Source organism: Ahaetulla prasina, chromosome 2 (assembly GCF_028640845.1).
Source record: "Ahaetulla prasina isolate Xishuangbanna chromosome 2, ASM2864084v1, whole genome shotgun sequence".
Lineage (NCBI taxonomy): Eukaryota > Metazoa > Chordata > Lepidosauria > Squamata > Colubridae > Ahaetulla > Ahaetulla prasina.
In genome coordinates, this window is record NC_080540.1 from 180,480,503 (window position 1) to 180,739,251 (window position 258,749).

Here is a 258,749-nt window from a genome sequence, read left to right on the forward strand (position 1 = left end):
AAAATATGACTTCTGTAACAGAATCATCAGTGCTTGGAATACTTTACCTGACTGTGGTCTCTTCTCATAATCCTAAAAGCTTTAACCAAAAACTTTCTACTGTTGACCTCACCCCATTCCTAAGGGGACCATAAGGGCGTGCATAAGCGCACAAACGTGCTTACCGTTCCTGTCCTATTGTTTTTCTTTTCTTCTTCCTATATATATATATGCTTATACCTCCTTATATTTACTCATATAAGTGTTTATATACTATATAATCTTTTTGTATGATACCTACGTGACAAAATAAATAAATAAATAAATAATAAATAGGGAGCACAAGCGTGCCTACCGTTCCTGTCCTATTGTTTCCTTTGATTATATCCAGTTAATATAGTTATTACATACTTATGCTTATATATTGTTTAGTTATTTCATGCTTATGCTTATATATGTTGTGTGACAAAATAAATAAATAAAATAATAAAATAAAAAAACCCACAGATACATAGCAAATCGATGTTGTGGAACTACACATCCCAGCATGCCTTCAAAACAGAATACACCCCACCCCCCCCAGCATCCGGATTTTATCCAATAGCGAAGAGCTCAGCCGAAGGGCGGGGACTTTAGAAAAGGCGTTCGAAGGGAATTCAATTACAGCTGGCGAGTCTCGGCTGGGGGACGGCGTGGTGGGTTTTTTCACCAACCGGCATTGGGGGAGGCTAAAGGGTTACACTGGGCTAAATTATCATACTTCGCCGTTTAAATCGGCGAAATTATACTGATAATTTCTCTGGTCATTTCTACGGTTTTATTGTTTTAATTGCGTTTTCTTTGAACGATCTATAAACATTAGACAGTTTGGAGAACTAGGTTTATGAGAGATGGGTCTAAATCCTTCAGCTTTTTGTTGTAGTATTTTTGTGTGGTGTGTATGTGTGTGAGAGAAAGTGAAGGGAGGAGAAGACTGAAGATAGTTTTAACTCACTGAACGATTGTGACTGCTACCACAAATATGGATTGTGACTACTAAAATATAGTTAGCTTGTTACATTTGTGGTAAACCCAGTCAATTGTGTTTTTATAAACCATGGTTAAAATTGGTTTAATATGATGTCAACAATTTAAGGTTCAGTTGGCTTTAAAGCTATACATGTGCAAGATATATAAAAAGTGATTGATTTTTCCCTCAAATTTTGGCCTGTATGTTTTCTAGTTAAGCTTTTTCATGCACAGATCAGAAGAAATACCAAAAGAGAGAAAGAAAAATACAACTTTCAAAATTTTTGGCTACTGCATTCCAATGTATAATGTTGCTTTGGGATGAAGAAAGGCACTTATCATATTTGGATCCTTTAATATTTGTTCTCCCAAATTAATAAAATTGTTGGAAAAGATGGCAATTATGTTTCAATCTGATGCAGAGAGAATGAGGACTTTGAGGAAGATCTGGATATAAGCCCTTTACTATTTGCTCATATTTTTGCTTTGTAAAATTTTAAGAGTTGAGATGTAAATACATTAAATAACATCAACATATAGTTTGAAGGTATAATACACTGCTGTATTATCAAAGGACACCATTCACTAAATACAGTAATGTAAACAATATAGGCTATACATAACCATATGCTTGCTATGGCATCTGTTCAGTGAAGATGAGTCTCCTTTGACTGTAATCTGGATTATTGCATAAACTTTGGTGCTATTATTTAATGTGTTTACAGCCCAACATCTAACGAAATTTAACACAAATAAATGAACAGTAAAGTACTTATTTAAGGGACTGAGCCTCCTTGTTTAGAGTTGCCAGCCATCTTGTATCTTCTTGCAGACTAAAGTCAAGTCCTCTTGGATGGTGACTTCCTGTCTGGGAACTTCATACATATTCCAAAACAGGTTTTTTAAAAAGCAACAATAGGAAGTAATTCACCATTTTCCCCTGAAGGGATTTTTTGGCTTCTGAGCCCTGGGATTTCCTGTGGTCTCCCAATCAATTACAGACCCAATTTAACTTTACTCAGCCTTTCAGTATCAGCCAAGGCCAGGTGTGGGTGTATGAACTTGTTTCCATCTGTCACTATCATTGTTTAACTATGGGCCAGTATGTCAAAGCTTCTGATCACGGCAGAGTAGAATGGAACAATGCAATGAGACCCAGTAAAGCCACACACCAACAATTTAGTATTAATTAGAAAAATAGGATATATTCAAGTTGCTATTGTGTTGAAGAGGTTTGATAATTGATTGTTTGCGGATCTAAACATGCAGCAAAGGAATGCATAATGTCTTGGGTTTTTTTGAAGGTGTCTGAATGAATGCTAAGGAGAAAATGGAACCTTTAAGCATCCCAGCCACACCGAGAGCAGAGTTGTTAGCAGGTAACTGTCTAATCCTAATTGGAAAGGCATTTTAGGAGCAAATTTAGTTCTCCATCAATGTTTGGTCAATTTCATTTCACCTTTCCTTTGGGAAGTCAAGAGCTATGCATGCTGACTATTCTGTTCTTAGAATAATGAGATTGTTTGTTGTATGCTGAACTTCCAAAGGGGTAGTCCTGTTAATCTGTTGTTGTAGAAATATGTATACAAGGTTCATCCCTAATATAATCATTCCATTCATGGGCGTTTGTCTGAGTACAGTATGTTATTAAAACCAGCTGTTGAGGTTAGTAGGCAATGGTTTAGATGAATAGAATAGAATAGAATTTATTGGCCAAGTGTGATTGGACACACAAGGAATTTGTTTTGGTGCACATGCTCTCAGTGTACATAAAAGAAAAAGAAAAAAAATACCTTCATCAAAGGTACAACATTTACAACACAAATGATGGTCATAGGTTGCAATTTAACCCTTAATGATAGCAACAAAAAGTTACAGTCATACAGTCATAAGTGGAAAGAGATTGGTGATGAAAACAATGAAAAGATTAATAGTAGTGTAGATTTAGTAAATAGTAAATGAGCATGTTGTATGAACCCAAACATATTTTGATTTGTTTGATAAGTCAGGGCTGAAGGCGATGTATGAATCCAGTTGTTAAACACCCCAAACACAAACCTTGTAAAACTCATTGCCTGAATGGAGGTTTGAATTTGGTTATCTATAATCCTTGTCTGACATTTGCTAGTATAGCATTGGCTCTTGTGTTTGTTGCTTTATGGCTACCAACTCTTCCTCCTCCTCTGACATGAAAAAGGAGTGTTACTGAAGTGTCTACATTATTATACCATAGCTGGGAAGAAAGCCTAGTCTGATTACTGGAAAGCTTGGGGTTAGGGTTTGCAGAATGCAGTTGTCCATTCCACATTCCCTTGATTTGCACTCAGCACTTGATTAATTTCATAGATACATCTATATAATTTTCCCAACAGCAATATAGAAGTGATTTGTTGTTACCTTTTTAGAGGATATTTTTCAACTGCCCATCTTAACTTTTCAGCTACTATAAATTTTTTAAGCAGTTAAAGGCCTAGCGTTTTGGATGGGGAATCTCTAACGTTTGGTAGTGCTGCCATCTGCTGTGCTATATGCATAAATGGATGGCCTGCATTCAGACCTGCCCTTGGTTGTGTATTAGTGGCAGAACACAAATGTATGGAACAAAATTAGTGACTCTTGATATGAGCAAGTTGCCTAGACATTGCTCTTCCTTACTTTGAGTCATTAGAAAATATTTCCTTTCTTAGGACTAACGAAATTTTATGATTGGTACCCCAACCATGGTAACTGGCTTGGGCTCCTCTTTCTTCTTAATGGTCATAACCCCATTCAATCCTTTTGTATTTTATTTGTCCTCTTCCTTGTAGATGAACAGTGCTTCATGAGCAAGTATATATCTGAGATGGGTTTTTCATCAGCTGAGTCTGCATTCAGTCCAGCCCATTTCACTGACTCTTTGGAGCTACAGGGAAGCTTTCGTGAGTTAGATAATATTGTCTGCTGGAGTGATAATGTGGATCACTGTATTTCCTACCTCAATAAGGTAAGCATCTTCTCGCCAGAGAAAAGTATGTATGAAAAGGTATCAAGTCTTCTGAATGTTGATGTGTCCTTCCACTGCCTTTTCTGCTGTTCATTTAATTATGTCAAGTTCCACAAATAGCAACAGACATATCTGTTCATAAGTTATATGTGTTCAGAGAATTTTTTAGATACGTCGAACATTTTGCTAGTTACTGTTTTCATTGGGGACAACTTTGAATAACAACAGTAAAAATTAATACAAACTTGAAAAAACAGAAAGAATAAAAAGAAAAGGTAAAAGGTACAGAAAAAATAAAGTAGTTTTAAAAAATCAAAGCAAAAGCATTTTCCTATGGGAAGGATTCTTTATCATTTAAAACATTATTTCAAATTTATCTGGACCCTTAAGTCTATTTGTAGCTTTCCAACATCAGAATTTCTACCACCCTTTTGCTGTTTATTTTTTAAAAAATGCTTACACTTGTAGTTAAAACTTCTTCCCCAAAAGATTGAAAGAAACTAATCTGTTACTGTAAAACCTGTCAGTCCAAAGGTTCATAATAGCTGAAAAGCAATTAACAAGGAATTTCTGAAAGTGATTAGAAAGAAAATATGCAAGCTTAATGTCCTTTCAAAGACCGTAACCATAGTTTGAGCAAGATGTCTATTTTTCTATCTCCCAGAGTGCTAAATCCACCAAACTGCTATCTTGTGGTCTCCTTGCAAGGATTTGTAGACAATCTTAGATGCTCTTATTGTCTGGAGTGGAATTAATTATCAAAGAACCAGTCCAGTCACCAGCTCTACATTGCCCCATAGTCATCACTCTCTTTTTCACAGAGCTGTCTTCAGTCCACCATTTCTTCCCCCAAAGATCTCCTTTCCCCACCAAAAAAAGCTACACATTTTCCATCAAGGTGAGGTGCTATGGAAGTATCATTAAAGCCATATGTTACTCTAGCATAAGCCCCTTGATCTCTGTTGTATAGCCTTACCAAAGAGAGAAAGGCCTTTTTTTTTTTTTGCAGTTGCTGCCTCATTTTGGGAAAAAACGTATTTATGTTTTGGAATTATAAACAGCTGCTATGAAGTGTCATTAAAGCCATATGTTAGTCTAGCATTAGCTTCTGGATCTCTGTTGTATAACCTCATTCTGGGAAATGCATTTATGTTTTGGAATTGTAGACAGGTTCTAAATTTGTATCTCCAGGAACTCCAGAGTATCTGAATGGGAAGTGCTACATAGCCCTAACAATTTCAAGTGTGCAACTGCCATGTGCCTTTGCTGAGATATTTTAATCATTTGCTGAGATATTTTAAAATATTAAGAGTCTTTTTTATGTAACTTTTGGCAGAAAGTTAATTTCTAAGTGATTGTATCAACTTGCTAACAGAAAACTACACTAAACCATCTACCTGTAAACAGATCTGTTGGTGAGGAATTTCACTTAATTAAACTCTTTTAAGTATTTGTAATTTTGGTATTTTGATAATGCTGAGAACAAATCCAGATCTGGTCAATGTTTTAAAGTCTCATAGTAAGCTGATCCTTTAGAATTGTACTGGTGCTTAGAAAAGGATTGATCAAAAACAATGAGTAACTTGATCAAGGAGCAGCTACAAAAACTGAGCAGCTAGCTGAAAAATAATGAGAGGAAAATGAATAGAGCTGAGTGGGCCTTTTGTGCCTTTATTAACTCTTTAGGAGCTCTGACGTTCTGTAGGTTGAATTGGGCTTTTTTATGATGTAAGAAAAACAAATTTAATTGGTGGACTTGGCCTGGGTTGGCTGATTCATTCAAGTTCATCAACTTGGAAGCAGAAAATGCTTGACCTAAAAAAAAATGTGGCTTGCAGTTTCCTTGTGCTTGGACATGAACATGTCCTAGAGTGGGGTGTCCTGCGATATATAAGTGCTATTGCTGTTGCTATTACCTCTTCTGTGTTTCAACTGTACATTTGCCTAGGAATTGGTAGTACTGGGGTTCCCTGCCCTTTATAAGGATGATGGTTCTGGAGATGGTATTGAGCACGGCTTTGACCTCCTGGAATTGGTTAATGGGGCTTGCAGATTGCTGAATCTGTACCAAAGTGTATCAGCCAAGCTAGGTGACATGGAGGCAGAGAAGATGCGGCGGGATGAAGAGCTCGATTATCTAAGGGAACAGCAGGGTAAACTCAAGGTCAGAAGTTCTAGATTCTGTAATGTGTGTGGCCTGTTTATTAGTTAATATCAGTGACTAACTGCAGATACTTTGGAATCCAAACATTAAAAAACAACAACCCAAACCAATGGCAATGAAGCAAAACCTGCCAAGAAAATTTATGTACAATTATTTTGGAATGAACAGGAATTCATGCTGCAGAATTCATCCTTTCAGATAGTCTGCTAACAGGGACAATCATGGAGTATTCTCCAATTTCTTGCCTGCCTGCCCACCCAACAGCTCTACCAGAGTATCTTTCAATTTACAATGTTCTAATGATTACCAAAAGTAAAAATATACAATATAAATGTGGATTGCTCAGATGTCCTTTTCATCATAAACTAGATCTATAAATAGAAGTAGTATGTATGTTTTTCTCAAACTGTCCATTGCCAATACATAGTGATTGTTGTACAATATCTTTCCTGATGCTTACATGCTCTAAAGGGGGATGCATGTGAATATTTGATATTTCTTAGAAAGCTTCAGTCATATTGCAGTCTATTAGATTCTTCTGTCTGGGCACAGGGATAGTGGGGGCTTTGCATATATCTATGATCCTGCCTATAGTCCCAAGCCATGTAATTTTCTAAGGATGCTGGGTAAAGCTATGGACTTACTTGTGACCACAGCACAGGTGAAGAGATAGGTATACTGTAATCCTGAATAATTAAGGAGATGGATAGTTGCACGAATTCAATTTAAGCCCAGGCTTGCTTAAAAGCTCTTTCACTTGCTTGATTACATAGATACTTTTGCATCATCTACCTAACCAGAAAACTTTGTCAAATGCAAAGATTTTTAAAATTTAGTGTTTCCTGTTTGCACAAATAAAGATATGGTATATACATGGGAGTCACAACAAGAATGTAATTACCTTCCCCCCTCCAATTTCATTTTACTCATTGCTCCAAAATATTATGAAATAATTTTTTGCGAATACTTCAGAAAAGTGAATATTTATTGTAGGTTGGCATTAATTATCAAAGTAGTAGTAGCAGAGAATTGTGACTATATTTGGCAATCATTGATATAGAGCAGCTGCAAGTTTTGATACACTATTTACTCGACTGTTTATATAAATAAAATTATTGTCAATCAACTGATTAAAATGGGCAGATTTGCAGTTCAAAACGCTCATGATTTTTTGGCAATTATTTGAATTTTGGCAAAGATAGTTATTTAATCTTATTAAATTAATAACAGGCGATATGACTGTCCCTTTCCATTCTGTTCCTGCAATGCATCAGTACAAAAAAGTGAATATCAGCTTATCGTCCTGTATGGAAAAAAAGAAAAAGTCATGGTGGCACAGTGGTTAGAGTGCAGTACTGCTGCTACTTCTGCTGCTTGCCGGCTGCCTGCAGTTCAGCAGTTCGAATCTCACTGGCTCAAGGTTGACTCAGCCTTCCGTCCTTCCGAGGTCGGTAAAATGAGGACCCAAATTGTTTGGGGCAATATGCTGACTCTGTAAAATGGTTAGAGAGGGTTGTAAAGCACTGTGAAGCAATATATAAGTCTAAGTGGTATTGCTATATACAGCAGTATTGATATATACACTTGTTCCTTTATACAGTGTATGTACAATAGATATAGAAAGTCTATATACCCCTGTTAGAATGCCAGGTTTTTTAGATGTAAAAAAAAATCAGACGAAAAGAAAAATTACTTCAGATATTTTTCTACCTTTAACATAACATAACAATTCAATTGAAAAACAAACTGAAATCTTTGAGGAGAGAAAAATAACAATTAAAAAATAGAATAACAGAGTTGGAAGGACCTTGGAGGACCTCTAGTTCAACCCTATGCACAAGCAGGAGACCCTATTCAATTCTGGACAAACAACTGTCCAATCTCTTCCTAAAAATTTCCAGTGATGGAGCACCCACAACTTCTGAACATTTGTTCCATTTGTTAATTGTTCTCATTGTCAAGAAATCTCTCCTTAGTTCTAATTGGCTCTCTTCTTGATTAGTTTCCATCCACCCTTAAATAAACACCGAGTTGAAATACTTTTTGATTTTATGACAGCATACAGTCTTTTAGGGTAGGAGCCTACTGGCATGGCACATCTTTTCTTGTGGATCTTCACCTATCTTCCTTGTAAATGTGCTCCAAATCTGTCAGCTTGTGAGGGCATCTTCTGTGCAAAGCCCTCTTCAGGTCACCCCATAGATTTTCAATTGGATTCAGATCCAGGCTCTGACTGGGCCATTCCAAAACTTTGATCTTCTAGTGAAACCATTCTTTTGTTGATTCGGAGGTATGCTTTGGATCATTGTTGTGTTGAAAGGTGAAATTCTTCTTCAGGATCAGCATTTTTTAGAGTAGTAGAGCACTCATGGTTTTATGCCAAAACTGACTGATATTTGGAACTGTTCATAATTCCCTCTACCTTGACTAAAGACCCAAGTTCCAGCTGAAGAAAAGCAGCCCCAAAGCAGCCACTTACAATGCACACTTATGCAACCACATTATTGTACATTTTTGTTGTTATTTTCTCCCCTAAAAGATTTCAGTTTGTATTTCAATTGGCTTGTACAATTTATATTAAAGGTGGAAAAAATCCTGAAGTGATCTATCTTGTGTGATTTTTTACATCTCAAAAACCCAGCATTTTAACAGAGGTATATGGACATTTTATATCCATTGTATGTTCTGACCCCGGACTAGAGAAGAAGCATCCTTTCTCCAAGCGTGGAATTACTGCTGATGCTGTTCCTTTTCTCCAGTGAGAATTTCATTCCTAGTAATAACTATACCAATGTCTTAGTTCTGTAATACGATTAATGAAGTAATTTATATTTGGGGTCAGGCAGGAGACTATAATAATTGATTTAATACTTTGCTATGATTCCTTCTCTTGTCTGTCCCCACATCCTGCCCTCCTAGGAACATGTGGAAGTACTTGAAAGAGAAATTGCAATTGTGCAGAATAAGGAACAACAGCTTCAAAACAAAAACAAACAAGTGAATGATATGCTGAAAGAAGAGAAGGAGGAGGTGAGTGAAGCAAGGGAAGAATGGTAGAATCAGCCCTTCTAATATTGAAGGTGATGAGTCTATTGAACATCTTCTCTCTTGAGTTAACATGTAGGAACTGTTGGGCACGGGTCACCAAAAAGAATAGGAGCAACACAAAAGCATCTTTGAGGGATGTGCAGGTCAGCCTCCCATAGATTGCTTATCACATCACTCTTGATCCATCTGGAGCTAAATTACAGATAGTCTTCGACTTACCATAATTCATTTAGTGACTGTTCAAAGTTACAATGGCACTGAAAAATGTGACTAATGACCATTTTTCACAGTTATGACCTTTGCAACATTCCCATGATCATGTGATCAAAATTCAGATGCTTGGCAACAGGTTCATACTTACGACAGTTGCTGTGTCTCAAGATCATGTGATCACCTTTTGTGACTTTCTGACAAGCAAAGTCAATGGGGAAGCCAGATTCACTTAACAACTGGGTTATTAGCTTATCAACAGCAGTGATTCACTTAACAATTGAGGCAAGAAAAGTTGTGAAATGGGGCAAAACTCACTTAACAAATGTCTCAGTAACAGAAGTTTTTGACTCAATTGTGGTTGTAAGTCAAGGACTACCTATATTGCAAATCCTTCGTTTTGAGTCCTAGATACAATCCCATCTTCTAGTTTTCATTTAATAAATTTTATATTATTAATGATTACTATTGAACATTGTAAGACAAACTTCCTGATCCTGATGAAATGTGTAGAGCCTAGAAAAATGGGAAGTTCTAAGACTTTTAGGCCAACATATCTAAAAAGCATAGGTTAGAGAAAATGAGTGTAAGAAAACAGGCTAATGTTTGAATTACTTTAAATGCAGTACAGCAAAAGAAGGTGTCATTAAATTGGGTTTGACTTGACCTGTACACTCACAGTCATAATTCAGACAAGTATATACCAGGGGTGAAATCTAAAAATTTTTGCTACCTACTCTGTGGGTGTGGCTTGGTGGGTGGGTGTGTCCTGTGACTGAGTGGGCGTGGCCAACTCAATGTCACTCACAGCCATGCCCACTCAGTCACAACATCCCCCCCACCAAGCCACGCCCACAGAACCCAGCAGGGAAAAAAAATTCTATTCTGCCTTTTCCTTTCCCTCGCCACCTGTTCTCCCTTCACCTAGGCCCCGGAGCCGCCACCTGCCTCAACGGGGTCGGGGAATGCACCATTCCCCAACTCCGGCCTTTGTCCATAGCTGCTGCCCACTCACCGCCTGCTTGCCACCTGCTCGCCCTTTGCCTTTGGTCAGGGTCCGGGGCCCAGGGATGCCCCATTCCCTGAGGCCCCGGAGTCGTCCCCTGCTCGCCACTTCCTTTACTGGGTCGGGGAATGCACCATTCCCCAACACCAGCCTTGTTCCGGAGCCACCGCCCGCTTTTCCTTCACCACGCAGCATATACTTACTTTCTTCCAGCGGCTGGCTGCCGGGAAAGGCAAGCATCCAAAAGTTACCGGAGTTGCTCTCCTTGAATATGCCGCCTTGTTCTATGTGCCGCTGTGCAAGTGCACACCCAACCTGCCGCTGATAAATAAATGAAATAAACGGTGTGCGCTTGCGCAGTTGGTGCATGGAACACGCAGCAATGGTGGCCGCAGATTTAACTTTGGACTCTTGCCTTTCCTGGCAGCCAGCCGCTGGAAGAAAATAAGTATACGCTGCGTGGCGAAGGAAGAGTGTGTGGCGGCTCCGGGACAAGGCTGGTGTTGGAGAATGGTGCATTCCCCGACCCGGTTGAGGCAGGCGGCAAGCAGGGGGTGGTTCCGGGGTCTCAGGGGAATGAGGTATCCCTGGGCCCTGGGCGAACGGCGAAGGGCAAACAGGCGGCGAGTGGGCAGCAAGTGGGCAAAGGAAAAGCGGGCGGCAGCTCCGGGGAAAGGCCAGAGTGCATTCCCTGACCTGGTTGGAGAAGGCGGCGGCTACAGGGCCTCGGGGAATGGGCCCCGGCCCCTGACCCGAGGGCAAGCAGGTGGCGAGCTGCCTTCCCGGTGTTCCGGTGTCCAGCTTGCGAAGGCTGGATTGCGGCCGTGGACTGGTTCGGGGGCGTGGCCAGCCATCGATTGCTTCCGGATCGGCGAACCAGAACCAAACTCCGCTACCTACTCGCCCGATCTGGTCCGATCCGGTAGCATTTCACCCCTGGTATATACACTGTAAACACCCTTTTGGTCTCTCTCTATAAGTATAAATGTTGTCAAGATTTAGTAGCTAAGATTATATTTATACTAAAATAATGTACAATAGGAAGAGGAAAGTATTGGAGTTATCTGTAAAAAAATAATAAAGGTGGAAAATAAGCAAAACAGACAAATACTGATGGATTTGATTAATACTTTTGTATATTAATATTCTAATGTAATTAGTAATGCATCAGTGCATCTACGCACAGTGCAAAACAAGTATAAGCAACACGAATGATCTGAAATATATTAGCTTTAAATTGTATGAGAACACATACTGAGCATAGATTTCAGTAAATACTGGTTCTAGCAATATTGTAATACAAAGACCCAAAATAGAAGACATTCCTGGTTTAACAAGTAATAAAGAATAAGGACAAGATCAGTTCAAACTGAGGAGGATCAAAAAGTAGACAGGCACAATTAATAACAGAACATAAATAGCATCTACTATTTTACCCAATTGGAAAATTTTCTAAAAGGTACGATATTTGTGATCAGAAAAAAAGGGGGGGGGGAAAAGCTTAAGATAGAACAAAGAAGGAAGTATTGAGAATTTATTTAAAAATACAGTAGAGATTAAATATATTATTTTTTACTCCTGAATGTTATTTTTTAATAGTATGTGGCAAGTTTTTTAGGTCCTTGCATCCTTTTTACAGATAAATAATGACAGGCTGATAGTAAGTAGCAAATTTACTTGATTCAGTCATTTTGGGTATTAGGTGAATGAGATTTGATTTTAAAATATTTTGGTTTAAATATCTACAGTTTTATTTGATAACTTTGTTACTAATCAGTGGCTTTAAAATTGTCTACAATTACACTTAAAAACTTCATAGAAGCATGCTGTCCTTGAATAAATACATGATGCCTTTTCTTCCTCCTTTACCCATAGTCCCCCCCGCCACCAATACAATGCTTTTTTCATTTGTTTGTTTCATGTATTAACGTGGCCTAAAATTTGATGGCCCATAGAGCAGTTTATGTCTTGTGCTTGTGTATGAGAGAGAAAGAAAGTTGATAGTGGTCTATTAAAGGAAAGACCGCTTGGATTCTGGGATTTCCTGGAAAACCTGAATGTAGTCCATCAAGGGAGCTGCGGAAAGACCCTATCTACTCTCCTAGCTTTGAATGTAAGTGTGGTTCTCCCAGCAGATCACCAAGCTCCTCAGTTCTCTGGCTAGCCAGAAGAACCAGCATAGTCATGAAATGAAGAGGAAGGAACAAGAACTGCTTCGACTGAAAGACAAGATGAGCCAGATTTTAACTAACAAGACAGACAAGAGAGGAAGTAAGTGAATAGTTACAAGTGGGGGTGGGGGCGGATTTTATTATTTGCTGTTACATTGGTACCAAACAATCTGGAAACCCTGATATGGCTCCTGGATCATGGGACACTGATCTTATTTCACTCATATTCTAAGATGAGCTTGTGCTGATCTTAGAATGAGCAGAAAATAATCAGCTTTTCCTGCTGAAGTCTTCACGCTGTGTATAACTTTACTGTGCTTCATTCCCCCTCCCCCCATTTTTTGGGAAGGTATACATATATGATCAAACCAGCTTTAATCTATTATTAGTAGATTTCCAAGACTTGTACCTGAGAAAAATATAAATGCAATCAGTTATTCATAAACCAACCAGAAGACGCAAAATATTCTTCTTTCCCTTCCCCAAATGCACTTTGTTAGCCAGCCGCCAAGCCATGACTTTTGTACAACAAGGGCTAAGATATGATAAGGATTACTAGTGAGGAAAGTTTTGAGATTTAAATTCAGCAAGAGTCTTTGCTGGAAGATGTGATCTTAAGGATATGCATGGTTTCTAAAATAATACTGCATAAATAAATAGCAGGTTTCATTAAAAAAAATAAATGTTGATAATATTATTGTCTTGGATTCAGAGCCCAGCAATTGATTCAGTGCTAACAGACATACATAATATTTGAAGTAAAAAATAATAGGATAAGATAGGATAGGATAGGATAGGATAGGATAGGATAGAGCTGGAAGGGACCTTGGAGGTCTTCTAGTCCAGCCTCCTGCTCAAGCAGCAGAAGTTGCAGAACCTTTACCATTTCATATAAGTGACTGTCCAGGCTCTTCTTAAAAACCTCCAATGATTGAGTACCTATGATTTCTGAAGGCAAACTGTTCCACTGGTTAATAGTCCTCACTGATAGGAAGTTTCTCCTTAATTCCAGGTTGCTTCTGTCTTTGATTAGTTTCCAACCATTGTTTTTGTCCTGCCCTCTGGTGCTTTGGGGAATAATTTGACCACCTCTTCTTTGTGGCAGCCCTTAAATACTGGAATACTGCTATCATATCACCCCTAATTCTTCCTTTATCTACACTAGCCAAACCCAAATCCTGCAGCTGTTCTTCATATGGTTTAGTCTCCAGGCCTTTGATCATCTTATTGTTCTTCTCTGAATCTTTCCAAAAACTCAACATCTTTTTTGTAGTACGGTGACCAAAATTGGTTGCAGTATTCTAGGTGTGGTCCAGTGGTGGGTTGCTCCTGGTTCGCACCAATTTGCCCACCCGCCCGGAAGTCATCAAATATGCTCTTTGCATGTGCAGAAGTGGCACATGCGCAAGCGAACCAGTAGTAAAGGTAAGTAAAACCCACCACTGGTGTAGTTTTACTAGGGCTTTATAAAGCGGTATGGTACTAATACTTCACATGATCTTGATTCTATGCCTCTGTTTATACAACTCAGGATTGTAATAGCTTTTTGGGTGGCTGCTGCTGCACACTGCTGCTCATATTCAAGTGATCATCCACTAGGACTCCAAGGTCCCTCTCACAGTTACTGTTTTTGAACCAGGTCTCACATAATCTGTAGTTATATCTTTGATTTTTCCTGCCTAAATGTAAAATTTTGCTTTTCTCCACATTAAAATTCATTTTGTTGGATAGAGCCCATTGTTCAAGATATTTTTGGATCCTGAGTTTATCTTCTGGGGTGTTGGCTATTCCTGCCAGATTAGTGTCATCTGCAAATTTGACGAGTTTCCCTTCTATTCCCTCTTCTAAGTCATTTATAAAAATATTGAGGACTACTGGGCCTGAGATGCAGCCTTGTGGGACCTACTGCTTATTTCTCTCCATGTGGATGTAGTACCATTAAGAACTCCTTGTTGAGTATTGGTTGTCAGTCAACTACAAATCCATCTGGCGGTAATGTTCTCTATTCCACATTTTTCTAGCTTACCAAGAAGTAGGGTGTGGTCTATTTTGTCAAATGCCTTACTGAAATCTAAGTATACTATGTCCACAGCATTTCGCTGGTCTACTAATTTAGTCACTTTATCAAAGAATAAAATAAGATTGGTTTGGCATGGTCTGTTTTTAACAAACCTGTGCTGGCTATTAGTTATAACTTTATTTGCTTCTAGTTGTTTGCAGATCTGTTTTTTTGATTATTTTTTCCAGGGTCTTCCCAGGTATTGATATTAGACTGATTGGTCTGTAGTTTCCTGGGTCTGGTTTTTTCCCTTTCTTGCATTTATTAAGTGCATAGATCAGGAAAGCCCTACATTGTCTCAGCTATATTCTGACAATTGAGAAAACACCAGACAGTCTCTTAACCATTGGCTAGATGAGAAGCAGGCATAATGACAGTTCTGAAATGTTAAACTTGGAGAAGTTTCTTTTGCAATTTAAATAGCGGAAATGAAAGGGAGAGGTATGGAACTTTTGCTAGCAGAACCTGAAGGCAAATGTTCACCTGAGTTTGGGTGTCAAATCTGGGGAAGTAGGCTGGGGAAGGTGAGTGGATTCACTGCTTAGGTATTTGGTTTACTATTTCCTAGCAATTGAAATTCTCAATGTCCTTCCTCGGACGGATGGCAAGAGGGCCACTTGGAAAACAGGGAGATCTCTGGGCAGGTAAGTTGCTGGTATTTACCTCCACCTTTTGTTCAGAAAGGTGTTACTGGGAAAAACTTTTGGAAGAATTTGGCCTACCAGGAGGAGGACAGAACCTGAGATTTAGGTGGCATGGATATCTGTGATACAACAAAGTCAAATATCATTATGGGAGATATGCCATATTGAGATTATGGAATAGGAAGAAGCCTAAATTATGCCCCCAAAAACCTTTATGGCTCTCACCATGAGAAGCATTTTATAGAAGAGAAATAACCTCTGAAATTTACAAAGAAATGGACAGCACTGTACGTATTTGAGATTTTGCTAAGTTTCATCCATCATGCATTTTCAACTATACTTTTAAACCATTCAAAACTAGGAGTGGTGATTCCTAAGGACCATTCTAGGAGTGGCATGAAACTACTATGGCTAGGTATATGGCTATACCTAGGGTGGTGAATTACTAATGATAAAGTAGATGATAATGCTCCAACAGGCTGTTATGCAATCAATTTTGGAAAAGGCTGAATGGAATCAGACCTGGTTAGAAACTGCATGGGAAATGAAAAAAAAAAAATCCACAGCTATAGCTGAACCTGGCAAGTTGAGAAATCCCAGAAGAAGGCAACAGCAAATGGCTCCCATATAGTTGCCAAGAAAATAACATGTATGTTATCCTTTGCCAGGAACTGAGCTCACATTTTATTTAAGAGCTGAGTTGAACCATGTGACAAAAACTGCAATGGAGTGCTTTAGGAACTTTAGTTTTTTGCAAAAATTAGTGATTAAAGAACATTTCGCTTTATGCTGGCAATATTCCAGCTGTATATTCTTGCTTTCTACTGTTATAGAAAGGAGGAAGAGCTCTACCGCATCCAATTGGCCAAGCAGGAACAACGGGAAAAGGGCCTGGCTTTTGAGAATGCCAAACTGAAACAGTTGCTGAATGAAGTGACCCAAGACTTGGACGAGATGCTGGCCACCAATGGGGGCAATGCCAGAGTAAGGGTGTCATGGGGATCCTTTTAGCAGTTGGTAGCTATACTGGTAGTCCTCAATCTATGACCACAATAGGGATCAGAATATTTATGGTTAAGCAAGGCATTTTATGATCACGACTTACAGCCTTCCCTGACAGCTTACCTACTGGTTTTTCTTGTTGCAAACGGACTGAGAAGATTGCAAATGGCAAACGTGACTGCAGGATGCTCTGACTGCCTAAATGTGCTAGGGTTGCCAAGCCCCTGAATCATGTGACCCTGGGAAAGTACAAGCTGTATGTACTGTACATCACTTTTCCAGCACCATTATAACTTAAAGCAGTCATTAATGAATAGTTGTTAAGCAAGGAGTATCCATTGCTTTACCTTTGGGTTAATCTCCTTTAATCTTTTTGATGTTTTTGGTCTCAAGGGCACAGAGCAAAGTTGTCCGTACAAGTCCTTCCAGGAACAGTGGGGTAGGCTCAGGAATACCATAAAAGCTGTTCATAACCAAGGTACCGTAACTCCCACATTATATTCTTCAAAGAGAATTTCAGCGCTGTTATGATAAGACTCTAAATTATGCTAATTCTAAAGGCAATTGCACATTTTCATGGAGGTGATATGAGATAAGAAGGAATACTTTTTGTAATTGGTTTGTTTGCCACTTTGAATTATTTATTTATTTAAATTTATTGGTCACTTGATCCAGTAGGCTCTGGGTGATGCACAAAACTAAAAAAAATCCCCACAGAAAACAGTTAAAAATATTAAATAAACAGGCAACTTGGTGATCAGACCAAGCCTGAGGGAGGAATCAAGCATATCATTACTTTGAAGTCCCTTCATGTGTACAAGACATCTAAGTCCAGCCTTTCTTGAATTCTGTCGACTTTATCTACTACCAATTTGCCTTCCAATTAGTAGTTCAGATTCTTGTTTAGAAGTAGCATGGAATAAACTTGTACCCATTTTGGACCCAACCCTCACTCCCGATTTCTTGCGCTTGAACTTGGATTAAAGTGCTCTAATAACAACACTGCAAAATAACAATAAATTGCCCTAAAATAAATAAGAACAGTAAGCTCCGTATGCAAATAACATATAACATAGCCAAGCAGAGAAGGAGCAAAGAAAATCCTCTTATGCTTGCTTGGGAGGAGCCTCCAGGGGTGGCATTTGGTTCCTAGAATGAAATGCTGGCATTTCTGGCCTGTTCAAAAAGGCAGACCTTGTTCCTTCCCTCTATTTCCAGTGTATGCTTGGTGTTTAGTTAATCAAAACTGTAATATACATATAAATACAGAGGATACCAAAGGTTTATAGCAGCACAATAAATATATGGAAAGGAAGAAAGGCCAAAGGGGAGAATCCCCAAAATCTGAGCTATCCAATATGTTCCATTACAGAGGTAAACTATGTGCAGGATGGCAACAGACAGCAGCTGGAATCTTGAAAAGTAATGCTTCATACTGTCATATTTTGTGGTGTTCCATAAATCATTTAACAGCAATATGTATAAGCTAAGAGCAACTGTAAAGTATTGTGTGGTGTTCTGGAATTGGCACTAAAGTGGTGTGTGAGAAATCTCCCCTTGTCTTGTACTTAACTCACAAAGGAGCTGTGAAGGGCAGGTTTTGCCAGGTTGATATGGCATGTGACTTACTGTTTTTTTTTTAGTGAGCCTTGTTTCTAGTTGGATCTAATCCAAAAGCATTTTAAACTCAAGTTTATGAGTGAACAAGCCTCTCATTTAGGCATATTTACTGAAAACAAATAACTGCTTATAGTCAAAACGTGGCCCTGAGTTCTTGCTAGGCTCCAATGTGACTTAACAGTTATTATGAAGGCATAGGGTGGAAGACAACCAGTGAAACAAGCATCAGATTGTTGTAAGGGGTTTAATATCACATAAAAAGGTTGGTTGTCTGCAAGGTTGGATTTTTTAAAAAGAATGTGTAAGATAAATGCACATTTCTGATTCTATTTACAGTTTCACAATTTGACCTGGTTTACAAGCCTATAAGGTAGAACTCTGATTGTTTTGCAATACAAAGAAATATTAGAGATAAACATTAAAGGGCATAGAGCCAGCTTCCCAACCCTCTTAACTAAGTTATAAAGGTAAAGGTAAAGATTTCACAGGCCAGTTGTGTTTGTCTCTAGGGGGCAGTGCTCATCTCTGTTTCCTAGCTGAGGGAACCAGCATTGTGTGAAAATGCTTCCATGGTCATGTAGCCAGCATGAATATACATTGAGGCTGACAGAACACTGTCACCTTCCCACCAAAGTGGTACCTACCGTGTTTCCCCGAAAATAAGACCCTGTCTTATATATTTTTTGAACTCTAAAATAAGCACTTGATTTTATTTTCAGGGAAGTCTTATTATTTTGGGGTGCCTGGAGCAAGGCGGGGCTCCACTTGCCATCTTACCTGATTTCCAGCTCTGTCTCCCTAACCCTAACCAGAGGAAATGGCAGGAACTGGCTGCGCATGCATTTAAATATCTTCAGGGAGGGCTTATTTTCGGGGTTAGGGATTATTTTCAGGGGAGGCCTTATTATCGGGTTGTCTTATTTTCAGGGAAACATGGTAGTTATATCCTTGCTTTTGAACTGCTAGGTGGGCAAGAGCTGAGGAAATGACAGGAGCTCACTCCATCACACGGTGCTTTGGTCTCAAACTGCCAGTCTTCCGATCGAGAAGCCTAGCATCCTAACTGCTAGGCCATCACACCTCTTTAACCAAGCAATACTAGTTTCAAAAAACACTTAAATATGGTTCCAGTATTTACGTTTCTGTGTGTCTATGTGTTTAAATATGGGCTATATAAGATACATTTCTTAAATTGCCCTAAATTTTTTCTAGTCCAGGTTCCTGAAGGTGAAATGTACATCAAGCCAGTCTCCATTTTTATCTTTTTTCCCAGTTCTTGGTTGCCAAATGTCTGAAGGAGATGGTCCAGACCATGTGGTCATTGTGACAGATCATGACAAGGAAATAATGAAATTAAAGAAAGAGATTGAAGAGAGCCGAGCTCTGATTGCATTGCAGCAGCAGTGTTTTCAGGTAAATGGCTGCTTCCAGGTGCTTTGCTCCCTCCTGGTACTCTTAGCCTTTTGTGCAGATGGGATATCAAAGGCTGGTAGTTGTAAGGAGAACTATTTGTATTTGTCATTTACCCCCTAATTCAGAGAAAGGAGAAAGCAACCCCATACCAAAAAATGACCTGATGGATTAATGTTGATATTTTGAATTTAGATAAGAGGGGGTCAGCCTATTCTCCAAAGCATCGAGGATAGGACAAGAAGTAACAGATGGAAAATTTTCAAGGAGAGATCCAGTCTAGAATTAAGAAGAAATTTCCTGACAATGAGAACAATTAATCAGTGGAATGGCTTGCTTCCAGAAGTTGTGGGTTCTCTATCACTAGAGACTTTTAAGATGAGACCAGACAACAATTTGGCCAGAATGGTATAGGGTTTCCTGCTTGGGCAGACGGTTGAACTAGAAGACTCCAAGGTCTCTTCCAACCCTATTACTCTGTGTTCTGTGTTCTACTCTGCATTAGTTTGATATCTCCTAATTACATATTCAGTTACTGAATTAACAAACACAGAATATTTATTTGCATATAAACAGCTTTTCTGAATGAGTCCAAGAATGTATTTATTTTAAAAAAGCAATTTAGCAGCACAGTAAGTAAAATGCTGCTATAAAACCTACTTAAACACTGAAAACGTCTTTCATTCTCATAGTTTGGGCCTTTCAAAGAAACTCTCATTCTCTTTCCTTTTGTTAGTCTTCTAGTTCCCTCTATTGGTTCATGCAACAAAAGACACTCTGTTCATCTAGTTAATAGCTTTATTGTTCTTCCCAAGAATGCCGGAGTAGTTCTGTGAGAGTAGCTCTGTGAGAGACCCACTTTATTTTTTTATTTATTTTATTTTGTCACACAATGTGTATAAGCATAAGCATGTAATAACTATACAATATATAAGCATATATATATATATAAGTATGAGTATGTAATAACTATATTAATTGGATATAACGAAAGGAAACAATAGGACAGGAATGGTAGGCACGCTTGTGCTCTTATGCACGCCCCTTACAGACCTCTTAGGAATGAGGTCAATAGTAGACAGTTTTTGATTGAAGCTTTGGGGATTTTGGGAAGAGACCACAGAGTCAGGTAGTGTATTCCAAGTATTAACAACTCTGTTACTGAAGTCATGTTTTCTGCAATCAAGATTGGAGCGGTTAAAATTATGCTTAAATCTATTGTGTGCTCGTATATCGTTGCTATTGAAGCTGAAGTAGTCTTTGACAGGAAGGACATTGTAATAGATGAGTTAAACTCAGGTCATGTCAAAAGTGGCGGAAGGTGGCGGAGTTCTAAGTTTTCTAAGCCCAGGATTTCAAGTCTGGTGGCATAAAGTATTTTGTTGTATTCAGAGGAGTGGAGAACTAACTCTTCTTGTAAAATATTTCTGGACACGTTCAATTGTATTGATGTCAGAAATGTGGTATGGGTTCCAGACAGTCGACTGTATTCAAGAATTGTCTAGCAAATGTTTTATATGCTCTGGTTAGTAGTGTAGTGTTTTTGGAGAAGAAGCTACGCAAGATTAGGTTTACAACTCTTAAAGCCTTTTTTGCGATGTAGTTGCAGTGGGCTTTGGCACTTAGATCATTTGATATGAAAACTCCAAGGTCTTTAGTAGGGTGGGGGTCATCTGTAAGGTAATGTCCATCAAGCTTGTACTTAGTGTTTGGGTTCTTTTTTCCAATATGTAAGACTGAGCATTTGCTGGTTGAGATTTGGAGTTGCCAAGTTTTAGACCATTCAGATACAAAGTCAAGGTCTTTTTGAAGGGTAGTTGTATTGTTGGTGGTGTTAAATAGTTTGACGTCGTCAGCAAAAAGAACACAATCACTTGTAATATGGTCACAGAGATCATTAATGTATAATATGAAGAGTGTTGGTCCAAGAACGCTGCCTTGGGGAACGCCACTTTTGACAGGAACAGGATTTGATAGAGCATTGCCAATTTTGACCACTTGCTGTCTGTTTCACAGGAAAGCTGTTATCCAATTGTGGAGGGGTCCTGAAATGCTGTAGGATTTTAGTTTTAGGAGAAGTTTATCATGTACACTTCACTCTTCATGGCAGAATTCTAATCATCCTTGTCAAAGTATACGTCCAGATTTGCTGAGCAAAGTTGTAACAGTTAAGCTATTGTAAAGCAATAGCTTAACTGCAGGTCTGCAACGAAGAATTGGCCTGTCTATAATGAAAAAATCATGTTTTTGAACTCTATGGCTCTGTCTGTAAATTTAATTCAAAAAAATTCTTTCCAGGAGCAATTGTTGTCTGCTGCCAATTCAGAGTTGCCTGCCCACCTGAAGGGCTCCTACTTCTTAGAGGAACAGCAGCGGCTACAGGAGGAGCGAGAGCTGTTTGAGGAGCAGAAACAGACGTTTGAAGTGGAACGGAAGAATTTTACTGAAGCAGCCATTCGACTAGGATGGGAGGTAGACAGCTGTCATCATCTCCCCCTGCTTCCTTGAGGCCAAGTTGATAATTTTATATTATAGCCAACAGCAGCAATTCCTCTTTAAAACCTACAGTAAATTTGCATCTGGACTTCTCCCTTTGTGTTTAGGAGTATTGTCTTATGGTAGCCCATAAGAAAAAATCATCATCTTTGTTAAAATCAACCAATATTCATGGGCAGGGGAGAAGCAGCTAAGTAACTTGGAGTAAATGGGGGAGAGATAGAACATTTAGAGTCTTTTTTTACATGGCCGCCTTTTAGTGACAATGCTCCCTGGTTATTCTCAAATTTTGAATATGTATGTAGGCCCTAAAAGAAACTTCTGAAGGTCAACCTTGATTTACAACAGTTCATTTAGTGACTGTTCAAATTTACAATGGTACTGAAAAAAGTGACTTATGACCGTATTTCACACTTATGGCAGTTGTAGCATCTCCTTGGTCATGTGATAAAAATTTGGATGCTTGGCAAGTGACTCATATTTATGATGGTTGCAGTGTCCTCGGGTTGTGTGATCAGCTTTTGTGAACTTCTAACAAGCAAAGTCAATATGGAACCCAGATTCACTTACCAACTGTGTTACTAACTTAACAACTGCAATGACTCACTTAATAACTGTGGCAAGAAAGGTTGTAAAATGGGGCAAAATTCACCAACGAATGTCTTGCTTAGCAACAGAAAGTTTGGGCTTAATTGTGGCCACAAGTTGAGGTTTTCCTATACTGCTAAAAAATTAGCAGCAAGGTGAATAGTGATGATGCTTTATTTTAAATTCTACCAGTGGGAGAAGTGTAGCACAGGGATTTCTTTTTTTAGAGGCCATAGGACAGTGCAAACAAGGAGAAGAAATCTAGAAAACATGGCAGAGGGAACTTCTTTTTAATGGCTAGGAGGTTGAACAATTCTGAACTGGGCTAGATACAATAATTCTAAGAATGTATTGAGATAGAGACACAATCAAAGTTTTGAGGGCAACAGGAAGAATTTTAAAGAATGCATGTTGTGATAAAGTCAGAGTTAGGTATAGTTTAGGGTTTTGATTAGAACAATGGGAAAACAGAGAGGGCAATAGAGATTAAGAGAAGGGACTAAGGAAAATGAGAAGTGGCTTTTCTTTTTAAAGCTACACTAGAAGGATAAAATGCAATGTAGTGAACGATAAGAGTAATAAGTGAGTATCTGGATGTCACCCAGTATGTCATTCTAGGTATCACTCAGTGTGCCATCTTACTGATTTGAACAGATGATGGCTGCTCAATATTTGGGATTCTGCTTCATGTGATTCTTTGGCATGCATCCAGAACATATATTTGGAGCACTTTAAAGCCACTGCACTAGCCTAGGAAAAGACAGGCGTGATTTAAATTATTCTGGGCAAATGCTACCTGAATACTCCAAAGCAACATCTGAGGCCTGAATCCGAAGCTCTGCACAATCCTAATAAATATATGCCCTGTTTGTTTCTTGATAGAGGAAACAGTTCAAAGAACAGAAGGCTCAGTTCCTGAAGCAAGAATTTTTGACGTCATTGCCAAATGACAGGAGAAATACTAAGTGGCGACTTTCTGCACCACTTCCTCTTAGAGAAGAGCAAGGTAACTATATTTCCCTTCACAGGGTTGTTGGGGGAAAAAATGGGAGGAGGGAATGCTATTTCACCATTTTGAGTTCCTGAAGGGAAGGCAGAAGCTAAATTGAACAAAGAAATAATATCTTCAAACAGTTGCCTGTTTTATGTGGCAATGGCCACCTACAGCACTTAGACTTATAGCAATAGCACTTAGACTTATATACCGCTTCATAGTGCTTTACAGCCTTCTCTACGCAGTTTACAGAGTCAGCATATTGCCCCCAAGAATCCGGGTCCTCATTTTACTCACCTTGGAAGGATGGAAGGCTGAGTCAACTTTAGTGAGATTCGAACTGCCAAATTGCAGGCAGCTGGCAGGCAGCAATAGTCTGCAGTACTGCACTCTAACCACTGCGCCACCGAGGCTCTACAGTCTTTTCTAAAACAAATATTTATTTATTTGTCAAATTTAGGTACTGACCATCTCATTCTCAGAGTGACTCTGGGAATTGTACACCTAAAATATAAAAGCATATAAACAATATAAAAAGACAAGATATTACTGAAAAAAGGAGAAACGAGTGAGAGCCAGTTAAGTCCTGGCCTACAAACCCGGAGACGTGAGTTCTAATCCTCCCTTAGATATGAAAATCAGCTGGGTGACCTTGGGGCAGCCACTCTCTCTCAGCCTAACTCACCTCACAGGGTTGTTGTGAGGAAAGTTCCATTTGTATGAGTGGCAGGTGCCTCTTCTGCTTGTGTAAATGGACCTGCATGCACTCGTCCGTGGGCCTGCTACTCTCACAGAACCATCATCTCTCTCGCCCCCCCACCCCCTGGGCTGCCAAGATGGAAAGGTTGGGACTGCTGTGTAGAGCTTTGCTGAAAGAGACTCACATTTCTTGGAATATTCAAGCTCTATGAATTCCAAAACATGGAGCCTGGATTAGTAATCTGAGATTTATAGAGGTTGCCATTTACCTTTCCCCTGTTCCTTCACCAGGTCCTTTGCAATTGCTGGAGGACATGTCTCCATTTGGACAGGCTCTGAGAAAGGCAATTATAGATGTGTTCTGTTTCTACTTTGGGTTTTAATTATTATTTTTTTTGGCATTGATACTACAAATGAAACTGCCTTCCCTCCAAGTCCTGCATAACTTGCAAATAGGGACAAGGGCATCTTTGCCCAGAGGTGAAATCTAAAAATTTCCCCTACCAGTTCTGTGGGCGTGGCTTAATTTGTGGGTGTGGCTTGGTGGTCAGATGACTGGGTGGGCGTGGCCAATAACAATAAATAATAAAAATAATAAACAAAGTATACAAAACAATAAGAGGTTCCAAAAACCAACTTTCACACTTTACACATACACATACACAACACAACACAACTGACACACACAATGTAAAAGCAGCTGTACCTCACCCAAAATGGCCCCTGCAATAAGCAGGAACTTCACACAGCCACAAAAAGCTCAAAAACCAACTTTCACACTTTACACACACACAACAGAACACAACTCACACACACACACACACACACACACACACACACACAATGCCACATACAGCTTTGTGAGATTTTGTGTGTTTGTGTAGTTAGAGTGAAACACTACAAAAATACACCAAATCTCAGAAAACTGCGCAAATATTTTATTTTATTATTTTATTTTATTTATATTTTTTAGATCAGGGGTCTCCAACTTTAGTAACTTTGTGGACTTCAACTCCCAGAGTTGAAGGGACTTTAAGTCCACAAGCCTTAAAATTACTAAGGTTGGAGACACCTGTTTTAGATAAAAGCAGCTAAATTTAAAACTTCCTTAACTTTAAATTGCAGTCTAAAAAAACCCAACTCCTTAAAAAATAATCCAATTAACTATTTTTTAATAGTTTACTTACCCAATTGAGGCAGGCAGATTGAGTTGCTCACCGAGGAAATGGATTGCAGGGCCGCGGTGTGGCTCAGGCTGTAAGAAGCCTGTTATTAAAACACAGCTGCCTTCAATTACTGCAGGTTCTAGTCCCACCAGGTCCAAGGTTGACTCAGCCTTCCATCCTTTATAAGGTAGGTAAAATGAGGACCCAGATTGTTGGGGGGGCAATAAGTTGACTTTGTAAATATACAAATAGAATGAGGCTATTGCCTTACACACTGTAAGCCACCCTGAGTCTTCGGAGAAGGGTGGGATATAAATGTAAATAAATAAATAAATAAATAAATAAATAAATAAATAAATAAGCAGATTCAGTTGCTACCTGATGCAACTGATTGCAGCAGCTATGGCTTTGCAAGCTCGAAAGAAGCAGGTAAGTGGGGAGGGGGTGATTGGGTGGGCATGGGTGGGGACTGTTGTAAGAGGTTGTAAAAAAGTGATTTTAAAAGTCTGTGGGACTTCTGGTGGCTCCGCTCTCTCCGAAGTATGCCCTAAGGCGCCCGCGCTGGGATTCTGTAAAAAGCCGGCGAAAACAGCGGCTGAAAGTACCTTCCCTGGTAAAGGGGAAGGGAAAGAGCAAGAAGAAGGAAAGGTAGAGCTCTCTCTAGAGGCCCCGTTTGGTGGTCAGATGACTGGGTGGGCGTGGCCAATAACAATAAATAATAAAAATAATAAACAAAGTATACAAAACAATAAGAGGTACTAAAAACCAGCTTTCACACTTTACACATACACAACACAACTGACACACACAATGTAAAAGCAGCTGTACCTCATCCAAAATGGCCCCTGCAACAAGCAGGAACTTCACACAGCCACAAAAAAGCTCAAAAACCAACTTTCACACTTCACATACACACACACCAGAACACAACTGACACACACACACACACAAATGCCACATACAGCTTTGTGAGATTTTGTGTGTTTGTGTAGTTAGAGTGAAACACTACAGAAATACACCAAATCTCAGAAAACTGCGCAAATATTTTATTTTATTATTTTATTTTATTTATATTTTAAAAAATAAAATATAAAAAGACAAGATATTACTGAAAAAAGGAGAAATGAGTGAGAGCCAGTTAAGTCCTGGCCTACAAACCCGGAGACGTGAGTTCTAGTCCTCCCTTAGATATGAAAATCAGCTGGGTGACCTTGGGGCAGCCACTCTCTCTCAGCCTAACTCACCTCACAGGGTTGTTGGGGAAAAAATGGGAGGAGGAATGCTATTTCACCATTTTGAGTTCCTGAAGGAAGGCAGAAGCTAAATTGAACAAAGAAATAATATCTTCAAACAGTTGCCTGTTTTATGTGGCAATGGCCACCTACAGCACTTAGACTTATAGCAATAGCACTTAGACTTATAGCAATAGCACTTAGACTTATAGCAATAGCACTTAGACTTATAGCAATAGCACTTAGACTTATAGCAATAGCACTTAGACTTATAGCAATAGCACTTAGACTTATAGCAATAGCACTTAGACTTATAGCAATAGCACTTAGACTTATAGCAATAGCACTTAGACTTATAGCAATAGCACTTAGACTTATAGCAATAGCACTTAGACTTATATACCGCTTCATAGTGCTTTACAGCCTTCTCACGCAGTTTACAGAGTCAGCATATTGCCCCAAGAATCCGGGTCCTCATTTTACTCACCTTGGAAGGATGGAAGGCTGAGTCAACTTTAGTAACTTTAAGGTTTGTGGACTTCAACTCCCAGAGTTGAAGGGACTTTAAGTCCACAAGCCTTAAAATTACTAAGGTTGGAGACACCTGTTTTAGATAAAAGCAGCTAAATTTAAAACTTCCTTAACTTTAAATTGCAGTCTAAAAAAACCCAACTCCTTAAAAAATAATCCAATTAACTATTTTTTAATAGTTTACTTACCCAATTGAGGCAGGCAGATTGAGTTGCTCACGAGGAAATGGATTGCAGGGCGGTGTGGCTCAGGCTGTAAGAAGCCTGTTATTAAAACACAGCTGCCTTAAAACACTACTGAAGGTTCTAGTCCCACCAAGTCCAAGGTTGACTCAGCTTTCCATCCTTTATAAGGTAGGTAAAATGAGGACCCAGATTGTTGGGGGGGCAATAAGTTGACTTTGTAAATATACAAATAGAATGAGACTATTGCCTTATACACTGTAAGCCGCCCTGAGTCTTCGGAGAAGGGTGGGATATAAATGTAAATAATAATAATAATAATAATAATAATAATAATAATAATAATAATAATAATAATAATAAAACAATTGCAGCATCTGCCTAGTCACAACATTATATACAGGAACATATATTTGGAGCACTTTAAAGCCACTGCACTAGCCTAGGAAAAGACAGGCGTGATTTAAATTATTCTGGGCAAATGCTACCTGAATACTCCAAAGCAACATCTGAGGCCTGAATCCGAAGCTCTGCACAATCCTAATAAATATATGCCCTGTTTGTTTCTTGATAGAAAACAGTTCAAAGAACAGAAGGCTCAGTTCCTGAAGCAAGAATTTTTGACGTCATTGCCAAATGACAGGAGAAATACTAAGTGGCGACTTTCTGCACCACTTCCTCTTAGAGAAGAGCAAGGTAACTATATTTCCCTTCACAGGGTTGTTGGGGGGAAAAAATGGGAGGAGGGAATGCTATTTCACCATTTTGAGTTCCTGAAGGGAAGGCAGAAGCTAAATTGAACAAAGAAATAATATCTTCAAACAGTTGCCTGTTTTATGTGGCAATGGCCACCTACAGCACTTAGACTTATAGCAATAGCACTTAGACTTATATACCGCTTCATAGTGCTTTACAGCCTTCTCTACGCAGTTTACATATTGAGTCAGCATATTGCCCCCAAGAATCCGGGTCCTCATTTTACTCACCTTGGAAGGATGGAAGGCTGAGTCAACTTTGGTGAGATTCGAACTGCCAAATTGCAGGCAGCTGGCAGGTAGCAATAGTCTGCAGTACTGCACTCTAACCACTGCGCCACCGAGGCTCTACAGTCTTTTCTAAAACAAATATTTATTTATTTGTCAAATTTAGGTACTGACCATCTCATTCTCAGAGTGACTCTGGGAATTGTACACCTAAAATATAAAAGCATATAAACAATATAAAAAGACAAGATATTACTGAAAAAAGGAGAAATGAGTGAGAGCCAGTTAAGTCCTGGCCTACAAACCCGGAGACGTGAGTTCTAGTCCTCCCTTAGATATGAAAATCAGCTGGGTGACCTTGGGGCAGCCACTCTCTCTCAGCCTAACTCACCTCACAGGGTTGTTGGGGAAAAAATGGGAGGAGGAATGCTATTTCACCATTTTGAGTTCCTGAAGGAAGGCAGAAGCTAAATTGAACAAAGAAATAATATCTTCAAACAGTTGCCTGTTTTATGTGGCAATGGCCACCTACAGCACTTAGACTTATAGCAATAGCACTTAGACTTATAGCAATAGCACTTAGACTTATAGCAATAGCACTTAGACTTATAGCAATAGCACTTAGACTTATAGCAATAGCACTTAGACTTATAGCAATAGCACTTAGACTTATAGCAATAGCACTTAGACTTATAGCAATAGCACTTAGACTTATAGCAATAGCACTTAGACTTATAGCAATAGCACTTAGACTTATAGCAATAGCACTTAGACTTATAGCAATAGCACTTAGACTTATAGCAATAGCACTTAGACTTATAGCAATAGCACTTAGACTTATAGCAATAGCACTTAGACTTATAGCAATAGCACTTAGACTTATAGCAATAGCACTTAGATTTATATACCGCTTTACAGTGCTTTATAGCCTTCTCTAAGCAGTTTACAGAGTCAACTTCTTGCCCCTCACAATCTGAGTCCTCATTTTACTGACCTCGGAAGGATGGAAGGCTGAGTCAACCTTAAGCCAGTGAGACTCAAACTGCCAAATTGCAGGCAGACGGCAGCTAGCAGAAGTAGCCTGCAGTACTGCACTCTAACCACTGTGCCACCGAGGCTCTACAGTCTTTTCTAAAACAAATATTTTATTTTATTTTATTTATAAGCAGATGGAATAAACACAGGAGATCAGTCATTTAAATTGCAAGTATTAAATCTGATTTCTATTTTTTTTTTAAAAAAATAAAATTCTCTCATCTACAATCAACATAATGAAATAAAATGGCATTTACTTGCTGAGAAAGTGAAACTGAATGGAGATTTTATCTTATTGTACTGGACTGTGGATTGTTGGATTATTTTAGTTTGTTTAAGTATTTTATAAGGGGATTTTCAGCAAGAACTTTGCCATGAAGGTTTTTTCAGAAGAATGGATTCGTGACTTTATACAGGATTATACAGAAAGAATGTATTTAATTACTCAAAAATACGAATTGGAAAAAAATGGAGGCGTTTTGGATGAGAGTTTGGAGGAAATTAACCAATGTAATCAGGACTTGGAATATGGAATGGAGGAGATACAAACAAAAGTGGATAAATATGAAGATAGGATCCTGAATAAACAAGTTGATGTAAAGAAGCCTTTTTTAAAAAGTTTGGATGAAATGCCTGAATTTGTGCTACAGGAGGCTGTCTCCCGAAATGGAAAAATTCACAGGGTTAATGCTTTCCAAGAGTTCTCTTTTCGGATTGAGGGAATATACGGCAGTAACTCGTGGATTCTTGGACATAAGGAACTATTAGGAAATATTGCGACTGACTTTTCAAAAGGAGTAATGAAGGAAAGACAGAGACTAATGCATCAAAAAAAATGGCAAGAGACAAAAGTATCATCCTTGAAAGAATTTTTTTTTTTGAAATATTAACAGAAAAAGATATTAGCGTCCCTGAAAGACAATACGTGAGGAAGATCTGGAAGAAATGGGTTGATTATATGTTTTATAACTATCATAAAAGACTAGATATTTGGATTTATACTGGATTTTGACGAGGAAGGACTAAAGTTGAATAGATATTGTAATTTCCCTGTATTGAAATTTTATAATCTGTTGTATTGAATTTTAAATAGAATATTCTCGAAAGATCTTATGTAAGAAAGACTTGGGGGGGAAATTATATGGTTATAGAAGCTATAAGGGAGATATTCTCTGAATTGGATTGGATTTTTATGCTTTAGCTGGTTTTAAATACTTTAGGATTAATTTGTTCTATTGATTTATATATTTTATTACTGTTTATTGTTAATTTTTTGAAGGATTTTGGTTATGTAAGGAGGAAGTCAGAGCTAGAGAGGGAAAATTGGTATAATAGTTTTGGGGAAAAAATTTTTTTTTAGCATATGTTTGTTTTACTTTTAACTATACCTTGTGCTTGTTCCGGGAAGTCAGGGGGAGAGGGGGGAGGGGGTTTGTGAAGGGAGAGGGGTTGGGGGGAAAGGGGGAAAAAATTTTTTGTAAAACTTTTTGAATTAAAAAAAAAAAGTCTGTGATGATCAGGAAAATCATCTGGGATCGCCAGAGGAAAAAAAGATTTTAAAAGGCTCCTCTGACGATCCCAGCTGAAGTTGCCTCATTGCAGTCCAGAACCTCTTAAAGCAGTGGTTCTCAACCTTTATAGTACTGCGACCCCTTTAATACAATTCCCGATGATGTGGCGACCCCTTTAATACAATTGCCCATGATGTGGCGATCCCAACCATAAAATTATTTTTGTTTTGAATTTATCACACCTGAAGCTGTATTGGCTACCGATCTGAACTGCTTGCGATTGCCTTGAGGATGGAGGCATTAAAGCGGAGACTCCTCCCCTATTAAGTTTATCGCGCCTGAAGCCAGATTAGGCTAGCAATTGGGAGTGATTGCAGCTGGCTTGAGAGGGAAACATCAGAGCAAAGATTTCGCCCTTTTTTAATTCATCGCGCCTGAAGCCAGATTAGGCTAGCAATTGGGAGTGATTGCAGCTGGCTTGTGGAGTCAACCATTGGAGCTCGATTCTTTGACTCGCAAAGTATACTTCCCATATTTCCGATGGTCTTAGGCGACCCCTGGCAAATCGTCATTCGACCCCCAAAGGGGTCCCGACCCATAGGTTGAGAACCACTGTTTTAAAGGGATTGTTTTAACAACCTCTTCGGCTGAAGAGCTTGTAGAAAACATGTTTTTTAAAGGTTCTGGTGATCAGGCAACTCGTTTGGGATCGCCAGAGGAAAAAAGATTTTAAAAGGCTCCTCTGACGATCCCAGCTGAAGTTGCCTCATTGCAGTCCAGAACCTCTTAAAGCAGTGGTTCTCAACCTTTATAGTACTCGACCCCTTTAATACAATTCCCGATGATGTGGCGACCCCTTTAATACAATTGCCCATGATGTGGCGATCCCAACCATAAAATTATTTTTGTTTTGAATTTATCACACCTGAAGCTGTATTGGCTACCGATCTGAACTGCTTGCGATTGCCTTGAGGATGGAGGCATTAAAGCGGAGACTCCTCCCCTATTAAGTTTATCGCGCCTGAAGCCAGATTAGGCTAGCAATTGGGAGTGATTGCAGCTGGCTTGAGAGGGAAACATCAGAGCAAAGATTTCGCCCTTTTTTAATTCATCGCGCCTGAAGCCAAATTCGGCTAGCGATTTGAAGAGCCTGCAGCTGGCTTGTGGAATCAACCATTGGAGCGTGATTCTTTGACTCGCAAGTATACTTCCCATATTTCCAATGGTCTTAGGCGACCCCTGGCAAATCGTCATTCGACCCCCAATGGGGTCCCGACCCACAGGTTGAGAACCGCTGTCTTAAAGGGATTGTTTTAACAACCTCTTCGGCTGAAGAGCTTGTAGAAAACATGTTTTTTAAAGGTTCTGGTGATCAGGAAAATCATCTGGGATCGCCAGAGGAAAAAAAGATTTTAAAAGGCTCCTCTGACGATCCCAGCTGAAGTTGCCTCATTGCAGTCCAGAACCTCTTAAAGCAGTGGTTCTCAACCTTTATAGTACTGCGACCCCTTTAATACAATTCCCGATGATGTGGCGACCCCTTTAATACAATTGCCCATGATGTGGCGATCCCAACCATAAAATTATTTTTGTTTTGAATTTATCACACCTGAAGCTGTATTGGCTACCGATCTGAACTGCTTGCGATTGCCTTGAGGATGGAGGCATTAAAGCGGAGACTCCTCCCCTATTAAGTTTATCGCGCCTGAAGCCAGATTAGGCTAGCAATTGGGAGTGATTGCAGCTGGCTTGAGAGGGAAACATCAGAGCAAAGATTTCGCCCTTTTTTAATTCATCGCGCCTGAAGCCAAATTCGGCTAGCGATTTGAAGAGCCTGCAGCTGGCTTGTGGAATCAACCATTGGAGCGTGATTCTTTGACTCGCAAGTATACTTCCCATATTTCCAATGGTCTTAGGCGACCCCTGGCAAATCGTCATTCGACCCCCAATGGGGTCCCGACCCACAGGTTGAGAACCGCTGTCTTAAAGGGATTGTTTTAACAACCTCTTCGGCTGAAGAGCTTGTAGAAAACATGTTTTTTAAAGGTTCTGGTGATCAGGCAACTCGTTTGGGATCGCCAGAGGAGCCTTTAAAAGAGTTTAAAGGGTTCTGACGATCCCAGCTGAAGTTGCCTCATTGCAGTCAGAACCTCTTAAAGGATTGTTTTAACAACCTCTTGGCTGAAGAGCTTGAAGAAAACATGTTTTTAAAGGTTCTGGTGATCAGGCAACTCAGTTGGGATCTTTACAACCTCTTCGGCCGAAGAGGTTGTTTAAAAAAAAGAGTTTAAAGGGTTCTGACGATCCCAGCTGAGCTGCGGGATCATCAAAGGCTTTTTTTTTACTTTTAAAGGCATTTTTTCGTAAAAAACCCCCAAAACTCTGATGATGGCGCGGCTCAGCAGGGGCAGGGAGCAGGGCCAGGGATTTTTGCTACCGGTTCTCCAAACCAACAGTTGCCATTGCTACCGGATCGGGCGAGCTGGTCCGGTACTTTGCCCAAACTTTGCCCTATGTGGAGTTTATTCAGTATCTGTGAAAGGAGGCATTTCACTTGAGTAAAGCGTCTGTTGCAAAAGAGTGAACCTTTTGTACTGCCCCTGTCCTCTGCAAATCCAGTATAAAGAAAAACAATACTCTTCCATCTCAGTATTAATTGCCATTTCTGGAGAATTTTGGGAGAAAGCATTTGATGGAGTCTTTCCCAGCCTTCTATCAAAATGTGTTAGATGACAGTTCCTTAAGCTTAGTATAGCGTGGCTATTGGAAGATGTATAACAACAGATTTGGAAAACAGCACTTTGGGGAATGTTGATCTATGACAAGTGGTGACAATGAGATTATACTGATGAATCTCCAGGATTCCAACAATCGGAGCTACAAATGATTAATGTATCTCTATTCATCTCCACAAATTGCTTCCACATTCCAATTCTGGAATTTCCACAAGCATTTCCCTCTTGATAATAGTTGTTTTAGGGTAAATATTTTGTTTGCTTTGGAGGAATCAAAAAAATTCTGTTCTTCCTTATTTTATACTGTGCATAGTCCCTGCCTTATTCCCTCTTCTTTCTCCTTGTTCTTGTCTTGCCTTCTTTTCTATTCCAGAAGCTGGTCACTTTTTCTGAAGTTGTATAGTGCCTTCTCCATTCTAATTTCATCTCAGGTCTCCCAGGGGATAAGATGCTTTATTTTGTAATATCCCAAGTTTTTCAGTAACATATTCATTTGTTTCAACAGAAAGGGACTAGACCAAGGGCTAGGATCCATATTCCTTACAAGAAAAACTAAAAAGATCATTTACTTGTTAATTGATTATAAAAATAAGTGAGTGTGGATACAATGTACATTCATGAGGCTACATTTATTTGTTTGTTTGTTTGTTTATACTTTGAATTTATGTCCGCCCAACTCATTCCCAGTGACTACAGGTGGCTTACAAGAATAAAATCCCAATGAAAAAAAATACAAAAAGCAATAACCACTCCACCTCACTGGTGACAATATATGATCGATGGCCTCCCTATCATTCTGGGGTTCTTGTGGTCATTGGCAGAACCATGTCTTCTCAGCCTTGCAAAATGTGTCAAAGTAGGGACCAATCTTATCTCTGCAGGGATGACGCAGAGAGAGGTATAGGGAGGGAGCCACCATGGAGAAGGCCCTTCTTTTTGGTTTCAGCAGAAGGATCTTTTTAGAGAGGGGACCGATAGCATTCCCTGCCTCCACACTTTGGTGGGCCGGGTAGATCAGATTGGGAAAAGATGGTCCTTCAAATAACCTGATGCAGACAATATACTTTTTTAGTATGTAATGCTAGAACTTGGATTTTCAAAATTATTTATTGGTCATAAGTCAGAAGCAATATAATGGAATTTGCTTTATATAGAACGTAACGTATGTTAGCTTTGGAAGCCATATTAGGCCAGAAGCTTCCACACTGCCACCTTCTCATGTGTGCGAAAGTAGGAGGGGGGATTTAGTAGAGGAATTGTCTTTAGACATAATAGCATTCTTCCTGTCGGCCAAGGTCAGGCTGATCCGGCATCTGGAGAAGGAGTGGTCAGAGTGCTGTCTCGAGATGGGAAGGATGGTGATTGGAGCATGTGATCGACTGACGAGTGAGGGGATGGTTTTAGGGGTTTTGATATACTGAGGCAAAACCTGGACCTCTCAGATTCGGGTTTTCCCAGATGTGTCAGTTTACCTATTCTAATAAATGGAACTTTAAAAAATGCTTGCTTCAGAGTTGGGTTTTTTTCTGGAACGGTGACAGCTTACCTTCTGAAATGCACTTCCATAAAGGGTTGTAGCCATAGTTTTAAGGCTACATTTTAGGTCCATAGATCTAAAAGCAGTTTACAGCTAAGGTGGGCAACTCCCAGGCTGACAAATGCCTTCTAATTTGCCACTGATTCTTAGCAGTTTGGATAAAATGTCTTGTCATAGCAAAAGATCAGAAATTCAAAAAATGGAAATTTGTCAAATCAAATATTTTGATATTCAAATATTTTGAATAGGGTCTTTTAAGACATGGATAAATTTTACATAAATCTGTACTTCAGAAATATTTTTGATTGATGTAGTCACTTGATGAGTGTTTATATATGGGAATGATGGTAAACATATTACCGTATAAAAGTATGCTATCTCTCTGAATTGTTTTTCAGTTTCTATAGCTTTTGGAAGTTTCCAGTTAATCATTTTTATCAAGATACATAACTTTCTGTTTATTTCTACCATGCCTTCTTTTATGATGTTTCGCCTTTTCTTTTTTCATGCTAACTTACATCTGCAATGTTAGTGAATGTAGCTATTGGCCCGAAGAACATTAACTAAGATTAATATTTGTTATGGTAGCTGCTTACCACTATTGTAATGCCAACTGTGGGGAGTCAGGTGTGTGTGGGGGTGGGGGAGGAATAAGAAAGTTCTGCTTGTAGGCTACCTGAGAAATCTATCTCTGCTAGACAAAACAAATCTTTGATCTTACACAGCAGACTTCAGAACTTCTGCTTTTTTTCTCTCTGACTGCAGACTGTGAAGAATCACCCAGAGTAAAAAAGTGGGCCAGACCCATCTGTACACCATACACCAAGTTTCATATCACACCAAGCCATACCCCAACAGACCTGTTTAGAAGAAAGCAGCTTTCCTGTAAAACTAGCAGCCCTGTAATAGGCAAGGAGCAAAATCTTTCAGACAACTGGTAACATTTTATATTTTTCCTGGTTTTGTTGAATAACACATTTAAAGTACAGGAAGTGCTCAACTTACAACCATAACTGAGCCTAAACTTTATGTTGCTAAGTGAGACAGTTTTGTGAGCTTTGCCCCATTATGTGACTTTTCTTGCCATAGCTGTTAAGCAAATCACTGCAGTTGGTAAGTTAATAACAGGGTTGTAAAGCAAATCTGGCTTCCCCATTGACTGCTTGTCAGACAGCTGCAAAAAGTGATTGATCACATGACCCCAGGACACCGCAATCATCATAAATATAAACCAGTTCCCATGCATCTGAACTGATCACATGACCATGGGGATGCTGCAATGGTTATGTGAAAAGTGGTCATGTCACTTTTTTCAGTGCTGCTGTAACTTTGAACAGTCACTAAACAAATAGTTGTAAGTCAAGGACTACCTGTAGCTTTATGATCATAAAGCATAAAAGCTTTATGATAGCTTTTCCTATTTAGGAATACATTCTAGTTCCTGTGAGTATATCCAGATAATGAAGATAATATATCTGAACCTGGTCTCAGCTGGTTGTGTCTATCTTTGTTTGCTTTGGCATTTTTTAAAAAAATTATCTTTGATTTTTAAAAAGTTCTTAATAGCATAAGTATTTACAGTAACTTGGAATTTGTCTATTTTCTCCCTCTTAATGTGGGGTATTCCTGTTGCATATGAAAGACACTTACTTTCTGGCAATGGGAAGAGGGAGTGACAGTGATGAGGTTCATATACTGTATTAAGTAGGATTGTTTTAACCATAGTATTTTGAATAAACCAAGGTTGGGTTCAGATTCACATTAAACTGAAACCAACTATTGCATTATAGCACAATACATAATTTGTAGTTGTCTAACAGTTAATTGCACTGACAGAGACTGATTAGGATATTAAAAATAGATATTATGGAATAATTAAATTTTGTCCCCTCTCTGGATTTGGGGGTATCCATAAGAAAGAGTAGAAGCACATTTATTTGTCTTTTTACCCTTTTTTAGGCTAAATTCTCCACAACAGCTTAAAAGAAGAGAAACCTACCAACCTACCAACAGCTCAAAAGAAGGGAAACCTACTAATGCATCTTGTCAAACAGAAATAGCTGTGAAGGATGATCTCCAGAATGATAGTTTGGATCGCTTCCTTAACAACTTCTTCTAGGGATTTCTTTCACCATGTTCCTATTATTTTAGTTTCACTGCATGTTGTCACAAAGGCTATATCAAAATTTATGTCCTGTTCTACTGAAATTGAGAAACGTATTTCCTTCTTTTAGTTGTATTCTAGACGTAACTTTCTACTCAAGAAAGGTCAACAGAAATAAATGCCTATATTGGGAACTGTTGTTTAACATGCAACTGAATTTTATTAAAGCACAGAATATACAAGTGGAAATAGTTTTTATGAACGTTCTGAGTTATATTTATTAGACTGTACTTGTTAACAATTGTACTTTTGTATGCATGTGGAGATAGGGACCAAAAATGAAGTAGGTTTCTTTTGGGTGTTCCTATTCTTTTAATAAATATATATATATATATTAAGAATGTGTGATTTCAATTCTAATTTAGTTCTGTTCTAGTAAGATGACTGTTGTATTCTAACAACCATTCTTTTATGTCAGCACCTTGAGGAGAACAGAATTCCAAGTGGGCCTCTGGTGGCTCAGACTGCTAAGACAGTCTGTTATTAACACAGCTGCTTGCAATTACTGCAGGTTCAAGTCCCACCAGGCCCAAGGTTGACTCAGCCTTCCATCCTTTATAAGGTAGGTAAAATGAGGACCCAGATTGTTGGGGGCAATAAGTTGACTTTGTATATAATATACAAATGGATGAAGACTATTGCTTAACATAGTGTAAGCCGCCCTGAGTCTTCGGAGAAGGGCGGGATATAAATGCAAAAAAAAAAAGTGCCTTGCCTAATATCTGTATAAAAATATTTGGAGTGGTTCAAGTATCTGGTGTAATATCTCCATTCCTTTCAAAATTGTGATTTCCATACTGATAAGGTTCTAAAAACAATTATAAAACTCAGCAAAGTCTTTTAATTCAATGGCATATTTCTGTTATTATAACTATGAAGGGGGACAATGAAGAGCAGTTGAGGTCTCAAGGATTTTTGCCTTGAATTTTACATTCATTGAAAAATTAATGTAAATTGAAATGAAGTTGAAATGAAGTTAATCTGGTCTTCAAATTATCTGGATGAGACACTGTTCAGATTTACCCTATCTAAATTTTACAAACAAAATATATAAATGGGCAAAAGAAGCTAATTGCAAAATCCCTGCAATCCAATATAAAGCTTGAACCTCTGGCTCCTCCCACAAAATAAGGCTGAACACAAGAGGTGATCAACCAATGGCTTAATTAATTTTTTTTTACTGAATCCAATTAATGGCTTAACACAGTAGGCTAAAATGACACTGCCCAGTTTACAGTTAAGTATATCGTGAACATATCTGTAAGATGGCTCTTATAATACTGGATAAGTACAGGTAGTCCTCGACTTACAACAGTTCACTTAGTGACCATTCAAAGTTATAATGCACTAAAAAAAAGTGACATGATTTTTCACACTTACGATCTTTGCAGCATCCCCATGGTCACGTGATTTACATACAGATGCTTGACAACGGTTTCAGTGTCTTGGAGTCATGTGATCTCCTTTTGAGTCCTTCTGACAAGCAAAGTCAATGGAGAAGCCAGATTCACTTAACAACCTTGTCACTAAGTTAACCTTGAAAGAGGCGGTGGTGAGACCCCTCCTTAAGAAGCCTTCCCTGGACCCAGCTATTTTGGGGAATTACCGTCCAGTCTCCAACCTTCGCTTTGTGGCGAAGGTTGTAGAGAGTGTGGTTGCATGGCAGCTCCCTCGGCACCTGGATGAAGCTGTCTATCTAGACCCGTTCCAGTCCGGCTTCCGACCCGGTTATAGCACGGAGACGGCTTTGGTCGCGTTGGTGGATGACCTCTGGAGGGCCAGGGATAGGGGTTGCTCCTCTGCCTTGGTCCTATTAGATCTCTCAGCGGCTTTTGATACCATCGACCATGGTATCCTGTTGCGCCGGTTGGAGGGATTGGGAGTGGGAGGCACCGTTTATCGGTGGTTCTCCTATCTCTCTGACCGGTCGCAGACGGTGTTGACGGGGGCAGAGGTCGTCCGCAAGGCGCCTCACTTGTGGGGTGCCTCGGGTCGATTTTCTCGCCTATCCTGTTCAACATCTATATGAAGCCGCTGGGCGAGGTCATCAGTGGTTTCGGGGTGAGTTATCATCTGTACGCTGACGACACTCAGCTGTACTTTTCCACCCCGGACCACCCCAATGAAGCTATCGAAGTGCTGTCCCGGTGTCTGGAAGCCATACGGGTCTGGATGGGGAGAAACAGACTCAGGCTCAATCCCTCCAAGACGGAGTGGCTGTGGATGCCGGCACCCTGGTACAGTCAGCTGCACCCGCAGCTGACTGTTGGGGGCGAGTTAGTGGCCCCAAAGGAGGTGGTTCGCAACTTGGGCATCCTCTTGGATGGACGGCTGTCCTTTGATGAACATCTGGCGGCCATCTCCAGGAGGGCCTTTTACCAAGTTTGCTTGGTCCGCCAGTTGCGTCCCTTCCTTGACCAAGATGCCTTATGCACAGTCACTCACGCTCTGGTTACGTCTCGGTTGGATTATTGCAATGCTCTCTACATGGGGCTGCCCTTGAGGTGCACCCGGAGGCTACAGTTAGTCCAGAATGCGGCTGCGCAAGTAGTAACGGGAGCCGCTTGTGGCTCCCATGTAACATCACTGCTCCGCAGTCTGCACTGGCTTCCTGTGGTCTTTCGGGTGCGCTTCAAGATTTTGGTTACCACCTTTAAAGCGCTCCATGGCTTAGGACCCAGGTACTTACGGGACCGCCTGCTGTTACCTTATGCCTCCCACCGACCGGTACGCTCTCACAGAGAGGGTCTCCTCAGGGTGCCGTCCGCCAAACAATGTTGGCTGGCGGCCCCCAGGAGTAGGGCCTTCTCTGTTGGAGCAGCGACGCTCTGGAATGGACTTCCCCCTGGCCTACGCCAAGTGCCTGATCTTCAGACCTTTCGCCGTGAGCTAAAAACATACTTATTTATTCAAGCTGGACTGGCATAATGGTTTTTTAACATTTTAAATTGGGTTTTATTGTGGTGGGGTTTAAATTTTTAAAATTTTTAAATTTAAATTTTTATACATTGGCCTTTTTGTAATATGCTTTATTTTAATTGGGATTTTAATTGTATATATATTGTGTTTTATTTAGGCTGTACACCACCCTGAGTCCTTTGGGAGAAGGGCGGTATAAAAATTTGATAAATAAATAAATAAATAAATAAATAAATAAATAAATAAAACAATTGCAGTGATTTCACTTAACAAATGTGGCAAGAAAAGTCATAAAATGGGCCAAAACTCCCTTAACTAATTTCTCATTTAGTGACATAAATTTTAGGCTCAATCGTGATTGTAAGTTGAGGACTACCTATATGCAATTTGATACAAGCCGCATTTAGTCGACAGGGAAGACTTACATATTGGAAAAAAGAACCTAAACACTAAGTACAAGCTTGATGGACATTACCTTACAGATGACCCCCACCCTGTTAAAGACCTTGGAGTTTTCATATCAAATGATCTAAGTGCCAAAGCCCACTGTAACTATATCGCAAAAAAGGCTTTAAGAGTTGTAAACCTAATCTTACGTAGTTTCTTCTCCAGAAACACTACACTGCTAACCAGAGCTTATAAAACATTTGCTAGACCAATTCTTGAATACAGCTCAACTGTCTGGAACCCATACCACATTTCTGACATCAATACAATTGAACGTGTCCAGAAATATTTTACAAGAAGAGTTCTCCACTCCTCTGAATACAATAAAATACCTTATGCCACCATACTTGAAATCCTGGGTTTAGAAAATTTAGAACTATGCCGCCTTCGACATGACCTAAGTTTAACTCATAGAATCATCTATTACAATGTCCTTCCTGTCGAAGATTACTTCAGCTTCAATTGCAACAATATACGAGCACACAATAGATTTAAGCTTAATGTTAACCGCTCCAATCTTGATTGCAGAAAATATGACTTCAGTAACAGAGTTGTTAATACTTGGAACACACTACCTGACTCTGTGGTCTCTTCCCAAAATCCGCAAAGCTTCAACCAAAAACTGTCTACTGTTGACCTTACCCCATTCCTAAGAGGTCTGTAAGGGGCGGGCATAAGAGCACGTGTGCCTACCATTCCTGTCCTATTGTTTCCTTTCGTTATATCCAATTAATATAGTTAATTCATACTCATGCTTATATATATACTTATATATTGTATAGTTATTTCATGCTTATGCTTATATATACTGTGTGACAAAATAAATAAATAAAATATCCCACATGTTCTTTTCAGTCCCAGAAAGCTAGCAATGATTTACCAAGACCTCCAATTGTTCTAAATGCCAGGATGAATAGGCCAAGTATCGTCTTTAATGAGATACGTAAACACAACCACAGATAAGTTTCCAACTTCTCTTCTGCGTCCAGGTAGAAAAGGCACCTTGAAGGACGTTTTGCACCACGCGGGCTCCTTTGCTTGTGTGCCAAAGCAGAACGTCAGTATGCAAATGAACGGAGTTCGACCCATCATGCACCGCGGGCGCTTTAATTTCTCAACGCCCTACCTACGATGCCGTCGCGCAGTCAGATTGCCGGGCGACGGTTGCTGCGGCTTCTGTGGCGACCCGTGCCATCGCCTCGGGCCTTCTGCGCGGCGGAGGAGGCGCAGCTGCAGCCATGGCCGGCCGAGGTCCGTTCGTCGAGCGAGGCTCTCTGGCGAAAGCTGCAGGCCGGCGGCGCTTTGGTGACGCCGGATTTCATTAGCGAGGAAGAGGAGGCGTTGCTGGCCCAGGAGCTGGAACCGCAGCTGCGCCGACATCGCTATCAAGACGAGCATTGGGACGGGGTGGGTGGCTCTGCGTGGCTTCGAGGGAAGCTCAGTGGGGGCTCCTTGGCTCCCATGTAGAAGCTGAAGTGCATTTGGCTTAGTTAAGATCGGCTTCGTGTTTATGTGAGCCTCCTTGCTGGGCTTTGTGCCGTTTAGGATTGGAGTGGCTTATTCAACAAACCAGTTATCGGAGTGAACCTAAGCATATAAGGTGTTTCAGGCTTCCTGGTTTAGAACATATTTGGAGAGACCAATTAGACTTAATGGATCTTATTAAATTAATTTGTTCCCTATGACTATCGTTAAGTATTGTACCTTATGATTCTATATCTTTTAAGTACACTGAGAGCATATGCACCAAGACAAATTCCTTGTGTGTCCAATCACACTTGGCCAATAAAGAGTTCTATTCTATTCTGTTCTATTCTAAACATGCCTATGGATTCCCAAACCAACCACACGTTGTGGGCTTACACTACATAGTTATAATAAACCATAAACAATCCTTTTTGGACTACTTTGCCCAATACATTAGGTTAAAATAATGCTAACTAGTTGATAGTTTATTGTGTCTTGTACAGACAACGAATATTGGGTGTTTGTTGTCAAAGATGGGAAGATGGGCATTCTAGTTTTTGTAAGATTATGGAACAGTATTGCTGTGTGGAACAACGTGAGTATAAAAGATACCTTGGCCCCCCTTTTTTAAAAAAATAGTATGCTTTGTATCTAAAATGTGATACAAACAGTTGTACTCTATTATTATATAGCTATTCTAGCCTGATACTGTTTTTACTTGTTTCTTTTCGGACTGGAAATGGTAGGATTGAGTTTGAAGACATCTGTAGCCTGGGCATGTATACTTCCTCTGAATTTTAATTTCTTGTATTCATCCCCTGCTACTGGCTGCTGCTTGGTGAAGCTACTGAAAGCTATTTGCTTTGATGGAAATATACTAACAAATATGTTTTTGATGCTGGTTGTTGATATGGTACAGCAGGAAACTATATGCATATCTTATGGGATTCTCAAGGGTTCCTGAGGTTATAGTACTGGGAAACTGCACTCAATATTCTGTAAGTTTTTAATTTTACCTGGATTAATGTTTCTTTATCATTTGTGACTTGAGACATGGACAATATAAATAATAGTTTACTGAAGGTTCAGTCATTCAGAATAATCATAAATATATCCAGTCCAGATGCTGTGGTGTTTATGGATTAGAAATATAAATATCAACTGAGGGAGGGTGGGATATGGGAAGATCCAACATATTAGCTATTGCATCCAATCTTGCCTAAGTTTCTTCATTGCTTAATTAGTGATGGATAAATGGATGGACATTTACTTTTAAATGTCCTTTTTAATGAATTTTGCTCAGATGTTTAATTGCCATTCATTTAACGAGCATATGTTAAGTCAGTGAATAGAATTTTAACTTGATGAAGTATTTCCATCCTACTTCAATGTTTATTTCAGGTATCCTTTTTTTGTGAAGTACAGGTAGTCCTCAACTTACAACTGTTCATTTAGTGACCGTTTGAAGTTACAGTGGCACTGAAAAGGTGACTTATGACCGTTTTTCACACTTACAACAGTTGCAGCATCTGCCTAGTCACAACATTTATATTTGGATGCTTGACAACTGACTCACATTTATGACAGTTGCAGTGTCCCGGGGTCATGTGATCACCTTCTGACAAGCAAAGTCAATGGGGAAAGCAGATTCACTTAACAACCATGTTACTAATTTAACAACTACAGTGATTCAGTTAACAAATTTCTCACTTAGCAACATAAATTTTGGGCTCAATTGTGGTCATAAGTCAAGGGCTACCTGTATTTGGAAAATACAAATTGAGCAATTTTATACAAACTATTAAATAAAATAGATCTGGGCTATATCTTACTACTGTGACCTAGCTCTTTACTAATAAATCATGATGTGAATTAAATCTAAATCTAAATCTTGTATTAAATCTAAATTCCTTTATTGGAAATTTATTGTTTAATGCAAATAAGTATGTACAGATCATTTTTAAAATCTGTATTCTCCTTCTATCTCTTATCTCCTACCCATCTTTTCTCTTCACAATAAAAACAGCTTTTTTAAATGGTTCAGTACATAATTCTGTACTGTAATCATGTATTGTAATGCTGTGTTCACAAAACATAATATTTGTTGGCATTTGATCGATTGATTTAAAACAAAACCTGATAGCTTTGGTGCAGTTTATTTCTATAGCAGGAATTATTCTTTTCCATATTCCCCAAACTACTGTCTAAAGATGAAATAAAACTTAGTTCATGGAAAAGTCCAGTCCTTGACTGAGTCCAGACATGCTAAATTATATTTAGAAACAGTTTAATGAAAAAGCTGTAGTTGTTTGGGTTCATATTTATTTATTATTATTATTTATTAATCAAAATTTTATACCGCCCTTCTCCCGAAGGACTTAGGGCGGTTTACAGCCAGGTAAAAATAGCAAACAGAATAAATACAGAATAAAATACGACTTAAAAAACTGATTCAATTTGGCCCAAGTTAAAATATCACTAAAAGAATAAAACCCACTATAATTAAAACCAAACGATATCTAAAACCCTATGCCAGACCTGCGCGGATAAACAAATATGTCTTCAGCTCGCGGCGGAAGGTTCGAAGGTCCGGAAGTTGACCAAGTCCTGGGGGAAGCTCGTTCCAAAGGGTGAGAGCCCCCACAGAGAAGGTCCTACTTCTGGGGGCCGCCAGCCAACATTGTTTGGCGGACGGCACCCTGAGGAGTCCCTCTCTGTGAGAGCGCATGGGTCGGTGAGAGGCAGTTGGTGGCAGTAGGTGGTCCCGTAAGTAACCCGGTCCTAAGCCATGGAGTGCTTTAAAGGTAGTAATCAACACCTTGAAGTGCACCTGGAAGATCACAGGTAGCCAGTGCAGCCTGCGCAGGAGTGGTGTCACATGGGAGCCACGAGGGGCTCCCTCTATCACCCGCGCAGCTGCATTCTGAACCAACTGGAGCCTCCGGGTGCTCTTCAAGGGAAGCCCCATGTAGAGAGCATTGCAGTAATCCAAGCGAGAGATAACAAGAGCATGAGTGACTGTGCATAAGGCATCCCGGTCAAGGAAGGGGCGCAACTGGCGAATCAGGGAAACCTGATAAAAAGCTCTCCTGGATACGGTCGTCAGATGGTCTTCGAAAGACAACCGTCCATCCAGGAGAACGCCCAAGTTGCGCATCCTTTCCATTGGGGCCAGTGACTCGCCCCCAACAGTCAGCCGCAATTGCAGCTGACTGTACCGGGGTGCCGGCATCCACAGCCACTCCGTCTTGGAGGGATTGAGCTTGAGCCTGTTTCTCCCCATCCAGACCCGTACGGCTTCCAGACACCGGGACAGTACATCGATAGCTTCGTTGGGGTGGCCTGGGGTGGAAAAGTACAGCTGCGTATCGTCAGCGTACAGTTGGTACCTCACCCCAAAACCACTGATGATCTTACCCAATGGCTTCATATAGATGTTGAACAGGAGGGGCGAGAGAATCGACCCCTGCGGCACCCCACAAGTGAGGCGCCTCGGGGTCGATCTCTGCCCCCCTGTCAACACCGTCTGCGACTGGTCAGAGAGATAGGAGGAGAACCATTGATAAACGGTGCTTCCCACTCCCAAACTCTCCAACCGGTGCAGCAGGATACCATGGTCGATGGTATCAAAAGCCGCTGAGAGGTCTAATAGGACCAGGGCAGAGGAACAACCCCTGTCCCTGGCCCTCCAGAGATCATCCACCAACGCGACCAAAGCCGTCTCCGTACAGTATCCGGGCCGAAAGCCGGACTGGAACGGGTCTAGATAGACAGTTTCATCCAGGTATTGGGGTAATTGACGTGCCACCACACTCTCTACAACCTTCGCCACAAAGCGAAGGTTGGAGACCGGACGATAATTACCTAAAACAGCTGGATCCAGGGAAGGCTTCTTGAGGAGGGGTCTCACCACCTCCTCTTTCAAGGCGGCCGGAAAGACCCTCTCCGACAACAAAGCGTTAGTAATGCCCCGGAGCCAGCCTCGTGTCAACTCCTGCGTGGCCAGTACCAGCCAGGAGGGGCACGGGTCCAGTAAACGTGGTGGCATTGAACTTCCCCAATAACCTGTCCATGTCCTCGGGAGTCACAGGGTCAAATTCATCCCAAACAGTCTCAACAAGACGACTCTCCGACCTCTCACCTGGATCCACCCAATTTTGATCCAAGCCATCCCGAAGCTGAACGATTTTATCGTATAGATAACGACTAAACTCTTCGGCACGTCCCTGTAATGGGTCATCCCACTCTCCCTGTTGAAGAAGAGAGCGGGTCACCCGAAACAGGGCGGCCGGGCGGTTATCTGCCGATGCAATGAGGGAGGAGACGTAACAACGTCTCGCTTCCCTCAATGCCACTAGGTAGGTCCTACTATATGACCTAACTAGTGTCCGATCAGTCTCCGAACGGCTGGACCTCCAGGAACTCTCTAGGCATCTTCTCCGGTGTTTCATCTCCCTCAGCTCCTCGGAGAACCAAGGAGCCGGTTGAGACCTACGCCGGGTCAGAGGCAGCAAAGGCACGACACAGTCTAGAGCCCCAGCCACGGCCAGTTCCCAGGCCGCGACTAGTTCTTCAGCCATTTATGTATATTATGTATATTACATAATAAGCCATATTAACCAAAGCCAAACCACAGTATAGTGGGATGGTGGACCCAAGAATGTTAGAGGAACACTTATCAAATTGTCCACGTTCTACATCTTTCTTTAGAATAAGACAGTACCCTATTCTCAAGACGGTACCATAATCAAGTATTTGATTATGAGCTGTTACAACTGAAAAATATATGTGAGGCAGTGTAAAAAGGTTATCCATGACATTTGGTGTTTTATCACAGTGATTAGCATGGAATTCTGTAGTCATCACAGGAGTGCATATATATGGGTGGTCAAACTTGTAGATGGCTATCTCATTTTCTTTCTAGATATTCATGCCATCTCTTCATTCCTGTAGGCTATTCATAAGTATCGGGAGACAGAAAAATCACACTGGAGCAAAGAATGTCATGAGATCTTACAACGAGTCCGGAATGCTGCTTTTCCCCCAGGAGTGCCACAGCTTGCTCAAGTCCATGTTTTGGATTTGGATAAAAGTGGCCACATAAAGCCTCATGTAGACAGTGTCAAGGTAAGATAGCATAGAATCTATAGATGACTAGAAAGTGTTCTTTTGTAGTTTTTCTGGTAGTTTCATAGAATTGCATGATGGACTTTGGAGGAAGACTTGATAAATTGTTGCACATACAATAAAATCTTTTTATTCTAATTTATTTCAAAATGACTTTTTTTATATACGATTCCTGTGAAATTTGGTTTTGTTCTTTAACTTGAATTGTTGATTGTTAAGAAAAAACTCTCAATGGGAAAAGGTGAATCCGTTACTTATGGGAAAGTTACATAATAAGAATGTTTTGGCTGAATTTCTGGAACTTCCTCCAATATTAAGGATCAAACATTTTTTCTGTCTCCCCTGAAGTCTACCCTAGCAGACTTCAGGATAAGCAAACCTGTTTCCCCTGAAGCATATATATACAGTAGGCATCTGCCCTTTGAGAAATAATATTTAGCTGAAATGCCATTACTGCTGTTTTAATCCTATTAGTCAATTCATGATAGTGGTATAGACTTGCTGTCTTTATTCTGATGTCTTCTAGATGCATTGGACTTTAGTTCTTATAATACCTGGCCAGCATCAATACAGCTTGACCTCATCAGGTTGGAAGATAGTTTTATAAATTTGCTTGCCAATGGAAATGTGTATTTTAATCTTGATCAGAAAAACAAATGCAAAATGAAGGCAGCAGCAGCAGTTTTAGAAATTAATCAGATTAAGAAGAAGAGATCCCAGAAATGGGCTATAAATTGAAGAGATTATTCTTGAAGGTAGTGCAAGAATCCATTAATTTTTTAGCAGTGTCCTTAAATTCAGTTTGTCTATGGATATTCTCAGTCATCCAGGTCATGGTGGTCCCAAAGTTTTCAAAGGCAACTGGGCTTTGTTTTTCCTTGAAGACATTTTGCTTCTCCTCCAAGAGGTTTGTTCAATTTGAATGATGGAGGATGGAAGAATGTATATTCCTTGCAGTCATCTGGTCATTAGCCCTCTTTCTGAGGGTCTTTGAGATTATTTGGAGGTTTATTTGTGCCTGGAGTCATTAAAATGACTGTGTTGTAAACAGGAGATAATGGTGTTGTATCCCTCCCCCTCTGTTGAGAGAGGGCTGTTTAATCTTATTGTAGATGGTCTCTTTCACCCCTGTTTCAATCCAGCAGTCCTCTCATCTAGAATGCTGTCTTCAAAAGAGTGACCTTTGTCTTTCAACACAGTCTTTATAACAGTCCTTTCAGCAGTTCCAAGAAGGTTTCACACCCATTTGTGCTATCCACAAGATCCTGAGGGCACAGATAAACCTCCAAGTGGCCTCAATGACTCTCAGTAAGAGTGCTAACAACCAGATGACTGCAAGGAATATAAATCCTTCCATCCTCCATCATGGCAATCCTTATGATTTATATTGATATATTGATCATCAATTGTGTTGTAAATGTTGTACCTTGATGAAGGTATCTTTTCTTTTATGTACACTGAGAGCATATGCATCAAGACAAATTCCTTGTGTGTCCAATCACACTTGGCCAATAAAAAATTCTATTCTATTCTGTTCTGTTCTGTTCTGTTCTATTCTAAAACAATTCCCTGAAATGCAATATTATCTCTGTAAGCAAGAAAGGTTCAAGCTGGTAATCTTCCATATATTCCATATCTGTCTGTGTATCTATCTCTACAGAATTTAGTAATGTGAACTTCCATATGTAACTTCAATGTAGTCAGTGTTTTATAAACTTAAACAAATCTCATTGACAATTAGACTCATCTATTCCTCTGTGGACTTATTGGTTCCTATCAGAACATTGATTGTTCTGATAAGGAGATTATTGTCCATCAACTCTTCTTCCATAATAAATCAACTGTGCAGTCCTATACATACAGTACCTACATAGTAGTAAGCCCCATCTTTGACAGCATGATAATGTGATTCAGTCACTGGAAAAAGTCTGCTCCTGGTGTTCATGTCATGAAACTGATGGCAAATCTTTCTACTCCACAACGCCCTAATATTGTTTTTTTCCCTAGGTGATTAGAAAAAGAATGTCTGTGTCCAGTTGCAACATGAGACTTAGGGCAACTTGACATCCTACTATTAGTTAATAAGTGGTAGATAATTTGTATTATTCTAATCCCATAATGTTTATATTTCCTTTTGCTTAGTTCTGTGGCTGCACCATTGCAGGCCTGTCCCTCCTGTCCACAAGTGTAATGCACCTGGTTAGTCAGCAGAATCCACAGGACTGGCTGGATCTTCTGCTGGAGCGCCGATCTCTCTACATTCTTAGGTAATAAAAATTGCTTTGTTAAATAATCAGGTTATGTAGCCATTTAGTCTAGCATCTTGTTTCCCGATAATGACAAAGTAGATGCTTCTGTGGTAGTGGTTTTTGGAGAGATATATATATGGAGTCCTGTGTAATTATTGTATTCAGTAGCCTTTGGTAGACTAATTCTTCCATGATACCCTTCACCATCACTTTTTGGGATGTATTCTGTTCCCAGAATCAGTCCTGGGCTCAATATATATTGTATGCTGCAACTACTAACACAATTCTACCTTTTATTGACTCAGAGAAATTCATTGAGCCATGCCTGTTTGAATATCAGTTTGAGACACACTAACATTAAGTAGACATTTCACTTAAGAATAATGAGTCAAATGTACTGATTTTTCTCCATAAATATGAGACATAGTTTCTGCCATTGCTGTAGTTGTAAAATATCTTATTGAACCTGGCACTCTTCTAATATTTTAGATTACAACTTCTATCAGCCCTGATAATTCACCATATTAGTTATGTGGTACCCTGTTACATCAAAGCATAACAAAATATCAAAACATAACAAAACACTGGTCTGTTAGAATAAAACAAAATCAAACTGTAATTTCACATCTGGGATTGTTTTGTCAGATTGCAGTTCCCTAACTTTGGAATGAATGGAAATCTGCTTTGTTTAATAAGGAGGAGTTTGTATTGTTTGCCTGCAGGTGCTTGGTAATTAAGACTTGTCCATGAAGTAGGAAATATCTAATTTGATTATAACCTACAGAAATTAATGAACAGCTATAGCTGTTCATATGCATGAAATAGTATTCACTGAGAACAGAACTAGAGATTCTTTTAAGAATTCTCTTTCCAGACTCTTAATTGTGTATGGCGTCATTTGGGACAAAACTCTTTTCCAAGTTATGGTAACTTACTGATGTCTTCTCTAATGTCTTCTTTAAATAAAAGAGGGCCTGCTCGTTATGAATTCACTCATGAAATTCTTAAAAATGAGGAGTCCTTTTTCGATGGAAAGAAGGTCGCCAGGGAACGAAGGATCTCCATCATCTGTCGAAACCTGCCATTACCAGCAGAACCATCCTAGAACTGCCAGGTGATACTGTGAAGGCTAACTGTTGCTGCCTGTGGAATTTAGTTTTTTGTCTAATGGTGCTCTTTCTAAAGAAGTTGCTTTGACCTACTATTCCGCAGAGCTTTAGTTTTCTGTCCAACAGTAAGCAATGGAACCTTTCCTCCATGCAATAAGAGGAGCCTAAAAGTCTATATAGTCTAAGAAAGGTTTCTGCCTCTTGCACTTAACAGGTAGGAAGAAGGAAATCTGCAACAAATTGGCAAGTAGATCTAACTAAAATGAAACACAATACTGTCAATCTCAGGGAATAACGTTTTTCTGTAATGTGTGTTGCTGCGAACATAGGTAGAGGTGAAATTAAGAACTGAAATGTACAGAGGGTTATCAGTGTATCGTAGTTTTTAAATTATCCTGTAATTGCTTTTCCAGTTGCTGAACTATTGAACATTTTTCTCTTTTCTGCTCAGTATTCAAATGTATCACACATACTGAGACTCAAAATAGTGAACTTGGCAAAGCAGATAGACAGATGTTCTCCAGTGCTATGAATTCTTTCTATAAAAGAGGTTGGCTGAAAAAGAAAATTACATATTTGATGCTTGTAACCACCAAATATGTAGATGAGAGCAGGACCTAAGCTAATTGCACCATTATTTCCTTATAAATATATTGCCAATTTTTCAGATGGTAAAAAAAGTACTTGAATTTTTAATTTTCTCACAATCGATGCTACAAATGAATATGTTATCATTTCTGTGAATTAAATAATTTCAGAATGATTCTGATAGGTGTCATAAGCACAAGATTAGCTTTAACATGTATGTATCTAAAAATAAATAAATAAAGCTAAATTGGAGTATCTCTAAACGAGGATTTCACTGTGGTGGGTATTCAGTGAGTGGGAATAGGATAAATTTCCACATTTTGATTTGCAGCATCAAAATGCTGAAGAGAAAAGAAGTAAAATGAAGAAGTGGAAGACAAGTGAACAATCTTGATTATAAAAAGGAAGTATTGAGGAATGTGAAAATAGGTAGTACTTATCTTTGAATAATTTGAGATGTGGTAAAATATGAAAAGTCTAAGGTAGAATCCGTGATTTCCTATTGCTTAGGACTAGAATCCAGCTCTATTTACAACCCAGAACATCTGACTCTGTATGACCCTATCTCTTCTCTGTGGTTTTTTAAAATTATTATTCCTCTCTTCATTTCCTAAAAAAATAAACCTCTTGAAACCCTAAGTTATATCTCTGCAGTATTATTGACAATCTCTGTGGTGCACCTTTATGTTGCTAAACAAAAAAATGGCTTAGATAGCTTTGTTGCGATCAATGAGCTATATTTTGTTTTTAAAAAGAAGTACTATATGTCTTTTGCTAAAAGTATAGGCATGTGGCTTTAGTCTGACCTTGACTCCTTATTTTCTTGATGTTTTGAGTGACTTAAACTAATCAACATTAAGATGTTTTGGGCATCAGTAATGCAATTAATGCAAAAAAAAAACCTACACTCTCAATGAATGATCCTGACCCCAGAACCAGAGACACTGTTTTTGTCCTTGCTTTACTTTTATTTTATTGACACCAGTAAGTACATATCAATCAATCATTCATAATGTAAGTTTGGAACTAATAGCTTCAGGCTTCCAAGAGAAGAAATAGACAAATAAATTAAAAACAATAACAAGGGGGAACTCTTAATTGGGAATGAACATGGCAAATGCCAGACCCTCCTTGAATTCAGGAAAGAAAGAAATTAGAAATAACCCATAAATACTTTAAATGGTTGCCTGAGCCTTTCAGATCTAATTTAGACAGGATTCTGTCAAGCCAGCAATGTGTTTAAGTGAAGTATATCTGGGAAGAGTGTTAAAGGACTGATAGATTATATACCCAGTCCAAGAAGGTACTTCTTACTTCCTACTAAATGGGGATCATTCTGTAGAATTGCTCTCGGCTTGAAGAGAAGGATATAGGCATCACATGGTGGGGTTTCTTGTAATTCTTTCTCTTAAAAGCTTGTGTAGGTGCTGAGGATGAGATAAAATAACGGAGCTTTGTTCTATAGCTAAATATACAATCATGCTTTGTTACTGCCTTATAAGTCTGCATCCGTTCCCACCTCCATAATCATCAGCCCACACAACTGCAGGCAGAGGCTGAGAGTTTCTCCACTTCATGCCAGTGGTGGCTGTCGTCCAGAAAAGCTACATTCTCATAGTGTATAGGACGACAGCAGGGGCTTCCCAATGCTGGGATCTCGCTCTTCTGCAACAGAATTGAGAGGGTCAAGTCATGATTGCTGTGTGCCTTGGGACAAATCCCACTACAATACTTGAAAAGGATGGTCTCTTCAGAGTTGTAGCCCAAACTTAGATCTTTGATACGAACCAGCAGACTTCGTAATTGACATTCTTGTTCCGCTGGTCTCTCCCATGCATGCCTCTTTGGGCGGATCCTGGTTGGGCCAGAGAACAATGGGGCTGGGAGATTTGAAGTCTTGTTCTGGAGAGTTGTGGCACTGGTGAATGTTTCTTTAAACGACTGTGTTTCTGTAATGAGAAGAGGAAGAAGTAGAATCAAAGGAAGAATGGGCATTATCTTACATAATCCTTTGTTGGATCTACTTTGATTAGGAGCAATAGCCATTAGTAGATTTAAACATCTGGAATGCTTAGGCCTTATATTCTGTCCAGGAAAGGATTGTATGTGTTCTGAGTGTGTGTAAGTTTAAGAGTTGGAAGGAAATAATTAGTGTTTAGCCCTTGCTTTGTTAGATTAAAATAACCAAAAGTATTTCAGGTTGGTGGATAGACTCAAAACACATTATTTTGATACTTGCAATACAAAATCCAAGTTCTCTTCCCTTTGCACTTTAAATATAGAATAAGAAATGGAATAAGATACAGAAGATGCTTCTTTATCATGCAGTCCTAAAGTTACTACTTCTAAGTATTGTGCATCTGTTTTACCTTTTCATTATTGTCTATTTTGTGGAAAAGAAAACTATAGAAAAAGCTAGGGAAAAAAAGAATGTTACAAATAGAACATGTAGTCAGGAACAACATAAAGCAGTGTGATTGTATAATAAATAACATCTGGCAATACATTCAGAAATTTTCCTATTAATGTTAATATAGTCATACCTTAATATAGTTAGTGCTTTCTCAATCTGTGATGAATTACTGTTAATTTCTGGTATCTCTAAATAAAATAGGAAACAATAGAGAGTAGCAGAAAAAGATTATGAAGAGCCAATGCACAGTAATAGTCTGTATGGTCCAGTTATCTCACCTAGGGTAATGCAGTTTACATGCCCCAAAGTAGAAATATTCAGTGGATTAATCCATATGCACACACTAGTTTAAATTTGCTAATGAAGATGTCTATGAAGAGGCTCAGTCATCCAGGTCATGGTTGTCCCAACGGTGCTTTTTCAAGAGGCAACTGTACTTGTTGTTTTGAAGATGTTTCGCTTCTCATCCAAGAAGCTCTGACTGGATGGTGGGGAATGGAAGGATTTATATTCCTTGCAGGCAGATGGTGATTTGCACTTTTAGAGAGTCGTTGAGGCCACTTGGAGGCTTTTCTATGACCTCAGGGTCACCTGAGTAGTGCAAATGGGTGTGAAGCCTTCTTGGAACTGCTGAAAGGATTGTGTTGTAGACAAGAGATAGATGATGAGTATCCCTCCCGCTCTGTTGAAAGCAGACTGTCAGCTCTCAACAGAGATATGTCATCATCTATCTCCGGTTCATGGCTCAGTTCATGGAATTCTCTTTCATGGCTAAGATAAGATTGAATAATATAAGATTGAAAGGAATATAAACCTCATACTGCTAGAACCAAGGCTGTTACGCCAGCAGTAATTCCAGGTATTTAAAAAGGAAATATAGATATATAGATATATAAAACAAGGAACATGAGTGGATCAAGTTTTATAAAAAGAAAAGCCATAGTTTTTTTAGCCTCTTTTTCAGCAGGAAAAGGATAGTGCCTAGGATGGTGATGGACAAAGAGCTTTTGTTGCTTTGAAAATCCACACCACCTCAGTTTTCATGTCTTTGGATAGGTCTACATTTCTACCATTTTAGCAATAGTCTACTTTATCATAAAAAAGTGTCAAATTATCCTGTTAATAATACATATCACACCTTATAAAATGCATATACTGTATTCTGAACTGTGAATAATGGATATCAATACACATCTACCAAATCGAGAAAATATCACAGTGCATGCTTTTCCCTGTATCCCAAACACTACCTTCAGCTTTGTCTCTGGTATATCCAAACCCAAAGCACTCTGCCTAAAACTAATGAAAAAGGCAAAAAACAGAAGACATCCCTTTGTCACATTTCGAGAAACCTCTGGTCCCTCAGATACTAAATTATAGTTTTCATCATTACTTACTTTTGGCTATGCTATGACAGCTAATTCTAATTGTAACTTAGCAATGCTTGGGTATGCGTGTGTGTGTGCATTCCTTATATCCCTGCTATATATCCTCTTCATTGTGATACTTTTTTCATAAAAATTGCAGCTTGCTGGGAGTTTGTTGGAGATTTCAAATATCTTTCTGTTCCTGAAAGGAAGACTAGTGTAGTAAGATTGTTTAACAAGAAGGAAAAAAGTGAGAGATCGATTTTCCCCTCATCTTCTAAGTATCATGATAAACTAGATAGAAATCTTGGTGTAGGGATGACTTAAGACACAAATATATCTTAGGTGTTAGATGCCTAAGACAATTCATAATAATAATGTTGTTTTGTAAAATGCTAGTTACTGATATCCTGATGCTGAAAGTTCATTTGGCAATTGATAACCTTTCCTTTTCATTGATGCTATTTTTGTTCCATTTACATTATTCCCCCGCATCTAGCCATCACGATGTCCCCGACTTCCTTGATTTTCTTGACTCTATTCCATTCTTACTTGGCCTTCCTTCCTCCTTCACCTGCCTCTTTTGAAACATCCTTCTGCTTTCATTTAATGCAGCATTTAGATAGTTGCTATTACTATATATGCCCACTGTTTACGTCCCCATGCCACTTTCTTTTTCCAGGAACCTCTCAGCATCTTCTGTGACTTACAAATAGAGTGCGCTTTTTGGATTTTATACTCCTGTATTAGGATTTCAGAAATCTTCTATGCAACTGCTAATGGAGATAAAGTTCTGTAAAACTCAGAACATTAGCAATGTTCTGGAACATTATAGGAATTGAGTTTACGTGATGTACTTACCTTGGTTACTAAATTCACAAGACAAATTCCTTGTGCGTCTAATCACACAGCCAATAAAGAATTCTATTCTATTCTATTCTATTCTATTCTATTCTATTCTATTCTATTCTATTCTATTCTATTCTATTCTATTCTATTCTATTATTTTAACCCATTTCCATGTACATGCAATACATTAAATACACTATAAGCTGAATTTGCCTAATACATTATATCACAAAAAACTATAATGAAGATTAAAAAAAATAGCAAACTGTAAATTAGGGAAATGCAGCCTCTTGGTCATCTTTTGGCCAGATTTAACATGATGTACCAACCCAGCCTGGAAGTTTGAGAAGAGTAGGTATTCAAACCTAGGCTGCTTAAATATAGGATTAGTGAAATATAGTCTGTCAAATGAATAGCCTTTTATCACCATTGCTGGTGCCTTACTGCATGGCAAATCCATGTCTTGGCGAATCAAGTCAGCAATAGTAGGAGTGTTTAACCAATTTCCAAGCAATTGTTGTCATACCTAGTTGTCTCTGTAATACGTCTCTGATCCAGGTGCCTGACTTTTGCATCATGTTGCCATCAGTGAGTTGGGAAGGAGTTGTTTGGATCAACAGGATGAGAGACAGGCTGTAGACAAGCTGAGGTGTGCCCATCCCTTCCCCAGTGAGCAAGGCCAAGTTCTATAGGGAAGATAAATCTTTCCCTTCCTTTATATCTTCTTTGAAAGAGTGGGTGGGAGGAGGAATTGTCTGTAGACTGCTTGGAACAAAAGTATTAACCCTTGCACCTTTAAACTATTATAGATCATGCAAGACAGGGTTCCTCCACAGCAGGCTTGGATGTTCAATACATAAATCATAATGGCTTTGATGAGATCTGTATGCAGGACAGGCTTTCCAACAGCCTGTTAACCTTTCCTCTAGATCACTGTGAGAGTCTCTCAACCAAGAAACAATTGATAGCCATGCTTGAACATGGCAAACATCCACTGCAGTGTCCTTGCCAAGAAAAAGATTGAGCCAGCCTGACAATGTGCAAAACCCAAGTGGTCACCTGAAGCAGCAGCAGACATAATGATATCTCATCAAAGAGATGCTGTCTAGGCTGGGTATGGTCAGATAAGAGGGAGCATGAAGAGCAAGAGGTTCAGGAGGGATTATCAGGCTGTAAAGGTGGCAGAAGGGCAGGGCTTCCCAACCTTTTCTATACCCCACACCCGTAGAACGCTTCTGATATATTTTCGCACCCCTTACAGCAATAAATAATTATATGCATATAATTATGCACATAACTATAATTTTAAAACTTGTAAAGCCAGGTTTTTGCACCCCCTGTAGTATCATCTTGCACCCCATTTGGGAAACACTGCAGTAGGAGAATGTTACTTTCAAACTTGCAAATTCTGTTTTGCTTTGCAAATATTACGTCATTTGGTTACGTTTCCTGTATAGTCTTATTTCAGTGATTGTGAACCTACAACACACATGACAAATGTGACATGCCACAATATTTTGAATGACATGCCAGTGTTCACCAACAGCTGCATATATGGAACATGCTGAACTGACTTTCTTGACCCTGGCTTTAGAGATACAGCTTTTGTGAGATATCCTGAAAGAGGAACTTCCTTTTCTTGCACAGATGGTTGGTAAATCTAGGCCTTCCTCTTGAGAGAATTTGAAGATAGTAATGATTTTTGCTTCTGATTGGAAAGCATTGTTACACTTCCTGGTGTGCACATGACAGGTTATTGAACTGAAGGGACAATGAAGGGAAGCCACAAGGTTTGGGAGGAAAATGTATCCAGCTGTTCAATAAGTTGCAGGACAATTGTGATGTTCCTTGATTCTTTGTACAGTTATAGGACCATTGAAAAATATAACTTTCAGATGCCTTAGATTCCAACAAAAACTTGTGTTCTGATGCACCATCTCTTAGTACTAGATACCAGGAACATATCTGTAAAAGAAGGAAATATGGGTGACTTTCAGGTTAAAAATATATTGGTCTGATATAGTCCAACAGAAATGATCCTACATACTTCTGCAATAATTAACATAGATAACCTACTATAATAAACACTTTCTCTATAAAGTTTCAGATCTCTTCTGAGTACTGTTCAAAATGCATTCCCAGACATTATTTTTCAAATTTAATTTTCTCCCATATTTTCCTTTTTAGCTTCCTCCCAATATCTTCTCCCAAAGATTTTTTTTCCTTTTACTTCCAGTCACATCTCATTTTTTGTTTCATGGTTGAAGCTGGTTGGCCTTCAGTGTTGTCTGGTTGTATAAAGTCTCTGTTCTTTCACCATTAACATAAAAAAGCAGGATGTTGGAAGAAAAATTCAAGATAGAAAAGAAACTGTCTAGAACATACCTAGATTTAGGTGGTGAATACATTTCATACATAGAATAAAATGTACTTAGAGTTATGAGGTTTCCTTTAATGAGAAGTACATAATATAAAGAACGATTCAAATAAATAAGCAAATGCTATCCACTTCTGATATGGCTTTTAGAATCTGATATACCATTTAGGCTTATCTGAATAAGAATATACCAGCGAATCCCATTGTGCTCCATTTCATTCAAATGACATTTCTCAAAACCTATGCTTTAATGTTTATCTGTTTTGGGCAGATACATGTGTGCTGAATGTTGTTGCTGTTTTTGAGGCTAGAGCAATACTGTGTATGCTATCTCAAGCCCCGAGTGGAGTTACTCTATTACCCTGCTATTAACACTTCCCTGGCTACAACATAATGGAGACAACCTGTTGTGGACATTGCCTAACATGATATACAAATTTGCATCTTAATTCTTTTGTCCTTAGTTCATTAAGGGAAATATACATATTCTCTCAGCTCTCTGGATGAGTGAATTGGAGGGATGTATCAGATACGGTGTCTCTGAGTTTGCAGACTGCACAGAGCATTGTGAATAGGACAAAATGGACAAATGGCTCTTCCTTCTTCACGTGAGGGCTGCAAAAATAAAATACTTTGTTGCTCTTTTTATATACCCTGAATGTCCTTATCAATCCATATTGGAAAAATCACCAATGGTCTTCATATCCACATTATAATAATCAACCATGGAATTCAGACCAGAAAAATGGACTCCACCTTGGAAAAATCTCTAATGATTGGCTGATTAATATGTTATGGATATGGAGTTCATCAGTGATTTTTCTCATGTGGATTCCATGATTATTATGTTGATCATTATCTGTATTTTTTATCTCTGATCAGATTAATAGTATGAACACTTCCAGTCCCATTTAACTGAGAAAGTCATCTGAGAGATTCTTAACTGCTACTCCAATGCTTTGGAACCGCCTCCCTATGGAGATTGGGTCTATTCCTAATCTCCTGAGTTTCAGGAAAGCAATGAAAACCTGGCTATTTTATTTAGCTCGGGACAAAAGCATGTTGTGATTTTATAATTCATTCTTGTCATATTCCTTTTTGTGATCTGTTAGCATTTTTGATATTTTTAGGGTAGATTTATTACTTTTTGAAGATGTTCTCTTTTTTATGCTTTATCTTATTGTTTTCCGGTCAGAACATTCAATTTGTGCCTTGCAAATAAAGAGTAGGAGAACGGTGATGGTATCTTTCCTCCAGTGGTCTCTGTCAGTGTTCTTGTGAGATATCCTATCATATAGCATGTCCAGAGAGGGGGTGACAGAAAGAGGCGTGATCACAATTAAAAGGCAGCTACTGAAGCTAGAGGTGCTTTTCATGACTTTTGTGCACAATTCTGCTATGAGCTGAAATTCTCCAGTTGCTAAATTCAGAACTGGGCCACCATTGTCTGTGACTTAGCAGTGGTTGCTATTGGTCAATGGCTGCTGTACCTTGAAGAGCTCCTCCTTGACATATTTGATATTTCTGGGCTTCTTTTATATTTCTGTGCCCCCAGGGCTGCTAGCGTTCCTGAGATGCCGAGGTAAAGGTCAGCAAAAGAAGAAGAGGAATTTGGGGTAGGCGAGCTGTCGTCTGGTTGTCAGTTTAGCTCTGTGGTGTATGGAACATCTCCTTGAACCTTAGTGAGGCTAGGAGGGCTTGTATGTGGCATGGTAGAGTCAATAAATCACCATCAGGCTGACACAAGAGGGATCTCTGCTGTCTGCATTTGGTCTCTCCAAGCAGTACATTCCTTCCACTTGGCATTGTACATACCACAACAGGACCCAATGGAGGCTTAGCAGGAGTGGAAACAGTCTGGAGGATCATAAGAACGGAAGAACAGACTGGAAGTTAGGTGGATTCTTATGGTTAGGCCAAGGGACCCCAATCTTTTGGGCCAATGGGCTCATTTGGAATTTTGAAAATATGTTATGGATGTTCCACAAAATGTCTACTATTGTGGGCATTGCCAATTGTAACAACACATTTATCAAAAGACCCTACCCTTTTATCCTCTCAAAATGCTTCTTACGGTACAGTTCACATTTGTTTTTCTTTAGAGAAAATGACAGCTGGGTACACTTTATAACAAAGCATTCAGGTTCAAACCATTCCCTCCCCTAAAGATGCCTATATGGGATCCAGATGTAATTCTGGATATAGGTGATGCTTGAAAGTGATACTTTGCTTTGCAGGATGTTAGCTTCCCTTTCATTATTCTTTTAATTAATATAAAATAAGGAAGAGGTGGAAACCTATTAGCTGCCAGGAAATGTGGCCTTTCAGGACCCAGAGTTTGGTCTGGTGTGGAAGGAAAGACAGATTCCACCTTCTCTTGTGGAAAACAAAGGATAACCTCAGTTTAACTGGAAAATCAGGATCTAGAAGACAGTTTTCAAAAGTATGTAGAAAATCCTGGCTTTTCTCAGACTTTTGCTAAGGATACAACATTGAAAGTCATTCTCAATAATAGTTTGTCTGAATGAAGGCCTCTTACCTTATTGAGCATCCTCTTCAAAGTGCAGGCTATGTTCTAGATCTAAATTATATGTTTTTGTACAGGCTGTATGTGAGATCCAGCAAACCTTCACATTATCTTGTAAGAACTGAATATGATTTAGAGACTCCCCACCTATTCCATGCCACAATCTTCAGAGATTTCACATCACTTACTCACTCACTCTCACACACACCAAAGGGCAAAAAATTGAAAGATAGATTTCTGCACAGGGGAATTTGGATTCAGTTCTATGAAAAGAATAAGATTCAGAATCTTTCCCAAAGGATATCTTGAAACGACAGTCAAACTATCAGATTTTTATGCTCTTGAAAGCAGGTGAGTCCTTGAAGTTCCTTGAAATGTAGCATAGCAGTTTGTGCTGCACCTAGTTTTTTCTTATATTCCCATTTAATGTACACATTCAAAGGATGAACAGAGAGGGATTACATTTTTCAGTTTTTGCCACTCAGTTTTGGGAGGGGATTGATTAAATGGGAATGAGGGAGAGTATTTCCCCAAGACATCTGGAATTGAATGTTGCCTATGTATTTTGTGTCACAAATTCCATTACCTTGGGCAGCAATTGACTATGTTGGTTGAAGGCTAGTTGAAGTGAAGTGGACTTACTTTAAAGGAATCTGTGTAAGAAAGGAGTTGTGATAAGCAGCTACTTGCCGAAGCAATATCTCATTGATTTACAATTTTATTAATCCTCTTAATAGTGGACCATAACTTGATCTGCATCTCATTAACCTAAATCAGATTACAACAATCACCTTAGTGTTTTTCTTTTTGGTCCAAAACAGACATTTTGGATCAGCAAGTCTCTCATTATGTGGCAATGTGGCACCTTTCTCGTTTGTTTGTCTGTACCGTTTGGTATGAAGGATAAAATTATTTTAGTTAATAACTGTTAATAGATAAAAAGTATATTATCTAATTCAAATTTCTGATGCTCTCCATAGGAATTCAGGAATGTGTAATTCAACACATCTGAAGGTACCATGTTGACATTCTAATATAATAAAAATATCTTTTTTTTTTTAGATCAGGCAAGTGTGTGTGTATGTGTGTATTAAAAAAATCCCACCTATTTCCAGTAGAGGCCTTCTTGGAAACCCACAAATAGTGCATGAAGGAATGCTTGAAAGAAGGGAAGCCCTTTATTTTTAAAAATGAAAAATTATTTTCCATTGTGAGTATGTCCTTGGCCTCCTCTGGTTTCTGAACAACATATCCTGGTTTTCTTTCCATTCATCCACTCTCCATTTTCCAACTTAAAAGTAAGAAGCTTGCTACTTTCAGAATAATAAGTTGCAGCAAGAAAATTTCCTTTCTTGCTTCTTTCTGGTATTCAGCTGCAAGGAGGTAGCTGTTTCTAAGTGTTGGTGTGAATCAATACTTGTGTATGCTTCTTAAGTACAACTATTTGCTTTTTGGTTCTTGTTCTTGCCTTAAGGTCAAGTGATCTTTGAAGGCAGGGATTTCTGAAGATGCTTTTACCATATGATATGCTGCTGTACAGGTAGTCCTCAATTTATGACCACAGTTAAGCCCAAATTTTATCTTGCTAAGCTAAGTGAGTTTTGCCCCATTTTACAACGTTTCTTGCCACAGTTATTAAGTGAATCACTAAATGAAGGATTGTAACTTGAGGACTACCTGTAATTGTAAGGCTTTTTTCCCACAGGTATCAACTCAAAGCAAGGCATTCTCTAAGTGCTCCCACCTTCTGAAGTTCAGTGAATGATGGTTGTAGAAACAAATTTGATCAAAGCATTCAAATTCAGCAGAAGACTTTTAACTGATATTTACCTGTATATTTATTATATATATATATATATATATTATATATATATATATATATAATATATATATATATAATATATATATTATATATATATTATATAAATATAATATATTATATTTTAATTATATATATATATACATATACATATACATATACATATACATATATATATATATATATATATATATATATGTTTTCTGAGGTTTTCACGGGTGTTTGTATGTAGGTCTTTGGTTGTTCGGGTTTTCTCCTGTGTAAAATTGGAAATGTCTTGGCAACGTTTCGACGAAGTCTCATTCGTCATCTTCAGGCTTCAGCTTCGTGCTTCTGGGAGCAATGTGTGATCGCAGCTGTTTCTTCCTTTTAACTGCTAGTGGGGGTTTGAACTGATTGGGTGGGAGCTTGGCTGTGCTCTGATTGGATGGAGGTTTTTTTGTGCTCTGATTGGCTGGGGGTGTGTCCTGTTTGGGTGGGGGCTTGGTTGTGCTCAATTTAGTCTGTGTTGCAGGGGGATTTGAGCTGGTGAGCTGCATAGCTGTTGTTTGGCTTTGTGGTGGTGCTACATCTTCATAGTGCATGTATGGATTGGAGGGGTTTGAAATGGCTAATGTTGCAGCTGCGGTCTGGCTTCTGGTCCTTGGTCCAACACAAGAACTCAGTCAAAAAAGAGGAACCAACTTCTTCCCTGGTCCAACACTTTAAAGTCACAGGACATGATATTGACTTTAAAAAGACCAGAACTATCGCCAAAACTGAACACTTTAACAACAGAATAATCAGAAAAGCCATTGAGATAGAAAAACGCCCACACAGCATGAACAAACGAGATGATACCTCCCGCCTACCAGCCATTTGGAAACCCGCCCTTATTGACAAACGAGTGTCTAACACGAGGAATGACACCAGACCCACACTCACGAGGTCCACACAGGATGTCACCACCGCACATCCACCCAGAAAGCAGGCCCAAACCCACACTGATCATGAAGCACGACCAAGGACCAGAAGCCAGACCGCTTCGTGCTTCTGGGAGCAATGTGTGATCGCAGCTGTTTCTTCCTTTTAACTGCTAGTGGGGGTTTGAACTGATTGGGTGGGAGCTTGGCTGTGCTCTGATTGGATGGGTTTTTTTTTGTGCTCTGATTGGCTGGGGGTGTGTCCTGTTTGGGTGGGGGCTAGTCTGAGTTGCAGGGGGATTTGAGCTGGTGAGCTGCACTGCTGCTGTTTGGCTTCGTGTTTGTGGTGGTGCTACATCTTCGTAGTGGGTGTCAGTCTGCTGCATGTATGGATTGGAGGGGTTTGAAATGGCTAATGTTGCAGCTGCGGTCTGGCTTCTGGTCCTTGGTCGTGCTTCCTGATCAGTGTGGGTTTGGGTCTGCTTTCTGGGTGGATGTGTGGTGGTGACATCCTGTGTGGACCTCGTGAGTGTGGGTCTGGTGTCATTCCTCGTGTTAGACACTCGTTTGTCAATAAGGGCGGGTTTCCAAATGGCTGGTAGGCGGGAGGTTATATATATATATATATAATTATATATAACTATATATATATAATTATATATATATATATAATTAAAATATAATATATTATATTTATATATTTTATATATATATATTTGCATTTATATCCCGACGTTCTCCGAAGACTCAGGGCAGCTTACACTATGTTAAGCAATACTTTTCATCCATTTGTATATTATATACAGAGTCAACTTATTGCCCCCAACAATCTGGATCCTCATTTTACCTACCGTATAAAGGATGGAAGGCTGAGTCAACCTTGGGCCTGGTGGGACTTGAACCTGCAGTAATTGCAAGCAGCTGTGTTAATAACAGACTGTCTTAGCAGTCTGAGCCACCAGAGGCCATAATATCACATTGCATCACACATAACAATATAACATATTATGTTACAACCAATATGTTGCTTCTCTCTCTCCCAAGAAGCAATATGTGGAAACTAATCAAGGAGAGAAGCAACTTAGAACTAAGGAGAAATTTCCTGAGAGAACAATTAATCAGTGGAACAACTTGCCTGCAGAAGTTGTGAACGCTCCAACACTGGAAATTTTTAAGATGATGTTGGATAACCATTTGTCTGAAGTTGTGTAGGGTTTCCTGCCTGGGCAGGGGGTTGGACTAGAAGACCTCCAAGGTACCTTGCAACTCTGTTATTATTATTATTATATTTCCTTTTATACTTATTCAGTGCATTGTTTTCTGAATCTTCTTAAAATATTAATTTAGGGAGTTATTCTGAATTCCAGAAAGAGTAGCTGAGGGGCAGTGGATGGTTCTTTCAGCATTCATGAGTGGGGCCTTGGCACAAATGAGTCATTGCTTAGCCTCGACCTCTGCAAGTATTGTTAGTGGGCATGAGAATCAGAAAGTATGACTGAGCCTTTATAGTGGTTTTGCTGATTTGGTATTGGTAAATTTGCTTTTACCTTGATTATGATTTACATGTTTTGAACTGATATATATGAATGAATGAATGAGTGAGTGAGTGAACAAACAAACGAACTGATCCTAAGGAACATGCAATATTTTATAAAGTGCTTTTATTAATTTGAGAAGCTTTTAGTTTCAACACTGAAAAGTAAGTATGGCATATTGTTGATCACTGAAAACTAAGTATGGATCTACATATAAATCCAGGTAGTTATAGTGTGTAGTACTAGGACAAGCAATATTACTTAATAACTCACAACCATTATTGTCCAGTTAAGGCCTCACTATACATAGAGCCCCACATTCCTTTTATTTGACATTTAGATTATTCTAACAATATAAATTGCACTTTATACAAAAAAAGAAGCCTGGTTCAGGTGCTCTGAGTACTAAGACCCACAAACATACTTTTACCATTTTAGGTTGTTTCTTTACACTTAGAAGAATCATAGTGAAGTTCAGCTCAAGTTTTGAAAGAATCTTTGCATGGTTGGTCAGTTGCAGTTGTTGGATTTGTCCTAGAAAAGGCTAAGATGACTGTATGCAACGTAATTCTACTGACTTTAATACAGAAGGAGATTTAGTACAAGTTCTGTCTTTGAAAGCCCATGAAAACTATTCTATTTGCAGGCACAGTGGCCCACTGGCTGACACTCATCTGAAAGCCTGAAGCAGCTAGAAACTCTTGTCTCTGTGCAGGTATCCCAAGCCAGTTATTTTTAGCCTGGACATCTATAAAGTTGTTCTACTGCCAGTAGGTATTGGCATGTAAGGAACAACGTGAGGAATGCTGCTGCTGTTCCAGGCTGGGAGATAGTGATTTCCTAACATAAATCAAACTTGGGATGCTTGATGCCCTGAAGTGATGATGGATGAAGACTTGATATTAAAATGGCACTAAACCATTTTAGAGAAATCACCGCTGCTGTTTATGTGAAAAGAAAAAAAAACAAGAGGAAAGAAAAACCACAGCTGTAAAAAGGCTTCAGGTCAATTTGGGAATTGCTAACTTAGGTGATTCTCCTTAATGCCCATTGTGCATAGACATAGAGCTTCAACTTGGTATCCTCTGGCTATGCTGGGTACATATAAATGGAATTTTAGCTTGAATTGCTCTAAGAATGGGACTTAGGTCTATGACTTTCCTAGTGACAATTTTTCATTGCTAAAGCACTAGAGAGGCCAGGGACTTATGATATTTATGAATGGACTAAAGGGCAGAATAACAGTATGGTAGCAGCACCAGCAGGCACACAATCGTCTCCTTTAGTTTCTAATTGCTTTTGGTTTAAGTTCTCACAAAACTGGGAAAAGCAGTGGTCCCACAGAGGGCAGTGGTTAGTGCCCTCTAGTGGAAGTTGTGTGTGGGGTGGGCAGTTTCCATTCAGCAGAACTGTCATCCTTTCTTCCTTCAAGAGCATACACATAAGCTAAAATATTTAGCACATAATCTTTTTAGCAGATATATCACAATTAGGCCACTCATCCCAGAGACCATTAGTTTAGATTGTAGCAAATAATGATACAAGACTGAACCATTGAAATTGTGGCAAAAGTGTGACTTTCTGATGTTCAGGCAGTTGCTTTGCTGAGGTGATCCCTACAAAAGGAGTGCCCAGTTTCTTAGAGAACTGGTCTTTACAGAAAGGAAGAAGACATCCAATCTTTGAATACAAATATATGCAGAGAGGGTTAAGTTTAGCCTTGCAGGTTCACTCCTCCCAGCTTTGATTAGATAAGCACTTATGTGCAGATGAGCCTCACATCTTCAGATCTGCTGATAGGCTGCAGGATATAGAGGGCTGCATGTACACTAGATACACCCAGACCTCATTTGGATTGCAGCTGCTCCATCGGAAGTGGAAGAGCCAGCAAATATAACCAATACTGCCTCCTAGCCTAGCAATCCATACATTTATTATGCCCATTAGATTTTTAACACATAGCTATGCAGAATGAGTCCATCTTCACCACATCCATATCCTTTACACTTGAAAAGTGCAGTCTAGAAGGGTGCACAAAAATAATACTGAACTTGCATTTCAAGTCAAATTGTATGACAGTCTGGTAGGCCAGGTGAAATGGAAAAAGTATTTTCAGAAGCCTCTACAAATTATTTTCCCTTTCCCAAATCCTCCACTAATTAAGAATTCTTTATTTTTGTATTTACCTTCTTCCAAAAGGAATTATGATATAAGGAATTATAAATTATTTTAAAATATAAAATAATATTTAGAATATATGTGTGCAATCTGCAGCATTTATTCTCATCTGCTCTAGTCTTTGAAATGTAAATTGTTTTTTTCTGCTAGACTGAAAACAATCATGCAGGAGGAAACGGATCACAGCAGGAAGTGTTGTGTGCAAAGTCCTGTCTCCAGTTGCCTGAGTATATAATTTTAGACCAAAAATATTAAATGAAAAAGTATGTTTTTAACCTAATGACTTTCTCTTCAAGTTGTTTGCTTTTAGAAGAGGCAAAGAGATCCATGCCAATATTATAAAGTGCCCCCACAGGGCTCATTCATGCCAATATTATAAAGTGCCCCCGCAGCCTAACCCTAATTGCACCTTGGCATTGAGATGGTTCAGTGCTGTTCTCCTTATGTTCCATGTTGGCCTACATTAGGTGTAATCTAATAGATCACTTCTGTTTCCACCAAAAGTTCAGTGGAAATGCATATAACTGCATGGGTAACAGAAAACAGCTCAAGAAAATTGCCCCAGATAATTTAGCAGCTTCTATCTTGAATGACTGCAAATCAGCCAAAGCCCTTCATGTGTGTGCCTTCTTCTGAACTGCCTCTTCCCATTTTTCAGATTGGAAATTGTCTTCTGTTTTCCAGGGAAACCGCTACTATAATGCTGGGACATCATGGACTGGCTTCAGCCTACCTTAGCAATAGGTTTCCTATCAGCTGGAAGCTTCTTTGTGAGGAGATATCCTCAGCAAGTATATAAGTGGTTATTTTCATGACATGCCAACCAGGTTCTGTGTGTGAACAATGAGTAAAATGTTCAAGGACACAGGTTGTAATTTTCTTCCAGAAAAAAATAAATACAGGGAACCAAGTGTAAAATATGTCCAGGTTTATTTCCAAAAATGGCAGTGTCTGTTAACTCTCTTTCCCATACATCCTACATCTCATTCAGAAAAATGGCATCTTCCGTACCCCGTAACAGGTTATGCCAAACTCTTCCCCCACATCTACCACTCCCAATTTCCAGAGGACTTCCAGGTGAAAGCAGAGCACGGGCTTCTCCCTTTCCCCAGGAGGTCAGATGCCAATCCCATGGTTTCAGTTCCCAGCCACCAATGGGGAACCACAAGAAGCTCAAAGCCAGCTGGCAAGTACCCAAGGGCCGCCTGAGCCTGGCCTTGTTCATTCCTTAAGGAAGAAGTGCATCTTGTCATTGATGTTCTTGCGCTCAGGGTTGAGGCGCTTAAGAATCTGTGCCAGTACATTGACTGTCTGCTCACTGCTTAGTCCAGTCTTCTTGGTTTGGAATTTCTTTAGAAGATCCTTAGTGGTCATGGGCTTGCGAGTCAGATATCGCCGCACAGCATCTTCCGTCAGCTGTACATCACTGCAAAAAGGAAACAGGTTAATGACCAATCCAGACACTAGTTATAGTTCTAACTAAGAGAAGAAATTCACAGAAAATCCTTTCTGTGTATCACTTACTTTGGGAAGTCAATACCTTATTGTGTGAAGAGCTATATATGGCAATTTGTACATAGTTCCAAGTCAACCAAATTTGAGTTGCAGATATCAGGAAGGCACCAGGTTAGAAAAACTTATTCTAAACCTTATTAAACAATTCATGTGGCTTTATGCTAAATTTTGCACAAAGAAACCAAATAATTACCATTTAAATATCATTAGTGTTTCATATACCTGCATATCAGTAATCTAGGTTTAAGTAGTCTTGATGGCAGGGGCAAAGTACCAACAAGGCACATTGTGAAACACTGGAAAACTAATGTACATCTTTGTTTAGAATGACAGTATTTAAAAAGATGAGAAATTGCACTGGCTTAACACAAATTATAAAATTATTTTAGATAATGGTTATTTTATTAAAATCTGATCTTAACCCTTTAGGAATATAAATAAAATATATCCCAAAAGAGTAACTTCACCTATACCACTTTCTTGGGGGGGGGTGTGTGCTATCAAATATATGTTTTTATAATACTGTTTCTCACCAAGCTGAATATAATCAGGTCTAATTAGCACTTGGATGGGAGACTTCTATAGAAACGAGGACAAGACTAAGAAATTGGAAAAATATCCTGAAAGGAGGCAGTAGCCTTTTTCATTTTTTCCCTTAAAAATGTTACTGGAATTTTTTAAAAAAAGAGAATGTTTATTTCTAAATGTGACATGTATACCATGTCCTCTCATGTTTTTAATACTATATTTAAAATATGAATATTTTCACTAATGATAATATTTCACTTAAGAAACATTAATATACAATTGATGACCAGATGCCACACATTTTGATATAAAGCAGATAGTTCTGTGGGCAATAAAGCAGTAGAAGTGGGCAAAGCTGGGATTTTTGTTTTCTTCCATGCAATGAATGTTAGAGAATTTGTTTTACAGAGGATTTTGGGCAAAGTTTACATGTCAGTTTTTATATTTCCTTCTTCAGTATGGCAAGGAAATCATACTGTTAATTTTCAGAAATGATGTACAAACAAATCTCTAGAAGTTATAGTGAAAAAAAAAATCCCAAGGAAACAGACTAATCATGATGCTGGAAAATAGATGGGGGTTGAACAGAACCTGTGACTTGTCTATGTCGGTCACTAAGGTAGGATTCAAACAAAAGGATTTATCTTTGCTTTTCTTAGACTTTCTCCTAGTACACTCTGTGTACAATTATTAGGCAATTGAGTATATTGACCATATCATCATTTTAATGCATATTTTCCATTTCCAAGCTATATAAACTTGAATGCTTATTGGATATAAGCATATCAGGTGATATATGCAATGAGGGAGGGTGTGGCCTAAAGAGATCAATACTCTATATCAAGGTGTGCAAAATTATTAGCCAGAGTCTTTTCCTCAGGCAAAATGGGCCAAAAAAGAGATTTAACTGACTCTGAAAAGTCATTTAAATTGTAAATTTAAATTGTAAAAAGTCTTTCAGAGGGATGCAGCACTCTTGAAATTGCTAAGATATTGGGTTGTGAGCACAGAACCATCAAACATTTTGTTGCAAATAGTCAACAGGGTTGCAAGGCACGTTTTGAGAAAAAAAGCCGCAAATTAACTGCCAAAGATTTGAGAAGAATCAAATATGAAGTTGCCAGGAACCTATTATCCTCCAGTGCTGTCATAATCCAGAACTGCAACCTATCTGGAGTGCCCAGAAGTACAAGATGTTCAGTGCTTAGAGACATGGCCAAGGTAAGGAAAGCTGAAACCCGACCACCACTGAACAAGACACATAAGTTGAAACAGCAAGACTGGGCCAAGAAATATCTGACGTCAGATTTTTCAAAGGTTTAATGGACTGATGAGCTGAGAGTGACTTGACAGACCAGATGGATGGGCCCATGGCTGGATCAGTAACGGGCACAGAGCTCCACTTCAGCTCAGACACCAGCAAGGTTGAGGTGGGGTACTGGTATGGGCTGGTATTCAAGATGAGCTAGTCGGACCTTTTCAGGTTGGAGATGGACTCAAAACCAACTCCCAAACCTACTGCCAATTTTTAGAAGACACTTTCCTCAAGCAGTGGTACAGTAAAAAGTCTGCATCTTTCAAGAAGACCATGATTTTTATGCAGGACAAGGCTCCATCGCATGCATCAAAGTACTCCACTGCATGGCTAGACAGTAAAGGCCTTAAAGATGAAAGACTTAATGAGATGGCCCCTTCCTCACCTGACCTAAACCCTATTGAGAACTTGTGGTCCCTTTTTAAACGGGATATTTGCGATGTAAGAAAACAGTATACCTCTCTGAAAAGTAAACTGGGAGGCTATGGTTGCTGCTGCACAAACAGTTGATCGTCAACTGTTTATTAACATTTTGGATTGACCGAGAACACTATAGTTTCAATAAAATTAATCCTCAGAAATACAACTTGCCTAATAATTGTGCACACAATTATGAATTATTTGGTTTCAGCGAAGTGCTATTTATAACCCCTACCATTTATTAATCATGTTTTAAAACAATGCATACTTTCAAATCACCAAATAATATATTCATATACTTACCCACTACTGGGTGTTGATTTGCCTGACTGTGGCTGTGGGGTAGATTTCCCAGATGTGGTGGCAGCCTGGGCTCCAGCATCCATTTTCAACCTCTTAGCTGCTGGGAGTTCACTGGACCCCGCCTGTCGCTTGCCTGTCCAAGACAAACAAAGTCAGATAAACTTTGAGCTACAGTTCAGAAGCGCCTTCTGGTCCATTCTCTCCTGGCAAACAATTCCAAGGACCCTGACCCATGTAAGGACAAGTGGGAGAGAGCTGCTGTAGAAGGAACAACCCATCTGGAGTCTTCTGCTAGCTTTAATTCAGTCTCAAGATATGACTCTGTTCAGTGCCAGAGATCTTGAAAACTCATTACTGTGGCAGAAGAAACTTCACAGCCAGAGACAAATTTGTTTTCCTACTTCAGTATCTGAACAGTTGCAGAATTAAATTTTTTACATTTTAGTTCAACAATCCATGCTCTGAAAACCATTCTGAAGGAAAACTTTGGACCTCACACAAGTGAAGCATCTTGTGAGATTCAATAAAGTAAAAAAGCTTCCACACAAATAAAAAAATCATTGGCAATGTTGCCACAATTATGTTAATTTTAATATCTTTAATAAGAGATTTAATTTAAAAAAATTTATATCAAACCCTGAACAAAGTATTGTCCAGGTTATTTTCATGAGTAGCACAAAGATGCCATATTCACAAGAATTCCAAAGCACATCTTCCAAATCATTTTAGGGAATGCATAATTCCAGTCACTAGCGGAACAGTGGCTAGATGAAATACAAAGAATGTATTATTACTGAAAGCCACAGAATGTAAACTAAAAGCCATAGAAAAAGAGGCAGATAACTAAGTAGGCTTAGATATTTAATTACTGAACACTAATGCTTGGTTGAAGTGGACAGCCTGCACATTTTCAAACTGTCTCTGTAGGCAAGTATTTGAAATACTTGCTTTGAAAAGGAATCCTTCACCATGGCTTCCCAAAAATACACTGAGTTCAGAGGGTAAATATACCAGGAAAGAGTCAGATAAGGTGAAATTCACACACACGACCCTACCTTGCTCCAGCTTGTTGGCTGCAGCCCGCAGCATGGATGAGGTGCTGCCGGCATCCACCAAGGGGGTCCCTGGACGGCTGTTCCCTTGTGAGCTGCTGGCTGAGCCCTTGCGCTCCTTTTTGGGAGGAGTCTTCTTTTTCTGTGAAGGTGTCAGGAGCATGGGCTCAATTATGCCCCATTGTTCTACCCAACCATGCCTGAGCCTGAGTCCCATACTGTGCTAAAAAGCCTTCTGAGTAGACAGAACATCAGCAAGGACTACTCTGTGAGGAGCAAAATGAAGTTGGTGCTGTAAGAAGCACTTCACCTCAGGAAGCAGCAGCAAAATAATCAACCTTGTGCTGGGGAATCCAGAGGGCCAATTTATGTTTGTCAAATAGCTACTACTAGGACACATTTTTAAACCCCAATGCCAAAAACGTAAGCCAGGCAAAATGTTTTATAGAGGAGTTGCTTCTATCCATTAATTTGCAAGGCTATCAAGCAAATCAGACAAATGAGTGGAAGCATAGAACTGGGAAAATAATTTGTAGGATTAACAACTATTCAGTGAAGTTAGGGTATGTGCCTAGTTCACAATACACAAATATAGTTGCCCATCCAGCTGAGCTGCAGTGGTAGAAACAGAAAGGGGAATTTCACTCTGGCTTTGTCCTTTACAAAAGCTCTGTTCTAACTACAAGCATATTGGAAGCATTCTGGGATTCACAAACCAAGTGAGAAGCAGATAAGAGATGGGATGGGTTCCTGGAGATGCCAGGAACAGCACCTAGCTTTCCTGCAGGAGGCAAGTTCAATGCTAGCTACCTCCTCTTCTCTGGGCAAAAGAAGCTGCCTCTGGAATTACCGTCATGAAGAGAGCTGAAGATGCTTCGCTGTCAATGTCACTATCCTCTGATGTCTCCGACTCATCACTGCTGTCTGCAAAGCACAGTCAAGAAATCAGTGGGAGCTTTCTCTCCTATCTTCAAGGCCACCAACACATTGACATGAGGGTGCTGAGCTGCTACTGGTTCATCAAGTCTGTCTCAGCTGCTGCAAAACTGCTGTGTTCCAAAATATTCAAGGTTTCCTCAAAGTAACAAGACCAGAGAAACCATCCGGCTGCTCTAACTCCCAAAGCAAATGTTGCTGGAGGTTTATTTCAGTGGCCCTGTGTGGTAAGAGTTGAATTCCACAAGAAAAACAGAATTTGGCAGCTGATATAAAATCAAGCAATTTTAATAACCAGTTGCCATAATTTGCTCTACTTCTTTTTCTTGTCAAAGCATAAAGCTTTTGGAAATATGAACTGTATGCTTCATACAGTGCTCTTGATTTCTGTCAAGTCATGCTACAAACATGACTTGATAGAAGGGCCTCTGTGGCTCAGACTGCTAAGACAGTCTGTTATTAACACAGCTGCCTGCAATTACTGCAGGTTCTAGTCCCACCAGGCCCAAGGTTGACTCAGCCTTCCATCCTTTATAAGGTAGGTAAAATGAGGACCCAGATTGTTGGGGGCAATAAGTTGACTTTGTATATAATATACAAATAGGATGAAGACTATTGCTAACATAGTGTAAGCCGCCCTGAGTCTTTGGAGAAGGGCGGGATATAAATGCAATAAAAAACCCCAAACAATTGCATTTTCACTTTCCCAAGCTTGATTTATATTTCCCTTTCCCGAGCTCCTATCCCATTCAGCTTCAGGCTTCATTACCTTTCTTTTTCTTTTTGTCCTGTGGAGTAGGGACCTTCTTCTCCTCCTCCTCCTCTTCTTTCTCCTCTGCAGGCTTCTCCTCCTCACTTTCTTCACTGCTCTCACTTGCTTCATCTATACCTGAAAAACAATATGGCTTGAATTATGGAGAAATCAGACTTTTCCTTGACTTCAGCTTCTCATTTTTTTTCATTAAACTTAAGAGCACATGCTCCCATTGATTTCCTTTGCCCAGGATAAGGAATGCACTTCTCCATTCATTAGTATGTGTGGCCTCTTTTGGCAGTAGAATAGCTCTCAACCACATATCTGGCCAACATTCACTCTAAACATAAACCTTACAGGTCAGTAAAGTAGCTGATCTAATGGGGATGCTGCTACTTCCCTGAGATTTTCTAGGGAAACATAATTTAAGGCATAGAAGTAGCCTGTTTCTCCTCAAATAAGACATCCCCTGATAATAAGCCCAGTCAAGCTTTTGAGCGCATGGCAACAAGGTTAAAAAAATATAAGACAGGGTCTTATTTTCGGAGAACACAGTAGAGATATAAAGATCTTTAAATAAAGGATCCTAGGCAGCTTTTATTCAATCCTCAAGGTCTTTTCCAGAAAAAAAATGTGAATCATCGGCTAACCTAACATGTATAACAGACACATATGCAAACTACACAATAACTCCAAAGGGCTAACAAGTCACATCTAACAATGCACCCACAGAATGATTTCCTAGATAAAATGCCTTGAAAATAGTGACCATGTCATTAATTTTGTTCATTTGTGTAACTGCTGCTGGTCTGATTCAGCCACGTACCTTTTGGGATGTCTTCTTTGGTGACTTTGGGCTTGCCGACTGCTTCCTCTGCTGAGCTGCTGTAAAATGAAAGAAAACCCAATTCTGAGCAAAGCAATATACCCTATAAATTGGCAGTGGAGAACACAATCCATTCCCAGAAAAGGACCATGAATTAGCAGCATACTGAATAAGGCATCCTCCAGATGGATGGGACTCCCAACATAGCAAAAGCAGATACTGGAGGAGGAGCAGCTGAGCCACATGAAAAGTAACCGTGCAATTGGGCAGAAATTGTTTGTGCCTCTTAGGGGCACATACCTTGATCCATCCGACATGTAGTCCACTTCCTGGCCCTCAAAGTCTCCATCATCACTATCTTCAAAGGCTTCGTCATCTGATCCTTTCTTCTTTTTCTTTTTTTTGGTGAGCGGTGCTTTTTTCTTAGTTTTGGCAGGCTTTTCACCTATGGAAGGATGCCCATATGATCTATTTATTTCCTTATGAAAAACATTTCAAAGCCAAAATCTATAAACCATTTTGCCCAAGGGGAAAACGGCAGCAAACAGGAATTGCAAGCTATTGTAGAGAGATAGTCAAAAATGGCACAAGACAAAAGATAAGCCTATCTTTATGCAAACCAGGACCTCCTCCTCCTCCTGGATCTGAACAGCATTCGAGTCTGAGCCTCTGCTCAATATATTTTAGCTGCATTGTCTATGAATTCTGGGAAATGGTCCACTCATCTGGAGACCACTCAACTGTGATAAGAACTACTTTTTTCAATCCCAACATCCCACCGCCCTGCCCCTCCCACAGGCCGCACCATCAGTGTCACTGAACTCGCTGTCATCTGAACTCATCTCCAGTTCATCTTCCAGGTCATGGATTTTTAGATCGCTGCCTTTCTTTTTGCCTTTCTTCTCTTTCTCCTCCTCTTCTTCCTCACCCTGGTCCTTCAGCCGCCGTTGCTGCATGATGCTGAAGTGGTTTAGGACTTTGTTTCTCCTGCAGATGAGGAGGGTCAACCAGATGGCCTGTTAAAACCTACTCGGGAGAGAAGAACTCCTTGCAAAAGCTCTGGCAAAAAACTTGTCTGAAGCCTTAAGATTCCAGCTAGTTACAGGGCAGCCTGGGTGTGAGGGAACTGGTTCTGTTCTGGCTTTTTAAGAACAAATAAACTTGTAGAAGATGAAAAATGAAACTGGCATCCTTAAACACCTTGATTTTACTCCATGCCATAGAAGAAGGCTCTCTAATAGCGGTTATTGTTTTTAAAATTTATTAATCAAATGTATACGCTTCCCATCTCACTATTTAAGTGACTCGGATTGGTTTACAAATTGTATATAAATCTATACAAAACTATCCTATAAATTCTTGCTGTTCGACTATAATACCGATTTGTTTACAAGTAGCCTTTCTCTAATGCTGCTCTCCAGATATTCTGAAAATGCAACTCCCAGCATTTCAGGCCAGTAGGGGTGATTGACGCTGTGGGCTGCTGCCGGTTGTAACAATCAGTTCACCCGGAACTGAAAATGTGAGCCCTCGCCAGGGTGGATGTGCGGGGCCAGCTGCTGGTTGAAACTACTGGTTCACCTGAACTGGTCTGAACAGGCAACAGCCCACCACTGAGTGATTGTCTAAAAGGCTAGGCTTCAAAGAACTGCATTGCAAAGAGCTGATGTTGCACAGCAGCTAAAAGCAAAAACTCTGATTTAAATTTACCTGCCATAATCACAGTACTTAACTTTAAGTAAGGTTTCTCACTATAATTCCTTGCTAGAACAGGAAGGCCTATTTTATAGGTGGGAATCAAGTTGAGGAAGGCCTTGCAGGCCTTTCTGGGATTAGTTCCTGATGGAGCATGGGCAGGAATATCATCTTCCAATTCTCACCTTTCCCATTCCTCCTCAGCTTCCTCTGCAGTCAAGGTGCGATGCTTGGCTATAGGTGTAAAATTATACCAATTGTTTACTGGGAAGGCTTCAAAAGCACCATCTGGACACTGAGTAAAGATGTAATAGGATGTGTTTTCAGTCACACCACCCTTTTTCACTCCTTTGAACCTGTGAAAAAAAATCCACACACAGTAACTTCAGGATTTAAAGCTGAAACAGTATGAGAAGGCTAGGAAGAGGGGCACACAACTGTTAATACAGACAACTTCATGCATCTTCCCTGAGTAATTCTCTACTCATAATCTGGAGTGGGCCTAACCATTTTCCCAGGAAAGAGTAGTAGGAAAAAAAATAGCCCACATTCTAAAGCCAAGTCCAAGCCTATTTTATTTATTTATTTATTTATTTCATCAAGCATGTAATAGGTAACAGATATAAGTATAAACATAATTATGAATACATGAAATGGATACATATAAATATCAACTACTCACTTGCGTCCAGCCTTGCCATTGACTTTCAGGATCCAAGGCTGATCCTCAAGTTTGAATTCCTTCAGGACAATGCCATATTTCTTGCGCCTTGCTTCCTCACGCAGCTTGCGGTTGAACTCACTGCCAGCTCCAGATTCTGGCATCTCTTCTTCCTGGTAGATCTTCTTATTGCTGAGATCTCGCTCCATCTTTGCCTAAGGAAGATCAGGAAGTAAAGGGACCAGGAAAGTACCATTTCTTCAAAGGAAATGGAAGGATAAAACTATTCCTCAGCACGTTAATACCATTTTTCAAGATGTATGGATTTCTAAAAGCTTTTAATTCCCTGAAATATATATGTATTTTAAAGAAGTATATTATATATCTCATGTCAATTCAGCTGCAATCAGTTAATCCTGAAAATGATGAAAAGTATTCTACTGAAGGAATACGTATGTGCAACAGGAATCTCCATAGCTATGAAGGCCAAGGATCCGTTAATAAGATGTTTGTTAACAAATCTAACATGCTTTCTACTGATCCCCCAATTTAAGACTTATATGGCTTCCAAATGCCTTTTTTCACACACATCCATCACAGTCTGTAATCTTGATTACAGCAAAGATTCCTAAATGCACACATTTAATAACTGCATAATGCAGCAGTACTAGATTTCTTTAATTGTAGCCCTTCCTAGGCCTCTGTCATTCTTCCACAGGAAACTTGCCAAACTCAGAAAATAAGAGATGCAAATGAAACTTTTTTGTTTTTTGGTGGCTGCTTAGATTAGTCCGTGCCGTTTTCTTGGCAAGGTTTTCAGAAGTGGTTTTCCTGGGCCTTCTTCCTAGGGTTAAAAACAGTGGTGGGTTTCAAATTTTTTTACTACTGGTTCTGTGCGTGTGGCTTGGTGGGCATGGCAGGGGAAGGATACTGTAAAATCTCCATTTCCACCCCAATCCAGGGGAAGGTTACTGCAAAATCCCCATTTCCTCCCAATCAGCTGGAACTTGGGAGACAGAGAATAGATGGGGGCAGGGCCAGACAGAATTTTTACTATTGGTTCTCCGAACTATTCAAAATTTCCACTACCACTTCTCCAGAACTGGTCAGAACCTGCTGAAACCCAGTGACTGGCTCAAGATCACCCAGTTTGCTTTGTACCCTAGGCAGGATCAGAACTCTCACTCTTCTGGTTTTTAGCAAGACGTCTTACCCCAGTGCTTCCCAATTTTTTTCTTCCATTACCCAAAACTCTGTATCAGAATTTTTTTTTACCTCTTACCAGAAAGTCCTTATTTAAATGGCTCTGTTGTGATTGCAGATCATTACCCAAAGAAAAAACACTTTTACCTACCGGTAATTTGCCCAGGTTTGGGGAGCACTGCCTTAATCACTACACCAAATTGCCTCTCAAGTTCAGATAATAGGTTGTCAGGCATCTATTATTTAAGTATTAAATATATAAAGCCCTCATATTATCATTTAAAATCATTAAAATGATCACAAGAAGAGAGAACCACTACTGAAAGTGCGCCTTCTCTGTTCAGAGTCTGATCTTTTCAACCAGCAAACTTTCTGAGGCTGCAAGACGTATACCATAGAAGCATGCATGCGGTACTAAAGGCGAAGACAGATAATCGTGGCCAAAACCTTAATGCTGGATTTGTAGCACGCAAGATGCAGTTTCTTAATGTAAAAACTTTATGCATTGAATACAGGTTCCTACCTGGTGCCAGGTGGCGAAGTTGACCTTGTCGGCAGCATTGAAGGCCATAATATTATATTTCTTGGAGGTGCTTCTTTGGAAACAGAAAAGGAAAATGAATGTTAGATTAAGATCGATGGCATCCAAATGCAACTCCTTCATTCAGCCACATGAACTCACTTGATGACTTTGGGCCAATAATGATCTTTTAGCTCAGCCCATCTAACACCACTGTTATGGGGACAGAACTGTAAAAGGAATTGCTACATAATTTTCTCTGACCTCTTGCAAGAAAGAAACTTAAAAAAACCTAATAGAACTTTCAGTTTAGATACAGAGCACAGAATTGATAAGTTTCCTCCAACAGGATGTAGGGGGTGAATAATGGGCCAAGATTTAAACCAATAAACAATAAGACTATTAAGGGCTATGGTTAGTTTTGATAGTTATATATTATCTCTGATAATCTATGGGAGACATCTCACTGTTGCATTTTATGTCTTGGTTATGGGCTTCCCAAAGGCATCCACCAAATCATAAGGGGCAAATGTGGACTTACTAATCTTTGATCTTACCCAACACAACACTTCTTAGCAGCCCAATTGTTATATATAAAGGCCACTGGATTTGGCCTTTGCAGAGTGTTGAGCACCACATGTAAGACACTTATCTATGTTCTATTTCTCTAAAAAGCTGCTTTGGGCAGAGGTTTGTCTGGTGATCTTTGTACTGAGCAGATCACGGTTAATCTCCCAGAAGCTAAGCAGAGCTGGTCTGATTAGTACTTAAAAATTATAGACCTCATGGGTAGAGGGGAGAAGTCAAAACACAATCCAGAAAAAGCCAGCAGCAAACTGTGTCTAACACTGCCAAGCAAACTGCATGACCTCAGTTGCTTCTGCATCAGCTATGGAGCTGGCTGACTGGCTGTTATTTGCAGTAGACATACTACACCCCATTTTCACTTTACAGAAGCTACTGGCCAGCCACAGGTGAAGCTGAGCTGTACACCAGAAGGGGAAGACATGTGAAGTAAGTAACTTTCCTACCAGCCATAGTTCCAGACTATGGTTAAGACTTAGCACTTCTCCTTGAGTCTGGAGTGGTCAAACAAATATGTCATAGGACATCCTATACTGAGGGAGAGCTTTGTCCAGTCATAATGATCAGCAGATTGCTGAGGACCTATCGTGTCTGCATGCCATGTATTGAAGCTACAGACTTTTTAGTATAAGTACTCGACACAATTGAGCCTAACATTTCTGTTGTTAAATGACAGTTGTAAAGTGAGTTTTGCCCCATTTTACGATCTTTCTTGACATCATTGTAAGTGAATCACTGTGTCAGCTTTGGAAGCCATATTAGGCCGGAGGCTTCCGAACTGCCACCTTCTCATGTGTGGGAAAGGAGGAGGGGGGATTTGGTAGAGGGGTCCATTAGACATAATAACATTCTTCTTGCTGGTCAAGGTCAGACCGAACCTACATCTGGAGAAGGAGTGGCTGGAGTGATGTCTCGAGATGGGACGGTTGGCGATTGGAGCATGTGATCGGCAGAGGGGTCAAGGAGGGTAGGGATTTAGAGGTTGTCTTACTGAGGAAAAACCTGAATCCCCAGATTCGGATTTTATCCAGTTGTGCAAGGTTACCTATGCTAGTAAAAGAACTTTGAAAGATGTTTGCTTCAGAGTCTTTTCTGCAAGAGGGGGTTTTCTGGAATGCTGACACACTGCAGTTGTTCAGTGAATTTGGGTTCCCATTGACACTGCTTGTCAGAAGGTCACAAAAGGTAATCACATGACCCTGGGGTATTGCAACCATCATAAATATGAGTCAGTTGGCAAGCATCTGAATTTTGATCATGTGACCATGGGGTTGCTGCAACAATTGCATGAAAAATGGTCATAAGTCACTTTTTTCAGTACCACTGTAACTTTGAAAGGTCACTAAATGAACTGTTAAGGACTACCTGTACTGTGTTGCAAGACAAAGTATAAAAGACCATCAAAGGCTCCAAGTACCAAACACATTACAAAATAATGTTGCAGGCTGTAAGAGAAAGCTTTTTGGAAATAACAATTTGGCTTGTCAATGTTGTTTTTCTGTGACCGCAGTATACAGCTCATAGCTGCTAGCTAAAATGCCAGTCAGAGGAAACCTCTTAGTACCCCTGTATGTCCTTCACTGCCATATATGAGCCTGAAAGTCATCCCTTTGTCATAAGCTGTTATGGGATGCAGGCCTTCCAGTTCATTTAATTACTCCACATTGCAGAATCCTTTTCTGTCCTGACTTTACATCACCCCAACCCCTCATCATTTCAAAACCAGAGCTGCAAGTAGTGTTCAGATTTGAATGTGTTGCAGATTTGTTTAATTAATTGGCCAGTGCAGCCAATACATTTGTGCCTGAAATGGCAAAAGTAGCAAGCAACTCTTCTATTACTTGCAGTCTTATTTAATGTTAAGTTGTAACTGACTGGATTATTACAAAATATTAAAATTATTTTAAAAAAGTAAAAAGAATGGAAATGAAATGAAAGGCTGAGAGAGAGAAAAGTGTACTGACTTGGGAACCCGGACGACATATTCAGTTACTCCCTGGTTGCTGGTTCCCTAGGAAAGAGAAAGAAAAGAAACTACATAAATACAAGAGGAAACAGGTAAAAGTGGCTGGACAAGTTATGTCAATGCATGTGAGTAGGACTGATACATGGGTATTAAAGGCACAGAGTTTAGCATTGTAAAAATAAAATGTCATTATTTAATCAATATATTCTGTCCTATAGAAAGTAAACAGCAGCATGGAAGGTCATGATTCAAAAATAATATAAAATGTCCAAGGATTAAGACAGAGTATATTTCTATCCCAACAAACCCACCCACTTATCAATGACTAAGATTGACCTGATGGCTGGTTTTGACAATCTCAGAAATGCATGGAAAGAGAAACAGAATTGTGCAGAGGAAGGTCTGTGGCCCACCCCAGACAATAAATTCAGATTCATCATGAAATATTATTTACTTATTTGTATCCCACCTTTATTATTTTTACAAATAACTCAAAGTGGAGAACATATACAACACATCTTCCTCCTCCTATTTCCCCCACATCAACAATGTTAGAAAGTGACTGGCATCAAGTCAAGAAATCAAAACAACAAATAGCAGGAATCGTACAGACAGCTACTTCTTACCTTGATGTCAGGACACATCTGATAGGTAAGCAAAAGATCTGTTCAGTTTCCCTGACCTGTTCAGTTTCCCATGCTTTGAGCAATGATCCCCATACTTTTTCAATAAAATTGCCAAGGGCTGCAGTAAAACATCTGAAGGCAACTGGTTGGGAAGGTTAAATCAGACGAAATTCCGAGTGGAATTTTGGACAGTTGGCATTCTAATTATATGAATGGCCTAGGTGGCTTTACAGTATTGAGGATTCCATTCAAGATTCCAACCTCCTCCCCCAAGGCTTCTCAAAAGTAATGTAAGAAGGAATTGAGATAACCCTAGCCTCAAATGTAGTTTAGCCATATCTGACTCTTGAAAATAAGAACTCACCAAAGAAGTCATTTCTGACGTTTGAACTGGTATTCAACCACGTTTCTTTTTCAACCGCAGATTCTATAGAAGAAAGAGGCACAGTCAGTTTTATAAAAGCCTGGGAGCAGTATCAGAAAAAGTCTAAAATGCCAAGTGAGCAAAGAAAAGCAAAACAAAGGGATACTTTAGCTGGGATTGCCTCAAGGGCCCCTTTAAATATTGGCTGAGTGAGAAAGTGAGTGAGAAAAGAGCTCTGAAAAAGAAGCAAAGCAGGCACAGAGCTTCTGGTTTTTCTTTTTTCTTTTCCTCTAAGGCTACATATCGCAGATGGCCGGTGTTCGTGTGTAGGAAGCTTCTTGCACTGAAAGATAACATTTCTATTTTTCTTTTAGAGAGCATTTTCGTTAAGAAGCAAATAACTTAAAATAAGTTATACGAACCAAACCCAGCTCGGGGACACTCCTTCCAGGCTAAGATTTTTCCTCCTGAGAGGAGCTGGGAACTAGGATACCAAAATCTAACTGGCAGCTAGAGAAAGGTGAGCAAGAGACGGAGGGGAGACCTCCGCGACCGGACGTCTAAAGCCTCCGCTAAGCCGGCTCGATTCAGAGCGGCTAGAGACACAAAGCGGGCACTGAAGGATGTTGGGATCCATCCCGGAGAGGAAAAGACATCCAGGATCCAGAATGTCCTGATCGATCGGCAAAGGCGACGGCAGCCGAGGACGGGATCGGCCGGGTTCTTTTCCCCGGAGCCTCCCTTCCCTTCCCCGCGGATCCCCCGTTCTTACCTAAGCAGTGTCAGCCAGCTCCTCAAACTCGCATGCGCAAACTCTGGCGACTGCTAAGAAGGAAGTAGACGCTGTGGTTGCTCGTAAACTTCCGGCATCGCATCGCGGTAACGGTACAAACCTCCCTGTGAGAAGCCCAGCGGGCTCGCTGAGCGTTGTTTTCGTTTTGAGCCACAGCGATGGTCAACGCAGCTGGCCAAGGGTTAGGGTCTACCGAGCCCTGACACGCCAGGGGGCAAACAGACCGATAGAGGGCAGAGAGAACGCAAGGACTAGAACGGGGTCTCCAACCTTGGTCCCTTTAAGACTTGTGGACTTCAACTCCCAGAGTTCCTCAGCCAGCTTTGCTTTGCTGACTTTGCTGGCTGACGGACTCTGGGAATTGAAGTCCACAAGTCTTAAAGGGACCAAGGTTGGAGACCCCTGGACTAGAAAAGGTCTCTGTCTCTCTGTCTCTCTCATCCTTTGCAAAAGAAACGTGCCGGGTGCGCGCGTCACTCCTTTTAAGGGCGGTGAGAAAGGCCAGGACGCCCCACTTAGGGAAACACAAGGGGCGGAGCTGCGCTGCAAGGCTCAGGTTTCCCCAGGTGCAACCCAAGCCTGTTCCATGTAGCGGCTGGACCTGACGCTGGAGTCGGCGATGCGCTGCCCAGCCTAGTGTAGGGGAGGACTAGACTTAGACTGCGTTGTTATAGATTGAGGCAGAAGGGCAGAAAATGGATCCTCTTGGATTTCCTGGACACTCCAGTCAGATCCAGCTTTCTGGATGCTTGACCAGAACAATGCGAGAAAATGGCTGTGGCCCGGTTGGAAAGTAGTTTGGCAAAGCGCTTCTTAAGAACTGGCGGCTCAGGAAAGATCAGATCAGATCAGATCCGATTAAAGAAAAAGTGGGAAATGGCAGAGCTTCTCTCTGGAAGTGGGGGGTTGATTGGGAATTCCTATACTTTCCGGGCAAAAGTCAGAGGCACTACGCAAAAGGAGTCTTGGCAGTCTTATCCCAAATCACTATAGTTACCAAGATGAGCTTCTTGCCAGATGTTGTTTGGTGGGAGAAGGTAAAACATAAGGGTTGGAGACGAGACAAACGACAGGTGAGTCTTCACAGCTTTCTAAGAAAATTTTCATGTCAGATTGATGTTATACAGCCTCCCCAGGAATGCAATCTGGGTTTAAGGGGCTTCAAGTCACCGGTTGATTCCCGGTGATTGCCTAGGACAGTGTTTGCAACTTGCCTTCTTCCTAAAGCTGAGAGTAACTGTCCCAGGGTTGCCCAGCTTAGCTTTAAACCCAAGGCATAAATCAGTCTCCTCTTCTAGCCCGGTGTAAGAGGAAGGGCCTCTTAAATAAATACCACTTGGCAGGGTGGAATTCAACCCTTGCTTCTAACACAGAACCCTTGCTTCTAACATAATTCTGGGAGTTGAAGTCCGCCAGGCTTAAAGTTGCCAAGGTTGGAGACTCCTGATCTAGAGTTCATACAATGGTTTTCAGAACAGCAACACAGATATGCATGGTTTGCTTTAGAAAATGAGAAGATGCAGTTTTGCCCATTTCATGTAAATGCGCCTTCTGGTTTATTCGTGCATCCACTCTGCTCTTGTTCCGTGGAGGTTTGTACCTGAACCTGAAGTTGCAGTTTTCTGGTTTGCAAGGAAAATCTCTTTGATTTCCACCTATTGTTGGAGTATGAGCGGAAACGCCTATTCCTCTCAGTGGAAGTTGTGGGGTGGGTCTTATGAGCTCTTTGAGTTAGTTTGCGGCAACCTGATTTGGCAAACAGGGTGGGGAATTGGGAATAATTTATTGTATTTAAAATATGGCGTTGCAATAGGAATTCATGATATATAGGTCAAGAATAGCTCCCTTTCAAAGGAGCTTGGGGGTGAACAGACATTTTTAAACTCCACTGAGTCTACTAATCCCTTATTCAGTAGACAATTGAACTCAGGACTTATATTTTAACTATTATACCATGCAGATTTCTAGGTATATCTCCTAATCAGTTACAGACATATACAAAACAGTTCATATATAAGAACTGGTGGAACCAGAAAATAGACAAAGTAATAGAAAATGAAGGTAAAATGCTCTGTGACTTCAAACAGACAAGCACACACACAACATCTCAGACTTATCTGTTCAAGGCAAAAAAGTGGCTAGTGAGTGTGGCACTACCTGGAGACAGCAGAAGAGAAGGAACTGGAAAAAAATCACAAAATAACAAAGACCTGCAAATAGAAATTGAAGGACTGTCTAGTTGATATCCTTTGTTTCTTGAGAGTTGAGCCAAGAAGAGAGGCACTTCTTTGTGGACCCAGTTTAGTTGCAACAGATTACCAACCATGAAAGCAACCTGCCCCTTCCAGCTTTGCTTGCTCCAGGTTTGGTTAGCCATGACATCAGATGTCTGTGACATCAGAAAGAGATCCCAGGGTAGTCACATGTCAGATAAGCTGAAATGGCCAAAATAGTTTTGTACATCAGTTTGCAGTCTGCTGGACCAGTGCCTTGTGATCCTGAGATGAGTCTTCAGAATGGGGATTTGCCAGGGCAGTCTTCCAAAATCCACTAAGCCCTTGAAGCATGAACTAAAAGGTACCCAGTTTCTTCCTTCTGCATATGCTGTAATATTTAGAATAGTATATCAGCAAATGTCTAGTCATCAAGCTTCTTTGATTCCGTTTCCTAGCTTTGGGATGGGGTGGGCTATTAGCTTGAAACCTTATTTATTATTTTATTTATTTATTTTGTCACAACAGTATATATAAGCATAAGTATGTAATAACTATATTAATTGGATATAACAAAAGGAAACAATAGGACAGGAACGGTAGGCACACTTGTGCTCTTATGCACGCCCCTTACAGACCTCTTAGAAATGGGGTGAGGTCAACAGTAGACAGTTTTTGGTTAAAGCTTTGGGGATTTTGGGAAGAGACCACAGAGTCAGGTAGTGTATTCCAAGTATTAACAACTCTGTTACAGAAGTCATATTTTCTGCAATCAAGATTGGAGCGGTTAACATTAAGCTTAAATCTATTGTGTGCTCATGTATTGTTGCAATTGAAGCTGAAGTAGTCTTCAACAGGAAGGACATTATAATAGATGATTCTATGAGTTAAACTCAGGTCATGTCAAAGGTGGTGGAGTTCTAAGTTTTCTAAACCCAGGATTTCAAGTCTGGTGGCTTCCCCAACACCCAATACACAAGGAATTTCTGTAAGTTTTCACAGACTAAATATGCAAGTTCTAGTTCATTCAGTAAGGCTTGATAAACTTCCAGGGAATCTCATGCACTACATGGGTGAAGCTAATCTGTCTCCCATTTGCCTCTTCTGTCTGCCACTTGATGCTGCTGCCCCTCCAGCACTGGTTCTTTAGCAAATTTCACATTTACATGTGAAGCAACTGCCTGTGTGTCGCTCCTCATTCAAAATAAATGGCATGGTGGAGTGTGACCCAGTATATTTAGGGAGAGAGCTGGATCTGAATTTCTCTGATTGGAGAAACCCAAATCCAGATGTATTAGAGAAGGACTCAGATCATTCCCAGCCATTATCATAAAGGCTGTTTTGGAACAGTTCTGTTCCATCTGCTTAATGACAGGTGAACAAAGAAGGAAACAAAAAAGCCTACCCTGTTTCCCCAAAATTAAGACATCCTCTGATAATAAGCCCAATTGGGTTTTTGAGTGCATGCACTAAAATAAGCTTCCCCCGAAAATAAGCCCTCCCTGAAAATATTTAAACGCAGAGCTGGAAATCAGTTAAGACAGCAAGAGGAACCCCATCTTGCTCCACATGCCCCAAAATAATAAAGATCTCTCCAAAAATAAGGCCAAGCGCTTATTTTGGGGTTCAAAAAATATAAGACAGGGTCTTATTTTTGGGGAAACATGGTACAAACTAACAGCAACCAATTCTCTCCTTCCGTGTAGCTTTTAAATCAATTTTATGGTCAATTTGTAACTAATCAAAATGACACCAGAATGTGCACATATTCAAACTCTTCAGAATTCATTGTGTCAGAAACTGTCTGAAATTCAGGACAGAGGAAGAAGCAACAGAGTCCTAAAATGTTCCAGACCAGCTGTTTCACCCTTGAGATTCGGAGTTAAAATTTAAGTCCTGATATAAGACTGAACATGTCAGTGGTTAGTATGATTTCACTTAGCATTCAGGTAAAGGAAAACTGATATATCTTGCTCAGGACCATTCGTGTTGGAACACCCAGTATCAGCAGCTACACCCAAAACCTGAAGAATTGCTACCATGTTTCTCCGAAAATAGGACCCTGTCTTATATTTTTTTGAATCCTGAAATAAGGGTTGGCCTTATTATCGGGTGTTTGTGTGTGTCTTATTATTTTGGGGGCGCAGGAGGCAGCGAGCATGACCATCTCAGCCGTTTGTCAGCTGTTCGCTGGGGCAACCAAAGGTGGGAATCTCCCCAGTGTTCTTGGCACTCGCCTGCCTCCCATCCATCCATCCATCCATCCAACCAACCCCCTCACCTACAAACTCCTGCCCTCTCCTGCCTCTCTGCTGGGCGATCCCTGGCAGCCCCAGACACCCAAAGCCTGCACCTGCCTGACTCCCTTTTTCACAGCACCCGGCTCTTTATCGAGTGGGGTGGCATGTGGGGTGGAGGAGAAGCAAGATGCGTGGAGTGAGACGGGGCTCACTCTTCTTGCCGTCTCTTCTCCCACCCTCACCAGGGGCCAGCGAGACACGAGACACGTATCTTACCTGCCTTGCAGCTCTGTCGCGTGTCTCACTGTTGTTTGCAGGCAAACATGTTGTAGGGTAAAAACAAAGTTCTCACGAATTCGAGATGTTTGATTAAACTTGCGAGTTTTTTTTTTTACCCTATAATGTGTTTACCTGCAGACAACGGCATGACACGTGGTAGAGCTGCAAGGCAGGTAAGACGCACATCTCGTGTCTCCTGGGCCCCACCCCTCCCCACCTGCCATCCCCAAATTGCATCCAATTTGGGCAGGGGCAGGAAATCCTGCCATGCCCGGCGAAAGGGAGAGAAGGGACGGCAAGAGAAGCAAGCCCTGTCTCGCGCCACATGTCTCACTTCTCCTCCATCCCACCTGCCACCCCCCTCGATAAAGAGCCGGGCACTGTGGAAAAGGGAGCCGAGTGGGTGTGGGCTTTGGGTGTCTGGGTTTCTGGGGCAGCTGGGAGTCATCCAGCGGAAAGGCGGGAGCGGGGCAGGAGTTTGCAAGCGATCGCTTCCCCTTTGCCTTCTCTCCCAAAAGCACTCCTCGGGTGCAGCCACTTCTGCAGCAGGAGACTCGTGCCTCATGCCGGCCTTCCAAAGGGTACTGTTGCAGCAGCTACCCACAATTTTTTAACCCTTATTTCATCCCAACCCACGTGGCCCAGTACGGTCGGGACAAAATAAGGGTAAAAAAATTGTGGATAGCTGCTGCTACAGTACACTTCGGAAGACCAGCATGAGGCACATGGGGTGCATCGCTTGGCCTTCTACTGCAGAAGTGGCCGCAATTGATGGCAAAAGCAGCCACGCTTGCAGGAGGTGCCGGCTGGAGCGGCACCCATGAGGCAGCTGTTCCTGGATGGAATTGCCTGCTGTGACTGTCACCATTAGGTAAGGAGGGTGTGAGGCGTGTGGGGTCTGTCGCTTGGCCTCCAGCTTCTTTTGCAACCGCAATTGTCTGCAACAGTGGCTGTGCGTCCTGGAGGTGGCGGCCTGAGTGGCACCTGTGAATCAGCTGTGAATGGTGGCCTGAGCAGCTCAGCTGATCCAATTAAGTGGCCGAGAAGCTCTGAGGTAACCGGGGAAAGGAAGGGCTGCCTCCTCTGCTGGCCACGTGCACCCCATCACTAGGGCTTATTTTCAGGGGAGGGCCTATATTTACAGCCAACCCAAAAATCAGGCTTGGCCTTATTTTCAGGACATGTCATATTTTCCGGGAAATGCGGTATTGTGGGAATATAAATTACTGGATGAGAATGACTGACAGAGTATCTCACTTTAAGGTAGCTTTATGTGCAAAAGACATTCCACTGGATTGCTCACTCCGCCTAGCTGTATCTACATTTAATTGTATTGAAAATCTATAATAATAATAATAATAATGTTTTAATTTAATTTAAATTTAATTTAATTTTAATTTAATTATAAGACACTCTGTCCTTCGTAAGCTGTTATGGGTTCCACTTTGCAAAGTACAATTGTTTTTTAATAGAAACTGCCTGAGGAACACATCCTCCATGTGACTGTCTTTTCTTCTGTGCAGAAAAGTTGAAAGACTCTATCATCATCTTTATGTTAGGAGGTCCTGGCTCTGGTAAAGACGTGCAGAGTATCCGACTAGCTAGCAAATACGACTTCTCCCATGTGTCTATTGGAGAGCTGCTGCGAGAAGAAGCCAGCAGAAATACTAACAAAGGCAAAGCCATTAGGGATATCCTGCTGAAAGGGGCTCTGGTGCCCTCGGTAAGGCCCTACAGTGTATCTATTCTGGGCAGAATCTATTTTTATTAAGAACATTTTACAAACCTGGACTAGATGTAGGCTGTGCTTTCTTCCTACTGAAATGAATACAAAATACTCATTATTAAATTAAGGGCTATTTATTTTAAAGAATATAATGAGGATTCAGTCCACTCTGTTGCATTTTAAAGCAGCTCAGTATTTTCAGAGGAAAAAAATGATTTCTGGAATAACTGGCAGCATGATTATAATTACATAAGCAATATATCTGAGCCAATATTCAGTTCATCCCTTTCATTCTCATCCTGAAGATGGAGGGGTGTTTTGATGTGAACCCATCCATGTGTGTTAATTTCACTGTCAGTTATCATGCTTATTGCCATTGAGAGTCTGGAGATTCTCAATCAGGTTATGGTCCCAAATATGTTTTTTTCAAAAGGCAACTGGACTTTGTTTTTCCTTGAAGCTATTTTGTTTCTCATCCAAGAAGCTGCTTCAGTTCTGTTACCGCCACTGAGTTTACTTCTTCTACTATTTTACATTCAGTTATTGCCATTGAGAATTTACTGTTATTTGGATGTTAAGTGAGATTATTTAGAATCATTTACCATAATGCTTGACATGTCAGATTTTGAGTTAGATAAAACCTTTGAAATTCAGCATATTCTGTGGCAGAATTTGGGTTAGCGAAAGAAGGCTGATTATATATATATATATTTTGAGATCAGTCCAGCAATAGTTGTCCATAATAAATTTCTTTGCAGCCGTCTGCTATCTTTTCTTAGGATAGCAGGTGGGTCTCCCACAGAAGTTTTGCTATTAAATGGAAGCATTTAACATTCCAGCCTTAAATAAAGATCGTGACTGGGACTGAGACAATAATGTCACACAGTGGCAAATGGGTTATAACAATAGAGGGTTTTTAAAGGCTTCTTTTTAGCTGTGGAAAGCCAAATTGATGCGTGGCTTGGTTTAAAGAATAGCAGGGAATTGTACTCTGTGATTGGGTAGCTTTTTACCAGATTTAAGGGGTACAAACTCTGGAGGAATACTACAAAAAAGGAGACGTGAGCCCAGCACTGCCCATTCTGGCTGTAATCATCACCAAACTACAAGTGCAAAATATGACAAAATCATGATGGTGTATTTGAGATTTCATTGACTTCAGTCAAAAATCAAAACAGGTTTTAAGAAATAGACAGTTCCATCTCCCGCAGCTGTTCAGAAAGACAAAAGGCAAATGGAATTTCTAGAATCAGAAATACATGGCTGAGTATAAAGCCATTGTGGAGCAATACTGGAAATACTTTGTATACCCAGCTTGTGGATTTTCTGGAAAGATTTGGCTGCTTACAATGGGACCATTTCCGAAAATAAATTTAAAAAAACTTTCAATTTTCCCATTAAATTGCTAGTTTTGCGAAGAAGGCTAACTAGAGATTTATAAGCCAGTTCTAGGGCTTTGGGTGTGTGGGTGTGTGTCATGCATGTAGGTACCGTGTAAGATGATAAGGACTTGGTTCTGTAATTCTTTATAGCCAGCATCTGATTCTGGTTTTCTAGGACTATGCTGGGAGGAAATTGATATGAACATTGCATTTTTGAGGCAATAATAGCCTTTAGAGGCAATGACAGCCATTTCTCAGCTTTTCTTTTTAAACCTTTTTTGCTGATTCTCAAAGTCCAAGAAAGCTGAACTCTATTTACCATTTTGAATAAAAGGGCTGAACTTTTTTCCTGGCTTGCTGCCATAAAATTTTGGATATCAAAATGTTTAAACAGCTGTCCCTATCCTGAAAGGAAGACGGAGCAGTATGACTTGCAAAATTAGGGTCTTAAGAGATTCATTTCACTTTTCTCTCTAGGGCTACATCTTGGAACTGTTGACTGACAAGATGTTAAAAGCTGAAAATTTTAAAGGATTCTTTATTGAAGGCTTCCCCCGAGAAATCAATCAAGCCAGGCTGTTTGAGGAAGTTGTAAGTAGTGTGTGTGTGTGTGTGTGTGTGAGAGAGAGAGAGAGAGAGAGAGGATGGCTTAGTTTACAGCAGATGCAGGCAACCTGTGACCTTTCTAATGCTCAGACTTCAGTCTGCATCATTCCTTGCTGTTGGTCAAGTTTGTAGATTGAGAAACTGACACTATCTTGTCTATACTCACCATAGGATGTTGTGAATTGGAACAGGAGTCATTGAAGAATAATATGGAAGTTAGTACTGGGAGTATATTGGTTGGCTCAACATAGGACTGTTCTGTTTTAACTTGAGGAAAGAATTTGAATTGGCTAGTTTAGACCAAAATAAATCTATGTTAGATATTAATGAAAAACTAAGGGTGAAGCAAGGATGTTAAAAGAGATGCTGATCCTGCTGCAGAAGAATTGTGAAAGTATAGAGTAAGAAATGTAGTTCTGTTCAGTTCAATTAATTATTGCATACCTCTCCCCTACTAATATTTATTTTCATACTGCAGTTTCTAGGTTAGAAAGAGAACACCATCTCAATTTTTAAACTGTGAAACACAAATCCTCTGAAAACTTTAACTTGTAGTAATATTTTGGTTTGTTCACAAACATCTGGATATTTAATATAATTTTTCAGTTAACATATTAAGCTATGTATGAGCTAAAGGAGTTTACCTCTGATCTGAGGTCGTTTTTCTTCATACTGCCCAGATCGGCATTTTTAAACACGATATTCCCATTATTCAAGGTTTCTCAATACCAACAGCCTTTTGCAAACTTTTGAGTAGCTTTTCTTCAAATCAGGAAAACTGGCTTGCTTTTCAATATCCTTCTGCCACACTAATAACTTCCTACAGAAATATAAGTATGCTATGATATTTTAAGCATTGACTTCTGACCATAGTCTTCTCCATTCCCAATTAGAAAAGAGTTTCAGGCCAAGCACTGAACTGACCAACTTATGCCATTCCCATTACAGGTAGGACGTTTGCCCAACATTGTTATAGTGTTTGACTGTTCTACAGAGACTATGATCCAGCGGCTGATGATCAAAAACCAGCTGGGCCAAAGACTGAATGACCATGAGAAAATTATCCGGCAGCGGCTTGACACTTACTTTACATTATGTGACCCTGTCCTCACCTACTACCTGCAGAAAAGCATACTCCGGAATGTAGGTCTCTATCGTTTGCCCTTCCCCCTGATCCTGGGCAAAGAAAGCCTAGCTGCTTGGGGTGGGAGAACTATGCTCAGTTCTCCCACCCCAAGCTTGTTGTTGCTCAGTTTGATTGTGTTTTGGACTAAAGCAATATTTTCCAACAAAGATGCTCTCTCTTTCCCATTAAGCTTCACTTATGAAGCAGGTGATAAATATAAAATGATACCGGTAATGGGGGGGGCGGGGAGTTGTATGTGACATAGTTAAAATACAAAATGGAGAAAGTGTACTAAGAAAATATTTTAACATGATGCTATCACATAGATATACTCTTATACTCACATTAAGGTACACAAATTTATATTTGGGTTGGGTAAAGCTCACAAAACATTCCCTCCCACACAAATACACACCAGAAATTAGAACATTGCTTAGGGGAAACTTAAATTTGCTTCATTAGGGATATTATATTAGAAGCAATGCCTAATTTACTTTTCCTAACACTGTGTATAAAGCATATTAAGAAATTTGTGGTTGTATCGCAATCTGTATCACAATACAAACTTGTATTTTGGCTCCCTCTATTCACCAGCAGCATGAATCCTAAATGTTCAAATCATGTCCTATTTTTTTAAGCATGTTGCTTTTGATCCAATAAAAGAAAAGAGCTATATAGAATTCTTAAAAATATGAAGAGTATTTATTTTTTTCCCTTAGAATAGCTAAAATAATCTATCCAGTTTCATAATGTTGCTTTGTCTTGAGAGCATAGCATTCCACATGAATATATCCCAATATCAGTTAATTTCATTATTTCTTAAACAAAAATTATTACAATAGACCCTAAAAGGCTATTTTAGCATAAAATGAAATAATGGAGAATGAATTGATATTGCAGGCTAACTAGCTCTTACAATTTTCATATTATGTTTTTATTCCTCTCAGTCACCCAACAAAATTGACAGAAATAACTTCACAATAAATAAAGTGCATAACACATTTCTTCACTGAAATCACATTTTGCATAGTAAATTAACTGTCATAAGATGAAAAAAAGACTGCTCATTTAGGTTTTTTTTAAAGTTTGCCTATAACATCTTGGGAAAATGTCAGTGTTCAGGGGAACGTATTTGTCAGTATCCCATAATGGTGAGGGCTTATTTCCATACTTCCCAGCAGCATCGGAATAGATGGCAGTAGTTTATTTAAGACCATTTTACTGTATTTGGGCTTGTTTAGACATCCCCGTAACTGTAACTCTATGAGCTAAGGCAACCCTGTTTTTAAACCTGGTGTTACTCAAAGAGCTTAAAGAGGCTGGGGCATTCTAGAAGAGGTATCTAAGAATCCCATCACTGTTTTTGTATTTGCAGATCCTTGGGGAGGAACCCCCAGAAGTAGTCTTTGCCAAGTGCTGCAGTGTTGTTGATGATGTGATAAAAGCAGCTACCTCTGTGGTATAGCTATTTAGTTCTACAGAAAAATAAAATTAAGCTCTGGTCTATTACCTTGCCTTCATCAGAACTTTTTTTTTTTTAAATCCATTTTGGTTCACAACTGCATCAACCTCACCTAATAATCTGAAACATAGTGAGTGGTCCTGTCTATGACAATGTATTCAGAAATCTAGGTTAAACCATATCCTGCAATCCCCAAGAAAGGCCATGATTGCAAATTGTTCTCTGTGAGCAAAATTTACTGCTGGCCAAAACATAAGAGTGAAAGATCACTTTCAGAGTAAAAAATCATAGAACAAAGGGGGAAATACTGTTGCAGCATATATGCAAGCTGTAATCTACAGTCATTCATTCCCTAACTGGGATGCTCTTTCTGAAATTCCTCAGTCAAGGATATATTCCCACTTGTTTAATTTATCTCTAGAATTAATACTTCGTATTTTCGAAGTGTCATATCTCCAAGTCATGTCTGAGGTTGCAAAATTCCAGGCCAAGACATTCTGGTGATTGCTAAGTAGCCAAAAGGATTTTCAGCTAGTGATGATACATATCAGGAACATGAAAAGATAAACTTGGGCAAATTGGGCACTTTTCCAGCACAATATTTTTGAATTGTCATATATACTTTTCACAGAGCTGAGCCACAAATGAGTATTAGCAGGAGGTGCAGTGACATTTGAAAAACAATTGCATATTAACCCATCATTTGCATTAAATTATGACTCCCAGTAGTCCTTGATTAATAACTGTTCAGTTAAGATGGTTCAAAGTTATGACAGTCTCAAAAGTGATTTATGACATGTCCTCAAAGTTACGACTGCCACACCACCTCCAAAGTCACCTAATCGCAAATCAGGCACTTAGCAATTGGCTCACATTTACCTGTTGCAATATCCTGCAGTCATGTGATTGTAATTTGTGACTTTCCCAGCTAGTTTGATAGGTTTCCAGCAAACAACCTCAACTCAGGAAGTTGGATTTGCTTAAAGACAGCAGTAAAAATAGTTGTAAAATCAGGTCTGGTCACATGACTTGCTTAATGACTGCATTTCTCAGTGACTGAAATTCTGGACCCAATTGTGATCTTAAGCCAGGGACTACCTGTATTGCCCATGTCAGGGGGAAGGGAATGCCTTGTATTAGAGGACCCTTCATACTTCTTTCCCTTTCAACTCAAAATAAAAAGCATCTTGTAGGCTTCAGTCTTTTGTTCTATACAGTCCTTTGTTTTTTTAAAATCCCTCTATAATACCAACTCAAGACTTAAACAAAGTAATTAATCCAGCCTATCATGATGGGGTGGAGATGGGAGGCAGGGGAGGAGACCAAATCCTGAAGAAAATTATTCTTTAGGGTTCTCATTCCAAATACCTTCTCAGATCCTGCAAAAATTTTAGACCAAATTATCTAAATGGATTTAATGATAAATAATCTGCCGGGGGTTCCAGCCATTGGTGCAAGAAGCTGGAAAATCTACTTTTATAATGCACCTCTCCCATATGCTGATACTGAAGATGGAAGCCATTTTAAAACTTTACATATATGGAATTTCAAGATCATCAGAAGCCAAACCACAATTCGGTCTATGGAACCTCACTGAGAAATAGCCTGCCCCTGGCTCACATCAAATATCTGTTCCCACTGCCCTGGCAACATTCAAACCTTCTGAGATCTGTTTTTGGAAACATACACATTTGCATCAGAGACTTTAAAACAAAAAAGCATTTTATTCAACAAAAATGCACAAATGCCTGCTCAAACTATAAAAACACAGGAAGCTCTTAATTCATGACCATTACCAGGCTTTTACAACAGCTATATTGTGAACAAACATCAGCTTCAAAAAACCCTATAGACAGAGAGAGAAAGACAGACACCACCCAGCAGACACAGGGGGATGTTTTGTTATCATTTATTTGTGAAGTTAAAAACGAGCGGTAAAAAGTAAAAATTTGAGCATATAATTGTTTGTTCCAATTTCCTCTTGAACAGACAAAAACACGATCAGTCCCAGCAGTGGAGAAAATGAAGGGCAGGGATGGGGTTGTCTGAAACACCAACACCTTTGTCCGAGGAATGTTCCAACTCTAACTAAAAAGCAGAGTGACTCTTCCTTGTAAAGTTTATTTTTAAAACAAAACAGAAAAGAAAAAGAAGTGTTACCCTGAAAACTGAGGTGCGTGTCAGGCAGGATGGGGTCTGGTGGAGGCGGTTTTAGTCGGCTATCTTCTACGGCTGCTGGCTCAACATTAGGTTTGGAGATCTGGATTTATTTTAAGAGAGATGTGAAGGCGGCATGGCCAAGATTCCCAGAAGAAACCCAGCAATCAGAGCAACAGGCCAGTGCCCTTCCCACCCTGCCACTTCCTGCAGTGGCAGCAGCAGCCACCACCTCTCTCTCCAAAACAAAAGGTTCTCGGAGATGGGGAGGGTCACATTCAGCTCACTGAGCCTGTGGAAAGGAGAAAACACGAAGGAGTCCGTCACTGAGAAAGGAAATAAGAGAAAGTGTTTATCCCGTGGTTTCAGGTAGGGAACCTCATTTGCTAAAGCTCAGAGCACCCTTGAACATTACTGTTTTTCCAGGTACAGTAATACAACAGAGAACTAGAAACAGTAGACAATAAAACAGGCAATATATGCTTAATATACATGCAGTTCTGTCTTTCTAGCCTATTTCTAGCTCATCATTTGGTCTCACCCCAAATGTCACCACCATTCCATTTAGCAAGCAGCTCAATAGCATGGAAACAAAATGAAACTGGTGTCCGATAGAACTTCCTGTTCATCACCCGTCCACTGTTTATTAGGAAGTTTGTGGAATGCTTCAGTTCTCTTGTATTTTATAGAGCCTCTTCCCCTGGCCAGCGTCTCTCATCCTGAAGAAATGCCATGCAGAAAATGAGTAAGAAAAGGCCTTTCCACTTTAAAGTTTTGCTCATCTGCCAGTGACTTTCATAGAACACAAAGTAACAATTGGAAGGGATCCTGGAGGTCTTCTAACCCTGTTTGAGCAGCAGACCCGATACCATTCCAAGCAAACGGTTGTCCAATCTCTTCTTGAAAACCTCCACCAATGGAGAACCCACAACTTCTGGTGGCAAGCCGTTACACTGATTAATTGTTTTCACTGTCAGAAAATTGCTTTTTAATTCTAGGTTCGATCCTCCATCTGATATTTCTTGTTCTGCATTCTGGTGCTTTGGAGAATCGGTCGGCCTCCTCTGTGACAGCTATCATGTCACCCTTAGTCCTTCTCTTTGCTAGACTAGATATACCTAGTTCCCACAACTGTTCCTCGTACAGCTTAGCCTCCAGATTGTTCTTTGTTGCTCTTCTCTGAACTCTTTCTAAAGTCCCAATATCTTTTTTTTGTACCATGATGACCAGAACTGGATGCAGTATCCAAGTGTGCAGTATAAAGCAGCATTTTCACATCACTTGATTTTGATACTATCCCTCTATTGATGAATCTGCTTTTTTGGCAGTTGCAGCACATTGCTGGCTGCACTTCACCCAAAATGCCCCCTGCAACAAGCAGGAACCTCACAGAGCCACAAAAACCTAAAAAACCAACTTTCACACTTTACACACACACAACACAACACAACTGACTCACACACACACAAAATGCCACATACAGCTTTGTGAGATTTTGTTTGTGTAGTTAGAGCGAAATACTACAGAAACACACCAAATCTCAGAAAGCTGCACAAATATTTTATTTTATTATTTTATTTTATTTATATTTTTTAGATCAGGGGTTTCCAACCTTAGTAACTTTAAGGTTTGTGGACTTCAATTCCCAGAATTCCTCAGCCAGCAAAGCAGGCAGATTGAGTTGCTTACTGAGCAAGGATTGCAGGCAGGCAGAGTCAGTTGCTAGCTGATGCAACTGATGTAAAGCATGGCTTTGCCAGTCCGAAAGGAGCAGTAATCAGGTAAGTGAGGAGAGGGGATTGGGTGGGCCAGAGGAAAAAAAGATTTTAAAAGGCTCCTCTGAGGATCCCAGCTGAAGTTGCTTAATTACAGCCCAGAAGCTCTTAACTCAGTTGGGATCGCCAGAGGAGCCTTTTAAAACCTTTCGTTTTAACCACCGCTTTGGCCAAAGAGGTTGTTAAAAAAACAACCTTTTAAAGGGTTCTGATGATCCTTGCTCAGCCGCGCAATCATCAGAGGGTTTTTTTTTTACTTTTAAAAGCCTTTTTTTGGCGGAAGAAAATATGCTTTTAAAAGTAAAAAAGAAAACAAACCTCTGATGATCAGGGAACCAATTTGGGGACGTGGCCAGCCAGCCATTACTACCGTTCTCCGAATGCCAGCAGGTTTTTACTACCGGCTCTCCAGAACCGGAGCGAACCGGGAGCAACCCACCACTGCATTGAACCAGACACCACCTGTGAATTTGGGGTTGTTGTTTTTTTGCTTAAGTGTAAGACTTTTTCTCATCATGGAATTGCATTTTGTTGGATAGGACCAAAAAAGACACAGTTTGAAAATTAATGAGTAGTTACGATCGGCCTCTCCTCTCCCTTTCTCTCCCTCAGCCTTGCCCCACAGAACCCTATCCTATCCTATCCCCCTTCTCTCCTTCAGCCTTGCCCCATAGAAGCCTCCCCTATCCTATTCCCTGGTTGCTGCTGTGAAAGTAAAACCAAAAGTGAAACTCCTCGCCTCTGCTTGTGTTTTGCATTTGGAACAGATTTCAGGTTGGGAGGGGGAGTAGAACTCCTTAGCATCAGAGGGCTGTTTGGAAAGTTAAACAGCATTTGCTGTGTGAGGAAGAAGGAGACTGGCTGTGGATTAGGTCAAGTGTTCTGTATTAAAGCTGCTTCCGGCTGTGAAAGTAAAACTGAAAGTGAAACTCTTCTCCTCTGCTTGTATTTTGCATTTGGAACAGATTTCTTTTCAGGTGGGGAGGGGGAGTAAAACTCCTTAGCATCAGAGCGTGTTAATCATAATATAGGAAATACTTATGCTCTAATGATCATTTTGAAAAATCCTTTCTTAGTGAGCACCTAGAAGCCAAGAGGAACATACGTGACAAATTTCAAGTTTGAGGGTTTACGGTTCTGGAGATAGATAGATTGATTCCTTTCTCCTATTTCCCCCATAAGAACAACCCTATGAGGTGGGTTGGACTGAGTGACCAACCCAAAGTCACATAGCAGGCTTTCATTCCGAAGGTGTGATTAGATGTCTACTGGCTTCTAGCCTGGAGCCTTAATCACTAGGCCAAACTGGCTCCTTCTCAGTAATCTCACCCATGAGAAAATGTTAGAAATGATGCATACAGTCATTCTTTTTCTGGTGCAATCTATACTGGCAACTTAGTCTGGTGGCAAGAATGTTACTGTCTCAATGTGAGCTCTGGTGATACCTTTATTTAAGTTTATATATCTGTCCTTCTTGTCAATGGATGGCTGCTGGTGCTAATAAATAGAAAACTGGGTGCCTTATATCACAGGAAGCAAGAGTGCCCAAATACTTAATATTTTTAAGCTAAACTTAAAAGTATATGCATAACAAACCCCCAGATGGCAGAGAATACATCACAGGAATCGGTTGCTAAGTCAAGCCCCTTCTTCACTCACCTGCTGTCCCTGCTGTGTGGGGGGTGGCACTGGTCCGCCAGCACCAGGTGTCTGTCCATAATAGGCAGCTTGTTGTCTGTAGTATTCTGCCCACGCTGCGCTATAGTCTGGTTGAGGTCCTGGTGGTGCTGCTGGCCCTGCACCGGTCGCTACTTGAGCTGCGTTCAAAAAGAAAAGAGTCTCTCTAGTCTATCCCATCCATGCCTATTCAGACGTGCACACAACCCACCACTTTGATTCAGTGCATTTTACTCCTGTATAAGAATGCACAAAGCAACAGAAAACCTTTGGCATTCCAAAGCCGATCCAGTTTGCCTTGGAAAGCCTGTGCTATTTTAGCTCACCTTGCTTCTTATAATACTCCTCCCAGGCTTTTGTGTAGTCCTGCTGGGGAGGAGCTCCGGGCTGCTGTGGCTGCTGGCCTGTAGGATAACAAAGAGCAACAACAGGACTTGGTTGCACCTGAAGCATTTTGACCAGCCGAAAGACATATTCCCTTACAGAATCCAGAACTTTAAAAGGAGGGGCCTCAATTACCAATGACATTATTTACCAGCAGTCAGCCAAAACTGATAGGTGTGAGAACCAAACAGTAAAGGCTGAAGACTTGAATAATTTTGTTTTGTGTTCAGCATTTTTTTTAAATAATGCAAGACAGCTATATTTTATCATACTTTTGGAACTATAGGAGAGATGCTCATCATTTATAACTCATATAAGCAGAAGTTTTCACATGCAATCATCCGCTGCCCAGCTTAAGACAAAAAATATTGGGGAATCATCAGGCAAGACAGAATTACCCTGAAAGATATTCCAACAAATATGGACTAAATAATAAATATGTGGGAATAAAATCAATTATGATGCTCAATTAAAAAGAAAACACATGGTCAAGATACCCAGTTATTAGAAAAAAATTATTTTGCTTTGTTTTGTAATGTGTACTTTATCAAAACTTTGCTTGCTTGGAAACAGGGCCTTGAAGTTTAAGGCAACGCGTAAATTAATTCAGTTCTTTCAGCTTAAACCCAAAGCACCCAATATCCAGAATACCGATAAAGAAAATGAAAAGATTAATAGGTAGAGAAAAGAGCTGAAATGTTCTGAATCAAGTCGTCATCTAACCCTAGCAATCATCCCGTTAATGCCCTTTTCCAGTAAAAGAGAAGAAGCACCTGTAGAGTTACCTAGCTTTTTGTAGTACTCCTCCCATGCTTTCGTATAGTCTGACTGTCCGGTGGGGGGCGGCTGGGGGGGCTCTCCTTGCACCGGTGGTGCAGTGGGAGCTGGGGGGGCTCCTGGAACTGGGCCAGGAGGCTGCTGGTAGTAGTGCGAATAATATGCTGCCCAGGCAGCATTGGGGTCTGCTGCTGCTGCTGCTTTACCTGGAATCAGAAGACAGTCTGAATACAAGCCTGGCCATTTTGGAATCCACAACTATAATTTGTAATCCACTTCGATGAGAACTAACAGTAAAGTTTGTTTTTTAAAAAAACCAGCTACAAATTCTAACAAATACTTACTTGGATCATGAGGAGCTGGAGGTTGCCACTGTGGGTAGGCATTTCCCCAGCCTTGAGGTGGATATTGAGGTGGTGGTGGTCCCCCAGGGCTGAAAGAAGAGGGGGGAGAAATTGGCATAATTGATCAAATGTAAGGATGTACAATAGGGATTTCTAAGTAGCAAATGGCCCAAGAAGTTACCCTAGAGAAATAGTACTACTGCTTGGAGAAACTGGACAGCTCTCCTTCCTGCCCTATATAGCACAGGATTTCAAGCCAACTACCCTTGCTGAAGAAGCTGCTAGACTGTCATTAATCCAATTTGCTATCCTGGATTAAAATAAATTGCCAGTGGCCAAGAGAGAGACAATTTGGTGTAGTGGTGAAGTTTCTAGGCTACAGACTGAGAGTTCTAGTCCTCCCTTAGTCATGAAAGCTGACTGGGGGACTCTGGATCAATCCCTCTGCCTCAGCCCAATTCTCTTCCCTTTGTAAGGAAAATAGGCAGAAGCATTGCGCACCCCACCTTGAATTTTACAAAATAAAGTTAGGATAGAAATCTAGCAATATATAAACATTAAAGATAAGTAAGTTTCTGGAAGGAAGCTGGGAAGTTACTTTTTGAGAACTTTTAACTTGCAATAGCTACAATCAAGCTATTAACAACAGACCATGACAAAAAAGCCATATGAAATGGCAGTTTGTTTTTATGTTTCCACATCAATGGTTCTTTCTATTTCTGTCTAGAATAAGTCATGGCCAGAATGGCCACAATCAGCCAAAAGCCAAATCCCTTTTGAAAACTTTTGTACAGATAACAAGCAATAAAATTAGGATGCACAGCATAAACCATGTTTTTCCCCTCAACAGCATTATTACAAAACTCTTTGGATGCAATTCTTTTTTCTCCATTCACGTAATCCTTGAAAAACCCCTCAAACAGGGGAATGGCTTTTCATGAAAGAAAGTTTTGTCAAAAGGGGCTTCTTGGTTCAGCTCAGCACAGATACTTTTCTAGGTTCCGAGGTCAGCAACTTGGCTGCAGCTAAAAGACTCCCCAAATAGAAGGAAGTGGTACTTACTGAGGGGGTGCACTGGGTGGTCCTTGATTGAACGGCCCAGGATTGAAGGGACCCATGGGGGCTGGTCCAGGAGGCCCACCAGGCCCAGGCCCTGGCCCAACTGGGCAGAGGGGACCCTAAGAAAGAAACATGTAATCTGTCAGTGAGAATTACCATATCAAACCTGGACATTTCTTGTGCAACTAAAGGTGGGTAGTTACCTCAATCTTCTCCTCAATCAGTTGTTTGGCATGATCAATCTGCTGAGGTGAGCCACGAATAATGAATAATTTGAAATTGGGATCTCCATTGGGTGGTAGCTGCCGAGATATTTCTACAAAGGCTCCTGTCTGCTGGTTTATGGCCTTTACATTTTCCCCACCTAAAAAATGAAGAAAAGGTAGCAACAGAATGCTTGATGCACACCTGCTCGGGACTACTAAAGAAAACAGGGGATGCTCACCTCTGCCAATGACCAGACCACATTTGTGCGTCGGTATAGAGAAGGTCATCTCTCCTCCTGGAGGCCCCCAGTTGCCCTGCCCTCTGCCCCTACCTCTGCCTCCAGGAGGCATTCCCGAACCTGGAGGACCTGGTGGGCCACTCTACAAGACAAGAAGACAAGAACTTGAATGACGTGGGGAAAGCAGAATAAAATATTGCACCAGAAGGGTTTCCAGAAGGGAGAACTCTCTCACTATGTTGTCATAGTAGTAGTGATGTTATTTTCCTGAATGAAATCAGCAGTGCTCAAACTGCCCTGAAAGGCAGCTTGATATTTCTCCTGCAGTGTGTTCTGCAAAAAGATTTTGAGCACATTCTAGGACAAGGTCGGATAGTGACACATGTTCTATGGACTGCATGGTGTTACCTAGAACTTGGTGGAACCCCCAATGCTCTTTCCTAAACTACTCTGGCAATGCCGGCCTTTAGTTTAAAGTAGGGTTCACTTAAAATAATAACAATACAAATGATGAAAATAAGCAGGTATGCGCACATAGCTTGAGACAAGGCAGCCCCTTAGAATATTCCATTAGAACACTTTGCACGGGAACGTCGCAACAGGAAAATTTTTTTGATCTATACAACAAAAGTTTGTAAAAACATTTGAAAATATAGGAATTTGGAATAAGTTTCTGCTTTCTGCCCTGATCCCCACCGCAGTACTGCTTAATCTGAAGACTTTAAAAAACAAAACAATTACAACTGGCAACCCAGCAATCACAACACTCAGAATATCCAAAAACCTGTCTTCTAAAAGCAGAGGAAAACCAAGATGCTTTCTCTCAAAATCACAATCAAATCTACAGATCAATACTTTGTTTTGAGCTCAAAACAGTGGTTTTAAATCAGAATGCTTTGCATTATCTTGGCAATAATAAATTTCATCTTTTGATACAATTTCAGTAATGATAACAGTAAGTTCATTTGGGCTTCCATTTGAAAGAATATAATTCTATTTATATTTGTAACAACACAACTCCACCCACTTTTCAGGTAAGCCTTACTGACAGCAAGTTTCCTAAACTGATCCAATAAATTTCCACTAAAGAAATGTTGCTCAATCTTGTTCTATGGTGCACTGATAGTTTGTGCAACAACAAAAGCTGCTTGGTATGCAGAATCAAATGTAAATGCAATGGGGTAGAAATTCTAAACCAGAGAAAAATGAAAATCCTTGAAGGAATTATGTTTGAAAATCTGATGAGGTATACCTTTCTCAGTTATATACAACAGAATTAAAATATAATGGAAAAAAGTGTTAATAACAAAGTTCAAATTAAATTCCAGAGGGTATCAAATGTACTATTAAAGTTCTGATTATGTTCCCTAAGATGTTTTAGTATCTCCTTAGTCAAATGTGAGTGAAAATATCTTAACATTGTTTTTTAAACTTATAAAGCCATCCGTTTCACTGAGTTGACTGTAGGTGGAGCATAAAACTTAAAACCAAACCCCCTCCGTAATATTAAGTTATATACAGGCAGCCCTCTACTTATGACCACAACTGAGTCCAAAATTTCTGTTCCTAAGTGACAGTTGTAGAGTTTTGCTCCCTTTTATGATCTTTCTTGTCACAATTGCTAAGTGAATCATTGCAGTTGTTAAGTTAGTAATAAGCCTTCCTATTGACTTTGCTTGTCAGAAGGTTGCAGAAGTTGATATGATTCCAAGATACTGCAACCATCATAAATATGAGCCAGTTGTCAAGTGTCCAAATTTGATCGCATGATAATGAGATGCTGCAATGGTTGTAAGTGTGGAAAATGGTCTTAAGTTACTTTTTTCAGTGCCATTATAACTTTGAATGGCCACTACACAGAAGGCTATAAGTTGAGGACACCTGTATATAACTTACTTATTTTAAACAATATATAAGTTATAGTTTTTTTAAAAAAAATAACAATTTATATAGCAATCTACAAAAACTATAATACAGTTGCTTAATTAATTCTTTTTATTCTTTAGTTTCCAAGATTAGACCAGCTCAACTAAATTTCAGCACTCTCATGGATGAGATAAACCCCCAAGGAAGGTCGTACCCGAAGACTCTGGAGAAGGTCATTGATAATCCTGGCAGCATGTTCACATCTATCAGGCGGGCCCATGATATGGGCAATTTTTTCAGGACCAGTCCCATCATCTGAAATGACAGCCAGAATAAGTTCTACAGTCAACTGGAGTTTAAAATTAGGACCCTTGTCTGTGAACTGGTGTGTGTGTGTGTGTGTGTGTGTGTGTGTGTGTGTGTGTATACATTAAACAGCATTCACATTCAACAGCAATCCATCCAATTAACGATTTCCTCCTCAGCAGCAAAAAGGCCCTGATTTTATGGGAGAACATGTATAGTATACATAAACACACACACACACACACACACACACACACACACACACACACACACACACGAAGAAAAGTAGATATGGGATGTATACAGTTCCAGGCAAGGAAAACTCCAAAATTCAAAAGACCCAATCTAAGGCAGTGGAACTACAACAAACTTGATAGGTCTAGGTTTTTATAGGGGAACTTGCCAAGTTTTAGCCACAACTGCCTGAAAAACCTGGATTGTGCCAAGTTGGAACAAAGAATAAAATGTCTACAGATTTTCAGTTACCTAAAATGTTTCTTAGAGATTTTGCCTTAGATCACAACTCAGAAAACTGCACCCCCCAATTTCAGAAAAGAGAGCCAGGGAAAATAATTTCACACAAAGGAACAAAAGCAAATTTGAATTAGCTACAATAATGATAACCAAATAAGAATTTGTGTTGAAGAAGGGTGGACAGAAAAGGCACACAAGCATAAGCCTGACATTTTACCCTGCGATATGAGTACAGGCTCTGAAGGTGACAGAGATTTGGGTTCTCACCTTGCTTGAACTGGATTCGAACTCCAGCATCATTCTGTATTTTCTTAATCATCTCTCCACTCCGCCCAATGACCACACCAACAGAATGCCGGGGGACTGGGACCTAAGGAAATGAATAAACATCTTATTTTATTTACTAGATCTATATGTTGCTAAATCTTCTCAGATATATAATAAAATTCAATTTTAAAAAATAAAGTTTGTGCGTATGTGGGTATACACAAACACACACACACTGTTCTATATATATATAAAATGAACTAGTGATGCTTTTTATATACAAAAAGTACATAGAACATTATCCAATGAAAGTAATAAACACAACTGATGACCTATCAATCACCAAATACCCTCAGGGAGAGCTCTGTATCCACCAGCTTCCAAAATGGAAGTTTCACTTCTAAGGGAGCTGTTCCAAAGTATAAATCCCACAATAAAAAAACCCAGTAAATAATGAAATAGAGAGATTAATGCCCAAATGAAACTGTTTTTTCCATTACCACAGCAAAGTACCAATAATGTTCTCACATCTATTCCTCCACCAATCCTTGAACCATATTCATTCCGATCACCAAAGCCTCCCTGGTCTCTCTCTCGTAAGATGTCCATAACCATTTCACAGGCTTGCTGCAAAGAAAACTCAGCATTAATTTTGGAATGATTTGAAACATACCATAGAACATTTCACCTAAGAAATGCTAGAATTTCCAATGAAGAAAGCCTTTCTCTGAGTGTTATCAGGGAAGCTGAGCAATTCCAGATCACTGGTAGAGTACAGCTGTAGATAATACCGGCAGAAGATTTTTCAGTGATCTTATGAATTTGAGAAACAAGGAATAGGAAGGAACAAACTGGAGGGCAAGGACAGAGGTTTAGGCTTGAACAAACCAGGGAGTGCTTTTAAGAGGTGAGATAAACTTTATGGAAAAGGAAGGGGTGATAGGTCAATGCAGTCCAGTGCAGACCAAGATCCAATCTCTGAACTCTCCACTGAAAAAGGAATGTGACCATTTCCTCGGAACAGGGAGAAGGATCCAGTCAAAGTCTTTAATAAGTCATCATCAACAGGAAGAGAAGCTACTTATCTGGCCCAGGATAAAGCCATATATTCATAGGAAGGGAATCAAGACAGCATTCAAATTCAGAGAGCAACTGAATGTATGAGTGTATAGTGTGAAAATCAAAATACAAGAAAATTGCAATGGTCAAAGAAGAAACAACTTGAACTTTAATTGAAAAAATAAATTTAAGAAGTAAAACGGTAAATTTTAATGTTGTTTTAACCCTTCTTTTGCCTGGGCTTTTAGTCATGTTTTATTATATGATGATGTTTATAAACTGCAGTCACTTAGATAAGATCTAAGTAATAAGAAATAAGTGTAATAAGTTTTTTAAGTTATTGTTTTATGTGTATATTGTTGTCGTTTTTTATCTTGGCTGTAAACCGCCCTGAGTCCCTCGGGAGAAGGGCGGTATAAAAATTCAATAAATAAATAAATAAATAAACAAACAAACAAATAAATAAGATGTGTGGTGTACAAATTTTATAAATAAGTAAATATTATCATGTAATTCAGCAGAACTGGAATGAAAACATTTGAGTAAACTAACCTAATACTGTAAAGCATTAACTTTTTTTACAACTGTTACTGAGTCCTGCTCTGCTAAATGTGCCTCCTATAAACTCAAGCTAATGTATTAATAAAGATGGAAGTTCTCTGGCTTTTATCAGACTGTACTTTTAAAAAAAGTTAACCTGTAAAAAAACAACTCCAATTCTTAGTAGCAATTTTGTTGTATAGGAAGGAGGCTAATTTCAATTGCCAGCTAGAAAAGCTCTTGGCTCTGTTGCAAACAGATTGAACCATGGAGAAGCTCTGAAAAGAGGATTCTGCCTTTGATCACTGCTATGATGCCTGCAGTGATCTGCCAATAGGAGATCCCTGTCTTTTTAGAGGGTGATAAGTAGGGGAAAAAAACCTGATTTGCTCTTGAAAGGCTCAAAACTGGAGGGCAAACTACTCATTCCTGCTACTAAAATACATCTTAATGAAATGGAATTAAAACAAAAAAGTTGTCATATTTTGAGAAAGTAAAACAAAGATGTTTATGAACCAAAGACCTTTCCTCTTCAGTGCACTTTCTGGCTAGAGAGCCATAGCTTTCCATTATATCTGAACTGAATCATCATACTTTTCTAAATCAAATATAATCAAAAACTAACTGGTAGTGTTGAATTGTAGTCTTTTAATCAAAAAGAATAGTGATACAGGGAACTACTGAAAATCCATCACAGTAAAGGGAAAATCAAATTACTTTCAACCCCATCCAAATGCAAAATGATGAAATCAGTAAGCAAAACAGACAAAGAGTCGGCCTTACCTGCACTTTGTATGGGTCACCAATTATTCGAAGAGGCTTGTCTACATTTGTGTTTTGTGAACCGTCCTGAATTAGAATCATTTTCACTCCAGCCCGCTCCTACATTAACAAGAAATCAAAAGGGTTGCATTACTATCAAAAATTCCTGTACACTCTTCATCCTTATATGTAACTTAAACCAAGCCAATAGTAGAAGGGGAAGAAGAGGAGAAAATGATTTTGATGGTGATATGGATGATCGTAATACTTCAAGCTCACCTGTAACTGTTTAATGGTCTCTCCTCCTTTGCCGATCACCAGGCCTGCTTTCCCAGCTGGGATCATGATTTCCTGTACTGTACCATTCTGTCCGTTGGCATTATCATGGAACTGACCGGGTGGCCCACCACGCCCTCGAGACACAATATCATCAAGCATCATCTTTGCCTTTCTACAAAGAGGAGAAAGAGTCAACTCCGAATGATGGCAAGTTACAGGATTCTCAACATTTCTTCTCTGATGACAAAATTTGAAATGGAATTCCCAGCAATACTTTCAAGCCTGAAAAGTCTACAAATCAACATGTTCCATGTTTGTTCCACAGCTTCCTGCATAATGGTTAATAGAATTTATTCCAGTTGCAAACACAATCACTTTATTTTTGCAATCTTTTCTATTTTTGAATTTACATACTGCATTTATTTCAGTTTTATCTGTGCTTCTTTAGCAAATACAGATGTGTTATAACTGTAATATTCAATGAAGACTTTAGTCGCATGCTAGCCTAGCAAAACATTTGTGTTAAGTAAAATGCTTCTCTATATGCAAGATGAAAGTCAGCAGCCACTTGTGCCTTTTAGGTACTGCATGACCAAATTATTATTGTGTCTTCGTCCTGAAAGGCAACCATCTTAATTAAAAACCCAGCATCTATATACAAAACAAATTCCTGAATTGTTAAAAAAGCAAGAGGAAACTTGGTCAGTTCAAATAGAATTTGGCATAACTCTTCCCCCCCCACCCCACAAACAGCATGAAACAAACCCAACTTTAGCAATAAAAGTGATGCCTCTGATCTTCCTGAAAACATTGACAAAGACTAAAACTACTCACTGCACAGATTCTGGTGATCCTGTCAGAGAGACACTCCGTTCTGGTAGGCCTCCGCTGTCTGTAAGGGAAAGAAATGCCATCAGAAGACAGTTGTCAACTTCTTTCTATATCAATACATTTTCCCAAAGAATTTGAGCCTTCCACCAATCATGTATCATCAAAAGGAGCTAGAATGGTTGGATAGGTCTACAAAACACAGCTTGCACTCTCTACAAACAGGGTTCTGGATGTACTTGACTGTTTGGTGTTAAAAGGAAACAGCAATCAGACAGAAAATGTAGGATTCTTAACAGCTGAAAAAAATCTACTGCATAATTACAGGCAGTTCAGAGGTGACACAAGACCAGACTTCTGTGAATTTGATTGGGTGAAAGGAATAGAAGACATAGTGGTTCCCATTTTACGTATGCATCAACATGACAGCCAACCTACATAAAAGTCAACTTTACAAGTGATCCAAAAACAGAACGGTATTTAAGGCTGTATTAAGTCAATCCTTAATAAAAAGAAAAAAGCTTTTTAGCTGTGTAAGAATGCTGCAAGTGTGTTTCCATTTTGACAATATTTTTCTCCATGGATTTATACAGCATGGTAAGCCATAACGTAACTGATTAGATTTTGGTTTAGCAATGATGTGGAAACAGATATCATGGTTCATTATCATGATTTGTAAACTATGATTTAAGACTTAGCATGTGTGAATATTCCAAATGGCTTAGGCAACCAACTATGATTGAGCAAACCATAAATTAGCCCAAGGCAAGACAATTTCTATGGCTCCAAAGACTCAAGTGATCCTTGAGAAATAAAAATAGGCTTATCACAATTAACCATGACCTCCAAAACCCATTCCCACATCTGTGATGGGGCTCCTCCTATTTTGGAGACCTCAGTTCCTTTTCTCCAAATGTTAAGTACAACTTTCTGCCATCCAAAGATGTCCTGCTCCTAGTACTATGTAAATATGTTATCATTAAGAGTATCAGTGTACCAGTTATATTACTAACATGGAATTTCCTGCTGTCTTCCATTGAAGGATTGCCCAGCTTTCCAGCCCAGACAAGACTGGCCAACGCTTTCTCAATCTTTCAAACAAGGACATCCCACACCTTCTGAACATTGTCTTTGTAGGTCCCTGAAACTGCACCAATTATGCTTAGTTAGGTGTAATTTCCCAGTTATCTGAAGCTCTCCCATGACACAAAAAACCCCCACATTATCTGGCCCTACTGATTATATTTGTTTTCTGATCCAAACTCATGGCTGAGTTCCAGTCAGAGATACTATTGCTCTACCCATAACACTCCTCTAGTACTCCAAAGGAAAACTACACAACTATGGCCTCAATCCAGTGAATGATTGCTCACTATAGCCTCAGCTAACAACAGCTATACTTGTTACATCTCTCCATCTTCAAGTATAGGCTTAGAAAGGAACAAATGTATGCTTGTGTTACATTATGTTTAACCATATAGTGACTAATTCTCTATGCGGTTTAGCAAAAAGGGCAAATGCTAAGAAACAAGCTTTTGAGTTGTCTCAAAACCCAGATGAAAATATTGTATTTTCTCATGAAAATCAAAGAGACAATAGAATGACTGTTTAATGATACTACTCAAAAGTTCAAGAACAAACTAACAGTTCATTGTGTTTTTTACAACTTATATCGCCATTTATTAGAACTGCAATGCTTTCAATTTGATTTCCCAAAATTGCTTTGAAGTGGGAATAGTGAGAGAATGTAAACATTGAACCATTTCTGCTATTTTTCAAAGCAACTATATCTTTTCTCAGAATAACACAATAGCTGTATAATTCTGGGAAAAACCACAATGAATTTAAATAGTAGCAGGCAAGTGCTGCTGTTTCTGGTCTTAAATGAGCACTGAGAGTACTAACAAAATATTTTAAGAAAAACCAGCTAGAATTCAATTATCAGAAAACCGAATGGCATTTGCCAAAAAGCCCAAGAAGCATTCCTGGAAGACAGATGGTCACAAGATTGAACAGGTGTCCTGTTTCAAATATCTAAGAGTACTCCTTCATTCTGCCAACAGAAAGAAGCTCCACAGAGACCACAATTCTGAAAATGCAGAGAAGGTGCTTCTACCATCCTCAAATCCCTCAAGACAAGAGGTGGACACTATACTCCCTGCAATAAACAAATTATTGAAAGCCAAAGTGAATAGTGCAACTTTTTTATGGTACCCAGCTGGGCCCCTTTCCAATTTTTCACCATTAGGACTTGCTTAATCCAAATGGCTAAGAATGACTCTTCAAATCCAAAAATGTGTCTCTAACACTATCCTGAGACTGGAGACAGGCCTCATGAAAGTGGAGGCTAGTGTGGGTAATTAACTATTGGCTCAAACTCTAACCCCCTGCCATGTCTCATTAACTATGAGGGATGACTTTCAGTTCACATGGAAAAAAGATAGTGACAACTAAAATCTCACCCTTAGCCTTCTCTCCAGGTCTTCTACTCAGCATGGGACAAGATCAGGCTAAAGCATCCATTAATCAACAGGTAGCAACTGGATCTAGCTAGGCTTCCAACCTTTATTGCCAGTGAATCCAAGAGCTACTCTGCCTGCCCTTTGACATACTTAACTAACCTTAAAGAATCTAACCACTGGAGGGCTGTCATGAAGGCTGATACAGGAAGATTCTCTATTCAGAGACACAATGCTTGTGACTCCACACAGAATGTAGTGTTACAGAAATATTTCCATTAGCCTCATCTCTCCGTTTTTGCATCAAAATCCATAGAACAATTTTCTATCTCCCAAAAGCTCTCAGATACCAACCCTGCTACAATATATAATGTTGCCAGACTCTGCATAGCAATGCTTAACATCTACCACAAACTAGTTTTAATGAACATCTAATTTTTTATTCGAGAATGCTCTGTATTGAGATAGATTTACTTTGCCGCACATTACACTTTATGCTCTCCTATGCCCATCTAATGCTTCTTTCCCGCCTTTTAGATGTTTGCTCTTTAAATATTTTTTAGCCTTTTGATATACTTTCTATGCTTTTTAATTGACCCCTCCTTACACTGTTTTTGACACTAAAATTTGATTTATTTGCATGATGCTGCTGGTTAATTATGTGCACGACTGTACATGCCACAGATTTTTGAAACAAGTCTTCAGAAATGATCAGTGTTCATGACTGATTTGAAATGTTATTATCATGAACGAGACTTAGAGGAAACACTTTCTGTGTGTTCCATAAACCCTGCAGCTGCAAATCCTTCTTTGATTGACTGGGAATGAGGCACCAACAAAGCTAAAGGATAAGATGGGATTAATCTCTCTGCACTTGTGGCTCTATACCAGAAGTGGTAACCAAATCCACCTCATACTCTGCTCTACAATTTCACGCCTACCTGGTGAGATCTGTACTTTGCATCCAGAGTCCTGCTGTATTTTGTTAATCTGCTCTCCACCTCTTCCTATGACTGTAAAGCAAGGAGAATAATGCTGAGAAAATCTTGAGATAAAAGTAGAAATCTTATCTTCTAGCAGGTACGTTTAAATATAACACTTTTTCATCCTTCCTCAAAAGGGATAGGAAAGAGCTTTCGGATATATTGGAAAAGCAGAAACAGAAAATCTTCAGCAGAAACAGACAAACCCAGTGTAAATATATTTCTATTTTAAGTATATAACTTTCTCTCTGTGCAAACTGCATTAGCGCAGTTAAGCTTAAGACTGCACTGTGTGCATGAAAAAGTAGTTGAATGGAGTAACTTCAAGATTCCTTCAATTCACCATTTACAGAAGGAATAATGGAGGATAAGTGATTCTCCTAAATGCCCAATTCAAACAATAATATTGAAATAAAGGTCTCGGAACCAACAGAAAAAAGATAAATTACAATAACCAAAAAAGTACCTCAGCACCCATTCAGACAATCTCTAGCTTTCAGAGCGTGAATGCCAGGCCAATTTAAAGCTAGGGCTTTTGAACAAATTGCCTACTGCAAATCAATTCTCCCTTGCTTAGTTAAAACTCAACTTCAGGCAGTGTTTTGCAGCCACCATTCCTTCTGGCAAAAGGGAACTATAATCACTCACAGAAAGTTGATGAATCCAAAGCCAAAGCCACAAGCAATCCAACAAGGAATTCTGAATGCCTGTTGCACTCCTAGCCTGAGTGTCCAAGTGAATCTGTATTGTTGATTGACAGCAATCCCCCCCCACCATTCCTGCTAGGATGGGAAATGCTTACATGACGTCTACCTCAAGATCTCCTTAGAATCCAGCCCTCACCATTTAATGAATGTAAAACTTGCTGAGACTTTGTAGAACAGAATACCCACCCGGCATTGCTGGAGCAATCTTCCACATAGCTCTGAGCAGCATACAAAGAAACGCAAATGCCTGTCATCTCTCAAAAAAAACCCCACACAAATAGGGCTACAAAGAAACAAACCTGCCTGAGCCTTCCCTGTAGGAAGCTCAGCCAACTGGCATCGAGAAGCCAAAGCAGCACTGGTTAGTAAAGGTGAAGTAGCAGTCTTTCAACTATGGCAACAGCAGGTTTCTCTGCTCCCTGTCTAATACTCACTGAGTCCCACCATGCCATCAGGTACTCTGTACTCTTCAGTCACTGTAGACCTGCAAGGAAAACGGTCAGCAGCTTAAAGTAAGGAGTGGGAGAGTTATAGAAATGGATCTGGGGTTCACCAGCATCCATCAAGAAACAAAAAAAGGAGAGTTTTCCTCCTCCCAAAAGAGCAGAAAGGAAGGTGGCTGAACAATTAAGCACCGCTTTGTGGAAATCACCATGTGATTTTCCTGCACTGCCTGGCAGGACTCATGAGCAACTAAGTGGCCCAGAGACCACTCCAGCAGCATTTGCAAACAAGGATCTTCAGACAAGTTTCAGAAACAAAAGCTATGAAACTGAAGCTACACAAAGACTTGTAATACTCAGTCATGGCCAAAGAGCACAACGCTTCACTACCTAACAAGGCATCCATGTGCCGGGAATTCACATCTCTCGCTAATTTGGATGCTGATCTCCACCTAACAAAACAGCCTTCTCTCTTTAGGGCAGGGAAATGCTACTCCCTCAGAGGTAATCTGAACCCACAATCTCAACCCTGAATATTGGTTTAAGCATTCCAGCTCCAATACTGGTGGAGAAAGAAAAAAAGGCCCATAACTAAGTTACCTTGAGGGAGGATGGATCGGTCCAAGCTGAGGCGGTGGAGGCATGGCTGAAAAGGAAAGGAAGAGTCTGATTATAAAGTCACATTCTAAAAAGAAATATGTAAGCCAGTCAAATGGAAACTCTAAGATATTATAATATGACTTTGTATGTAATTAATACATTCCCTAGTAATTAAAAAAAATACATTGTACTTACGTTCTGGCTGGGGAGCCATTTTTTTGCTTTCTGGCTGATCTATTAAAAAACAAAAACAAAGAAAAGAAAATGGATATAGATTAGGATAATCTCCTTTCTATTCTGCTATTCAGAATGAAGCGTCAAGACTGCAGCTAAAAGAAAGTCCATTCTGGAGGCTGTAGCATTCACATGACAGTGGACGATAGCATTCACATGACTTATCAACCAGAGAAAGGGAAATGGACAGAAGTGAACCTTCATCAGTCCAGGTGTTTCAGGAGATGAGGCTGGAAGGGGATGCCCCTGCTCAAAAACCCAGTCCTTAATGCGATTTATGTTTTTTTCTTATGCCTGAGAAAACAGACTACTGTATCAACAAGAATAAAGCATTCCTATGTAGGCTGTCGTAAGGAGCCAACAAACCCACTTTGGCAGGTTGAAGTGGTAAGTCTTGGCTCAGAACATGCCCTTGCACAGAGAAGCATCAGTTTCCCTGCACCTTTTCCATTTGGAATATCTATTATGTGTGGATGTGTGGTGATGCGATGGTCGCAAGTGTGAGAGCAAGTTGTAAATGATGTTTTCTGAGGCCAACATTATCTTTGAATGGTCTTAAGTTGAGGACTAGTTGTATTTGTCTAGCTACCCTACATCCATTTTTATGGAATCTTTGCCTAAATCTGGTGCACAATTTATAAGGATATCCAGGCATCATTTTAACTGTGTCTCTCGTGGCATGTAAAGCTGAATAACTGTTTAAAGGAAGGGATCAGGCAACCTTGTTTAATGACACTAGTCCAGTGACCATTTGAATTTATAATGACAATGAACAAGTGGTACATACAGCTGGTTTTTGTACTTAAATTAATTGCAATGTCCCCAAAGTCATGATTTCCTTTTGCAACTCTCTTTAATAGCTTCTAAAAACAGAGTCAATGGAAGAGCTGGCAGGAGGTTGCAAATGGCAACTGCATGAATTTCTTGTTTAATGACCCTCAATGATATTTGCTTAATGGCAGAAGTGCTGGCATTTCTGTCGCTAAGGATGTGGTCACCCAACTTCACGCTGTATGACTGCATCACTTAAAGACAGCAATTCTCATCCCAATTACTGTTATTAACTTAGGATTGCATTTATTTAATTTCGCAGCTACCCAACTTCAATAGACATTGCCCTTGACTTGGATCTACTCAGAGTAGGCACACAGTACCTCCATCTTCTAGTTGTCTCTTCTGACCACCAAATCCAAAATCAGGTGTAGTGTTATTCACAGTTGTGGCTGAATCACCCCCAATTTTTGCTGCTATCTAAAAGTAAAATTGACACTATGATTACAACAGAATAAGCTGTAAGCAACATAAAGAATTAAAAATAAAACTGTTAAAACAAAAGTGTTTGAAACACAAGAAACTTCAAGTAATTAAAAATATATCCCAAACCTATTTAATGAATAAAATACAAAGAGTCTTAAACAAATTAAACTGAAAAAACCTGACACAATTCAAACTTTTAATTCGTACTGTAAAGTATGTAGTTTACATAGCTCTGCTAATACAGTTAGAAATTTAACTATGCAACAACATTTTATACATTGACTCGCATCAGGCATTCTTAGTTGCTAGGCCAGGCCCCTCTCAGTTTTTCTTCTCTCCACTTATTTGACCCTGCAGCAAGGAAGGTTTGCTACAGACACCCTCTTGTCTGTCCCCAGAATTTCCCTTCCCAATTTTGGTCAGTTGCAGCTATCTTCTTTTTGGCTTTAACACTGCTGCACAGAAACTAAAGAAGTCAAAAAGAAGACAAAGTCCAGCATCAACTGCAACAGCAGTTGAAGAAAAGATCAGTAAATTGTACTGTATTGGCCGAGTGAATGGCCTGAGTCCATCCAACACTGCAGCCATATTTTTTGAAAGAGAAAAGTTGCTTCCAAGGAACAGATTAAAAGGAATCCCTGGTTGAGAATATTGTGGGGTTTTGTTGAGCTAGGCAGCTGAAATTCAGAATGGCAGAAAAAACGAACGAACAAACAAAAGGAATAACTTTTCAGATAGAAGGAAAAGGAATAGTGAAAAATCAGACTGGGAACAGGGAAGTTCATAAAACAGACTGTGGATGTAAAACTCTTGACACTTTTACAGTACAGTATGGCATTTTATTGTACACTATAAGAAACATCAAGGCATTTGTTTGGCCAACTATAGGAACAGACTGCATGATTAAAATTAAGCAGGTTCCTAGAAAAGAGCTCTTGAGATGTTCCTGCTTCTTTTTTCATGTTTTATTGAAGTGATTACAATAAATGTACATAATACCCACTATGGAAGTTTACTATAGATTTTTGGCTCTCAGCTATTCTGGGATGGGTATTTTTTTCTTTTTTCTTTTGGCCAAAATGATTCTACTTGAAATAGATGAGAATTAACTCAACAGTAACCGTACTAGCTCCAATGACTTCATGGGTATGTATGTGTGCTATAATTATTCCAATCCTGAAAAACAATAAATAGTTGCTTTGATATGCACCTCCTAAACAATGAAATTCTAACTTTCTATCAACATAATATATATTTAGATTATGGGAGGAAAAATGCTTTTTTTTAACCATACATGATTACAGAATCTTCAGAAATTATTTAAATTAAATTTATTGCACATTGCGGGGTATTCTTCTTGGGAAGGTATACTAGATTTTGATACTTTAAATCAGGGATCCCTACCCCATGGACCAGCATCGGTCTAAAGCATGCCAGAAACCAGTCCACGCAAACAAGTGAAGCCCCATTTAAGGGATGCAGGCAGCATGCAAAATCAAGCCCCCTCTAGTCCATGAGAAAACTTCTCCCCACGAAACCAGTCCCTGGTGCCCAAAAGGCTGGGGGCCACTGCTTTAAATGTCAAATTTGGAAATGACTATTGGTTCAATATCCCTGACTTGTCTCATTTCTCCCACTATAATCTTAAAAATAGTAGTAAGGCCAAAATAAAGACTATGGTGAATTCTTAATTAAGAAAGGCTATCTTAATGAAAAAAGTAAACTGAGCAAAGGATACCTAGAGGGCAAAGTCTGAAATAAGGAAGTTGGCAAGGTACTTTAAAGGACAAAGAAGAAATAGGTTGCACTGATTTTGTACCTTAGCAGTAACCATTAAGAATGAAACTGGTAAGGCATACACAGACAGAAAAGGAAAAAGTGGTAGCAGGAATGCAAATTCTGAAAAATAATGAACAATTTCTTCAAGAAAGGAATTATAAAAAACTAAACCCTATATTTCATAAAGATTATCAGATAATTCTAGAATGGTTGTAATGGTATATTCCAAACCAATGTCCAAATGGGTAAGCATTAATTGAACACATTTGATTAGCATCTACATTGATGAAAACATCTATTATAAATGCCTTTTTACATTGCCATAAGCAATATTGCACAACCAACTAGTTTGCCATTAATTTCAATGTTTTCCTGAAATTCAGCTAAGTCAAGATATAATCAACATCTAGTTGCAGATCTCTAAAACACAGGTCATTTCCTTTTTACTTAAGAAAATCCAACTTCAAATAATTTAGATGCTTTAGGTTTTATTCTGCACCTTACTTTTTTTAAAAGAAAGACATTCAAATGATTACATTTTGGTTTTTTTGCCAATATCCAACCAAAACTTTGTGGTGAGATGAGTAGCAGAGAAATTAATTAAACAAACAAACAAACAAACAAACAAACAAACAAACAAACAGATGACTGATTCCATTTTTACTGTTCTGTGACTTGTTCTAGCAATAGTTAAATAAATTAAATTTATATCTGGGCTTAATCAGTGAAGAGCTTTTTTTTTAAAAAAAATGTAATCTCATTAATTGTACTATGATCCTGGAATAAAGTACTTCTACCCTTTTTAAGAAAACAATGCATTGGGCACGATAACTTATTTGGTATAAAATGCCCCCATTCCTAAGAATTTTGAAAGTTTGCAGATCAATTCAGAAAATCAACCAGTTTGGTAAACAGTAATCAGTTGCTATTCACTTAAATTTATTGGCAATCATTTTTCTATTGAAATATAAAGTCATATAATTTATGTAAGTCCGTAAGCAACAGTGACTGACAAAACTTCACAGATGATCTCAAGCTAATTTTTCTCCCTCTGGCTAATATTTCTTCAATAGGCTGTAATGATCATGAGCTATCCCCTCATATTCTGTATTTCCTGAATAACAACCAAGGGCCTTTGACCAATTCTATAGAAGCCCTATTCCAATGTCTGGAGCTGCTGGGGACAGGATGGGATGAAATGGGCTCCAATGAAACACTAGCAAGACTAAGTGGCTGTGGGTATTGGAAATTTCCCGAGACAAGGTTATTCCATTTTTAGTTCTGGATAGAGTTGCATTACCCAAGACAAACCCAATATGCAGTCTGAGTCCCCCTACTCTTTGAAGCGCAGATAGATGATAGTATGGCTAGGAAAGCCTTTGCACACCTTCAGGTGGTATGCTAGTTACATCCATTCGTGGACCAGGAAGCCCTGCTCACTCCAACTCATGGCTCATGTTTAGATTAAATGCAATGTCTTCTACATGGGCTGCTTGTGAAGAGCATTCAGAAACAGACAGAATGGAGCTGCACAGGTAATAAATGATGTCAGATATACAGAAGATGTAATACCACTATTATGTGAGCTGCACTGGCTACCAGTATGATTCTAGATGCAAATGAAGGTGCTGGTTGTCACTTTTAAAACAGGCCTTTTCTGCAGTTGTCCCTGCTCTCTAGAATATCCCTCCCCCAGAAGGTAGCGCCAACTCTGTTGGCCTTTCATAAGGCTTTAAAACTTCGCTATATACCTAAGCCAGGGGCTCAGAATGTGGTACATATCCCATTTGGTTTTACTGTTAACTGATTAAATACATACAGCAGTCAAGAAAATTATTTTGGATGTTTTTATACTTTTGGAAGTGTAAGATGCACAGCCTCATTGGTTGACATGGGTTATTATTGAATGATAATATTCATTCAATATTGAATGAATGATAAGTCTTCAAATACTTCACAATGTCCCTCTCCTTCCTTCTTAGAACAAGCAGCACAGAAAACAATTTAATAACAATTTTCTCTAGGATGGTAATTTTGATTCAAAAGACATTGTACAGAAAGAGCCTCTTAATACAACAATAGGAAGAAACCTCAGCATACAAGTATTTCAAGAATGAAACTGGTTTTAAATAAATCAGTTTCCATAAAATCATTCTGTTGAACTATTCTATTTTCCTTAAAACATCAGCTTTCTTCCTTAGCCTTAAAAAGCTACAATTGATCTACAGATGCATCAGAACACAATAACAACATGTGGAGCCCTAAAGAAACAATATAAACTGAATTAGTTCAGGCTACACATGGATATTATCTTTCTCAATGTCCCACAAATAAGCTAAAACGTTTTGGGTAAATAACCTTTCCAATGCAATAAACAAGGCACAAATAATCAACACAGGGTCTTCCTGAGTATGCTAGCTTTTCAACTTGTAAGTATGTGTTAAGGAAAAAATAGATCAATGATAGAAATGTACAAACAAAAGACAATTACAAGAGCAACAACAGCAAGACTTACTCCTATCACTTATTCACAATCTTCAATCCTGCATATATTGGACCTGCACTGAGACATTACTCCTCCACCCTTCTTTCTTGAGGACAAGCTAGGAAATTCAGTGTTAGAAATATGGATTGCATAACTGTAATCTAGATTGCAAGTAGAATCATATTTTATTGTCCTGTGCAAAAAGCACATGATGCAAGGAGAGCATTAAGACATAATGGGCAATCTTGAAACTAAAAGAGTTCTCCCTACTAAAAAAAATAAATCCAAATAAATTTTCAATTCTTCTGCTTCCCAAATAGATAAAATTCATTTTCCAATGTCCTTCTAGTGCGCACATGGAATACATCAGCAGACATGTACTGTACTTAAATTACAATTCCAGGGTACAAGGTGGATATATTTAAAGGGTGATCCAAAACATTAAAAGTGAACCATGACATCTGGAAATGTTAAGAATGAGTCTCTAACCCATTAAAACAAGATAGCTTTCTGGTGCTTGTCCAATACCAAAATGCAGTTTAAAATATTGGTCTCTTCTGCCACGTGAAGCCATACTGCCCATAAGCACCCTCCATTTAGCCCAAGAAACCACCCTTCATGTAATAAAAGATCAGGAGGGGCTTGGCAGGCCACTCTGTTAGCTTTCGACTGGCAAATAAAAACAAAAAACATTAAGACGGTTACCTCCTCACTTTCAACTGAGAGAAACACAAACTTTTTTTTAAAGCAAGTCTATTTCCCGGCTTGGTTTTCCAGTCAGAACCGACCCACGTGCGCCGGGTTTCCACTTCCTTTAAAGTAACCTTCCCGCAGGAAGAAACTAACGGCTCGCCCAACGCTCTTTGCTTTCTGCCTCCTCCCCCCCCCTCCCCGCGGCGTGTTAGGTGGCACAGTCCAGAACTCTTGTCACCTCAAGAGTCGATTACCTCAGCCTAGGGCCGATCTCCAGCTTCCCTACAGCACCGGGCCTTCTCCAAGGCAGCCGCGGGGAGATGCAACGCTCCTCGCCCTCAACCGCCCTCCTCCTCACGCGATCGGTTTCCTCCACTTCCCATCCACCTCAGCTCCTCACCTGCCGGGCGCGCTGAACAGCATCGGCGAAAGCGTCCTTACGGATCCCGCCGGGTCCTGGACCCGCCGCTCCCCCAGCCTGTCCGGTAACGACAGCGTTGCCTCCTCCGGCTTGATTTGGAGGCCCGGCAGTTCCGGTTCCTCCACCCGCGCCCGGCGGCCCGGCGGAAGGTGGCGGAGGACCGCCGCTGCTATAGTCCGACATGGCGGCAGAGATAAACGCGGCGGCAACGAGGGCTCAACGCGGGAACCAGGCCGAATACTCTGCCCCCCTTCACACGCCCGCCCGCACTGCACGCCGGGATTCCAAGAGGCGGGACTTCGCGCCATTATCCCCGCCTCCTGTGAAAGCCAGTCATCCACGAGCTCAAGATGAGCGACAGTGTAGAAAAGCCACTGAATATAAAGAGAAGCAGGCGGCTTGGACGCCCGATCTATCAGAAGCAATGACAGGCGGGATCTACAGTTTGACTGTCAGAAGGCTACTCGAATTGTAAAGAGGAAGGCGGCGCTTTGCAGGATCTATACCAATTGGAAATTGAGAGAGGGGAAGTGAATGGTCCATGATGAACCTATCAGGGCAGGACGGCAGCTCAATCCCGAGTCTCCAATTGGAAAACTCGCGAATACGTCATTGCTATCATATGGAGACAACCAATCCGGCAGTTCCAGTCTATCTTGCGGTTGGTGAGGGAGGGGGGATTCCTCTCGCCGACTTTGAAGGTTGAAGGGCGGGATTAAAGTATGATTGATGGAAAAGCCGACCACTCCTACTCGGCAACTCTTAAAAGACTCCTCAACACCAACTGCGATGGGGTCGCTGGAGAACTGGAGCGCGCCTTTCGACTAACCACAGCGAGGAAAACGCGCAGCCAACCGCGTTCGAGCCCAGAGATGGGAACCATCGAGTGAAGGCAATGCACACTTCCGCTTTATTTTCGCGGAGGTCTAAACCTATTGGCCGAGAACTCAGGTGGGTGTGGCGTTTTGCGCTTGGCATGCGCTCTTCTGCCAGAGGCGTCCTAGAGGAGGGTCTCCAACCTTGGCAACTACTTTAAGCCTGGCGGACTTCATCTCCCAGAATTCCTCAGCCAGCTTGGGAGTGGAAGTCCTCCAGGCTTAAAGTTGTCAGGGTTGGAGATCCCAGTCGTAGGGAGTCCGAAAACTGAGGCAGGGGGTGGAAAGGAGAGGAGAGCAGGCGCTTCATAGGAGCGATGACCGCGGAGGCTGATTCATGAGCTTTCTGAGGCAGGGCAGGTCTCCACCCGTGGCCACTTTAAGACTTGTGGACTTCAAGCTTTGCTGGCTGAGGAATTCTGGGAGTTGAAGTCCACAAGTCTTAAAGTGGCCACGGGTGGAGACCCCTGTTGGGGTGGGGGATGGGGGCAGCGAAGCTGAAAAGTCATTGCAGAGCGAAAAGCAAAAGTACCTTGAGGAGAACGGCCTTTGCTCCAACTCCAGACTGACTTAACCTTTTGCGAAGAGATCGGCTTGCCAGGCAGATAAAGTGCCCGAAGAGTCACTAGGAATCGAGCTGACATATTTAGGATAAACTGCTGAGGTTGCAACTGCACGCTTATTTGTAGTAACGTTTCGAAAGAGAACTGAATAAGTAAACGGAGATTTAAAAGGCTTTTGAAAGTTTGGAGTAAGTGATTAAGGCACCAGGATAGAAACCAAGGAGCTGTGCGGCCCTTTCGGCATGGCAGCCGGCTGGGTGACTTTGTATGCCCAGTCGCTCCAATCGGCTCACCTCACCTCACCGGTGAGATGTAGAGAAAATAGGAGGAAGGCATATTAGAATGTTTGCTGCCTTGAGGTTATTTATTTAAAAAATGGAGGCAGGATATAAATAACCAAAAATAGAGATGTTCACTGATTCACCTTTAAGTTTTAGCTGTACTTAAAATTAGCATACTTATCCCACATATATTGCTGAAGTGGAAATAATGGTGCTTTTAAGATTTTCCTCTAATAAAAGCCATGTTTCTCACAGTACAAGGTAGGCCTTGACTCGCAACCAAATTTCTGTTGCTAAGCTAGGCAGTTATGTGAGCTATGCCCCTTTTTACAACCTTTTTGCGCAATTGTTAAGCAAAACACTGCAGTTGTTCAGTGAATCATCTAGCTGCTAAGCAAATCTGGGTTCCCCATTGACTTTGCTTGCCAGAAGCCAGCTGGAAAGGTTACAAATGGTGATCACATAACCTTGTGGGACAGTGTAACTGTCAATTGCCAAGCGCCTGAATTTTGATTATGTGACCATGGGAATGCTGCAATGGTCATAAATGTGAAAATCAGTCATAAGTCATTTTTTTCATTGCTGTTGTAACTTTAAATAGTGACTTAACAAATGGTTAAGTTAAAGACAACCTGCGCACAAGGCTGTGTAACAGTAACTACTAAACATTATGGTCTGAGCTTCTCTAGGCCGTAACTCCCAAGAGAATTTCTTCCCACAGAGTAAGCAATTTTGATAATAGGTTTCTATGTTCTATCATTCTTCTAAGCCACATAGCATATAGCTACATCGTACTAAAGGTAGTATGTTGGATATATATGATTTTGGATAGCACAAATGTAATTGTGGGGGGCAGTTCCTAAGAACTTTCACAATTATTTTTGAGAAGAACCTGATAATCAGATTATCAGTGATAATCTGTGATGTGAAAAGCCAACTAAACATAAAAAGCCATTAAAAAGCCATTGTCAAATAAGATCAGCATGTGTGATTATCTTTGCCCCAATATGCATCGTTTCATACTTGCTACTATATCCATTTTAATATCCATTCACTTTCTGTGAACATGTTTCATCTATTTTCTTATAATTACTTAAAATTAAAATTACTGCAAATGTTTTTCAGTGTTCATCTCAATGAATTTATCCCTAGTTAAAATACAGTATATTCATCCTAATGCAGATCTTTGAGAGCAAGTTCAGTTTAGTGGTTAAGGCATTGGACTAGATATCTGAAGATCATGAGTTCTAATTCTGCTTTTGGCACAAAAATTACCTAAGTAACCTTGGTCCAGTCACTCTCTCTTAGCCCCAGGAAGAAGAGAAAAACACTTCAAAAATCTTGCCAATAATACTGCAGAGATTAATCCATGTGATCACCATCAGCCACAACTGACTTGAAGGCACAAAACAAAAATTGGACCTTTGACACATCCTGTTTGCCATTAAATATACAATCATTCCTACTCTACCTTCTGTTCTTTAACCAGCTTTCAGTTTATAAAATAATTCCCATGACCTTTAAGTTTGCTTAAGTATCTTTGGTTAGAGACTTTGTCAAAGGTCTTTTTGAAAATGGAATATATATTTATGGCATTATACTGAGATAATGGCATTATATGACACTACATGGTATTAACTTTATCTTTAATAATGATTTCCACAAATATACTCCATCTTTAGTTGTTTTATTACAGTAACAATTACCTTCTAAAACAGCAGTGGATGATTATGGACTACATGAAGCCATTTTTCTGGGAACCCTGAAGCCCTCATGATTGCACTCCTCCCTTTTGAGTAAATTTTATTTTTTTTATTTTTCAAAATAATAGGTCTATTAAGCCTATGTTAGAGAATGGCAAAATGAAGTAATGTGTCTTCTCAGGTGTTTTTATGTTACTTCTGAATTCATTTCACAGATATCATGCTAAAAACAAAGTTTGGAAAATGTGTTTTATTTTTCTCTTTGAAAATTTAGCATTAAATGCATCAAGAGCAGTGGCAGACATAGATATCTCACTGGAGTTAGATTTAGGCAAGGTAAGTGCTTAAAGTATTACAATACCAGTATATTAGAGTTTGTTCAGTCCCCCAAAACAAGACAGTTGGTTCTGTGTAAAAGTGCAAATTAGGTATCTAGTTTTCATGGGGAAAACATATTAGAGATCATCTGATTTATCAAATAATCATCTTATTATTCAGTCCAATTGGCATCTCAAAAGATCAGTAGATTTTCAGTGAGAGGTTCAAAACTACTATTGGGTTATAGTACAACTTCTTTTAACATTAAGAAGATAACCTCCTGGATCAAATGAAAGCCCCTCGTTTAATTAAAGATCCTGTTTTTCTCAGTGACCAACCTATCCCTCTGGAAAATCCTTACATAAACTATGACCACAGTAGCTCTTTCCCATTTTGTTCACCCAGCAAACAGTATTCATAAAGGAATTACATTTCTGATCCTGAAAATTCTGACAACTAAGTGAGATGTCATGGAGAGATTATCCATGAGATGTCATGGAGGGATTGGGAGTGGGGGGCACTGTTTATCGGTGGTTCTCCTCCTATCTCTCTGACCGGTCGCAGACGGTGCTGACAGGGGGGCAGAGGTCATCCTCGAGGCGCCTCACTTGTGGGGTGCCTCAGGGGTTGATTCTCTCGCCTACCCTGTTCAACATCTATATGAAGCCGCTGGGTGAGGTCATCAGTGGTTTCGGGGTGAGTTATCATCTGTACGCTGATGATACTCAGCTGTACTTTTCTACCCCGGACCACCCCAACGAAGCGGTCGAAGTGCTGTCCCGGTGCCTGGAAGCTGTACGGGTCTAGATGGGGAGAAACAGACTCAAGCTCAATCCCTCCCAAGACGGAGTGGCTGTGGATGCCGGCACCCCGGTACAGTCAGCTGCATCCGCGGCTGACTGTTGGGGGCGAGTTAGTGGCCCCAAACGAGGTGGTTCGCAACTTGGGCGTCCTCCTGGATGGACGGCTGTCCTTTGATGAACATCTGGCGGCCGTCTCCAAGAGGGCCTTTTACCAAGTTCGCTTGGTCCGCCAATTGCGTCCCTTTCTTGACCGGGATGCCTTATGCACGGTCACTCACGCTCTGGTTACATCTAGGTTGGATTACTGCAATGCTCTCTACATGGGGCTGCCCTTGAGGTGCACCCGGAGGCTACAGTTAGTCCAGAATGCAGCTGCGCGAGTGGTAACGGGAGCCGCTCGTGGCTCCCACGTAACACCACTACTCCGTAGCCTGCACTGGCTTCCTGTGGTTTTTCGGGTGCGCTTCAAGATTTTGGTTACCACCTTCAAAGCGCTCCATGGCTTAGGACCCGGGTACTTACGAGACCGCCTGCTGTTACCCTATGCCTCCCACCGACCCGTACGCTCTCACAGAGAGGGTCTCCTCAGGGTGCCGTCCGCCAAACAGTGTCGGCTGGCGGCCCCCAGGAGTAGGGCCTTCTCTGTGGGGGCATCGACGCTCTGGAACGAACTTCCCCCTGGCTTACGTCAAGTGCCTGATCTTCGGACCTTCCGTCGTGAGCTAAAAACACACCTATTTATTCAAGCAGGACTGGCATAATAGTGTTAAATTTTAATTCGGGGTTTTATTAATATTTCTAAAAATTTTAAAACTACATTTTTAATTATCAGCCTTTTTGTAATTTGCTATGTTTTAAATGTTTTAATTGTATATATTTCGTGTGTTATCTTTGGCTGTACACCGCCCTGAGTCCTTCAGGAGAAGGGCGGTATAAAAATTTAATAAAATAAATAAATAAATAAATTGTGTAAAGCCATGCAAGTTGGTTGCTGCTACTACATTTTGGGTACAACTAATGCCAGGAAAGCATTTGAGGACATCTTATCAAGCCTGTTGCTTCCATTCCTGGACTCTCTAGACATGTCAATGCCCACATCTTGGAATATGTCACATATAAGTATCTCGTACAAACCAGAGATTCTCCTTTCTTTTGAATATACATGAAGCTGAAGAGGATGGGGAGATGAGACAATGGCAGCTTTCATACTTGCTTTCTCTATAATCTTCTTTCACATTCTCTACAAGACAAATGAGAACCTCCTTCCTTACAGGCATCAGGAAGGGGACAAAATATAGGAATGTGGATGGGTAGCAGAAATAGCAATTGTTGGCCTAATAAAGATATAAAAGGCACTTTAAATTTGGAACTTGACAATCCTGCACTTTTTCCTTAATGAATCTTCCCTGAAGAATGGATGCAGGACCCCAAAATAATATTGGGAGATGCCAACTCTTGTCCATCCTACCTATCGAATCAATATACCAATGCCAATACAATTTTCAAATGCCCATTCAGAAGCAAGTTCTATTTAGTTCATGATATTAATGCTAAATAAATGGGTGTAGAATCCTACCCTTATTTTAATAAACTCATAAATGTACAATATTTCCAATGAAAATGTTAACATTTCCCAGATGAAAGCAGCTTAGAAAGGACATGATCCTATTGTGCAAGGCATTGCATCTTTCTCTATTTTTCATTCTGGTGAATCATTCTTCACCTTTCTCCCTGGAAGAATCTCCTTGTATCATCCCGAGCCTGGTGATGCAGTGGTTAGAATACAGTATTGCAAGCTAAATGCCCACAGCCTCAAGGCTGACTCAGTCTTCCATCCTTTTGAGGTTGGTAAAATGAGGACTCAGATTGTTGGGGGCAATATGCTGACAATATAAACCACTCAGTACTGTAAAGCACTCTGGGGTGGTGTATAAGTCTAAATGCTATTGCTATCTTGTTTTCTCACTCAGACATTTAATAACCAAGTGAGGTAGATCTTACGGAACTGAAAGCTCATATACATGATTAAAATCCACTCCCTTATAGATAAGGTGGACTGTTGCGAACATACCACTGAAAACTCTAGTGGGGCAAAACATCCACTGTCCTTGGCACTTCATTTGAAGGCGCGTCTTATAAGAACTTCCAAGAAGAACAAAAAACCCTGCCTTACTTGCAAGAGGTCCTTTCTATCTACTGAATGAGGTACTTTTCTCAAATGGAAGTGTCAATTCTCTATCTGATTACCTCTTGTAAGTAACTAAAACTGAAGTAGCACTCTAATCTGACAAAAACATAAATCCTCTCCCATTTTTGAGCATTCATTTCTTGCAGTGCCTCTCTCCTGCATCAACTTACTTCTAGTGTAGCTACAATTGTGGCAGACACTCCAATGATACTCTTTCAAGGATATGACTCAAATCCCAAAAGTCAGTTATATTATTGTATCCACCATTACAGCTTTCTTCAACATACGTATTTTGCTGGAAATAATGGGAACCGTAATTAACACTTCTGGAGGACATCAGATTGGAAAAGGCAACAGCAGCTCTTAAAAAGTGACAATGGAATAGGTCTGTTACCTTCCTATTCATGGCTGTGGTTCTCTCAAATGCAACTGGTGGGCGTGAGAGATTGCATAGAAGCAGGGGACAAGGATTTGGTTTATCTGAGAAGAGGCAACATGTCCAGATGTGAGAGATGTGGGAAAATAGGTTTTCAAAGGGATTCAACCCTAACAGCTTTCAGGATTCTGTATCCACCCCAAAACAACATGAAAGATATATTCCTGAAATCCATGTTGCTCTTGCTTACTTGGTTTTGCCAACTACGCTGGGTGTGATAGAATGCAGGACTCCACAGCCTTCTCCAGTAGGATTCTTCTAGATGGATACCAGGTTACCCATTTTGAATGGGAAGATGAAGTTAAACATTTATTGAGACACTGGTAAAGGGGAATTTTGTGAGACGAGAATCTGTGGACTGAATAATCTATAGCCTCCATCCTGCCTTTTCCAACTTTCCAACATAAAAGAAAAAAATGAATGAATTACTGCAATGTAATTCAGCTGGTCATAAATAAAAGAGGAGAGCAATACCAAGCAGAGCCCAAAGAAATCCTGAATGCATGGCTTCAAGGACCTTAATTATGGCAACAATGAAGCTAGTATAGCTAGTGCAAATATCTCAAAATGAGTAGAAATATGTACACACCATATTAGGGGATCTCAGCAAAGTGCTTCGATGGTTACCGCAAAATAGTAGCCCTTGTAATGTATTCCAACATTCTCTGCTCCTTCAGAACAGAAGGAAAGGGAATGGGGATAAAATGGGAGAGGCGTCAGTTCAGCCGTAGAGGTCCAGGTAGAGACAGCAATCTAGCCTTATAAATTAAAAACAGTCAATGTGCAAAATATACAGACAGTTTCCATAGTACAGAGACAAGTAAAGTGGATCTGGGCTAAAATGCAAATACCAGGGGCTCCATCATCCCTATAGGTTCTAAGAGGAACGGAAGAGGGAAGAATCAAAAGGAATTCATCATTGTAAATAGAAATGCTAAATGAAGAGTGGAATCTATTGGCCAAAGTCCTCAAAAATTCATATATTCCCATTTCTAAATATCTGCAGAAGAAATCGGTGGGCTCCAAGGAATAATCACAGATATTCTAGTGCCATCAGTGAATTGTTTCTGAATGTATTTCCTCCAGTATTGGTTAGCAGGGCTATTTATCAAGAGTCAACCCATTTCACCAGCAATTCCTTGAAATCTAGCAACACGTCCAGAGCAATCATTGTCAACTTAGCTCCTTTTCCACTAGATTATGACATGGCTGTTAATATGTCATGGTTCTCATGTTCAGTTGTTGGGGACAAGATGCATATGCAGGAGCAACAGGTGGCTCAGAAATATGTCTGTTTGATGAGACAATCTCTGCAAATTCCAGAATGTGGGCAAGAAAAAAAAAATACCTCCAAGAGGTCACTATATTTCCCCCTAACCAAGGCCTTTGCAGGATAAACTTGGTTGTTAGTGAGCAAGTTGGCTCTTGTTCATGGAAAAGTTTGTACTTTTGACCAAGGTGGCCTGGACCCAATCATTCCAAACACCCTCTTAGCTCTCCATTTCACAGCAATTACAATAGGATATCCCAACTTTGCTGCCCTTCCAACACCTTTCTTGTGAGCTAAGTCCCCTGCACTTTGGCGACACAAGGTCCTCCTTCATCTAGATGTTACTCCCAGAGCCTGCTTCATGTTCTCATACACGACATAGCTGATGCTGACAGCAGGAATAACCTTCATGAAATTGGGGGCGATGCCACGGTAGAGACCCAGGACCCCTTCCCGGGAAAGGATGTTTCTAAAGAGACCCAGCATGGTTAGCTGTGGTGCACCTTCAATTGATGCTGCATGAGACAGTGAAAAAGAGAGGAAAGATTAGTAGGATGCCTGACACAACATACCTAATAAACCAGGTGAAGTTCAGAGAGTCTTGTTTGAATAGGATCAACAGGTCCTACATGGCTCAGACTCAAACCCATGGGACAGAGCCCGAGAGTGTGCAGAGACAGAGAAGGACTGACAGATCTAGGCTTGAAGTATTGCATGCCAGAATTAGAACAGGACCTAAAGATAATCTCATAGAATTGGGACAGAACCTAGTAATTATGTCTAGATTCTCAGAGTCAATCCTCATTGTTTGTTTAATAAATGTTAAAACCTGAAACAACAAACAACCTGCCTTCTATTTATTCTAGCCCCTCATGTTGAAAATTGATTCCTCCTTTTTCCTGGAGGAACAGACAACCATGAACATACATGTCAGATTTGGAGACCTGTTAATTTTAATATGACTGAGGCCCAGGATGAAAATTTTATTTCCCTTTCCTATCCCATTTTCCTTCTCGGTTTCTTTTCCACTAATCTCCCCTATGTCCTCTGATACTAAAATTTCATGCTTAATTATCTTCCCTGTTATGGTTATTCCACCTATAATGGCTGTCAACCCTTCTCCGTTGAGGATGCTCTTTTCTTACCTTGTGCCTGCATCCGGGTTCGCACCAGGGCTAGGGGATAGCTGGCAATTTGGCCACAGGTACTGGAGACGGTGCCACAGGCCAGGAGGACCAAAACTCCTGGGTCAGCAGTATTCTTGCTGTACTTCTGTAACCAGGTGTTCTTCAGTGTCTGGTGAAAAATGTGAGAAAGGAGGTAAGGTGATCTGGGCATCAAAAGCCAAGCACAAATAAATTGAAGAAAAGGGAGGAAAGGTACTGATAGGAACCCCCTTTTACCCGTGAATAAGCACTCTTCTAAGGATGAGTAACTAATCCTCAAAAAGTGTTCTAAAGAAAGAGCATGTCAGCCTGGCCTCTTCCTTGGATAGCTCCCTTATTCTTTGAACCCACACGCAGCCACTGACCTCATAAACAGCCAGGTCGATACCAGCATAGGGGATAATGCCCAACATATTTGGTAGGTAGCCCTTGTAAAAGGCAGGGATTCCTTCCTTCTGTAGGATCTGCCTGGCACAGTCTGCCACACCTGAGTACTGGCCTGTCTTGCCGAGGGCCAATCGTGTCTTCATGACCTAATGGGAAGAAAAATTAATGAATCAGATGTTAAACAAGAAAACAGTCTCTATACCTGCATCTGTTTCTTCCAATTTTACATCTTCCTGCACCTAATTTCAAGTGTCTTCTGCAAGTGACTAGTTCAAAAATGTAGCATACATTTTCTTTTTCCTGGTAGCTTGTAGGATGTCAATTAAAAAAAACAGATTGGCCCAGATCAGCTTGGTTATGATCCATCTCATGCTACTCTTGGTAAATGGGGATCCCTACCTCTGCAAAAAAGGAATGGCTTTTCCAAGATAAACAGTTGTCAATCCAACGGTCTCTACCTAAACTGACAGTGTTTTTCTATTGTTTTATTTTGTCCCCCAGATCATGTACTTAAGAATTCCTAATTAGGAAAAAAAAACATTAAGCAATCTATTCTATCTGAAATTGGTGACATGAATTCTTTACTAGGCTAACATTTGAAATAGATAATGAATTGGATGAATATCAGGTTTAGAAATTAGGGATGCCCTTTCAGATCAATAGGCCCATGATAGGCTGAATTTCTATTCTGAATTCGGAAGTCTTTTGAAATGTGGAATAACCTAGCTCTGTTGGGAGTCATGATCTCCATAAAGGATCCATTTTTCAATCAGGAATACTTTAGGATACTGGATGTCTTTTGCATGCTCAGGCTATGGTGGTGACCAAGAGTATATCTTATCAACTTTAGGTACTAACTTAACTACTTTTGGGGGGTGGCGGGGAGAGAATTGGAATGCAATTCCTAAACTCCTATATCAACTACTGCATTGGCTGCCTCTGATAGTTATTTGGAAAACAATAATTCATCTAACCTTATGGCAGCCAGGTTAACTGCCGAACACATATAAACATTTTATGAGTTTTGTTGATTGAAGATATGTTTAAGCTATATTCAAGATGCCATTTTGATGATAGCTCTGGGTGTTGGAATCAGATGTCTAACACAGTGCAATATCCTTGGTTTTTTTAATACACCGTTTATGTTTTGTGCTTCTTTTACTTAAATGCTAGGTATGATTTTATGTTAGCTTCTTTTACTGTTTCTATTTTATTGGTATTTCTATTTATTTGTGTCATTGGTATTGTAACTGTATTATGCTTTGAAAATCATGTTGACCAAAGGCAGATTAAAAATAATCTAAATATGTACAAATGAGCAAAAACTGGGTTTCGGTCTGCTAATATTACTTCCTAGATAGCATTTAGCTAATATCCAGGATAAATTGGAAATGAAGACTCATGACATATATCTCTGGTATTGGTATTAAGATCACTCTGTGTCCATTTCCTTCCCAAACACATGGAACCAAGTTAGAGAGCAGATGCTTTTTGAACTATTATCAAGTCTGCCTGAATTTTCCCATGAATGAAAGAATGTGCTCTGACATATCCATTCTTGCATGCTCAACTTTCTCCTTACTGACATTAGCTTTATATAAACTACAAGTCCAATTCAAAAATCTTATCTCAAATTGGCATACTGGGCATACATACACCATTCATCTTATATCAAAAAGATATACTAAGACTGTACTAAGAAAGGTGCTAGAAAGGAGTAGCACACATATACCCCACACATTATCATGGCCATACCTGGAATGAACTGCATGGAGATTAAAATTGCTATTTACTCTAGGCAGGAACTTGACTGATTTATGTCATTACCTAAAGAAGCACGTACACTGTTTATGTTTATGTTTATTCAATTTCTATACCGCCCTTCTCCCAAAGGACTCAGGGCGGTTTACAGCCAACTAAGAACAACAAATACAAAAATTAAAAACAGATTTAAAAGAATAAATTTAGATGGGCTGAATATACTAAAAACTATTAAAATCCCCATTAAAACTATTAGGCCAGTCCTGTACAATGGAATAAAAGAGTTTTCAACTCACGCCGGAAGGCCTGGAGGTCAGGGAGTTGACGTAACCCTGGGGGTAGCTCGTTCCAGAGGGCTGGAGCCCTCACAGAGAAGGCCCTCCCCCTGGGGGTCGCCAGTCGACATTGTCTGGCCGACGGCACCCTGAGGAGACCCTCTCTGTGGGAGCGCACTGGTCGATGGGAGCCCACCGATAGCAGGAGGCGGTCCCGTAAGTAACCCGGTCCTAAGCCATGGAGCGCTTTAAAGGTGAGAACCAATACCTTGAATTGCACCCGGAAGGCAACCGGAAGCCAGTGCAGCCTACACAGGATAGGTGTTATATGGGAGCTTCGAGTCGTTCCCTCAATCACCCACGCGGCTGCATTCTGGACCAGCTGGAGCCTCTGGGTACTCTTCAAGGGGAGCCCCATGTAGAGAGTGTTGCAGTAATCCAGGCGGGAAGTGAGGAGGGCGTGAGTGACTGTGCATAGGGAATCCCGGTCCAAGAAGGGACGTAACTGGCGTATCAGGCGTACCTGATAAAAAGCTCCTCTGGCGACAGCTGTCATATGCTCTTCTAACGACAGCTGTGCATCCAGAAGGACGCCTAGATTACGAACCTTCTCCGCGGGGGCCAAAGATTTGCCCCCCACAGTCAGCGATGGCCTCTGCTGGTTATACCGGGATGCTGGCATCCACAGCCACTCGGTCTTGGTGGGATTGAGTCTGAGTCTGTTTTTCCCCATTCAGACCCATATGGCCTCCAGGCACCTGGACATCACTTTGACGGCTTCACTGGGGTGGTTTGGGTTAAAATGTACAGCTGCGTATCGTCAGCGTACAGATGACACCTCACCCCAAAACCACGGATGATCTCACCCAGCGGCTTCATATAGATGTTGAACAAGAGGGGCGAGAGAACCGACCCCTGCGGCACCCCACATGAGAGGCGCTTCGCGGCCGATCTCTGCCCCCCTGCCAACACTATCTGCGATCGGTCGGAGAGGAAGGAGGAGAACCACCGAAAAACGGTGCCCCCCACTTCTAACCCCTCCAGCCGTCGCAGCAGGATACCATGGTCGATGGTATCGAAAGCCGCTGAGAGATCTAACAGGACCCAGGGCAGAGGAACAAGCCCTGTCCCGGGTCCTCCAGAGATCATCAACCAGCGCGACCAACGCCGTCTCCGTGCTGTACCCAGGCCGGAAACTGGACTGGCACGGACTGTTAATACTATATAATAAAGTAAGCAGACCGAATGCTCATTCATCCTAACTAATAAATCTTGGAAAAGTCATTTGATAAAGTGTGGACACTTTGGATGCTCACATCCAAAACAGCATTATTAGTACCATATCAAAACTACAGTTCTCATATTCTTTATTCAAATGAATGTACTTAGTGGCATCTGCTGAATAGTGTTCACATTTACCTATTTTTTCCTATTGTTATCATCACCATGGACCATATTTCCAATGATTTCATTCATTTTTAAAATCTAAACATTGTTCTATGCTCATATTTGTGCACCTCTTCTGATTGAATGGTCAGTTCATAATAAATGATAAGGATTCTGGAGATGTTTTTATAAACTGAAACTTGCAAACGCCTCCATTATCACTGAAAAGAAGCACTTCCTCATAAGCTGATAGAAAAAGACTAAGAAAATTAAGAAAGACATTTTAAGAGATCTAAGAATATTATTGGGGAATAAAGGTACTAAATTGGAAATAATTGCAGAAATTCATATAACATTTTAATTTCAGTAAAATATATTAAAGAAATGTATAACGGTCAGGGTTAATTGAATTGAGTCCCCCATTTTTCTAGAAGCAGCTGATCAGAGGAAAGATTAGTTTTTATGAGACACTTCTAAATCCAATGCATGTAATGCAAGAAATTTGGCACAGGAAAGAGGAGATCTGGGCATTTTGTGTAGCAAGCAATGTCAAAAAAAGCTGTACTTTTCCACACCGGGCCACCCCAACGAAGCTATCGAAGTGCTGTCCCGGTGTTTGGAAGCCGTACGGGTCTGGATGGGGAGAAACAGGCTCAAGCTCAATCCCTCCAAGACAGAGTGGCTGTGGATGCTGGCATCCACAGCCACTCGGTCTTGGTGGGATTGAGTCTGAGTCTGTTTTTCCCCATTCAGACCCGTACGGCCTCCAGGCACCGGGACATCACTTTGACGGCTTCACTGGGGTGGTTTGGGGTGGAAATGTACAGCTGCGTATCGTCAGCGTACAGATGACACCTCACCCCAAAACCACGGATGATCTCACCCAGCGGCTTCATATAGATGTTGAACAAGAGGGGCGAGAGAACTGACCCCTGCGGCACCCCACATAAGAGGCGCCTCGCAGCCGATCTCTGCCCCCCTGCCAACACTATCTGCGATCGGTCGGAGAGGAAGGAGGAGAACCACCGAAAAACGGTGCCCCCCACTTCTAACCCCTCCAGCCGTCGCAGCAGGATACCATGGTCGATGGTATCGAAAGCCGCTGAGAGATCTAACAGGACCAGGGCAGAGGAACAAGCCCTGTCCCGGGTCCTCCAGAGATCATCAACCAGCGCGACCAGCGCCGTCTCCGTGCTGTACCCAGGCCGGAAACTGGACTGGCACGGACTGTTACTACTATATAATAAAGTAAGCAGACCAAATGCTCATTCATCCTAACTAATAAATCTTGGAAAAGTCATTTGATAAAGTGTGGACACTTTGGATGGTCACATCCAAAACAGCATTATTAGTACCATATCAAAACTACAGTTCTCATATTCTTTATTCAAATGAATGTACTTAGTGGCATCTGCTGAATAGTGTTCACATTTACCTATTTTTTCCTATTGTTATCATCACCATGGACCATATTTCCAATGATTTCATTCATTTTTAAAATCTAAACATTGTTCTATGCTCATATTTGTGCACCTCTTCTGATTGAATGGTCAGTTCATAATAAATGATAAGGATTCTGGAGATGTTTTTATAAACTGAAACTTGCAAACGCCTCCATTATCACTGAAAAGAAGCACTTCCTCATAAGCTGATAGAAAAAGACTAAGAAAATTAAGAAAGACATTTTAAGAGACATCTAAGAATATTATTGGGGAATAAAGGTACTAAATTGGAAATAATTGCAGAAATTCATATAACATTTTAATTTCAGTAAAATATATTAAAGAAATGTATAACGGTCAGGGTTAATTGAATTGAGTCCCCCATTTTTCTAGAAGCAGCTGATCAGAGGAAAGATTAGTTTTTATGAGACACTTCTAAATCCAATGCATGTAATGCAAGAAATTTGGCACAGGAAAGAGGAGATCTGGGCATTTTGTGTAGCAAGCAATGTCAAAAAAAGCTGTACTTTTCCACACCGGGCCACCCCAACGAAGCTATCGAAGTGCTGTCCCGGTGTTTGGAAGCCGTACGGGTCTGGATGGGGAGAAACAGGCTCAAGCTCAATCCCTCCAAGACAGAGTGGCTGTGGATGCCGGCATCCCGGTACAGTCAGCTGAGTCCACGGCTGACTGTTGGGGGCGAGTCATTGGGCCCGATGGAGAGGGTGCGCAACTTAGGCGTCCTCCTGGATGAACGGCTGTCTTTTGAAGATCATTTGGCGGCCGTCTCCAGGAGAGCTTTCCACCAGGTTCGCCTGGTGCGCCAGTTGCGCCCCTTTCTAGACCGGGATGCCTTATGCACGGTCACTCACGCCTCGTGACGTCTCGTCTGGATTACTGCAATGCTCTCTACATGGGGCTCCCTTGAGGGGCATCCGGAGGCTTCAGTTAGTCAGAATGCGGCTGCGCGGGTGATAGAGGAGCCCTCGTGGCTCCCGTGTGACACCTATCCTGCGCAGACTGCACTGGCTACCTGTGGCCTTCGGGTGCGCTTCAAGGTTTTGGTGACAATCTTTAAAGCGCTCCATGGCATAGGGCCGGGCTATTTACGGGACCGCCTACTGCTACTGAATACCTCTCACCGACCCGTGCGCTCTCACAGAGAGGGACTCCTCAGGGTGCCGTCAGCTAGGCAGTGCCGTCTGGGCACCCCCAGGGGAAGGGCCTTCTCTGTGTGGGCTCCCACCCTCTGGAACGAACTTCCCCAGGACTCCGTCAACTTCCGGACCTCCGAACCTTCGTCATGAGCTTAAAACACACTTATTCATTTGCGCAGGACTGGATTAGTTTTTAAATTTATATTGGTTTTAAATGGGTTTTTATTATTTATATTGCTTTTTAATTCGGCTTTGTAGAATAAGTTTTTTAAATGTGGTTTTAGTGTGTATTTATATGTCTTTTACTTGCCTGTGAACCGCCCTGAGTCCCTCGGGAGATAGGGCGGTATATAAATGTGATTAATAAATAAATAAATAAATAAATGCAGATACAAGGGAAAATTACTCTGGGCCTCTTTAATCAGCTGAAGCCTAAACCTGAGCCTAAACCTAATGGTTGGCTTGGACACATTTCTGGAATTGTTTGAGGACTATACATTTTGATTAAAAGGTCACTTGTTGGTAGAGGGCATGGCCATCAGACAGTATAGTACCAAAAAGGGGCAATTTTACCTCCATGGGGTAGATTATGGTCTGTGCTGTGGCCCCAGCCAGTGAGCCAGCAACAAATCTCTCCTGTACCCTCAAAGTTTCCTGTTGGCCACGAATTGCTCGCTTTATCTGCAAATAAAAGCAATGGATTTAGTCAAGAGATAGACTGGAAACTCCTCCACTTTCATCTCAATTAACTGAGTAAGGGCAGCATGCATAAGAAATTACTACATTTTATATCAGGGGAATGGTATATTGCTGCACTGGGATATCAGTTTCTGTAGGGATTTCAGTAATAAGCAATGAAATCTTCACTGTAATTTGGCTAGATCAGTTGCTTCATTTTGCTGAATTTTAGGTTGAAGGAGAACAATGTTAGAATGTATAGAATTTTTGTTATTGATTAGTCTGCTTCTCAATTTTTCCCCCCAGGAATTCAAGACATCACCCACAAGACTTCCTTCTATTTTATTCTTAGAAGTGACTGAACTTAACAATTTGTTCCAAAGCATCCAATGAGTACCCATAGCAGAAAGCAGAGTTGAACCTGAGGACACCTATTCCTAGTCAATCATCTACTATTCTTTTTGCAACAGATTACCAAGGGAGAATACCAGACAGAAAGCAAGGTATTTAGCTCTCAATAAACTTCTAGTCCAGCTGTAACAGCAAGTTTATAATCTAGGGGTTCTTCTGGATTCATGGTTCCTTTAAGAAGAGCAGATAGAAGCCTGGTTAAGAAAGACTTTGCTCACATTTGGCTGATGCTTTTCAAAAATAGGGGACACTAGCAACTATCATCCTTTGCCTTGTTGTCAAGTATGGACAAGGACAATTTGTATTATGGAGCTGCCACAGTTGCAAGTTATGGCTCGTATGAAATATGACATCCCAACTTAGAAGGAATGTCATCCACTATTACCTTTACTTTGAGAGCTGCAGCGGTTGCGGCTTGCTTGTGGGTATTAAGTGTGCAGAGCTGCAGACACCTTTCAAATCCATACCTGCTCATAAGCCATGAACTTGATGGCTGATTCAGGTGCAATCTTGAGAACGTTGACGCCATTGCCCCGCCAGAGCGAGCTTATGCCTCCCTCGTAAATCATGCCTTTTAGTCCACCAAGCACATTCATGCTGTTGTTCTTTGATGCATGGACCTGCAGGTAAGATGCAGACCTGCTGTTAGTTTCTGCCTCCTCTATGAGGAGCTCTTGTTGATGGCATAAACAAGAATAACCATGTAGTGCATGGGGAGGAAGCAGTGAAAACACTGTCCAGTTGAAGGGCTATTAAGGACCTTTTAAGAACTTTAAAAATGGAGGCAATGTGAAAGACATGCATGATGTAACTGTAATAATTCTTATTCACCAAATCTGTTAACTGCAATACTATTAAAGCTGAACAAGAGGGAGTGGCTATGCATTCATCTTCCAAATATTTAGAAAGTTGAAGAAGCATCTGAATTATAGAATATAAAAAGCACATTGGCTTTGTTTGCTGCAGTAATGCTTGCAGATAAGCCACTTTGCATTCAAGGGTGACAGGATGGAATGACACTTTGGGGGTACTAATGTGTTCATTCACAAGACCTCTTTAATCATTTGTCTGAAATGGTATAGGGTTTCCTGCCTGAGGAGCAGGGGGTTGGACTAGAAGACCTTCAAGATCCCTTCCAACTCTGTTATTCTGTTACCATTCAAACCTCTTACTGAGTCATACTTCTGCTCCCACCTATCATTCAGTATGCAATTCAAATGGAGAAGACTACATTTCTTTTCTATTAAAATCTTGCTTTGATTGGCAGGTAGGTAGGCAGCCTGCTAAGAGCCCAGTTGTGCCAATGATGAGGGAAGATGGGAAAAGTCATCCAGCACACAAATGTGAATTTTGGACAACTACTCACTACACCTACGAAGATAATTTTCTCAAAAGCCCCCCCACCACTTTCCCTTTACATTTCTCTCCCCACGAATTGCTGCTGCTTTCAGGTACTATTGCAAGGCATAACCCCACTCTCCTTTCTCAATCACAAATGCTTGTTAGCTCTTTGCCTGCATGAAAACTTTCAATCGATCCAACGGTGCAGTTCCAGTCCTAGAGACAGCACCAGCCATAGCTCCAGCTATGAGTTGTTTCCACCACATCCCAGTTTTCTTCTCTTTCTCAGAAAACTCATCAGGAACAGTGAGGCACTCCCCAATGTCAAGGACCTATCAAAATAAAGGAAAAAAATAAAGGGTCAAGCACTTTATTTTGAAGTACTATTGGGAGAAATATGCTAGTCAAAAGTAATAGGCAAATATTCTAAAGGTTTCATTATACTGAATTCAAACACTATTGATATTTTGGTTAGTTATATTGATTATCAAAATCCAAACAGATAAGGATGGGCAAATCAAATATTAAAAGCTGGAACTGAAGTTGAATCCAGGATCAGAATATGCTGGGGATCCCTATTCTGCATAACTACTCAAAAAGCAAGTTCTATTCCCACCTTCCTGGTGAAGAAAGCTTACAGAACACTTTATTTCCTTAAACTTTTTATCCAAATTAAGTCATTAGAAATGTATTCATCTTCTCATATTCTGGCCTCTCCTTTTCTGCACTGATATGTAAAGGCTTCCTACCACATGCTGCTGTTGACCCTTCCTACATTCCTGTTTCCAAAAATTTCTGAGTATGGAATTAACCGTAGTCTACATCTCAAGCGAAATCGGGGGTTGTAAATCACAAATGATGACCTGTTGAGAATCCTGCTCAAAGGCACACGGAGGTTAATATTGAAAGCACTGCGCTCAAGAACTCACATAACTGAATAAAAAATGAAAATCAGGCCGGCACACATAAGGCTATTTTGCAAAAAACTATATAAATGGCATGGATTATCATATTAAAATAGTCGTAAGAATCAATGTATATCCTTATCTAAACTAGGGGAAAAAAACCAGTCAAAACATCTTGGTCTCTGCCCATTGGTCCTCTCTATTTTGGCATTAATCTTTAGAGGTTTCCTTAGTCATACTTTTTCCCTTTTCTCAATATCCAGAATTAAAGTCTTTTACCTGCTCTTCTTAAGGATGAAAAATAAAGTAATCCAAAATGAGAAACTAGAGACTGAATCATCATGAGATAATAAACTGAATTGTGTAAATACAGCCCTTACTGTGAACTCTGCAAATTCAAAGCATTGCCTTCCTATCCAAAATGTTCCTTAAAAAATACTAAATGTAGCTTCTATGGCAAAACAACAAATTAATAATACTTTTCATTTTAAATATCCTGGAAATGCACAGGTCTATGGGGAACAGAATGATACAGTGCAGCTGGGATAGTAAATTGATTCAGTACCAGCAATATAGACCAGAAACACCAGATTAAAGTATCTTCTCAATCAGGCAGCTCACAGATGACCTGGGGCAAGAATAGGTTCCCAGGGTTATCTTGAGGATAAAATGTTATTATACTAAGCTCCTTGGAGGAAAGGCAGAATAAAAATACTGTATAACAAACCAATGCATTTATCCCCAAAATTACATAATTATGTAAAAGAATTACACAAAGAAACCAGTTGCTTCAGCATTTATCAAAAAGTGAAGAGGATATGTACAGAGATCATCAGCTCCTTTGTTGTGTGTCTATAGGGATTGGTTAAGGACCCTGTTAAACGGCAAAACAGACTCAGGTGCTGCTTTTTTTATACCAACACCAGAAGCAGAACCCAGTTTCTATAAACAGGCCTGCCAAAGTCCCTATATTCCTGTTTTTATGATGAGCTACAAGACATAAACAGAATCAAAGGGGCTCAGTGAGGCAAAGAGAGGGCAACAGAACTAGAAGCCTGAGGAATCTGGAGGGCAGCGCCAAAGAAGAAAAATACTGCAGAAGGAAGCACTGCCTGACCTACCAGTTCAAAGTCTCCCACAATGGGCTCCAAGCCTTTGCCGTGTCGATGGTCAGCCTCCCATAGTTCTACCAGGGTCAGCAGCTTTGCATCACCATGGATCCCTGAGGCACTGGGGCCCTTCCTAATAGAAAAAAGCTTTTCCATGATGGGTAAGGATAGGCAAGATGAGAAGAAGGCAAGGAAGGGACACAGCCAAGCCTTCCAGCAACCTTCTAATGGGATTGAAGAGCTAAATGTAGATGGGGAGGGACTTGAAAGAGTCAATCCTATCAGCATTTGTGGATTATATGATGCGAAATGGACCTGCTCCAATCCAAGCAGAAGCTGAGAAAGAAATAGATCTTTGGGAAAGGATGGACTTTTGAAATATTTTGATGCGGAAGAAGGCAAATTCAAGTGAAGCCTGGCTCCCGAATCCCACCAAATAGAATGCAGGGTGTAATTTGACATTTTCCTAACTTTTAAATGAAAGGAAACTGCACTCTTTTTTAATTTTAACACAAAATGTTATTCATTGAAATGGGGCTTTGCAGGAGACCTTCCCATGGATTGCATACAGATTCCGAACATCTCCCCAAGCCTCAGCAGAAATGGGGATACCACTGGTAACATGAACTGTCTTTTGGTCTCCATTCTATTCCAATCAATGGATTCCTCATTATTGTCTGTGAACAAGGACTGGAATTCCAACCATCTCCTATACTTATCCTATACAACACAAAACAGAAGAATACTTCCATTGAGATCAGAGGAACAGACATCCCAATTTTTCCAAGACAATCCTAGTTTAGGGTAAACTCCCCGACCCCAAACTAGGAAAACATTAGTTTCTAGGAATACATCCAGCAATAGCAGGATAAATAGCAGGAGGTTTCAGCTGCAAGACCATTAGATGATTAATACCAGCCACAATGCAGGGAATAGTTTCCATTTCATCACTTACTGAGCTTATAGCGATCATTTTTGGGGGGCAGCAAATGTCTGAATTTAATTTATTCAATTTGATATGGCTGTCCACTCCAGAATACTATATCCTGGATGGTCAGTAGATTTATTATTTATTTATTTATTTAATTAAATTTTTATACCGCCCTTCTCCCGAAGGACTCGGGGCGGTTCACAGCCAAATAAAACCACAATAATAAATATCATAAAACAGTAATTAAAAAACCTATCAAATATGGCCAATTTAATATATATATAAAACAATAAAACCCAGTTAAAATTTAAAACCCCAATAATAACATATAAAATTCTAAAATCCTATGCCAGTCCTGCTCGAAGAAATAGGTACATCTTCAGCTTGTGGTGAAAGGTCCGAAGGTCAGGAAGTTGACGAAGTCCCGGGGGAAGTTCGTTCCAGAGGGTAGGAGCCCCCACAGAGAAGGCCCTTCCCCTGGGGGTCGCCAGCCGGCATTGCTTGGCCGACGGCACCCTGAGGAGTCCCTCTCTGTGAGAGCGCACAGGTCGGTGGGAGGCAAACGGAAGCAGCAGGCGGTCCCGTAAATAACCCGGTCCTAAGCCATGGAGCGCTTTAAAGGTGGTAACCAATACCTTGAAGTGCACCCGATAGACCACAGGCAGCCAGTGCAGCTTGCGCAGGAGTGGTGTTACATGGGAGCCACGAGCGGCCCCCTCTATCACCCGCGCAGCTGCATTCTGGACTAACTGGAGTCTTCGGGTGCTCTTCAAGGGGAGCCCCATGTAGAGAGCATTGCAGTAGTCCAAGCGAGAGGTAACAAGAGTATGAGTGACCGTGCATAAGGCATCCCGGATAAGAAAGGGGCGCAACTGGAGAATCAGGCGAACCTGATGAAAAGCTCTCCTGGAGACGGTCGTCAAATGGTCTTCAAAAGACAACCATCCATCCAGGAGAACGCCTAAGTTGCGCACCTCTCCATCGGGGCCAATGACTCGCCCCCGACAGTCAGCCGCGGCTGCAGCTGACTGTACCGGGGTGCCGGCATCCACAGCCACTCCGTCTTGGAAGGGTTGAGCCTGAGTCTGTTTCTCCCCATCCAGACCCGTACGGCTTCCAAACACAGGGATAGCACTTCGACAGCTTCATTGGGGTGTCCTGGGGTGAAAAAGTACAGCTGCGTGTCATCAGCGTACAGTTGGTAACTCACCCCAAAACCACTGATGATCTCACCCAGCGGCTTCATATAGATGTTGAACAGGAGAGGGGAGAGAATCGACCCCTGCAGCACCCCACAAGTGAGGCGCCTCGCGGTCGATCTCTGCCCCCCTGCCAACACCGTCTGCGACCGGTCAGAGAGATAGGAGGAGAACCACCGATAAACGGTGCCTCCCACTCCCAAACTCCCCAACCGGTGCAGCAGGATACCATGGTCGATGGTATCAAAAGCCGCTTAGAGGTCTAACAGGACCAGGGCAGAGGAATAACCCTTATCCCTGGCCCTCCAGAGATCATCCACCAACGCGACCAAAGCTGTCTCTGTGCTATACGCAGGTCGGAAACCTTACTGGAATGGGTCTAGATAGACAGTTTCATCCAGGTACTGGGGTAACTGACGTGCCACCACACTCTCTACAACCTTCGCCACAAAACGAAGGTTGGAGACTGGACGATAATTTCCTAAAACAGCCGGATCCAGGGAAGGCTTCTTGAGGAGGAGTCTCACCACCGCCTCTTTCAAGGCGGAAGGAACAACCCCTTCCAACAAAGAAGCATTGATAATCCCCCGGAGCCAGCCCCGTGTCACCTCCTGCGTGGCCAACACCAACCAGGAGGGACACGGGTCCAATAAACAAGTGGTAACTTTCAGCCCTCCCAGTAACCTGTCCATGTCCTCAGGAGCCACAGGGTCAAACCAATCCCAAATAATCTCAACGAGTCTCTGACACCTCACCTGGATCTACCCAATTTTGATCCATACCATCCCAAAGCTGAGCGATTTTATCGTGCAGATACATACTAAAATCCTCGGCTCGTCCCTGTAGGGGTTCATCCCACTCCTCCTGTTGAAGAAGAGAGCGGGTCACCCGAAACAGGGCGGCCATCTGCCAATGCAATGAGGGAGGAAACGTAGGAATGCTTAGCCTCCCTCAATGCCACTAGGTAGGTCTGAATATATGACCTAACTAGTGTTCGGTCGGCTTCCGTATGGCTGGATCTCCAAGCACTCTCTAGGCGTTTTTTCCGGTGCTTCATCTCCCTCAGCTCCTCGGAAAACCAAGGAGCCGAGTGAGGTCTGTGCCAGGTCAGAGGCCGCAAAGGCACAACACGGTCCAAAGCCCCGACCACAGCCTGTTCCCAGGCTGCGACTAGCTCTTTGGCCAGGCCATGGGCCAGATCCTCAGGGAACGGCCCAAGCTCCGTCAGGAACCTCTCCGGGTCTATTAGGCGCCTAGGACGGAACCAATGCATTGGTCCCGTCTCCCTGCAGTGGTGAGTAGCGGTCCGAAAGTCCAGACGAAGGAGGGAATGATCTGACCATGACAGTGGCTCAATAACTAAATCTCCTAAGTCCAGATCATTCAACCACTGCCCAGAGATAAAAATCAAATCCAGTGTGCCTCCCCCAATGTGAGTAGGGCCGCTAACTACTTGAGTCAGGTCCATGGCCGTCATGGAGGCCATGAACTCCCGAGCTGTCATAGATGCCACACCGGTCGATGGCAAGTTGAAATCCCCCATGACCATAAGTCTGCGGGTCTCAACCGCCACCCCGGCAAGCACATCCAACAGCTCAGGCAGGGCTGTTGTCACGCAGCAAGGAGCCAGGTACGTGATCAACAAGCCTACCTGAATCCTACGAGCCCATTTCACAAAGAGGGATTCACAACCAGATATCTGAGGTACAGTGGTCTCCCTCGGTTCCAGACTCTCCTTAATAACGACCGCCCCCCCCACCCCTACCTTGGGCCCTCGGCTGATGGAATGCTCGAAAACCTGGTGGGCACATCTCGACAAGGGGAACCCCCCCTTCCGTGCCCAACCAGGTCTCCGTAATGCCCATAAAGTCCGCGGCCCCCTCCTGTATAAGATCACAAATCAGAGGGGCTTTGTTCACCACGGACCGTGCATTGCACAACATCAGCCGAAGGTCCAAGTTCTGAGGAAACTGGCCACTCGGGGAACGGAAGAAGCCTGAGGGGCTGGAGCGCGTGACCGCTTTCAAACAGCGGGCACGCCCCCCAGAGATCGATACGGCCCCCCACTTCCACCATATCTGCCCCTCCCACTTACCGTGCCAATAGAACTACCCTCATAAACGGGAACATGACCCTCCCCCATTACCTTCGGACCGGCTGGAATAACGCCGCGAGCAGACGCAGGAACTGGACCCCTCCCCGGCGGGTTACCCCATCGCCCGTCCTTACCCTCCCCCCCTTTAAAAAACACCTATTTAAAAATCCCCAAAGATTCTTCCTAGATGCATGCCACCTCTCTAGGTCCCAAAACCCATCAATAAGGCCGGCCCTCGGTAATGTAGAGGGCCATTCCTGCGAGGCGGGGGAGCCTCGCAGGTGCAAGAGTAGTAGATGGCAGAAGTTGGGTTTTTTTATATCTCTTTGCTGCCATTTAGTGGATGCTGTAGCCTAGATATTTGCAGCCCTAATTGTGCCTGCTAGAGTATTTGTTTTGGATTAATACTGCAATAATAAACATATAAACATATACAGATTAATGGTTTTTACTCTTGGAAATCTAGTCATTGTATGTTGAGTTTAATTTAAAATGCATGATGGTTGGTAGGTTACATTTTTCTTGAGATTTGACTAGGCTGCCTTGACTTCTACCTTGAAATATCCTAGGAAACTTGTACTTTCTCTGTACTCAGCACATCTGCTACAGATGACTTTGTGTTTAAATATAAACTTTAATCTGCCCTATTTCAATCAACCGATGAGATTAACACAGCGAGAAGATAGAGAACCTTGGCTAAAATCCAGCCCAGAGATAACAAATTTTCAGATCCTCTTTTTCCTAGAGGATTCTGTCCCTCCCTCACAGGGACACATGTATTTGGAAACCCAGATCAAAGGCAAATGTAATCTTTGAAATGGATACGCTGAAGTTTTGGCATATTGTAAAAAGACTTCAGGTTCCATCACAAAGACGGCAAAAATTGCGTAAGTCAAATAGCACTCATTCCAAGGAGAGGGCCTACTAATCAAAACGCAAGATAAAAATCAAGGCTAGCCACTCCCATACCAGGAGAATTCTACTGTGAAGGATCTAGCCAAATACAATCAAGATACCTCTTGCCCACGGCAAGGAATGGCCTCTGCTATACGGGCGAGACCATCAGATGGCTTTACTATTAAAGGATCTTTGTTCAATTTTCCAAAAGAAAAGAAAGAATACATTTCAAGCATGTGGTCAGGAAAAATCCCAGAATTCGAGATGGAACAAAACTGATTGGGAGGGGTTGGAAGAAAAAAGAGCTGGTTTAAATCAAAGGCAATATCTCACACCCCAAATACAGGTAGTCTTTTACTTACAACCACAATGGAGCCCAAAATTTCTGTTGCTACATGAGTTTTACCCCATTTTACAGTCTTTCTTGGCACAGTTAGACTTAGACTTACATACTGCTTTACAGTGCTTTATAGCCCTCTCTAGCCCTCTGTTTACAGAGTCGGCATATTATCCCCAACAATCTAGGTCCTCATTTTACCAAACTCAGAAGGCTGGAAGTCTGAGTCAACCCTGAGCCTGGTGAATTTGAACTGCCAAATTGCAGCCAGCCAGCAGTCAGCAGAAGTGTTCTGCAGTATTGCACTCTAACCACTGAGCCACCATGGCTTAGTTGTTAAGTGAATCACTAGAGTTGATAAGTTAGTCACCTGGTTGTTAAATTAATCTGATTTCCCTGCTGACTTTACTTGTCAGAAGGTCACAGAAGGTGATCACACGGGACATCACAGTCATAAATATGAACCGCTTGCCAAGCATCTGAATTTTAATCATGTGATTATGGGGATGCTGCAAAGGTTGCAATTGTGAAAAACAGTCATATGTCACATTTTTCAGTGCTGTTATAACTTTGAACTGTCAATAAATGAAGTGTAAGTCGAGGACTACCTGTGTGGCTTCTGGCTCTCTGTTACTGCTTTCTACCTGGCACTCTAGCTGCAGCCTACTTCCCTCCCCCATCAGGCTTCTATGCAAAGGCACACCCCCTTTGTTTCTTCTCTATTCCAATTTCCCTCTAGTCACATAATTTCCTCCACAAGTAGAAATTACCTGAGGGTGGAACCAGAACCAGTAAGTTAAAACCACAAGGAAAAAGATTCAGACTAGACATCGGGAGGAACTCTGACTTTGTACAGAGTTCAAAGCTGTAAGCCGATGGAATAGGGAGCCACATGAAACAGTCATTCTCCTTTGTTGGAGGTTATTCTACTAATAATCACTGACTGAGATGGGAGGCCACAGAAATTGAATAAATAAATAAATAAACCCTTTGCTGAGTGGACATTGATGATATCCAAAGTCCCTTCTACCCTATGATTTTGTTTACATTCTATGTTTTTGTACAGAAAGGCCAACTGAACAAACTTGTTCCCATTTTCTGGCATTGTATGTCTATCTTTAATAAATTATATTATTTCAGCATCTTAGGTTCCCCCTCCCTTTCCCTTGTTTCTAACTTTCATAAATGCATTCCTTCTTTATGTCATAAAGATAACGTTAACACAGCATTTTTCAAGCTTGGCAACCTTAAGATGTGTAGATTACAACTCCCAGAAATCTAGGAGTTGAAGTGCAGACATCTTAATGTTGCCAAGTTGGGGAAGACACTGCTTTAACATGTTTCCCCCATGTGCTTACAGACTTCAACCTCAGTCAATATCTGCAACATTCAGGAAAGCAGGAAAGAAGTCAGAGAATATAAGATAAATTTCCAAGTTACTTGTTTCTTGACTGATTTGCCGAAATTGCAGACTTTCTAACTGGTGTGTGTGTGAGAGATCATGTAGAGAAAAAATGTAAAATTCAGAGTTGGAAGAAATGTAATTGCTTTTAAATGACAGAATTCAGCAACTCAGGTTTGTGAATAAATAAAATCCCCCAAATTATAATCTGTATTTTAGCTAGGACGCTTGTGGTTTAAAATCAGCTTTGAAATGGAGATTGTAAAGTAAATGTTATTTTAGTGCAGGCAACATAATGCTTATGAGCATCCATTAGCATCCCATGTGACACCAATACCCTGCCTCAAAAAAATTGGGCATTAATAATGCATTTTAAAATTTAGTGAGAATGCTTACAACCCTCCCACTGAACTACACAGCCAATCTATAATTTCTTTCTCTTAACAAAGATGACCTATCTGGCAATAAGGACATAAACTAAAGGTAAAACTCTTATTTATGTTTCTTGAAATTAGCGTCTTTCACATGTTACAAATAACAGAAATAATGATTAACATGAAAACACAGCAAGGTACATAGAATGGAAAGGTTACTTTGCAATTCCAGAATTCTGTGTTCAAATATTTTTAAAAGGTGCAAACATCTACACATACAACTTAATTGTGTTCAGAGGATTGATCAGGAGCAGGGTGGGAGGAAAAAGAGGCTGAGGTGGGTGGATTAAAATATGTATAAGTCAGAATACCTCCCATCATGTCTTGTCCAGCAGTGTGGATAGGATATGGCAGGATTCTTTGCAATGAAACACTGAAGAGGATCAAACTGTGGGGATGCTACCCTGCAGTTCCACCCATAACAAAAAACAGAGAAGCAGGAACATAATGCAAAAGAAAATTCATGTTTGGATAGTTCTCACCCAAATAATGTATGCTCTAAAGAATATTTCCCCCCAGAAGTCAACAAAGTATTTCATTTATTAAATATATATGCCACTCATCTCCCTAATAAAGAAACCTCCCTGAGCTCTTCCTCCAGTTTTCTCTTAATAAGTGGCCTCATTTGAGGATCTCTATTTGATAAAGAGAATGCAAATAATATTCATAAGACTCCCCCAATCTTAAGAACCTTAATAATGTCCTCCGTGCGGTCCATGGTGATGGTAGTTGTAATCCAATAACATTTGAAGGCTCTCCCTCTCCCCCACAGAATGAGTGGATGGAGAACAGCCTTATGGGTCCCATTCAACCATAAGGCTGTTCATTCAACCATAAGGCTGTTCTTTGTGCTCTTTATGGCCATTTTCTCCCCAGTGGAAATCTAAGCCAGGTTCTTCTAGGACACCCAAGAAGCTGCCTTGGATCCCCTAATTTGAGACAAAGTTATTTCAGATTAAATAATTACAGCTGGCTGGCAATATTCACTTCAAACAGGGGAAACATATAGCCCACTAATGCAGTTGTTTAATGTAAGGAAGATATAAATGTTCTTTTCCCCAAAGCTACATTCATGCTAGATTCAATATCTTTCCAGACCTAGTCGTCAGAGCAAAGAGATGTGACTTGCCTATGGGCTGTTCACCTATTGGGTCTGATTTCTTTTAGTTCTGTAACTCCAAGCTTGCCAATTTTCAAAACAGAGGAGAGGGATGGAGTAGACAATAATCCCAGGCCTGGCTAGATGGGAAATATGGCTTACCATTGAGTGCTTCCAATAGTGCACTATCTCTTCCATGTTCTCTAATGGATTGAGGATGAAGTGGTCTCGCCACTCATTCCAGTCAATGGTCATAGTGCCATCTTTGTCGATGCTGCAAAACACAAGCCCACACTGTACCGAGGACAAGGAACTATATTGGGTTGATTCTACCCCTCTTTAGGAAAACTGAAGCTTCACTGTAGAAACAAGGGGGCAACCTAGAGCAGAGAGGATGCTTTGTTCAAATGGTAGGACAGAATGCAGAATAGAAATCCCAGTGTCTTTGCTGGAACTACCTGTAGTAGCAGGACTAGTTCCAGCTCTGAGAGTGAAAACTCTCTATAAAATGCTCAGAGAAGCAGTCTTTGGAAATCTATTAACTGGTGACATCAACACCAGGGCTTTACAGGCCATTTTAACTTTCCACTCTTCTATGTCAACACAGAGGGAAATAAATGTGATAGATTCAGGGAAGGCACTGAGAGCTGATAGGATAAATCAGTAGCCTCAGATCATTCCTGAGTACTGTCCTCTCCTCCAAACTTTTAGTCCAGCTGGTAACCAGAAATGAATGCAACTGCTTGGTTTCATTCCAACCCAGCAAAATGAAACACCTCTCGCCACATTTCAGATATTGTAGGATAAGGAGATAGGAGGAGTGCAAAGCAAGAACAGTTTGAGTCTCACCTGTGCAAGATTTTCTCCGCTTGTTGGAGAGAGATGTAAACTCCCAGGCACTGGAAAGTTTGCTGGATCTCAGAGACATCGATCTGGCCTGCAACATAAATACAAAGACAAGGAGCATGGCTATCCATTTGGGGGATTAGGGATCAGTCCAGGAAACTGATCGGTTAGGAGAAGCCTAGAAGGTTTCTAGTAGGATGAAGTGAGCTGTGCTCAAAATTTTCATGGGCCTAAGAAAGAGAGAGAGAGAGAAACAGAGTCAAAGGACTAGTGGGTTTGGAGAAGTTTTAAACAGATCGCAATTTATACCAGGTAGCATCTTGAAAGTTTTTTCAGGGCTGTATATTGCAAGTGCAGAGAAAGAGATTATAAAATCAGCCATCCCTCTTTTCCAAACTGCCAATATTTAGCCCTTTGTGAATCTTCCCAGCTTGAAGAAGAACTGATCAGAAGTTAAGAGCAAATGCTTAAAGAGCTAGAGGACAAACAACCTCACAGGGCTCTGCAAAAGACCGAAAGGGAGATTGCTGGTTGGATATTTGAAGGGCTGTACTAGAAGAGAGAATGAATGAAAAGGAGAACACAGAGCAGTCGGTATAAATGAGTGCTGAGTGAAAAAGAAAGCACAGCTGGAAAATGGGCTCCCGCAGCATTGTCAAAGATTTATTAGCTTTGTTTCTACAAGCACGTGCTTGTAAAGGATGGCGTAGTTAACATTTGTCTCAATGTTATGCCCCAAAGGTCCCAGCTCCAGAAAATGCTTTGCTAAAACTAGGAACACAAGGAAAGCAGTGTCATGTCTGAGTAGGGTACGTACTAGCCACAAACGGTTGAAACCAGTTTTCTCCCTCCCAGAAGGTTTGGAACAGAGTGGAAAAAAGAGTGATGCTAATTGGTTATACTGTTTTTTTCCTATAGTTTTAATGTTTAAATTAGCACTGAGAGCACTTTGTAAATCAAAATATTGATGAATTAATGCCTGCATGTATTCTCGGACAGAGCAAGGGTTTCTTCACTAGACCTAAAAATACTAGAGGCAAAAATAGAAAGCTGGATGGTCATTTTGTTTTAAACAAATCATATTTTATACCAAATATTTGAGACTGATTAAGATGCCTAAGCAACACTCATTTGGAGAACTACAATACAAGCCAAGAGTGTAATGGCAGCTATCCTTATAATTCTAATCCCTATGGCTTTCCCTTATAAATCTATACAGTACTAAGAGTTTACAGGTCAGTGATAGACGATAGTATTGATATACAAGCCACCTTTTCAGGTTCATACATCACATAATGTGGTTTGTTGATTATAGCTTAGTATTATAGCTTAGAATGCCACCACATGTTTACTGGATCCGTGCTCCTCCTGGTTGGTGCTGGCCATGCAGGAGGTGACACGAGGCTGGCTCCGGGGGATTACAAATGCTTCTTTGCGGGAGGGGGTCTTTCCCACTGCCTTGAAAGAGGCGGTGGTGAGACCTCTCCTCAAGAAGCCTTCCCTGGACCCAGCTGTTTTAGGAAATTACCGCCCAGTCTCCAATCTTCGCTTTACGGCGAAGATTGTAGAGAGTGCGGTGGCATGTCAGCTACCCCAGTACCTGGATGAAACTGTCTATCTAGACCCGTTCCAGTCCGGCTTTCGACCCGGATACAGTACGGAGACGGCTTTGGTCGCGTTGGTGGATGATCTCTGGAGGGCCAGGGATAAGGGTTATTCCTCTGCCCTGGTCCTATTAGACCTCTCAGCGGCTTTTGATACCATCGACCATGGTATCCTGCTGCGCCGGTTGGAGGTGTTGGGAGTGGGAGGCACCGTTTATCGGTGGTTCTCCTCCTACCTCTCTGACCGGATGCAGACGGTGTTGACGGGGGCAGAGATCGACTCCGAGGTGCCTCATGTGTGGGGTACCACAGGGATCGATTCTCTCACCCCTCCTGTTCAACATCTATATGAAGCCGCTGGGTGAGATCATCAGTGGTGTTGGGGTGAGATACCAACTGTACGCTGATGACACGCAGCTGTACTTTTCCACCCCAGGCCACCCCAGCGAAGCCGTCGAAGTGCTGTCCCGGTGTTTGGAAGCCGTACGGGTCTGGATGGGGAGGAACAGGCTCAAAATTAATCCCTCTAAGACGGAGTGGCTGTGGATGCCGGCACCCCGGTACAGTCAGCTGCAGATGCGGCTGTCTGTTGGGGGTGAGTCGTTGGCCCCGATGGAGAGGGTGCGCAACTTGGGCGTGCTCCTGGATGGGCGGTTGTCCTTTGAAGAACATTTGACGACTGTCTCCAGGAGAGCTTTTTATCAGGTTCGCCTGATCCGCCAGTTGTGTCCCTTCCTGGACCGGGATGCCCTATGCACGGTCACTCATGCTCTCGTTACCTCTCGCTTGGACTACTGCAATGCTCTCTACATGGGGCTCCCCTTGAAGAGCACTCGGAGACTCCAGCTAGTCCAGAATGCGGCTGCGCGGGTTATTGAGGGAGCGGTTCGGAGCTCCCATGTAACACCTATCCTGCGCAGACTGCACTGGCTACCTGTTGTCTTCTGGGTGCGCTTCAAGGTATTGGTTACCACCTTCAAAGCGCTCTATGGCTTAGGACCGGGATACTTATGGGACCGTCTACTGATGTCTTCTATCTCCCAGTGACCGGTGCGTTCCCACAGAGGGACTCCTTAGGGTGCCATCAGCCAAACAATGTCGACTGGCAGCCCCCAGGGGGAGGGCCTTCTCTGTGGGGGCTCCTACCCTGTGGAACGAGCTCCCCCTTGGACTTCAACAATTACCTGACCTTAGGACCTTTCGCCGCGAACTTAAAACCTATTTATTTCGTATGGCTGGACTGGCTTGATTTTTTAAATTTAAATTTAATTTAATGGATTTTAAATTTCTGTAATTTTATAGGGTGTAATTTGTATCTTAAATTTTCTGGCTAATTGAATAAGTTTTTTAAGGGTTGTTTTTAATATTGTGCGTGCTTTTGTTTGTATTTTATTTGGCTGTTCACCGCCCTGAGTCCTTCGGGAGAAGGGCGGTATACAAATTAAAATATTATTATTATTATTATTATTATTATTATTATTATTATTATTATTATTATTATTATTATTATTATTATTATTATTATTATTCTGTATGAATCTATCCAACCTGGTTTTTAACCATATTTTTCATCTTAATCATAAACATAGCTGCTAGTTGACTTAGAATTTTCTCAAAGTGCTATCTCAGTGGTTCTCAACCTTTTCTTCATCACAGATCCCCTTTAAATACCTGTTGTGGCCATGGGCCATGGCCATGGCCCATCAAAACTCAAGATTTAAATCATAACATTTCTTCTAGTCTTTGCAGACCCCCTGTGACAACACTGCACCCACCCAGGTTGTCTGCGGACCACAGGTTGAGAACTACTGTGCTATCTCACACAGAAGTTGGGCTGCAAGCTCCTTTAATCTACTAGTCAGCATAGGAGGAAATGATGGAATTGGGAACACAACCATTCAGAGGGCAGCAAGTTGGGTAATATTTACAGACGACCTGCAGGATTCCCACAGAGTATCAATTTAGCTTTGACTGCTGTAAGCAGCCTAGCTGATGCAACTCTTTACTTGGTGGAGAGTATTTGCATAGGAATTGGGAGGGAGAGTACAATCCAACAAACATCACAGAACTAAACTAAAACAGCAAGACTGTGCGGGAAAGTAACTAGTGAGGGAAATCAGCCATTTTAATTACCTCCGTTTTTCCATTTGAAATTTCTGAATACTTTCATTCTCACAAGAAAACTAACATGGTCCTGACCTTATAGAATATTTTTTCCATTTGGAGAGTTGAAACATTTTTGGATTTTTACTTGAACAAGCATAAAACTATACCGGCATGATGTCTGCTGACCCCGTTACCAGTCTTTATCTTGCTTATCATTTTCTTGCTGTGTTCCATCCAACATGGATTTTGGACGGAGGCTGAACATAAATAATATTGGCACTAAGGATGACTTAAGTCACGGGCTGCTGAGGACGAAAAGAAAGAAACGTCATTGGGCACAGCCTGCCCATTAAAAAAAAATGTTGCTAGGACATGCCTGTAATTCATTCAGTCCAAGTGGGAAAAGGGTCAGAGACTGTGTACTTAGTACAACAGAGGAATAGCACAAACAGGTCAAACTCTCTTCTCCCAGGACTGCTTTTAAATAAATGATTTGAATCACACAGCCTGCTCAGGTTTGAAGTAAGTCTGTTTAGCTCTGGATTGACATGCTCTATAAGCCCAGAAGTTATTATTTGTAACCACTGATTGTATGGCTCAGTGTAACATGGGAACCCACTCTGCCTTTGGCTTGTATTCATTGGGAAACGACAGAAAAGTTGGCCTTGGCATTTACCCAGAGTAAAGAATTCTAGGAAATTAATTCCTGAAAGAAAGAGGTTGTTTTAACCCAACAAGCTGCTTGTTGGGTTCATGGGAACTGTGTTCTGACATATTTGCATAGCTCAAGAAAGGATGCTTTAATTGGGTATTAGAAAAAAAGAAACATTTCCATCAGAACAATTATATAAAAAACATTAAATGGCAGAACTGGAAAAACTGCCTGGCTTTGTAGGAGCAAATACGCAATTAGGTGTACTGCATAGTTTCAATGCAAAATGTTTTATTACCCCAGAGATATCAGAATAAAAATAGGAATAGAACACTGGAAGCACAAGATGTTTCAACCAGGCTAAGACAAGATGCCATTAACTTTTCTTTTGAGTTCAGTGAGTAACTATGGAATTAGTAGGTGGCTCTTTTCCATTTGTTTTGAGATCTGTAAATATATTCCCTCACCCTTCCTTATTTTAAGACAGCTTAAAATAAGAAAGCAATGTTCACAATGTTTGTGCTGTGTCTACTATAACTTAAAGTTGTGGTGTGGAAAAGTCCTTAGACAAATTAGCTATTTGTTCTACTAGCCGTTTCTCATAAGTGGGTAGTAATTATGTTGGATTTAGCCAGCCTGCCTGCCTGCCTATCTCCCTCTCTCTCCCTTCCTCTCTCTCTCTCTCCCTTCCTCTCTCTCTCTCCCGAGCAAAGGTGGGAATCTCTCCTCCCTGATCACTATTGATTGGTATAGACCAGTGGTGAAATCCAATTTTTTTTACTACTGGTTCTGTGGGCATGGTTTGGTGGGCGTGGCAAGGGAAGGATACTGCAAAATCTCTTTTTCCTCCCCACTCCAGGGGAAGGATACTGCAAAATCCCCATTCCCTCCCAACTCCTGTGGGAAGGATATTGCAAAATCTCCATTCCCACTCCACTTTGGGGCCAGCCAGAGGTGGCATTTGCCGGTTCTCAGAACTACTCAAAATTTCCACTACAGGTTCTCCAGAACCTGTCAGAACTTGTTGGATTTCACCCCTGGTATAGACTCTGGAGAAAGGAGGAGAACCAGCTCAATACAGGGCTGCCATTCCCAATTTCTGGAGCTGATCCAGAAGTATACCATGTTTGATGTACTAAAGGCCCGAGAGGTCAAGAAGAGCAAGAATGGATGCACTACTACCTACACCCCACCTCAACAGAGATATCTAAAAGCATAACCAATGCCATTTCCATCCTATATCCTAGCCTGGAAAGGAGTCCAGATAATCTGCTTCATCCAGGGTCTTCTGAAGCTGTTATATGACCACTTTCTCAACCATCTTGGGAGGTTAGATACTGAGAGAAAATTGTCCTCTATGATTGGATTCAGTGATGGTTTCTAAAGGACAAATCAATCCTTACTTAAGAATTCTAATTCTTTGTAGTGTACACTCTAATCAAGACTGCCTCAACATTGCACACATGCACATGTTCCTAACAACATAAATAGCATCTTACTGGATTTAACCCCTAGCCCATCTAGTCCAGCAATCTGTTCTCACAGTGGCCAACTAACAGCACATGGAAGGTCACCAATCTCCCAACAATGGTGATACAAGTATGGACTGTTGTATGGGACTGACTTTACTGAGTATCATATTTGAAAAGTTTGCCAAAAGACAGCTTAAAATCTGAAGGCCTCCTTAGAAGGCCAGTCCAAGTCGGTCTGAATGAGAAGCTTCCTAAAAGAGATTGTGGATGTTCTGGGATGTCTATCAACAAGGAATATGTCGTGTCCCACTCCTCCGCTGACGGCCGGGTCAGGGAAATCCGAATCAGGCTTGCCTCTGCAGCTCTGCCCAAAGTCCTAGCAAAGTCCTCAGAGCAGGCAGGAGACCAGAAAGTGACTTCAGCAAGATAAGTTCGACTTTGCCTGACTCAGAGACTGCCAGAAAGCAGATCCTTTATATAGGCCATGGGGTGTGGCTCCATGACTCAGCACTCAATAAGGCCTGCCCCTCCCTTCCTTCTGTTGCCTCCGCCTATCCAATCTTCTGATGCGAGGGTCACTCCAATCAGCTGTTGGAAGTAAACTTTCCTCAGGTTCACATGCTATGGAGGAGGGGGAGGGGTCTAGCTGCTCCGTTTGCCTGGGCATGGAGCCAGGGCTGGGGCCGGGGGATGCTCCCTCCTCTGCAGCCTGCTTGGGCATGGAGCCAAGGCTGGGACCGGGAGGTGCCCCCTCCTCTGCAGCTTGTCTGGGCATGGAGCCAGGACTGGGGCCGGGAGGCATACATTCCTCCGTGTTTGGGAGCAGATAAGCAGACCCCGGCTGCGGTGAGAGCGGACAAGACACAACAGAATATATGGGCTGCAGATGTTCAAATATTTGCTCATAATCTTACCCATAACGTTGAGTCTTCTGAGTTTTAAATTTAAATGACAGAAGTTATTTTAGAATTTGCATGTATATTAAGGCTACACTGTGCTTTGGATTCAGTTGGGAACAAATGCTTCAGGACACAGGAGAACACAAACACAGTTCCTTCTTCCTTGTTCCTGAGGCTCCTTTGAGGAACCTTCTAGCTGCTCTAGTAAACTGCAGACAAGGATTGTGTTTGCATTCCTCCATATTCTGAAGTGCTAAATTGATTCCAAAGCACTGTGCAGCCCTAAGCTCTCTCCTCCTCTCAATTAGCATATTCTAATTTTATGCAAATGATCATGTTCCATGTTAGTTTCCCACCCTCCAGGTGCATAAAAATGGCCACCCATATGATATTCAGTCCTGCATATCCCCTATTTCTGAATTTATAAACTCTATCTACTCCAAGGCTCAAGGCAGATAATAATTATTATTCAACCTACCTCAGTCCTGGTTCCTAATGTTATTACATATAATTTAATTTTAACTGAATATAATTAAAATAAATTGTAACTGATTTAAACGTGTCAGTAATTAATCTATCAATGAAGTGAAGGTCTCTAATATTTTTCTACTAGGAAGGATATAATTTTTTAATGTGCACATATATGGACTAGAAGAAATTATAGAAGCATTCTTCCTATGTATTGAAGAAATGGCATATCTGTTGTCATCTGCTTATATGCACTTTTATTGAAAATGATATTTAAAATCAGTTGCCTAATTATATTAAATAGACAAAAATATTTATTTAATGTCATCTTCAAAGTAGTCAATCACTTAAATGCTATTATCTTAATTTTTTTAAAAAAGTCTGATTTTGTCTGAAAGTTGCTTAGATTCAACCTGTGGAAAATATCCACAAAGTTTTGCACAGTTAAGTTCTGGCAAACCTCCACAAGGTCAGTTCTGCAATAAATATCACTGCAGCAGTCTATCTTGGAAATAATGGGAAATGGAATGATGGTTGCTAAGTCTATGTTTAAAACCAGTGGGATATTTTGTTTGTGTGCTTTATTATGTTTTTAAAACAAGCAACACCACACATGCCTAGGTATTTTTGCAACAAGATTGTAGTTTAGAAAGATGCTTTCTTTGGCATTTTTCAACCCACAGTTGCTCCCACACAAATACATAGCCAGCTCTCTTAATAGGAGAAAGAAAAGGAGAACATTGCCTCTTTCGCTGTATGCTAATACAAGGAAAAATCCAGAATTGCTGCTTGATGGGATAGAACGATAGACGGTTCAATTGCTGCTGGATGGGGTAGAAAAATAGCCAGTCTTTAATAATCTCAAATAAAATTTGACCAAACTGCCTGGGTTCCAAACTAACATCTCTTTTAGAAGAGAGGGCAAGGAGGTGGAACTGGAGGTCATTTTCAAAATTATCTTAGGAAACCAGTTGTCCTCCTTTGTGTGTGTATAGTTTTGAGAAGTGAAGACTTGTAGAAGAGCAGCCTTCCCAAATTCCATGGATTCTGTTCTCTCCAAATAGTGTTTCTTTTGCTCCTGGGCCAACTTTATATTCTTCTCTATGGGCTGAAATCCTTATTTTTGGCCCCACAGGAAAAGACACTGAGCAACCAGAAAAACCTGAAGCAACAGAGGTTTTTTTTCCTTTTCACAAGAAGGACAGCCCTTTTAAAAGGAAGAGATGGTTATGGATCTGGCTCACACATTGTATCAAACTCTGGTATGTTAAATTATACTTTACTGAATAAAGTGTAATTGGCTGTCTTGACGCAATGCACCAAGATGCAAGCTAGAGTTTACAAACAGGCAAGGAAGGCCAGGTTCCTACTTTATACTAAGCCAGGGGTCTCCAACCTTGACAACTTTAAGCCTGGTGGACTTCAACTCCCAGCTTTGCTGGCTGGGGCATTCTGGGAGTTGAAGTCCTCCAGGCTTAAAGTTGCCAAGGTTGGAGACCCCTGTACTAAGCCATTATCTTGTTTCTTTGATTTGAGCTTCATATATTTTTGAAAATGTGAGAAAATTGTCATCTATGCTTTCATAGGATAGATTATTGACTAGAGAAGCTGGCTACTCAAGTGGGCTTATCGCTAAACAAAGGACCTTCAGGGCCAGGGAGACAGAACGTATAGCAAAGTTACAAAGAAGAACAAGCATGATTCTCCAGCAGTAGTTGAGAGGGAGGGGTCAGAATAGAACATGCAAATTTTTCCATTGATTGCACTAGGTCAGGGATGTCAAACTTGCGTTGTCATGGCAGTGTCATGTGACGTATCGAGACTTTCTCCCCCTTCGCTAAACCGGGGCCAGCACATGACACATCCGGCCCATGGGCTGCGAGTTTGACACCCCTGCACTAGGTGCAAGATGCAGGAGACCTGGATGAAACCTCTGCATTCACTCCCAATTTGTTGGTTTCGGCCTAATTCAGCAAGCTGCTTCTCCCAAGCATTCCTCAACAATCTGCATATTTAACTATCAGTTTTAAATCTCCAGTGTTAAATTCTTTAAAAAGGTTGATAAAGAAACTTTTTTACAGTGACCTTTCCCCCCTGCTCTTCCCCTTATTTTGATGCGAGGAAAAACTGCACCTGCTTAATGTTTGCTGAGTAAGCAGCAGTTTAAAGACATGGCAGAAAGATCTGGAAATAAGGCTGCAGCTTGAGCTGAGCGCATTAAATGAAAACACAAAGTGCTGAAAATAAAATTGCAAGCCAACTGGGAAGACCCTTATGTAATAGGAAGCTATATAATCCCCAGGGCTGTCTGACAAGGACTTCAAAATAGAATTTAAATCTGCACTGCATAAGAGCAATATAAAAAGAATGTGTCACAAAGAATCAACTAGAGCCTTGTTTTCATCCTTTAGCAACTGATGCTTTTAGCAGTCTTTAACAATCTGGTTTGGACCATTCTAGCTAGAAATTCCAATTTGAAAGCAGCTGGAGAACCTAATCTGGACAATTTCAAACTCAACCTTTCCTTTTTCTTGTTCTCATTAGAACAAGACCAGTTTAAAAAGTTACCTGATAATTTCAGACTTTTTTTAAAAAAATTATTCAGTTTCAGAAGTCGCCAAAAAACTACAATTTGTGGCATTCTCATCTACCTCACTGTTGGTTTCCAAGTATACTTTCTTCAAAAGGAGAGGGAAAGGACAAAGTAAAATTTGATTAGTTGTTTGTCAAGTTTACTTTCATGTCTCCTTTAAAGAGAAAAATGCAACTTCTGCACAATAATAACAGCATGTCTCTATGCAGCTCAGGAACATCTTCAAATTCAAAAATAAATGAATAGGACGTATTTATATAACCACACTGCCCAGATCCTACCAATGTTAACTTAGCGGTAAGTGCTGCTGTGTTCAGTGGATTTATCTCTGCTTTGTCTGTTTAGAGAAACAACTTGCTTGGCAAAACACAAAATAGTTCTGTAACAGGGAAGGCCATATAGAAAGGAAAGGTTTTTCAACTGCACATTTTAAAAATTTGGGCTTGTCTCTTTTCTTCACCAGCTTGGGGTTTTTGGTGTGTGTGTGTGTGTATAAAAATGACATATGGAACCCATGGGGTCATTATATATGAATGATGAGTCCAACATATTTTATACCATAAAAGTTTTGCCTAGAAATATCCATTATTTCCAAGCATCTGAATCAGAGAGCAATGAGCAAGAGATGTAAGAGTAACATCCTGTGCTTTCAAGGCTAAATACAACATATATCCAGCCAGGTAATGCTTAGTTTTGCCCTTAAATCTGGACTGATCATCTCGGACTGCCCTACAACAGCACTCTGCCTGATAACAGGATAGACTGCATTGCATCTAACTAGTCCAGAAGGCAGCACCTGCTAAAAAGTGCCATGTGGCTGCCTGTGTCTTCTTAAAAGGATGTCTATGAAAGAGGAGCCAGCTGAAAGAATCTGCAATTGTCAGGTGTAAGTCGGAAGGACCATGACATCAGCAGTAGTAATAATAATATATGTAAGGCTTTCTATTGCTAGAAGCCAAGGCTATAAGAAGCCTTGCCTGTACTGTATCATAGAAATGTCTAGAAGTTAACCAGGCTTTTTTTAAAAAAAGTAAATAGAACAGAGCAAATACTTCTTGGCTCTTGGAACTCAACCCAGGAAAAGAACGGAACAGATGACCAAAAGACCAAAAACTCTGAGGCTCTTATGCCCTGGATCTCTATTTTCACAGTTGGACATCAGGTATTAATTGAGTCCCAAACAAATGAGGGTAGAGGTGCATGAGAGAAGAACAAGTCAGGATATATTGTTATCAGTGAAGATACAGAAAGATATTATTTCTGGGCAAATGTGACATGGGAAGAATTGTATGAAGTGGGTTAAGGTGTTCATGAATTTAGCAAATCACAATATGAGGTTACTATGCTAGCCTGTAACCCAAGCCACAATGGCTGGGTTCACAACATACTAAATCAAAATCGGGTAACCTACATTCTGGCTTTACATACTGTATGATCTGTAAGTCTGAAATGAAGGGTTTTTTAATTTAGGTCCTGCTCAAAGAATACAGAATAAATACGTATGAAATACTCCTTACTATTTTAAAAGACATTTTAAAAAGACAGGCTTTATTAATTAATAATGGGGGGGAACTGTTATGTGGGGGGAAATGAAGAAAATGGCACAATTATAAACCAAGCACTTCATGTTGTTAAGATGAAGAAGAGTTTAAAGAAAAGCTGACTCCACTTTAGGCTCAGACAGAATGGAAGTCTTTGGGGGAGTTTCCTACCATCATTGTTGCGATCCAGGCTGTGAAACATCAGCAACAACTTCCGTTCCCGCTCCTGAAGGTACTGAGCAAATTCCTCAAAGTTGAGTTCTCCATCATGATCTGTGTCACCCTCCCGTAAGATATCCTGCAAAAAAGTAGAAGCCAAGTGAGTTTTAGAAAGAAGTTGAAGAACTGCAATTCACCAAAGTCATGGGTGTCAAACTCGTGGCGTCACATTGCCGTCATGTGACATTTTGTGATGTTTTTTCCCTTCATGGAGCAGGAGTGGGCGTGGCCTGCATGTGACGCATCGAGTCTGCGCGCCACCAATTTGACACCCCTGACTAAGGTGAACATTACCATTTCAAAACATCTTGGCTACTGCAGGAGGAAGTTATAAATCTAAGTGATTGTTTTAATGCACATTTTCCCACTACAGTGGCCTGGTACAGTAACGGACTACAATTCTCATATTTCATGGCCAGTGCAGGAAAACAGGAAAGAAAGTCTAACATATCTGGAAAACACAAGTTGATTTAATGGATTACACAAGCCACTTCTCCTATTGCAAAAGATATGCATACCTAGCTCTGTACAAATGTTGTCAACATGATATTTTAAGTGTGGATATCATCTGTCTACATCTGTCATATCTTTTAATTTGTACTGGCGGTACATGCCTACGTTTCACTGTAAGAATACGTTTAGATTCCTGAAAGAAAATGTTCACATTCCAAAAGTTCACAAACCAAACATCCTACAGTGAATTATATCCTTTACATATGACACTTACTTATAAAATGTTTCAAACTCCACTTGCAGTACCTAATTATAGTCCCTACTGTTGACCTGCAAAGGAAATAATGTATCTATATTTAGAAAATGAAGAGGTGAGGTGAAGAAAGAAGAATTTTCTTAATGCTACCAAGTGATTTCATGGCAAAGGTGACACTTGCCCTAAGAACTTCCTGATTCATAGCTTGGTCTTTTAGGCAGTGCTTGGAATGGATGTCTCCTGGTGAAGATATCCAGGAGAAGGCCAGGCTAAAATATTTCTTCTTGACACCACTGCTTTTATCTAAGGCAGGGGTGTCGAACTTGTGGCCCGAGTGCAGCATGCGCTGACCATGCCAGTCCCGTTTGGGGAAAGTTGTGATACATCACGTGACAATGTATCACTGTGAGTTTGATACCCCTGATCAAAGGAGACACAACCCCTCTTTGTACAACTGAAATCTGAAATTGTTCAGTCCAAAGACATGGAAATCTTTCTCTTTCTCCTACAGGAGGTCACAGGAGGCCTGCAACCGGGAGGGAATGTCCTGGGGATGAAGATCTGACTAAGGAGGCAGAAATTCTTGGGAAGACACCATCTTTGCTCACAAGCTAGTTAGCATAACTTTGGCTGTCACTCTAATTTGCAAAGTGTTTATCCACCATTGCTATTCTATCTCCAAGAGGCTTAAGTGTAATATGAGCTGCAAAGTCATTTAACTGGACAAGGCCAGACTTGATGCTACATGCAGGTTTTCCTAAGCCAGACAACAAAGATTATTTCTGCTGTTGTGAGTCTGAAGACAGAAGAAGTGACATGAAATTTCTAATTGCAGGCAGCTCAAAATGTTGCAAAATATGTTGTACGTTCACTACAGCTTTATTCATGAAGATAGTACCTTTGTGAATATAAAATCCTGGAGAAGGGGGAATAGATATTTAAAAAAAACAAACAAACACTGCCTTTCCAAGGATTTCTCTTAATCTAAGGATAAATATATAGATAGGAATAAAGATAGAATTAACAATAACTCCTTGCCAAATTGTTAAAATTCAATACATATAGTCCTTGACTTATGACCGGTCACTAGTGACCATTTGAAGTTATGACTAATCTTAAAAAGGGGACTTATGACCTGGATCCAAAATTACAACAGCACTTCTGGTTTGCAGCAAAACCATGCCATAGCAAACAATGATTTCATTTAAAAATCACATTTGCACTTACGACCTCCCAAGTTTCTGCTTGACTGCCACAAAAAATGTAAAATGGTTTTGCAACTAACATTTTACGATTGTAATGGGTAGGGTCCATTATAGTTGTAACTCAAGGACTACTCATAGTATTTTTTGAACTTTTTTTTATTTTTTTTATTCAAAAAGTTTTACAAAAAAAATTCTTTCCCCCCCTTTCCCCCCAACCCCCCTCCCTTCACTAATACCCTCCCCCCTCCCCCCTGGCTTCCCGGAACAAGCACAAGGTATAGTTAAAATAAAACAAACATATGCTAAGAAAATTTTCTCCCAAAACTATTATACCAATTTTCCTCTCTAGCTCTGACTTCCTCCTAACATAACCAAAATCCTTCAAAAAAATAAAAAATAAAAATAAAAAATAAAAATAACAATTAACAGTAATAAAATATATAAATCAATAGAACAGATTAATCCTAAAGTATTTAAAACCAGCTAAAGCATAAAAATCCAATCCAATTCAAAAAATATCTCCCTTATAGCTTCTATAACCATATAATTTTCCCCCAGGTCTTTCTTACATAAGATCTTTTGAGAATATTCTATTTAAAATTCAATACAGAAAATTACAATATCTATTCAACTTTAGTCCTTCCTCATCAAAATCCAGTATAGATCCAAATATCTAGTCTTTTATGATAGATATAAAACATATAATCAACCCATTTCTTCCAGATCTTCCTCACAAATTGTCTTTCCGGGACACTAATATTTTTGTCTGTTAATATTTTAAAAAAACCTTGTTTCAAGGATAATACTTTTGTCTCTTGCCATTTTTTTTGATGCATTAATCTCTGTCTTTCCTTCATTACTCCTTTTAAAAAGTCAATCATAATATTTCCTAGTAATTCCTTATGTCCAAGAATCCAAAAATTACTGCCGTATATTCCATCAGTCCAAAAAGAGAACTCTTGGGAAACATTAAGCTTGTGAGTCTTTTCCGTTCGAGGGACAATCTCCTGTAGCACAAATTCAGGCATTTCATCCAAACTATTTAAAGAAAACTTCTTTACATCAACTTGTTTCTTCACGATCAAATCTTCATATTTATCCACTTTTATTTGTATCTCCTCCATTCCATTTTCCGAATGATTGCACTGGTTAATTTGCTCCAAGCTCTCATCCAAAACATCCCCATTTTTTATCAATTCGTATTTCTGAATAATTAAATACATACTTTCTGTGTAGTCCTGTATAAAGTCACGAATCCATTCTTCTGAAAAAACCTCCATGACAAAGTTCCTACTGAGAATCCCCTTGTAAAGTACTTAAACAACGTAATATAATCCAACAGTCCACAGTCAAACACAATAAGATAAAATCTCCATTCAGTTTCGATTCAACAGCAAGGCTCCCTTTGATGTATCGCTCTGCTTTCAGTTTCTCTAAAACGAAACTGAAGGGGGGGGGGCAAATTTCTCTTTTTAAAAAAAAAAAAGGTAGAAGTCAGAAAATCAAAAATACTTGCAAACCAATAATTGTTCACTCACGCTTCTTCCGTCTGCTTTTAGTAACCACAAAAAGAAATCAGTTGTTAGCAGAAGTGGACACCTTCCTCTTTTCCTGCTTTTTCAGGAGCGCAGTGAATACTGGAGGTTGGGGGAGGGTTCAAGGGGATTCGACCTTTCAGGACTTTGCATTACAAAAACAAAGCCCCTAGGGGAATCTACCACAATTTCCCCCCCCTTGCTCTTTCTCTCTCTTTCAACCAGAGAGGGAAATTAAGCCGGGATCAGCTGTTATCACCGGCTTTTACCATATTCAATGCGGAGTGCCATAAATTAGCACCCAGCGAGAAAGGTGGCGCCACCCAGAAGCCCCCAGTATTTTTTGAACTTTTGAATTAAGAAAACATAATTTTTCTAATCTATAGCTCTTGCTGCAGAATAGAATAGCTTCCATAAATTGTTTTTTGAACAGGGCTGCTAATTTATATAACTATAATAACCCTGTCTCCTATTTGGGTGTGAGATGACAGAGCAATCACTACCATGTTCATAATTACCAGGAACGTTCAGGTGACGCAAACTAAATAAAAGAACCAAGAATTAAGATGTAGAAACTGGGACCAACAGGATTTTGTTTCTCTCACTACATTCCAGCCCTGTAAATATTTAATACATTCATACAAAGCAGGTTTACTGAACACCATGAGGGGAGGGAAGTATATACCATTTTTTGTTCTTAGATGAGTTTTCCTGTAATAATTGCAACATCCTGGATGCAATGATGGGAACTCCTGTACACATATTTCAATAGTTCTACCCTTTCTTATTCATTCAATAGCAGCCACTAAAAGACATTTTCTCTTTTTAATATTCCATGCCTTGTCTTTTCATCACCTTTCCTCCCCCACCAACCCTGTTCAATTCAATCACCATTTTTCAGATGTAAACCATTGGCATAATGCCAGTTCTGTCTTATTTGGCTAAATAATTTTTTTGGTCTCACTCCACATCAGTAATATCTTTGATTCACAAAGTCAGCATTCTTAAAAAGCCAGACACTTGCTTAGATGGGCCAGGATCTGTTTTCAAAGAGAAATCCAAAGATGGTTACATCTGCTTCAAAGGAAATGGGCACGTCTACTTTACTCCATTTTGTAAATAAAGCAAACAATCCAGAGTCTTTTCTTGCAATTCTTTTGGTCTGAACAGCAGGGTAGTGTTCTCACACACTTCCAGGGCACTCACATGACCAGTCTGAGCAGGAAAAGGAGCCAGACAAACCAAAAGAATGTAAACATAGAAGTATGAAAATAGCCCAATGCCACATGGTTTAAACAAGCTGTGAAATGCTCTAATGACTAAAGAGCCTGCAAGTTGAATGCCTGACTTCCACTACCTACACCCAATTTCTGAATGGATTCTCTTTTTCTGATGCCCAATGGTTTGCCGTACATCAAATTACCTGGCTCAGCACATTTTTGATGAATGAGAATAAGTTTGGGGTTATATTTTACCTCACACTAAGCTACTGTTGGTTTAGTTAGCACACAAACCATGGTTTACAAATCCCCAAAGTTGCACAAAGATGTCTTTCCTGCAGTTACTGAGCCAAACCTGTCAATGGCACAAGTGGATTTGAGATCAAACACTGGCATAGTAATCAAAATGGCCACTAGTCAAAGTGATGTCCCACTCCACTATAATTTGAGGACTACAAAAAATGGATGCTGAGTTAACGTTATCTGTCCCTTCCCCAATAGGACTATTCAATTTTGCTGCACATGCCAAGCCTTGACAACCAAGGGGCATTTAATATTCATTGTGGCCAAAAGACTCAAAAAGACACCAGAGTGTGCTACCGCTAAGGGAAGGGGGGACCTGACCTGCTTGAAGGGCATAAAGCCACGATAAAGAGCTCTGCAAGATGACTGTGCAGAAAGTGCCTTCCTGGGTTTTCTTTTTTTGGTGTGGAGAGTTTTACAAATATACCATTTTGTAAATCTTTTGTGTGAGATGACAGAGCAATCACTACCATGTTCATAATTACCAGGAACGTTCAGGTGACGCAAACTAAATAAAAGAACCAAGAATTAAGATGTAGAAACTGGGACCAACAGGATTTTGTTTCTCTCACTACATTCCAGCCCTGTAAATATTTAATACATTCATACAAAGCAGGTTTACTGAACACCATGAGGGGAGGGAAGTATATACCATTTTTTGTTCTTAGATGAGTTTTCCTGTAATAATTGCAACATCCTGGATGCAATGATGGGAACTCCTGTACACATATTTCAATAGTTCTACCCTTTCTTATTCATTCAATAGCAGCCACTAAAAGACATTTTCTCTTTTTAATATTCCATGCCTTGTCTTTTCATCACCTTTCCTCCCCCACCAACCCTGTTCAATTCAATCACCATTTTTCAGATGTAAACCATTGGCATAATGCCAGTTCTGTCTTATTTGGCTAAATAATTTTTTTGGTCTCACTCCACATCAGTAATATCTTTGATTCACAAAGTCAGCATTCTTAAAAAGCCAGACACTTGCTTAGATGGGCCAGGATCTGTTTTCAAAGAGAAATCCAAAGATGGTTACATCTGCTTCAAAGGAAATGGGCACGTCTACTTTACTCCATTTTGTAAATAAAGCAAACAATCCAGAGTCTTTTCTTGCAATTCTTTTGGTCTGAACAGCAGGGTAGTGTTCTCACACACTTCCAGGGCACTCACATGACCAGTCTGAGCAGGAAAAGGAGCCAGACAAACCAAAAGAATGTAAACATAGAAGTATGAAAATAGCCCAATGCCACATGGTTTAAACAAGCTGTGAAATGCTCTAATGACTAAAGAGCCTGCAAGTTGAATGCCTGACTTCCACTACCTACACCCAATTTCTGAATGGATTCTCTTTTTCTGATGCCCAATGGTTTGCCGTACATCAAATTACCTGGCTCAGCACATTTTTGATGAATGAGAATAAGTTTGGGGTTATATTTTACCTCACACTAAGCTACTGTTGGTTTAGTTAGCACACAAACCATGGTTTACAAATCCCCAAAGTTGCACAAAGATGTCTTTCCTGCAGTTACTGAGCCAAACCTGTCAATGGCACAAGTGGATTTGAGATCAAACACTGGCATAGTAATCAAAATGGCCACTAGTCAAAGTGATGTCCCACTCCACTATAATTTGAGGACTACAAAAAAAATGGATGCTGAGTTAACGTTATCTGTCCCTTCCCCAATAGGACTATTCAATTTTGCTGCACATGCCAAGCCTTGACAACCAAGGGGCATTTAATATTCATTGTGGCCAAAAGACTCAAAAAGACACCAGAGTGTGCTACCGCTAAGGGAAGGGGGGACCTGACCTGCTTGAAGGGCATAAAGCCACGATAAAGAGCTCTGCAAGATGACTGTGCAGAAAGTGCCTTCCTGGGTTTTCTTTTTTTGGTGTGGAGAGTTTTACAAATATACCATTTTGTAAATCTTTTGTTTAAAATGAGAAAAATATGGATGGTATGTTAAGAATGTTGGTTTTAAAATAATAAAGCAACTACGCTGGTCCAAGCAGAATAAAGGGGCAAATGAAAGAGGAAACAGTAGCTCCAGGAACAGCAAAGAACTATCTCAATAGATTTCTCAATAGTTGTTCCCGCAGGTTTACAGCTGTGTTTTTCAGGGGTCTGTGGAATCAAAATAGGTTGTCATATATTGAAAATATTTGCAAAAATTTAAAACAATGTCACCTTTTCCATTATTTTTGTTAAAAGATACAAGGATTTTTCATTAAAATGTTTTACATTTGTTCGCATTTGACACTTATTTTTACATTATTCAATAAACATTCTATGAATGTGTCAGTTTTAATTTTTAATATAGTAAATACCACCCATGCAAACAAATCCACCATGATTTTTAAAAGTGAGAAGGTGTCCTGAAGGCAAATATTAAGCAATATGGATCTAGAGGTTAGGAAGGCTGTTCTTAGTGTACTAGATAATCTGTCAGTATACCTCCAACTTTTTCCCCTGGTGTTTCTAATGCAGAAGAAATAAATCAGAATGTAGTTTTTGGATATGAAATGAATCTTATTAGTTAATTTGATTTGTAAACTAAGCCAATACTTAAGTGCACTGACAGCAACAATGCATGCAAGAACTACCATATATACTGAAAGGTACATTTTGGCATGCAGATAGAAACAATCAATTTTGCACAAAAATTTTCAGAGCAAATAAGTTGAGATCCAGGAAAAGTCTGCTCCATCCTAAATAGTTCTTAGTTATCTGAATGCATCTTGAGAATAAACATTATTTTTGTTAAAAGATACAAGGATTTTTCATTAAAATGTTTTACATTTTACATTCCTTGCCCTTTCTAGCAGATCAAATTCCCTTTCCCCATTATTAGCAAATCCAGGATGCAATGTTTAATAAGGACAAAACTTTTAACAAAATCTTCTTTCCCATGGGATTATTATTTTGGAAAACTATATAGATGTGTATATAAATATACAAGAAACTAAGCTTAAATAGTTTGAAGATTTTTAAGGTTATAAACCTACATGCATTTACTTGAAAGTAATTCCCACTGAGTTTAACTGAACTAGCATCCAAACTGATCCATTATAATAATAATAATAACAACAGAGGTGGAAGGGACCTTGGAGGCCTTCTAGTCCAACCCCCTGCCCAGGCAGGAAACCCTACATCATCTCAGACAGATGGTTATCCAACATTTTCTTAAAAATTTCCAGTGTTGGAGCATTCACAACTTCTGCAGGCAAGTCGTTCCACTTATTGATTGTTCTAACTGTCAGGAAATTTCTCCTTAGTTCTAAGTTGCTTCTTTCCTTGATCAGTTTCCACCCATTGCTTCTTGTTCTACCCTCAGGTGCTTTGGAGAACAGCCCAACTCCCACTTCTCTGTGGCAGCCCCTGAGATATTGGAACACTGCTATCATGTCTCCCCTAGTCCTTCTTTTCATTAAACTAGACATACCCAGTTCCTGCAATCGTTCTTCATGTTTTAGCCTCCAGTCCCTTAATCATCTTTGTTGCTCTTCTCTGCACTCTTTCTAGAGTCTCAGCATCTTTTTTACATCGTGGCGACCAAAACTGAATGCAGTATTCCAAGTGTGGCCTTACCAAGGCATTATAAAGTGGCACTAACACTTCACGTGATCTTGATTCTATCCCTCTGTTTATGCAGCCCAGAACTGTGTTGGCTTTTTTAGCAGCACCTGCACATTGCTGGCTCATATCTAAATGGTTGTCCACTAGGACTCCAAGATCCCTCTCACAGGTACTACTACTATTGAGCAAGGTACCACATATATGGTACCTGTGCACACACATCCTTAATACTCTCTTGTAAATTCTACTGATAAAACTACAGTCTTTCACATCAGAATATGGCTGCATTTTGGGGTCCAGAATTCATGTAATGATCCATTTAAAAAAGGAAAAATGTTTCTGCTTTTAGATTTTATGTTGTGTCGTATTTTATTAATTGGTTTTCTTTTAGATAATTTACTAAATCTAGGCACTGATTAGATTAGCATATTTAGTTAGGACTTCTATCTTTTTTAAGCTGGTAGTTTCCTTGGTAACCCACTTTAGCTTGGTTTTAATATTAGATTCAAAATAGACTATGAACCAGGGGTAGTCAACCTTTTTATACCTACCGCCCACTTTTGTATCTCTATTAGTAGTAAAATTTTCTAACCGCCCACCGGTTCCACAGTATTGCACCGTGTATCGTCGTCTGCGCATGCCTCTCGCGCATTGTGGATTGGGTTTGGGGGGGGCGCCAGCTACCAGCTATGCTTGTCTGTTACAGCTGGATGGTGTGGTAGGAGATGTGCGAGCTATTCTGGGATGAGGCCCTTTTGTTTGCAATCGCACTATGGTGCCATTTAGTTTCACTTACGTAACGTGAACTAAATTTATGCGCGGGCAATACAAATAGTATATTTTCAGAAATTTAAATTGTCACGGGGAATTTTATGAAAACCTAATGAAAATGTTTTTAAATAATGCTATGAAATTTTTTTAAAAAGTCAATTAAATTAAAAAAAAGGAAAGTACTTCAGTATTGGACAAAACCCCTACCGCCCACCATGAAAGCTGGAATGCCCACTAGTGGGCAATAGGGACCAGGTTGACTACCACTGCTATGAACTGTCCAACAGCAATGTAGCTTCAAAACAGTTTCTGTGGAATGTCATCTTGTTGTCTCCTACTACAGTGTCAGTGAGACTAGTTTAAAAAAAATCAACCTGTATCCCATCTACAGGATGTGTGATCATTCTCATTTGTGAATCACTGAGGTATCTAATAACCAAAATTGGGGGGGAGGGGGAACCTTAAGGGGAAAAACTGTGGCTTCATTTATACTATATGGTTTATTACTACATTATTAGCTTGGTAGCCATAACACACTAAACCATAATTTATTATTTAAAAGCCTAATAGCTGCATTCCTATAACATGCTAAACCCAACCTACAAAACCTATTATGTTAAACAAGTTGTGTTCTGTAAATCACATCATATGGTTTAATGGTATGAACAGCCCCTGAAGCATATTCAATGAACCACTATCAAAATAAGTTAATCTATCCAATGATCAAGCAATCTCATTACAGCACTACTGTGGATCAACCAAAGAACATGTGTCAGCAGTACTTTGTACAAGTTCAGAGTCAAAATTGAAACTGTCATGAGTGAAAACTGTTGAGCAGTCTTATTCTTTTGTTAACTGCTGATCCTGAGTGATTTTTTGTTGAATTTTTAAGTTACTGAACTGCACCAAGGTTAAAAATTTCCCCCCATTAAGAACCAGACATTTTTTCCCATCTTTTGTAGGAAATGCCATTTCCTTTTCAATGGATTGCTTGCAGCACTGCTAAAGTGCTTGAAGCACTGTATCTTTACGATTTATATTGATATTGATTGGTTCCTGATTGCTTATTTGTACCCTATGACTATCATTAAGTGTTGTACCTTAGAATTCTTGATGATCTTTTCTTTTATGTACACTGAGAGCATATGTACCAAGACAAATTCCTTGTATGTCCATTCACACTTGGCCAATAAAAAATTCTATTCTATTCTATTCTATTCTATTCTATTCTATTCTATTCTATTCTATTGACAGTTTCTCCTGTAGCTGTTTAATTGACTTGTGCTTAGAAGTAATGGCACTTTAATGTACTTTGAATTAATTTACAAAGAATGATGATCATCCCATAAAGACTCCAAAAGGGAGAAACTTGCAAAATAGCCATCAGGGAAAGGCAAGGATACATGCATTGTTCCAAAGTGGTCAGTTCAAAGAGAATAGCTTTATTTCCTCTTCCCACAGCTCTAATTATTAATGTAATGATGATAACAATTACCTAAAATCACCCACTAATCTAGTACATGGATGTAACTTTCAGCATGTGCTTGCAGAAGATTTTCATTACTGTCCTCAGCAGCCAAAAAAACCATCCAGGGAATATAATTACTGTACCAATTTGCATTTATTTTAAGTGAGTGATGCTATTTAGATTTTCTGCTACTGGCTCCACTGCTTACCTTTTTTCTTCTAGGTCTCTACACAGCTGCCAACTGAGCTAAACTTCAGTGGTTTGGCTGAAGTGGGCGCTAATCCACAAGTTTATACTTTTAATATCACTGTCACAAATCACCTTGTTGATTTTGGAATAAATAGTAATTGCTGTTGCTGTACTAGTTTGCTGAGGACAGCCCAGTTTTAAGAAGCCTGGTTAAAATGAATCTGAATCCCAGAGTCTTGCTTCTAACTCTTAGCATGTGGAGTTGGTTGGGCTACCTTAAGGCAGGCATTTTACAGCATAGACCCTTTATTGCTGCAAGAATGTACTTCTCAGAACTGGCCTGAGGGCCCAAATAGTATCAATTGTACACTTACTATGAACTAGCATGTGTTTCTTGGGGTGAACAGGACAAAAGAAAGGGAGGACTTCTGCACAGTTCTGGGATTAGATTTATCACCAGGGTGAGAGAAGCTGAAGCCACCTAAATCCCAGTTTCTAAAACGTGGTGAAAACCTCTCCTTCAGAACTGGCCTCCCTAGAAAGCTGACTCTTATAAGACAGAGGGCCTAAAAACCAAGCACCTGACTCTTGTATAATTCCCCGGCTATTTTTTTAGCTATTCTACTAGCCTCTACTGATTATGGAGGGTGCCGAGGGCTTTTCTGGCCTGAGACTGACTCATAAACGAACCTTCTTATTACTGTATGAAGGGATCCGGCGCATGCAAAGAGATCCTATGGCGCACTAGAAGAGGTCCTTCCCCAGCACCCACGCGTGGAATCGGGGTCCTCGCAGAGCCAGCTCCCCCCTCTGGCTCTTTTTGTGGGCAGGCGCCGCCTTTGCAGTTTCAAGGAAACCGAAAAGGGAGGAAGGGAAGCCGAGCCGCGGTTTGGGGGGAGCTGGATGGTGGAGGGGGTTGCAGAGCCATGCTGCAGATGTACTACGGATGAAGCCTTGGAGCGCTCAGAAGCTGGCTGGAGCAATCCCATCCGCCGTCAAGCCCCATCTGTCTATCTACCGCCAAACGGTGTTCCCCGTCTAGCCACTGACCTGCTCGGCTTGGGGGCCGGCCTCCATGCCCATTCGCGCCAGGCCCTCGCGAAGCTCGTTGATGTCCACTCGCCCATCCTTGTTGGTGTCTAGCTGCTCGAACAGGCTGGCCCAGCGCTGGTGCCGCTCGGGATCGCGGAAGCCCTCTTGGAGGGACACCTGCTTCGGGGGCCCAGACCCTTCGCGGGGCTCTAGCATGGCACTTGCTCTCCCCACTAGACCCCCGCGAAGGGCGGCACGGCGGACCACTTCTTGCCCCTTAGCCTGGGCCGGGCTCCATAGTGTCGTTGCCCCCTGCACGCTCCTTTCTCAGCCTCGCTTTGCAAAATCGGTTCCACCCTCCCATACAAGGGCATTTAACAATGCGTTGGTTAACGTCGCCTCCCACAGCTGTTTCCTCCTCCCCTTAAAAAAAAAAAAAGAAGGTCTCTGCAAAGATAGCAGAGCGTTATTCCACCTCGAGAAGCAAGGCAGCTCGTAGACGATCGCGGGATCAAAACAACGCTCGGACATCCGTGGGTCAATTCAGTTGCAAGAGGAAGATCAATGCAATGAGCTTTAGTGGCTGAGAAATTTAGCGGGAAATCTTTTCTCCGGTTTGAATTTCGCCGCCACGGCGAGGAGGGGAAAAAAAAGAGGCTTCCCTCCGCCCATCCGACATCCTCTGTTGCTTGTGAATTTATTCCTGGGATTTGAACCTGGTTCCTTCTAATCCACTTTACCAGATTTTGGAAAGAGGGAACTACTATATTGTGAGGAACAGAGTTGGGAGTTGTGTTACTTACTTTCAACCAGACCCTGCTCTGGAAGCAGTTGATAGCTTTGTCCTCAAATGAAAATATTGGAGTGCTTTTGACTAAGCCATAATTTTCTAAATTCATACAAAATGAGTGATTAGTGAAAAATTAAACACCAAAGAAGCAGTAAACCATGTTCTGATGTGGCACCATGTGTGATCTCCTTCTTTATGGAGTGCAAATACTTATTTGCATCTACAGGTGAAATCTGGTCCCTGCCCTTCTGCCAGGGTTGGCTATAGGTGTTCAATTTAAAGATCCTTCTGAGTATAATGTCAGAAAACTCAAGGCTACTATAAAGTTAACAGTGTTCCTGTGCAGATTCCAGCTCCAGGGGATAATGAGTATAATTTGCTGATGAAACCCCCCCCTATTTTTGTACCATTTGTCTTTTTAGCTGGAATCACTGTTTATATGGCTTTTAACTGATACTGATACATTACCTGATTTCACATTTACCCATTTTGCATACATTCCACCATGGTGGCATTTATTTATTAAATATGCTTAGTAGATTTTTAATCCTGCCTTTATTATGTTAGGCTGAGAGAGTGTGACTGGCCCAAAGTCACCTAGCCAGCTTTCATGTCTAAAATGGGACTAGAACTCACAATCTCCTGGTTTCTAGGCCAGTACCTTAACTAATAGATCAAACTGGCATTTGATATTCCTGAACTCATCTTAAACAATTAAACCCATTTCAATAAAAATAATACAGTGCAACTAGGTCTCAGTACAAATAATGAATCCCAGTAAATGCTTGCATTATTCACATTTGCATAATTTGAAATTTTATTCCTACCTAAAATGAGGTGATTGGTTCTAGCTTGACAGAAATAGCCAATGAACATTTTAAGCATAAATTGTGATAACTTTATTAATAAAATATTTTAGTAAGCAATAGGAAGAATATATAATTTAACTATATTAACAAAGTCAAAGTACCTAGTTATAGAAAGCAAAATAAAAATCAGTTTTGTACCATAGATATAGGCATTCTGACATCAGCTCCTACTTCAGGCTTGCTATGTCTTTCAACAATATCAAATTTTTACTCTGATGTAAAAGTGAGCCTCTTCTCTTTTTTTGCACTTGTGCGGTAGTGTTTCTATCATTCTTTGATCCATTTTGCATATCCAAAGATAAACAAATGCAGGCTGAATTAGCAGGGTCCATTGATAATCAGGAAACATTAAATAAGACCTGGTATCATTATGTAATTTGTGCTAAATCAAATATTGTTTTATTTGAACTCCCATTAATCACAACCTGTGTATCATAATGTTGCTTAGCATAAAATACAATCCCCAAAGTGCCTGGCAACCAGTAAAGATTTCTATAACTTGCTGCTTTCCCAATATATTGGACCTCCATTTCCACAATCCTTAGCTAGGAAGACTTCAACACACCTCTTAATAATAAAATGTAGAGGTGAGTTTTCTTTCATTGGTTTTATATTTTTTCATTTGAAATGTCTCCAGACTGCTTTTTGACGCAAAAACCTTCTAAGATGAATCAAAACAACCATTTAAAACATACCCTAATAAAGAGAGAATGGGACAAAAAAAGAAAAGTACAATTAAAAGAAACGAGAGGGGGAATAAGGATGTAAATATGAGAAGAATAAGGAAACGAAGCTGATGTAAAGAAGGAATATATGCTTTATGTCAATGTATGTTATGTATAGTTCTTTTTTGTTAAAAAAATTACATACATACATACATACATACATACATACATACATACATACATACATATATATATATATATATATATATATATATATATATATATATATTTGTATGTAGGTCTTTGGTTATTGGGTTTTCTCCAGCGTTTGGAAGTGTCTTGGTCTCATTCGTGTCTTCTTCGTGCTCTCAAAGCCTGAAGATCATTCTCGTCAGCTTTCAACGTGCTATCTTCATATATATATATATATATATATATATATATATATATACATATATATATATTTGTTTTCGTAGGTTTTCATGTGTATAGGTATGTAGGTCTTGGCATATTTGGGTCTTTTCCCGTGTAAGGTTGAGGGTATCCCACAGACCCAAACCCATCCCACAGATGAAACACAACCACTATCCAGAAGCCAGACCATGCTGGCATCACTGGCTGCTGTTACCCCCTCCGATCCCCACCCAAAGCAAGTTGACACACGCCAGGAACACATGACAAGACCTCGGACTCGGAGCCAAACCAAAACCGGGATGCTGCATCACAGCCATCTGCTCAAGACATCACCTCACAGAACTCCAGAGGCCACAACACCAAAGCTCAGGAACAAAAGACTAGGACCACACCGACACAGGATGCTGCGAAACAGCCAACCAATCTGCAGGCACCCACTACCAATCAAGATGCAACCACACAGCCAGCCAATCCACTCACAGCAACACTCCCCCACTCGACCAATCTGCAAACACCCACTCCATCTACCAATCAAGATGCAACCACACAGCCAACCGGCCCACTCACAGCAACACTCCCCACCTCCCCACCAGTATTTATAGAGAGACGGAAGCTCCAACCACGCTTTGCTCACAGCAGCATGAAGCCGAAAGCACCAGCCTGAAGATGATGAGTGAGACCTCATCCAAACGTTGCCAAGATACCCTCAACCTTATATGGGAAAAGACCCGAATATGCCGAGACCAGTTCTGGAACCCCTCATCAAGAGGCAAAGATGTAATGATGGAAATGTAGCTGTGTTTCGGTGAATGTTTGTCTTTGCTCTTAGTTTCCCATAGAACCCATTCTCCTGAGATTCTAAGTTCTCATGGAATCTTAGGGTTCCATGGAACAAAATTTCAAACATTCTGCCCTAATATACACAAAAATGAAAACAAATAGTAAACAAAACAAAATAGAGTTGCAATATTAGACAATGGGATGTGGGGGTGGAGACTATGTAAGGATGCAACTAAATAACCATGAATGGTCTTAGCATCCTATAAAATCATCATTAATGTAAAATGAGGCTGGCTATGGGTCAAAGTTTCTTAATCTAAAGAATTGTGCCCTGTCCCTCCTCTTAGCTTCTTAATCATACACTCTTCTCAGATTGAGAAGAATCAAATAACGTATAAGACACCAGAAAAAATATCTTAAGAGATAGACAGTAAAGGTACTTTATTCATTTTTGGAAATGTAAAAACACATGGACATTTTACCATGCATGGTAGATTTGTGAAAAATCAAAAGAATAAATAAAAATGGAAATAACAACAACAACAAAAACAACAACAACAGAGTTGGAAGGGATCTTGGATGTCTTCTAGTCCAATCCCTTGGCCAGGCAGGAAACCCTATACCATTTCAGACAAATAGTTATCCAACATTTTCTTTAAAAATTCCAGTGTTGGAGCATTCACAACTTCTGCAAGCAAGTTGTTCCGCTGAGTAATTGTTCTAACTGTCAGGAAATTTCTCCTTAGTTCTAAGTTGCTTCTCTCCTTGATTGGTTTCAACCCATTGCTTCTTGTTCTACCCTCAGATGCTTTGGAGAATAGTTTGACTCCCTCTTCTTTGTGGCAACCCCTGAGATATTGGAACACTGCTATCATGTCTCCCCTACTCCTTCTTTTCATTAAGATAGACATACCCAGTTCCTGCAACCGTTCTTCATATGTTTTAGCCTCCAGTCCCCTAATCATGTTTGTTGCTCTTCTCTGCACTGTTTCTAGAGTCTCAACATCTTTTTTACATCGTGGTGACCAAAACTGAATGCAATATTCCAAGTGTGGCCTTACCAAGGCATTATAAAGTGGTATTAACACTTCACGTGATCTTAACATAACATAACATAATAACAGAGTTGGAAGGGACCTTGGAGGTCTTCTAGTCCAATCCCTTGGCCAGGCAGGAAACCTTACGCCATTTCAGACAAATGGCTATCCAACATTTTCTTAAAAATTTCCAGGGTTGGAGCATTCACAACTTCTGCAAGCAAGTTGTTCCACTTATTGATTGTTCTAACTGTCAGGAAATTTCTCCTTAGTTCTAAGTTGCTTCTCTCCTTGATTAGTTTCCACCCATTGCTTCTTGTTCTACCCTCAGGTGCTTTGGAGAATAGTTCGACTCCCTCTTCTTTGTGGCAACCCCTGAGATACAGGAACACTGCTATCATGTCTCCCCTAGTCCTTCTTTTCATTAAACTAGACATACCGAGTTCCTGCAACCGTTCTTCATATGTTTTAGCCTCCAGTCCACTAATTATCTTTGTTGCTCTTCTCTGCACTCTTTGTAGAGTCTCTACATCTTTTTTACATCGTGGCGACTAAAACTGAGTGCAGTATTCCAAGTGTGGCCTTACCAAGGCATTATAAAGTGGTATTAACACTTCACGTGATCTTGATTCTATCCCTCTGTTTATGCAGCCCAGAACTCTGTTGGCTTTTTTGGCAGCTGCTGCACAATGCTGGCTCATATCTAAATGGTTGTCCACTAGGACTCCAAGATCCCTCTCAAAGTTACTACCATTGAGCAAGGTACCACATATACGGTACCTGTCCATTTTTTTCCCCCCCTAAATGTAGAACCTTACTTTTTTCACTGTTGAATTTCATTTTGTTAGATAGGGCCCAATGTTCAAGTCTGTCAAGATCCTTCTTTATCTTGAGCCTGTCTTCTGGAGTCTTGGCTATTTCTGCCAGCAAGATGATACAAATAATTTTGAAGATTAATATTGAGATGAAACCAGAACTCTTTTTTATTAGGACTAATGGATGGTCAATTAGAAAAGATGTGGAAAACGGATTTTATTATACATGGTAACTGCAGAAAGATTACATACCTACAGTGGACAAATGGACTGTGAAGGTGACAGGACTAGCAGAGGTGGCAAAATTGACTTTTTTGGTCAGGAATAAAACAACAAAGACTGGAAACCTTTTATAGACTTTTTGGCAAAAATGGGGAAAAAATATTGATTTCTGGATTTAACATTGAAAAAAGACTGAGTAAGTGGCTGAAGGGATTCTTGTAATGTTAATGAGGGGGAAATAATGAATTTATAAGTTCTGTAAAGAGTGAAAATTGCTTTTTCAACTACTTTTTTTCTTTATATGTATTCTACACCTTTTCTCTTTTTCTTCTTTTCTTTATATACTTCTAATTTTGTCTTTTTGCTGTATAAAACTAAAAAGTATTTTTTTTAAAAAGAGAGGTGTCAGTGGAGGCAATGCCTTAGGAAACTTTTCCTACACCATATAAGGCTCTGGAGGTAATAAGTATAACAGCTTCAATTGTCCCAAAGGTGCTTTCCCCGCCCCCAAAGTCAACTGGAATTTCTTTGTTTTTCCTTGAAGATATTTCGCTTCTCATCCAAGAAGCTTCTTCAGTTCAATTCACTTCTTCAGAACTCAGGAAGCTTCTTGAATGAGAAGCAAAATGTTTTCAAGGAAATACAGGTAGTCCTTGATTTACAACAATTCATTTAGCGACCATTCAAAGTTACAACGGCAGTGAAAAAAGTAACATGACCATTTTTCACACTTACGACTTTTATAGCATCCCTATGATCATGTGATCAAAATTCAGATGCTTGGTAAATGGTTCATACTTATGACCATTGCTATGCCCCAAGGTCATGTGAGCACCTTTTGCAACCTTTTGACAAGCAAAGTCAGCGGAGAAGCCAGGTTCACATAACAACCAGGTTACTAACTTATCAACTGCAGTGATTCAGTTAACAACCATGGCAAGAAATGTTGTTAAATGGCACAAAAGTCACTTAACAACTGTCTCACTTAACATCAGAAATACTGGGCTCAGTTGTAATCGTAAGTCAAGGACTACCTGTACAAAGTCCAGTTGCCTTTTAAAAACAAAAGGACCTTTGGGACAACCATGACCTGGATGACTGAGAATCTCCATACACAAACAGCTTCAATTGTGTCTGGGAACTTTCTGAATAGGATAGGATAGGATAGGATAGGATAGGATTTTTTATTGGCCAAGTGTGATTGGACACACAAGGAATCTGTCTTGGTGCATATGCTCTCAGTGTACTTAAAAGAAAAGATACATTCATCAAGGTACAATACTTACAACACTTAATGATATTCATAGGGTACAAATTAAACACTTAATGATACAACACTTAATGATAGTCATAGGCTACAAATAAGCAATCAGGAAACCATCAATATCAATATAAATCATAAGGATACAAGCAACAAAGTTTCAGTCATGATAAGTAAGAACGATGAATCAAAAGTACTGTATGTTAATGAAGTGGGAAATAAATGACGCAAATAAACACTGAAGCTTCTGGATGCTTTTGCGGATAGCCTATTGAGGAGCTTCTTGCAATGATTTAGCTTTCTGAGCTAAACGCTTTCCAAGTGTCTTGGGAGGCTGGCTGGAATTGCAGTTGTTTAATTAATTGTTTTTAATCAGTGCTTTTATTCATAAGTTTATATGGTTTTATTATGGTGTAATCTTCCCAGATGATTAGGTGAGATGAGCAATATAGAACTGTAAATAATAATAATATTAATAATAATAATAACAACAACAACAACAACAACAACGATGGTGTATTTTTCATGCCATCTGGTACTGTAATTCTTTGCATTTTTGCAACCTAGATATGCTAACTATTTTATTGCTCAGGAAAAAGGCACTAGATCCAATTATCTACTCCAGGAGAGCTGCTTTCCTTCTTCCTTGCACACTAAATTAACTACTTCCCACTAATCAGTAATTATATGTAAATGCTTCCACCAATCAGCTGGACACACATTTTCATACTTCCTTTCTTACCCCTTGCCTCTTGCTGTCATTAGAATGTCATAAGCAATTCACATTTAATGTCTTCTTTGGCATATATAGTACCTTGCCTCCAGAACCTTCAATCTTGAATGGGCTCCCCCGCCCCCTTTGGTAGGGTGATTTATTTAGGCTGCAGAAGTTGTTAATCATGCCTGCTTACACTTTCCCTACCATCTTGCTGTGCATGCAGAACTGAAATGTGAACCCATGCATTGCTCATGAAGCCTGCCTGGTTCCTGATTGGAGGGGTCCTGTTTTGCTTTCCCGCCCAAGCCAGCCATAGAGAAACCACAGAACTGCTGTTAACTCTGCAACTGCTGAATAAAATGACAGATCTCACCTCACCCCCACCCTATATTCAAATGCTTGTTTTTCAATTAACTGACTGTGTTTCTGTCCCTTGTGGCAGCCTGGCTGAGAGGGAATCTGGCATTTAATGCCCACAATTTTAGAAGACCCAAGAAAGGATTGAGTTGTCTTTTTTAAAAAAAAAGAAAAAAGAAAGAAAGAAACAAGGGGTAGGTGGATAGGGTTTACTCATACAGAATAGAAATGTTAGTTTTTCCCATGCCTTTCTGATGATAAACTATATACTATATCCACAAGAATATAAATAATATCAGATGTATTATCTTAATGGATCATGTAGCCTTAATGGATCATGGAGGCTATTTTTCATGAACGAAATACAATGTTGCAAGAATGGTCTGGCAGCTTCAGTTTTGCTCCTAGTTCTCAGGACTGGCATTGTCTAATCGCGTCTACTCTAGACCATTATTTCCATTGTTCCACCTGTGACACAAAACATAAGAGAGCAAAGAGAGCTACTTCACCTTTATGCTGAAAGTTCTTATAGTTGCAACAATGGCCAGGGATTGGTAAGGTAAAGGTAAAGGTTCCCCTCGCACATATGTGCTCTTCGTTCCCGACTCTAGGGGGTGGTGCTCATCTCCGTTTCTAAGCTGAAGAGCCAGCACTGTCCGAAGACGTCTCCGTGGTCATGTGGCTGTCATGACTCAACACCAAAGGCACACGGAACACTGTTACCTTCCCACCAAAGGTGGTCCCTATTTTTCTACTTGTATTTTTGTACATGCTTTTGAATTGCTAGGTTGGCAGAAGCTGGGACAAGTAGCGGGAGCTCACCCCGTTATGTGGCACTAGGGATTTGAACCGCTGAACTGCCGACCTTTTGATAGACAAGCTCAGCGAGGCTTCTGATCCAGAAGTGGCAAATTGATGACATCTCTGATCATGTGTTGCATTTTCTTCGACTCTTCCAACCGCTAGTTAGCTGGAATCTATCCAGTACTGAAGTGGGCTTACAAATCAGGATGGTTTACAGCCAATTGTATTTGAACAGATTTTGAACAGTTACCTAGCATTTCACTGCTAGGTAAGCTACCCATCTCACATCTTTTTTTTTTATTGAAAAAGTTTTACAAAATTTTAACAAATATCTCCCCTCCTTCCCCCCCTCCCCCAAACTCCCCCCTTCCCCCATTCCCCCCCCCCAGACTTCCTGGAGCAAAATACAGGGTATAACAAACATCTAACAATCATAAGCTAAACAATACACTAACTATCTATAAACTCTCATCCTCCCCTAGGACCTTAACTCTCCTTTTACATACAGAGAAATATAAATATAATTCTTGCAGTCTGTTCATTCAAAAGCTATTTGATATTTCTTGGTCTGGTATCTACTTTGAATATAGTCAATCCATCTTCTCCATTCCACTATGTATCTTTCTTGTGAACAGTCTTTCAAATATGCTGAAATTTTTGCCATCTCTGCTAAATTTGCAATTTTTAATATCCATTCTTCAATTGTAGGCAAATATTCCTTCTTCCAATATTGCGCTACCAATAGTCTGGCTGCTGATATTAAATTTAAAATCAATTTACTCTCTATTATCGTACAATCTGAAATTATACCCAGTAAAAAAAATTGTGGCGTAAACTTTATCTTCTTTTTCAAAATATTTTGTATGACCCACCAAATTCTTATCCAAAATGGTTTGATTTTTTTACAAGTCCACCATATATGATAATAAGTAGCATCATCACAGTCACATCTCCAACATTTAGCTTGCAAATTCGGATACATACAGGCTAGTTTTTTAGGATCTAGATGCCATCTATAAAACATTTTGTAAAAATTTTCTCTTAAATTTTGTGCTTGTGTAAATTCAACATTTCTAACCCAAATTTTCTCCCAAGTTTCCATCATTATAGGTTCCTGTATATTTTGTGCCCATTTTATCATACAGTCCTTAACTAGTTCCATTTCTGAATCTATTTCTAATAATGCATTATACAACCTTTTAATATGCGATTGACTTTGGTCTCTAATCTGTTTTACCAAATTTTCCTCATTTTGCATGATGCAAATTTTCTGGTCCTCTTTCCATCTAGCTTGCAGCTGTCCATACTGAAACCAAGTATGAATTATCCTTTCTTCTTTCATTATGTTTAGAGATTTCAATTGTAATTTACCCTTCTCCATAAGGAGAAGTTCTTTATAAGTAATCACCTCCTATTTTTGTTCTATACTTATGTTCTCTATTGCATACCTGGGACTTGCCCATATAGGTATTTTATAGTTTAACTTATATTGATACTTTTTCCAAACCCTCAACAAAGCATTTCTAAGTATATGAGCTTAAAAACTTTATCCATTTTTTTTATCATACAATAAGTAAGCATGCCATCCATATAACAAATCATAACCCACTATATTCAATATTCTTTCTTCTGTTAAGTTAAACCAATCACTAATTAATGATGGAGCATCTGCTTCATAATATAATCTTAAATTAGGCATTTTAAGACCCCCTCTTTCATGTGTATCCTGTATTATTTTCAATTTTATTCTCGGTCTTTTACCAACCCATATAAATTTATTAATTCCATTCTGCCATTCCTTCAAGTTTGCATCTTTTTTAAGTATTGGTATCATTTGAAACAAAAATAAAAACCTAGGCAAAACATTCATTTTTATTACTGCTATTCTTCCCAATAAAGATAACTACAACTTTTTCCAATTCTCCATTTCCTTCTGCACTTTTTGCCATAAAACTTCATAATTATTTTTATAGAATTTCACATTTGAAGCTGCAATATACACTCCTAAGTATTTAACCTTTTTTACCCGTTATTCTCTCTAATTCTATTTTTTGCTGTAAAGTCATATTTTTAGTTATTATTTTTGTCTTTTGTTGATTTACTTTAAATCCAGATACCTTTCCATATTGACTAATTATATCTATCAAGTGAACAACCGATTGTATTGGTTGGGATAAAATAACAACCAGGTCATCTGCAAATGCCCTTAATCTATAACCTTGATGTCTAATTTTAATTCCCTTTATTTTGTTTGATCCATGTATTTTATTCAGTAAAGGTTCTAACGTTAGAATAAACAATAGTGGCAACAAAGGGCATCCCTGCCTTGTCCCTTTTTCAATTCTAAAAACTCCTGTTAAACTACCATTGACTATTAATTGTGCTGTTTGTCCCTGATATATTGCCCTAATTGTTTGCGCAAAACATTCCCCAAACTTCATCTTTTCTATTAATTTAAATAAAAATTTCCAATTCAATCTATCAAATGCCTTCTCTGCATCCAAGAAGAAGAGCGCTGCAGGGACCTGGTTGTTTCTCTCCAGATATTCCAATAAGTTCACAATTTGTCTAACATTATTTCTCATTTGTCTCCCTTTTATAAAAACTGATTGATCATTGTGAATCTTTTGTTGTATAACTAACATTAATCTATTTGCTAGTATTTTAGCAAAAATCTTGTAATCTAGTATTCAAAAGTGATATCGGCCTATAATTTTCTGGTTTAGTACAGTCTTGATCTTCCTTTGGTATCAATGAAATAAAAGCGGATCTCCAGGATGGAGATACATCTTCTCCAAGTTGAATTTTATTAAATAACTCCTTAAGTGGATCCACCATTTCAGGCTGTAGATTCTTATAATAAACAGCAGTTAGTCCATCTGTTCCTGGGGCTTTACCTGTTTTTAACTGCTTAATAGCTAAAATAATTTCTTTAGAGGTTATAGATTGATTCAGTCCTTCCCTTTGTTCTGGCGTAAGTTCAGAGATATTCTCTTCCTGTAAATATTTATCTATATCTATATCTTGAATTGGGTCGCTAGCATATAATTTTGTGTAAAATTCTAAAAAAGCTTTTTTAATCATATTCTGTTGATATACTTCTTTACCTTTATATTCTATCTTTCCAATAATATGTGATTTCTGTTTTTTCCTTATTGCATATTCTAGCCACCTACCTGGTTTGTTGGCATTACAAAATGTATTATGCTTAACATATTGTAAATTAATTGCTACCTGATCTGCTATCAGCATATTAAACTGCCCTCGTAATATGTTTTTGTCTATTTAACTTTTTTATCTTCTGGATTAAGTATAAGTAATTGTTCTTTCTTTTTTATTTCCTCTTCTAAATCCCTGCGCTTCTTCTGCTGTTTAAGTCTATATTTATTATTCATATATATTAAAATTCCCCTCATATATGCTTTACTCGCATCCCAAACCATTTCTATTGGTGTACCCTTATTCCTATTCATAACAAATAGCTCATTTTTGTCTTTAACATTCCTTTACATTTTCTTCATATCTAAACAAATTTTAATTTAACCTCCAGGATCTCCTAACTCCCTTTTCCTGATCAAATTCCATCCATACCAGACTATGATCAGTCAAAGTTCTTGAACGTATTTTCGTCTTCTTTACCCTGAAAAGAAAATCAGTAGAAATTAATATAAAATCAATCCTAGAAAAGGATTGATGTCTATCAGAAAAAAAGTGAAGTCTTTTTCTTCAGCATTCTGTTCCCGCCAAATATCTCTCAGCTCCAAATCTTCCATCATATCAAAAAAAGCTTTAGGCAATTTCACACGACTTGAAATATTTCAAGAAATATTTTTTTTATCTTTTCGCGTATCCAATACTCCATTCCACTCTCCCATTAATATAAAAAATTTATAATCCCACTGTATTATTTTAGTATGCAAAAATTTGTAAATTTTTTCTTGCTGTTGATTAGGTGCATATACTCCAATTAGAAGTGTTCTCTTCCCCTCTATTAAAAGTTCAATTGCAATGTATCTTCCTTGAGCATCTGCCTCAACTAATTTAGCTATTAGTTCTTTCTTTAGGTATATAACTATACCATTTTTCTTCTCTGAGGCAGATGTGACAAAATGTGTGCCTAATCTTGAATTTATCAAATATTTTTGATCTGATATTCTAATATGTGTTTCCTGCAAGCAGATTACATCATTTTTAAATTGTTTCAAATAATGAAATATATTTTTTCTTTTTTGTGGTGAATTTAGACCATTAACATTCCAAGTTAAGAATCTAGTTGCCATTCTTGGCACCTTGAAGTTTGTGGAGCATCAGCTGGAAGTCTTCCTGCATCTTCCTCTTCGGCCTGGCCCCTCCCACAACTTCTGTATTAGTAATTTCTTGAGTTTTTGCTTGAGATTGTTGCATCTTTTCTTGTTCTTTACGTTTAATAGCTGCTTGGTTAATTTTTGTTCTTTTGCATCTCCTATTTTTCCCATTAATTCCGGAATTTGGGGAGTACCTAATGATTGCGATAAATCTTCTTCAGTAATTGCAGCTTTCGCTTGTGCTTGTATCTGCTTTCCTTCCTTCTCAGACTTTTTTGTCATCTCTGCTTCTCTTCTCCTCCTGACATCTGGTGATGGTGGGCTTCCAGCCTTTAAAACATTAGTATAGAAATCTCTTGCCTTCCAAACTGTATTAAGGCGATATCTTTCTCCTGCGTAAAATAATATTAATCCAGTTGGAACATTCCATCTAAATTGTATCTGTCGATTTCTAAGTTCATTCACCAAGAAAGTAAACTCTTTTCTATTTCTTAACATTTTAGGAGGAATTTCTTTCAACACTAATAATTCTTCTTTTTAATTTTATTTTGTCACAACAGTATACGTAAACATTGATATAAAACAACAACACATCATAAAAAGAAAAACATATATAAGCAAAAATATGCAACAACTATATTAATTTGATATAATGAAAGGGAACAATAGGGACAGGAATCCTTATTCTGCTATCTGGATTTTATTTTTGTAGAAGGCTTGTAAGATTTCATTTCTAATCCTCCTGGTTGTAAAATAAATCACAATGTCTCTTGGTAATTGTCTCTGTCTAGCAGCCCAGGAGTTAACACGATAGATTTTATCAATTTGGAATAAAAGGTCTATTGGTTGCTCTCCAGTCAATTGTGCGAAAACCTCTGAAAAGATCTCTTTTAAATTCTCTTGTTTATTTTCTTTCAATCCTCTCACTCTCAGGGCAAACTCCATCGATCTATATTGTAACAACATATATAAGCAAAAATATGCAACAACTATATTAATTTGATATAATGAAAGGGAACAATAGGGACAGGAATCCTTATTCTGCTATCTGGATTTTATTTTTGTAGAAGGCTTGTAAGATTTCATTTCTAATCCTCCTGGTTGTAAAATAAATCACAATGTCTCTTGGTAATTGTCTCTGTCTAGCAGCCCAGGAGTTAACACGATAGATTTTATCAATTTGGAATAAAAGGTCTATTGGTTGCTCTCCAGTCAATGGTGCGAAAACCTCTGAAAAGATCTCTTTTAAATTCTCTTGTTTATTTTCTTTCAATCCTCTCACTCTCAGGGCAAACTCCATCGATCTATATTGTAACAACATATATAAGCAAAATATGCAACAACTATATTAATTTGATATAATGAAAGGGAACAATAGGGACAGGAATCCTTATTCTGCTAACTGGATTTTATTTTTGTAGGAGGCTTGTAAAATTTCATTTCTAATCCTCCTGGTTGTAAAATAAATCACAATGTCTCTTGGTAATTGTTTCTGTCTAGCAGCCCAGGAGTTGACACGATAGATTTTATCAATTTGGAATAAAAGGTCTATTGGTTGCTCTCCAATGAATTGTGCAAAAACCTCTGAAAAGATCTCTTTTAAATTCTCTTGTTTATTTTCTTTCAATCCTCTCACTCTCAGGGCAAACTCCATCGATCTATATTGTAACAACATATATAAGCAAAAATATGCAACAACTATATTAATTTGATATAATGAAAGGGAACAATAGGGACAGGAATCCTTATTCTGCTATCTGGATTTTATTTTTGTAGAAGGCTTGTAAGATTTCATTTCTAATCCTCCTGGTTGTAAAATAAATCACAATGTCTCTTGGTAATTGTCTCTGTCTAGCAGCCCAGGAGTTAACACGATAGATTTTATCAATTTGGAATAAAAGGTCTATTGGTTGCTCTCCAGTCAATGGTGCGAAAACCTCTGAAAAGATCTCTTTTAAATTCTCTTGTTTATTTTCTTTCAATCCTCTCACTCTCAGGGCAAACTCCATCGATCTATATTGTAACAAAACCACTTCATCATCTGCTCTGTCCACCTTGGTTTGAACCTCCTCCATTTTATTTTCCAAATTCAATCTATCAAATGCCTTCTCTGCATCCAAGAAGAAGAGCGCTGCAGGGACCTGGTTGTTTCTCTCCAGATATTCCAATAAGTTCACAATTTGTCTAACATTATTTCTCATTTGTCTCCCTTTTATAAAAACTGATTGATCATTGTGAATCTTTTGTTGTATAACTAACATTAATCTATTTGCTAGTATTTTAGCAAAAATCTTGTAATCTAGTATTCAAAAGTGATATCGGCCTATAATTTTCTGGTTTAGTACAGTCTTGATCTTCCTTTGGTATCAATGAAATAAAAGCGGATCTCCAGGATGGAGATACATCTTCTCCAAGTTGAATTTTATTAAATAACTCCTTAAGTGGATCCACCATTTCAGGCTGTAGATTCTTATAATAAACAGCAGTTAGTCCATCTGTTCCTGGGGCTTTACCTGTTTTTAACTGCTTAATAGCTAAAATAATTTCTTCAGAGGTTATAGATTGATTCAGTCCTTCCCTTTATTCTGGCGTAAGTTCAGAGATATTCTCTTCCTGTAAATATTTATCTATATCTATATCTTGAATTGGGTCGTTAGCATATAATTTTGTATAAAATTCTAAAAAAGCTTTTTTAATCATATTCTGTTGATATACTTCTTTACCTTTATATTCTATCTTTCCAATAATATGTGATTTCTGTTTTTTCCTTATTGCATATTCTAGCCACCTACCTGGTTAAATGAATCAATTGAAAATAGCAGCCTGAACATTCCAGGATTTCAAATTGAACGATCAGACAGGATTCCAGAAACATCTGGTAAAAGAAAGGAGGAGGCTTATGCCTATATATTAATTCAACCTGGTGTCAAGATTTTAACATAATTTACAAATTCTGTGACAACAATTTAGAGACTCTAATTATCAACTGCAAACCTTACTATTAGCCCGTGAATTTTCCTCATTTCTTCTAATTGCTGTTTATGTCCCACCACAAGCCTGTGTAAACGAGGCATTACGAACTCTAGCTGACCAAATCATGGAGGCTGAAGCCAAACACCCTGATTCACTGGCCATTGTTTTGGGAGATCTAAACAAGGCAAACTTAAGGAAAGAACTACCAAAATACTTTCAGCATGTCAATTGTCCCACCAGAGGCAAGAATACTCTAGACCACTGCTACACAACACTAAAAGATGCCTATCGGTCTTTACCACGTGCAGCTGTAGGACACTCTGATCATTGCATGATTCACCTTGTACCTGCTTACAGGCAAAGACTTAAAGCCATAAAACCAATAATTAAATCAGTGAAAACCTGGACGGAGGAATCAGAATTAAAGCTACAGGCATGTTTTGACTGCACTGGTTGGAATATTTTAAAGATACCTCTGCAGACCTGGATGAACTCACAGATACTGTAACATCATATGTCAGCTTCTGTGAAGACCTATGTACCTACAAGGAACTTGCGAATACACAGTAATAACAAACCTTGGTTTACACCTAAACTTAAGCAGCTACGACATTCCAAAGAGGAAGCCTACAGAAAAGGTGATAAAATGCTGTACAATCAGGCCAGAAATGCACTAACAAGGGAGATAAGAGCAGCAAAAAGAAGCTACTCTGAAAAGCTAAAGAATCAATTTTCAGCAAATGAACCAGCAAACATGTGGAAAACTCTTAAAAATATCACCGGCTATGGCAAACCTCCTTCCCAGGCTGAAGGTAATCAACAACTGGCAGATGACCTGAATGAGTTTTACTGCAGGTTTGAAAGGAAACTACAGCCACCTATCTCCACAACCCGCATCTCAGACACACCAACAACAGCCAAGCCTCCTACAACTGACCCCATTTCATTGGGTTCACAACCCCTAGAGATCACAGAAAAGGAAGTGCTGGACCTATTTCACAGACAAAAGCCAGGAAAAGCTCCAGGCCCAGACAAGATAACTCCTTCTTGCTTAAAAGTCTGTGCTGACCAATTGGCCCCCATCTTCACCCATATTTTCAATAAATCACTAGAGATGTGCTATGTTCCTTCTTGCTTCAAACGCTCTACCATCATCCCAGTGCCGAAGAAGCCCACCATCAAGGAACTGAATGACTACAGACCAGTTGCTCTAACATCTGTAGTCATGAAAACCTTTGAAAGGCTAGTGCTTTCCTACCTGAAAACCATCACGAATCCGCTCTTAGACCCCTTGCAATTTGCATACCGAGCAAATAGATCAACAGATGATGCTGTTAATATGGCTCTGCACTACATCCTACAACATCTTGAGTCTCCAAAGACCTATGCAAGGGTCCTTTTTGTAGACTTTAGTTCAGCATTCAATACCATCATTCCAGACATTCTTCTAACTAAGCTAAACCAGCTACAGGTACCGGAACAGACTTGTAAGTGGATCACAAGCTTCCTAGCAAACAGGAAGCAGCAGGTGAAGCTAAGCAAGATCACATCAAATACCTGTACAATTAGCACAGGGCCCCCCCAAGGCTGTGTGCTCTCCCCACTTCTCTTCTCTCTGTATACCAATGACTGCATCTCCAATGATCCATTTGTTAAGCTACTGAAGTTCGCAGATGACACAACAGTGATTGGTCTCATTCGAGACAATGACGAACCCGCATATAGGCGAGAGGTCAAACGACTAGCCTTGTGGTGCAACCAAAACAATCTGGAACTGAACACACTCAAAACCGTAGAAATGGTGGTAGACTTTAGGAAAAACCCTTCCATACTTCCACCTCTCACAATACTTGACAACACAGTATCAACAGTAGAAACCTTCAAATTTCTGGGTTCTATCATATCGCAAGATCTCAAATGGACAGCTAACATCAAAACATCATTAAAAAGGACAACAAAGAATGTTCTTTCTGCGCCAACTCAGTAAGCTCAAACTGCCCAAGGAGCTGCTGATCCAATTCTACAGAGGAATTATTGAGTCTGTCATTTGCACCTCTATAACTGTCTGGTTCGGTTCTGCAACCCAACAAGAAAAACACAGACTTCAGAGGATAATTAGAACTGCAGAAAAAATAATTGCTACCAACTTGCCTTCCATTGAGGACCTGTATACTGCACGAATCAAGAAGAGGGCCGTGAAAATATTTGCAGATCCCTCGCATCCTGGACATAAACTGTTTCAACTCCTACCCTCAAAACGACGCTATAGAGCACTGCACACCAGAACAACTAGACACAAGAACAGTTTTTCCCGAAGGCCATCACTCTGCTAAACAAATAATTCCCTCAACACTGTCAGACTATTTACTGAATCTGCACTACTATTAATCGTTTCATAGTTCCCATCACCAATCTCTTTCCACTTATGACTGTATGACTATAACTTGTTGCTGGCAATCCTTATGATTTATATTGATATATTGATCATCAATTGTGTTGTAAATGTTGTACCTTGATGAACGTATCTTTTCTTTTATGTACACTGAGAGCATATGCACCAAGACAAATTCCTTATGTGTCCAATCACACTTGGCCAATAAATTCTATTCTATTCTATTCTATTCTATTCTATTCTATTCTATTCTATTCTATTCTATTGTTCTGCTTAAGCAGAAGCGCCCTGGATCCAGAGCTCCGTCAGGCTTCTAGGGAGCTCACACCCTTCAAGCCCCTGGCTTTATTCCAGGGGCTTTCGGAGAGCTCTACCCTCACCTGACTGCTCTCCTTTCCCTCTTCTCCCGAGGGAAAGGTTTCCAAACCATCAGACAGCCGATTTGCGCTGTCCAATCGGTTTTTAACATGATCACAGGGCTGGTGATCCGAAGGATCGTCTTCAACGCCAACGGCACCATTGGAAGTCCCCATCTCACATCTTTGAAGCACACAGGCTGAGGCCATTTGAGACTTTGACAGTTTGCCGATTGTTAGCTGAGAATTCTGCAGTTCCAAAATCATTCCTCTTCTTACTCTGTGGCTCCAAGTTGATTGCTTTTCTGCTGTAGGTGAGCTGTAAAAAGAATGTTCTTCTTGCTAATTTAACCCACCACCCTTCTTTTGCTACCAATATACTACCTTCCTACTGTTGATCCCAGCAACTGGAACTTTGCAATATACTGTAGGACAGTATCTTAATAGATCAAGAGTGAGAAACTGGATCCAGGCCAGATCCAGACCTCACCTTTCCGAAAAGCCATGATAATTCAGGAATTTGTCCTACACTTCAAAATATGCTTTCCCACAGTAACTAATGTGCCAAATAAAGGTCTTTTCCTCCTTTTGCCTGTCCTGGATGTGCTACAATTAAATTCATTATAAGGCCTTGGGTACCATGAAAAAGATTTATCATGCACCTTGATTTATTTTCCTTTTACATTTAATGAGCTTTTCTTTTTGAGATATTTGCAGGGGGAGGAGAGAAATCTTTAATAAATGCATAATTAAGAAGGTTTTCTTTTTATCTTCTTCCCATGTTTAATAACCATATATTTTATTAATTTTTCACATTTTTGAACCACCCATCTCTTTCAGAGACAGACTTTGGATGGTATTGCTAATCTATTATTGCTGTGAACGTAAACTTTTGCCCCAGCTAAAAATATCCATTTTTAAAGCTACAAAGAAGTATGCTTTATTGAATTCAACATGATTTAAATTTTGAATAGGCCTGCAAATAACACTTTTCTAGTCTTTCTGAATACGGAAGATGTTTCAGCCTCTAGATCAATTTGGTGGTCCCTTCCTACATCTTTTCTTTTATTGTTTAATTTTTTAAATTACATTTCAAAGATAGAAAGTTAAAATACAAAATTACAACAAAAAGGGAGAAATGGGGAAGGGGGACAACAGAGAAAATTTAAAAAGAATCATACAACCCCACCAAAAAAAAATAACAAAGAAAAGTTACTTCCTTGACAGTGCATTGCAAAGCAATAAAGGAGAATAATTACAACAAATTATTACAACAAACAAAGATTTAGAACTATGGATGAAGATGCAGCTGTCACTATTAGGAAGAATAGCAGCCATAAAAATGTCTACACTACCAAAATTCCTATACCTGTTCCAGACTATTCCAGTTAAATTAGATAAGATATTCTTTAATGACCTTAATAAAATAACAACAAAATTTATCTGGCGGGAAAAAAACCAGAATAAAAATGGAATTTCTACAAGATATGAAGAGCAGAGGAGCTATCAACAATGGAAGCGATGATTCACCCAAATAATTTAGATCTGAATAAAACGTTAAAATACAAAGACATATTAGATACTCATGGAAAATTAAAAACAATACAGGAGCTCCAAGAACAAGGACTACGAGTTGACTTGGTGGGCTTATCTTCAATTACAAAACCGATACAAACAAGATTATGGAATATATCTCAAACCATAACAATTGGATAAAATTCTACTAGTGCCAGACAAAAAAAAAATATTACCCAAATTTATAAATATCTGCTGGAAGTAGAACTGGAGGAAGAAGTGGTGAAAGGATGCATGATTGCATGGGGTCAAAATATTAGACACAATATAAACCTATCAGACTGGGAGAGCATATGGAACAGAAACCATAAACTAAAAAAATCAGCAGCATATAAAGAAAACGCATACAAAATGTTTTATAGGTGGCACCTACCCCCCTCGAGATTAGCGAAAATATATCCTAAAATGAGCCCCATGTGTTGGAAATGTAAAAAGAAAGAGGGAACATATTACCATATGTGGTGGGTCTGTCCCGAGTCCCGTAAATACTGGCTTAAAATTAAAGATTGGCTACAGGAAATTACTAGCGAACAAATAGACTTAGAACCGGAACTCTTTCTATTGGGGATCTAAAAAAAAAAATATGTGAAGAGCACAAAATACCTAGTACTACACATATTAACTGCCGCCAGGAAGGCCTTTGCTCAATGTTGGAAACAGCCATGTATACCTGCAGAGAAACTTGTTATACAAAAGGTCATGAATTGTGCATAAATGGACAAATTAACGCTGAGTTTAAAAGATAAAGAGGCATCGATATTTTATAATGTATGGGAACAGTGGTATAAATGGATAGAACGGAGACAGATTAAAAATAGCTAATTATTAAGTATAAGCAAAAGATAAAACAAGAATGTAAATACACACAATTTAATTTTTGTAAATAATGCACAGAGTATTGTTATAAGAAAAACAACACAAATAGCTGTTAAGTGATATAATTTTTTATGTTTTTAATGTAATAAAAGTTCAATAAAGTATATTAAAAAAAAGTTACTTCCAACTCTCTTTAATATGGATACAATTATATAATAAAACGCTTTCTTGTTTTAACTTAACAAAGAAACAGATAAATCTAAATACAAAAGATATATATGCCAAGTAATCAAATAGCAAACACTGATATGTTATATCATAATCTTTTTCTCTAAATAAAACATGGCTCATAAATGCATCATAACAATTTCACAAACACAAATAATGCTAGATATTTCAATAATCAAGCATCTTTAATAAAAGATCCTCTACTAAAATATAAAATAAAATATATATCTATTAAACTCCACCAATACACAATATTTTTATAGTTATAAAAATTTAATTATCAAGTCCCAGAATCAAATCTTCATTTTTATCTTTATTGACTAAAGAGTCCAAAAGTGGTCTACAGTTTCCTAGATCTTCCTTAACTCAGTAATAGTGACCTGAATTTATTGCTCTCCAAATATAATAGAATTCTGATCCAGAACTCCAAAGCTTAGGTGGGAAAAATTGAGATCCCAATATGTCTGAAAGTCTATAGATTGGAGAAAACTGCTCTGAAAAATAGGATACCTTGGAATGGTAACCACTGAAACTGAACTAGATAATTCATGTGAAGTGCTTTGAATTTTTGAAAGTTCTATACATTCATTCCAGGCGTGGGCCGCTGGGGTTTCCCAGGGGTTCGGGAGAACTTTTAGCTAAGATTCTGTGCAGTTCAGAGAACCCCCAAATCCCATTCCTGGCTAGCCTCATCCACCCCTTCCCTCCCAGGAGTCGTCATGTGGCCCATTTTGGATGCAGGTAAGTGCAGGGCACATGTGGAGGCTCAGGGAGGGAGAACAAAGGCCCTACCTGAAGTTCAGGAAGGCCAGAAATGGGCCCGTTTCCAGCCTCCAGATGGCCTCTAGAACCTGGGGAGGCCATTTTTGTTATCCCGGAGGCTTGAGGAAAGCCTCCAGAGCCCAGGGAGGGCAAAAATGCCACCACCCGCCATGGTGCAAGAGGCCGACTAGGCCACGCCCACCCTGACCATGCGCACCCAGCAACTGGGCAGAAAACCCCTTGCTAAAATTTTTGAAACCCACCCCTGATCCATTCCTTGTTTAGTGACCAAGTTCTGAACCAATGACCAGGTTGTTAAGCAAAATGCACACTAAGTGAATATGTGACTGAGAGAAAAAGAGAGATGTTGCAAAGACCGCTAGTTGCTACCGTCTCATTCAATTAAAATTATCTCTATGCCAGCATTGAATGAATGACTGAGCAAGAAGGGACCTTGGAGGTCTTTTAGTCCAGTTCCCTGCTCAAGCAGGAGAACCTATACCATTTCAGATAGGTGACTGTCTAGACCAGGGGTGTCAAACTCACATTATCACAGCGTTGTTACGTGATGTATCAGGACTTCCCCCACTTTGCTAAACCGGGTGGGGGCAGGGCCAGCACGTGACGCAACTGACCTGCGGGCCATGAGTTTGACATCCCTGCTCTAGACTCTTCTTAAAAACCTTCAATGATGGAGCGCCCACGATTTCTGGAGGCAAGTTGTTCCATTGGTTAATTGCCCTCACTGTTAGGAAGTTTCTCCTTAATTCCATATTGCTTCTCTGCTTGATTAGTTTCCAACCATTGTTTCTTGTCCTGTTTGGAGAATAATTTGACCCCCTCTTTGTGGCAGCTCCTCAAATACTGGAATACTGCTATCATGTCAACCCTAATTCTTCTTTTCTTTAGACTAGCCAAATCCAAATCCTGCAGCTGTTCTTCATATAGTTTAGTCTCCAGGTCTTTGATCATCTTAGTTGCTCTTCTTAGAACTTTTTCCAAAGTCTCAACATCTTTTTTGCAGTATAGTGACCAAAACTGGTTGCTGTATTACAAGTGTGGTCTACTAGGGTTTTATCAAGCAGTATGGTACTAATACTTCAGGTAATCTTGATTTGATGCCTCTGTTTATACAACCCAGAATTATATTAGCTTTTTTGGCTGCTGCTGCACACTGCTGGCTCATATTTAAATGATCATCCACTAGAACTCCAAGGTCCCTCTCAGAGTTATTGTTTTTGAGACAGGTCTCGCCTAATCTGTATTTATAGTCTTATACCTTTATTTTTTCCTGCCTAAATGTAAAACTATGCTTTTCTCCACATTAAGATTCATTTTGTTGGATCAGGCCTATTGTTCAAGTCTGTCAAGATCTTTTTTGGATCCTGAGCTTGTCTTCTTGGGTGTTGGCTATTCCTGCCAGTTTAGTGTCATCTGCAAATTTGATGAGTTCCCCTTCTATTCCCTCATCTAAGTCATTTATGAAGCTAGTGAAGAGTACTGTGTCTAAGATGGAGTTTTGTAGTACCCCACTTCTTACTTCCCTCCATGTGGATGTAGTACCATTAAAGACTACTCGTTGAGTATGGTTTATCAGCAAGCTACAAATCCATCTGGTGATGATGTTGTCTATTCCACATTTTTCTAGTTTACCAAGAAGTTACTTTAATTCCAACAAGTGCTGTTGTCAGCTGCTTGAAATTTTGTTGGAAGTGCACACATTAGTTGGGAAATGATTTTTATTACCTTTTATTTCCATTATATTTGTGAATTGTCACCAACCAAGGTAGCCACTAAATGAGACGTGGATGTACAGTTACAATCTTTTTTGTACCAATGGTAGTGAAGATTGATGGGATTGATGACTAGGTAGAGACATCAGTTTTCTACTCTTTCAATATCAGCTCATGTTCTTTTTTCTGACTTTGCTGTTTTCACCACAAGTCCTGTCAAATAGTTCACAAGTGACTCATGAATGTTCTTACATGTTGGAAGAAATGTCCATTTGGGTTCAGTGGGGAGAAAGACACTGGAAACATTGAGACTACTTGGAAAGATGGTTTAATCTTTGGACCTTCCGCCGGGAATTAAAAACTCATTTATTTGTTCAAGCGGGACTGGACTGATTTTTAAATTTTAAATTTTAAATTTTTAACCTTCCTGTTCCTGTGTAAGGGCAGATATCCTGATTGGTTGTCAGACTCCCTTGGGGCCATGCAGGGGTAACTTTGTAGGTTGTCTTGAGTCCCAGGCTTGGTTGAATCTTGCTGAGTGATGATGTAATGAAGAGGGTTTTGTGCAATTCCTATTATGACTGAGGGCTAATCGTACCTTTGTTGGATCTTGGGTGAGGGTATTTGCTTATGAATAGACCTAGCCATCTCTTTATCTCTTAAGTGCGGACATCTACTGTGGGCTGTTGTGGGGGGGGCTATTAAGAATGAGTCTGCTTCCTACCTAAAAAAACCACATGCTTTTCCATTTCTCATCCAGGGAAATATAATATTCTGCCTTTTTAATATTTCCTACAATATTTCATTCTTCCAGGAGAGTGGTGGGTGCTAACTTCCTACATACAGCTACTGATCTTGAAATACTAAAAACACAACATGAACCAATCTCTTTGACCAAGAAGGGAGCCTACAAATGAGTCTCCAAATGGTGCCCCACTTTTTAATAAACCTCATGGCCTGTGAAGAGGATGAGCAGTCAAGCAGCAAAGATCTTTTCCCTGGTGTTCAGTTAAGGGAGCTGTGAGAGGTACAGTGGCATGGCGGAAGGAGGGGTGGGTGTCCAGAGGCTGGAAGAAAGCATTCCACCAGTGGAAGCTGATGCTACCCCTAACACTGCAGAGCTCCACTGCTTCAACTGTAGAACCCACTGAGCACATTTCCTGCAGACCCAGAGGAACTAATTGGCTTAGCTGCCAATTCCAGGAACTGGAACTAATTGGCTTAGCTGCCCTCAGGAGATGACCTGTAGCCAATCTGAGAACAGTGCAAGTGCCCCCTGAGGGGGGGGGCAGAGGTGCTCTCTCTTAAATGGAAAAGTAGACATGCTACTGAATTTGAAACATTAACTTTCTATTCTCCTTCGACTTTGATAAAGAAGCAGGATTTTCCAGCCACCCAATTGAGCTTCTACTTCTTTTTCACTTTGAAATGAATTTTATGCCATGTCATTTTGATGACGACTTGCAGTCAATCTGTTTACAGCCTAATCTGATGAGTAAGTTCAGTGTACATTGGAATGCAGCCTTAGGGCCAATTCTAGAAAAGTTTCCACAATAACTTCTTGCTATGAATTCAGCAGAACTCAGGCCCCTAAATACTAACAATTAACCATGGCATGACTTTTTTCATCTAAAAAGAACTCCTTCATAGGTTGATGGTACTACAGGCCACTTCATCAGTTTCATGATTATCTCTCTGTAGGAGAAGAGACATCTTAGACCTGTCTTTCATAATAGACACCCTCCAGGGAATTGCAGCTTCTGAAGCAGTGGTGAAATCCAATTTCTTTTACTACAGGTTCTATGGGCGTGGCTCGGTGGGCATGGCAGGAGGAGGATACTGCAAAATCCCCATTCCCACTCCACTGGTGCCAGCCAGAGGTGGCATTTGCCGGTTCTCTGAACTGCTCAAAATTTCTGCTACCGGTTCTCCAGAACCTGTCAGAACCTCTGGATTTCACCCCTGTTCTGAAGGTTCAAGTCAGTATGGCCAGGGACTGGATGGGCTGGGAATTTGGAGGATTAGGACTGCATTAGCCAGGTAGGAAAAAGGTAGAATGTAGGGCTTTCTCTATAGATGTACAGATCCTGCCTTTCCAGTCCTAGAGACTGCTCCTAGCCAAGTTAGGGATTTTAAGCATTTAGTTTCAGTAAATTGGGTTTAGGATTTTAAAACATGGCTGTGTTTCCAGATGAGAACACACAGTAGGGAACTATGACAATCCAACTGAATGTTTCCTGAGGCTCTTCCACCTGATTCAATACATAATTTGTTTCAGATCCTGAATCAGATTTGAAACAAATGCAAATGGCTTCTCTTTCCGTGGAGGCATCTTTTCTCTAAATAAAACATGGCTCATAAATGCATCATAACAATTTCACAAACACAAATAATGCTAGATATTTCAATAATCAAGCATCTTTAATAAAAGATCCTCTACTAAAATATAAAATAAAATATATATCTATTAAACTCCACCAATACACAATATTTTTATAGTTATAAAAATTTAATTATCAAGTCCCAGAATCAAATCTTCATTTTTATCTTTATTGACTAAAGAGTCCAAAGTGGTCTACAGTTTCCTAGATCTTCCTTAACTCAGTAATAGTGACCTGAATTTATTGCTCTCCAAATATAATAGAATTCTGATCCAGAACTCCAAAGCTTAGGTGGGAAAAATTGAGATCCCAATATGTCTGAAAGTCTATAGATTGGAGAAAACTGCTCTGAAAAATAGGATACCTTGGAATGGTAACCACTGAAACTGAACTAGATAATTCATGTGAAGTGCTTTGAATTTTTGAAAGTTCTATACATTCATTCCAGGCGTGGGCCGCTGGGGTTTCCCAGGGGTTCGGGAGAACTTTTAGCTAAGATTCTGTGCAGTTCAGAGAACCCCCAAATCCCATTCCTGGCTAGCCTCATCCACCCCTTCCCTCCCAGGAGTCGTCATGTGGCCCATTTTGGATGCAGGTAAGTGCAGGGCACATGCGGAGGCTCAGGGAGGGAGAACAAAGGCCCTACCTGAAGTTCAGGAAGGCCAGAAATGGGCCCGTTTCCAGCCTCCAGATGGCCTCTAGAACCTGGGGAGGCCATTTTTGTTATCCCGGAGGCTTGAGGAAAGCCTCCAGAGCTCAGGGAGGGCAAAAATGCCACTACCCGCCATGGTGCAAGAGGCCGACTAGGCCACGCTCACCCTGACCATGCGCACCCAGCAACTGGGCAGAGAACCCCTTGCTAAAATTTTTGAAACCCACCCCTGATCCATTCCTTGTTTAGTGACCAAGTTCTGAACCAATGACCAGGTTGTTAAGCAAAATGCACACTAAGTGAATATGTGACTGAGAGAAAAAGAGAGATGTTGCAAAGACCGCTAGTTGCTACCGTCTCATTCAATTAAAATTAATATGCTACAGAGTTTTGAATTGGGCGATCGCCAGCCAGTATCCCTAGTAGCGGTCTGTGGTCAGTCACGATTTCAAAATCCCGCCCAAAGACATATTCGTGGAATTTTTTAACCCCTGACACAATGGCTAGTGCTTCTTTATCTAATTGGCTGTAGTTCCTCTCTGGGGAGGACATCGTTCTAGAGTAAAAAGCTATAGGGGCTTCTGTGCCGTTTGGAAGTCTATGGCTGAGTACAGCCCCCACCCCATAAGGGGAAGCATCGCAAACCAGCACTAGGGGCAATGAGTTGTGATATTGGATGAGCAGGCTATCACTTGAGAGCAGGTTCTTGACTGCTTCAAAAGCCCTATTTTCCGACTTTCCCCAAGACCAAACAGTATTTTTTCCTAAAAGTCTATGCAGCGGTTCGGCAACGGTCGCTTTGTTCTTTAAAAAGACCGCGTAAAAATTCACTAACCCCAGGAATGCCTGCAGCTCTGCTTTGTTTTTGGGCGCTGGAGCCTCTCTAATTGCCTTGACCTTGCTCTCAGTAGGGTGAATTCCTTTCTTGTCTATCCGGTAGCCCAAGAATTCGACGGATTCGACCCCTATCTGGCATTTGTTTACCTTGACTTTTAATCCGGCTGTCCGGAAAATGCCCAAAACCTTTCTTAAACGCTCCCCCAATTCCTCTATGTTTTCCCCTGAAATTAGGACATCATCGAAGTAGGGAACTACCCCTGGGAGCCCCTGCAGAAGACGTTCCATTAGGTTTTGGAACAGCCCTGGTGCCACACTCACCCCAAATTGCAATCGAGTGCACTTGAAGGCCCCCCTGTGCGTTACAATCGTTTGGGCTTCGGCTGTGCGGCCGTCTACGGGCAGTTGTTGGTAGGCTTGGGCCAAGTCTAACTTTGCAAAGACTTGCCCTCGCCCCAAAGAGTGCAGTAAGTGTTGCACCACGGGAACCGGGTAAGCGCTTTTCTGTAAGGCTTTGTTAAGCGTCGCCTTGTAGTCAGCGCAAATTCTAATTGACCCGTCTGGTTTTATTGGCGTCTCCCACTTTGCGTGATCGACTGGCACCAAAATCCCCTGATTTATGAGCTTATCTAGCTCCTTATCGATTTTTGGTTTTAGGGCAAAAGGGACTCTCCTCGCCTTAAGCCTAATGGGAGCTACCTGGGGGTCTAAGTTGAAGGAAATAGGGGTCCCCTTGTACTTGCCCAGGCAGTCCTTGAAGACATCTTCGAACTCGTTAAAGAGAATGTCTTTCAGGTTACAGTCACTTCTGTAGATGCCAGTCACTCCCATGCCCAGGGCACGAAACCAGTCTAGTCCCAACAGACTGGGCAGGGTCCCTTCAACAATCGTGATGGGCAGGGTCTTCTTATGTGGTCCGTACTCGACTCGGACGGAGGTGGTCCTCTAACAGGGATGCGATTCCCTGGTAGTCATGGATTCGCAGCCGTTGTGCTTGCAGGTGGCGCTTGCGACTGACGGCAGTGACTTCGCCAAAGTGTCCCAGGACATGATGGTGATCGCTGATCCCGTGTCTACTTCGAGCCGGCACCGTACTCTCTATTTTTGGTCTGGTGAAGATCTTCTTCTCCACTCGAGGCGCGCCTATGACCACAGTCGCTTGGTTGAATCGCGCCTTTTTGTTTGAGCCAATCGCGGGTCGCCTTGCCGATTCCGCGCTCTGATTCGATTTGAATTTTCGGCGGGAAGGTTGGGCCGCCGACAAACTTGAGCTAGGTGCCCTTTCTTCCGCACCGCCGACATGTCGTCCTTAAATTTGCAGCGCTGGCGCTGGTGTTGACCACCGCAGCTTCCGCGCTGCCTCGGTCCCCTTTGTCGCTTTCTCGGTTCTGCAGACCCTTCCTCATCTTCACCGCCGGATTCGGTCTGAACCTCCTCCTGGTGCACTGGGGTTGGCTTCGCCGCTTTGTGGGACAGGCTTTTGCAGTGTCTCCGCCGCTTGGGTGGACATTTCATGTGCTCTGGCTTCGTCCAGGCGTTGGCGCAGGTTGCTCTTTGCTACTAGCAGCCGCGCAAGCGGATATCTCGGACCCTCGGATGAGTTGCTCGAGGAGCACCTCGTCTGGTCGCGGTATCCGCAGTCCTTGGGCGCTTTCTTGGCGCCATGTAGTCACCGATGGATTCGCCCTCCATCTGCCTTCGCCTCCAAATTCAAACCGCCTGCGTATTTGGACGGCGTTGGTGCGAAGTGGTGTAAAGTCTGTAGAGTTGGCCACGACACGATTGTATGGCGTTGGCTCTGCCAGGGCTTCCGCGATATCAATGACCTCCGGACCGCAGTGACTTAAGAAATAAGCCCTTTTCCGGTTATCTGGAACTCCTTGCAGTTCGTTGGCTTCTAAGCTTTCAAAGCGGGTCATATCGTTCCCCATTTCTCTTTAGCGGGTCAAACGGTGCGGGCGGAGTGTAACTGGCCATCTCCGCTTTTCTGCCCTGTGTTTGCTGGGTTCGGGTCTATCGTGCTTCAGCTCGGTTCTGGTTCTCCTTAGCCTCGAGATCCCACCCTCGTCGCCAGTGTTAAGTTCTGGAAGTAACGAGGCTGGAGACCAGGGTAGTGACAACAGCTCTTTAATATAGGGTGAACCCAGCAACAGGCTGGGGAAAAACCTCTCCTTTTATACAGTTCTACTGGTGGCTTCGTCCAATCAGCAACGTGCTGATTTCCCGCTCAAATATTTAAAGGTACAGACAAGAATACATAACAATTCTCCTTCGACTTGGATAAAGAAGCAGGATTTTCCAGCCACCCAATTGAGCTTCTACTTCTTTTTCACTTTGAAATGAATTTTATGCCATGTCATTTTGATGACAACTTGCAGTCAATCTGTTTACAGCCCAATCTGATGAGTAAGTTCAGTGTACATTGGAATGCAGCCTTAGGGCCAATTCTAGAAAAGTTTCCACAATAACTTCTTGCTATGAATTCAGCAGAACTCAGGCACCTAAATACTAACAATTAACCATGGCATGACTTTTTTCATCTAAAAAGAACTCCTTCATAGGTTGATGGTACTACAGGCCACTTCATCAGTTTCATGATTATCTCTCTGTAGGAGAAGAGACATCTTAGACCTGTCTTTCATAATAGACACCCTCCAGGGAATTGCAGCTTCTGAAGCAGTGGTGAAATCCAATTTCTTTTACTACAGGTTCTATGGGCGTGGCTCGGTGGGCATGGCAGGAGAAGGATACTGCAAAATCCCCATTCCCACCCCACTGGTGCCAGCCAGAGGTGGCATTTGCCGGTTCTCTGAACTGCTCAAAATTTCTGCTACCGGTTCTCCAGAACCTGTCAGAACCTCTGGATTTCACCCCTGTTCTGAAGGTTCAAGTCAGTATGGCCAGGGACTGGATGGGCTGGGAATTTGGAGGATTAGGACTGCATTAGCCAGGTAGGAAAAAGGTAGAATGTAGGGCTTTCTCTATAGATGTACAGATCCTGCCTTTCCAGTCCTAGAGACTGCTCCTAGCCAAGTTAGGGATTTTAAGCATTTAGTTTCAGTAAATTGGGTTTAGGATTTTAAAACATGGCTGTGTTTCCAGATGAGAACACACAGTAGGGAACTATGACAATCCAACTGAATGTTTCCTGAGGCTCTTCCACCTGATTCAATACATAATTTGTTTCAGATCCTGAATCAGATTTGAAACAAATGCAAATGGCTTCTCTTTCCGTGGAGGCATCTTTTCTCTTCAAATAATACAGGACACCTTTAATCCTGCAACAACACTTTGGAATTAATGATTGCAAATTAAATATTTAAACTTCCTTTACAATAATATTTTACATACTGCAAAATGAGAAGCAGTGCAGCCTACCCATCTCCCATACCATCATCATCCTATTCATGTATTTGGGGCAGGATTGAGCTATATCCCCAGGGCCTAGAAAAGCAAATCCTTGCAGTGCATACCAAGCTATAGACCTCTTAATCTCTAGCATTTTAGGAAGCATTTTAAAAATGCCAAGCTCTAATAAAATCTATTACTCATTTTTATTATCTTAGTATAACACTGTTATACAATTTGTTCTATCCCACACACCCTCCTACAAACTTGATGGAAGTTATACTTGGAATATTAATTTATTTTTCTGAGTGTGATTTTATTAAAGGAAGAGAATCACCGTATGCCTAATTCCACCTACTGTAGTTTAATTTTGACATTAGCCTAATGCAACATCTGGTTATGTGTACTGCTGAAAAATGGACCCCATCAGTTTTGATTGAGATAATGTGCAAATAAAAGAAATAGGTTTTTAAATTAAGAGCATGTCTCTATGAATAATACATTCTATCCAGCAGTCCATGCCTGTTCCAAAATGAAAAGCCAGCTTTGGGTGACCTTTTATTATGGGTGCCAAGGCAAAAAAAAAAAATGCTTCAGATTAAATTATGGAATTTATATATTTGCAATTTTGTCAATGAATGCTAATAAAACAAAAATTGAAATTAATATGCTACAGAGTTTTGAAATGGTTATAGCAATGGGCTATGAGAGCTCTGGCTTCCATTATTTTGAAAAATGGAATCATAGCCTTTGCCTTATCTGTAAGATGCTAACTGGCCATTTAATGACAGCCCAACTTTAGCCTGTGAATAACCACAAACCTATTTAATCAAGACAAATGAGTGAAACATCTTTCTGATTATCACATCTGATCCTAAATCCTAGGTCTTAAATTTATTTTTCCTCATTACCGAATGATATTTTAAAGTCAACCATTAGTGACTGAGCAGATATCTTAATTTTAAATCACACTAAACCATCATTTAATTTGGCTGGTTTTAGTTGAATATGTGTGAATCTAAGCATTCACTCTCTTCAGTCTAAGTCTGTAAAAGAGTCAGCTTTCCTTTTCATTCCTTGCCACCACTGCTTCATGTTATTTAGATCCTGCCTATTTCAGAAGAGAGAATCTTAATAGATTAAGAGAATTAAAAAAAATTTGGATTTTTTGCTGCCTGCACCATAATGTCATGTTGTAGCTCTAGGTAGTATAATTGCCTTATTCTATTTGAGTGTGTATATAAGAACTATGGTATATGCATGCATGCTACAGAGTGTTCCAATTGAACTGCTTAATTTGAAGGCAAAGGGATTTTGTTTGTCTCAACTGACCCCAGACTGAATTATCCCCTGGGTCAGGCCTTGGTTCCTCTGGGTGTAAGAAGCTTTCAGGAATTCCTACATGGCTGCATGTTGAGGCTAGAGAATGCAGCTCAAGGAAAGGGCAGCCATTCTATAGCCCAGATTGCTTTACAAAGTGGTTATTTATTACTGGTATAAACTCTACTCTCATTATGTCTCATGAGACTGCAGCACTCCGATGAGACCAAGCAACATCAAGAATTCTTTCATGTCCTTTTCTTCAAATCCCTTATTTCCACAATCAAACAAGCGCATCCAAAAGAAATATGGAGAATGCAGAAAATAGGAATTGCCAGGATGAAGCATTTCAAGATTTGGATAAATAGTAGATTTTAAAGTGATTCTGATGACTTTTGGGATGCTGACTAGCAATTCCCATAATTATCCAAGGGAAATAATTGAGGCTGAAAACAAGTTAAGGAAGGTTCCTTGATACTCACCATGCTCCAAATTCTGTAGAATTTCAAGAAACCATCTAGTTTGCTAGCTTTTATCACCACCACCACCACTACCATCAATTGACAGCCGCTGTGTTAGCATGTTTGAGCATGTCTGATGATGTGGAATTTGACCTCAGCAATTCCTGGGAGGTGCTACCACTCTTTGCAAGAAGCAAATCTTTCTTGGGAGTTTTCTTATTCCTTATGTCACATTTGCCCATCCCTACTGGACTCTAATTCCACATACATTTGTCCTTCACAAAACTGTATGACACTCTTACCATCTCCTACATTTCTTAAGTTTTTGTTTTGTTTATCCTTTTTTATATATAACTCAAAGTGGCAGAAATAGCTAATTCTCCTGCCTCCTTTTCCCCCCACAATAACCCTGCAAGGCGGGTCAGGCTGAGAGAGAGGAACTGGCCCAAAGTCACTATCATTACTCCCTTTTCCATCTGAAATATTTTCTTTACTTATTATACTTCTTTTACTTTTAAATAGTTTGATACATTTTATGTTAAATATTAAATTGCCTCAAATTTCTTTGAGGCAGCTGATTTGATGTAGTCAGTCAAAGGCCTGGAGACACTGAAATTCTCTCTCTCTCTCTCACACACACACACACTGATACACACACACTCTTACTTTATAGGTGCATCAGATTAATGCTTTGTTCAGGGAAGATACAGAATGCTTCCACAAGGGGGAGAAATTCCATAGGTGAGCAGCAATAGCCAGTGACACATTAAGATAAAGGCGTCTTCCAAGTCAACTCCGACTCTCCACGTACAGTAGTTTTCTTGGCAACAAAAGGGAAGTGGTTTCGGCAAGTGCCGATGCATTCTGGGGCTTTTGTTCATTCGGCACTAGCCTACAGCAATCCTGGCATGGTTTAATGGTCTTCTATTAAAATGCTAATCAGACTTGAGATTGGGGTGCTGCCTTGTGCCATGTTAAAGCGTCTGATTAAGTTTGTTTTGTTTGTTTTCCATCCGTTCTGTGACACCTACGCTTAGGAAAGGGCGCCTAATACAGGAGCGGGAAAAGGGAACCCAAGTGACAATTGTAATCATTTTGATGTGATACTCCGGGCTGGCACTTAGATTGCAGTCTCCTCGGGGCACATCTTTTATTTACTATTCTGTAAAGCAGTGTGCTTAACAATATTATGCGGAAGCCAAACGCGTCGAATGGGCGACCAAAGCAGGCACCAGAGGGGGAAAGGCAGAAGCGCTCTGGAAGAAGCCAGGACAAGAGAACTCCGGGGAGCGATCCCGCCGGGCCGCGCTGCTTTCTTTTGACTCGCAGAGCAGCCAGAGAAGCGGGAGGGGGCGCCTCACCTGTCTCAGGTACGGGACGGGAAGTACCTGTTGCTTTGAGGATCACGTGCCTCGGAGGGGAGGAGGAGGCGGCGGCGGCGCTGTCGTCGTTACGGGAGAACGACTGCTGGGTCAGAGCGAGCTCGCGAGCTCAGAAGGTGCTTGGCCGACAGCGCGAAGCAGGTAAAGAAAGGCGGGGATGTCGTGGAGTGGGGGGTGGGTGGAGGTTTCCTCTTCGGGGCTCGGGAACTTTGGCATCCCCACCAGTGAAGGTGAAGGCTTGGAGAAGAAGAAGGAAGGCAAGCCTGTTTCTCCTTCTCGATCCTCGGAAACCAAGGGTGGGGTGTTTTGTTTTCTCTTGTTTGTTTTTGGCCGGGCTGACCTGGGTGATAAGTGGGTGGATGGTTCCCATTATTAAGCCGGGGCTTCTGCGGGTTTTTCCTTCGAACTAGAGTTGTTGGCGCGCTCTGCTTCGACCTTCCGAGCCCGGCGCCGAAGCCCACTTTGGCGGTTCTCCCCTATCACTTCCAGCTGTTTCCCGGGAAAGGGCGGGCGAAGCAGGTGCCTGAAACGCGAAGGGAAAACGGCTCCTTTGAACTTTGGTGCCCTTTTGGTGCGCTCCCGGCCTCAACTTCTGCTGGGAAGGGCGAAGCAAGCCGGCTTCTGGGGGGCATCTGGAAGGGGATCCGATCGGGCCGAGGCCACGAGCTGTTAGTGCTGCTCGCTGTTTGAGCAACTTTTCGCTGGGTTGTGCTTCCTAAGCGGCCAGGTTAACCATTGAGTAACCTGCTGGAATTTCTCGCAGTCCAACCTGGGAAACCGGGTAGAGGGAGAACTTATCCTCCGCTAGGAACGGAATTGAGAGTTGAGCCAAATCTTTAAGGCTGGGGATGAGAAATTCTTGGGCTTTTGGGATTAGAAGATGCAGCGAATCTCTACCTGTGCCTTACGCTGCCCTGACTTCTTAGAAAAGAAAAGGCTGGAATTCCCTTCACCCCCACAATGCATTTTACAGCTTTATTCTTACATGTATGTAGTATAGAGATGTACTTCAAACTTCACTTGCTATTTTTAATTTCTGGCCTCGTTGTTTATAAACCATCTTCCCCACCCACCATATATATTCCCTAACTCAGAATCTCCACTCTTGTGCACATGATGAACTGAACTGCAGCCAGCAAAACTTTTGCTGTACATTTGTTTTGAAGGGGCTACTGGTTTTTCTTGTACAGCTGCTCTCTGTAAGCATGTGCCTTTAAAAACCTAAGCACTTTGTGGAAAAGCCTAGCATTCTTGCAGGCATCCCAGCAGGTAGCCTACTGAAAAACAGCCTATTAGACTGTGAGTTACTTTCTGCTCTGTCTAGAGTACAGAGGACAAGATTTTTGAATAAATAAAAGCAGTGCCTTTGGCACAGATAGGAGGTGGAATATTGAGCAGGTGTAACTCCTTTGCAGTTTCTCAAAGTAGTGAGACCTTGGCTCCCTTTGCATCTGGTCATTCTGGAGGGATTGTTTTCTGCAGAGGGGAAATGTGACTTTTCTTGCCTTACCAGGAAAGTTGGTCAGGATTCTGTGAAATTTAGTTATAGGAACCAGTGAAAAGACAATGTTCGTAGAAGTTGCAGGCACAGGACTGCCAGAATTGTCTCTTTTAAACTTTCAGCTGCACAGAAGTAAACATCAGATCAGATTTTTTTGGGGGGGGCAAGATGGAAAACTGCGCTTGTTCTCTGGCTGGATTCACACAATGCTCTAAGATAGTGGTTGATCTTGGGGTCTCTTTACATTCTTAAAATAACTATCTATTCTGAAGAACTTTGGTTTATGTGGATTTTACCAGTAGACATTTACTGTACTATAAATTAAAACAGAAAAGTATTTGAGCTTGAACACTTGTAAGAACTGCTGCTCAAATCCATAGTGTATTTTGATTCAGTCTTACTGTGATGCATGGAGTCAACCACGTGATTGTAAACTGTAGTTTGTGGTTTAGGATTATATGTGAACTAGGCTAGTGATACTTGTTGAAATTTACCAAAATAGAGCATAAGTGTATTAATCCGGCCTCTTGTTTACCTGTAACCGTTCAGAGTCCAGATGGATTGCCAAGGTTTGAAATCATTGTGGTTATATGTGTGCTGATGGGTAGGGCCTTCATATGACTTGACCAGGCTTGAAACTTGTTCAGTGGTGCAAATCAAAAGGAAGAGGAAGAGGATAGGGAAGATTTACTCATACAATCATAAACGATTTGGCAGCTTTACACTGTGTTTTAAAAGGGTGGAACTTTTGCTTGGACAATGCTTCGTCTAAAAACTGCCCTATCTGAAATCTAGGATGGCCCAAGCTCCTTTCCCCACTAGACTTCTTTGCCTTAATTGCCAGGCAGAGATCTGATGACATGATGTTTACCTGCTCAGCAAACATAAATATCTCCTGATAAATCCTGCTCTTTTTGAAAATGTGAAAAGTGCGGGACCCATGATAAGAAAAAGAACAAAACGAAACTCCAGTTTTCTCTTTTTCATGCTTTGAAGTGGTAAAATTAATGTGGATATCCCTCTGAAATAATAAGGTTCAGATTCTCAGAACTTGGTGGCTGTTAGAGAAGTTAGATCAATTTGGAACAAAGTGGAAATGATTAGGGATATCTCTAGGTTCTGTCTAATGCACAGACAAAAACTGCTGAAACTGTGGCTATTAAAGATAACCTTTGGTGTAAGCGATCCCTGTATAGTTACTCTATGATTAGTCCCTGCAGTGCATGCCTTAGAAAAAGAAGTTCAAAGGTAACAGGAGAGATTTACCCACTTGGACTTCTGGATAGGCTCAAGGCCTTGTTGAGCAGAAAATATCAGCAGTAGCCCTCTTGACTCACTGGCAGAATACAGACAGTACTCTGAATTGTAGGTTAATATCCATGAATAGGTTCACACATGACAGGAAGATAAAATGTGGTTGGCTAATTTGGGGCTTGTCTCTTTCTAAGAGAGCTTAGTTCCACACTATGATTCCAGTGGAATGAAAGCAACTTGTCTTAATGCAAGAGATTTGGTATCACCTTTTAACCAGTGACTCATGAAAGCTTCCTAAAGATCATGGGAATGAGTCTTTCTCACAGCTGACTTTTTGCTCTGGGCTTCCAGCATTAGAATATGGTATCAGAAGGAAGAAGAGGGGGGGAAAAACTCTGAGTCAAGAGGCGTTCACAATTGCCAACTCTCTCTGTGTGTGGAAATACACAGAAATTAGTTCCTGCATCTATTCCAAGAAACCACTGTAATCTAAGGCAGTGTTTTTCAACTTTTTAAGATACAGGTAGTCATTGCTTAACATAGTGTAAGCTTAACATAGTGTAAGCCGCCCTGAGTCTTCGGAGAAGGGCGGGATATAAATGCAAATAAAAAAAAAAATTGACTTGTGTCAACAATTGTGTCCAAAATTTGCTACTGAATGAGATAGTTGTTAAGTGAGTTTCACCCCATTTTACAACTATTCTTACCACAGTTGTTAAGTGAATCACTACAGCTAAGTTAGTAACACAATTGTTAAGTGAATCTGGCTTCCCCATTGACTTTGCTTGTCAGAAGGTCACAAAAGGCACTGGACATGGCAACATGACACTGGAACATGGCAACCGTCAATGTGTCCATATTTTGATCTTGTGACCGCCAGGATGCTGCAATGGTTGTAAGTGTGAAAAATGGCCATAAGTTACTTTTTTCAGTGCCATTGTAACTTTGAATGGTTGTAAATCAAGAACTGTCTGTATAAAATATACTTGGATTAACAATTATTCAGAGAACCTAGATCCAGGGATAAAATTTACTTACCTTTGCTACTGGTTCACAAATGTGAGAGCGTGTATGCTTGCTTCGCTCGCCTGCGACACCTCTGCGCATGCACAGGGCTTTCTGTGCATGTGGAGAGGATAAAAAATGGAACGTGATGTCGGGGTGTATGGGTGGAGCCTCCTGCTGCCGGTGCTACCGGTTTGCAGATAGAACTGGCTCAATTTCACTACTGCCTAGATCCATCATGGTAGGAGAAAAAAACACCCTTTATTTCATTGGTGGCAGTCACTAAGAACTTACTTAAAGTGTTAGCGATTTTAGCTTGGTTCCCACAGGAACCAAACTAAAAGTGATGCATTTACTATCTTTTGAGATCCACTCATGTAAAGGAGTTTTTCCTTGCTAGCCAAGTGTCAGCATGAGTTAAGGCCCAAGGTGAGTCCTTCCCAAGTAAATGATGGGGAGTTTTATGAAAATAAGAATGTAATTATTTCAAGAGCTAGCTGGGATAATTTGTTAAAGGAACAAGGAAAATATCTCATTGACATTCAGAGGCTAAACCATTTGTTAAACCTTTTTGATGCCAGAAATATTTAGAGAAATTAGAAGTAACCATTTGTGTGTCCAATCACACTTGGTCAATAAAGAATTGTATTGTATTATATTGTATTGTATTCCATTCCATTCCACTCCATTCCATTCTACTCTATTTCATTCCATTTCGTTTCGCATTTTTGTATTGGCTGGGGGTGATACTGATATGTAAAATGAGAAGTACTGTAAAGTAGGCTTATGGATGCGAATCGCTGTCATATTAAAAGGGGCTAATTAAACATTTTTGGATGAACTGATTATGATTTTTAGGCTCAATTCACACATTATAGTAAGGTATAGTTTGTTTGGTTTCAATCCAGCATCTTCCATGAACCTAAGTGATTACAATTTATTCAATAAACCAAAGTTAAATTAAACCAGAAGGTAATATGAACTGCAAGCTACAGTGTAATTTGATTGTTAGCATTGTTTGGCTCAGGTTTCCAGCAATATATGGTAATTGCTGAAGAACCTTTGCTCAATCCTTTTGCCATAAAAGTTAATGTGTTGGTTCTCTTCTTTGTGAATGGCTGCTTTAAATTACTTACTGATTGGGCTCATCACAAACTGCTTTAAGCCATAATGAGACTGGATGATTCCAGCTTAACGTGGTGTGTGGACAGAGCCACTTGAGTTGGTAAATTATGATTGATGGCTTAACATTATAAATAAACTGAGCCATGATGGCTTTTTAAAAAATCTTGGGGAAGCCCTGGCTTTAATATGATATGTGAGTCCAACCAGAGTCCCTAAGAGGCTGAGATGTTTCTCCATTGGGTTTTAAGTACTGCTGTCAGATTTCTATCACCTGTGCTTTTCTGAGAGAAAACAAACATATGGACTAAAAATAGCAAAGATTGGTAGGGATAATCTTCATTGACTTCCCTGTGCTGAGGTTGTGTATTTTTGATGGTGGATATTGGACACAGCCAGTTTGGCATAATGGTTAAGGCAGATAGAAACCAGGAGATTGAGAGTGCTAGTCCTGCCTTAGGCACAAAGCCAGCTGGGTGATTTTGGGCCAATCTCTCTCTCTTTCTCTCTCTCAGTCCTAGGAAGAAGGGAAGGACAAATCACTTCCCGAATCTTGCCAAGAAAACTTCAGGGATTAGTCCAGACAGGCATCAACATGGACTTGAGGGCATCCCTACCCCCCAACCCAACAAAACAAAACAAACAAACAAAAAATGGAGAAAAACTTGACAGTTATCATCATCAATATCTGTTTGTAACCATCCAAGAGGCATTTGATTAGTTCCTAGGAAACAAAATGCGTAGTAGATCTCTAGCCGGAGTCCTTTCTGGAGATGGTAACGATGAATATATTTTCTGAGAGGACTTGGGTTCTATTTACAGAGCCCTGATTTGAGGAAGCCTGTTTAGGTAGTTCTTGGTCCTCTGACAAAAATCTTTCAATTATGAATGCTGCTGCTTCCTTCATCTCTTTCAGCTTTCTTTACTAATGGAAAAAGTCAATATCGCAATTGTTCTTTTGTTGAAATGGTACACTGAGATTGTTTGAAAGTTCCATAGAAATGTGATGTTTAATAAGATAAGAACAGCCAACCTTTTTTCATCCTGCATAGACAAAGGCATACTTCTGTTCCTACTAAGGAGCTCTTGGGAAGCTGGATTGCTTTAAGAATAATGGGGTTGATGCGACTCTGATGAACCTTCCCAGGTGGGATGGTTCTCTCTCACTCTGCCAAAGAGGAATAATTTGGGGGAGCATGGTGGGCCAAGGTGCCTGTTTCTCTGAGATGCTGGGATCTTGGATTCTTGAAGTCTAGTATTTATTGGAAGCATTCCCATGAACCTGTTCAGAGCAAATAGTTGTTAGTTCATGGTGTCCAGAGCAAGTATGAGAGTAGAAGTTAGCGGGTAACCTTGCAAGCTTTTCTTTTGGCAAGTGGCTACTGAATATGGCTGCCCTTTGGGCAAGCTTTCTTATGCCATTCTTTTTGCAGGTGAAAGATTTTCAATATTTTCAAATTACATCCACTTTTACCTATGCATAAAACAAGGTGAGCAAAGCTTTTAATGCACCCTCCAGCGGCTGCTTTAAAGTTAGCATTCATAGAAGGTGAAACCACGATCAGTAGTACAGGCACACTTTTATGCACAAGGAACATAGGCTAAGATGTAAATGCTATATCCACAGTAGAATGTATCCAGAGTTGTTAATTCAACTTGCATCTGGAGTAATCCATGTTTTACAAGTCTCAGGTCAGATTAATTTGGATCCTTTCAGGGTGCTCAAGTTACATTTCTCTTCTCAGAAAAGGGTGTGTGTGTGTGTGTGTGCATGAATGAATGCATGCAAGTGTGTTCAAAGGGCAAGGTGGAGGTAAAGTCTGAAAGCTGTGCTGAGGGAACAATATGATATTTCTTTGGACAGGCCTAAAAGAGTTATTTAGGTCCCTGCTATTGTGCATTAAGCAATGAAAGGCACTGCCATAGCCATCAGAGATGACTAGTGGTGTATTAATTGGTGGCTACTAGCTACAGCCTTTTGTTTGCTTCACGGCTTGTCTTTCTTGGGAACTTTTCCAAAGCATCTTGTGGGGTGGTTGCTGGCGGAGTGCCAGATGAGGTGGATGTGTGATCCGACTCAGTAAATAAATTCCTCTGGTGTGTGCTGATTATTAAGCAATCCGGTTTTGCTTTCCGCCCAGGAAGTGAAGCAATTGCTGATGTGCACTCCCATTGAACTAACAACTTGAGGGTATGTTCTCTCCTAACAGTCTGGCAGGCAATTGACGGGGTTCCTGCGGGTGAAGAAACCACGCGTGGGCTTGGCTAATTGGGAAACAGTCTGTTCTGTTTTTTAGAAAGAAGGAAAAATTTGACTTTAAATTGTTGCGATTGGTTAAAATAATTAAGAAATGTAAAACTTCTGGGAGAGAGAAAATAGCAATGAGTTTTGTTTAAAAGACTGATTTGTAAGAACTGTACATAAGCAGCTATCTAGATTTTCCTATTGTTGGCTGGATGTCCAATTCTGGAGAATATGGAGCCCCCCCTTCCTATTATGGTATCAAAAAAGCAAAAGCAAAACCCAATTTCTCTTCCCCTCCCCACCCTGACAAAGCCCTGAAACCATTCCCCCTTGATGTTGTAGTACAGAAGAGTGAGCAATATCTGCTTTTGAAATGTTGATTAATTTACCTCTTGGCTAATTGGCTCCCTGTGAATACGAATTAACTCTTTATTCCCACCTTATCCTGAAGATTCCAGGAAAGATCTCGCTAAATTTATTTATTTATTAGATTTTAAAAATCCCATCTTTATTACTTTATAAGTAACTCAAGGTAGTTGAACATATCTAATACTCCTTCCTCCTCCTGATCCTGAATCAGTGTCCTCTACAATTCCCTTATCAATCCCAGGGGGCATGCTGGTTATGACCTACTTGTAAATTATTGACTAGTCCTGCTGGAGAGCCTCATTGCTGTATTTCTGTTTGGTTTTATCCACCCTTGCTGGGTGATGTGAATCAAAACGTATCTTGCTCAAAGCCTCTGGACTGAACTGCTCTTCTTCTGGGTCTCAGCCTGGCTTCCACTGTGCTGCTTCTCATTTAAAATAGGGGTGAGCACCTAGCAGGATCATTTAGCCTTTCAGTATTCCCCAGTTTTGCTGCTGACATTGGGAGGAAAAAGGTGTGTTTGGTGGAGAGATATTGTTGCTCCAAAAATAAGAGCCCAGCCTTATTTATGTGGTAAAACTTAATTTTTCTGATTTATTCCTTAAATATAAAAGCTGCCCCCAGAATAAAAATTACAGGAACCCATGTTAAATCTTAATGCTAAGTCTATACATTTCTCTTCTTTCCCTTTTGAGCAGGGATCTCCAACCTTGCCAACTTTAAGACTTGTGGACTTCAACTCCCAGAATTCCTCAGCCAACAAAGGTGACTGAGGAATTCTGGAAGTTGAAGTCCACAAGTCTTGAAGTTGCCAAGGTTGGAGACCTCTGCTCTTGAGGACATATTTCAAGGTAGGGAAATATTGTTATCATCATACATAGTTTGCATCATAATTTGCACCATTTGCTTAGCAATGTTTGAAGTTACAACGGCGGTCCCCGCACTTGCAGTATCTCCATGGTCACACGATCAAATTCAAGTGCTTGGCACCAACATTACACCAACTTAAGGCTGTTGTAGCATGTTGGGTCATGCGATTGCCATTCGTGAACTTCCTAGCTGGCTTCTGACAAGCAAAGTCAAGGGGAGAAGCCAGATTTGCTTAACAATCACATGAGTCATTTAACAATTGCACTGAGTTGCTTAAAAACAATGGCAAAAAAGGTCATGAAATCGGGCACCACTCACTTGTTTAGCATCAGAAATTCTGGTCCCAGTTGTGTTTGTAAGCTGAGCACTAGCTGTACTGTATGTGAATTAGTGGGTGGCTTCCTTTAAGTCCACTTAATAAATTCATGCCAGAGGTGAATTTTCAATTGGGCCTTTGCTGGTATACTTTCATCCTTTGTGATATGCTTGTTAAATATAGCTCCATTCTATACCTCACTCATGTTACCGGTAGTCTTTGACTTACGATCATAACTGAGCCCAAAATTTATGTTCCTAAGCAAGAAAATTGTTAAGTGAATTTTGCCCCGTTTTATGACCTTTCATAAAAGCCATAGTTATTAAGTGAATCACTGCAGTTGTTAAGTTAGTGACATGGTTGTTAAGTGACTCTGGCTTCTTCATTGAGTTTGCTTGTCAAAAGGTCACAAAAGGTGATCGCATAATCCCAGGATACTGAAATTGTCCTAAATACGAGTCATTGCCAAGCGCTGAAATTTGATCATGTGACCACAGGGAGGCTGCAATGGTTGTAAGTGTGAAAAACAGCCATATCTTTTTTCTGCTGTAACTTCCAATGATCGCTAAACAACCGGTTGTAAGCCGAGAACTATCTCTGCTCATAGAGTTCAGTGGAACAGTTTCTAAATGAACCTGTGAAAGAATGTAACCATGGCCCCTTGAGCCCATCTGCTTCTTTTGGCCCAGAAGATAGTATAGCTCACTTCCAGGGATCAATCCAGGCACCTTCCTCTTTTCTATCCAAGGTGGGATTGAAATGTGCATTAAGGTTACGTTTTTATATGCTGAGGAGACGGGAGGAGCTTTGGGATGTTGGGTTCACTTTAGGGAGAGCAGCAAAATAATAATAATAATAATAATGATTGACGGTATAGGTGGGTGAATTTTAAAAACCTTATGTAATTGACTATTGAGAAAGAGAGAGTGAAAGAAAGTACCGAGTTACAAATTAGAGGTCATTTGCTAAGACTGCCACAATGGCAAGAAACACAAAATTGTTCCTGTTTCCTTGAGTTGTTACTCTGCAAAAAAACCCCACATATTTGGGGCATGCAATTTGGGGGATGGTAGACTAAGAAAAACTTCTCTCCTTGTCGCAAAGTTCAGGGAAGGGGAAGGGGAAGGCAGCGGATGTAATGGATGGATGGGATCAGGGATGTCCTTGGAAGAATTGCAGAGGGTGTTTGTCCATATAATCACCAGGGTTGGGCCTGACTTAATAGCCCTAACTAACCAAATACAAGTCATGAATGTTGAAGTATTTCCATCTCAGAGGAGCAATTGTTTGTTTTTTGTGGGGATAGCAAGGATGTCTGTGGAGATTCTCAGTCATCCAGGTCAGGGGTCTCCAACCTTGGCAACTTTAAGACTTGTGGACTTCAACTCCCAGAAAAGTTGGCTAAGGTATTCTGGGAGTTGAAGTCCACAAGTCTTACAATTGCCAAGATTGGAGACCTCTGATCCAGGTCATAGTTATCTCAAAGGAGCTTTTTTTATGGACTGTTTTTTTTTCTTTTGAGGAAGAAGAATAAAATGTTTCACTTCTCATGCAAGAAACTTCATAAGGTCTGATGGCAGGTGGGTGGGAGGATAGAGATTGACAGTTGAGAGTGAGTGGTAGAGGGATGGAAAGATAAGTTCTGACAAGATAGTGGTGGAAAGATTAAATTTCTTCGCAGTCATCTGGTCCCTTCAGGCAGCAGTTTGCCTCGCATGAAATACTGAAGCAGTACTTTCATCTGAATGGGATTTGTCATCAAATCTTTTTGATTTTGTGGTTTTCAGTTTTTTAAACACAAATCATTCATTTTTTCATTTTTGTTTGCTTTTTTAATGTTAATGATTTAACATATAAAAAGGAAAATAACAACATACAACAAAATAGAAAAAAACAAACAAATAAAAATAAACTACCGTATATACTCGAATATAAGCCGATCCGAGTATAAGCCGAGGTCCCCAATTTTACCCCAAAAACTGGGGTAAACTGGGGACTCGAGTATAAGCCGAGGGTGGGAAATGAGGCACCTACGGTTGAAACCCTCCCTCCCTCAGCTGAGAAGGCTGGCGGCTCCCCCGCCCCGCCCTCTCACTGCACCGGCAGGGCTTCAGTCCGGTAAAATGTGAAAAAAAGAAAAAAAAAAAAACTCGAGTATAAGCCGTATAGACCCGAGTATAAGCCGAGGGGACGTTTTTCAGCACAAAAAATGTGCTGAAAAACTCGGCTTATACTCGAGTATATACGGTAATAGAAAAACCTGTTACAATACCTAAATATAAAATGAAAAGGTCAATTCTTAAACAAATTGAAATTCAATCACATAAAGAGCTATTGGATGGCTGTCTTCAGTTTAGTTCATAAGTAGAGAATGAATACATACAGGTAGTCCTTAACTTAAGACCACAATTGAGCCCAAAATTCCTGTTGTTAAGTAAGACATTTGTTAAGTGAGTTTTGCCCGATTTTATGACCTTTCTTGCCACAGTTATTAAGTGAATCACTTGATAACTTAGTATCCCAGTTGCTAGGCCAATCTAGCTTCCCAAACGTTTTTGCTTGTGAGAAGGGCACAAAAAATGATCACATGACCATGGGATGCTGCAAAGGTGGTAACTGTGAAAAACGGTCATAAATCCCATTTTTCAGTACCATTATAACTTTGAATGGTCACTAAATGAACTGTTGTTAAGTCAAGGACTGCCCGTATTTCATCCAGAGATTTATGTCAAGTTTGAAATAATAAAACAATATTTTTAGTTGTATCCCATGCATAGCAAAGCTAAATTTCCATAACTGATTTTTCAAATGTGATTTAGCTTCACATTCACATCTTTAATGTTTGTTTTCTCAGTAACTTGGTGAACCAAAATAAATTAAACCAAAATAATGGCACAAGAAAACAAGGGCAAAATGTACGAGTTGTGTCTCTTTCAAAATATTATATTTCTAATATCCAGAAACCCAATCTGTACAGGTAGTCTTCAACTTACAACCATTTATTTAGTGACCATTTGAAGTTACAACAGGACTGAAAAAATGACTTATGGCCGCTGCAACATCCTTATCGCCATATGATCCAAAGTCGATCACTTCACAACTGGCAAGTATTTATGACAATTGCAGTGTCCCGGGGTCATGTGATCACCTTTTGATAAGAAGCAAAGTCAATGGGGAAGCCAGATTCACTTAATAACTGTGATAAGAAAGGTTATAAAATGGGGCAAAACTCACTTAACAATTGTCTTGCTTAACACATAAATTTTTGCTCAATTGTGGTCCTAAGTCAAGGACTACCTATATTATGTGGTGTATCTAATAATTCCCAGAATCTTTGGTTGTGTTAATCACATTTTAAGATTTTAAAATAGGATTACTTTTTAAAAACAAGATATTCCAGGTCTTTATTTTAAATTACTTGCAGGCTGCTTATATCTATCTAAGTGCTATTTTTCAGTTATACATAAAGATTAACAGTTGTTTGCGAACCTCCAACCCCTTTCTCACAATATTAATCACTTAGGGGTTTTGGGCACTGCTTATGCATGTCCCAAACTGCAACATCAGAAGAAAATTTCATTTATTATATTGCCGTTTTCTGGTTTAGGCTGTCCATAATTAAGGTTTTAATATCATTTAAATACTTTTTTACCATAATCTGTTAAATGGAAAATGAGACAGAATCAGCCTTGTAAATGAGAAAAGTAATAGTGGTTTGTTTAGCTAATTGATTAATTATGTGTTACCAAACCATTTTTGACTTCCAGCAGCCACATAGATCAGGGGTCTCCAACCTTGGTCCCTTTAAGACTTGTGGACTTCAGCTTCCAGAGTTCCTCAGCCAGCAAAGCTGGCTGAGGAACTCTGGGAGTTGAAGTCCACAAGTCTTAAAGAGACCAAGGTTGGAGACTCCTGACATAGATAATCTGATTAGTCAAATTACTGATTTGTTTTTGCTCCCATTTTAGGTGTCTTTGCTTGCATCTGATTCGGAAAAACGTTTAGGCAGAGCTCTAAAGTAATCTAGTAGTAATTCAGCAAACTATAAACCAAATCCAAAGATCCTTGTTAAGCCACAGTTGTAATAAAGAAGCTAACAAACAGTGGATATCAAACTCTGGCTTACTTCCTTAAACAATCCATGGGTTACCACTGGTGCCATCAAAAATCATTCTAATCCATAATGGCTAAATGCAGTGTGCTCTACCAACAAGAAGGGTATCCTTTAAAACAGGGGTCTCCAACCTTGGCCACTTTAAGATTTGTGGACTTCAACTTCCAGAATTCAGGGAGTCTTAAAGTGTGAACCAAGGCTGGAGTCCCTTGCTTTAAAATACTTTGAAAGACAGTTGTGAGAAATTAATTGCATGCAATGTCTCCCAGGAATAAGTTTATGAGTAACAATTTATGGAGCATCACATATTTATGGAGGAATATGTTATATTGCTGGACAGAATGACTGATCTATTGTCCCAATTTTGTGTGTGGGTGTGGAGTGGAAAAATATTAGAATTGCCATGTTGGTGGAGAGCAGAATGTTTAATGGCTGTAACCAAAGAATGCAGCAAGCCAGTTGCAGTCCTGTTCCACACCCTTATTGACTTGTTCATTCAGAAGAACATCTAATTGACCATTTGTTCAATGGAAGAAATATCTTCTGATGAAATCCAGACAATTTCTGAGTTGTTGTACTAAGATTGTGGGAGGCCCAGATTCAAACCTAGCAGTTACCCAGACATTTGAGTATCATTCATTTTAGTCTCTTTTTTTTCCAGCGGGAAACAAGCCTGGCGTCTTTCTCCCAGGACTTTCTTGCAACAGAAGAACTACCTGGAGTTTTTGGCGGTTGCTGCAGTACAGACAGAAGTTGGTGCTAGCAGCCTTTCTCCTGCGGCAGTGGGGATTTCCTCCCCTCATCCTGCCCCTCTCCTGGCTGGAGAGGTGGGCAATGGCCGGCTCTGGATACCTTGCACTCCTTCTGACAGCGTCTCTCCAATCCCTTTTGCATCCTGCATGGGGTCAGGGTGGGTGAACTACCTTTGCTGCCATAAAAGAAAGAAGAATGGGCTTGCTAGAATTTGGGGAGGGAACCTGGCATCTCTGCTGGATGATGGTTGGTACAGTTGCCTGTCTGCTTAGTGATTGCCCCCAAAAATGGATGATGCCCACCAGTCAGAATGTCTTCTCTAAATTTCTCCCCTCCCAAATAAAACTCTGCATCTGCAACAGTTTGGATATTAAATATCCAGCTTATACTACAAAGTCTAGGAATTCTATTTCCTGTCAGAGTATGATTGGCTTTCATTGATTGCCTTTACTTTTGGAAGGCATCCTATAACGTCTTAGATTGTAAATTATTTAGCAAGAGTGCAATGTCATATTCAAACAGTGCTCCTTGTAAGGGATCATTATTTTTATTTGATTTGTTTTACTTATAAGCCATCTCAAATGCTACAGCAAATCTAAGGAAATAGGCAAAAAAATTATTTATTTTTATTTATTTATTTATTTATTTATTTTGTCAAACACAACAATATATATAAGTATAAGCATGAATTAACCACACAAAATGAATACAAGCAAAGGGAACATTAGGACAGGAATGGTAGGCACGCTGGTGCTCTTATGCACGCCCCTTACAGACCTCTTAGCAATGGGGTGAGGTCAACAGTAGACAGTCTTAGGTTAAAGTTTTGGGGGTTTGGGGATGAGACCACGGAGTCAGGTAGTGCATTCCAGGCATTAACAACTCTGTTACTGAAGTCATATTTTCTACAATCAAGATTGGAGCTGTTCACTTTAAGTTAATTAATTAATTAATGAAAACATTTGAGGAAAAAACCAAACCAAAAGGAGAACCAATAATAAACCGTTAAATAGCATGTTGGGAGAAAATGACATAAATATAAACAAAGTAAAATACTCAATATCAAATCAAATATGGAGTCAGAAATCCCTCTGCCCCAAGGGCTGCGGAACAAAGCCAAGTCTTTTCTGAAAACACAGCCGGGTCCAGATTTTGAGCAAAGCAATCCCAGGAGGCATGGAGAAGCAGACCTATTAGATTGCAAATTTTAGTGGAGGACTGGGAATATCTGCTTTTATTGTCTATTTTGGGAAAGCTCTCTTTATTCAAATTTAATTACCGTATATACTTGAATATAAGCCGATCCGAGTATAAGCCGAGGTCCCCAATTTTACCCCAAAAAACTGGGGTAAACTGGGGACTCGAGTATAAGCCGAGAGAGGGAAATGAGGCAGCTACCGGTCAGGGAAAGCCTCCCTCCCTCAGCCGAGAAGGCTGGCGGCTCCCCCGCCCCGCCCTCTCACTGCACCGGCAGGGCTTCCCCGCGCTAATGCAAAAGCCCGCCAAGTTTGCACCATCCAGTATAATGTGAAAAAAAGAAAAAAAAAAAAACTCGAGTATAAGCCGTATATACTCGAGTATAAGCCGAGGGGACGTTTTTCAGCACAAAAAACGTGCTGAAAAACTCAGCTTATACTCGAGTATATACGGTAAGTTAAATTCAATTTAACCCTTGAATGTGTTTGAATATTTTCCATAGCTTTTACTCTGAACTGGACTTTAGAACTTGGGATAGTTTGAGTATAAACATTTCAAATTTTCTTGCTGAGTTTATTCTGGTGCACAAGCTTATCTTGGAAGATTTTATTCCATAAAGGTAGCTTAGAAATAGTTTTAATAAATAAATTATACAACTTTATGGACACAACCTATTAAATTTGAAGTGTCACAATTTGCCAAACAGTTATAAATACATATTTGGAAAATATTTGACTTCCATTTTGATAGACAAGAGAAGCAAATTGGTTAGTGTTCAAAGAGATCACAATTATATATGTGCCTTGTTCTAGTAGTTTTAATTTCTCTGTGATTTGAGAAAGCCATTAACTGTAAAATTTCTGCTCATTCAAATACAGTGAGACATTAAAATAACAGCTCAACTAAAAGCAGAATCCTTTTCTTCCCTGTGTGGCTTCCCATGAATTCTTTGCTCTTGGCTAGACCTCACCTATGAATTACAAAATAGTTTCAGGGTATAGCTCAGAGTCCTTTAGGCCAGGGAATGAGATCTGGCTAAACCTTTTGTGCCGGCCTATCACTCTGGGCGTGGATTCTCTGAAACTTAGAAAGGCTGCTGAAACCTGGTGGCTCCACCTCCTACCTTCTCATACCTGAAACAGAGCTCAGGCCAAGACAGAAATGGAATGCCTGGGAGCAGAAACTATACAAACATGAGCCACACCTGCCCCAAGAGCCAGGTGAAAGCTTGTCAAAAGAAGTTTCTTTAAAAAAATAAAACCAGCAATTCAGTAGTCAAAGGAGTCCTTTCCTAAATGTTGCATTCTTGGGTGAGACTTAGCAATCTTGCTGGTATTTGGGACATTTTTAAAAGGAAACTCATGGATTCAGGTGAAATGATTGTTGAGCCCTACAATAGGAAAAAAAACCCCCACCAAAACAGATGGGCAACTGAGTCTGAAAATGTATTTATATAGGCAAGATTTGAATTAAACTTTGTAGAAGTAGTAAATCTATGTTTCTGTTTCCCTAATGCCCAAAACATTAACTTGGGTATAAACAGGGCAGGCAAAGTCCCAGTAGAGGGTCTCCAATGCCTTAGTGGTTATCTAAGGACCCAGTGGTAAACTTGAATATTTGAAACAACCAAACCCTAACTAGCATTGGGAATTAGTGAATGATTGAAGCTGTTCTTTGACAAGCATTTCTTTTTGCTACTACTACCCTGGATTCTCCATGAATATTTGTCTGTTTCACACACAGTACTACTATATCTTATTGTTTTTAATTCGAACAAAAAAGAAACAATCCAGATGAACAGGTTGGAAAACCACCTGTTTACCGCATTACAAAGATGCCTGGATATATTATATCGTAACAGTCACTAGGTGGCATTGCATTTAGTAGTGCATGGCTGAATTAAAATTACCCATTAGCTTGGACAGATTTGATTTCTTGGCTGGTGTGTTATTAATCTTAGAGGAAAAACATGGAGTACCATTAAGTTCTGTTTTAATTCCTATGATGTTCCACATTTTTATTCATGATTTAAATGCTTCTATAGGGTGTTTATCAAACTGGAAATCTAAAGCCTGATTTATGCTCCTGCTTTTAGGCCCAAGAACAAAGGCAACTGTTGAAGGTGGCAACAATATGCATGAAAAGTCTAAGGGCCATAGTTGTTGACAAACTGACCATGATCCAGCAAAGTAGCAGAACCACCTAATAGTCAAGACTAATTTTCATTCAGCAGTGCTTTCATCTGCAATGCCATGTCCTATTTAAATGGTATTTTAAATGGTATTTTAAGAAAAATAGCGAAAGTCCAGAAAGGCATCCAGGATGGTGATGGGCATAGACATATAATCCCATGACAAAATGGAGAAGAAATTGACTATACAGTATGGGTAGGGTTGAGAAGAGAAAATTGGGGTAATACAATACAAATTGTCAAATATTTAGGGGGAAAATAAGATCTAGAAAATGGAGCAGAATCCTTTTTTTGTGCTCCAGGGAACAGAAATTGTTCCTGAAGATAAATTAGATGAGCAGACCCAAGTAGAAAGATTTTCCTAATAGACACCAATTTTGAATAGACTGTGTTATGAGACTATGGCATTATTTTTACTGGGGGGAATTAGGGAAAGCTTCAGTGATTCCCTATCTGGAATGCTGCAGTTTGTAATGGAGAAGCGTTGAACAACATCATCTGCACAGTTTCTTCCATGGCATCAGAGCCAGATATGAGGCTCTTCCTGTATTTCTAATGCTGTTTTATGTCACTCCAAGGTTCCTCCGTTGACAACAGCACAGCGGGACCTACGTCAGTGCCACCCACTTCTTCTTCCAAAGGCCTCTCGGTAGGTGTCTCAGAATGTGAGCTGAGTTACTAATAGTTCTTGAGGGAAAGGTATAGTAAGTAGCCCTAGAGCAATTTCTCTTCTTTCCAGGTGAGTGAAAAGAACACAATTGATGCTTGTGTTGTCTATTGGATGACTGGAAGATTGATAATGTACCATTATAAGATGGGCAATATGGAACATCACCACAAGATGGTGCCAAACCTTGAAAGATAGTTGTGTTCCCACATGAGTACTTATAAAAGTCTGACTGTTTTCAGTATATTATACATAAAAATGAGAATGCATTGGCAATGGGGGTCTGGATTTGGGCTGTACTTTTGCTATCGGAAACAAACAAACACAGAAGATCTTGTACAAGGTCTCTGCTTTCTGTCTGTGTGTCCATCCATCCTACCATAATTGATAAGGGCTCTGAGCCTACTAGAAGCTGTAGCAGTTTAGTGAATCAAATAATGAAGCAATGTATCTTTAATGTGATTCTTAAAGCAGCTGAATCTTTTTCAGTTGTGCGTAAGTGTAAAAAATGACAATCTGTTTGTTTTATGGATAGCAGAGGTGCTCAGCTTGTGTGAGATCTCAAATCTCTTTTCCAAATATTTTCAAAAGCTTGTTCTGGCTTCACGCATAAGCAAAGCGGTGGCTTTGGATAGTAACATTTTCCACCGATAGTCCTCCAGTTACCACTCAGTGACTGTTTAAAAGGTGCTGAACGAGGGGTACTTAGGATGGGTCCATAATGTTGTGCCCATTGCAGATTCCCTGCAGTCAAAGAATAACTATTTGTGAACTTCCCTGGTTGCTTCCCACAAGCAAAGTCAAGGGGAAGCCACCAGGAACACTCACAAGCCACTACATAAGTTGCTTTTGCCACTCTTTCTCCTGCGAAACCCTGCTAGGGAGTATGTGTGCATAGCATCATGCTTGCAGCATCCCCCCCCCCGCCCACCCATGGTCCTTGCTGGACTGCCCTCATTCCCTAATGCCCAACCACTGCCCCACCAGCCCATATATGCTCCCTAGTGCCCACCCACAACATACCCACATCATCCACATGACCCCAGTGCACTCCTTACCTGGGGCTCCTGCCTCTACCCACTCGATGACCCAAGTGGTCCAGGGGTTATGACAGCAACCTGGACTCCTGGGTTTATGCTTTATGATTATATTACTTAGCAACAGCAATCCCAGTCCCAATTTCCGTTGATGCTCATAGACTACTTGTTCTGATGTATTACAACTGTTGATTTGTGCAACAGACCGCAAAGGGTGGGTAATAGCTTTTCCATGTTGAGCTCTGCCTTGCTCTGTTTTTGTGTTGAACAGCAACTAATCCTGCTTTTTTTTTCTTCCCCCAATTCTTCCTCTGTGCAGAAGGCGGAACTGGAAGCTGCTATAGCTGTGCCTTGTGTTTTTGTAGGACTCTTGCTAATTGGCCTTTTGGTTTTCATGGGACTCAAAATTCGGGAGAAGCGCCAGACAGAAGGGACCTACCGGCCCAGCAATGAGGAGCAGGCAGGGGCCCGTGTGGAACCACAGACCAACCTCAAGCTGCCTCCAGAAGAGCGACTTATCTGACAGAGTGAAAAAGGACACAGTTTTGGGGTCTCTCCTTGGAAAAAGCTGCTTAACACACTGGACTAAAAAAAAAAAAAAGATTGAGAATGGACCTGTGAAACTGGAAGATCCCCAGGATGGTTGGCAGCATTCCCAGCTGGCTGGCTAGCTATGAATAGCTGTCAGTGGAGAAGTTCCAAATGCCAGAAAGAAGGCAGACCAGGAGCTGTGATTGGTAGAGGTGCAAGATGGGATCCTGCTCTCTGCACCCAGAAAGAAAAGGCCCACCCTGGTGCTATGGGAACAGACCAAGCTGTTGTTCTTCCTAGAATAGAATCGACTGTGCAGCCAGTGGGAACGGTCGGTCTTTCTAAAGAGAGAAGGATGGTGGCTTTGGGTGCCTTAGCCCAACCGGTGGATTCTGGGAGGGGATTTTGCCTTTCAAGTGTATTTTTAAAGTGTGTGTTGGTTGTCCTCTGCCTTTAAGAATGCCACTTTCTAATAAAAGTCAATTCTCCCTTTTTTTGATGAAGGGAAAAATGGCATCACTTGATGAATTGTGCTGTGGCGAAGGGGTTAATGCACTCAGTTGCTTGGCGGAAAGTTTATTCTGAAACGATCTAAATGCATAAATGGAGGACATCACTCACACCAAGCAATAAAACGAAGCAAACCTTCAAGCGATCTAGAAATTTAGCTAGACCTCAGACATACTAAATACGCTGTTTATTTATTCCTCAGTTACAAGTGCTGCTTCGTCATCCTTATTCCAAGCTCTTTAAAGTCGCCATCTTTCATGTGTTTCATTTTGAAACTTTGGGTCGTTCAATTTATATCCTATTTTTATTTTCTATAATTCAAGGCTGGGTATATAATGTATAATGTGTATAATACTCCTGCCTCCTTTTTTCTCCACAATCACCAGTCTGGGTTGGGCCGAGAGCAAATGATGGGCCCTGAAGCACCCAGCTGGCTTTCCTGCCTGGGGGGGGGCTGCTTTACTTCCTTTTCTGTGCATTGCATAGAATGCAGGCAGTGCTTTTTTCCCCAATACAGTGATGAGTTAACTCTAGAATAAGGGCATAAAGAGAGAGTCAGGCTTCTGTATAGGCAGTCATTGTCTTTTAGTGATAGTTCAAAGTCCCAGCACCACTGGAAAAAAAGTGACTTTTGACTGGTCCTTGCACTTAGGACCACCACAGCATTCCTGCCGTCACGTGATCAGAATTTGGGCACTTGGCGACATGCAAATATTTATTTATTTATTTTATTTATTTATTTATTTAATTTGATTTTTATACCGCCCTTCTCCCGAAGGACTCAGGGCGGTGTACAGGCAAAATAAAAACAACAATACAAATATACACAATTTAAATACCCTTAAAAAACTTATTCAAAATTAGCCTGATATTAAAAAATCATCATCAATTAAAACCCCATTTAAAATTTGTAAAATTCCCTTTTAAAATCCAATTAAGCCAGCCCCGCGCGAATAAAAAGATGGGTCTTCAGTTCGCGACGAAATGTCCGAAGGTCAGGTATTTGACGTAAACCAGGGGGAAGCTCGTTCCAGAGTGGGAGCCCCACAGAGAAGGCCCTTCCTGGGGCCGCCAGCCGACATTGTTTGGCGGACGGCACCCTGAGAAGTCCCTCTCTATGGGAGCGTACGGGTCGGTGGGAGGCATGTGGTAGCAGCAGGCGGTCCCGTAAGTACCCAGGTCCTAAGCCATGGAGCGCTTTAAAGGTCGTAACCAACACCTTTTACAATGGTTGCAGCATCCCACGGTCATGTGACCACCTTTGTGACCTTTCCACTCAGCTTTTGACAAGTAGTTAATGGGAAAAGCCAGATTTAATTAACATTTGCGCAAGAGGTCATAAAATCAGGTATGACTCACTTAATGACCACCTCATTAAATGAGTCACATCTGATTTTATGACCTCTTGCAGTTGGAACCAAAACATCGGTCACCTAATGACCACCTCATTAAGTGACTGATGTGTTGGTTCCAATTGCAGTTGTAAATTGAGGACTACCTGTAGCCATCCAAGTTCAGGGGTGAAAAGCTGCTTTCGTGTAAGAAACTTACGAAGAAATATTTTGGGCTTTGGCAGACACTAGGTGGCAGCACAGTACTGTATAGCAGGGGTCCCCAACCCCTGGGACGTGGTCTACTATGGGGTCGTGGCCTATTTGAAACCGGACCAGGCAAGAGGCGGCTGGTGTGTGCGCTCAGCTCCACTTGTGCGAGCGGCACCCAAAGGCTTCTCTCTCGCATGAGTGGAGCTACGTGCATGCGTGCGTGTCAGCCCACCATTCATGTGACCCAGCTCCCCACTCCCACACAGCTAGGCTGCCAAGCCACCTGCTCCTGATGTTCTAAAAGGAGAGTGGTGAGAGCAGAGGCTGAGTGGGATGAGTGTACTCTGCTCAGCTTCGCTGACTCACTGCGGCTCCCTCTGCAGGACACCTGATCCACTTTTGGAGCATTGGGTAACCTTGGTGCGTTTGAAGGAGACCATGCCCCCAAAGGCTTTGCCACGCCAAATGAGACTTCGGGGGAGCAATTACACAGTGCTTCAGGCTTTCTGTCCATTTGCAAAAGTTTTTGGTGGGAGAAGTCTGAAGAAGCTGTGCCCCAAAGACTTGTCTTCTCTCTTGTCTGAGTGGACCTGCAGGTGCGCCAGCCCACTGCTCTCATGGCCTGGTTCACAAAGTTTGGGGACCGCTGCTGTATAGTATCACATAAAGGTAGTCCTTGACTTACAACCACAACTGAGCTCAAATTTCCTGTTGCTTAGTGAGACATTCATTAAGTGAGTTTTACGACATTTCTTGCCACAGTTAAATCAATCACTGCAGTTGTTAAATTAGCAACACGGTTGTTAAGTGAATTGGCTTCCCCATTGACTTTTCTTGTCAGAAGATCACAAAAGATGCTCACATAACCCTGGGATACTGCAACTGTCATAAATATGGGACAGTTGCGAAGTGTCTGAATTTTGATCTGAAAGGAGGATTTTTAACACAAGTTTGGACAACTTTAATATGTGTGTGTGCAATGGAAGCTGCATAGGGGTAGATAATTTCATGTATTTCTTAACTTAAAATAGTAAGGTTGCCTGTAGTCAGAAGCACTTGGCAGGCTACCAAAATGATATATCTTAACAGAATAATTAGAGTTGACCCAGTGCAACCTAAAAGCTAATTTGAAGAAGTCTTCAAAATCATCCACTAGATTTTTTTCCCCTTCAGGAATAACCTCATCCTTTTATGACCTCTTATCTCTTTTAAGATTTAAGGATTCTTCTACCACCTTACCACTGCTTGCTAAATCCAGCTATTTCTGGCTGCTCTTCTGTAATTATTTACATAGCAACCGGACCTAGAAAGGACTTATTTTATTTCTCTATTATTGGCCTCATGGATCCATAGCTTTGTCAACATAGAGGGGCAAAGGAACTGCCAGCTTACAGAAAAATGAGCATGCGAGCGATCTCCCTCCCCCACCCACCCCTCTCTCTTTCACACACACACCTATCATCACCTTAACACTTTAGATAATACTGCTTGATTTTATTTATGAGCATTGAATTTCAGGGACGCATTTACATATGCAAACCATGCCACTGTGCCAAACTACTTTTCCTGATACGCTGCTTGAGACATGGGAAGTAGTCTTCCACACTGAAAGGAGCAAAGGTGCTCTGCCCAGCTCAAAAATTCATTTATTAAAATGCAGGTTCTAGCAGTGGAGTCCTCCCAGTCGGCTGTACATGAACCAAGTGCTCCTTTTCCTTTGTGCTATTGATAGACACCTTCCCCCCACGTCCGCTGCTTGCAGTATTTTTATGTGCCTGGATAGATGAAGGACTTTTACACTGCTGCTCCCTCTTGAAATGCCTCCAGGTTTAAAGAGTAATTATGACTCAAACACAGAAGGTTCTTTTCTCTTAAACATTCAGTCTATTTTCAGGATGTTTTTTCAGGCCTCAAATCTTTTCTTCAGTTCCAGCACCTTAGGCTGCATCAACTGCCTAGAAACTAACCGAGGCGGTAAGCTGGTGACCCTGCCTAGGATGCTCTTCTTTGCCACAGAGTCATTGGCTTTTGTTTGTAAAAAGTCTGCAGATGTTTGGATGGTGGAACTACTAGCAACCAATGACTCTACCTTTGGGTTCTCATTGATTGGAGGTTGAAGGTTCTGGTCAGTCCTATATTCCTGTTGCAACTTGGTAGCAGTGTGGCTCTCTGGTGTAACTGGACTAGGAAAGGCAGTTTCAAGATCTGCCTTCTGGGTCAATGCTGCTTCTGATGGCTCATTGCTAGCCTCCTGGAAAGAAAGAGTTGTGGTGTCCAGACCAGGACAACCTTGCAGCTCAGGGGAGCTGTGGACCAACCCCTCATTACTTGTGCTTGCAGCTCTGGCAGACAACAGCAAAGTGTTTGACATGTTCTCTTCATCCACGTAGCCCAGGAACACTCTGTCCTCAGACAGAGAATCTTCAGCATCATCCTGTTCTTCAGATAGGGCTTCATAAAGGGCCTCTCTACTGGGCCTCTGCTGCAACAGGTACAAAGACAGCAAGGTCAATATTCAGCTCCATTATTGCAGTTACACCTCTTTAGAGGTACCCAGAGTCTGAGCTGGTAAGGCTTACCTTAGTATAGAAGTTCTCCTCTTCTAGGTTACAGAAATCCAAGCTGCGGGTCCCGTAGAGAGGCTGTTGAGCTTGGCTTGACTCCAGCAAGTTTAGTGTCTCAAAAATTTCACCTAAGAGGTCAAATTTCTCTGCATTCAGGTAACTTTCACCTCCTGCAGGTTCCACAGAGGAGTCCGGGGAAGTTGATTTGAAGGGAGTTGAAACATCCCTGGAAAATAAATATATGAGAGAGTTTGATGTTTCTGAAAAGGTGAGGGAGTTAATAAAATACAAGGGAAACTATCTTATCAAGCAATTGGATTTAAGTATTTAAGATTTGCTAAAATGCGCGTGTCTCATTTCTTCCTCTCTGTAGGACTCTTCTCAAATAGGTGCAAGAAAACTGATTAATAAAGAATAGAATAGAATAGAATAGAATTTTATTGGCCAAGTGTGATTGGACACACAAGGAATTTGTCTTGGTGCATATGCTCTCAGTGTACATAAAAGAAAAGATACGTTCATCAAGCATACGTTCATCATCATAAAGCAGATGGATATGTGTTTTGAAGCTGAGAGTCAAAGGCAATATTTAGGGAGCTACCTGATAAGCTAATCTCAGTTTGGGTTTGCAACAACACCACTAGTGACATTCACGGGGTGGTCAAATGGGGGGAATCAAATTTAAAAAGCAGCATTTTGTCTCTGCCTGTTATGGTTATATGGTGTAGTGCTGCTTACACATATCCAAATTTTGGAGCTTGTGAAACCACGGGGCTATGCCACTTCCTTCATTTTGAAAAAGCCTCCAGTCCTCCTCTGAACGTTATCACTGTATTTTACAAAGCTCCCTGCGTGGCAAGGTTTTCTATATTTGCTGTGGACACAGGCTGCATGTAGGCCCTCTATAGACTTTGTTCCATGCTCTTTTGAAAACTCTCCCCATTTAAAGATGTATGTTTAGTTTTGTTCAAGGAGGGTGAGATTCCTGCATTTGCCCAGATGAGGAATTCTTGATAAGTGATACTCATCTAAATTCCACATTGCCACATTTTTAATGAATTTAAATTGAGTTATTTAGCTGTAATGCATTAGCAGGGGAAATAGTGTAGGTTTGACTCACTCACTAGAGTATATTATCTTGTTAATTTACCACTAGTTAAGAGTTAGTGGCCCCTGTTGCAATGGGTTTGAGAATTAATTGATGCTTTGCTACAGGGGACAATCTTTTGGTTACTATTTTCTCTCCCTCCCTCTGTGGAAAAGACGATAACTGTACGATGAATGTACCCTGTACAATAGGGGAGAATTAGTTTTTCCAGAGCTGATTGAACAAAGGTTTTTTTTTTACATAGGTCTTGCCTTTTTTGTCAGTGCGGTTTGTGCAGAAGCATTTCCTAGGGGGCTGAGCCCCTTCTTCCCCCACAGGTATCAAGGGTTCTTGGGATAGACCTGAGACACACACACAGAACTCAGCTAACAAAGCAGAGCAGCTGTCAGAGGAAGAAGTAGTAGTAGTGGAGCCCAGCTGCCCTCCATTTGCTTAGCTTGTCCTACCTCTGAGTCTCCAGTTCTGTCTCACTGTTTGTTCTTTGTGGTCGCCTCGGGCGAGACTGAAAAGAAGAGAGAACCTGAGTCATCATGCAGCCCTGGGCTTATAAGGGAACAGCTATCTTTTTCTTAACAGTACTTTGAGGTTCTGGAGGTAGGAAAGTCAACGGAATCCTTCCTTTGGGATTTAGAGTTGTATTCTGGTAGTCCTTGACTTATAACCATTCAAAGCTATAATGGCACTGAAAAAAATGACTTATGACCATTTTTCACATGACTGTTGCAGCATCTCCACGGTCACCTAATCAAAATTTGGATGCCTGGCAACTGGTTTATATTTATGATGATTGCAGTGTCCTGGGGTCATGTGAAGCCAGATTCACTTAACCACCATGTTACTAACTTAAGAACTGCTGTGATTCATTTAACAACTGTGACAAGGCAGCCATAAAATGGGTCAAAATTCACTTGATTGTCTCACTTAGCAACATAAATTTTGGGCTCAGGTGTGATCATAAGTCAAGGACTATCTGTATTCCACACTTGAGTCATCACAGCAGAATGGCCCAGACTGACTGTCCTGCAGTTATGGTCTGGCACGTCAGTTCTCAAAATCCTCAGCAATGGTTCTGCTGTCTGGGGATTTCTGGGGACTGGAACCAAAACATGTGGCAGATATCCAGCTAGGTTATGATTAGTTGGTTTAGTTATATTCCTGGGATGGGATGGGAGAGGGCAAAGACTCATTTAAAGATTTCCAAAACATCGAAAATGGAGCTTTGTGAGGCACCATCCTTTGATATTCTTTCAACACTCTTAGTGGACAAAAAAAAGTAGTGGCATATAATTCTCTTTTTCCAGGCTTAGAAACTGTGCCTGCAAAAAAGGTCATAACAGAAAGAAGGCACCAACCCTTAAATCCTGTGGCTTTTTTCATTTCTATCCAGAGAAATCTTTTGTTCACAATCTCTGAACCAGGCAATTAAATATTCTGAGTTTTGCCTGCATACAGACAGGAAGAAAGTCCCATCTGTAAATATTTTAAGTTACTTATTGTCCTTTTACAATGAATTTAAAAGGAAGCATGCACCTGTCTGTTATAAGCATTAAGAAGAATCTGCCATAGAAAATGTCTAGCACTATATAGCAGGCTATAATTCCCAAGATTATTCAGGGGAAGCCATTAACAGTTCACCCGACACAGAATGAGATAGTTTTAACTTGAAATTTAAATTTATTTTTTATCCTGTAACTGTTACTTTCTGCTTTATGAAGAATATATTGGGGTTTTGGCATATTAGAATTTAGATGGACATTAACTGGGTTCACTTCACATAGCTGCTCTTCTAAGTTTTCTTCTGCAGGATATACAAAATGTACTTGTAGCTAGCTGCTATTAATATTCCAGCTATTTTCTTCCCTTCAGCCCCTGGGCACAAAAGCATAAAATTGCATTCTAAGAGTAATTATGAGAAGTTAAGGGCCCATGAAATGTTACTAAGGTCTACTTTGTAAACCTTTGACTGGCTACAGTAAAAGTATTGTTTTTAAGCTCCAAACAAAATGACTTGAGACTGAGCTATACAAGACATGATAGCCTTAAGATATCTTACAATTTCTTCGATTACTTACTTATGCTCTACTCCTCACAACTGCTTACACAAGTTGCACACATTCAAAACTTCCTGCCCACCTTTTTATCAAAAATATGCCCTTCTCTATTTCTTTTGAGTTTGATCCAAGAGGTCCAAGAATCTTGTGGAATTGCTGCAGAGATCTACTGCAGAGGACACCCAATATTTGGGCCATGCATCAGTGAGTACCAGACCTGTTTTCTGCTCTTGTTCATCTCCTTCCCCCAAAGCTCTCCTGATCAGGCTCCTTCCAAGAAGCTAACACTTCCATTCTCTCAATACCTTCCCAAAGTGCTGAGTGATTGGCAGTCGCCTTTGAAGATTCTCAGACTGTTTATTTCTGGTAGGCAGGATGGGACTGGAGATTTGACTGACATTCAGGGGTTGTTCTTGCTCTCTGGACTGGCGTAAAGAGGAATCCTAGAAGAAAACAGAATCTTATAGAGCATAAGCTCTGCTTCCTTCCCTACTGTATTGTTTCTGGGGAGTCAAACATAGCAATAGCCACACACATAAAGTCTGAAATATGGTTGCTGGTGTGACCAAATGACTAACTAGATAAATGTTATATGAACAAGACAACTTGCAAGGAAAGAGACCTAATATGAAAGGAAGCTATGCAATGATGCAATGGATTGCATGCAGTTACTCCCAATAGTTATGGGGATACTTATCCTGAAAAAAATGGCAAAACAGAATAAACTCTTGGTAAAGAACTAGACAAATCATCGTTTTGGTTGACCTTGACGATGAGCCTGATTGTTTTGGTTTTCTAGGCAAGAGTATGGAAGTGGTTTGCAATTCTCTTTTATGTTTTTTCCCCTTTTTACTTTCCTCTCTAGCCTATATACCTGGAATTTCCTGGAAGTTTCCCATCCAGATGCTGCTAAATTTTTAAACTTCTCCACATCAGCAATGCACTGCCTTCTACTTGGATGTTAGCATACTACATGCAGTGTTTCTCATCCTTGGCAACTTGAAGACAGATTGACTTCAACTCCCAGAATTTCCCAGCCAGCATGGTTGAAGTCCACATGTCTTCAAATTGCCATTGTTGAAAAAAACTGATATACTACCTACTTTTAAAAATGAATTTATTCCTGTTCTTTCTATTTCCTTGTGGATTTTGTAACAGGAGTAATATAACATGCAGACATAACTACAATTGTACAGTAAAATATGCTACTACTGGCATCACACTATTCCCCCCCCCTTTGTAACACTTTTTAAAATGAGAAGTTTGGAATAGGAAAGAATAGTCTTACTTTTATGCGGCTCCGTATGTTTTTCAGATGGATTTTGGCATGACCCTTGGCCTGGAAGATACCAAAAAATCTTGATAAGTATAATTTAAGGGCATGTAGAGGGAGGGAAGAAGATAAGCAGGGATCATCCCAAGGACAGGTTCAGCTGGGGGAGGGTGTTCCCCTCCCCTCATCCCCCCCCCAGTCATTATTACCAATTGTCTTGTGAAAAGGATCTTAAAAGGGTCTCTATTTGTTTGATTTTAATATTTGTTATACTGTTTGTTGCCCAGAGTCATTTTTGTAGAGTGAAATGGGTTTGGCATATATATTTAGCAAAATAAGTAAAATACTGTACTGTAATTTATTTACAATTGTTCTGGAATTGAGCTTGACTCAAAGCGGGACTTAGCTGAAATGCTTCTAAATCATGCACATCTATATCCAGTATTTATATCAGTAATGGGATTCAAATTTTTTTACTACTTGTTCTGTGGGCATGGCTTGGTGGGCATGGCAGGGGAAGGATACTGTAAAATCTCCATTTCCTCACCACTCCAGGGGAAGGTTATTTCAAAATCCCCATTTCCTCCCTATCAGCTAGTATTCAGGAGGCAGAGAATAGATGGGATGGGGCTAGTCAGAGGTGGTATTTACTGGTTCTCTGAACAACTCAAAATTTCCGCTACTGGTCAGAACCTGCTGAATACTACCTCTGATTTATATATCTAGTGCACTTATCCACACACACACACACACACACACTCCTATATTTTCTTTCCTTTTTATTGAACGTGTTTTTTTAAATTTGCCATTTATTTATTTATTGTTTTCAGTTCTGTTTTTTTTTAAAGTTTTGCAAACAATGTATTTAAAAATAAAGAAATATATTCTTGTAAACCATTTCAGGAGGAGGAGAAGAAGAAATTGCCTTACATATTGGTATGCATTCTTGACAGCTGGATTGGTCTTATTCTTCATAGTACTAATCAGGGCTCCTCCACTTTTCTAGGGAGAAATGATCAACTATTAATGATAAACTATTAACAGACAACTATTAAGAGCAAGGCACATTCCATTGCAGCTATTGAACTAAGACACTCAAGGAGCCTCCTGGCTGGTCTGACTGAGCAAAAGGAACTAATGGGAAGTTTTGCAACAAATCAGAAGTGGACTTTTTTGCAACAACTCACAAGGAAGCTTCTCTAGTAAAATGGTGCTGAATTTCTAATTTGCAACAGATCCTTTTAGCAGCCTAATTAAAGGAGACTCCCTGTAAGGTAGATCAGAATTATCCTCACACTGGAAATGTATGTGGGATATCTTTGTGGTATGGCCAAAAGGCTTAGGGCCTGGAGAGCGATTTCATGACAAAATTCATATTCCTCCTGATCTCATAGCATCATTCTTTAGTTGGTAGGTTCGATTGGGGACCAACATGCAGTATTTGAGGAAATTCAGAGAGCAACATCTTTAGCCCAATCCTAGAAGATTATTAAGATTCGGTTTAAATTCTGCCAATTCTTAGGAAGCTTGTCTTGAGAACTTATGATACCAATAGAAGAGAATATATGTAGCTCAGGATTCAACTGTGGAATCCTTGGTGCTCTTTGAACTTGATTGTTTGCTGGCAGACATTTCATTAATTAACTAGATAACATTATCCATGCTCAATGATCATGAATGCATGGATGATGATGTTGGGTAATGAAATGCCTGCAAGCAAAAACCAAAGCTCAAAAAGCAACAAGGACTCCATAACATACTTGTGAGCATATCAGAAGAATGTCTTTCAAACTGGTTGTTGTTTTTTTTAATTTAGGATGACTCTATGTGGGCTGCAAAAAGTCAGACAACTACTGTACTAAATGACAACACTTCTTTGCTCGATCCAGTAGTCATCTGTATTTTTGCCTTCCAGATCTATCTTCACTACAGGTCTATTGAAGGAGCCTTATAATAACTCCCCATACAAGAATAAGCTCATCATAAACATGAGAAAATAATTTACCATAGGTGAAAACATAACTGATACTAAAAGATAAGCTTCCTTTTTAGATGAAAATGTATTTTCTTACCTTGAGGCTCTCCACCCACAGCTGATAAGAGTGCATACTACCTAGGAAAGAAGAAGGGAACAGATGAGTTGCTAATCTGGCTGCAGACCCTTACAGAAAATGGGACTTGAACTGCATATTCAGAATAATGTATGTATCTGACTTACAATGTCAGCTATCTCTCAGGAGGTTGTTTTCACTTTGTGTATTTTTAAACAGAAGTTAAAAAGTAGCCCACAAAGGAGAGGATGTTAAGAAGAGCTTAAGGGTCTTTGCATATCCATGGTTCCTCAACAAGGACACAAAGCAAGGTGGGGTCTACATTACCTGGGGACAAGCTGATGTCAATCTCCTGCTCAAAGAGGTCAGAGAAGTCCTCATCTGCATTTAGCTTATCCAGACGGTCATTGATGAACTGATAGCATTGTGAGATTGGAAAGAAATAGAAAGAAGGACCTTATTAGAATGAACAGGAAAGAACCATCTTCTATTGAAACCAAATATTTCAGTTGTTCAGCTGTGGGATTAGTATGCATAGAAGCACTTATAGTGTACTCCTGCTCTGAGATGTGGAAATATGACAAGGAAGTAATATTAAGGAGATTTTGAATTCTCAAAAGGGTTAAGAAAAAAAATCCACTCCTTTTTATCTTATCTTTCAATTCAGCTTTCCATCCCAATACATCAGAAATTTGAGTGGATTAAATATTCTAGTAATGGATTTCATCTATTTGTTATAGAATTTGTAGGCTCTTTGCTTGCATTACTCAGGAGTCTGTATGTGGCTGAATGTTTTCTGTATTTGCCTGGGTGTTGCCTTGTGAAGGTTTTTGCTTTGTGGGCTGAACACCATAGCAGTCCATTTTCTGCCTCCCCCAGGATTTGCTTGAAGCACTAACTGGGAATCTGCCAGGTTCACCATTGCGTACCTCCTTGAACAGCTGCAGATGAACGGCCCGCTGGAGGAAGTCCTGCATGGCGCCAGATCCCTGCTGCAGGAAATTCTCCTGGGAAAAGGAGATATGCTTTTCCTGTGGGAAAGAGGGACAGGGAAAAGAGAGATGATTGACAGCAAGTGTGTGACCAGGGTGGATGGGCAGAGACTGGGATAAGAGGTTGGAAAGAGAAAGTGGTAGAGCAAATTAGAGCTGGGGGGAAAAAGAGAAACCTCCCTGGAATATCTTTCTGGATAATGAACACAACAGTGGAAATCACAGAACCTGTTTGCTTTGAGAATTTCTTTACAGATCTATCCTAAACAATGGCATTCACTTGCAATCCCAGATCTGTAGGAATTTAGCACCCACCTCCTCCTAGAAGAATGAAATATTTCAGAAAATATTTAAAAAGGCAGAATATATTTCCCTGGATGAGAAATGGAGAAACATGTTTTAAAGACAAAGCAGCTTCCTGACTCCCCCCACCTTTGTCAATGGGCCATTAAAGCCTCAGCCAAGCTCACTCATTTCCCCCCACCTCTGTCAATGGGTCAGAGGTAGAAACTCATTCTCCCCACCTTTGTCAATGGGCCACCATCATCTGCAACATAATAGGACCCATCTAGCAACTGAAACTCACCACATGGCACCTGGGAAGATTACATCAGCCAGCAAGGCTAGCTAAGACCCCCACCCCCTGGGAGTCTGACAATCAATCAGGATACTCTTCCTGTGCTCCAGGAAGTTCAAAGTTCAGAGAAAGCATAAAGCCAGGGAGCGCACAGGATCTCATCCCTTTTCTGTTCAGGAACTCAAGCCATGTGATCCTGACCACCATTAAACCATCTTTCCAAGTAGCCTCCATGTTTCCAGTGTCTTTGTCCCCATTTGGAACTGAACCCAGATGGATATTTCTTCCAACAGATCCTAAGCAGTTTCTCTCTGACCAGCAGCATCAAAGTGGTTCTAGAGATGGACTTAACTGAATGTCATCTCTACGTCTGACCAGATACATATTTGCTTCACTGAAAACCTATCTCTGTTCTAGAATTAAGTATGCTTTTTTACGTTTAAAAATCCTTTAAACAAAATAATAAAAAGGCACTGTGGCATGAGATAAGGGTTTGGATTTGTTAAAGGCTCATTTGTATGAACATCCTTCCCTTTAGTATTTCACAAAGTATGAAAAACATGCATGGGACAGACTAGCCAAACCTTATTAAGGATTTTTTTCCAAGACCCTCCCCTGCAAACTAATTTACTTGTGGCAAAGTTTAAACTCTACTTAACATGTCGACTGTTGCCACCAGGAAGGTGCCGGGAGGTCTATTGGGTGTTTTTATTTGGGGCTTTATTTCTGTAAGCCACTCGGGAGTCACGGTGAGTGAGTTGGGCAGCCACATAAATTTTCTTAATAAATAAAAATAAAAACCTAGTCTCCTGCACCTGTGAAGCTACCATACTGACATCACCCCTAAAGAGCTTGGAGGCTTAAACAAAAAGCAAACAAACAAAGGGGATTCCCAACTACCCAAAATGGCCCAAATTTGTTTAGCAATAGCAATAGCACTTAGACTTATATAGAGTGCTTTACAGCCCTCTCTAAGTGGTTTATAGAGTCAGCATATTGCCCCCAACAGTTTGGGTCCTCATTTTACCCACTTTGGAAGGATTGAATGCTGAGTCAACCTAAGTTTACCTATGATTTTTTAATGTTTTTTATGGATGAGTCTTACTTAATGTATTTTGATTCATTTCATGTCGTAAATCCACCAGAAAACTGGGAGGAGGGAGGGAAGGGAGAGGGAAGGAAGGAAGGGCATTTTTCTTTCTTATGTCTCTTTTTTTTCCAATTTCCAAAGCTTCTGTGGAAGAAAAGAGAAGTTCTGTGCAGAACTTCCTCTTCCAGCTGGTGGCTGAATGAACAGAAGTCTCACCAGACTGCAAACGAGTCCCTCACGATAGCTGCCAAAGAGAAGCGCTTGGGCCCTGAGGAAGGCTCGGGCAACCCCATCCCCAGTGGCTGCAGATTGCTTTTTAAGCTGGAACTTCAATAGGGAGACCTGGAGACAGAGAAAAGGAGAAGAATATATACTCACCTTAAACCCAGAGGCTTTCCCAGATACTGACTGGGTTTACACATTTGTATTAAGCAGTGGTTTGTTTTAGCTATAACTTGGTGTTTAAACCATAATAGTCCAGTTCAAAAGTAATGCTATGCTAGAAAGAATGGCTTATAATGGACAATGGTTGGATCTACATGTGCCAAGATGTCATTGCTAATACAATCACAGTTCTACACAGTGCCCCATATGTCACTAAAGCAGTATCCTATCCTATGTCTCAAGACTTGTTCCATTTTTTTTTGTGATCCACACCAATGTAGTATAAGTTAAATGTGTCAGATTGGGGTCAATCATGGTGTTTGTTGGGTAATTTTGGATAAGTTACTCCACTTCAGTCGAAGCTACCACATGGGACTGGCTGTAAAGATAATCCTGGGCGTCATTTTAAACTCTTAGAGGAAAGAGTTGGTGTAAGTGTAATAAATCTTAAAAATTGAGAATTAGGACCTTAATGATACCAGATCTGGGCAAAGCAAAACACTTCGTGACCACTAGATGGCAGCAAAGGAATACAGAACTCTAACTCTTCCAGATGTTTGCAGCAAAGATATAATACTGTAAGGTGAATCCTAAACCTTGCCTACCACTGTCACCAACTCATTTTTTCCTAATTGTGGCTAGCTAATTTTGCAACAAGTACAAAAAAAAAACACCACTTAAAATGTTTCAGTTGGGAAGTGTCCCCTCTTCTAATTGTGTCAGTCTTGTTTTCAGGAAAAGGGTGTGTGTGTGTGGAGAATTGTGTGCACATTGGGTTACTCATAAATGCTTTAGTTAATTTAAAATAAAAATGAAACATCTGAAATCAAAGTTCACATTTAAATTGTTACATCAGGGCAAACGAGCGCTCACAAGGAGGACAGAGCTTCTTATGTAGAGAAAAATAAAAGAAGGCTTGAGTACTTATAAGGCAGGGGTCTCCAACCTTGGCAACTTTAAGACTTGTGGACTTTGTCCCAGAGTTTCAATTCAGAATTCTGGGAGTTGAAGTCCACAAGTCTTAAAGTTGCCAAGTTTGGACACCCCTGTCATAAGGATTCTAAAACACTGGCATTTAAAAAAAAAAGTCTCAAGAAAGTAATACTAACAACATCACTTGGGAGATTTTCCAGATCTTGGAAGGGTGATTCCATTGTATTGTTATCAATGCTGAGAATGACGACGTCTTCCAGGGCTTTGCTCCTCACACTCTAGAGAAAGCCAAGGCAGAATTGAGAAACAAGAAGAGTAGACATTGCCTCAATCTTCTTACCTTTAGGTAGCCTGGCTCAGAAGAGTCAACTGCTATTACAAAGATAACAGAAATGAAGAAGTAAATAAGGCCAAGGGTGGACAAATGCTCCAACCTGCTGCTAAAAAATATCCAGGGAGTAACGTTACTTAGGCTAATCTTAGACCAGTTATCCTAAGTAGAAGGTAGTTTTGCAGTCTCACCTCCATAAGGCTTGTGTGGACTCCAATGAGATAGGGCATAGGAGCGCTGTTGGCGAAAGAGATAAATGTTAGAGCTAGTACCCATTATTTGTGGGCTCCTAGCAGGTTAGGCCCTCCTAGATCCAGTTTCTCTCTTATAATACACTACGATAGTTTTCCAGTCCCAGTTTTCTTCCCTCTTTTAAGAAGTGCTTAGGAGGAAAATATATTTGGGAAGGGCAGGAATTCGCAGAAGGGCAAAGAAAGGGCTGAATTCCCTTTTGGTGCAGATCTCTGCAGCAGATGAAGTCATTCTTCCCTTCAGAAAGTCTTCCCTTGAGATGTAAATGAAATGTGGCCAGCTCAGGACAGATGATAGTGCCACAGAAGACAGACTCCTCACATACCAGTAAATTCTTCAGTTACCTCCTCAATGATTATGAGTAAACCTACATAGTAAGTAAACCTGTAAAACTACAATCTAGCCATAGAAATGTCCCAGAGGTGAAATCTACTTACCTTCCTTACCGGTTCGGAAGTGCACGCTTCACATGTGAATGTGCGTCACATGAGTGCACAGACCTTCTGCACATGCGCAAAATCTGCACATGCGCAGAGATAAAAAAAAACATCACTTCCTGGTTAAAACCAGGAAGTAATGATATCCAGGCGGGTGGGTGGAACCTGGCTTTGCCATCACCGAACTACCGGCCATGATCGCTACCGGATCGCGTGATCCGGTCCGATCTGGAAGCATTTCACCCCTGAAATGTCCTCAAAATAGTCTCCTTTGAGTGATAAACAACATCCAAACCAATGTCCTGGGTGGGGAGCCATTGAAGCTGCTTAGCCTACAGAAGCTGACTCTCAACTGAGGAAGGTACAATCGCTCACCAGCAGTAGTCAAGGAGGTGTGGAGGCAGTGCAGGGATAAAGATGTGCTGCCAGTACATGGGATACAACAGGAAAGAGGAGGCCTGGACACAGGCTGTCAGCTATAGGGAGATGAAAGACACACTTTTCATTAGATTAGACTGACCCTCCTTGGAAGTTGAATAAGGAGACAGGGCTTTGACTAACTCTTCTTCCCAAAGTAAAATGTGAGCAGTATTTTCCTCCAAGTAATGCAGAGGATTCAGAGAGCAGCAGCCTTCTAGTCACTACTCATGCAGGGATAGTAAACATGGAGGTGGAGGGAGCAGGTTTGTGTCTGCAGTTTACTCTCTCCACATGCTAGAATAGAATAGAATAGAATAGAATAGAATAGAATTTTATTGGCCAAGTGTGATTGGACACACTAAACTGTCCTGTTTCCTGTCAGCCCTGCTTTGGACATTAGGGAGTAAAAGTCCCTATGAGGATATCAGGATAGACTGATACTGTGCAGCCACCAAGGAGCAAAATCAGTGAATATGCCTCAGTTCTCTGTTTACACCTTCATTGAATATGTGGAGGAGGGTCAGGGAATACCAGGGAATTGATAAACCGTATCACAAAACATCAGATCAGAGGCACCACCTTTGTGAGAGCTTTGTGCCAGGTGAGAACACTTTTCATTGTGTAGATGGAAGAAATGCAGGTTCCTCAACCATTGTCATTTCTAAATCCTTCCCACCCAGGTCCATCTTAGTTAGCTCTGAGCTCTTTGCCTTGTCTTTCCTCCAGCCTCTCGGCCTCACCGTGCTGAGCTTGCTGCTGGTGAGCAGGATCCGACGTTCATGGAGGAGGCTTGCGTAGAGGTGCAGCATGTTGTTCACATCCACTGCCACGACAAACTCAGTCAGATTTCTCTGGGGAGAGCCAAATACTTAGTTAGGTTCTCTGGTAACAGCTTCAGCAACCAGATCTGTCTCTAGCCGCCATTTCTCTTTATTCTGTTTCACCCAGAGCAAGTCAATGAATCTTCTCTTCTTCACCACTTTTAATGGTGGCTTTAACTGACTTTCAGAGTCTATTTTTAATGCCAGATCTTAACTCTGAAATGCAATTAAAAATAGTGCAGAGAAACATGTGCAGCTACTTCCATACTGTAATCACATTCAGCCCTGCAGATTTGTGATTATGGAGGTGGTCTTTCAAGACTGAGGGCTTCTGACTTAAAAAAGAAAATTGTCCATACAAGGCAAGGTATTACCATATATTCTGTGACAGAAATGCTATAACTTACATTGTCAGGGATGGTGGGCAGTTTGCCAGGATCAGGGGCAATGAAATAAGCCTAGAACAGATAAATAATTAATTACTTTAATTTAATCTAATTAATCTTTTATATTTGTAATGTAATGACTGCCTACTCCAGAAGACTCTGGGTAGCCATATGTAGAAGCAGAGAGGTGGTAATAGTGGCATTAGTTAATGCAAGCAACAATCCAGATATGTAAATAGAAGGAATCCAATTAAGGCTGCATGCTACATTACACCACAATGTTTGTGACTGATCTTACAATATTCGTATTTAATTAAACTGAGACATAGGATATTGTAATTTAGGGAAACATCATAAGGAGTGTTGATATTTGAACTTTTCTTCTATGTATTGTACATTACTTTCCCATTTTATTTTTCTTCCCAGACATCCAAAGCTGGAAAGAGAAAAAAGAATAAGAAATTGCAGGCATATCTTCCCTCATTCCTAAATTGTACCTCATAATTTTGATTGAGGAAATAGTGGCTGCCCAATAAAATTAGCAATTAATCAGATTATCTTTGCCCAAAACTACTCTTATTAAATGACAAACCTATAGAAACCAATTATAGATTTTAATGTAACATAAAGAACAGTGATTTGCAGCCCATAAGCCACCCTGGACCCAAATCTGAAAACTTCAGAGCATTCTGAAGTCACCCTGCCATCATTTGTTAGTGAAGCTAATTCTCAGCAGCATTGTTTTGAAGTTAAAAAAAAAGTAAAGATAAAGATAACACAAAAGGCACTCATTTGGACTATTGCAGCATGCTCTACATGGGGTTGTCCTTGAAGATCAACCAGAAGCTTCAGCTGGTCCAAAACACAGCACTGCAAATGAATGCATCTCATTATGCCCATGTGACAATCCTGCCCTGTGAACTGCTTCCAACACGCTTCTGGGTGTGATTCAATATGCTGGTTATTTCCTTTAAAGCTCTATATGACATAGGCATGGGTTACTTGTGGGACTGTCTTCTCCCAAGAACATGTGTCTGACCCACATTCCAGGTTCCTTCTTTTACAGTAGAGGATTTATTGGTTTTTTTTTTTTTGGTTGTCCTATACCTGCACCACCCAGAGACACATTGCTAGAAATGAGTGGCTTTATACAGTTAATAACATCTTACAAATTAAGTAAGCATTTAAAAAAAATGAACTATATTTTTTTAGTCCACTTCCTTGAGGTCATCAGACAAGTGGGCAACACCTTCTGAGCCTATTCAGAGGCAGTATTTGATCCTTCTAAATGGAAAGCAGAAACAGTTCTTAGGCACACTCCATGCATACAACAGAATGAGATGAGAACAAGCTGGTAGAATTATGATCCCTCCCCCACTGGATAGTCTCCAGATGTTTTGGAATGTAACTCCCATAACTCAAGAGGCTATCTTGTTAGAAAGCAGTTGAATTCCACTGCATCTGGAAACTGAATTATGCTCATTTTTAAAAGATGCTGTTATGCTAAAAATACAAATAAGAAACAAATATGGTCAGAGGAATGGCAAAGCAATGTGTGGACTTGAGTTAGAATCTTCCTCATTTTTGTTTTACTTTTTTTATTCATGAACGTTTATTGTGGTAAGTCTTAAAAACGAGAATAAGATTTCTTCCACATGCAACTTCAACTGGTAAAGCCAATTCTGCACATGCCTGGAGGTTGCAGTTATTTCTCCACAGCAACAGTGACATAATTTCCATGAACAAAGGAAGCACGGATAAGACCATAGCAGACATCAGATTGTGACTTACCAATGCTGTCCCAGTGTTCAGATCCCTATTTCTGTTTTGCTTGTTCAGATCTGTCTCTGTAGAAATTTTCAATTTAGACGATTTTGAGTCCTTATAGAACAAAAGGTGATTGAAAAATGAATAAAAGATGGGATTAGTATTCTGAGCCAGAGGCAATTAGTAAATGGAGATCACAGAAGCCAATGGATATGCCTAATAGTTCTTCCTCTACCTATTTCCCCCACAAGAGAAACCCTGCCAAGTGATTGGGTTTAGCGACAATGACTGGCCCAATGTCACCCAGCCAACTTTCATGTTTAAGGCAGGACTAGAACTCATAGCCTCCTGGTTTATAGAGATGAATGTATCTTTGCATTTAATAAGCAGAAGATTTTTAAAAGTACAATGGTAGGCTGGGGAGGGGGGGACAATGACAATTAATATGCAAGAGGATTTAATCCTGAAATTTATCAAATGGAAAGTGACCACCCTCCATTAATATCATTCCAGGATCAATGGAGAAGAGCCTAATGCTGGGAAGATTGTGGGCAAAAGAAGAAGGGGACGGCAGAGAATGAGGTGGCTGGATGGAGTCACTGATGCAGTAGGTGTGAGCTTAAATGGGCTCCAATGGATGGTAGAGGATAGGAAGGCCTGGAGGAACATTGTCCATGGGGTCGCAATGGGTTGGACGACTTCGCAACGAACAACAACAACAAAGGATCAATGAAAAGTTTTTCCACAGGATCAAAGAGAAAGGATTAAACCTCTAAACTTGCTGTGGAACTCCTCCTTCCATCTGATTCCAGAATCTCAGTATGCACATACTACCTTTTTTCCTCATGCATACACTGACTCATTCCTGATTTCTTATGAGGTACCATCCTCATTTGGCTTGTATGTGTCATTGCACTTGCTGAACTGCTGCAACTCCCACACTGATGTTTAAAGTGATTAATAATTGATGGAACTAAGATTTGAAGGTGTGATACTTACAAATTCAAGGGTGATGGGGCTGCAGAGACTAGGCACAGGGTAGAGATACAGCGCCGATAAGAACTCATCCAGCTCCGTGAACTGGCAGGAAGATAAAGACAGAAGTTATACCCTTGAATGAAAATGTTAGGAAGAGCAATAAGGGGAAAGAGGGTCTCTGGAGGCATCTCTGACCTTGGAATGGAATCGATCCAAAGTGCTTATTCTTACCTGCTCTTTGGCTACGTTTTCTGCAATGTAGTTCAGGATCTTGTAGAAAACTTCAAACCAAGGTAAGTAACTGAAGGAAGAAGCAATGGCAGTATATAAAATGATTTTAATGTAAATACATGCCTTATATAGTTTCTGGTTTGATCGCTGTCCATTTCAGATCAAAGCCTCTTCAGGTGGCAGAGAAAAGTGTTTTGGACTATAAGTCATATAACGCCTCACCACTGGGTAGGTTGAGTGTGGTTTATGGACATTATAATTTACATACCAAGGATGCTGGTATTGAGTTGCTAATCCTTAATGTATCAATGGATGCAATGGCAGTGTTCACACAATAACGTTAACCAAACAGTGTAATGATTTCAACAGTAATCCTGCCCTCAATGGTCATTACTGGTCAGAGAAACAAAGGAACAATTCCAATTTGGTATAAGGCTGCTTCATAATCTCCTACTGACCATGGCAAGCTATATGGTTTTAGGAAGTATTTCATTTGTGGTTCTGTAAATTGAAGGCTTGTTGCTAACTAATGGGTTAATTTTATTACAGAGAGAAAGAACTTTTAAACACTCAAAGTAGCACAATCATCTCATTCTGCAAAAGGTGGAGATGGGATAGAGAGCTAATAGTTACTAAGCTAAAGGCCACCGATGGGCTGTGTTTACTCAACGTGCTAAAGCTGTTTATTAAATTTATTTTCTGAGAATCAAATGAGCTGGATTTGTACAATATGTTAAAGCTTCCATGCCTCTAGCCCCAAGATTAAGATAATAAAACTTAGTATGTACTGACATGATCATTACACTACTTGGTTAACAGTATTGTGTGAACACTGCCATTGCATCCATCAAAAAGCAAGATTTCAGGTGGCAAAGTTGTGAATCATAATATAATCTCTTAACCTTAACACTATTACTTGTTTTCTGGAATACTTCCTTATGTACTGTCTGAAAATAATGATCTGAATCTCTTCTGCCTGATACCTACCTGGTGCTTTTCCATCTAAGGAAAAATATATTTCATTAGCAGCCAACAATCCAGAAGGCTAAAGGAGAGAACTGGAGACCTTTGCACCAGTGACCTCAGGATTTATCCAGAAGGCAAATGACCCCATTTCCCCTACCAAGAGGAAGACTGGAAAGAAAGATCTGGTGCATCTCTATTGCTGCATTTTCAATGGAATCTTTTCTTCCCGTCGAGCCAATAGAGTATTTCCACGATGCTCAAGAAGTTCAAGAGGGCTTCTAGAAGGGACTTACTTGAGACCTCCCACCCAGGAGGAGCCCCTTGTACCTGAGTAGACACAGGCAGGCTTGGAAGCCGATGGCCAGTCGACAGAAGCCAAAGTGCTGTTTCCCCTCCATGTCAGTGAGTGCGAAAGTGAAGTGCTGGACTGTGGGACATTCTTTAGCCCTTGGAAATAAATGGGGAAATAGTATCAGTGAGAGATATTTATTTTTATTTATTTATTTATTTAATTTTGTCACAACAGTATACATAAACATTGTCATAGTAAAAAAAGAAAATTATATATTATGATGGAGAAGAAAGCAACCCAACATCCTACAAAGGCTGACCAATTTATCACAGCATAAATGGTTGTAGGCATTGCCTATTTTGTTATGTTAATTATATTCCTTAATTCACGGGTAAATTATATGCAGAGCTGATAAATTCCCCCATTCTCCCTTTCATCTACATAGGCACAGAGAAAAACACCTAAACATGTGCATATATGTAGGTTTTCTCTCCTGGGAGCAAGGAGAGAGTTGCTCTTTGACAAAGACAATCCCTGTTTAGCAGGTTGGGACAAGCATGGTAGAGTTTGGGATAAGAATGCTGGGGGTGGTGAGTGAAATCCTCTCCCACACAATCCCAGGGATGCACCCAACCTGGGATCAATAGGGTTAGGAGGAGGAAAGCCTCCATGTCCAGTGGCCCTGACCATTTGTCTTTCTTCTGCCTTTGGGCACAAGGAAATGCCAGTAGAGAAAATGAAGTCCTAGCTCATATGGAGATCTATCTGCATTTGCATTCAAGCCAAGGTGAATCCAGCTCCTTTTCAAAATTATAACTGAACATCTGGAGGTTGGAGAATGAAGAAAACAAAGTAGTACGCATTGTCTCCTCTTTACTCAATTGAGTTTTTCACAAATTAAGGTAAATGCTGAACAAAGCTGAAATGGAAACATGGATTCAAAGTTTCAAGTAGGAGATGCATTTCCACCTAAACTGGATACAAATGAGAACCCTACACGAAACGTATTAGAGCAGGTGTATCCAAGCCATGTACTATACTACTGAATAGTAATGCAGCCCCACAAGATTTTAAAAAATAAAAATAAAAAAAATAAAATAAAGGAAGTTTGTTATTTACTCTTCATTAACTATGTTATATATTTTATATGTAGCCCAAGACAATTCCTCTTTACTCAGGGTGGCCCAGGCTAGCCAAAAGTTTGGACATGCCTGCATTAGACATTTATAAAATCATGCACAATGCAAAAAAAAAAAAAAGATAATGGTGAGGAATTAGAATTTTGAAATTTGAAAAATGCCAATTCAAGACATACAAAAAGATGTTTTTTTCAAAACTTTGGTAGAGTTTGTGGATGACTTATAGAGGAATTCGGAGATGAGGGGATCTACCCCTTCTTATCCTATTAGATCTCAAATTAGCAACATTTAATATCACTAATCACGGAATCTGTCTGTGCTGTCTGTGGGAATTGGGGAAACTGTTCTGCAGTGGTTTTGCTTCTTCCTGAATTGGTGGACCCGGTAAGTATTGATGGAGAAGAGATAAAAGTGTGCTAGATTGGGGGTGGGGTGCTTCTGGAGTGTTACAGATACCTTTTCTTTTCAAATCATGACACTTATTTTGCCCTTTAAAAATCCCCCAAGATTCCCCAAGTAATCAAATGAATTGATTTGAGAAATCTGGAAGCTACAGAGTGAGGATAGCACGGGGCGTGGGGTTGCTAGATTATAATCCAAAATAGGACCATTTGTGAGCCAAGCTGCTGTGTAATTGATTGGTACAAGATGAGTAGAGAGTGAATGGTTAAAATGGCATTAAAAGAAGATCAGTGGTGGTTATTCTTGGTGACACTATGTAGAAGCATCTTGCCAGTGAATATTAGTTGTTGGCAGGTGAGGATTCTCCTCTTCCTGGTTGTTCATGGGCTTTCCTTGAGGTTGGTTGTAGGAAATCACCAGTGAACCCTTACTTGCTTACAGCACTTCCATTCTCCTGTTCTCTATGACAGGGGTCTCCAACCTTGACAACTTTAAGACTTGTGGACTTCAACTCCCAGAAGTTGAAGTCCACAAGTCTTAAAGTGGCCAAGGTTGGAGACCCCTGCTCTATGAATTCTTTAATGTAGATTTTCCCCAACTCTGGCTTGAAAGTGGAGATTTCCCTTCATTCTTTCAATTGAAAAGCACTTATGAGATGAACATTTCCCCACTCTGGGAGGAGCCTTGTTCTTTCTTCCCCTTCCCTACATTCAGTTCTGGGGAGGGAGGGTGCCTTCAAACCAGAATAATGACTCATTAGAGACAGAGGAAGCACCCTTTCTAAAGTGTCGACATATCTTCCTGCAAGGAGTGATTGAACAATCCATTCTAATGAGAACTATCTGTTTTCAGTAGAGACAGAATGGAAATAGACAAAGCTAGGTCTAACTAGCAAAGTAGAAAACTCTTCCAGTGGATGAGAACTTTCTCTTCACAGTAGGCCTTTTCATAACATAACATAATAACAGAGTTGGAAGGGACCTTGGAGGTCTTCTAGTCCAACCCCCTGCCCAGGCAGGAAACCCTACACCATTTCAGACAAATGGCTATCCAACATTTTCTTAAAGATTTCCAGTGTTGGAGCATTCACAACTTCTGCAGGCAACTTGTTCCACTTATTGATTGTTCTAACTGTCAGGAAATTTCTCCTTAGTTCTAAGTTGCTTCTCTCCTTGATTAGTTTCCACCCATTGCTTCTTGTTCTACCCTCAGGTGCTTTGGAGAATAGTTTGACTCCCTCTTCTTTGTGGCAACCCCTGAGATATTGGAACACTGCTATCATGTCTCCCTAGTCCTTCTTTTCATTAAACTAGACATACCCAGTTCCTGCAACTGTTCTTCATATGTTTTAGCCTCCAGTCCCCTAATCATCTTTGTTGCTCTTCTCTGCACTCTTTCTAGAGTCTCAGCATCTTTTTTACATCGTGGTGACCAAAACTGAATGCAGTATTCCAAGTGTGGCCTTACCATTATAAAGTGGTATTAACACTTCACGTGATCTTGATTCTATCCCTCTGTTTATGCAGCCCAGAACTCTGTTGGCTTTTTTGGCAGCTGCTGCACACTGCTGGCTCATATCTAAATGGTTATCCACTAGGACTCCAAGATCCCTCTCACAGTTACTAATATTGAGCGAGGTACCACATATCCGGTACCTGTGCATTTTGTTTTTTTGGCCTAAATTTAGAACCTTACTTTTTTCACTGTTGAATATCATTTTGTTAGATAGCACCCAATTTTATTTTAGTTTATTTCCTGTCTAAAGAATTACTGCTCTAAGATCAATAACTGATCCTGGGAGACTAAATTTACCTGATCTGGACTACAAAAATCCAGACGACCATAGCCAGGGCCAAAATTTACGAGTATTTTCTAATATGACTTAACAATCATATGGAGATTTTTAGCCCAAATCTGAAATGCTCTCCCACTGGTTTAGTATTGTGATTTTGCCTAAATTAGATACTGATTTCTGTCTCTTACAGAATTATTGATAAACAGTGACATTTCCAATAGATCAGAGAACAACTACATCTTCTTTTTCATTATTGTTAATGTTAATACTATCAATAAAATTTAAGGCATTAGACACATAAAGCTCATTCATGCAGGAAAAAGACATTGTGAATATTTTGTGTCTTCCTAAATGCAGTTTATTTCAGTATAGATCAGGTCACATTCATGCCAGTTTAAGGAGTTAGTGATGTATAGAAAAAGACAGTTTGGTGCAGGGGTTTAAGACATCAAATTAGAAACTGGGAGACTGGGAGTTCTAGTCCCATTTTAGGCACAAAACCAGCTGGATGTCACTGTCTGTCAGCAGATGGAAGCAAGCTAAGGGTATAAAACAGAGGCTACTGCTGCCTGCTTTTCTGATCCTGGGGGTGTTGGTGGTAGCATGTGCCTTGAATCAATGTGGATTTGGGGCACATGGATCTACTCATAGGCTTACACAGCTTATTAGCTAATGGGCACATCAGGATAATTGGATTTTTGGGTGTACAAGCCTTAGCTAATACAGCTGTAATACAGCCAACAGGTAAATTGAGTTTATGGATTCTCGGTCTGATCTAATCATTGATTTTGTTAGTGGATAGATTTGGTTGACAAGTCATTTTACAAAGTAGGATTTTATTGCATGGTGAGCAGGGCTGTTTTGTTCCTAGATCATTTTATCAGCACAAAGGCCTATTACTTTTAAAGCATTCTGTTTTTTCCTCCTCACTCACCATCTGATTTTCAGGAGTCTATCTACAACAGGGCTGTCAAACTCCCGGCTCGTGGGCCGGATGCGTCACGCACTGGCCACATCCATGCCCAGTTTAGGGAAGGGGAAAAAAGTCCCGATATGTCAGGTGACCCCGCTGTGATGATGTGAGTTTGACACCCCTGATCTATAATGTTAATTTAGAGCTGGGTGTAAATGAAACATTCAAACCTTGTGTTGCCCTGGGCTGCTAAAGTTTGATCCTGGTTCACACATAAACAGAGAAAGAGACCAAGTGATGAATCTGTGTATCGGAAAAAGCAGAGTGGCCAGATTGCAGAAATCAGAAAGCAAAATTTTCTAGTGGCAGAAGATTGCTCATTAAATCTCTATTAAAGCAGTGGCTGATTTAAAAAGTCAACAAACTTAAATTGCAACAGAGCATCTTCATTTTTTAAAAGCACATATACATATCAACTGGAGAATTCCCATTGCTTACCTCTCTATATCAAGAGGGAAGCAAAACTTGGGTAGCATCTGGATTGATTCCTATAAGAAGAAGGAAATATCTTTGATCATTATATCTCAACAGTCTCACAGAAGCACAAGAAAGCGTACCCAGGAAACCACTTGCATAAAATATGGAATATTATGCAAACCTATCCATGAGCACTTGGAAGGAATTCCCAATTACTGTACTGAATTCGATTCAGAGTATATTATTTAAATACCACAAGTTAGTCCTATATATTTTATCAAAGAAATGTTTTATATTTTATAGGTTGCCCTCATCAGCCAGTTGCATCTCCCTCAGAAAAATTTCGTAAGGATAGGGTTGTTATGAGATCCACCTGTGCCCGACAAAGAAAATTCTACCCCACCACCCCGATTTCAGAAGTTTGAATGTGTGATTATTCTTCAGGAACATATATTTATGGTTGAACACATAGCACATTATCTGAAAAGATAATTGATCACTCTCTTTAATAGAGCTCATATCAGGCAAACCTGAATGTTGTTGAGAATCTTCTAACCATCCTGCTTGTCTTCTGGTCCCAATTATCTATGAAAGCCAATGCCCTGAATCAGTTTAATTTCTGGGTGCAGGTTCATAATATACAATGATAAATCAGAATCTCAAAGAAATCAAGCATATTATGAACAAGCTACAGCTAGGGCATGCATGGCCTTGAGCTGGCCTTAAAAATATTTAAAATATATATATGCTGGGGGTTATAGCTTATAGGGTCTTACAGGCAGTCCATGGTTAACAACAGTAATTGGGACCAGGGACTGCTGTTGCTAACTGGCATTGTCACATAATGCTATGCTTTACAACCACAAGTCTTAGCAATGGCAATTCCAATAGTGTCCAGTTATTGTTGTTAAGCCAATCACCATGGATCATTAAGTAAGGACCTTAAATGACCACATCTTCCAAATTTACTTATGGGAAGTTGGTAGGGAAGGTTGCAAATGGTGATCACATAACCACGGGACACTGCAATGGTCAGAAATTTATTTATATTTTATTAATCAAATTTATGCAACTGACCATCTTACAAAATGTGACTCTGGGTGGCATACAACAACTGAACAACAACAAATATAAGCCTAGTGCCCAGATTGTGATCACATGACTGCAGGGGTGCTACAATGGCTGGAACTTTGAGACTCAGTTGTTAACTACTTTACCACTCATTCAGTATTGTTGTAAGTTTGAACGGTTGCTGAATGAGCGGTTGTTAGCTGAGGACCAGATGTACTTGATTATCTATCTGGTGAGGGCAGCAAAAATATAGAAAAGCAGAAAAAAAGAGCACAGTCCTCTCTAAACTAGCATTCTGTTTTTTAGCACAATTCATACATGCATATATACCCATCCCATCATGCTGTTTGCTTTCATGGTAAGAACATTAGAGAAAGTGCAGAAAAAAAGTAAGAAATACTCAGCCAAAAAGATAACGGCATGTGATATTTATCATAAAGACATTAAACCACCAAGGAACCATCCCATTTCCTTGGCTTATTCCTTGCTCAATGCTGAGCCATTCATGTTCCTTTTGTTTTCATGTGTGCTTTACCTTTTTCATATCTTATTGACATCTAAACTTTCAACTGCAGAATTAAAATGAATGCCATAAATAGCAATAGCACTTAGACTTAGATATCACCCCATAGTTTATAGAGTCAGCATATTGCCCCCAACAATCTAGGTCCTCATTTTACCAACCTTGGAAGGGTGGAAAGCTGAGTTAACCTTGAGCCGGTGAGAATCAAACTCCTGGCACTGGGCAGAGTTTATCTGCACCACCAGAGCTCAAAATACTGTAGATGCTAAGAAATGAATTCTTAGAATTATAGTGACACGTTGAAGAGTGGTATTGAAATAAATGCTATAGATTAATTCCAAGAAATGAATCCTTACAATCCATAATATTTACTTGAATTCTATTCTTCAACATGTCATTTTAATTCTTATAGAAATTAGCTATTCCCATGCTAATTTCTTAAGGACCCCTTTGCACATCTCTTCGCTCCATCCTAAATAATTTCATCACTTTTATTTTCAATTCTAGTCACTGCTGGAGGCTTAGTAACATATTCAGTCCTTTTTGCTAATTTCCAAACAGATTTTGGTACCAACCATTTTCTTATGTGCATTTTCCTCTGTATCCACGGCAATTTTATTTAATTTTCAAACAACGATCCTTTTTAATTCTTTCAATTTCTGTAATTTAAAATACTTATGTGTCTATCTGTAACGTGATTTGTTTCTCTCTGTTTCAACCTCTTTTCTCATCTCCATTCCATTCAGTTGAGAGACTAATCTTGTATCTTTCCTCCTGTATTTATTCTATTTTTATTCTATTTTCTTTCCTTTTCCTTTTCCAAGATCCACTCCTGACACTGCCAAAGAACAGGTCCTCTCATATCCAGAATCTCTTGTCACTCTTGTATTCTTCACTAATCACTCAGGATTTCATCATAAACAATCAAGTAATTGTTTAGATTTAATCAAATTGCTTTGGCATATGTTTGTATGAACTGACTTACAGTTAAGCCATGTAAACAAATCCCTTTTTAAGCGAATACCAAATAATCTCTATTCTCATTGATTCTTGGATCCCAAATAGCGCAATCACATTTTTGTATTCTCTCATTGAGCGTGTTGGATAAAGTCCCTCGTATCTCTTCTCTAGTTCCTCTGTTTTCATCATTCTTTGGAATATAAAACTGCTTTTACATGAGATCACAACAATCTAGATAGCACCAGTTCATATTTTTTGACATACAGTTTAGTCCTTCCTTTCCTAATTAAATCTGCATTTTCACCAACTCTGCTTTAAGATCTGACCACCTTCACTCAGGTTACATCCTTTCCTTTTCTCTTAGTTTCGCAGACACACAATATATCTCTTTTCATTTCTCTTATCTCATTTATTATTAATATACTTGGTTAATTAACTCAAGGTTTATACAATGTATATATGCTACAATTCCAACCAAACTCCAATTTTACTCCTGAGCATGTTCCTTACAATTCTATGCAAGCTAGCTTCTAATATAAAAGGCTATTTTCCAAGTTTATGACCTGTATTCTATCAAGTAGAAGGTTTACACAATGCACAGATACAGTGCACAAATTCACCTTCAGGATTCCATGACTGCAAATCAGGGCAGGTTTTAAAACCTGGCTTAAAATCAGGTTGTAAAATCAGGACAGGTTATAAAACCTGGCTGTTTGAGGAGATCTTGAGTTTCAATAAGTTTAGATGTTCATGCTGGCAGGAAAAAAAAAGGAGCAACTGGCATGCATTAGCATTCAGCATATTCATGATAAGACAGGATTTCAGAACTACAGAAGGAGAGGCAGAACAAAGTGGCATATAAGTTTGTGCTGAGTTTCGGAAGGCAAAGAAGTTAGAGTGGAGAGCTAAAAGAGATTTAGATTAACAGAGTTGGAAGGGATCGAGTAGGTCATCTAGTCCAACCCCCTGCCAAAGCAGGAGAACCTATACTTGCTATGTAGAAACTCTACAACGGAGGCAGACCTGGTCATCGAAGTCCAGTGGGAATTGTCTACGCACTTGAGGATCTGCACAGAAAAACAGAACAGAGGTCAATATACAGAACCCAGGCGTAACCATTTTATTGTAAATTAAAGCAAGTTCCAGCCAGGTCCCATTTTTTCCATATTATCCAGACTGTGGTTTTCTCTTGCAATTTCTACATTTTGGAGATTCAAATTGCCTCAACACTATTATCCTTTAAATGACCCTTGAAGGTCTGGCTCTTTCCCCAGCCACTGCTTTAGGAAGTCTGTGCCTTAATGGGAATTTGATTCAAGTATTAGGTTGTGTGTTTTTAATTTGTACAAGAATGTGCCTGACCTAAAGTGATCCTGCTGGCTTTTATGAGCAAGGGAGGCCTAGAACTCACAATCTTCTGGCAATTAATCCAGCACTTCAGCCATTATATCAAAATCGAAGAAAAGTAGGACTTCAAATCTCAAACTGGGTTGGGGTAGGAGGAAAATCAAATAAAAGAACAGTTTTGTACGGATTGGGGGAGACTAACTACACAGTTTAAGTCACCAATTGCCAGCAGTTATTCTAGGGCCACCACTGATTCCTGCCGTTCTCCTGTTCTTTCTCCCTTAAGCAGCCAA

The 258,749-nt window shown here is 40.3% G+C and overlaps 8 protein-coding genes and 1 long non-coding RNA gene across 29 annotated transcripts in view; 5 read left to right on the plus strand and 4 right to left on the minus strand.

Moving 5' to 3' along the window:
• Window positions 1–602: 602 nt before the first annotated feature.
• Window positions 603–25,642, plus strand: LOC131193292 (afadin- and alpha-actinin-binding protein-like). The gene is made up of 13 exons (XM_058173312.1): window positions 603–674; window positions 2,292–2,366; window positions 3,795–3,970; window positions 5,919–6,134; window positions 9,054–9,164; window positions 12,534–12,669; window positions 15,197–15,272; window positions 16,106–16,256; window positions 16,668–16,752; window positions 19,168–19,307; window positions 21,603–21,776; window positions 23,271–23,394; window positions 24,373–25,642. The coding sequence occupies exons 2-13, from the start codon at window positions 2,300–2,302 to the stop codon at window positions 24,462–24,464; spliced, it is 1,548 nt and encodes a 515-aa protein (XP_058029295.1). The 5' UTR covers window positions 603–674; window positions 2,292–2,299; the 3' UTR covers window positions 24,465–25,642.
• A 2,119-nt stretch (window positions 25,643–27,761) lies between these two features.
• On the plus strand, window positions 27,762–37,483 carry LOC131193396 (uncharacterized). The gene is made up of 3 exons (XR_009153913.1): window positions 27,762–27,888; window positions 35,759–35,930; window positions 36,953–37,483. It is a non-coding gene; the product is annotated as an uncharacterized LOC131193396 (long non-coding RNA).
• A 4,030-nt stretch (window positions 37,484–41,513) lies between these two features.
• ALKBH7 (alkB homolog 7) lies at window positions 41,514–67,921 on the plus strand. 8 transcript variants are annotated; one of them, XR_009153937.1, is made up of 6 exons: window positions 41,520–41,930; window positions 46,944–47,117; window positions 49,260–49,384; window positions 50,336–50,480; window positions 67,181–67,293; window positions 67,715–67,921. XR_009153937.1 is itself a non-coding variant. In XM_058173806.1 (5 exons), exons 1-5 carry the CDS (start codon window positions 41,655–41,657, stop codon window positions 67,729–67,731), a joined length of 669 nt encoding a protein of 222 aa, XP_058029789.1. In that variant the 5' UTR covers window positions 41,516–41,654; the 3' UTR covers window positions 67,732–67,853. The 8 variants fall into 8 exon arrangements, 7 of the variants coding, with proteins under 7 accessions (XP_058029788.1, XP_058029789.1, XP_058029791.1 ...); XM_058173806.1 differs by lacking the exon at window positions 50,336–50,480 and having other exon boundaries at window positions 41,516–41,930; window positions 67,181–67,257; window positions 67,715–67,853; XM_058173808.1 differs by lacking the exon at window positions 50,336–50,480 and having other exon boundaries at window positions 41,517–41,930; window positions 67,715–67,853.
• A 22-nt stretch (window positions 67,922–67,943) lies between these two features.
• On the minus strand, window positions 67,944–83,120 carry GTF2F1 (general transcription factor IIF subunit 1). Of its 2 annotated transcripts, none has more exons than XM_058173800.1 (14): window positions 83,072–83,120; window positions 82,300–82,362; window positions 81,308–81,354; window positions 78,762–78,834; window positions 77,057–77,250; window positions 76,560–76,730; window positions 75,485–75,666; window positions 74,980–75,124; window positions 74,680–74,738; window positions 73,869–73,988; window positions 73,014–73,087; window positions 72,167–72,305; window positions 71,112–71,244; window positions 67,944–68,456 (listed from the first exon to the last, which is right to left on the minus strand). In XM_058173800.1, exons 2-14 carry the CDS (start codon window positions 82,309–82,311, stop codon window positions 68,252–68,254), a joined length of 1,554 nt encoding a protein of 517 aa, XP_058029783.1. In that variant the 5' UTR covers window positions 82,312–82,362; window positions 83,072–83,120; the 3' UTR covers window positions 67,944–68,251. The 2 variants fall into 2 exon arrangements, with proteins under 2 accessions (XP_058029783.1, XP_058029782.1); XM_058173799.1 differs by lacking the exon at window positions 83,072–83,120 and adding an exon at window positions 82,722–83,065.
• A 22-nt stretch (window positions 83,121–83,142) lies between these two features.
• Window positions 83,143–94,173, plus strand: LOC131193543 (adenylate kinase isoenzyme 1-like). 5 transcript variants are annotated; one of them, XM_058173811.1, is made up of 6 exons: window positions 83,143–83,178; window positions 85,559–85,669; window positions 89,348–89,547; window positions 91,410–91,523; window positions 92,487–92,681; window positions 94,040–94,173. In XM_058173811.1, exons 2-6 carry the CDS (start codon window positions 85,609–85,611, stop codon window positions 94,127–94,129), a joined length of 660 nt encoding a protein of 219 aa, XP_058029794.1. In that variant the 5' UTR covers window positions 83,143–83,178; window positions 85,559–85,608; the 3' UTR covers window positions 94,130–94,173. The 5 variants fall into 5 exon arrangements, with proteins under 5 accessions (XP_058029794.1, XP_058029793.1, XP_058029792.1 ...); XM_058173810.1 differs by lacking the exon at window positions 83,143–83,178 and adding an exon at window positions 83,473–84,165; XM_058173809.1 differs by lacking the exon at window positions 83,143–83,178 and having other exon boundaries at window positions 83,473–85,669.
• A 1,654-nt stretch (window positions 94,174–95,827) lies between these two features.
• KHSRP (KH-type splicing regulatory protein) lies at window positions 95,828–121,479 on the minus strand. 5 transcript variants are annotated; one of them, XM_058173794.1, is made up of 20 exons: window positions 121,166–121,478; window positions 115,706–115,802; window positions 114,513–114,551; window positions 114,318–114,363; window positions 113,709–113,758; window positions 112,526–112,597; window positions 109,132–109,189; window positions 108,298–108,469; window positions 108,040–108,138; window positions 106,186–106,284; window positions 105,658–105,760; window positions 104,825–104,925; window positions 102,745–102,886; window positions 102,503–102,663; window positions 102,303–102,418; window positions 101,241–101,329; window positions 100,905–101,102; window positions 100,062–100,139; window positions 99,718–99,875; window positions 95,828–96,575 (listed from the first exon to the last, which is right to left on the minus strand). In XM_058173794.1, the coding sequence occupies exons 1-20, from the start codon at window positions 121,367–121,369 to the stop codon at window positions 96,567–96,569; spliced, it is 2,091 nt and encodes a 696-aa protein (XP_058029777.1). In that variant the 5' UTR covers window positions 121,370–121,478; the 3' UTR covers window positions 95,828–96,566. The 5 variants fall into 5 exon arrangements, with proteins under 5 accessions (XP_058029777.1, XP_058029778.1, XP_058029776.1 ...); XM_058173795.1 differs by having other exon boundaries at window positions 95,828–96,609; XM_058173793.1 differs by having other exon boundaries at window positions 96,542–97,002.
• A 3,364-nt stretch (window positions 121,480–124,843) lies between these two features.
• On the minus strand, window positions 124,844–174,810 carry LOC131190959 (mitochondrial adenyl nucleotide antiporter SLC25A23-like). 2 transcript variants are annotated; one of them, XM_058168531.1, is made up of 10 exons: window positions 174,466–174,810; window positions 162,388–162,514; window positions 150,885–150,972; window positions 150,198–150,309; window positions 139,801–139,959; window positions 138,754–138,906; window positions 137,771–137,878; window positions 131,155–131,322; window positions 130,769–130,919; window positions 124,844–130,138 (listed from the first exon to the last, which is right to left on the minus strand). In XM_058168531.1, the coding sequence occupies exons 1-10, from the start codon at window positions 174,661–174,663 to the stop codon at window positions 129,954–129,956; spliced, it is 1,449 nt and encodes a 482-aa protein (XP_058024514.1). In that variant the 5' UTR covers window positions 174,664–174,810; the 3' UTR covers window positions 124,844–129,953. The 2 variants fall into 2 exon arrangements, with proteins under 2 accessions (XP_058024514.1, XP_058024515.1); XM_058168532.1 differs by lacking the exons at window positions 150,198–150,309; window positions 162,388–162,514; window positions 174,466–174,810 and having other exon boundaries at window positions 150,885–150,954.
• A 33,388-nt stretch (window positions 174,811–208,198) lies between these two features.
• CRB3 (crumbs cell polarity complex component 3) lies at window positions 208,199–228,489 on the plus strand. Its single transcript, XM_058171502.1, has 4 exons — window positions 208,199–208,840; window positions 222,157–222,405; window positions 226,215–226,285; window positions 227,660–228,489. Exons 1-4 carry the CDS (start codon window positions 208,507–208,509, stop codon window positions 227,861–227,863), a joined length of 858 nt encoding a protein of 285 aa, XP_058027485.1. The 5' UTR covers window positions 208,199–208,506; the 3' UTR covers window positions 227,864–228,489.
• Window positions 228,490–231,381: 2,892 nt separating this feature from the next.
• The window catches only part of DENND1C (DENN domain containing 1C), a 33,731-nt gene continuing 6,363 nt past the window's right edge, over window positions 231,382–258,749 (minus strand). For 2 of the 4 annotated variants that reach the window (XM_058166117.1, XM_058166120.1), the window contains exons 3-23: window positions 258,133–258,176; window positions 254,577–254,626; window positions 249,865–249,984; window positions 248,572–248,641; window positions 248,362–248,442; window positions 247,387–247,476; window positions 245,617–245,667; window positions 245,129–245,239; window positions 244,344–244,444; window positions 243,471–243,516; window positions 243,125–243,226; window positions 241,848–241,973; window positions 239,902–240,003; window positions 239,300–239,387; window positions 238,994–239,034; window positions 237,852–237,923; window positions 236,937–236,987; window positions 235,954–236,091; window positions 234,044–234,099; window positions 232,505–232,715; window positions 231,382–232,407 (exon numbers count right to left, since the gene is read on the minus strand). In XM_058166117.1, coding sequence (XP_058022100.1) covers window positions 231,829–232,407; window positions 232,505–232,715; window positions 234,044–234,099; window positions 235,954–236,091; window positions 236,937–236,987; window positions 237,852–237,923; window positions 238,994–239,034; window positions 239,300–239,387; window positions 239,902–240,003; window positions 241,848–241,973; window positions 243,125–243,226; window positions 243,471–243,516; window positions 244,344–244,444; window positions 245,129–245,239; window positions 245,617–245,667; window positions 247,387–247,476; window positions 248,362–248,442; window positions 248,572–248,641; window positions 249,865–249,984; window positions 254,577–254,626; window positions 258,133–258,176 — 2,330 coding nt within the window. In that variant the 3' untranslated portion in view covers window positions 231,382–231,828. Of the gene's footprint in view, window positions 232,408–232,504; window positions 232,716–234,043; window positions 234,100–235,953; window positions 236,092–236,936; window positions 236,988–237,851; window positions 237,924–238,993; window positions 239,035–239,299; window positions 239,388–239,901; window positions 240,004–241,847; window positions 241,974–243,124; window positions 243,227–243,470; window positions 243,517–244,343; window positions 244,445–245,128; window positions 245,240–245,616; window positions 245,668–247,386; window positions 247,477–248,361; window positions 248,443–248,571; window positions 248,642–249,864; window positions 249,985–254,576; window positions 254,627–258,103; window positions 258,177–258,749 lie in introns of all 4 variants that reach the window. The other 2 variants (XM_058166119.1, XM_058166121.1) reach the window with 2 other exon arrangements.

Excerpts from the sequence above, each read along its gene's own strand:
- LOC131193292 (XM_058173312.1), top strand. The coding sequence starts at position 2,300 with ATGAATGCTAAGGAGAAAATGGAACCTTTAAGCATCCCAGCCACACCG. Across the intron at positions 2,367-3,794 it reads GAGAGCAGAGTTGTTAGCAG|ATGAACAGTGCTTCATGAGC; the intron begins GTAACTGTCTAA and ends TCTTCCTTGTAG. Across the intron at positions 12,670-15,196 it reads CAAGACAGACAAGAGAGGAA|CAATTGAAATTCTCAATGTC; the intron begins GTAAGTGAATAG and ends ACTATTTCCTAG.
- ALKBH7 (XM_058173802.1), top strand. The coding sequence starts at position 41,655 with ATGCCGTCGCGCAGTCAGATTGCCGGGCGACGGTTGCTGCGGCTTCTG. Across the intron at positions 41,931-46,943 it reads AAGACGAGCATTGGGACGGG|GCTATTCATAAGTATCGGGA; the intron begins GTGGGTGGCTCT and ends TCATTCCTGTAG. Across the intron at positions 47,118-49,259 it reads CTCATGTAGACAGTGTCAAG|TTCTGTGGCTGCACCATTGC; the intron begins GTAAGATAGCAT and ends CCTTTTGCTTAG.
- GTF2F1 (XM_058173800.1), bottom strand. Across the intron at positions 74,739-74,979 it reads TACATGTCGGATGGATCAAG|CAGCTCAGCAGAGGAAGCAG; the intron begins GTATGTGCCCCT and ends TTCATTTTACAG. Across the intron at positions 73,989-74,679 it reads CAAAGAAGACATCCCAAAAG|GTATAGATGAAGCAAGTGAG; the intron begins GTACGTGGCTGA and ends ATTGTTTTTCAG.
- LOC131193543 (XM_058173811.1), top strand. The coding sequence starts at position 85,609 with ATGGGGATTTGCCAGGGCAGTCTTCCAAAATCCACTAAGCCCTTGAAG. Across the intron at positions 91,524-92,486 it reads CCAGGCTGTTTGAGGAAGTT|GTAGGACGTTTGCCCAACAT; the intron begins GTAAGTAGTGTG and ends TTCCCATTACAG. Across the intron at positions 92,682-94,039 it reads AGAAAAGCATACTCCGGAAT|ATCCTTGGGGAGGAACCCCC; the intron begins GTAGGTCTCTAT and ends TTGTATTTGCAG.
- KHSRP (XM_058173793.1), bottom strand. The coding sequence starts at position 121,369 with ATGTCGGACTATAGCAGCGGCGGTCCTCCGCCACCTTCCGCCGGGCCG. Across the intron at positions 105,761-106,185 it reads GGATTGGTGGAGGAATAGAT|GTCCCAGTCCCCCGGCATTC; the intron begins GTGAGAACATTA and ends TCATTTCCTTAG. Across the intron at positions 102,664-102,744 it reads TGGTCTGGTCATTGGCAGAG|GTGGGGAAAATGTAAAGGCC; the intron begins GTGAGCATCCCC and ends TTCATTTTTTAG.
- LOC131190959 (XM_058168531.1), bottom strand. The coding sequence starts at position 174,663 with ATGCTAGAGCCCCGCGAAGGGTCTGGGCCCCCGAAGCAGGTGTCCCTC. Across the intron at positions 150,310-150,884 it reads GCGGAGAAAATCTTGCACAG|CATCGACAAAGATGGCACTA; the intron begins GTGAGACTCAAA and ends TGTGTTTTGCAG. Across the intron at positions 131,323-137,770 it reads CCATAATCTACCCCATGGAG|GTCATGAAGACACGATTGGC; the intron begins GTAAAATTGCCC and ends TCTTCCCATTAG.
- CRB3 (XM_058171502.1), top strand. The coding sequence starts at position 208,507 with ATGCGGAAGCCAAACGCGTCGAATGGGCGACCAAAGCAGGCACCAGAG. Across the intron at positions 208,841-222,156 it reads TGGCCGACAGCGCGAAGCAG|CGGGAAACAAGCCTGGCGTC; the intron begins GTAAAGAAAGGC and ends TTTTTTTTCCAG. Across the intron at positions 222,406-226,214 it reads GCATCCTGCATGGGGTCAGG|GTTCCTCCGTTGACAACAGC; the intron begins GTGGGTGAACTA and ends TGTCACTCCAAG.